Source organism: Rissa tridactyla, chromosome 4 (genome assembly GCF_028500815.1).
Source record: "Rissa tridactyla isolate bRisTri1 chromosome 4, bRisTri1.patW.cur.20221130, whole genome shotgun sequence".
NCBI lineage: Eukaryota > Metazoa > Chordata > Aves > Charadriiformes > Laridae > Rissa > Rissa tridactyla.
In genome coordinates, this window is record NC_071469.1 from 27,710,515 (window position 1) to 27,952,736 (window position 242,222).

General features: G+C 43.9%; 4 protein-coding genes across 7 annotated transcripts; 3 read left to right on the plus strand and 1 right to left on the minus strand.

Moving 5' to 3' along the window:
* Nucleotides 1-6,277: 6,277 nt before the first annotated feature.
* ADCK1 (aarF domain containing kinase 1) lies at nt 6,278-98,151 on the minus strand. 4 transcript variants are annotated; one of them, XM_054199570.1, is made up of 14 exons: nt 97,211-98,151; nt 93,973-94,036; nt 92,868-92,990; nt 89,190-89,392; nt 84,838-84,975; nt 80,309-80,392; nt 56,246-56,449; nt 31,519-31,677; nt 27,632-27,790; nt 24,244-24,360; nt 13,051-13,200; nt 12,605-12,802; nt 8,727-8,920; nt 6,278-7,262 (listed from the first exon to the last, which is right to left on the minus strand). In XM_054199570.1, exons 5-14 carry the CDS (start codon nt 84,961-84,963, stop codon nt 7,091-7,093), a joined length of 1,563 nt encoding a protein of 520 aa, XP_054055545.1. In that variant the 5' UTR covers nt 84,964-84,975; nt 89,190-89,392; nt 92,868-92,990; nt 93,973-94,036; nt 97,211-98,151; the 3' UTR covers nt 6,278-7,090. The 4 variants fall into 4 exon arrangements, with proteins under 4 accessions (XP_054055545.1, XP_054055543.1, XP_054055544.1 ...); XM_054199568.1 differs by lacking the exons at nt 89,190-89,392; nt 92,868-92,990; nt 93,973-94,036; nt 97,211-98,151 and adding exons at nt 51,502-51,612; nt 87,926-87,990; XM_054199569.1 differs by lacking the exons at nt 89,190-89,392; nt 92,868-92,990; nt 93,973-94,036; nt 97,211-98,151 and adding exons at nt 51,502-51,612; nt 86,927-87,558.
* A 302-nt stretch (nt 98,152-98,453) lies between these two features.
* SNW1 (SNW domain containing 1) lies at nt 98,454-116,193 on the plus strand. Its single transcript, XM_054197897.1, has 14 exons — nt 98,454-98,540; nt 99,515-99,668; nt 102,149-102,310; nt 107,415-107,510; nt 107,603-107,709; nt 108,547-108,651; nt 108,744-108,813; nt 109,492-109,557; nt 110,837-110,953; nt 111,305-111,446; nt 113,133-113,229; nt 114,046-114,163; nt 115,188-115,351; nt 115,433-116,193. The coding sequence occupies exons 1-14, from the start codon at nt 98,527-98,529 to the stop codon at nt 115,635-115,637; spliced, it is 1,617 nt and encodes a 538-aa protein (XP_054053872.1). The 5' UTR covers nt 98,454-98,526; the 3' UTR covers nt 115,638-116,193.
* Nucleotides 116,194-120,249: 4,056 nt separating this feature from the next.
* ALKBH1 (alkB homolog 1, histone H2A dioxygenase) lies at nt 120,250-135,499 on the plus strand. Its single transcript, XM_054197898.1, has 6 exons — nt 120,250-120,702; nt 123,570-123,678; nt 128,462-128,624; nt 132,109-132,199; nt 133,316-133,509; nt 134,049-135,499. The coding sequence occupies exons 1-6, from the start codon at nt 120,373-120,375 to the stop codon at nt 134,470-134,472; spliced, it is 1,311 nt and encodes a 436-aa protein (XP_054053873.1). The 5' UTR covers nt 120,250-120,372; the 3' UTR covers nt 134,473-135,499.
* A 19,325-nt stretch (nt 135,500-154,824) lies between these two features.
* SPTLC2 (serine palmitoyltransferase long chain base subunit 2) lies at nt 154,825-241,161 on the plus strand. The gene is made up of 12 exons (XM_054198857.1): nt 154,825-155,015; nt 167,467-167,661; nt 175,848-176,002; nt 177,046-177,194; nt 177,528-177,652; nt 182,348-182,441; nt 185,067-185,172; nt 186,012-186,231; nt 188,070-188,196; nt 228,513-228,648; nt 230,737-230,866; nt 234,895-241,161. Exons 1-12 carry the CDS (start codon nt 154,890-154,892, stop codon nt 235,012-235,014), a joined length of 1,683 nt encoding a protein of 560 aa, XP_054054832.1. The 5' UTR covers nt 154,825-154,889; the 3' UTR covers nt 235,015-241,161.
* The last annotated feature ends 1,061 nt before the right edge of the window (nt 241,162-242,222 follow it).

Below are 242,222 nucleotides of genomic sequence, written 5' to 3' on the forward strand. Positions count from 1 at the left end.
CTGGTTGAACCGTTTTTACCAGACCACAAGAAACTGAAGTACCTGGGTTACAGCAAGCAGCTCAAGAGGGAAGCTCTGCAAAGAGCAGCCAGCAATGTGACACAGTGGCTGATCTGGAGCCCCATGGAAGATGGCAAGCAGAGTGATGCTCTCTGGGTCGCACAAGCCGACCTGGAATGGCCGTTACCCTTTGACGAGGTCACCTTGAGCTGCACAGGGTTGGTGGGAGGCGCAGGGGTCACGTCCTGCCCAGGGCTCCCTCAGGCATAGCAGCAAGCGAATGCACGGCAATGATTCCTGCAGGGAACAAAGATGCAGATAACACAGATACCCTGCAGAGAAGCGGTGACAGCTTCCCGAGTTGGCATGGGGAAGATCTCTTGGGCTGCCTGCCCTCCCGTTCCGAGGGAGACTCTCGCCAACAGGCGACTAGCTGAGCTACGCTTTGGCTGGCCAGGTCCTCAAAGCCTTCCAGGATGGAGGCCCTCTCTGCATGACACGTCCTAGCTCTGCACCACACTCCTGGTGACGAAGTTCATCCTGTGCCCAATCTAACTATCCAAGCTGTAACTTGCGGCCATGGGCCCTTGCTAAGTCATCTGGCACTGCCAGAAGGAGTTTGGCTCTATTGCCTCTCTAACTCCCTTTCAAAGAGGCGACAGCCACTATCAGCTCATCCCTTTGCTTCTTCCTTGCCAGACTAAACAAGCCCATCCCTCTTGCAGGCTATGGGCAGTAGGTCCTGGCCATGTCATGTGCCCTCCACCTGACCCAATCTAGCTTTTCAACATCCCGGTTCAACTAAGAGAACCAAAAGAGGACGCCGTTTCAGGTGTGGACTCAGCAGCACCAAGCAGAAGAGGAGAACAAGTAGCCTCACCAGCCACGCTCCTCCTGATGCAGCCCCAGACATGGTTTCCACTGCGAGCTCATGTTTACCTGGGGTCCCCCACAACCCCTTCTGCTTCTTTTCAGCAGGGCTGCTACTCCACTAGAAGGTTTTCTTTCCAGCTGAAAGGTCCTAGCGATACCTCATGGATTAAGATGTTAGGGGACATCACTATCACCTGTATGATGCTTGGAAAGGTTAATTTTTCTCTGAAGGGTACTTAATTAATTACAAATGTCAATCTCTCACTGGCCAGCTCTTCTACAGTCCTGGGCAGCACTTGAACAACTGCTGGAGGAATGATGATGCCAACCTGCAGGCAACTCAGTGGGGCTGACACCCCCAGTGCCCTGGTGGAGTGGTGACCCAGGCTGTCTCTGGACCAGGAGCTTTGCATCCACTAACCCATCATCCCTGGCAGAGTGACAGCTGCTGGCTCACTGGCTGGAACTACAACCTAGAACAGGCCCTGAGTCCCGCCTGGGACAGGGAGAGGAACCACCACAGGAGAGCTCCACGGAGATAGAGCCAAAAAAAAGGCACTGAACCGCTTCGCAGAGACCTCTGTGCCTCAGCAAGTGTCACACCACACTGCACTGGTGTGTGGGGCAGCAGGAGGGAGGGGGAACCCTTCATTGTGCCAGAGACGGCAACTCGCTGGCCACAGCATCTGCGTGACCTGTAAAACAAAAAGCAGAGAGTGCCATCCAGAAGCATTTAGAGATCCCAAGTTCACTTAGAGCCATGCTGGGTTTTGGTACTTACTCCCAAAAGGCGGGGAACACCCCTTCCCTTGCCCTCCCTTTCCCCTTCCCCTTTCCACTTCCTTCCCTTTTCTCCCTTTTCCTCCCCTTCCTTTTACTTTGAGGGTGACAGATCACTGGAACAGGCTGCCCAGAGAGGTTGTGGAGTCTCCTTCTCTGGAGATACTCAAAACCCGCCTGGATGCCTTCCTGTCCAGCCTGCTCTAGGTGAACCTGCTTTGGCAGGGGGGTTGGACTAGATGATCTCCAAAGGTCCTTTCCAACCCCTACAATTCTGTGATTCCCTTTCCTTTCCTCCCCTTTCCCCTTTCCTTAACCCTCCTCCCCTCCCATCCCCAAACCCCCAGCCCTCACTATCAAAAATCAATGGCTGCAAAGACAGAACCACTCACATCCTCCTGCTGCCTGGCTGGAGCACCAACACTGCTGCTAAGTGCTGGCCATCGCCACACTGCAGCAAAGCAGCTGAGGCCGAGTCCTCTCACAAACACCAGGGGTAGGATGGCAATCGCCCCCCTGGCCGGGAACACACGAGGACTGGCGATGGGAAGGAGCAGAAAGCCTTTGGGCCTTGCAGACTCGCTCCACATGGCACGGCACGAGGCAGCGAGCATGGACTGGTGGCAGCAGCTTGCCCCCAGAGACATCAGCTGCTGGCACCTCGCTGCCAGGGGCGCTCCCCCCTGGGGGGCTTTGGAAGTCCCAGCCCCCGGCACTGCTGCAGCCTTGCCCAAGGTACAAAGCTGCAGAGGTGTGTGGCCCGGGAGCCTGAAGCGGGGGCAGGAGGGGGACAGCAGGATCCCCTGGGGGCTGCTGCGCTCCTACAGCAATCGAGACCTTCAGCTAAGCCTGCAGGTGGGAGATGGCTCTTTGGTGCGGAGCAGAGAGCAGCCCTGCTGGTGCTTTGCTGCCGACATTAACAGGGAGGCGATGAACAAACTCACAGGCTCCAGTCGCTCCTTCCCTACTCCCCCTGCTCCACCTTATGGCACCTCTGTTCAAATTGTCAGAGGATCAGCAGCCCCAAGCAGACCTGGATCTACCCCGAGGGCTGGGAGCCTCTGAAGTATCCCTTCCACCTCCCAGCTCAGACAGCAAATTCCCTCTCCCAGTACAGAGCACAGCCCCAGCCTGCACGCTCCTTACTTCAGTGCTGGTTGTTTGCTCTCTGCCATTTGAAAGATGCAATACAGGCTTCTCGCCATCACCCAGGACAAGCACATCCCCTGGGTGAGATGGGGATGGCCACAGCTCAGGCTCCAGGGGCAGGAGAAAGCCCCAGCGTCTTGCTTCTAGAGAGGAGCCAAAGAGGAAGAAATGTCTGTCGCCCCCTTTCTAGCCATCCAGTTGTCAGGGTATGAAGGGGGAAGGCACTGGCTGCCCTGAGGATTGCACCCCTCCAGATATCCCTCTCTCTGCTCCTGCCTGAATGCTGGGTGTCCTGGCACAGCCTGGATGGCTCCCTGGATGCACCAGGAGGCAGCAGCCTGCCCGCACCCCTCTGCGCTCAGGGTACAGTGGGGGAGAACGGTGCTGGGGGGATACGGAGATACACAGTGGTGGTGGGGGAAGAGCCCTGCCAAGTGGTGCATTGGAAGGTAGCCCCGGTGACCAGGGGGGAGTCGTTTGTGAGGGGAATGACTTTGTCGCTGGCCAGGCTGCGTGCCGGCCACGGTTCATTTGCTACGGGAAGCAGGGAGTGATTCATTTGGAAAGCTTCTATGCTGTGACTGCATGAGGTTCATACGCCCCTGAGATGGCAGAGGGCACCATGCAGCCTTGATGTGCAAATCTACATCCCACCCACTTGTCATCATTAAAGTTTACTGGATGTGCTAGGTAAAGGCTATGGTGTTTAGCCTGGACTAACGCTCTCTCTGGCTTTTTCTTCAGCTGGATATGAAAAAGCGTCTTCACTTCATACCCTAAATTCTTGCAGTTTTGCATGGCAAACTCATTTACTATGACTGCCCCATTTTCCACCTCCAGCCAACCTAATGATGGCACATTTAAATGCTGGATGCTGGCTCCCCAACACTTCTGAGAGCGCCGAGACCCTTTAGGATGGGAGATGTTACGAGGCTACAGTGTAGTGTTTCATATTACAGGAGCTGAAAGTTGCCCGTCTGTTTTGCACCTCTGTCCCCAGCTCTTACCCTCTACTTGTCGGTCTTGAGACGGAGTCGGTGGGCTCAGGAGTCTGCTGCAAGGCCAACGTGCAGTGCCTGCGCCAAACTTCAGTTGGCTGGCAGCTGAAGCCGGGCAGACAGCAGCCCCTGTGCTGCCTGCAAGCAGAGCAGCGGAGGCTGTGTTTGCTGGTGGTGAAAACACCAATAAATGCAGGTTGGAAGGAGAGGCCAAGTGCACGGGGCTAATCCAGGTTACCCATGTTTGTCAACCACAAATTGGGATGAGAAAGTGTCTTTTCAAAACCCTTTTAACACATTCACCTTTGAGAGATTTCAGCAAAAAGACAAGGCAGGAATGTTAAAGGGTCAAACTCCGGGTGTTTGCTTGTGCTTCCCTCAGGCAAACCCTCATTGATTGACTGTGGGAAGCGTAGAGCTGAGCACAACTGAGGGAGGAGTCCCAGCGCTAACACGAAGCTGAAGCACGCAGCCTCCCGGCACAGACTAATGCCAATAGGCAAAGCTCTCCCAAATACACCCTGCGCTGACTGCTGCACACTGCCAAGAACAACAGTCTGAGGGGCTGCCGGTTCCCTACTGCTTTTAGAGCCAGGGCGTCCCTCAGGCAGCGAGACTAGCAGTTGTGTGGTGGGATTTTTTGAGGGGGTCAAAGAACAGGTGTGGCCAAGAGTGGGCTTGGGGCTTGGCAGTCAATGTAAATGCCAGCTGCAGGGAGCCTCTCCACAACACGGGATCCTCTGGAAATGAGGGATATGACCAGGGTCTCACTGTGGGGTGAGCTTTCATGCACAGATGTCAGTGAGACCCAGACTCTGGTCGGTATATCCAGACATGGATAGGCAAAGGCATTTGCAGGGGCAGCTGCACGATGAGGATGTGCAGTCGGTGACCATTGCTAGAGGGTCTCCTGGGCTTCACTGGTTGCACCAGCGCAATTTTCTGAGCGAAGCTCTGCTTGTGAGTCCAACGCGACAGGCCCACCCACACTGGCCAGCTTACAAGCGTTAAGTGCCTAAGCAAGGCACTGATTCAGCCAGACTGCTCACATGAGCAAAGATTACTCATGTACAGGCTGCAGGACCAATACTCCAGGGCCCCTATGACTCCGTGTCGACTCAGCAGTCTCGTCACTGCAATTACCACCACTCCATTCCCTGATGCCATCACACGACTCAGAAATCAGGGGAATCTCTGACCTGTCATTGCATAGGTTGGGGACAAGCTTTGTGACGACATTTGGTCTTACTGGGGTTTCTTTTTTTGCTTTTAGCAAAGATGCAAGAGCACATCGCCCCTGCTGCTTCCCCCATAGTAGGAAGGGCTCACAGAGCTAACACCAGGGTCAGGCGATTGACCACACAGGAGACCAAAAACCCACAGTCAGTAATTCCTCGTCCACAACTCTGCCAATCACACACCACTTCTTGACAGTCCTGAACCAGCCAGCTGTGCCTACACTCTTGCGCATGCACACAATCGCTGTCATAAGCCACACCTCTGTAGTCACTAACTTATCATGCTTAAGCACACCTGCAGTCACGTACCTTTTCTGGACTATATGCCTTCCCTCTCCCACACAGAGAGCAAAAGAATCGGTTCCTTGGGGACTGACACACGCACTCACCCACACTCTGCCCCCTGATTCCCTTCCCATGGAAACGGACTCACTGCAAGGTGGGGTCTTGCACCTGTATAAGCTGGGAAACTGCTTGCAAACTGGGAGACTGCGCAGTGTTCTTGCGGCTTGGTCTCAGGCACAGCCTGCTGCCTGAGTAACGACCCTCAGCTTAGCAAGCTTGCTGGCAGTTGAGGGACGTTCTCCTCCTGTCCTTCTGTCCCCTTTCACCAAAACAGTTTATGAGAAAGCTGAAATGATCTGAGCAGTCACCTCCATCCACCCTTCCTGGCTACAGGAATCCTCACAAGCAGGAGGGATGTCTCCCAGGATCCCAAATATGTCTCACATAAAAGAGGCCTCTGGGTGAGACTTCATGGAAGCGGTCCCGTAGCTGCAGAGTCAGAGCCACCAGACCTGTCACTTGTACCACCAAGCAAGTGGCAGGCTTTCATCTGAGGCAGGAGCAGTGAAACGTCACAGGCAGTGACAAGGCGAAATGCCCAGTGCGTGGCACAGGGATGGTGATGTCTCACAGATGTGCTGCAGCGCAATCCCACAGGCAGGGAGGAGGCAGGCTCAGCGCGGATCTGGGTGGCAAGGAGTGGTGCGTCCTCCCAGCAGAATGACGCCCGGTCATCCATCCCATCCCAACACACATCTGATGCGGCACCAGAGGACCCAGATGTGGAAGAAACCTCTTGGGAAGAGGAAAGACCAAGAAGCCATTGCATTTGGCTCGCAATGACCTAACAGCGCTGTCTGGCATCACTCACTCAGTGGAGAAATGGAAACAGGACTGAGGTTAGAGGCAAAATCGTCACCCTGAGTACACAGCCAGGCATCCCTCCCCCAAAGGTCTTTGATACAACACATTTATTTTGCTGTGTGGCAGTACTGTACAGTACACATACATTACCAGCAGTTTCAGAGCCCTGAGCTGTCATTCCTCCTGCCTTCCCTGAATTTCAGAAAAGAGGCAAGACCATTGTCTCCTTCCCCCATTTCACCTGCAAGGAAACAGGCCAGGAAAAGTCCAAAAACAAAGAGGCACTTGCTGACAGGACTGGAGATGAACCTCAAAAAGCCCGACTCCCAGTCCACCGCTCTCACCATTAGGGCCCCTTTCCCTGGTGCTGGGAGAGGAAGTCCTAGTGCCAGCTCTCCACAAGGTCTCACTCCTCTGAGAAACTCTCTGAACACCTGAACAGAAATCAGACTAAGGAGATTTCAAAAACTAATATAAACCCTATTGGATTTTAAAGGGACTTACCGCCTCTCTCTGGGGGTCTGAGAAATGCTTTGGGACATTCTAGGCAGGGTTGGGATTCTCTTAAATTCTGTAAGATTAAGAAAGAGCCAAAGAGAGGCTTTTGCTTCCAGTGTTATCCCATTGGAATCTGAGTGGAATCTCCACTGCTCAGATGGGGAAAGTACCCTGTCCTTCCTGACACATGGTATCCCACACCTCCTTTTCCTAAACCATGAAACGGCAGAGCTCCGGTACCGACTCCACCTCTCAGCGCCACATAGAAAGCTAATGCTGTAACAGGCAAGGACAGTGCAGCATGTAACATGGAACAAGACCCAAAAATAGCCCACAGAAGTCAGAATGTGCCGTGGAGAGCAGAAGGGAGGGAGGGAGCTCCCGGGCCTCTCCCACCAGTTCGTGTCAGTACGTGGAATGGTGCATCCGGCTCAGGAGAGCAATGACCCAGTTCCCCATCCGGGACCCCTTCAGCCACAGGAAGAGTTCATACAAGTTGATCTGCCACAGGCTCAGGGCTTCTGCGAGTGAGATCTGGGCCTTCCTGTAAAGCGAGTGACTCTTGCTCCTCTGGTACCTAGAATGAGAGAAACAGGCGCATTAAGATCCAGCAGGATGCAGCCTGGCGGGAAGGAGGCCTGTCTTCAGTACAACTGACCCTCCCCCAGAGGAGGGGAACGTCCCACATCTGGAGAATTACCAGCAGTGGGGACTCCTGGCAGTAGGGATTTTCTCCAAGTAACATTCCTGAAGAGCTGGGGACTGCTTTCCTAGCACGAATCTGGGAGAAGAGACAGCCCGCTCCCTTGTGAGCCCAGTTCTCACCCCACTGTGCATAGTGACCCTGGCTATGGCATCCTCTGCTTCTATGCCCAGCTTCACTTCAGCTGACAGGGATAGGTGTGCACCCCGATAGCCTTTCTTGGTAGCACACTCATCAGAGTCCAGCAATCCTGACACGCTGATTCCAGGAAAAGTAATTCACCTTTCTTTTGTAGCAGAGGTTAACTGGGTTTCACGAGTCCCTCATCAGCCAGAGATATAACTGTTATTTCTTCTGCAAGGAGGAGGAATCTGAGGCAGAAGTGCATTGACTCATAAGACTTATAGATGGAAATCACTTGCATGACTCCTGTTTCTGGCTTTTAAACATCAGCCTGATCTTCACAGTCAGCCCTAGCCCCTCAATCAGGCTGCAGAAACTGGCAGCAGTGAACTTACAGATCTTTCCTACCCACAAGTACTTCCCAGTGGTGATGCCTGTAATGGTCAGAAAGCCCCTTCTCCTCCTCTGGAGGGGCCAAACCCTAAACTCTTACCCGAAGGGCCTCCAACTCCATCCCCATCTCCAGCCTCAGAGTGGCAGACCTGTCCTCTGAAGAGGCTGATGGGCATAAGAACAGCACAGACAGAGGCTGAGACATGTAACCGAGCAAGGGTAGGACCAGCAGATGTGCTAATGTGGGGGAGAGGTCCACAGCTAAGAGTAAGAAGTCAAGAGGTCAAGTTAGGCCTTGCCAGTGCCCTGCGTGGGGGCTCTAATAAGCCTTAACGGCACTGACTAGCCTGGGACCTCCCCCAGACTTCTGCTCTTAGGCGCAGGAGGTCCAGTTAATCTCAGGCCTGCACCATCAGTCCCTGCAGGAGCTAGACTGGAGGGGTAAAGGTCCCCCGCTCATGCCCTGCTATGAAGCCCCTTGACCTGGACCTCAACTGACATACTGACCTCTTGGCTTGACCTCAGCCTTGTCTTGTCACCATGGACCTACCTGACAAACACTGGACCTGATCTACAGATTGACTTCCTGGTTTGACCTTGGACCCACCCTGTCACCATGATGTTGCACTATGATATGGACTTTTGATTGGACCTGACCACCATCTCAGGGTCTTCCCTGCTTGCCTTGCTCAGATACTGTGGAACTGGGACCTGACTAGCCTCCTGGCCCCAGGTTCCCCCCCACCCCGGGTCCTGGCCCCCAGGGACAGATAGCCCCTGCTGCTCCATGTCTGGCCTCTGGTGCTTGGAGAAGACACTCACGTGGAAACAGCTCTGATGCAGCAGCGAGACATGTTGAGGAAGGAGCTGGCACTGGCCCGTGTGTGCAGGGCTGACTCAATCCCCCTTAACAAGTCATTGGTCTTCAGCAGCAGCAGCATCTGGCGGGGGACGTTGTTGAGGAGCTGGGTGATCTGGGGTAGGTAAGCAGCGGCGTTGGAACGGATTTCCACGTCCTGTGGGCAGCGGGTCATGTCAGGGAGAAAGGAAAGAGAAGCTGAGAGTGCATGGGAAACCCAGGTCCAGATGCAGCTGAGATTTGGCAGGAGGAGATGGTGTTTTCCGGACCATGACTCTAGGCCAGAAGTTAAAGAGCTCTTTGTCCTGCTTTCCTGCAGACACCTGGCTGTCCCAAGCATTCACAGCACAGTCAAAGATCACTCTTGCCATATCCCACCTGGCCCTCAGTGAGATAAGGCCCTGTTCCCTCGCTGGCAGGATTAATGGCCTCTCAGGAGAACAGGGCACTTGCTACTATCTCAGTTCTTGGTCGCAGGCAGCCCACAGCAGCCATGTCTCATTACTGCCCTTGCAGCCTTCTGAGTCTCACCTCTCCAGCCCCAAAGCTGGAGGCATCCTACATGGTGGAAGGATCCTACAAGGACAACCAGGCTGCTCCTTGGCTTGCTGTCCCATGCAGCTGATGGCTTTATGCTATACTGATGAAGCTGTTTCCAAGGCCCATTTTAGTCCTCTGTCCTCAACACAACTCAGCAGAGGTGACAAAGCATTATGCAGTTAAGCATCACGCTAACCCAAAAGATCAAAAACTGTCATCTGTCGGATTAAGGGTCTATCTAGACGCGCATCCTGCCTGGCAGCAGCCAGTAGCAGACACTTAAGGAAAGAGTGTAAGACCAAGGAAGACACAGGGTGATCCTTCATGTTCCTTGGTTCCCGAGCTTCCAATAAATACACTGTCCGCAGTAAGATACCAGTGATAACTGATGGGCTATAGCCTGGGCCACTTAAGATGGGCTTCCCTCCAAATATGAGCTACCATAGCCTGCAAGACAGACAGCCTCCACTCTTCTGTCTCTTTTAAGACCTGAGAGATCCCCCACTATCCCAGTAAATGTAGCACAGTGTGGTGTGGAGCTGATCCCATATGCATACCATGTCCCTACCCCTTCCTACAGAGGCCATGACATGAATCAGCAAATCCAAACAGAAGTCCCTGGAACATCTGAAATCTCCAGAATCCAGCAGGACACATGAAGAGGGCAGTAAATGACTTCTTACAGGAGGGAAGCTCCTTTGTGGGGAAGGGAAAGGACAGCTCTAAAACCTTCTCTCCTCTGGAATGAGGGACAGATGGCCTATATTTCACAAAATGGGATCTCACACTCACTCTGTGAACTTCGGACTTATTATGAAGGAACAGACCTGCACAAATCAAGTGTGCAGGCTGTGGTGGTCAGAGATATATACAGATCACACACCACCATGGTTGCTTTGCTGCTGACAAATAAATCTGTGTGTCCTCCTGCCTCCATCACTGCCCAAACGCACAAAGCTTCAGCAAGAAGACACTAAGCTCTCCTAAATGTTAAATGTTTTGTTTCATTATTTGTTGGCAGAAAATTCTTCCATTATTATCTCTTATCCCTTATCCTAGCCAGCATCACTGCACAGCCTACTTTATTTTCCACACATAGGTTTTCTTTTCCATTTCTTTTCTTTTTATTTTTAGCTCCAGCTGCTTGTCCACATCACAAAACAACCACATGATCTGTCATCAGAACTGTCATTTTCTGTCAAGGGCGAAGCCTGTGCACAGAGAAAGAAATGAGCTATGCCAAAGGACCTGAGAAAAACCCCTTGGCTGCAGTCGCTGAGGCAGCTGCAGGATGCAGCAAAACACAATCATAAAATCAGATGCGATGTGGCTACCAGCCACCCTGAGCGGTCAGCTGCCTGGCCTTGGCTTAAGGCAGGAACTACTACACCTATGTCGATCCTCACACGTTTGCCTAGCTTGCTCCTAAAACTCTCCAGAGATGTGACTCAAAGCCTCCCCAGACCATCTGCAACAGCATTTCACTGGCCCTGCTGTTAGATCTGGCTTTTCTCACGTTTAACCCCAAACTCTTTAGCTGAATTTAAACCCATTACTTCTTGACCTGTTTGCAGCAGTCTTTAACAGATTTGAAAACCACTACTACAATGCTTCCCAACCCGCGCTTTTCTGGACTTTTTCTGCCCTAACTTGCTCAGACTTACCTCATGGGTTACATCTACTTGACCAGTAGTCCTTGTAGCTTCCATACTGGACTCGCCCCAGTTTCATCAAACCTTTCCTGAGATGCAGCGCCCCAGACTGGACACAGCACTACAGGTAAGATTTTGTTTCAGGAGGGATGCTTCCTTGTCTCACAGGCTCCTCTCCTGTCCATACAGCCTCTCTGGCGCTCTGTGCTGGCGGAACCTGCCTACCCAGGGCTTGGCTCCTGCTGCTGATACAATCTTTCAAATTCACCTCTAAACTAAGGGCAAGCAGCAGCTCATTTCCTAATGCCACAGCAAATCTGCTCAGCTCCCCATTATGTGCTGCAGGATTATCCAGTTCCAGCATCAGTTGTGTCATGTAGGCAAAGACAACAGAGCTGGCTCTGTACACGCAATTCAACTCAATGACAAAGTTCATTAGCCCACACAAGGCACTGCGTGGCTGCACTTACACCTCTGGCATAACCTTCACAAGCCATTTTAGGATAAATGTTGCTTATTAGCTCAGATTCAACACTGGCCTTGTAGTATTGGAGCGAGCTCTGCGTTGATTCGCTTTGGTGCCTCTGAATTTTTTTCTGGAGCTACCAGCTTCAAAACTCACCAGATCAAGCCCAGATCTGCTAGATAGTCACTATATAATTTCTGATATGCAGAAAATTAACCCAGGTAGGAAGCAATCGAATTATGGGGCGGGGGGGTCCATTACCCAAGGTATCTGACTCATTGCTATGGACAATGGCAAGCCAGTGCAGCAAACTCTGCCACATCCATGAAAATGAAACACCAACCTGAAGGAATTTCCATAAGAGAATTTTGCAGGACAATATTATAATGCTACTCAAGTGAATTTCATCCTCTCTGCTACAAATGTGTGCAGATAAAAACAAACCATAGGATCCAACATGTTTCTACCTACAGACACTAGTCCATTGGCTGAATATATCACTGTATGCTCATTTCCAACAACAGCGTAGTAGGCAGGGGCTGCCACTATTCTTAAGGCAGTGTGTGCGTGTCAGGAGTGCAAGGAGGCGTGAGAAGGATCCCAGCATGTGTGGATAGGAAAGGGTGGAGAATGTAAGTGGCAATTTCCTAGATTTGTAGTGATTGAGTTGACAGGATCCACAGTTAAGCAACCTTGACTCCAACTTAATAGGGTTTCTGATTGGGAGGTAATTTCCAAGGGTTTTTAGGAGTTTGTATCAGTGCTGATAGTCATTTACATGAATAGTGATAATGCATTATCCTTCTCATGTCTTCCCACTATGCCTTTATGTCTCTTCTACCTTAACCTATCCTCCTTGATGGTTTCCTGCACAGCTGCATTCAACACTTTTTTAGGAAAAGGCTGATCTACAAATGTTTCCCCTGCCAGAACTGGTGAACACTTAGCCATTAAAATATTATACAAAATTTAAGCAGCCTGTGACAAGTGAAACTGGGAAATTAAGTTCAGCCACTATAGAACACATTGCAGAAGGAGTCCTGGCTTTTTCTAGCTCAGCTATCAGTGCAGAATTTGCTACAGAGCTGCCAGGGGTTGCCCAGCATTGCTGTGGTATCAGTTGGTGCAAGTGGTTACAACAAAGAAAGGTACTCGAGGAGAAGGAAGGGCACATAGGACCTACCTCACTGGCTGAGACTGGTGACCTGTCAATGCCCCTGTTGACAGACTCCCAGGATCTGGCGGTCAGCATGCAGGCGAAGAGAGGGTACAAATCTCCTGCCCCAAGCCGCCGGCTGTACTTCTGCACTCTCTTCATATCTGCCTTGATGAGGGCCTGCCAAAGGCGGCAGTAGTCCATGCGGAATGACTCACTCAGCACCTGGGGAAGGAGACATGGCCCACAGAAGTCCATGGAGGACAGGGAACTGAGGGAGCAAGCCTTGCCCCACTAGCTGTGCCCTATCCCCCATTTCAGACACAGGAAATATCCTTGGAGGGTTATGGGAGTAATAGGAAAGATGTATTCATATGGGCTATGGGACGCAAGGCTGCAGCTGGGTGTGATTTTTCAGCCTGATGCCCACAGGCAGCTTCACAAGGCCCTGGAAGCCCCCCACAGCTACATACCTGGTAGAGCCCATGGTCCAGGAGGATAATGTGGGCCTTGCCAGAGGCTGGGCATTTCTTCACTAGCACGTTGCCCGGGTGCGGGTCACAGTGCACAAAGCCGTTCACAAAGATCATTTCGCTGTAGAGCTTCCCCAGGTTGCGAGAGATCTGTGAGGAGAGAGAAAATGGCCACACACTGCCACCCACAGCAGTGTGCCTGCTGGGGAGGGGAGGCAGCGCCCCTGTGCCAACACTGCAGGGAGCAAGGGTCTGGTATGTGCCGATGTCCCTGTGCAGAGCTCTTGCAGCTCCTCGCACTGACAAATGCACAGGGTGGCTGCTGGCATCTACCATGGGGTGACCCATGGCATTCAGGGAAGGATCCATGCAGGGGGCACCATGAAGGTGCTCGTGGGGTCAGGGGTTATTTAAGGACACCTGCATGGCATAAAAAAAGAGAAAATACCTGTGGGCAGGAATAGAGTTTCTGGTAATAAGGAGGAAAGCAGACAGGGGTAGACAGGCATTCACAGGGAAGGCATGGAAAGAGCTGTTGGGGTGGGTGAGAGATCTCTTGGAGGAAGACTCAGGTGTTTCCGTCCATGAATGGCAGCAGGACCCAGCGAAGAAGGGGTGGGAGGAGACTCAGCCTGTCCATCTGCTTACCAGAACGAACATGGGTTCCCTCTCCCATCCCTCCATCACACTGTCCCCCACTTTTCCCCTTCCTTTCCTCAGACCCATGCTAATCTGATTTGCAATTTCTGTGAAGATGAAGCAGCACAGAAAGGCTGTTTAAATCATCCTGTCACTGCTGTGTCCCTCCATGCCAGTGCTCCTTATCACCAAGAGATGTTATTAAAGTTAAAAACCTCCTAGGAGCAAGCAAACATCCCCAGGGCCCAGAATCAATCCCTTGCCATGCACTAACACAGCAGCCTCACCCTGACATCCCACTGCTGGCCCTCCCTGCCATCAGAGAGAAGCATGGTGCTCCACAGCGGAGTGCTGAACAAGCAATTAAAAGAAAATCATTATAAATGATTCCAAGCATGTTCCCAGACACGCAGTATAAGCAGCAAAGAGGCAGCCGTCCCCATAAGCAGAGGTGGTAGAAGGGGTAACGGAGACACTAACAACAGCTTGTCCTGCAGAAAACCAGACAGCCAGGGAAGGGCTTGCTATACTCATCTCTGAAATGCAGATATCTCTGAGAAGAACATTGTTAGGAATAGAGCCCAAGTAACTACAAATGAGGGCAAAGAATGGGAATCCTTCCTGCAGCACATCCAACAGGGACAGCTGTAGGACCACGTGGAACAACCCTGTGTCCCTCAAGTGGGATCTGGAGCCACTGCTGAATCATGGATAATGCTGCCCTCATGCTGAATCATCCACACAGGTGGTACAGCACAGCCCTGCGGTCTCCTGTAGTGCAGCTCCCCTAATGCCACACTGGTGTTATTGTAAGTACCGACTGAGGGAAATATTGTTTCCCTTCTGGATCACCAGCAGAGATCAATGAAGTCCTAGGTCTCCTAGGACCTTACAGGTCTCCTAGATCAACAAGCTTTAAAATTGGATAGGACCAAAGTACCAGGTGCTGTGACCTCCGAGAAGAGCTGAGTAGTACTTGCTGACAGTCCAAGGACATGCCAGATAGTCTGTTTTAAGCCAGTCACTCATTCACGCAGCCTCCCAGGGACCTGCACACCAAGACAAATGGAGTTGGAGATCATAACTGATCATAGCATCAACCATGACACCTGTGCACACACTGAGTGAACCACATTTTGGCCTCTCTGCCTCAGCTCTTTGCCCTCCAGCAACCTGGAAGAGCACAGAATTACTGAAGATGAGGATTTAGGGACAATCTGGGGCAGAACATGATGCCTCGTACCCATTAAACACAAGCCCAGACAAGGGCTGGCAGTTCTGAAAACCTGTTGGTTGGTCAGGGCTAAAGCCTAGAAAGCTATTAATTTGGGGCACTGGAGTATGGGCTGCTCCAAAGACAGCAGATTCTCCTTCTGTGCTGCGGTAATGGCATAGGTTGGGAAAGTCAAGCAGTTAAGAAAGTTGCCCAGAGAGGTTGTGCAAACTCCATCCTTGGAGGTTTTAAAGACCTGACTGGATAACACTCTGAGTAAGCCGGTCTGACCTCATAGCTGACCCTGCCCCAGCATGAGGTTTCACAGGCGACCTCCCAAGGTCTCTTCCAACCTCAAATATCCTAGGATCCTACAAAAACACCTCTCACCTAGTTATCCACACCACCCTCATAGCAGCACCTTATGGTATGTCTGTAGGCTCCAGGTGCAGGGAAGGTCTCCCCTCCTGAGTCAGCGTCAGCAGACATGTTACTAAACAGATTTGTGGTCACAGCCTTTTGAAGCCCGTGATGCAACATAAAAGAAGCTCAGGATTCATCTTCCCTCGAAAACAGGCATCAAAGCCCTGTTCAGACCCACAGGCTGGGTCATAGGTACAAGACAATCTTCACTGCAAGATCCTCATCCTCTCTCCCCTCCCCACTGTACTTATATTTACCTCTTCCCCAGCGTGCAACCTTCAGTACCTGCAGTAGTTAATTCATTGAAACTAGACTTTATGGCTTCTCTAAGAAAGAGGAATGCATTCTGTATAATTTAGTTAGCATATGGAAGATATGTTACAGGGATTTATGATATAAGCGTATAAATAGTCTTTACTTTTGGAAAAAAAAATACCCAGTGTAAGAGAGGGAGCTGTGCTACACACTAAAGTATTTCACATATGTTTGTCTGTTGACATACCTCTAAAATAGGATAAAAATTACATTAAGATAGAAAGCACCAATACTGTTGAATTCTAAACAAAAAAGGAAGGTGATATTTCTAGGGCTTACAGCGTAATATGTGAATAGCAACCTATCATTATAATTCAGACAAAAGGAGTTCATGTTTCTAGAGAAAAAATTTAGGAAAAAACCATGAAGCCTTTATACATATTAATTCTGCAGTACTGTGCCCCATCGCTATGGGCCTTTATTCCACCCTTATTGAGAAGGCCATCGGATAAGTAACATATACAGAATTCACTTCGGAAGAACGCAGTTAGGTGAAATGAGAAAACAAACGCTTGAAAACCTCTACTCAGGAGAAGGGAGGAATTCAGCATGCATTTAGGCTGTTTAAGACCTCGGGGTGAAGGTGCATCGCAAATTAGACAAAAGGTTGCAGTGATTTACGGAAGCAAAGACCAAAGTAAACACACAGGCATTTTGTTATGACATGGAGAGGTCATCATTCCTCTCCCTGTTTATCATCCAACAAAACAGGGTCCTTATCATTACCAGGGTCCCCCAGCACTGTTCTGCTGCACACCGTAAAAAAATAATCATCACCCTTGGAATCCTGCATTCACTTCCAGAGACCTCATTAACAGAGAGATGCAGACAACACAGAGTGAGTTCAGAGAAAGCAAATAAATGAGCAGGATGCAGGAGGAATTTACTTGGGAAAAAGATTAAAATAGCTGAAGATTCCAAAGTTGGTTAAGGAATGGCAGAGGAGGGGCAGTCTACCAACGTTAGAAAGTTTGAATATCAAGGAAGCAGAAGCACTTGTAGCACTGGACGTGCTACAAGAAATACGACGAGGCAGAAGGCAGTGTAATCAAGAATGGCATAATTTAGGCGTAACACATAAGAAAAAAAACCTATGTGAGCCAGCAGAGCTGACCTTTGTACGTCACGATGGCACCAGCCTCTGGCTTTGGCCAGAGGCATGTCCTTGCTTATTGCCAGAAGGTGTGTTATTGCCCAAAACAAGTTCAATTTGTCTGTCTGTGCTGCAGCAGAACATGAAGACTGCAGCCACCAAGTGAGCCTGTGGCCTCACCAGTCAATGCAAATAGCTATTGCCACATTATGTGACATGACCATGACACTGTGTCAGGCAAACCGCACATTTTCAGCCCAATGCTTTCAGTTTGAAAAAAACTGTAGCTGAGGAATAATCAGATTGCAGACAACAAAATGGAGAGTCAGCAGCCTGGGCAAAAACAATGGAGTGACACATACGCGTGTAACAGCCAGACTTGGAGTAACTCTTCACCAAACTAAGCACATGAAGTTCATTTTATGTACCCAATATGGCAAAGATGCTATGTGTCACAAACTATCCTACGTGTTACTAGCCAATACAGAAGAAAATAAGAATGCAGTGCTGACATTAAGGATTGTTGTTGTACAGTATCGCATAGTCTCTCTATAAACTGGTTAAGTTCACTGGAAATAAGTAGAAAGCATGACTTTGGAGGCTGTTCCAAAAATTCACTCTTTAGATGGTCAGAACCTTTCCTCTAAATCCCCGACTAACTTTAATGATGTCCAGTTTAAACCATTTTCTTAGTTAACATAATCCTAGAGTTTAACTAGTTTCTTCCTTCTCCAGTATTAGTACTCCCATGTGTTCACCAGTAAGATAATTATCAGTACAATTTTTACAGGATGCTCCTTTATCTGATGCGCCCTAGGAGTCAACCCGCCTTTTACACAGTTGCACTGCACTGGAGAGACACACTTACCCTGCGACCGACTAAAAACCCAAAGTTCATTCTAATATGTCACTTCCCTCTGATAAACTCCCAGCATATTTAAGAAACTCCTCTTATTAGTTTTTAAGCACATGGCTTTTCACTTGGTATTGCTCATTTTTAGCCCTTTCTATCACTTCAGTCCTCAAGGCCACCAAGTGCTATTGCTACTCTGGTCCTTCTCTACGATGACAGAACCTCCCAACTCGGTGTCATCAACAACCTCCTTCACACAGTTCTGTTTCTGTCGAGGTCGTCACTGAATTTATTAAGTAATATCAGTTTGTAAAGCAAGCCTCACAAACTCCACTATGGTAATTCCTCTCCACCATTGCCTCTATCAGTTTCTTACCTCCTTTGCGATTTCCTGACTAATCCCCACCTTTTTTAGTTTACCAAGTACACCTACTGCATTTCTGCCCTCTAATTCAGAGGATCCCAAGCTGCAGTATAGGTAGCAGCAGTGATATATTTCTTCTTGTACACGTACACAGCTGCAAACTGTTGCTGCCATCAGTTTTGAAAGCCTAGACAACCTGTTACCCTCACGTGATCCACGAGGGGCTACTTTTGATGAACTCATATTATATTCCCTTACCTGCAGACCCATAGCAGCAAACTCCTGGGCACACACCAGTCCCTGTATGCAACTCTCCTCTCAACAAATCAGCACACCCACCTGACAAAGCAACCTGATGATAACAAAACTCTGGAAAGTCCATTACAAATTAGTATCTTCACAAACACCAACACTCAATAGTTAGCGAGAAAACTCTCAGAAAGGAAAGAACGCGTGCAAATTTAAGCCTATGAGTACTCCTACAGCAAAAAGATGGCACATATATGATGTTCATGGGTAGCTGCAATGTAATAAACCAGCCTGGGTTATTCAGGGCAAGTCACTGATACTTTCCTGGCCTTGTGCGCAAGCTGGAGCGGTCCTGGCTCCATGCCTCCAACTGACATGAAGAAGAAAGTCAAAGAAAAAAAATCCTGTGACATGGTCCTGCAGAGCTGATCTCACCACCTGCCCCTGATAAGTCCCAGATGAAACTGCCTGATAGGGCATCATCCATTCCTGCCCCACCTCCATCTGTGACTGTCTCTTTAGATCAGGAGCAGATACTAGTCTCTTGCCTTAATTTGGCTGTAATATTTGCCAATTATTTTAAGAGATGGCGACACTAACTTCTATTGATCTCATTAAAAGTAAAGGTCATTGTGCAGCTCATTTCTCAGGGCTCAATATTACCTCCTCAGGCCAAAATAATAGCATTGATTTTGGAACCTTAATCGAAGGTTAATTGGATTGAAGAGTGTATTGGGTTTTTGCTTTCTTTTGCTGTTGTTATTACAGACATCATCTAAGGGTTTGCTTAATCCTGCTAGGGCAATCCTGCCCAATTAAACTGGTGTCAAATTAGCAAAAGGTACGGATGGAGAATAGCCACAATTTGGAGCCTGCTCTGTGTCCCTGCTCTGAAATGGCTATGGTCCATAGCGGATTAGGATGGTCACACACAAGAGATCCGATTTCACACTCTGCCCTCTGTGATCCCATTGTGAGGATCAAAACACAGTGCTCTGTAATGCAGTGCTATCACTATGCGCTGATCAGGCACCAGAGGCACCAGGCACCACAGCAAGGTGATGCCTGGACACACACGATGTTATTAAGATAGAGGACCAGTTTTTAGGACTCCTGAAGCATGCTCCTAGCATGGCCCATACTCTCTACTGGGGACTGAGGAAATTATTTTACTGCTCAGTGTCCCATCTTCCATGGCATTTAAGTGGGGAGAAATATTCTGACTCATCTGCCCAGGGAACCGAGGGACTAACTTGATAAATTTCTACAGATTATCAAAATGACATAGGTAGAGAAGACCAGTCGCTGTTTATTTAATTGTTTCTTGCATCTCTGTCAGACCCAAAATGGCTACGGGGATCATTTTCCCTTGGCTTTAAATGGAGTCATATTTCCTTGGATTTAATGTAAAGCATCTTGCTGAGACTTAAGCAATTGATTGATGCTGATGCTTGAGATTGACTTTCCCTAAGAAACAGGTTCGTGTGTAATGTCACTCTTTTACCTGGCGCCTTTGCACAGTTCAGAAGCTGGAAATGCTGGAGGCCACTGTTCTTGCTTACCAGCACCTTGCGGATTTTCATTAAGCTTCAGACAAGAAGTGTAGGAGAATCTGCAAGGAAACCTCTCCCCAGACTAAATTAGCAGGTGCAAAGAGCAAGAATAGCCATTTTCCCCACAAACAGTGTTCTTCTCCATGCTCCATTTCATCTAACACTTGAGTGTTATAAGCACAAATACCTGAGACATGAGAAGTTTCTACACTTGCACTGACAAAGGGATCCCACCCTGGGAAATCCCACTTAAAATTTAGCAGCTACAAGGCAGCAGCTCCTGACTTTTGGCAGAAGGGTAAATCCCACACTGAAAGCATATTTCAAGTTGCAAAGCTGTCAGCCATGAGAAGGTAGCTGGGCTCTTTATCGAGCTAAGAGATACTGTTCCAGTGCAGAACCCATTTAGTAACAGAAGGAAGCAAAAAGCCACAGTAGGATGGGGTGACAGATGGCAATAATTGCGCACAGTAGCTCATCTTAAATACCTTAGCTGTTTGCTTTCACTTCTCAGCTGGACAAAACACTTCCCTGACTTCTGAATCATCCACGGCTCATGACCAGGCTCTTAGTGAGCTGAAGTACATGGCAGCATTTCGTTTCCCTGACTCAAGTCCAAGCCAGGGCAATCATGGGGGACTCTCCACTTGGCTACCTGAGCTGGCTGGTTAGTTGGAGGCAATACAGCACATGCCACGAGCTTCACAGCTCCCACAGCCTGCTGATCCAGCAGCCTCTGTTGGAGACAAGGCAGAGCATTGACAAGGAGGGACAGGGAGGACCCATATAGCAGATCAGACATAATGTTAAGATTTGTATACAGACAAGGTCTCTCTACATGAATCGGGTAAAATCAGAATGGGTGCAAAAGGAGCAACTGTGGCTTTTGGGATCTTCTTTAAAAGTCCATGCTCTAAGTAGCCTTGCTACCTTTCCTTCTCTGCTGCATACAGTATGCTAAATCATCTTGAGAGCCCCTCAGTCTATTTTCCCTCCCTCCCCTGCTCTACCCACTTCTTCCAAATGTATCTTCCCAACCAAAACTGTAAACGCCCTTGTGTCTTGAAACAGGAACAGCCCAGTTTCCAGGGAGCCCCCTTGTTAACGCTGACATGGCCTGGTCTTCCCTCAAAATTCATGCCAGCTCATTTCTTGATAACTCCCCTCTCCCGGCTTCCCTCCCACTGTCAGTATCCTAGCTGCATGCTCATCCACCGCTACACTTGCACATGAATAAGTAACTGTTCCACAGGCAGATATTTCAGTGTTTGCACTTGTCTTTAGAAATCAAAGCCTTCTCTGATTAAATGCCATTACAATCCAGCGCTTGGACGGATCCAGAGAGATTAATGTGCTTTTGGGCAGCTTTAATGATAATCCTGCTACAGATGGTATTAAGTAAATGTCAGTAACCTGGTTTGAAGGGAGCTTTCACCTCAGGGATCCTTTCCATTTAGAGGAGAGAGGCTCAGCTTGCTTTTCAAGGCTGCATTGTCACACAAGAGAAATCCTGCTTAGTGAAGACTCCTCTTCCTCCGCCCAGTAAAACAAAATGGAGTAAGATGATAGAGGCATTGATAGATAAATAGATTGAGGTGATTTATAGGGAGCTAATGCATCTCTTGAAAGCCAGAACTGCTGTATATTATAAGCCACGTCATAGTTTTGAAACCTGGGTTGCCACCCGCTCCTCATGCTCCTTCCAGGGTCTGCTGCCTTTTGCTCACTTCACCACCATGCTATGCAGTTCTTTACCCAGGGCATCAACAGCAGCAGCTGATATTGGACCTTGGTCATATCTGTCCCCATCTGCTGCACCTTGCCAGAGGAGAAGTCTGGGGTGTGCACTGCTCCTACCTCATCTTACTGTGGCCATAATAACAGATCTTTCTACTGTTGCTTTAATGGCAATCAGTAAAAGTTAATCATTAATTTTGGGGGGTGGGGAGAGAAAAGGAAGAAAGAACAGCTCAGCACAGACACCGAGAGAGTTTGCAGAAACTCAGTCCTACCACTGAGCTGAGTAACATCCCACACCTGACAGATTGCCAGAAACCTCTGAGGCTTATACTTTGCAGTAGTAGAAGTCTGTTGGCAACTTTTTAAAAATTGCATCTTAGCTATCGTTTCAGACAGCTCAGAACCAACAAAATATGTGGTTTCATTGCTGCATGGAACCTATTGTGCCAAGATGTCACAAAACAACCTTCCCAACGGCACAGATGAACAAAAAAAATGAGCTGAGTTTTCACACTAAATTTCTCATATCATGAGCAAAAGCCTCTGCAAGTTAGAAAAACTGAAATTAGCTGCTTCTCTACTTTGTTTTGGCACACAGAGGCAGCAAAATATCCTACTGAAAGGCTTAAGTCATTGAATTTTCCACCCTGACTGGCTGGAGAAAGCTATGAAAGATTGCAAAGAGTGGTTTTCCCTGGGCTTCTCCAGACAACTTTGCAATATCTCCAGCAGTTTGAGAAAATTCAAAGAAGCAACTAAAGTCCCAGGGAGCTACACTATGCTAGCTACTTCGATCTCAGAATGGATCTGCTGTCCAAGAACTGTGAGGAAGCCCAGCTCAAAATCCGAATGTACACATTGCTCAAGAGTCCTCCTGCTAATGCATCAAAACCAGAAGAAAAGGATAGGATAAACTCACTCAAAGAAACTAATCTCTTGCTTTGACCAGTTGACTTGTCCAGGTGAATGGAGATGACTACATGTTCTGCCATGGACAAGGCTTTTAAAAATCTCTCTTGATAGCAAAGTCCATGAACTACCATGTTCTCAAGAGTCACACTATGGTGCTCTTTGCAGACCAGGTGCATGGAGGCACTTACCTTGGTAAATACAAAGAAAGATCATCAGCATGAAATAAACACAGAGAAGGAATTTTGTCTACCTCTGATCAGCTGACAATGACCTCTGTGATGCCCTGATGAGAGGGAGGAGGAAAACCAGTGACCCAAATGATCCAAATTTTCCTGATGGAGACATGAAAGGAGAGAGACTGCACTATCTACGGATGAGGTTGTATTCATTTAAGAAGTCTCTTGAATGAAAAAGGACCAGATAAGTTGCAGGGAAGAGAGCGCTGTTCACTATTACCCACTGACCTTGGCTTGTTCGTCACAATTACAATGGACAGTCTCAAAATCTACTTTAAGCTTAGACCTTCCTTTCACAGTTCAGTGGAGAAACACGTGAAAAGGTGCCTGCCCTTCTGCCTGCAGAGGTTACTAGAAAGTATCTCATTGACTTCTGCAGAGTGCAAGAGCAGAGGAAGAGGCGAAGAGAAACAGGCAGGTTACTCAGTCCTCCACCTGTAATTTGGCTGAGCTCTTCAGGCAGAGAAAGAGCTGCATGCTCATAGGGAGGCAGCTGAGAAGATACACTTCATGTTCTCTCCTTGTGGGGCGTATTTTTCCTCCCACTCACATTTTCTCTCCCTTGAGAGGTCTTTGGCATGTCTCTAACTGATGCCACATGAACTTTGCCACAGATAGAAAGGGAGCAGAGAGAGAGGAAGCGTTCAGATTTTGGGGGTAAGTGGATGGACAGATTAAGTACAACTGATTTTATGCTGTATCTCTTTGATAGCCAGTCAACCAAGTGCAGCTTTGAGGCTCATCGACAGGGCACAAGGGGAAGGGCAAGCAGCAGTGCCTCAATCAGCACTCACTGACTGGGTGGGGTGGCTTGACACACTGTCCAATGGCTCAAAACCCTTGCCCCTGGCATCTTCTCAGGCCTTCTGGGAAGTAATACCTTCTTTCCCTCAGGAATCTCTCAGCCACAGAGAATCCAGAGTGCTCTCCCGACTTCATGCCACACATACAAACTGTTTCACTCGTTGGGAAATGTAGCCTCTCTGCAGGGACAAAATCTGACAGCTGCTCAAAGAAGGACTGCGAAACTACACAGTAATGTAGGACCAGGAAGCAAAGAAGAAAACTGTTGCATCCGGAAGAAAAAGGGAGATTTTGGAAAGCAGAAGAATACAACCCAGATCAGAATATCATGCAAAGCAAAATAGCTGAGGCTCCAGCACTCTAATAACTGTGATCATATAAGACCTATGATTTATATCTGCTACATAAGGAGATAGCTGTTGGGATATAAAAGCTACATCCCATGCATTTGTCCAGGAGAAAGTTAACACAGAAGAAAGAGAGGGAAAGAAGAGAGACAAAAAGAATCAGAAACTGAAATTGTTCCTTTAGGATAACAGGAACTGCCATCTTGGAACAAACCATGGGTGTATGTAATATAATAGCATAGTCATCTTTCACTGTCTGTCTCCTTGAAGATCTCTCTAGCTGTGTCGCCTACAGGAGAGTGTTCCCCAAACGGGGTTATATACTTTTCCCAGAAGCACAAGAACTGAGCTCTCCTGTCCTGTCAGCCTTCGTTTTGCATCAACGTCAGTTGATGTCAACATCAGTTTTGCATTGCCCACCATGCCCAATTCAGAGATGGCTGAGAAACTACCTCATTCACATTGATGCCATTCCTCTCCATGTAGGCCCTGTCGTTCACCTGTCCCCCTTCCATAAACTCCATGAGAAGGACACGCCTTGTTGAGAGCTCCCAGTAGATCCTGGGGACCTGAAACAGGAACAGATGGGTTAAGTCAAACAACAGGATGGGAAAGCAAGGTGAATATATCACATGCAACCCGGAAAAGGAGTAAAATTGGAAGGGGCTGAAGTGAGGACTTGCTTTTTTTTCCTGAGTACGAGGGAGGTAAATCCATCTACCAGCCTCTTCCCCAGGACAGCAGCAATGTGTGCAAGGACAACACACCACGTCAGTGGCAGCAGGATCTGTCCTCATGCAACATTTCTGGCCACGCTCTACAAGATTTTGACCACCTCCCACTCCCACTGATGTCTGAGAGCTTTCTTATCTATCTGCTCTGCAGCTCCTCTAGCTGGGCTGTTTAACTAGTACCTAATGCAACTTTCTGAATCATCCACTCAACTCCTTTAGACAGGAACTACATCTCGTTTGCTACGCACAGGGCCCACTTATGCAGCTCTAAAAATCATAAGCCATCGTCATAAATTGTATCTCCGCAGTGCCCCTTGGAACACAAACGCCTTTGAGCTGACAAACCCTGCATACTTAGGCCATCTGCAATTGAACTGGGAGAAAAATCAAGTGTCACAAATAAGGGGCTTGTCACAGAAACCCTGGGAGACCCTTAACTATCTTATTGCCAACTTGACACAGTAACAAGTGTAAAATGTCAAAGCACTTTTCATTCAATCTGCAGTAAATCAAGCTGAGTGAGGTACCAGTAAGAGGCCTGGTGTCACCCAGGGAGGCAGTGACGCAGGCGTCACTCAGGCTGGCTCCCCCTTTTCCAGCCTCTCTCTCCAGCCAAATTGTTGCCATGATGAAGTCCCTACTGTCAAGAGTCCTTTTGCTGAAGTTCCCTTTGTATATTCCTCACTTCACTGGACTGATGAATCTCCCAAGCTGTCCAGATTTGCCTCTGCATGGGTGAAGCCACACAGGTACATTTTACCAAAGATATAAGGGAGCTCCACCCATTGCCATCACTGTGCCCCAGGGCAGAGATACACATTTTGGATCCTGTAAAGGCAGACCCAGCTGTGCACTCCCTCTCCTCACCCGCCTGACTTGACTGTGGACTCAGGATTCGCACACTGCAAGGGTCCAGCACCTTGGGGCAGGACAGGAAGAGGTAAGAGGCGTTGTCCATCTAGTGTGACTAAAGCCAGGGGAACCAGACAGGCCACTGGAGCTCTTCATAACTCCTGAACAAGCCACGTTTGTTTTATACTCTGCTTGTAACTACTGACAGTGTCTCAGTCCTTCATAAACTATCTGCCTCCCCCACTGTTCCTGTCCTCGAGACACCATTTTCCCAATGTCGCCCACTTCTACCTTACCACTTTAGATCAAAGACTCTTTTGCTGAGCAACTCCAATGTCCCTCAGTCCCACCGTTCAATACTCCTGGCATACTTTGCATGCTAACCTTGTGTAGACTTTGATGCCAGAGATCCACTATGAGCAAGGGGGATTCGGTTACTTGCAGTCTTCCCAGCTTCTCTGGATGTCCATTCTTTGCAGTTAGATTGGTGAGAAAGCAAACCAACTCCAAAACTAACAGTTCCCCAGCTCATCTCGCTCACTGACCCTTGCTGCCATAGATCATTTCAGATGACAGTCATTCTTGTCTCAAGATTTACAGGGGCAAGTCAGTGGGCTTGTAAAGCACTGTCGATGCTCTTGGAGATGCCTCTCTCACTCACAGCCAAATTCTTCAGTGATTTTTTTAATTACTCACAGATGTTTGGCTGTAATGCTAGTGCATGGAAACAATTTATCTCTGGCTTTAAAAGCTCAAACAGGTTCACAGCACAAAATCTACTTCTCAGCTTTCTAGCGTGTTTAGGAAAATTAATGACACCGGAGCCCAATTCTTCCGTTGCCTTTGGGTGATGAACACGTCTCTGAATTGGCAGGTCAGACGGGAGGATCCATTATTTAGCCATCTCAAGCCATTTGTTATTGTTACACATATTGATATCATGATATCTCCTTAACCCAGTGAGAAGGTGATTGGCCGTCTCCATGGGGATTTACTTCACAGTATCCTAGTTACAGCTGCAATGGATACAGCTCTCCAAGGTGCATCACTTCTGATAAGCACCCACTCAGGAAAATCATTGGCCTTTGGCCTTCCGTAGCCCAGTGGCTTTTAGTTATCTGTGTCTATGGGAAGGCCACTGCTGCCACTGGGCTCCAAAAGGACTGCCCCAAACCTGTCCGAAAGTCGGGTGACAAAGAATTACAGCCCTTGCATGGAGGAAGCAAGGAAAAAATGGATACATCAACCTGTAAAGTCTAACAAAAAACTCACCTCATTTCAGACATCTGTCTTCCATCTTGGGACTTCTGCATAAACAGGAGGTGAAAACCTCATTTTGATGTGTGTATGCAGGAGGGTCCAAAGGAGGGCACATTTTTTGCTGATTTTGTGTATATGCAAATGCAGTTACATCACTGACTGTGCCCACAGCACTATGTGTGCTTGACCATACTTGTGTATACCCAGAAGGCACACAGTGGAGGCTTGTGCCTCTTGTATGTCAGCAAAAGAATTGTGCACGTGTGAGTTCAAAGATGTGAGCTTATGTCTTTCCAAGAATAAGATGTGTACATGTCTGGTTGTACCTGAGACATTTGTCAGTGACCTTAGTCAGTGTGCAGCAGGGGAGGTGGGGTAAGAGTGTCAGTGGGGAAAAGCACAATATGGGTGCAGTTGAGTTTGTGTACGAAGGTAACATGAATGCATTAGCCATAGATATGTATGAAGGATGTACGCTCAATTCCAGAGGGAGAATATGCTTTTTTGCAGGAAGAAAGATTCGTGTGAACATGTTTCCTCCTGAGATACACAGAGTCCCTAATCCTACTTGACATCATCAGCTTCAGTCTAGCTTTTCTGATTTATGTCCGTTTCTCGCCCTCAGTTGAGATAAAGGCCAGGAAAAGGTACCATCACATGGCTCAGCAAAGAATGGCAAATTCACAGGTCTCTGGACAAGTTCAGAAACAGTGTTTGGGAAAATGAGTAGCAGGCTCCAGAGACTGCTGGCCCCAAGCCACCACTCCTCATCCAATATACGGTCCCTACAGTAGGAAACAGACAAGGAGGAAGCATGTCTCAGAGCAGTTTCTGGTCAATATCAGCAAAGCAGTCTAGGATGAACAACACAGAGGGTCTGAACTCCGCTCTCCCTCTGTATGGTTCCCCCAGGTGGTGAATGAGGTGCACAAGACGCATAAAGTGAGACCATTAATGCACATACATACATACACAGAAATATGTGTTCCCTCACCTTCAGGAAGTCAAAGTTCTTGAGCATATGAGCAACCTTCTCAGCGTTTCTGCCTTCATTGAGGAAATCCAGCTCCAAGGGCAGATTCTTCTTAGCTTCTTCCACCAGCCACATGAACTCAAAATCTGGAAAGATCTGCTTCACAACCAAGAGGAGAACCTGAGAACAGGGACAGAGACAATTAGCTGCATTCTGGCTCCAAAGTCACACAGCCACACACAGTGCTGTTTTGATAGGATCATTCCATGTAACTTGCAGACACAAAAAAACCAACCTGCACCCCAGGTGCTTGTAGGGTTCCTGCAGTATCATAACACAACACGTGGTGTCATGCCTTGGTCGTGCAATAGAAATTTTGGCTTGCCCTTCCACACAGGCACATCTAGGAGTTAAATGATGGCACAGACACCACAGGAAGCCCAGCTGCCTGCTGCCTAGAGGTAAGAGAACAAAGCCCTAGAGAAGGGACCACATGGCCAGATCTTGCCAAGGGCATTGCCCAGGAGCGACTCTCTTCTGAGTCCTATAATTCTACAAGTCATCCTTTGGCTTCATTCAAACAGCCTTCAGATAACGCAGAAGAGGAAGATCTAAAGTAAGACTTGTCACCTCTATGTTACCTCTTCCACTTTTGAGCAAGAATTTTGCTGGCACAGAAAATCCATTGAGCAGTTCAGAGAAGGCAGTGGAGTTGGATCCAGGTAGTAGGCTACAGATCTTTAAAGGACACTTCTGGGGGGGGTCAGAGGGCGAGTTGCTCCTCAGTGTCAGTCACAGCCATCCTCAGCAATGCTGGGGTGGTGTTTTCTAAGTATCATATATCCACCACCTGGCATCCTCTCATTCTTAAAGGGATTAGGTACTCAGCTGCATAAGGCCTTGAAAAGCCCAGCCGAAAAGTTCCTGGAAATGTTTGCTTAAAACAGTATTTAAGGGGCAAGTGACAGGCAGTTCTTCCTGAAGAAAATCAAGATTATGCGATTGGATGGCATAATCAAAACTGCACAGCAGCCACACATGCTTTCTGTTTAAATGAAGGGCCAGTTTCTCAACCAATGTCACAAATTTACATGAGCTGACAATTCAGACCGCATCTTAAGGAAAACAATTGTTTGGCTTTTTTTAACTACTTGATTCATAAAACAAGAATAAAACATAACAATGCAAGCCACTTTGCTGTCCTTATCTTACTCTTTCTGTACATCCATCTGAAAGTGAAACCAGGCTTGTCAGTGTGTGTTCCTGGACAGTTTCCCTTTCTAGATCTCCACCGTTGAGGTGGGAATTCCTGCACTGCAGGAGGAACATATAAAGCACGCACAGAAAGCTGCTATCATTGAAATGTATGACAAAAAATAAATTTATGAACCGGCACTGCTCCTGTTCAGCTGTGTGAAAACATTTGTTCCCCACCCCTCTCTCTAGTTCTCTTATCTAAATGTCAGTTCCAAACTCAATGTTCCTTTAAAAATGTAATCACCAGGCTCCAGACACTATTGAATGATTTTTCTACTGTTATATCTAGAGGCGTAAATCCTTTCGAATTTATATCACCCAAATGAAATGTAACCAGCGATCTTCATAAACGTATACATAAACTTTATAGAGGCTGCAGGATTATTTCATTGGTGCCTGATGTGAGAAAATTCATGCATTGTTTTTTGCTTTCTTTAAATGGTCTTTTGAATCAATTTGCCAACTTGACCATCAGTAGGGACATACTTAACAAGTATTTGGCCTGTCCCTTTCCCGACGTCTGTCTAGCATATTGTCTTGAAATAAGTATTGATATAAGAAGAGCAGTGAGGTATCTCTCTCTGGATTTATCAAATGCTGTACTGATTTTTAAAGAGTCGGCACTAATGCTATGAAACCTCAAGTGAATTTAGGAATTTTCCATCTAGCTTTTCCCATTCAGATTCTTTCCCGTCAGTCTCTAAATAAGACCATCTCCATCAATATTTAAATCAACCTCCTACCTGGCTGCAATGTCTGTCTGATTCTTAAAGGACTAGAACCTCAGTGCAGCCCACACAAAAACAGTCCCACACAAGGATATGATGACGCATGTAAGCCAACACTCCACAAGAGACCCTTTAAGAACAAGACTGCATGTGTCTTGTTGAGAGGTACTTTCCCATAGCTGTGTGTACACAATAGATCTCGAGGATGACAAACTAGACTGTCTGGAGAGGAAGGACAATACTAAATTGCCAAGAGGCAATACACTGTTTCACTTTCAAATTTCCCAGGAGGATTAGTCTAAAAACAGAAAAGACAGGAATCATTCTAAAATTATTTGTTTATATTTCTCTTACCAGTATAACCAGCAATCACAGCAACATAGTGTGAGAGGGGTGTTTTTCTGTGATACCCACCGTTAAAAGTGCAAATGTCCCAAGGTGGATCTAGGTCTTGGCTCATTCATACACAACCCTCTTATTGCCCTGGTCTCACAGTCTCTCATTACCTACTCATCCTTCTTCCTTGACTGCTTAGTTTCTGCCATCCTGTCCTGGGCAGGAGTGAAGGATGCCATAAGTCCCCTGAGAACTGCTGTCCATGTGATAACTCACAAAAGCAAACTCACCGGGCAGACCACTGCAGTCAGTCCTGAAAAGGACCTGAATCAAATTCAAATCTACAGCTGGACCCAAACCCAGTTTAAACAGTTCTCTATTCTGAAACCAGTACTGAAACAGACATATCCCATCTTACTGGGATATCTTTACTGAACCCCAAAATTTCTTTCACTATGAGTTCAGAATAAATATTCAACTGTAAACTGATGTGCTTCAGCTGGAATCAGCTGTGCTTCTTCGCAGACTAGCCAGGATTGCTCAAAGCAGGGTGATTTAGCGGCTTAAGAAGCGTTAGTTATGTGCTCCTCTGAGAGGCTGCTGGCAGGATCTTTGATTCTTGATCTCCTGTGATGGAAAATGTGTGTCATTGCATCAGCAGTACCCTCTAAAAACTTATCAGACCGTCTCAGCTTAATCTTCCCTTCTTTAGTCCCGTGGACATACCTGTATGCCAATGGATGTGCACGTTACTATACTATACGTACAGATATATGCTTATTAGGAGAGCTAAAAACTTTACTGTTACCATTTACAGACCTAATCCTTCCCCTCTCCTTGACCTCATCCCCACCTCCATTTTCTTTTCCCTACCATTCCGCTGGCACCTTTGACTATTGCAATGCAGTGCAGTGCCACAGCTTTTCTCCAGTTCCTCCCTTCAATGGGCTAGACTTCGAACACTGGGAGAAGCTACAGCATTGCACTGGGAACATGAGTTATGCCTACCATTCAGAAGAGGAACAGGAGACAGACATTGAAACTCTTTTCCTAGCTGAATCCCTCATTTGTGTGTTTGCCCCTGTTAGGCGACCCTCTCCACATTTCAGTGGGTTTGTTTCCAGCATGAATCAGCTCAGCATTAAGGAGCTGACCAAGAAACAAAACCGGATCACAGCAACCTCAGACACTGTTGAATCCACACTGGAATTTTACTGAAAAAAACATGCTAATCATGGAGAATGACTTTTCCTTGGCCACACAGCCTTAAGTGCAAGGGGAACTGAGACCAGTTTAATCAACCAGTTAATGGGCACACATTAATCTGATGCCATCCACATTTACCTGTCTTCTCCTTCTGCCTTCCTTCACTCTTACCCTCTTGTTCAGTCTCTCCGTCCTCACAACCACCTGCACTGCAATCCTCACCAACTTTCTGTATTATTCCCGTAAGACAGCATTTATCTCTGTGGAGGTTTCAAAGCCACAGGATGGTGTTGTTATCCCTGCTTACGCCGTGGGTGAATGTGGCCCCCTCACATTTCAATGGCAATTGCTCAGTAAGTCAAAGTCAACAGGTAGTTTTACCTCCATGAGCAAAATATCCTTGGAGCTCTGTGCTTGGACCTTTGGGTGCTGGATTTTCACTGCTACCGTTCTCCCATCCTGCAGCACTGCCTTGTGCACCTGGGCTAGTGATGCTGCTCCCAACGGCGTGTCCTCAAAACTCACGAAGAGCTCTTTTATCTGTTGGGGAGAAGAGAAAGAGGCATCAGCTTGGGGTGCCAGAGACTATCCTAAGGAAAGCCCTGTTCACAGGCCAGAGACAGCGTGTGCCAAAGTTGGTCAGGCTCAGCCCTTTCACCATTCCTCTGTCCCCTGCCTGAGCCTTGTCACTGCTTGGCCTCCCAGTGAAGCCTGCCAAGCACGGAAGCCCCCTGGACATACTCTGCTTGTGGAAACCTGTGGCAGACTGCCAGCAGCACATTTCATCTAGGACACGAAGTGGCCAGACAGCATGTGGGGGGCAGCTCCAGGCTGTCCTGAGAATGGGTTGGAGCGATTATGGTCAGCATCCTTCGTTGTTACTAGGTGCAGAAGCCAACAGCTGCCCCTTTGCATGTATTTCTTTTGCAGATTTTTAATACCACTGACCATCATGCCCTGAAACCTGACAGCACATATTCCCACGCATTACAGCAGCATCAGGTAGCTTACTGGTGAAAGTCAGCACATGACAGGGAGCAGTGGTAAGGGCTCGATTCAGGGCAGGGGGACAAAAATTGCACTTTGCACTCCTGAGGACTCGGCCTGAAAACATGTTTTATGTGATGGACTTTCTCACACCTCCAATAAAAGCAACCAGTGCTCTCAGCTCAGAAAAAGCACCAGGTGGGGACAGCAAAGCACTTTGTGGGCAGCAGAGGAAATTACCAGCAGATCTGGCTGTGACACTCAGGACTAGATTATAAGGAAAGTTGCAGATGAAGAAGTAGATTTACCAGAGGGATGTCCAGGAAGCAAAAACCTAGACAGACATGGGTGAGGCAATGGGAGATGGGCAAAGGCCCGTCTGCCCTGCATAGTACAGCACCCTGCTAGAGACTCTCAGTGCAGCACGAGGCAGCTCGGGCCCTGGAAACACCATCACCATGGTAGTGTGATTATCAGCCTGGCTGATTAGCCAGGCCCCTCTGCACAGTTAAGTAGCTCAGAGGGAGTGCCAACATGGTTATGTGGCTTCAGGCACAGAGCTAGTTCACCTAATGCTAGTTGAGGGTTTCTGTCCTGCTCTGTAGAGCAAGGTGCAGACAAGCTCCAAGGTATCCAGAAGTCAGCAAAGGCAACCTGTCCCACCCTTCCCGCGGGCTGGACTGATTTCGGGGGAGCAGTTGAGAAGCCTGTAATTTATGCAGTAACAAAAAAGAAATAATGTCAGTGCATTTTTATAACCTGCTTTTTAAAAGGTAATTAAAGATGGGAGCTGCAGCGAGCTAGTAATTAAATATGAATAAAGACCTTCTAAGCAAAGTCTTCATGCAAAGCGTTAAGCGAGTATTCCTTTTGCTGACAAGGAAGAAAAATACTATACAAGGAGCAGCCTGTTCCCTCCTGCAGCTGCCAGGGAATGAGCCCCCTCCCACATCACCCTACCCCTTCTCTCCCAGCCCCTTCCACAGAAAACTATTGCCAGCAAAAAACCGGAGCATTTGCAGCAATTAGATTCCAACAGAGACTCAGCTGCCTCCAGTAATTCACTAGGAAGGTGCATTTTATTTATTTATTAAATTCCCTGTGGTCCTGGCGGCAAAATCAATTAAGTAAAACAACTGCATTTAAAAACAACTAGTTATGTGTTTTTTAATTACAGCAGGTCCATAATTCAAACCTATTGACGTTTGTGTCTCAAGACAAAAAAGGGTTTTCTCTCTTTCCCTCCTGCCCTTTCTTTTCTCTCCCACTTCTGGATTGAGATTCTCATTTCAGGCTACTATTAAAAAAGAAGCACCTACAGGATGACAGAAAGCTCAGGGGATGTGTTCAAGACACAGGGACTTTTACCTTTATGCGAAGTTTGTCAATCAGCTGAAGAGAGGACCCATTAATAGCAAGAGACCTAAGGTGGCCCAGGAGCATGTTGGGCTTCAAGATCTTGTAAGGAAGGAAAAAATGCAGAGAATTTGCCACATGAGGTCGAGCTGGGGCTTTCTTCAACTCACCCCCCTACATGCTCATATTAAAGGGATGTACGCTTTACAGAGTAGCAGCCAATATTACTAGTCTAACTGTCATAAGGGTGGTAACATCCTCCAAAGGTTAAAGCACAGAATTGGGAGTTCACTGGCCTGAATCCAGTAAGGTACATTTATAGTAAGACTACATATAAATTGGATAAAATTCCATCTGCTCTGGATTTCAAAAGCTTTTAATTGCCTACACTGTCAATCCAACCATTTTCACCAGTACTGAATACATGCAGAAGAAAAAAAAAAAGCTGCACATACTCCCTCTGGTAGGAATAATATATACCATATTCTTGCGTGACTAAGTTCTGTAAGGAAACCTCATTTGAAGAAAGCTGCCTCTAGGAGTTCTTTGGGGCAGAAGGATTTCATTTAAAAACTTGCTATTTAAGACATGAGAGCCAGGTTAGCCGTTGTGTCCATTAGAGCCAGCCCAGCGGCCCCGCTGCAATTCCAGGGGGAGTTTGTGTGCACCCACAGGCTGCAGGCGAGGGCAGCGAGGCGAGGGACTGCAACAAGGCCAGAGAATTGATGGCTCCTCCAGGAGCAGAAGGGTAGAGCATGCACAGGGGGGAGGGAGCGGATCACAGCCGGGCCATTACATGAGCAGGTGTGAGGCTGAGATAAAGCAGCAGCACAATTATTGCTGGGCTCCAGGACCCCCCACTTAGCAAATCACCCTCATTCATTATGAAATTGTCCTTTCACAGCTCGCTGGAGGCAGCTAGTGGCTCTGATGCAGGCTGTGTGTCCCAGACAGGCAAAAGCGAGCGAGAGGCTGTATGACACGGAAGCACAGAAGAAGCGAGCCGGGCTCCCACACCGGGAAAAGGGAGCAGGGTCCTTCCCAAGGGAAAGCGGCTGCACCCATTTCATCAGGCAGGGAGCTCTTGGAGCAGGCTGCACGCTCCAACTGCTCACAAGCACCCAGCTAATAAGCAGCCTTAACAAAAACTCTACCCACCATTTTCAGGATGGATAATTAGCACGCAAAGGTCTGGGATAGTCTCAGAGCTCACCTGACATGGTATTTAAGGAACTCACAAGCTCCTTTCAGGCCACAGCTGGTCTCAAAGCACCTTATCAAACTGGCTGTTACCATCTGTAACCCTGGCAGGAGATGATACAAGCATAGTTTCCAGCCAGGTTTAATAAAGGTTTAGAAGTGAGAAAAGGAACTTTAGGGTTGCTCTTTCAAAGGAGCAGGACAGCCAGCTGCAGGTTGCCAGCTGTACAGGTGAGCGGTGTCCCTGCTCGCAGTGGTTCCCCTCACTCGCCTTCCGCACAGCCAGCTCCCCATCAGGCACGTGCTCAACCAGCAAACGAACGTGTCGCTGTACTTCACTGGCTGGAAAGACAGCCCTGACTGTTTTATTCTAAGGAATTAAGTTAATTTAATTTTAAATATGCAAAATCTTTTCATGATTGTTGGTATTAGCATTCACACCTCAGGGAGCTGATAAAAAAGCTCTTACAGGATCTATGTACTTAGACACTTATTAGTATGTATTTGTGCTGAGGTTGCACCTAGAGATCATCATTAAGCCCAGAGTGCCATTGCAGGAGGTGCACAGTGACCGCGGGCCCTGCACAAATTCACGCTTTCCAGGAGTCCCCAGTTGCCACCTACAGGCCTCCTCACACGCTGAAGTGCCTTTCCAAAGCACACACTGCTCTGCCCGAGGTCTGTGGCGTACATCAGCCGATGCCGCAATGCTGAGCATCAGAATGCCTCAGGTGTTTTTGTGAATCCTGTCCTTCAACACTTAGGAAGTTACTGGAAGTCAATTGGATTTAAACTCCCAAATCCTCAGTCCTTTCTGAAAGTATTACCTTACACGACCTGCCCAGCATGTTCTGAGAAGTCTTTGACAGAGCTGGGATTTAACCCAGATAGCCCAAGTTCCAGCCTGATGTCTTAATCTCCAAACCATAAACATTAAATGTGTGTGTCTTGCTAGCTAATTTCTTTTGAAATATACTGCCTCTTAATCCCAACCTTTTTATATTCATGTGCTGCAGCAAATGATCAAAAATTACCACCTGGTTTCAACCTGCCCACTCCACAGAGGTCTGTTTCCCTTCCCTCTCCAGAAAAGCTTCTAACAAGGTACCGTGGAGCAGGAGCCTGTCATGGAGACCCTTCCTGGCCCAGCACTATGTAACATCATCCCAAGAGGGATGTGGTGGTTCTGCTCTGTCACAGTGAACGCAGCATATGAACAGTGGCCATGTGTCAGCAGTCTGTTCAGGACAAATTTAGGGTGCAGTGGGATGCAGGATCACTAACAGAATGTGTCTCAACAGCCCAGCCCTGTTTAGCTGACAGACTGAACCCCTTCCAGCACAATGCTCCAGACCTCTGTATGTGGTACAGCCAGAATGAGGCCACCACGGGGTCTAAGTAAGAATATTTTGCATTAAAAGTCCTATCCAGGAGCTTTCCAGCAGAGTCTGGGACAGTTTTGACAATTCTGCTTTTCCACAACCACTTACAAAGAACCTTTCCTTCAACTCTGCCAGAGCTGAACCAGTTCAGTACAGGTGGTGTCAGTGAGGAGACTTTCAAATGCTCAACATTTCCCAGGGCAAGAGAGTCCTTCACCAAAGCATTTCAAAACTGCCTTCAAATATTTCCCAGGACTTCAAAGGACTCTTCAGCCTGGAAAGAGAGACAACGGGGAGGGAATGTCACAGAGCTCTATAAAAATAATTTCTGTCACGGAGAATGGGATTGGGAATGCTTGTTCACTACACAGAAGAACTCATGAGCAGCAAATTGCCAATCAACACACAAGATTACCAGATGGCAGAATTAAAACAAGCAAAAAGAAGTCTTTCCCCCACCACCACCGAGCTGTGGAACTCATTGATACAGGATGTTATGAATACCAGAAGTCCAGGTGGGTAGATAAGTCAATGAAGAAAATCCATCACAAGTTATTAAGAACCAAGATACAACCTCTGGCCCAGGAAACCTCTAACCTTCAGTTTACTGGAAGAGGGAAGATCATACCAGGTAAAGCTTAACTGTATGCCTGTCATGCTTTTATATTCATCTCTTAGCCAACACTAGCTACAGTTGGAGGCAGAGTGGTTCTCAGGTGGGCTTCAGGTTTGAGTCTGATCTGTACCGTCACCCTTACGTTCTTCAGAAGCTTTTCCCAGCAGACTGACCAGTCTTGATGACAGCAGGATGGACAATGTAGGAATTGTTTCACCTGCTGCTAGCCGGGGCCTCGGTTGCTGTTTGGCAGCCCAGAAAGTTACTTACAGAACCTGTAAATTTCTGAGAGTGCAAAGGGTATAGGAGAACCACAGCTGGAAGTTGACCAGTCTCCAGGGTAAACCCTGAGCTCTGGTAACAGTGCATCTTCCTGAAATCTGTCATGTAACTTACAGGCTGTGTAAATATGCCCATGTCATCTGGCACACCTGGGGAACATGCACGAGGAGGTGAGACCTTCTCAGACAGAGGCCATCTCCAGACACCTCACTCTGCTGCACAGCTTCACCAATCACAGATGCTCAAAATAATTCACAAAAAGGGGCCCAACGGGGATCATGCTACCCTCTTATCACCAAAAAGCAGTGCAAACTGAAACATTCAAAACCTCAACCAAAATTTCATAGCAGATCTCCTCTTCTGATCACAGCATACTGTAATTGCTCCTGAGTCTTGCATTTTGTATTTGGAGATAGGAATCTATGAGATGTCCTTCTGTTTCAGAAGGGGCTGACTAGGCAACACAGGATTAACTTGAACTTCTTGCCTCCAGGATACTCATCACAGGCCATGATACAAACGGAGCTCCATTAACAATAGTATTTTTTTGTGATGGCCCAGAGCAGCTCACAGTCTCCTAGCATTTTGATGCCATGCAGCAGCAGAGGAAGATGCAAATGGGGAAGTTGGTATAAATCCATTCAAGACAAAGGGACTCATCCAGCTGGGAGAGAGGTCCATGGCAAAAGCTGACAGCAAGAAAGTAATTAAAGTAGGTAAATTTTGCACATCTCTGTGCTGTGATGCTCCAAGCTGAAATTCCCTTGATGAGGTGACCTGATTCATCTGTTTTTTCCACTCCTGACAGAGGCAGCGCTGAACAGTCCCCTCTTAATCATGGCTCCATGGACGGCAATTTGATAAGGTGAGCTCAGTGTGCTGGAGCTTACCGAGATATACACAGGGATCGTGCTGCCTCCCAGCCAAGGCAGTGCGGGGCACTGTGATAACGGGATTTGTGAGCTTGCTGGAAAACAGACCACCACAATACCACTCTGGGAAGAGAGCAAGTTTCCCAGGGAAATTTTAGGGGCTGCAGCTGCCACCTTAACACTGCCTAGTACAATGTCCCCTCTACTTCACCTGGCGGAATAGCTGAAGAGTTCTACGTCTGATACAGCATTTCTAAGGCTTGTGGCTCCCAGAACTTTTGGAATTCACTTTATTGACCCTAGGACCCTATTGCTCTCAAAAGTCTGAATGCTTTTGCTGGACTAGGTTTAAGGGATATGAACGTCATCCTAGGCTGCTCATCTTTTCAGGAACATACACGTAACTGTCCATGGCACCAATGACTCACTGATCCCTGCAAGTCTGCAAGACCAGAGTTCTAGGTGTGAGAAAAATGTTACCTTGGAGTAGTGTGATCTACTTCCCAGACAGCAAATGAGGTTTTTTTCCATTGTCCCAGCCTTTCTATCCCCTCTACGAAAACAAAATGTCACAGTGTTGCTCTGAGAATTATTAAGACAGCAAAAACTGAAAGATTAGATTTATCACAGTAGACAGTGGATTATGAAGAATAATTCATCAAACGTCAGAACAAACAGGCCACAATTTATAGGCGGCTTTGTTGAGTCAGTGAAATCTGATTGGACTTCTCCCCACCTAATGAATGCCAAGCCTAATTGATGGTTTCTAAATGCATCTGTCAAGAACATGTATTTATTAACTCAGTATTTTTAATAATATTGTAGATATATACAGAATAGTGGTTTTCTTCTGAATCGACTCCCTGGTGTTCATACTAAATATACATGTTAAGTGTGCATGTATATAGAGGTATACACTGCATCCAAATGAATACAGGTAAAAGGTATGTGTGTATTCTGATGCACTTAAACAATTACATATGGCTTATTACACAAAATCCCTGCATCCTTCCGTGCACAGGATGGCAAAGCAATGTGGTCCATTTCAAGGAGAGATGTGCATTAAGATGCCTGCCTAGAATTTGGAAGAGCTGAGCTCTAATATTGGCTCTCCCTGATATCCCATATGACGCTGGGCCATACCATGTCACAGAGCTCATGCATGGATGAGCAGAATTAGGACTGTACAGTCAGCTATAAATATGCCCATATCTAATTTCTCAGGACCAAATTGATAACTTTAGTATATTTTTTTAAAACTATCTGTATAATACATATACAGCAGTTATTACACACCCAGACACAGACATGAAACTTCTTCTGCCAATGGTTTACATTTACTCCTGGTGTGCTGATCACTGCTAACTTGGTTAATCACTGCTAACATTGCACTGCAATAGCACAAAACCAGGACTGTCCATCAACCATCAGCCTGCTTCTAGGAAAGGGCTATGAGACAGCTGGGGTATGAAGTTCATCTTTTCCTGTTATTTCTACCCAGTACCACTTTGGTACTCTCCAGCCAACTACCAACTATACCACTGAGAATCTCCACTGGGATCCTACCAACAGCACTTCCCAGTGACAAAGCCATGAATGTTACACAAAATGAACTCTGCTAAAGGAAGAATCCTTGATCCCATCATCCGAACACCAAAGTTGGCTCAGTCATTCACTGCCTGATACCTAGGGTCCTGGCTATTCCCTGCTCTGCTCACCTACCATCCTCTTTCTGTAGTCTCTTCTGGATAGAAAAGCAGTGGGAAAGCCTATATGAAGCCACTCTTGCTTTCACCTCAACCATCCACTGAGCTATACAGGAACAGTATCAGGCTACTTGCTATAGTAACTTTAACTGTTACAGAACCATACTTTGAGGAAAAGCGCGTTTTATTCCGTCCCTGATGACTCCTGCTTAATAGTCTGTGCTCAGACACCCACATGATAGCTTCATTTATTTTCCTGAGTAAAGTCAAATCCTTAAGACAAAGCATAACTGTCTGAGAATATCACTCATCCTGGATCAAAACCAATCTCAGTGGTGACAGCTACAACAGGCAGTAACAGCAAGGAGCAGACAGAGCTGATGTACGTCTTCTGAGACCCTACCTATAAGGTGGACCTCATCTCCCATCTGTCTGAAAGGTGAGACACTTACCTATGGCTCCCACAAACAAACAATATTCAGCCCAAGAAAAGCAAGGATTGTCATGGCCAGACTGGTACCTAACTGGCTCAGAAACATCCAACATCCTCCTGACTGGCACAAGGAGATAAATGTTTTTCATCAATTAAGGTACTGGGTGTCCTACTACCTTCCAGAGACACAGGATGCTAAGATTAACAGACTAGCTCAGCACCCTAAGAGTCAATGCTTTCTACAGTTGGAGTTCTACAGGTTTTCCATTAGCATCACCACAGCCTCTTCCATGCTTAGCTTCATTCAGCTGTTCTTTGTCCAGGTGCTGGTTTCACAAAGCACTCTGAAAGGAGAGAGACTGCACATTAGACTTCTGACATAAGGCAGATATCACGCTGCATAATAGGAAAGCAGAGTCCAGACATTACCTGCAGGACTAGCACAACATCTTCTATAGCACAAGCACATGGCAAACCAGAGAGAACAGCAAAGCTGGGATGTCTCAGAACAAGTCTTTAACCCACCCAGCAGTGTGAACGTTACGCCTGGTCAAAGTACTCCATTTCAGACAATGGAGATAGCTTTCCCCCATGCCTATAATCCCATGCTCAGAATTAAATTCCAAGAAGCTCTTTCTTTCCAAAATGTCCATTACCAAAGGAAAGATTTTGCTGCTGGAAGCTGCATCATAATTTTAAGCTGCAAGTCCAGTTCACTTCCCTGTAGAGAAGCTGGAAGAACCACTGAAAGCACCACTGAAATCAATGATTTCCTCAGGATTGATGATCCTGAGGTGGATCGAGAGCTGGCTGAGTGACAGAACTCAGAGGGTTGTGATCAGCGGCACAGAGTCCAGTTGGAAGCCTGTAACGAGTGGTGTCCCTCAGGGGTCAATACTTGGACCAATTTTGTTCAATATATTCATTAATGACCTAGATGAGGGGACAGAGTGTATCCTCAGCAAGTTTGCTGATGATACCAAGCTGGGAGGGGTGGCCGACACTCCAGAGGGCCGTGCTGCCATCCAGCGTGACCTGGACAGGCTGGAGAGCTGGGCAGAGAAGAACCTAATGAGGTTCAACAAAAGCAAGTGTAGGGTCCTGCACCTGGGAAGGAAGAATGCCAAACACCAGTATATGTTAGGGGCGGACATGCTGGGAAGCAGCTCTGAGGAGAAGGACCTGGGGGTCCTGGTAGACAGCAAATTATCCATGAGCCAGCAGTGTGCCCTTGTCGCCAAGAAGGCCAATGGCATCCTGGGCTGCATAGGGAAGACTGTGGCCAGTAGGTCGAGGGAGGTCATTCTCCCCCTCTACTCTGCACTGGTGAGGCCACAACTGGAGTACTGTGTCCAGTTTTGGGCTCCCCAGTTCAAGAGGGACAGGGAACTACTGGAGCGAGTCCAGCGAAGGGCAACCAAGATGATTATGGGACTGGAGCACCTCCCTTATGAGGAAAGGCTGAAAGAGCTGGGACTCTTTAGCCTGGAGAAGAGAAGGTTGAGGGGGGACCTGATTAATGTTTACAAGTACTTAAAGGGTGGGTTTAAGGAGGACGGAGCCAGGCTCTTTTCAATGGTTCCCAGCGACAGGACAAGGGGCAATGGGCACAAGCTAGAACATAGGAAGTTCCGTTCAAATACATGGAAAAACTTCTTTACAGTGAGGGTGACAGAGCACTGGAGCAGGCTGCCCAGGGAGGTTGTGGAGTCCCCTTCTCTGGAGATTTTCAAGACCCGCCTGGATGCAGCCCTGAGGGATGTGCTTTAGGCAATCCTGCTCTAGCAGGGGAGTTGGACTAGATGATCTCTAGAGGTCCCTTCCAACTCTGAAGATTCCGTGATTCCGTGATTCCTCTGAGTGATAACAAAGTACCAGTCCCTCTAACCCTGATGTGGCTGTTGAGAAAAATGTTCATTTCCTGTTTCCAGATGCAGCTGATCAGCACAATGACCTGGCTTGTTCAGCATCCCACTTCTTTCCACCTCAGAATAAACATCTTGTGCAGCTAGTCACCTTCCCATTACCCTAAACCACTTCCACAATGCAGTCTGTACGTGACTGACCTCCAACAGCAGCCAGTGTTTTCTGATCCAGAGAGTCAAACCAGAGTCCACCAGCAACTACCCTTGTGTTGACAGAGACGGTGGAAAATGATAATCTCTCAAAGTCACGGTAAATAGTGTCACCACGCACTCTATTTTGAATGATACAAGCATCTTATAGTCTATGCACAGACCAAAGCAAAGCTGAGGCACATACACACATATATTCCTGTTAACTTCCTTCCATTCCATCATGCTGAAAGTAGTGACTTGTGAGCTACTTATTCCCTCCAATAGTGCAGGCTATGGGGCAGATGCTCCAACTGTTCCGTGTTCCCCGCCCTCCCCTTACACATACAAATGCTTCCCCCCACCCCTTTATCTTAATTTGCTCTTTCATCTTGAGTGTCTGCCACTTGAACAATGCTCATTAAATTCACTCTTTTCTCTCTGTCGTTTTGGAGAAATATTACTTCACCTACGTCTCCTGTTTGTGAGGAGGGAACCACACTTGTCAATCGTTCAGACAGATTGAAATCACAGTCTTTCAAGAGCACACAACTTCTCCACTCCCAGACATATTTTGTGTTTTAATTTAAAACACACTGCCTCTTTCTTTCTCTTTCTGCCCCTGCTAACAAAGGAGGCTCTCACTTGTTATACCAGTATGCAGCGAGAGCAGGGCAGAAGACAACTCTCTGCTGCCAATAAACTTCCTTCTGCATCCCATCTGCCCAAAAGGACTCTAATTCCATGGCTCAGGAGGAGCAGTAGTGGCCCCTTTCTGCTGATATCTTTGAGGCTTACTGTGTTCTCTGCAGCTCTTCAGTTCCCAAGCAATAGAGCTGAAAGCACTAACATCCCTGTAGTTCCTAAGGAAGGGAGCAGTTTCCTCAGTCTTCTGCTCTGTTAGTGTGTCTGAGCAGCTTCCTTATCCCTTTCCCAGCTTTCTGGAGATGTTCCACAAAGCTCTGCTCACAGACCCTACCCCCACTACTGGATCTGAATATTAGCTCACATAAAATTCCCATCTCCTTTCTGGTGACTCGTAGTTCTACCTCTGCCTGCTTCTACAGCCAAACTACAATTTCAGTCTGTCTCTCAGACATCTTTCAGGTAGCCATCTCTCTGTTCATATTCAACAAAGCTAAAGCACGGTTCCTAATCTTCTCATTCAAACCATCCCTCCTGTCTCCTTTCTCATCACAATGGACAATGTCACCAACTTTCTGCCAAGCATGGCTGCAGCCTTGGCCTTGTGATCAACATTGACCTCCCTCCAGATCTCATTTCCAGGCCAGGTCTGAATCTAGTACTAGACATCGAGTACTAATGCTCACAAGTGACAGGTGACAACAATCCAACTGTTCTCCCCCTGTCCGCCGCAAAAGTTCCCATTTCTCTTGAGCCACACACATAGTAAGACACATGGGGGTCCGCAACACATCCAGAACTCCTTGATCGAATTCCTGTAGACATATTCCCAAATGACATATCACCCCTATAGAAGCCAGCAGCCTGCTGCAAAGACAGCACATTTGGAAAGAATCATCAAATCATAGAACAGCTCAGGTTAGAAGGGACCTCAAAAGAGTCCATCTGGTCTAACTTTTCATGGGAGAGGGAGCCTAGATGTGATTATCACATCTTGAAAACCCCCAGCAATGGGGACTCTACCACATCCCTGGGGAGGTGGTTCCCATGATTGATAGTTCTCAGTGTTAAAAAAAAAAAAAAAAAAAAAATATATCTTTCTTATCTCAAGATGAAACCTCTCCCAAAATGCCACAGAGAAGAAGAAATGCCACAGAGGTGGGGCCAGTTGGCACGTTAAGCAAGAAGGTAAGATTTAAGAAAGTACCCAGAGGCAAATGAATTTCCAAGACCATTTTGACATCACACATAAACACACCCCTGCCATGCACTGGCTGAAACCTGAGTAGGAAAGGGTCAATGGACCCACAACAAATAGGCTCTACATTAGTCACAGCCAGGCAGAGGGGAGGCTCTGCCGAGGACTGCAGAGATGCCCCAAGGGCCCTGTCAGCTCTAAGCATGCACAACAGCAGCGGTCCTGTGAGAAATAACCAGCTGCCAGAGCCTGAGGATATATAGGGACCTTCGGGAACACATATCACCTGTGCCTCATCTCAAATGTCTCTGATTCAGCTTTGAAAGCCTGTGGGCTCTGAGAAGTGCATGAGAGAAGGAGTGGTGGGGGAGAAATATCTATGGGCAGGTTTATGTGGCTATGTAGAGAGCAGTTAGGGGATGTCTGGGGGCAGATGTTTGGAAGAGGTGGGCTACAAGTACCCGATCAGTAGCAAAGCTGTGCCAGGGTTTGTGCACAGAGTCAACGAGGAGACGTGGGGCAGTGCATTTGTGTGAACAGCTTGTGTGGGGAATGGTAGGCAAAATCCTCCATCCACTGAAAGGTAAGTGAAGAACAGGGGCAGGAGAAAAATTTGTGTGTGTGAGCAGAGGAGCAGAGGGCTGCATTGCAGGGTACTTATCTGGCAGGACAGCACTGCATATATGTGAGTATATGCTACACTGACAGACCCTTCTACTCCAGCTCCTAAAACAGAGAGAGAGAGGCATACTCTTCTGAGTACTGTGTGGAATGCCTTTATGTCTCTCCTCAGAAAGGGATGAGGGAAAATTGTTTCTAGGCCTGGGACAAAGAGCAGGAATGACAGAAGGAGCATTGCACAATCCAGCAGCGTGTCACCAGGGTGTACAGAGACACTGTACAATGAAAACACACAAAGGACAAAGGCCCGTCCCAGGTAGATTCTGCCCAGCTATGTCCCTTCCTCAGACTTTGGTCATAATTACATCAATGCAAGCATGACAAAGTTTTATTGAAGCACAGCATTGCCTCCGAGTAATAGGACAGGGAAGCAGGAATGAGGATCTGAGGTGGACATGGAAGTACAAGTAGTATGGCAGATGTGGGCATCCCTGCCTGAATTCCCTTTCTTGAATTCGTATCAAGGAAGGGATATAATGAGGTCACTACATTAGAAGAAAGATGCTAAAAAGGTAGTAAAGCCCTGCTGAAGATATAAAGCTCATAAGCCAGTTGCGTGCCTTGATGGGATACCAAAATACCAGTGCACCTGGCAGGCCAGTCAATGCAAAAGGCACAGCTGTACAGCAGTCCACACCACAGAGAACAAGGTACAGGGACTGAAGAGAAGTAGAGGTAGAATAACTTACAAAGAGATCTGGATGGAACCCTGCAGTTTGTATCCTATGCAGCCCTACTCTCAGAAAAAATGTACAGAGATCCAGAAAAGCCATTTGAGAGAGACAACTCCACAGCAAATTAAATCCACAGCTGACACTGCCAAGAGCATCACTGGCACCATGCTGGGAAGGGGTTCTATGCATCCCCTAAATGACCAGTCATACAAATCCTGGATCCCAGAGGTCTCTCTCCTCTCCAAAGAGGAAAGTCCTATGCTAAGCCAGCCACATAATTTCCTGCTTTCGTTTTGTCAATCTCTCCTCTGAACATCAACCTCTCCTTTCTTCTCCTGCCCATATTTCCCCTACTTTTCATGTATCTGCTCTGATCCATCTGCTCCTTCTACAGTTTATTTGTTATCTGTCTCTTCCTCCTCTTCCTCCCATGTTTTTTCCCTTGCCCCCAGATCTTTTTGTTGGGCTGCCAGGTCCCTGGTTTGGTGGTGTAACTCAGCTGATTTACTCTCCTTAAAGCAGTGTCTGCTTTCATGTAAATCACCCTCCAAACCCAGCCTGTGAAATGGGCTTGTTCACTAAACTCTATGAATAGGAAAGTAGGCACAGCTGGCCTATTCATAATCAACATAAAAAATAGATTAGCACTTTACAGATTAAACATTATCGTTTCAACAGTTAACATAAATCAACTACACTTACAGGCCTAGCATTGCTGCTGCCACTGCAGGGTGACAAGCGTTACAAAGGGAAGGGCTGCCAGTCTGGGGAGCAGTGGGGAAAAAGCTCGTTTGTTTTCCACCTTGAACATAAGTTCTCCTCTGGCACCCCCAGGGTGTACTACTAGAGGTTGTTACAAGGAGAAAAGTGGGACAAGGAAACAAAGGTAGGGGGTTAATTTTTATTAATTCACATACATTTCCAAGCAATCCAGCAACTCACTATTCTACAGCCAGATCCAACTGCCCTGCTTCCCTGCCTCCCTGCCTAGGGCTGATGCAGCTCAAAAACAGATGCAGCAACAGAGTCAGCCTCTGGAATAGGAACAGGACAGGGAGCCTCTAAACACTAACCGGTATCTAGCTCTGTTTCCTATAGTTCAAAATCATTAGGCTCCTGTGGATGAGGTAAAGCAGTTTGGTGGATTCTAATATAAGCAGGGGCACCCATCTCACAAAACACCTCATCATAACCCGGGGAGCCACCTCACCGAGGAAGGGATGAGGACTGAGATCCACTCCAGACATGCCCCATGGACAGCAAAGCCAGGAGAGAGTAGCCCAGATCCTGCTACTGGTCAGGCTTCACCTCCTCCTTCATTGGGTACAGGACACTAAGTCACCGGAGATGCTCAACCCAACACACTGTCATCAGCGTGCTATGGCTGTGTAGTCAACAGAGAGATAAGGCCCACAGAACCAGTGCAGTCCATACACTTCCTTTCTTCCCTGCTCACTCACTGAGAACCACAGTGTCCCAAATGTTTAGCTTGGAGCAGTCAACCTGCAGTTCCTGAGCTGGTCCTGAGGATTGCAAGGGATTGGCAAAGGCCTTTGACAGGACATCCCATTAAGAACCACAGCCTCACAACTCTTTCAAACAAGAAGAAAAAAAAAATAAAAGAAGAGAAAGAGGTCAGTTTATGGTCCAAAGGGCAAAAGACAACCTGGGACAGGAGGTGTGGGCTTAGAGGCTTTCTTGGCAGTCAGGGCAAAGACACTAGCAGTTCACACAGGACAAGGCACCAAAAGTTACACGGAGAGAGTTCCTTAATATAACCCCTCTTAACATGCCCTGCTAATTTTAATTGCTATAGCCTCTTTCTAGCCTTTCTTGATAAACGGGAATAACAGTTAATAGACCTGAACCAATCAGTTACATCCAATACGCTGTTTGTCAAAATTAGCTTTGTTCTCCATTCACAACTGATACCACCTCAGTTTCATTCATTATCTGAAATGAGCCAACTAATGTATATTTTCTACTAATCATCTGAAATTTGGAAAGGTTGGTGCTGAATGGTCTCTTCCAAGAACTTGCCAATTTGAGATGGAGTGGTTATGTGTGCTTTGTAAGGGAGAAGCTCATGGGTTTGCTTCAGCTGAGCTCTCCTGGCATAAGCAGTAGGTCATGTGAGTTTATTGCTTCAGTTCTCACAGACAGCTTCACAGGTTCGGCTCTAAACCATGCATCCTGTAAAACCAAAGCACTGCAAATCTTACAGAAAATACATGCAAAATGTGCTTAACGTTCACAAACATAACTTGATTTCCAAAGGGAACATGACAAAAACCTCCTCTCTCTCAGGCTGGCCAGCCTAGTAGGAACTGATACACTTTGCTAACTAATAGTGGTAAGACCTTTGAGATCCCTTAGATCCCAATTTTTGCTTAATTTCTCAGAACACAAAAGCATGTTGGGTGTGAGGCTTCCCATGAGAATTTCCAGTGTTCTCACTTTCCCATGAGAATTTCCAGTGTTCTCACTCAAAGCAACTTTTTCATGGGGAGGAAAACCTGCAGGCACGGTTGAAGTGCTTTCTATAGCTCAGCATCCTTCCATGGAATCAGGAGCTGTCTCTCAGACAGATCCCAGAAGTGCCATAAAACAAAGCTTATTAGATCACTGTACATCTTAAAAATTCATAAAAATGCTGTGTCTATTCTGTGTGCTAGGAAAATGCAGATATGTTGAGGTCAGGCCCTCTAACTCCTTATTTCATCTTATGTCATTTGTTTCATCTACAAATAACCTATTGCCAAAAGTCGCCAGACTCACTGCATCATGTTTTCATGTTCTCAATGGGTCAAGAGCCAAGTAACCAGGCAGATGTAAAATTCTGAAAGAAAACAGGAGATACCAACCAGGCAGAATCAAGTAGGATATTAAAAGATCAGTGGGCAGGCAGAGGACAGGATTCTCTGCTCCCTCAGAGAAAAATCAGGCATACTAAACCCAGCCTGCATCTAGATCAGAACATCAAGTAAGAATATTCTTGAGTGTATCAGCAGCAGGCTTTAAAACAGAAGCCAGTCTGTCCACACGGCAGCTCACTGTTTCTGCCCCTGCCCAGATCCCGTTGTGTCACAAATGCATAGAGATTGCTGAGCAAATGTGAGCAAACACACCATGTTCGAAAAAAGAAAATCTCCATACGCAAGAAGGCCACATAAGGACTATTAATCCCGGATTTCCAGTGATTGTCTGGAACTGGAAGGGTTACCGATGTGCTGAGAGGCAGTTTCTGCTGATGGCTAGAGCGCTGCTGTGCAGCATGTCCACCACCTCCGCAGGACGTGGACACTGACCACAGCCTGACACAGCTGTGGCGTGCATTGCCAGCCAAGATTTATTTGCATCAGAGCAACACTTCAGGTGTCATCAAAACTGATAAAACTGTACTAAGTAGACCTTACCATCTACACACAAGACACTGTGAGCCAACAAATTCCGTGCAGGTATATCATACATTAACTCCCGGGTAACTAAAGAATTTGTAAATTAAAGAAAAAAATGTCACTAAGCATGCAGATCTGAACTCCTTACCAGGCCATTCCCCATTGCATTCTCTGATCTCAAATCTTTCACTTCTCTACAGAAGGCCCTCCAAAAACTCCTTCAGAAAATCCACTGTCCAACCTCCTGTATTGTAAATCTTATTAACTTGAAGGAAGCCAGAAGAGATTATCCTCTAATTTATCCACAAAACCTTCCCTCTCTTAGGCAATGGGGCTTAGAGCACCCATGAGCAGGACTCAGCCAGGAGCTGTGAGCGGAGAGAAAACCCACAGAAGGAGGGAGTACACCCTGTCCCAAAGCTCCCCTGGCAATAAGGACACCAGGTTGTCCTTGGTGTGACACTAAGGGTCAGTAACACTGGGGCTTGCAAATGGAGTGAGCGGGGACGCAAGGGACAGAGCAAGGTGGACCACCTGAGCCACACAAGGGTCCCTGTTTGCTTTCCCCATCTGCCCTTGGCAGAGGAGCAGAGGTTCTGGGCAAACACTGGCCGCACGAGGGCTCGGTGTGGAGGCAGCCACACTGAGATCCACCAGCGACTGGGACCTCTTACCAGAGACAGGGCAGGGCGACCACGGCAGAGGCTGCAGCAGCAGCGGGACCTGCGCAGGCAGCTGCTCCTGCCTTTCAGTTGAGTAATGCGGGCCCATTTGTTCTGGGTGACATTAATGCTATTTGCCATCCATCTCAGACTCTTTAAATTACCTTTTTATGGCCAAAATCCTTTTCATAATTGATAAAAATCTCTCTTTTATATCCCAAGTTATTGAAAAAATGTGAAGTTTTTTTATTCCTCATTATAGTTTTAATACAAATATGTTTTTTATTGATGGCTGCTTGGAAGCCCTGACGGGCCAACTGAGAGAGGCTGAGAGGGGTGGGAGAAAAGCCAAATCCTCCTGTCCCACTTCCCAGCCCCTCACACCATCAGAGTAACAGGAGTGACACCACAGCCCAGCCTCCACTCTGGGGGAAATGGAGGGTGGGTAACGTCATTCAGGAGAAGGAGATTTCCTGTGATGGACACAACATCCATAGCAGGCACAAGAGGCCCTTGCTGACCTAAATCTAGTTTCCCTGTGTCTGGTAGTGATGTACGTGAGGGCCAACTTCACAAGCACCCCAGCACAGCACTGCTCGAGCAGGGTCCTTAGGGACAGAACCAGGGTCACAAGCTACAGGAGATCTGGGTGTTCAGCAGAACCATTCAGCATCAGTCCCACAGCCCCCATGAGAGCAACGATGCACTGCTTGTGCCACACATCAGTGCTTGTGGGCTTAACACTTGACCACAAGGCTGTGCAACACCGGAGGAAGCAGGCACGTGTCCTGGCATCCTGGGTGGGTTAGACAACACTGCCAGCCTGGGAAGAGCCTTTCTGGGGCCATAACAGGATCTGCAGCATCGTGACCTGAAGACCTTGTGATCTATCAGGGTAAACGAACCTTCTCTAGGGCAACATATGGTGCCAGCTACCAAAAGAAGTTGCTCATATTCCCTTGGGAACAACTTGGATGCTGTAGGACATGCAGTGTAATACCCAACAGCCTATTGAAGGCCTAGCTGCTCTCCCACAGGGCTGGGCACTGTTTTAATAGTTCTGCAAAACAGAAGTAAGCATATGTCTTGCCAGAGTTTAAAATACTAATCAAGAGTTCCAGAAGGAAGGGAACCAGTTTGTCTCTCCCTTTTGCTGGCACAGCAAAGACTGCCATGCTGTACCAAGAGTGTGTACAGAAATGGGAGTAAAAAGAGGAGTCTCATCTATTCCCTCTGTGTTTTCTCAGACTCCAACAGTTCGAGGGCAGGGAAGTCTCTGGCTGTGGGGATTAGCACCTTGCTGCAGTCTCATTCTAAACCTTTTCCATGGCAGGTTCACATGGGCATACAATTTTTGTTCCTCCCTGTCAAATGGTCATGTGGCATTCCTGTGCATCATTGCAGTGACCATGCTCCCAGATGTGCATGGGTACATTTCAACAGTGGATGAATAAAGCTCACGTACCCAATCTAGAAAACACTTTGGGAACCTTCGGAGCAATTTAAGGTAGAGGGACAAAGGGCAGCATTCTATTTAGCCACAATTTTGCTGCAGGGACAATGACTTCTCAGATGAGGAGTATCTTTCTTAGAGCACACCATTGGTGTCATGCCAGGTAAAAAGGTAGGAATCCAAGGAGAAAAAACAGAAAGCTGGGTCCCCCAAGCATCACTATCTGTAAAAATGCATCCTGCTTCACAAACCACAGCACAGGAGGTTCCTCTACCACACGTGTTTTGCTTACAAATCACAGTCAACTCACTGATGTATCCTGCCCTGCTCAATCAATGAGTTCCACTATAGTATGGCTGCAGGAGGCTTCTTGCAAATGGCAAAATAGTCCTTGAACAACAGGTAAAAGCCGCAATTAACTGTGGATGAAAAGGATGGTCTCCTTGGAGGTGCTGGCTAATCAAGCAATTAGAAACTACTTCCCATTACCTGCACTCCCACAAAGCAGAGCTGGACTGACATCCTTCCAAATGACTATCTTTCCATCAATTTAAGCCCTTCATAAAATTTGGTTTCAGCAGAGACAAGTCTTGACCTCTGGGCTCTCCCCAGACCTTTCTCGCAGCTTTGAACAAGGCAAGCACTGGAAGCAACACATTCAATCACTAGTGTGTTCGCCCTATGGAGCCTGTCTTTCCTCTCAGCCTTCCTGGAGCACAGCAAACTCACCAGCAATGGTGTAAGCATGTGTGCAGATGTGGATACCTGGGGTCCAGGCAGAGAGTTCATCAGGATTTCTTGGGATTCCTCAATTAATAGCATCTGAGACTGCTCAGCTTCAGCGGTTTCCACACATCTCTGAGACAGCTTCAACAACTGTTAGCAAGAGGCCAGAGACATGAGGGTAAGTCAAGGGGCAAGGAGGAAGGAGAGACCCTCACTCCCACCACAGGCAAGGCCAGCCCTGTGCCCTACACCAGCCCCTCGCCCCCCAGGCAAAGAGGCAACTTGGATGGACAAAGAGCATCTGTAGGAAAGACCCTGACTCAGACCATGCTGGCCTCAAGGAGATGCTAACTTTATCCTTGCCCTAACTCGCAAGCACACAACCTCAGACCAGACGTACGAGTGGGGACTGACGGGAACCTGCCAGAAAGGAGAACAGGTGGAGGAACTGGGATATTTCTAAAGGGAGAGTAGCGAGACATGCGTGGGGAGAGAATGTCTCCCACCAAGAAAAATTACCTCCAACATAAGAAAAAGCCTGGGTAGAGTATTGAGTACACAAACACACTGAGGGGGAGAATAAGGAATTCTGGGGAAAAGGTCAGAAAGTTGATTGCAAAATGCCAATGAGTGAGGATGAGGTGGAAGCTGATGAGCAATGGGCTCTGGAAAGTGACATCTTGCTGTACACAGAAGAGGGATTACAGTGGTGCTGAGCAGGTAGAGCTATGCTGTGGCCTACTGGGATGTGCAGGTCAGATGAGTGACTGCAAACCAGGTGGTATTTTAAGACTAGAAAGAGGTAAAAGAGTGTGTTGGCATAGATAGGAGTACACAGCAAAGTCCAGAGATGTCACGGGATCTAAACTCATTATCACTGCACAGTGGCAGAGCAGTGAGATTCACAGAGCCATATAAGGACAGTACTGGAGCCAGACAACAGAAAGACACCAAGGGTTTGGAAGAGCAGGGTTGTAAAAGCTGCCAAGTCATTCTGCAGCCACTCAGCCCTGTGAGGAGGGATGCTCTGGGATGGCCTTGGTCAAAGCAGAGAGAAGCAGATGTACTTTTGAAGGGGGAAAAGTTTCACAAAAGCCCTATCAGTATTAGCAATGAGCGATAAACTCCTCTGAGCACCCTGTCCACAGAAATCACACACAGGAAGACCTACAGGAAGCCTTTCTAACAGACACCAAAGGACTGTCAGGTGGAATCAGCTTGCCCAAAATCAGAGATGTCCTGGGTTCTGCACCTCTGCTCTGGGACCAAACTGGCATCACCTTCGCAGTATCCCCCTATCCCACGCCACAAGTCCATCTTCCAACACACCTGCCAGAGTGAGGAAACACCCCTAATCCCAGTGCTGGCAAAACATTTCTTCCATCATTTCTAGTTTCTAAGCACAATGCTTTTGCACTTTTAAGGTGCAGACACTCCAAAAGATTCATCTTTCAGAGCCTCTCATCACTCTCTCTCCCTAAATTTCTGGTGTCCAAACTTCACCAGAAGTTGCCTGGCTCTGCATGCACCCTGTTGAGTTAGAGAGCTCAGTTGAACGAGCTATCTTTCCCTGTGTCATTAATAGCCCTGCAGAGAAAATTACAATTGTGGGGTAGGAAACACACTCATTTTGCATTCCTTTTCCACACCCGACACCTTTTCACTTGCAGAACCTTGCTCAAGCAGGGAAAATGTGAATAGAGGTAGGAGACTCTTTCATTCATATCTCATCACCCATTCTTATGCACACAGCTTTTCCCAACTGATCCAAGGAATCCACCCAGAACAAGCCCTTCCTGTGGTATCTCCGCTGTCTCCCCAAAAGACTTCTACTCTATGATCTTCCTGGTGAGCATTTCCAGGAGTCATTGTAAAGATTTCTTTGTGCAGCCTCTCCCACTGCTACTACTCGTGTTGTCCTGAGAATCCCACCCCCACCTCAACCTCTTGCATACAACACTCAAGAGAGCGATCACCTCCCACCATCACTTAGCCAAACCACTATGGCTGGGATTAGAAAGCCAGCATCTGCTCACTACTTATTATTTTTATCCCGATAATCCCTGATAGATACACAAATTCACCCTAGACTTAAACCAGGGTAACCCACTAGTCAGCATATATGATGACTCTCCTTCTGTGTCAGATCAGCACACATGCCATTAGCTCAGGCGGCAGAGCTACATGCTCCAGCCATGATGCTGACCCAGAGTGAGAGTTCCCCCATCAGCAGGGTGTCACGCAAGTCTGCATGGTGACAACCGAGTTGTGTTGAGCTGCTGTAAGCCCACCTCACGAGCCTCTGCCTTTGCTCAAAGATCAGTCCCATTGGCATGCTCTCCATTTACGCCAGTTTTACCACAAAACCACTCCATTTGTCAAACATCCAAGCCTCTGATAAGATTTACAGGAGTAGGTCACATCAGAAGACAGACTATTTCTAATTGACTAAAGATACAATGCTTCTATAAGCGAAATTGGCTTTTTTTGATCATCATGCCCTTTTGCAAGCTCTTGCCTAATTTGTCAGCTTGTCACATTTCTCCCTAGGTATCTCTGTTTTTCCAGTTGCTGTTTCCCCTATTTGTTCTACACTGTTCCAAACTGTATGTAATTACCTTTTGCCTGCACTTGAGATTCACCTGAGAAGCCTGCTCTTGCACCTGACAGGGGAACTGGAAGTCTTACCACTGAATTTGAGAGCAGCAGGGTCAGGCGTAGGCCTCCTGGGAAGGTTCCTTCACTGTCATTTTCTCTTTGAATTCATTTGCAAGTTCCCAGGTGTGATGCTGGCCCCAAGGGGGAAAGTTTCAGGATCCCGCTTTGCACTACCCTCTGCTCTGATGCTCCACCTTCCCATTCTGCCATCTATACTTCAGCTAAGTATATTGTATTTAGAATGTACTGAAGATGTAACTACACCGGAATTAAAGTTGTTCCTGAAGTAACCCTATTAAATCCTCTGGCCGTCAGGCAAAACCAACTTCAGTGCATTAGGTTCCCCAAATCCTTTTTGCTTTTAAATACCTTGATTGGGTACTTTGTAACTAATGGAAATGGGCGTTTACCTCGGCTTTTAATACTGCCTGGATTCACCAGCTGCTTTATTTTTATACATGTCCTTCTCTTCATTTCTCTTTTACCATCGCTTTCTTTTTCTCATGAGCGTTTTCCCTCTATCCCTTTCTTCCCATTTCTACCTTTTTTTCCCCTCCCTCTCTCTGTCTCTTTAAATATTGCCCAGCGTTGCCCATGTGGGTGAAGTGAATGCTAAGAGGGAAGGCTGCCGTGGAGACTGGATTCAAGCTGCCTCACTGGAAATCAATGAGGCATGGAGGACTCGTCTAGGTCCCAAAAAGCTGAAATAAACCAGGGCGTATCCCTGGCAGCTTAACACGTACTTGAGAGAAAGGGAAAAAGGACCCACCTTCGAGCACCTGCATCAGCCTCTGAGAGATGCCACGCAAACTGAGCCTTAGGCGGCTGCTGTGGTAATTTAACGGGCGCTACCCTCGGGGTGGCTTTCCACGGCTCCTACAGAGGGGAGATTGCAGGATAGAGGCCCGTGGAGCAGCCGGGGTCTGCAGGGAGCAGCCAGCCTGCCCTGCTCCATCTGTCCACTGAGCTATGAAACACAGCTGGTACCAACCATGCTACAAGGACGCAGTGCTGAGAGAGGGAGCATCTTGCAGGTCAGGGGCTGACATTAACCCTGCCATTAAATTGCAGGGAAATATTAATTGTCATTCCTGACTAGACAATACCTGGACCCTTAAACTACATATAGGCAGACCCACCTCATCCAAATCTGCCCATAATATACTCACTAGGTACAAATACTTACACCCTGATGTTCCCCCCGTACCTCCTTACCACACAGTCAGACAGCCCAGAACAACCTAAAACAGCCCCACAAACCTCTATGTACAAGCAACAAGAGATGTAGACACTACTTCCCTTCTTCAGCCTCCTGTCTTCCTCCCCCTCACATGCACGCTCTCCACCACTGCCTTTGCACACTGTTGCCTCCTGCCTCCTTCACACCATGTCAGTTGTGATCCTTGAAATGCCTCTCCTCAACCTGACCTGGAGTGTGAGGGGACCTTTTCTTCTAAGGGGCAAAGGTGCAAAATAGCAGAACACCCTCTACTGCGGTTAATTCCCTTACACCTAATGAACACAGGCACCTACCTCTGATCTCAGTGCTGTGGGCTGCTGAGGGTTAATGGCGACTCCTGGGCTATTGCGTTAACTGACTGCAAGCACCAAAAGTGATTTATGTTATTATTTTCTTTGGGGGTTAATTAGGGGCTCAAGAAAGTAAAGGGCTGTCAGCGCTATCTGGAATTGGTCTAGTGCACCAAGGGGAGAGCAGTCGTCCCTCACAGAGCTCTGCTAATAGATCTTTGTCCTGAACATCAATTCCTCCAGCTCCCACTCCTCAGTGTGGCAGACGGTACTCCATCCTGACCTTCAGCAACCCTGTTAGTCTTAGCATAACCACTGGGGTACGCTGCTCTGCCGAGTCCTGCCATTTCCACCTAGCAGCTTTCACACCCTTAATCCTGTTACATTCTCCTTTCCTAAGCCTGCTAATAATGCCCATCAATGGACAAGAAAAATTGGCGTGGCAGTCTCCCAGGGGCAAGGAAGAGATTATCTCCCCTTGGTATCTCTTGCAACTGAGAACCACCAGGGCCCTCCTTGCTCCTGTTTTCTTTCCTCTAGCTGCCCAGGGCTTGCTGAGGCTTGAGAAGCCAACACAGGCTCTGGCTGCCCCTACCTCTTTGCCCAGATCCTCACGGATAACTTGCTCGATCTCCTGCCTAGTGCTCTGCGGGGCCTGGCTGTGCAGCACTTTGAGGGTGCGGGTGTACTCCTCAGGCAGCAGGTAGTCAAGCGCTCCCAGGTGCTGTCCCACCTTGATGAAGGTGCCTCGGTTTGCACAGCACAGCTCCCGGAGGCGCTCAGCAGAGCGCAGGTGCACCTGCGGAGAGACCAGAACATCAGTCAAGCCCTTTTGCTGTCTGTTACATGCACATGCCCACATACGTACCTTTTATTTGTCCAGTATTTAAACAGACCAGGGATTTCCCTTCTTGATTTTGGGCATCATCATCTGCGTCAGCTAAGTATTAGGACTCTGACTTGATTTAGAGGGGCTGAACCAGATCAGGACAAGATGCTCCAGAGTATAAGGGGCTTCAGCATTTGTTTCCACAAGCACCATGATCAAGGACACCACATTAGGTTTTGGCTTTCTCCAGGGCTATATCCTTGCACAGAATAAGATGTCTAGCCATAGGGCAGCATTGGTTTGTTACTGTGATCCACCGTTACAATGCAGTGTTTGGGAACCCGTTGTCAAAAGACAAAAGTCAGGACCACAACCATGTATGTTAGGCTTGTAGTATGAGTGTGATGAATTAAAGTGAGAAGAAAGTCACAGATACCACCCCAGAAACTTCCAGGAACTTGGAAGAAGAATCTGTTAAAAATCAAAATTACAGATGTCTAACTGGCAGTGAGGAGGACAGCATGTATGCAGTCCTTCATCCTCCTCAGCTCACTCTGACACACTACAAGGGGAAATTACATCCCTGCAGTCCAGCCAGCTCTTGGTCTTACTGCTTACACTGCCAACAAAGTCTGCAGTGACAGTGGTTTCAGAAACTAAGCATTAGAAGACTTGCCAGTTTTGCTCACATTGACCAAAATGCAGCCATGAAAGGACGAAACCCATCACCAACCACTTGCCTGCTTTGGATTTCAGCTCCTGAGGTTCATTCCACCTATCAAGAACAGACCAGCCACCACATCCTTCAGTGACAATGATTTATTCTGCCTTTATTACTCTCACTAGAAAAGCCTCCTGCCAAGGACACAGCTATACTCAATATTCTTTAATAAGCTTCAGATAAGTTTACCCTGATACATTAACAAAATCTAAGCAAATCAATGACAAAAAATAACTCCACACCCATCTCCTGTTGATGCCTGACACCTATCTGCATGGAGGCTCCTAATTCCTCTGGCTTCAGTGTCAGAAGTCATTGAAGGTGAAATCTTGTGTCCACAGACCTCATCTGCCCAAGATCCTGTGGTGAGGGACTCCACCAAAAGCCTCAAAGTACGTGGCAGAAAGGAACAACACCACAAACGTGCATGAATACCACCCACACCCCCATTTAGTGGCTATCTTTGCCCACTGTGCAAAGCAGTGCCACGTCACATCACGGGACAGGGCGAGTGTCTCACATTTGGGAATGCGTCAGGGGACAGACCGGGTGCAGAGGGAGCTGCAAGTGCACAAAACACAGGCCTGCGGGAGTGTGAGGAGAAAGCCTGATGTGCAAACGTGGATGCACACATGCACGCACACACTTTCCTGGGTGGGCGCGCACAGGCAAGCATAACTCGCGCTGGGATGGTGAGCTTCCCCCAGCAAATTGCCTGCTCAAAAGCACTCACAAATACCTAGGCAGAAAATAACATCCACAAGCATGCCTGAATTCTCCCATGTTACTGCACTGCATTTTGCACCCCAGCTGTAAAGCTCCTGCTGTAAGAAGCAAGCCTCTGCCCTGGCTGTTTCCCTGCTCTCCTCCCCTTTGTGCGGTGGGGGCAAATGCAAGCCAAAAGGGGACAAGGAAAGGAAGCTGTGAAAGAGGACAAGAAAGCAAGAAAAGCAGGGAGGGAGTAATGTGATGAAAGAGAAAGGCAGTGGGAGGGAAGGAGCCAGAGAAGTTGGGTAGTTTGTCACAGCACTGGGAGTGCAGCCCATTACAGGGAAACAGCTTTTATGCAGCTCCGATAATCGCCCGCTGCCTCCAGCCCTGGAGGAAGCCCCCCGCCAACAGCAACAGGGAAGGGGAGCGGTGGCCAGCCACCCCCCGAGGTGTCAGGCAGCCACAGCCCAGGGCACTGGCGGGAAAACAGTGGCAAAGCTCCTTGCAGATGTGCTCCAAAAATCCCCAGCACTGAGCATGGGCCAGCACAGGGCCCTGCAACCTCCCGCAGGCACAGCAGGAGCCCATCAAATGACTCCAGGCTGCAGCATGGCTCAGGGCAGAGCGGCAGCAAACCCTGAGGCTGTAGCACGGTGCTGGACATGAGGCCTGGCAGCCAGCCTGGGGGAGAGGTGCTGGCTGCAATGGACCTACCCGCTCCACACACACAGCCAAGGGAGACGGAAAAAACGGGATGGAAAACTCATATAGCTGAAAATACAACTGGTTGTAGCCACACTTGGATGCAGGGTGTATCTTCATGTCAGTCATTGCAGAGGAGGCGGCGGAAATAGACTCTCTCTCCCCTAGCACAAGGACAGAGGAAATTTTGGCCCTCCCAAACTTACCCACCCTGTAGAGAACCCAGTTGGCCTCAGAGACACAGCAGTCCTGGCCAAGAGAGACAAAAACATCCTTACAGAGGGCTCCTAGAACAAAACAGAACAAAACCCCCGGGCACAGCATCCTCCACCATGCTCTCACAACTGGCTTGGCTAAAACTCCTAAGAGGCAGCTGCCTTGGCTGGCTGTCCAGACCAGGGAATGCCAGCTCCTGCCCCTGATAAAGAGACAGAAGACGACGATGTAACTTGTCCCAGAAGAAGGAAATTTTACAAAACTTCAGTGGGCATTAGAGGCAGAAGTACAGAATGAAGCAGGACTGTGAATGCAGCTTCCAAGTTCTCTTTTCTTATCAACCAGGTCAGGATTTTCCGCAGAAAAATGTCCGTAACACTATCTATTAATTGCCCGGATCTCCCCATGCTAGGTCACAGTCCAGATGCAGCACTTGTTTCTCTGATAGACGACCTTCTCTGCATCACAGGCAAAATAAGAATGCCGCATTCCCACTACTGTGTCCGATGCTGCTCACCCAGGTTTCTGTCCTACCTTGAAGAAACTGCAGGGCAAATGGAAACCCCCAGAACAGCTCAGAGCTTTTCTCCAAGAAATCTCATGAGATATTGCTCTTTGTTGCACAAGCAATACCTTGAAGACTCTTCTTATCAGGGAAAAGAGCCTGGAACAACAGCCAGTTAGATACGGACCCGCTTGTACACATCATGCCTGGGAGCATACTGCAGAGAAAGAAGCGTTTCGTGTACCAAGGATTACCAAGAATAAGCCTCCCTCGGGAAGCGCTTCAGATCACAAATGCTGTCTGAGTGTGTATATGGTTCTTTCCTCAGTCTACATGAGCATCTCTTTCTGTCTCAAACCCCTTCCCCAAATTTCAGCAGGACTAATTCTCCATTAGCCCACAGCATGGCTATCAGACTCATGCGGTTTACTCAAACCCTGGGTAGATTGGGATTAACACTGATTATTGAAATTGTTCCATGTGGGCCATAGTGAAAGTAACAACTCTCAGGTATGGAGAGGAAGCACCTCTGGGATGAAGCACATACTCAGCAAGCAGAGCTGCAAAGGGACATTTTTTAATTTACCCTTGATGTACAAGAAGACCTGGCTTCTCAAGTGATTTTGATGCTTTTGAAGGAGCCTTTACTCACAGAGACCTTGGCAAAGAACTGCTCTTCAGAGCACCGGACATGCAGGTGCCACAAATTGGCAGATGCTAATCTGGTCTTAAAAATAAAGAAATTAATTTTGAAGAAAATAAATACCAAAGTTAAAATATACTCGTGAAAACTTGAGTATCTGGTGACAGACTTGGTGACAAAAGGGCTCAGAACTGCCTCTAAAGACAGTAAGGTAAGTGGTGGAAGCCACTCCTCATATAAAAAATCCTTCAGAAAAGTCATTCCCACCCTGAAGGGCATACTCATAGCTCGCAAAACGTGAAATGAGGATTAGGAATGCAGAGAGAAAATTTGAAATGCAATTAGTCAAAGACATAACAAACAAGTCACAAGAAATTCCTGATGATGAATGCTGCCTCCAGGAACACTGCGAACACAGACATTTCACAAAGGACTCCAGGCTGGATTTCTCCCAGAGGACAGGGCTAGAAGGGCTGCTCCTCCTCTCGCCTCCCTACCAGAGAGCACTCCTGTACAGGTGAGCAGGAACAGCTCCACCCCACGTGGTGGCCTCTCACATCCCACCTACTCCCAACCTGCGCAAGTGAAAGGAGGCACCTTCTCCTGCTGCAGGCAATTCCCTGCATGGGGCAGGATGCTGAGGAGAAGCCTACCCATCACTGCTTACAAGAGAGATACACTCTCCAAGACAGTATTTCAAGAAAGACGTCTCCAGAAAATACCTTGAAAACTTCAAACACATAAAAATTACAGATTAATTCAAATTAATCAAAAAATTAGATTAATTCAAATTAATTAAAAATACAGATTAATTCAAAAAGTATCTGAGATGCTAATAATCAAAAAGGGGATCGCACATTAAAACCATTAGCTTCCAGAGGATTGAAGGGGAACAAATGTTGCCCTGTTTTTAAGAAAAATCCAGAGTAATCCGGGAAATTATAGTCCTGCAAGCTTTTATTCTGTGTCAGCTAAATTAGTTGAGATAATAATTATAGAGAGTACTAAAAATCATCTAGCTAAATGTGATATGACTGAAAAAAGCCAACAGGGATTTTGAGAGGAAAAAAAAATCATTCTTCACCAGTCCGCTAAAATACTCTGAGCACATTAATACAATGGTCAATAGAAGAGAAAAGGGAGAGATTTATTGGGATTTTTGAGTGGCTTTCAACAAATTCCCTCACAAGGAGTGAAAAGAAAACTGAGTAATTATTGGAGAAGATGCAAGAACATCACTTGCTCGTTTTGTCCCACTCTCAGCTCTGAATTCCCTCTCTGCAACATCAAGCCCAGCACTACAGACAGCAGCAGTGGGGGACTCTCTAGTTAGGACAAGGGTGCAACATTTAGTGATGTTTCTACCACAGATTCATTTCAACCTGCTCTGAGCTCTTTTAGATGAGGTGATACTGCAGAAGCCCTGTCTACATCAGCACCTGCAATGTTGTTACTTCCAGCGAGGCTGAACTAGCACTGGCATCGCTGAGAAACATGATGAAAAGGGAAACAGGTCCATGTAGCGCCCACAAGGCAGAAGGGGCTCTCTACTCTAAATGGGTTGACCGGCATCACTGTCAAAAACAAACAGCAGCATGTCCCGTTACACCCATTCTTACATCAAGGTTTAATTTCCCTGCTAGTGATCTGGCAAAGGAGAGGATGGTGCCGTGACAAAAATTCCATGAGATGCAACAGAAATTATTCATCACCATGGAAAAATAAGCCCTGCCAAGACCTTACCAAAGACAGGTGGACAATCAATAGACTGGCAGATCACCCTCAGCATAGATGACTGCAAGGTTACACGTATTGGAAGGTGCAATTTATCCTGCCCGCACACACCGATGGGCTCTAAATTAACTGTAACCACCCAGCACTTGCATCGCATTGTTGTGGATGGCTCAGTGAAGGCACCTGCTCAATGTACAGTGGGGGTCAGGAAAACCCAAACAAGTTGTTTGGCTGTGTTAAGAAAGGAAAAGAGGAAAACATTAAAAATATCAAAATGCCATTGTATAAATTGAAAGCACAACCTCACCTTGGATTCTGGACATCCCATCACAACAAGAGGTACAGAATAAAAAGAAGTGGACAGAGGAGGACAGGGGAAAAATGATCATGGACTTGAAAAAGTCTGTAAGAAGATATCTGAGATGTTAGGGGACTCTTTAGATCAGAGAGAGTTGATGCATATGAGAGAAGAGTTATATGAAATCATAAAAAGAAAATCTCCCATTCCTATTTCCAGCTCTCACAAAACAGCAAGTAATAGGGCATTCCACAAAGCAACAACCTTTTTACAGTTTTTTCTACATGCCATTTTGCACAGTACAGCATTAACCAGTGGCACTCACTGTCAGAGCATAGAGAAGCCAGGAGCTTAATGGAATTCAGAAAGGCTTTAGACATTTATGATAAAACAACCATACCTGATTTTATATGGAGCTTTTCATCTCTAAAAGTGCTTTTACAAAGCTCTTTACAAAACTCAGGATGGCTATCCCCCATTTTACAGACTCATAAGAACATTACGTGTAATAAAATGTCTAAAGGGCTTTAAACACTCTTGCTCAAGGCATCAAGACAAAAATTACCCTATTGATTGGCCACAGAGAGAGACAGAATGCAAACTCAGTGCACTGATGTTCCCAGCGTCATTAAAATCTTTAAAGAACCTATTTGGTGAATGCAATTCCCACATTCCAGTTAAATCGGTCACGCCTTCTGCTGGGGTTCAACCTGCTTCCAAGCATCTTCTATATTTACTAAATTACCTGCCATTTAAAGGAACTGGAACACTGGTGACAGACTCTTGCTTTCTTCTCATGGCACAGCATATTAAATATTAAGCCTGTGGGATGCCGGGAAGTATCTTGTGGCACACAGTGAGTGAGTGGGAGCATTCCAGGCACACATGCTGTCAGTCATCCTGGATGACGCAGCTCTTCCAGGAATGCCTGCAGTAGCAGGATACTGGAATGGAAGAGACAGGTTGTCCCTTGGACTCCATACAGAGGGAAGAGGGGTTGTCATCACACCTCTGTAGTGGGTATCCACAAAACATGGTAAGTCAGGGAGGGGAAAAAAGACATGTCAGAGAAGAAAGGAAAGGAATCTGGCCACAGTCCTTTTCTGTTCCACCCTGATAATGACAGGGCCATATGCACACAATTGGTAAAACTACGGAACAGCTTTAGATGACCCAGGACAGCACAAACCAGAAAGGAATGAAAGGACGTCCACCTCGATTTAACACGGTGAGCGACTGAAATCAAGTGCCAAGCCAAAAGATCTGTGAAGATGTTTAGGGAGGATACAGTTACTGGTGAAGCAAACAGGGTACTTTGCAGCTTTAAAAACAGCAATAGAAAACCTAGAACCCATTGCAATGACAACATAGTTGCGTCTAAGGGGCCATTATCTCTTCTTTCAACAAATCTAAATAAGCATACAGTTAATATAAGCTACTATAGCCTTCACTAACACCATCAGCCTGGTAATCAAACTGAATGACAGCAGGGATGCTGCAGGGAGACACACAACTCTAAAAGGAATTGTTATATATTTCCCCCTACTTTTTACAAAAGCTCGTTCCTAGACACACCAGATATTTCGCACTCAAATGCTTCCTTATACCAATACTAACTGGCCATACTGCTGATCACAGACAGATCCACATCTTTGAAATTGGAATAACTCCTGCTGCAATGTACCCCACTACCTAATAATTCATTATTTGTGTAAGTTATGTATAACATTCCTAAAGATTTACCTATGGGTCTCTGCCTGCCCATATGAGAGCAGGACATTCCATATGTTCCCATTAGGCAGGTATCGTTACTTTCTCAGACCTATACTTTTTAGTTAGTTGCCCTTGGTGCAAACCCTGGTTAAAAAGGCATCCCCCTAATTCTCAGTTTTGACTTCCATAGCTCAAAATAGTCCTAGCAGAGACCAAGATCCTTCAGAAGATCTGGCACAACAGTTGGTTGCCAGTGGGATAGCCAGGAAGTGAGAAAGAGAGCTTTATAGCTTGCAAAGGATAAAGGACAGAGATGATCCCCTACACTAAAGCAACAGTTTCTTAGCTTCTCGGTTTTACAAACACAGGAACGCGGAGTCAGACAACTAGCCAGATGGTCAGTGAACTCTGTACAAATGGAAGGATATACACAGTGAGACAGCTGAAATCTGGTGTTGGTGCTGGAGCCTGGTATCACCAATGCTAAAGGCAGCTGAAATTAAAGCAAACACATTTCACGATTTGTGTAAGACTTCCCTGGAGATTGTGAGGGACTTTTCCAAACCTAGGCCAGCCCATTTCATGTTGAAGAGATGTGCAAGTTCCCACTGTCTGAGCTGTGAGGACTCTGAATTTCCCCACACACAAGCACACACATTGACCTCCCACCTGCGCTACACACACTCCCACGCTCTTCCCGCTACTACCCCGATTCACAACATGGTTCCTAACAATCCTACAGGTGACTAAGGGGTGGCCTAGCAACAGACTGCTAGTTTGAGTTGCAGCTTGGTTCAGGAAACTTTTACGCCAGGCTGAGGTTCGTCTCTTCAGCCGGTGAACTTCCCAAGCTGCTCCGGAGAGGAGGAAGCCGTGTGGCTCGATCCCAGCGCAGAGCTCCAGCAGTCACCTTGCTGAACCCTGCCCTTGCTGGCTGGTGCGTGCACAACCAGCACCGATCGCCTGCTTGTGTTCCATCTTCATTTTGCTCCAAGCTCGGTCATTTGTGCTCTGATTATCTCTCATTACTGACGACCTTGCTGTAATGAGTTTTAATCTGCCTCGTATTAATTAGAAACATTTTCATTAGCCAGCTCAATTTTAGGTAAATAGCTAATAGAAGCAACTGAGCTGCAATTAGTTATCTGTGGGGCAGTTCAGGAGGAAAATCAGAAGGGAGCAGCTGTTTCCCCTCTAGACACCTCTGTGATACAATGCACTATTCTGTCTAAGTCTCCTGAGCAGGGAGAACATGGAGCACAGGGAAGGGATGGTCAGAAACAGGCGGAAAATAACATGCTAAAATAACTGGTATGTAGCACTTCTATGGCTATAGCAGTACCTGTCTATTCTCTCCCACTAACAGTTCCAGATCAAACTGTTGAATACAGGAATCTGAGAGGCAAACTGAGTCCTTTACACCTACAGACGTCACCTTCAGCAAACAAGGTTCTGCTTGTGAAGCTGTTTTACACTGTGACTATACAACAGGTCCTTCCCACAGGCTCTCTTTTGGGGCATGTACACTTACATGAATGGTACTTACACATGAGGATAACACCAGATCAGATTTGCATGAGAAGGAAGGACCAGACCCATGTATACACAGACGTATAATACCTGCAAAGTCAGCAGATTCCCAAAAGTGCCCCCAGTGCCTTGTTGTCCTGATAGGGCTGGTATACAAAGAGATCTGCCCTGGGCTTCATTGCAGAGCACCCATGGAAGATAGAAAGTAATTCAATAGCACAGCTGCAGAAGGCACAGAGACATTTACAGAAGCCGCAGTGAAATTAGGCACGTGTCTCAATCCATTGATCACAGTGCCTGCAGCTCCTGTTACGGAGGCAGGTGAAATGATAATAAATTTGACACAGCATCCCCCAAAATCTTGCTAACAAAATTAATTCAGCTCAGCTTGGATCAGACCATGTGGGATGGCAGCGAAAACAAGCTGAGGGCTGTAAAGACACCATCTTATATGGCCTTCTGTTTAGCTGTAGGAGGGGGCTCCCAGCCATCAGTCCTATTAAGCTCTGTTTTATTTGCTATTTTCAGTTGCTATAAGGAACATGATAAACTGAGATGTGTGTTACATTCAGGAGTGTTCCCTAAACAGCAGCTGCCACGCACCCTACAGAAGCCGTAAATTACTGACTGAAGAGCAAAAGATGATGTGGTGCAGCAAAAATGACCTGAAGGGAGAACGCTCCCCAGACAGCCATGTTCACATGTAAGGAGACCCTGGGAAGGCAGCAGCACGGGAAGTGAGGGCTGGTCCTGGGCCATGGGGCAGGGTGGGGGGAAGAGGTCAAACAAGGCCACAGTAAGAATTAGCTCTCACTGAAGCTCATACAGTCATGGCTATGCACAGGGAGGCTTTGCATCAGGGAGAGGGGTGTAGAGACAGTCTCTTCACTTAAAAAAAGGTCTGAAGTCCCAGAGAGAGAAAAGAGAGCAAAATAAACAAGGAAGAGTACATCAGAAGCCACCGCAAGACAGCTGAACCTGTATTGTACATAAGAGAAAGAGCTTCACGATTTGTCTTCAATAATAAAATGAGACGGTGCCAAGAAGGCTGACCTGGTAACATTTTCCAACTACTCAAGAGGTCAGACACTGTAAACAGCAAGGGAAACATACAGGGTGTTACCAGGGTTAGTAAAGAGGTGGAAGATGAGATGAAATGAGTATCAAGGGAAGGCATTCAATGCTGAATATTCCCAGCCTTCAAAGCAAAGTGAAGGATCCTGCAGCAGGGATGAGGATGAACGTCTGACAGCCTCTTCCCTTTGTCCCCACATCCCATCCTGCAATAAAATGGAGATGGAAAAGCCATGGACTCCACAGGAAGCACCAACAGACAGAAGATACACTGAAAGACACAATGAAAGGTGAAGTTTATCAGGACAGATGGCTCAAGCACCGAAGGAAAGATGGAGAAAGCTCAGCTAAGTCTCATCTCGTTCAGCAGCTGGGGGTCAAGACAGGGTAGCTTCACACAGTCTGCTCTCCTAGTGTGGGTGTGCAGCGAAGAAGGAAGCACAGAGGCAGCCATTGCAGCTGGAGGGGAGAAATCGTCACATCCACTTTGTCAATGCCGAAGAATCTGAGCTGACACTTTTCTCTACCCAACAGTCGAATCCCACCCTACCAGCTGCACGTCACAGCTGACCTCCAGTCAGGACCTATCTGAGTCAATGTCAGGCGATTAAACTGTGCAACAGCAGCTTCTCCCCCTTGTGCATATGCAACTTCTCTCCCAGCAGGTCACTCCAACGGCCAGGGGAGCAGAGCAAGCAGGCTCCCGCTCTTACAGCCACACAGATGGGCAGCAGCATTCAGCTTGGTCACAGAACACAGAAAGAAGGGTTTCCATTGCAGTCTCTATAGACATCTCAATACAGCCCCTCACCAAACTGACAGAGGCAGACTCCTTTCCCCTTCTTTAATCTGAGAAGCTCTGACCTTTAAAGTACAGACCCTCTTCCAGGATGCCCGAAGAGGAGAGAGACAGTAACACATGAAATACCTAGAAGTGATTAAATTGGATTGACAAGGAAGTCAGGAAAGATAACAACCATGGGATTATGCTGCCCAATTCCAAAAAACTGCAGTGACTCTCATAACACCACATCCAACAGACGGAGAGTGGCTGTGGTGCCAGTAAGGCACCATCAATGGCAAAGCGCAGTTCTACTTTTAAAAGTGCCTGTGTTGGAAAAAAAACCCCAAAACCAAGAAATGTCCCCGTGTTACTCAGCAGGTCTGTTCCCCTCTGGGTATCAGGCAGAGTTGCTGACTTCAGTGAAAAAAAAAAATATATATAAATTATTCCAGTTTTTTCATCCAGTTAACAACACACAGCTCCACACCAAGAAAGGCAGTCAGTGTCTGTTAGCATCCCAGCTATGTCACCACAACGGGAGACTGAGCTGGTGTCTCTTTTGATTCGTGCACAATCAATAGACTTGTTAAACTGCAATTAGAAGGTCAGATCCTTCCTTGCAGCCACTCCTGTGCTTCCTCACTGAAAACAATAGGCTCCTGTAGGTGCCAGTAGAAGCAGAATTTGGAAAAAAATGGGCTTATGAGGGTGCCAGTGAAGGTGGCATTTGGTCTACTGAATCCTTACAGCTGCTAGGAACACAGGCAACAGAGAGAACCTATATTGTCTCTGAAAGTGCCACTTTAAAATAGCGTGAGATAGCAGTTTAATAAAGTAAAACATATGAATATTTGACATGGCACCACACTGAGATGAACAAAAGGAGAGCCCAGGTGAGGCCGCATGTTTGTTATTCATTATCCAGAGTAGATTACTTCTGCTCCCACAATAGGCAGAAGGAATTACCCCCAGCAGTACCAGAGGCAATTGCCTTTATTGCAGCTGGTATCACAATGAACAATATTGTACATGTCTGCCCTGCACTTGGCTGTGGCTCACCAAGGTTGTAAAGGGAATAAAACTGAGATCATCTTTATATACGATTACATATTCAACATTTTGCCCTTTCCATTGCCAGTTGTTGAGTTTTCTCTCTCATCTAAGAGATGAATGAGCCTCCACGAGGCAGGGATGCTGCATTTGTAAATGTCAAACATATTATAAGAACCTAGACTAAAATAGTCAGTAAAGCTGTTGGATGTCTTGTCTCACTCTAATTTTAAGAAAACAGAGTGTCCCTCCACCTGCAGACTCACTGTCAGCCATTGTTTTATTTACAAGGAATTGGGTGCAACAGGAAACATTATCAGTGTACAGGGAGCTGGGCACACAGTCAAGAAGAAAAGGTGCAGAAAGCCTCTACCTCCAGGTTACCTATCCCACCCACGATCAAAGTGACTGCTCAATATTTAAGAGTGGTTCAGCCTAGCACATTATAAAATACTTTTCTGCACAGTTGCCTGTGAAGGAATATCCCTACCCGTATCCCTCACCCTTCCAGTGAAGCAACTACAAATAGCAGGAAATGGGCTTTATCAAGTGGAAATCTCAGTTGGATTTTTTCTTGATTTAAAAGATGCTCATTACCACAGATCACCTGTGCAAATACCCCAAGGGGCGGGGTAAGGGAAGCCTGGCCCATCACTATCCAGTTGTACCCAGTTACAACTTCTCTGTAGAGAAAACTGCAAATCGGGCAGCACGTGCCACTATTTAAAAAAGAAAGCACCATCTAGGAACCCAGAGGATCCTGTCTGAATCTCACATAAGCAAAAGTTAAGGTTCCTTTGTCAAAAGGGGAAGAATCTGGTATAAGAGGCTAACACTGGACAAGAAGAAACAAAGATGACACTGCAGTGGAAATGACAGTCAAGAGGCAATCTCCATTAACAGGCTAGTCAAAGATAGCTGATTTCTAACCTTGGCTAGAAGGTAAATAGTAACCTCAAGACAAAAGGCTTATCACAAAGGTAATCAGTGCATAACCTGTCAGAAAAACCATACTGTCAAAGATCCTCCAAAGAATCAGATGTTGCTGGCATAATACAATCAACTGTGGATAGTCCCAAAACAAAATTTGCATGCCAAAAAGAAACACAGAGAATTAGCACTACACAAGATGGACATGAAGCAAAGCAATGAAATCAGATACCAGTAATCCAAAAGTAATGCTCTCTATGACTTCTAGCCTCAAATATTTAATATTAAAGCATTTACATACTCCACACAGAGATACAGAGATCCCATGAAGAAGGATGAAGTCACAGTGAAATTGGGAGTTGACATCAGCAAGCAGGAGAAGATGGAAAACGGGATAAACATGGCCTTGATTCAGTCTCTGTAAAAAAGAGGAGCCTCGCTGTTCTCTCATTAAGGAGATCATGGCACAAAGAGGGCCTGTACGTTGATTACCACTGAAGTTTTGTTCCTTTCCTTGGCAGGGACAGAGTGCTGCATGTACAAGCACTTGGCTGGAGGTGGTAAAAGGGGACTCCAGTCCCAACTAGACAGATCCTTTGCTGAGTCACTACTTTCTGACAACTTGAGTGAGACATCAAAGAAGGCAAAGCTGAGAAGGTGAACAGGCCTCCTCCAGGAGCCTCTTTAAATCTACATTATGCCTATTCTGAAGCCTAAAATAGGCTCCTTTTTAATCATGTGCTCATCAGCACCTGGGATTCACTAGCATCTCATAGTAGCCAGTCAACTATGAAATACATATCTACTGCCTCTTTGAAAGCACAATTACCAAGCCTACATGAATTGCTGTCCTGACTATCCGTAAACTGGGTGAGCTTCTAAACACAGCCATGAGCAATCCAGATATTTCAAACTCCTCCTCCCTTGGGCTTTGACAGAACGGTTCAGGCACAGGGAGGCAGGGTGCCTCAATCACCTCCACTACAGGAAGGCAGCCGTCTATGGGCCACATCACAACAGTCCCCAGAGACCACCCCACAAGAATAATTTGGGGCTGGTAGTCTGCAACTTCCAGGGGGACACAGGCAGAGAGAACATCATTGGCCACTTGGAACTCAACTAGCACACCAGATCTGACCTCCCTGACACAGGAAACCCTTACTGGCAATAAAGCAGTCCAGATAATGACTTCATGTCTTGTTCTAAAATCCATCAAATCCACAAGTCCAGCATTCCTCACTTCCAAGCCTTCATGATGCTGCTCAACCATGACCCAGACAGAAGACATTGGTCCAATACTAATCATGAAGACCTCCCCTCCATATGGCAATGCCCAGACTCAAGCTCATTTTGGCACATGGTATTAGGAAACCAAAAGATCAATAAAAGCAAGCTTGGAAACGCACTCTACACTGTAGTCCTACTTTTGCAAATCCTCCATCTCCAACAAAATACATGTTGGCTTACAGAAAAGCACGTGTTTCTAGCAATTATACGGGAGCTGTTAGGTTTTACTATTCAGTTGCCTGAAAGAAGAAAAAGAAGTCTCCTCTGTTGGCCTATTAATCTGTCATAACGAGATTCTTCATAATTAATTTGTCCCTAACAGTTGCTTTGTAATGGTAGCGAGAGAATATTTCAGGAATGGCAATTACCTCTGGTGTCAAAATGATGAGGAAAACAAATGTTCAACCATCAACAAAATGCAGCGCCTTTTCCACTCCCACCCGATGGTGGGTGACAGCACTGCACATCAGAATTACAGTGCGGTTAATTACTAGGCATGTTGCAATTGAGAATTCATTTCCCCTCTTGAGATGAAATTTGTCGAGCAATGCAGGTGGAAGGAGGGGCATCTGCCACTGGGATGGGGATTGTGTGGGGAAGTGGTGTTATCTATACATTGCTGCTTCCTTAATTTACTACACATACAAGCAGTTATAAGCAGTGAACGCTATTTAAAGGAACTTTCCTTCATTAGCTACACATACATCCCGCCATTTCAAAGGTTTTGCAAAAGGACAGAGCTTGACTTCTTTGTTGTTGCTTTATTTAAATTTCGTATCTTTCAAATAAAAATCACATGCCTGCATTAGTCTTTCAATACTAATATGAAATACACTGGGTTTCTAGGCTGTTTCTAAATGGAAGAGTTCCTTGGGCTGTGAGCTTATTGGATTTCAGTATGTTACAGCACCTGACATCTGACTGTTTCTAGAGTGAGACTTCCAGCAATGAAGCTAAGACACACCTAGTGTGGAGCTCACCTCTCTGGGTGAGGACCAAGCTCTGCCAGAGCTGGGAATTCTACTCCAGAAAGGGACTGGGAAGTGGAAACTTGCTGGCTCGGCTGCCATTGACAAAGGCGTGCAAAGCCACAGCCTGGGAGAGCTGTCCTGCCTGGGGCTGGCAATGAATCCACCCAGCACCTGGGTCTCGGTTTTCTCTGAAAATTAAGATTGTGACAAATCTTCACCACGTGAGTTACTAATGAATACGAGGCCAGGTGGGGTAACTCTGTACCCGATCTGCTGACAGCACGGCAGGGGCCAGGAAGGTGGCAGCCAGGGCTGGGGCATCAGTGGGGAGAGGTAAGGGCAGAGCCGGGGCAGGCTGCAGGAGATTCAGGGGAGCAGAAAGCTGATCCAGGCCTGGTACAGGATGGTAGCGCCAGTGAACAGAGAGGTCAGCTGTGCAGGGCTAGCCTGGGAAGCCGCATGCATTCAGATTTCAGTTGGGGGCATACCAGGAGAGGCGTATGCGTGAAGCTGCTTCAGCCTGCATTTTGCTCAGTCCTCAGCCACATTACCAAGCACTTGCTACCCTAAAATCAAAACATAGGTTTAAAAGAATCGAACGTCGCCTTCACTCCTGGTACAGATTCAGTCCCTAGCCTGTGGCTTTTGGGGCCAGTGGAAGTCGAGGGAAGCTGCAGTGGAGCTAACCCTGCCAGTCAGCGAGGCAGGAGCTGGTATAGCTCTTGGGAGCCCTTCACATGCATCAGGTTGCAGACACCTCTCGTCTTCAAGCTCACAGCCCAGTACAAACACCAGCTCAGAGTGAGGAAAGCACAGTTCCAGCTAACAGCCCTGCTGTTTCCCACTCGCCATTGCTCAGGAGCCACCATTTCATTATATCAACGTTCCCCAGTCAAGGATCACCACTCCATATATTGGCAGCGAATACCTCCCATTTCAGAGTGCTATAGCAAAACCCCCGCTTGCTGCAAGAAATAGAAGCAGGGAAGCTGTCCTGGAGAGGAAGAGGAGAGACAGAACAGGCAATACCAGGGCACTGCAGAGATGAAACAGCTCCTGCTGGGCTCTGGAAATGCCCAGCTGTGCTGCCTGACTGTGAACGCACAGGAAAGGGCCTGAGGGAGGAAAGTGTATCTTCCCTACTTCACACAATAGTTCTACGATAAACAAATGGGAGTGCAAAGCCTGCTGCCCTTCAGCAATCCTGCAAAGAACTTGTGTTCAGAGCAACCCTACAATAACAAACAGGCTGCACAGTTACAGAGTTCACAGGGAACTCAAGTACATTTTCAAACAGAGACTGCAGGGGCAGTAAAGACATTTCAGGAGTTGGGTTTTTTTGAAAAGCAATTCTGATAGTGACCTTTTCAGTGAATTTAACTCTAAATTCAGCAAAGCTGGCAAGACAGTAAATGGATCCAGGCTTGGCAGGAGGCATTTCATAAAACACTGTGCATGTGTGTATGTGTGCAGGCTCACGTGCAGATTCATTGCTAACGTGGAGCTAGGAACAGAGTGGAGGCTGTATAAAGATGACCCCTGTCACTATGTTTATCTGCTCCCTGTGGGCCCCTTCCAAGTCACATCAGCTCAGAACACTGACAAAAACAAGTTGTTACTGGTGTCAGACCTGCCAAGATGATGCTGCTGCTGCTGCTGCAGAGGAAGGAGCAGCAAGCTGCTCTGAATGGTGCACCATCAGCAGAATTTGCAGCCACTGAGACTGGACTCTCAAGTCAAAAAAGAGGAAAAAAAACCAAAACAAACCCAAAAAAAACAACAAACAAAAAAACCCTAAACCAGTTCTATGGATTCACTACTCCAAAGACATCTTTGAACCTTTGACTGTGTCTCAGAAGTGCCTACATCAACAGAAGCACTCCCACCTGAACACACAGACACATGTCTACAGGCAGACAGTTGTGCCTGGCTGGAAGTACAAAAATACAGACACGTACTCACATCAGCAGATTTCTAGGCAGGGCACCTGAACACCTTAGTAAATAAAGTAAGGGGTAGCTTCCAAACCTGGCACTGAACTTTACATTTTGTTTTGTTCCTAGACTAAATCAGGAACTGTTCAACTCAAGAGAAACATAGCTTCCTTTTCTCTTAGTCCTCAGGGCTTCCTCAGCCTGACAGAGTCCTGCCTGGTCCTGGGGCACCAGATGAAGGAAGACAGCAGAGTTCCTTTCAGAGACACCCTTCCCTCAAGTATGCAAACAAGATGGCCCCCACATAGGTAAAAGGGTTTGCCTGGAACCCACTAAGACACCTTCAATGTTGCCAAGAAGTCCAGAGAAGTGTTTGCAAGGCACCACCCACTACAGTAATTCCCTCAACGCTGACGTAACAGACCAAATGAAGACACTGGCTTGACAGGTAAGATAATTGTGTGCTACCCTCCAGCACATTCTTTTATCACATACACTTTGGGGAAAATGTGATAAGGTCACTGGTTTAGCAGAGCAAGTCTACAGTATTCAGTCCTGCTCTCAAATTCCAACCTGGGCTGATACATGAAACATCCTCTACACGCCACGCTAGTCTTTTCACTCCTGTGAAAAGAATACTTCCTGTATTCCTAATTTGGTGTCCTTCAAGTTGGTGTTTCATTGCAAGCTGCTACAGTAACCTTAGAAAGGGGAACCAAACCCACAATAGGGTCTTGTTAAGGACTCAAAGGACAAATAAAACAACATTTGAGAAGCCCAGTTTGCCATTGCAAGTACTGATGTGTCTCTATCCTCAAATTAATCCTTAATCCTCAAAAAAAATCCTAGCCATTTTTCCTAGTCTCAGATAAGATTATTCAAATTCTTAAGCCAGCTGTCTTCCTATTCTATAAACAGGTAAAACACTGGCTACCTGTCAGCTCTACTGATTTTACAGGTGGCCTCCAACAACTGAGTCATATATACTGGCCGGTAGTTCAAGGCTACACAGTCCTTCATTAAGAACACATGCCTAATTAGAGCCTGATCCAAAGTCAACGGGACCAGCCTTAAGTTACACTCACATCCTAAGCAATTCCAGATTTTTGTTTCCTTCCCTCTTTATGCAGTCCTTCAACCCTCTGAGAAATCCTATGTGCATAGCTATTTGCACCACTCACATCTAGGGTGAAAATCTAGGCAAATAAATAAATCTCAACCATGAGCTCTTCAGAGAAGTTACCATCTCTTGACATATCTCGACTTTGCACTGCTGAGTGTTCATTCGCATTGGGACTCAAGACATAGCCCAAACACTAAATAAAACAAGATTATTTCTTCAGTTTCCATTTGCTCTTTTTATAGCGCTCCTCATGGTGCAGGCTTCTTATGGCCTACATCCTTCAATGGCTTCCTAGTGGTTTCCTCACTTTACCAGTTGAGATGTTCTTCAGATATTCCTCTGGTATTATGTACCTCTTCAGCAGCTATAAGAAAGCAAAGTAATGAGGTCTTCAGGGATTCAAATGAAAAGGGATAGCCCCACCTGCAGGAGAGAAGCTAAATGCTCCCAAGGCACTCAGTTTCACTCTGCTGGGGAGGAGCAAGAAAGATGCAGGACCACTCAGGTAAGTGGAGTGCCTGACACCTCACACTCACGCTTCTAGAGCGAAGCACTTCAGGAACGAGGGTGCACAGCTAGGAAAAAGTGTACAATAAATAAGGCACCGCCTCTTTCCCCACACTTCTCCTTCCTCCTCCAAAAATGTCACAGTGAGATGGCGCATTTCTCTGAATAAATCACTGCAGAGGACTGAAGAACATCTTGTTTCATAGGCACACATCCCAGAAAAAATGGACCTTCTTAATGCTACAAAATTAAAACCTAGAGAGGCTGTGGCCATAACATTCAGCTGACACCACTCTAGAAAGCAAAAGGAAGAAAAGGAAGTGTCTTATAATTATAAGATTTATTTTACGGCTTGTTATGTGTTTTCAGTGCAAAGCTTTCGTGCTTTATGTGTTGGCGGGAAGTTTGCTAGACAGCAGTGCTCAAATGTAGAGTCATCAAGCCACCAGCTGGCCCTGATAGTAGCTTTTTTAGACTGCATTAGCGTCGACCATGCCTTTTAGATGAAGAAATATCCTGGGGAATACATAATAGGGCAACCAAACACGATCAGTTCAGGGACTGTGGATGGGCTGTGAAGCTCTTCACCTCTCTATTACTGGTTCCCATTTACCTTGGTGACAGAAAGTCACTGCCACCTAATGGCTATTCCGTGCCTCATAGGGAAGTTCATTTGCTGCTTCTCATCCCAGTTCACCACAGGTTGAAGCACAAGCAAAGAGAGCCACCACCGCACACACTGGCTATGGGGTAGAACAGCCCACAGACCCCATTCACAGTTGCCTTTTTGAAGGAATGCCATGGAGAGCTCCTGGGGATTTCTCTCTGCAGATGCAGTCCGCCTCCATCATGAAGAAACTCTTTTAGGACATCACTTTCTATTACTTAAAGCACACAGTGTTTTTTGGACTTTGAACTAAGTCCAAAGACAGAGGTTATTTTGTTGGTCTGAAATATCCAGAAACTATAGATTATTTTCGAAAAACACATGCATATGTACACCCACTCATTTTCTTTCCAGGATTCTTCAGTCCAGCAACTTCACTGAGCAACTTCATAGCTCATTTTGAAAACACTCACCCCACCATGAGAAGCAAACACAACAAATGCCAGGAATAGCCTCCAAGGAGCAAGAAATCGTATTCTGTATAACGATGGCACAAGGTTACAACTTCCAAATATTTGCCCAGATACTGACAGCCCAATAACCAGGAGTTTGAATGAGGAGAACATCCTCATTCTGCTCTCAAATGGAGGAAAGTTAATTAACCTCCCCAAATGGCTTTTCCATGACAAAGCAATTCAATAGCCAACAAAGTTAATTCAAGAATGGATTCCCACTGTCTCCTGAGACACCTTGACCACAGATCCTTTCTCTCCTTCCTACCTCCTCTCCATTAAAAAAAAAACCCGTATCCACATTCACAGCAGTAATCTTTTGTCTTACATCATAGGAAAACAACAAAAAAATGCTCTGCTCAAGATTTTCAACTGTGGCGACTAGTGCCAAAATCTGCAAGATGATCGACCCATTGCAATCCTCTTACTACACTGACAACTTGGACGTCCATTGATGCCAGCCCTTAAACAAACTGCATGTTGTGAGATACTTCCTGACTGACAGCAGGATCAACAGAAATTGATGCCAGCAATATAAGAAGTGTCAACCAAGACATCCAGGTGCTACAACGAGAGGCACACTGGAAATATCTCAGGGTAGGCTGACTTGAGACTGAGGAGACAAACACTCAAGGAGGCAAACACCCAAGGAGGCAGAGGAATGTCAGGGAAATGCAGCCCTCTACAGAATAAAATGGTTTGTTGAGAAAGCAATAGATAAGGAAACCGCACTGAGACGGCTGTCCTCCTTCCTCCTCTGACCCAGTAAGAGCTGGGGCAGAAATAGGAAGAAATGCCCAAGATTACACGTGCAAAGATGGCTAGAGTCATTTAATGAAATAGACATGAAGTGAAGGAAGTTCATATCTCTCCTAATGCTCCTGACACTAGACCTACAGACATCCGATGTCTTGGGGGTAACCATGGCTACCACTGGCCTTGACATCAGTACACTGGCATTATCATCATATGCAGAAAAAGGGCAGACACCCCATGAAAGAATTCTTAACTCAGATGAGATGAAGCAACCACTGGGATGGACATAAAGCCTGACCACTTAAGCAAGTTTATCCCTGCTGCAGGCAAGGGCAGGAATGGAAAAGATAAAGACATTTTTTTCTCTTGACTGTTGCTGAGGAAGGCTGTGAGTGTCACCAGGAAGGTGGATTCTTGTATCTCCTGGCTGATAGAAGACCCAGAGAGACGCGATGCAACCCCAGGGACACACAGTGAATTTCCAGCTGCTGCTTCCCACCTCATGGAGAGTGGTAAATACACCCCCCCAATATGGTGGCCACAAAAAGGTGCTGAGAACTGAGTGGCTGAGAGCATTGGCATCAAAAGCAGCCCATGAGGGACAGAAAAACAGCCAAGATTGAAGAGAATTCCTTGGAGCTAAGAGGAAACCTGGCTAAAAGCCCCGGGGGAGCCCATTTCCTTCTTAATCTGCTTTGCATTTAATTGTTTCCTAATGACTATGTCCCTGTTTGGCCACAACAGGCTCAGGGACTGGTGCTGCCACTGAGGCTTCCCATCTCTCATCTGAGGCCGTGGGTAATTTAGAGGCTCCAGTTTAATGGTTGACTGGGAATCCATGGAGAACAAGTTAAGCATTATCATTTGCACTGGAGTAGCACCCACCAGTATGCTGAGTACCAAGAGCAGATGCACAGAAAAAGTGGTTTTCTACTCCCAGCCGCAAGCCCGTCCCAGACATACATGCAGCTGCACCCCCCTACCGGAGACAGAGGCACAGCAGCTGCACCCAGACCTGCTGGCACTATCCACAGTCCCAGGGTCACCAAATCCCTGCCTCGCAGAATCTCTGTTCCAAGCAAGCACCAATGTGAGGCTGGAAACCCATAACTAAGTCATATGCATGCTTAAAAGAAAACTCCAGACTCTTAGCGTATGAGGAGGAGGTTAAGCTGGCTTCGCTCAAAGGACAGAAAGCCAAGAGAATACAATGAATAGCTGGGAGTACCAGAGATCTATCCAGGATGCAGGCAAGTAGAAGCAACATCTGGATAAATATCCTTCACACACAACACTTACTTGGGAGGGCCATTCACATCCTCTTGACCCAGTCCAGTGACTAACCTTTAGTACCAATTCCAATGGGGGAACTTCTTAAAAGTCATTCTGAGCTAGTCTGAGACCAAGAAAATCAGCTCCCACGCTGTTAAAAGAGCTGCAAGATGGTAAAGTCTCGGTTGCCACCCACTTAGAGCTGCACTGAGATAAAGGGTTTGGTGTGCAATTGCCCAGGCCCAAAATATTCTCCCCTGCCAACCTGATGCTTTGCTCGCACAAGCACTACAGGGATGTCGCTGAGGAAGCCACAAGGGCTGTCACTGTCAGGCTTAGTGGTGGCTCTCCATAATACCTGCCAACAGCAGGACAGACCTCCAGAGGCCAATGAGTTTTGCCAACTCATTCTATGCCTGCACCTACTTTCTCCTCTCTATCTTTCAGCTCATTCCTCTTCATGCAGCCAACGGCTAATGCTGGCCATGCCACAGAGTCCTCTTGTGTCATGCTGACATGCTGTGCTTGCCACGGGCTCTGGCACGCGCAGAGGCTGACTCAGCTAGTCTCGGCTGCAAAGCAGGAAGAGCACAGCTCTGCACAGCGCCAGCAAACAGCCCCCTTTCTGGCTGCCTGGGGCATGAATTGACAAACCATCAAAACCTGCATGACAGAGGTTAATGAAGCCATGGAGAGATATGGCAAAAGGTCAGGAATTTGCAAGGGCCGCTGCAAATTCCTGCCAAATGACAAGCTGTCCACAGCACTGATAACTCCGTAACTTGGGTGTCGCTCAAGAAAGCTACAAGCAGCCCTTCCACAAACCAGGTTTCAAAGGCATGTGGCAGAGACATAGGCAGATGGAAAGTGAACTCCAGACTCCAACACATCTATCTCCAGTTTATGCCAGGGCATCAGTGCCACTCACCTTGGATGAGGAGCTACAGCAGAACAGCTTAGCATCTTTAGACAGGAGAGGATGAGAACAAGCCCATGGAAACTCTGCAAACTCTCTCAAATACTCTAAGACCATACTGATGATGATGTGGATTTTCTGCCAGAAGAATACTAAAGCATTCTTGAGTCCAATGGCACTTATTTCTACCTGGCCCACCACTGTTTCCAGCTTTAGAGTCCCTCCAGTCTGAGAGCCCCTGAGGAGCACCACCCCATGCATTACAACCACACCTGTGGCCTAAATCCTGCATGCACTAAGAAGAAAAAATTAGGTTAAAGACCTTACTTCATACTATGCAGACTGGCCTAATTTGGCACAAGTTATATTTCCCACTCCAAAGAGGCCCTGAGCTGGAATAGCAAAGAGACCCTGGCTACATATACCATGCGCACTCAAGTAAAACTTAGTGTCACTCACAGCTCAAGGTATTATGGAATCACGGAATTTTCAAAGTTGGAAGGGACCTTTAGAGATCATCTAGTCCAACTCCACTGCTAAAGCGGGATTGCCTAGAGCACATCACTCAGGGCTGCATCCAGGCGGGTCTTGAAAGTCTCCAGAGAAGGGGACTCCACAACCTCCCTGGGCAGCCTGTTCCAGTGCTCTGTCACCCTCACCGTAAAGAAGTTTTTTCTCATATTTGAGTATTGTAGGGCTGTAGGCTGAAATGAAAGGTGCAGCACAGGAGGAGGTGCAATAGGGGTGCTTATCTTACTTCTCACTAGAAATGCTTTTTCTATTCACGTTAATTAGCGATATCAAAACACAATGATATGTTTTGCAACGAGATGTGCCTTTCTTTGACCAATTGATTTCTTCAGAAATCTGCAAGCCTGATTGATCCCTTTTGTTTCACCAACACACTCCTTTTACTTAAATCTCTCAGCCTTCCTGTTATGGTCATTACCAACCAATAAGCAGATTAAAAAACCACTGCCAGTCCCCTCCCAGAAGCTGACCTCCACACAACCAGTCTGGGCAGCAGAAAACCAGTGACAGAGCCCAAACACATCTTATCCCATACACTGAGAACCTGAATCTTTAGTGGACATAAGTGAGCACCAGTTGCATGAGGCTACCCTTGATGAGGGATCTTCTCTGCTGGGTGCTGCAGGTCCTGCAAGAATCTCAGGTAATACGCAGCACAGTTCGTCTCTGCTGTTACCAATTTGGTAGAAGGCATATTGAATTATTAAGCTGACAGCTTGATGGTTTGCTTTACAGCAATGGCTTTGGCAACACAGCCGTGCCTTGCAATTTCCAAGGAACGCAGTCCAGTGCTTTCACCCACCTGTGATTTGAGGAAGTCATACTCCTCTGATCCATATGGGACGCTCCGAAGGGAAGTGAGATAGTCATAGGTGATAACTGCCGTCTGCAAATGAAACCAGAAACATTGAGCAAGCTCTGCAGTTATCTTGGATCACAACAACAAACATTCTGTTAGGGAGAATGTATGCAGCTTAGGTTCCAAAGTTTTGGCTTCACAGTGGAGTTTACGGTAACAGACTCATAAGAAATTAAATGAAGAGATTTAAATTTCAATGAACATTTATAGAAAGCAGTGCAGGGACCTCACTGACGTATAGCTACTAAAAATAACCAACACTTGGCACTCTCATACTATCTTCCATTTGAGAAGCTCAAAGCATTTTCATAACCTCTGCACAGCACCTTGCACAGCACACTCCCATTCTCCATCAGCTTCCACAATGAGGTCTGTTGCTAGTAACAGAGGCCATGAAGACCCTGTTTGTGCCCCACCAGTTATCCCATGCTTCATCTTCACACCTCCAACCTGCCTAACCATACTGGTGCACGGTGAGCTCAGTCTGGGTAGACGGTTCAGCAGGGAGCAGAGCGGCTGAAGACAAGCTCACCGGTTAGTACCGCTGCTTGTGCTTTGGGGGATATTCAACTGCACAAAGGACTAGAGGGATGAAGGGTCAGATGCCCAATTACAAAACAACAACATAGGGATCCAGTTAAAGCTTATTAGCTAGACATAGCCACAGACAATGGAATTAGACTCCTAAGAGCCTTAATGATTTCTGAAAATGGATCTAGAGCCTTTCACGATTTTATCCTACAACTAAAGTTCCTCTCTTTCCACAGTTAGCAAACAGAATAGAAACATACGGGTCACATTGATAAAGTTTACATGGAGGGAGAGAAGGGAATGCATACCTAGATGAACCTGTCCGCTAACCCGTCATCTGAACTTCAAGATCCTTGCCATAAAGAACCATTTGCATAACTCAGATCTCAAGTCAGATTTCCTCAAACCTCCCTACTGAAGGGGTAGCATCCCATTCTGGGACAGGATACTACCCCCCCCTTTCACCACAAACACGCCTAGTAAGGGCATAAAGCACAGTCAATGTAACGTGAAAGCCAGGAAGGCAAGCGGATCACACCTGGTTTGAGACGAAGTTGCTGGAACTGACAATAGGGAAACAGTCAAAAGCTCAGAGATGCATCAGAGAGGGGATCGACCTGGGAATCAGTTACAGGCAGACACACTCCTTCCTTGTGGAGGTTAGGTTATTCACATTTCCTGTTTTCCAGATTGGAAATTGAGCTTTTCAGACACTCTTGCCCCTAGTGAACTCAGGAGCTGCACAGCTACACAAAATGACATTCAGAAGAAAAATTTTCAAAGCATCTTCCCAACCTCAAAGAACAACTTTGAAGTGGAGGGAGGTTCAAATCAGCCTTGCATGAAGGCTTGAGTTGGTTCTTATTTTATCTCTGGGCCACAAGGGTAATTATTACCTCCAACTTGAAAGAAGCAGCTAACAGATTGGCCTGTATTACAGAGGAAGAGGGAATTAATTAAGCGGTTGCTAATTACATCGTAATCTTAAACACTAAATTAGTATTATGATGATCCTGATAGGCAACTCTGACATTGCCAAATCCCTGCTAGTGTCTAAGATGTATTCCATCTACTGCACAAAACATTTCTTACACATACCCAAAACAACTGGGATACCCTCAAAGAAATACAGCAAATGCACAACTGCTTTGCCAGGTTTCTAATTTTACCGGAACACAGAAACTGTCTGAAATACGATCCATCCAGGCCACTGACTTCGTTCTCATCCAAGGCCTGTGCTGTTATTCATGTTACAGTGTGAGACTGAATCTCGGAGACATAAAAAGACCTACAAGATCAACCAGTGCCTCCCCTTACAAGTGTCAGATTCCTTTTTTTAATTGATCTTGTATCCAGACCAGCGTTAAATGTCCCAAAGACTTGGGCTTACGCTTTGTATCAATGAATTCTCAATACCTCACACTCTTCCACCACACCTAAACTATCCTCAGATCTCACCAGGTCATGGCACAATGTTCCCTCTGAACAGTTGTCTTCCCACACATAAGCAAGAGCCAGTTGCCTAAACTGAGGCTCAAGAAGAAATTTTCTGCTAGTGCACTTCATCAAGCTTCTTAGGAAAGTCTGCAAAGGACTACTGAACCAGTATGCTTAAAATACAAGCAGACTCAAATCTTTTTAATCAAACTCCGATGAAATCTGTCCAGAGTCCTGTAGCTCTATGTCAGGTTTCTTGACCTCCATGGGTTTTTTCCTCCAGGCTTTTGTTTTGTTCGCCACACCATAACTTGTCTTAAATTTTTGTCTGCTGCTGCTGAACTTAGCTCTTAAGGACTACAGCCTCTTAATTACAGCCTGCTTTTGCCTGGCTATGGTCCAATGATTAAATCAAGCATCCAGATAAGAAGCCTGGGCAGGGCTAGACTGAAGGACAGATGCTTTAGATCCATGTACATGCCACCAATATCCAGAGTCGCTTGTTTGCTACAGAGTCTCAGCCTTCATTTACAAAAAGAGCAAGCCCAAGAAGCTGAGCTGCTTAGAAATGAACGTGTCTACTTGCTCTACCGGCTTCACCCAGTCTATGGCTAAGGAATGAGGGCAGCCTGGGCTCCCAGTGCTCGGATGAGGTCTGACCGCCTTTCCAACAAGGAACGACCCCAAGCTGGGAAGGCAGAGGTCACTGATGCAGCATGACTAAAGCAGCAACCTAACCATATGTAGTCCTACATAGGAGAGGGAAGAGAGAATTCAGAGACAGAAAAATTGTGTTTGAAAAGTATACAGACACAGAGATATAACCACATGCTGCCATCGCCTACAGAACACAGAACATTGGCAGCATGTTTTTGGGGGTCACTGCTTGCAACTATGGATGCGGAACCTTCTAATGCATTTGAGAGCAGGGCCAGTGAAGTGCTTTACAGTCCATGACTTGTCACTTCCCTGAGGCAGAGGACATGAAAGTCAAGCACGTCTTTAGATTTGCCAGCATCTAAACCAAAGAAAATCTCCTCTCCCCTACTTTCTATTAATCAGGAAAGTAATCTCTCACTGTCATTCAAAATGCAGACTAACTGCATAGCTTCATCACTGCCCAGTTCTCACTTATTTTTATCTTAAACAGATGATAGCCACAAAAAACACTGACTTCAAGTGAGATTGAGAAACACTGGTCAAGCAGGCAGAACTCAAGGGCAGACTGGAGAGCCCAAACAGCCTGGAAAGCAGATTCCCCTCCAGCCACAATAACCTGCGTTCCTTCTCCACGCCTCAGTTTCCTGTGCAGTAGAAGGGAGAGAGCTGCTCCCTGCCACCAGGCAGCACTGCCTCATGGTCAGGGACAGAGCACAAAGCTTAGCACTTATTTAGCACTTATTAGCTAAGAAGGGAAGATAACATTTTGTATTTCTGCCCTCACCCTTTCAAAATAAACATTCATTTTTCACAATAGTTTGTGGTGCAGCTTTCACATATAAATGGCACAGCACCTAAGCCAACCCACAGAGCTTGTTTCTTATTGCATTTGCCCCCAGGAACTGACTCCCTGTAAAACTCATTAATGAAGTGCTTAAAAGTCATAGAATATGCAGACAGACAGCTGCTTACCACTGGGAGTCTGTAAATGATGGAGATTGTGGCCTGAAGTGACACATGTATAATGCAAGTGAGGTACAGGGAGACTGATACCCCCTCCAGAGTCTCTGCTCTCCTTGTTCCTGGATGCTCATGGATTCATCAGTGAATATCCTCAAGGAGAAGGCAGCAACCCATTTGGCTGTCAGTCTCCATTCTCACGTTTTCTGGAGCGATGACCAACGCAAGGGTCGAACAGCAGGGATGCTAGGCAGATGTAGCATTTATTTTACAAATCTGGAAACCAATCCAATCTCAGAAGTACATCATCTCCTATCCCCACTTTAACCTTGCTTTGAGAACAACCCTCAAAACACCTGCCCTCCTCTCCCCAAATCTCTCAGACTAAGGGTCACAGGGCAACGGCTATCATAACATATCAATACAACCACCACGATCCTTAAAACAAAAAGTTACAATATAAAAAATGGCATATGCAGACAAGATGGTCTGAACTAGGTCATTATTAAAGGTAGCAGGATACCGTACCTGGGTGACTGACCCTGAAGGGTCAGATGTGGGAGTCAGATGAAGATGTGGGTCCAAAGTGAGCCCTTGCTCTGAAGGTCCCACCCTGTCCAGGGAAGCAGAGACAGTTCTCTGCAGCCCAGTATCTTTGTTTCTTTCAAAACGTGCAATCAACAGCTCTGTTCTTTCTCTGCTTTTGCCTCTTTTCTCCCCACTGTGTCAACAAGTTGAAGAGCTCCCTATTGACCTTCTGACTGCCGGAGCCAGCTGCCAACTGGAAATGCAGAGAGGAAATGCAGGAAATCCCTAGTTCCTGTGAACTCCAATTACCTTACCCACCTAGGAATCTTCCTGCATATTACTAGGATAAAACTTACTGTGGCAATGGCTCGTCCCACACGAACAACTCCAAAGTCATTGGGATCCAGGAACTTGTTGCCATACAGGTAGATGCCAGAAGTGGCTGCCGCCAACGAGGCAAGTTTCAAGGCCCTTCGTGCCATGACTGATGAACCCTGCCGAGACACAAAAAAGCAACTGTAACACCTGAGTAAGACGTAGTGATCTGATGCCTGCAGCCCCAAGGAACCTGACAAGCCAAGTTTTAATTACTCCTTTGCTAATGATGCATTGCTAGCACTGGTCCCAGCCAAGAGCTCAAGTGATCACGCAGCAACCAAACACAAGCTCTGACTCCATCTCTAACTCAACAGTGTCTACAGGCCACAAAGCCACAAATAACTCACTGTGCTAGACCTTGGGCACCCACAACAAAACATTTGTTCGTGGTCCCAAAGGCTTTACAAGGAGAAACAACAGGTAGAGAGAGGCAAGGGAGCACGTGCTCACCAAAAGTCAATTCTGATCACAGCAATTGGCCACTTCTTCACTGCAAATGTTGTGAAGATATCACAGCATAGGCAGATTGCAAGGGAACAACAGAAGATATAAACCACCAGGGTTTAATAAGAGCTCTTGCAATGTGAAGAGCACCCAAAACCTGTTAAAAACTCTGATAGACTAGTTGTGAAAGTGCTTCACTGCTGATGAGCGGTGGGAGAAGAGGTGATGCATCCCTGGAGGCTGCGTGCCACTCCCGTGGCCGGTGGCAGACAGCCACATACAACACAGGGGATGGGGGACCTTGATCAGAGTGACCAAGAGAGACTTGTTTTCTCATCGTTACCATCCCCTTCAAGTGCCAGGCAGGGGCTGCAGTGGTAGAACAGACATCTGCAAGAATCAACAGCCTAATCCTGGCTCTGTCACAGGCACAGCACAGGCCCGTGGCAAGACACTCCTCTCCTCCCTTATTTTTTCTCTGGAAGACAAGGGTGGGGAGTGAATGCATTTCCCACACTAAGCATTTTGCAGCACTGCATTCATTGCTTACAGTACATAAAGTAGTGTAAACATGTAATTCATTACATGTGATATACATATGATTCTTTATGTCATTTTAGAGGATTCAGACCAGAAAAAAAACCTAAATTACAAATCAGGTATATTTTCCTTTCCCTTTGGCTGGTATTAGATAGAAAATATGATTGACCATTCTTTCTGCTTGCCCCACTAATCAAGATGCGTGGTTCACCTACTCTGCAAGTGCTCTAGAGCACCCTTGACAGAGCACGGGCTTTTACCCCATCAAGACGGAGTCCACTAATCCTCCAACTCTTAGACTTGATTGAGAAACTTTCCTACTTCTCTTTGTGAACTTTTAGCAGGGTCGTTCTGCCTCGTGCCTTTGCTCTTAGAAGCCTTGTAACCAAAAAACACATGCAGTGACATGGGTCAAGCCTTTCAAAAACAGTTCACAAGAACACAATCAGCAAAACAGGCTAATATAACACAAGAGACCTCTGTACATGAACCTTAGCTAAACTTCGTTATTTCCTTTTATTTCCTTACAAGACCTAGGTAACTTTGAGGCAGAAAAGCCAAGATATATTCTGTCAGTGCCAGTCAGAGCTGCCTGCAGCACCCCCACTCCTTCTCCTGTCAGAAGGGGCAGCTGGCTGATCAGGACACCTCCAAACCTACAATCAAACTCAGGAGAAAATAAACCTGGCCCCTTGACCGCAGCCAAATGAACATGCACTTCAAAAAAAAAAAAAAAACAAAAACAAAAACCCTGCCCTCCTCCCCTTCCTCACTGAAATTCTAGAATTTTTGGGGCTTCTTTCAGGAGGATCGATCTCTTTTGTACAGAAATCTCTTGTATCCTTTGCCACCTTCAAAAAAACATTTTCTGCAAACCGTTTTAATTAAACCATTTCTGTTCGTTGTATGTTTTTGTAAAATTTCATTTATTGGAAAGTGAAAGGTGCAAACAGTGACTTTTTTTTAACACAGAAAATACGCCTCTCTCTCTCATTATTTTTTTCCTTCACCTTCTTTATTACTAAAAGAACATTTGCTTGAAAGCAGGATGCAAGTCCATCTGTTCTTGCATCTTATTCCTACCTGAAGCTATAATCTGCAGTTCACGACACCACATCTATTGCCGTACCCGCCAGCTGTACGTCACGAACAGAAGATGGGAACTTTAGGTGGCAAATAAACAGCCACAGCCGCTGAGCTCTTCAGCAACAAAGTTCCCGCTTTCATGCTTAATGGTTGTACCCAATAAAAAAGGGAAGAATTTAAACCCCTCCAATATAAGGTACAGAAATGGAATTGTCAGAAATCCATTTCAAAGCTTTGCATCAGGTGTGGAGCAGCCTTTTCCATGTAAATGAGCCATCACCACACCCCTAGGGGCACCTCAGGGACCCTGTCAGCTGAGATACGCCTCACGATGTCACAGCCTCGCCTCGTTAAGGCCGGCGCTGATGAACCACCTCCCGCCCTTCCTTCACCCAGGCGACCCGGCTTCCTTGACTGTCGCACGACTTCCCATGCGTAAGGTGCCCTTTCCCGGCAGCCGGGCCTCTCCTCCCGCCGCCCGGGGGAGCCGGCGCGGGCGGGAGGTGACCGGATTTCTCCCGGAGCCCAGGAGGTAACACCCTGGAGGCCCAGCACCGGCCACCTGCCCCGAGGCCCAGGGAGCGCTGACCACCCCCGAGGGCCGCCGCAAAGCCCCCCGCGGCGGCCGGTACGCCCCCCGACCCCGCCGCCGCCGGAACGCGGCCCAAGGGCTCCCCCGTGAAGGACGCGAGGGGCCGGTTCCGACTGCTTTCGGTTCTCCTTCAGCCGTGCCGTGCCGTGCCGTGCCTCCCGGAGCAGCCCCCGCCACCCCCGCCCCGCTCCGGCCTTCAGAAACAACCCCAGACCCGAAAAGCCCTGCGCCCCCGGGGCCTGCGCCCACGGCGGGCAACCGCCGCCTGGGCCCGGACACCCCTCGCGTGGCGGAGGGGCCGAACCGGCCCGAGGCGGCAGCGGGGAAGTGGGAGGACACCGAGGTTGCGGGTCGCTCCCCGCCGGACCCTCCGCAGCCTCCGGCGCACGGAAGCCGGCACTTACCGCCTCGCCGGCACCGCGGCACTTCAACTCCCGCGCTCCCAGCCACCTGCTCCCCCCTCCGCCTCGCGCATGGTACGGCCCTGCCCCCGCGAGGCACGCTGGGACTTGTAGTTTCCGGCCGCCGTCGCTCGGAGCGGCGGGGTCGCGGCGGGACTGCGAGGGGCGGTCCCCGGGCGAGCCCACCGGGGGAGAGGCGGGGGGAGGGGGCAGCCGGGCGGGCGCTGCGCACCGGCTGCGGGCTGCTCCCCCTCCTAGGGACAAAAGAGGAGGGGGACGGGCAGCCCCCTGCAGTTCAGTGTACAACAGGGTAACACAATCTCCCATTCGTCAGCGGGGCTCCCAACCTGGCACAGGTGCCCCAAAAAACCTGTCCCAGCATGTCCCAGATAGATACAGAGAGATATAGATATACACCTCAGAAATCATGACAGAGGGTAGAAATACCAAACTCAGATCCCGGGACGTTCCCTTTCCGTACCCATGAGAGGTGCTGGGGGGGCACTGATGCTTTTTCATCAGCTAGAAATGAGAACTGAGCTTCCCGGAAGGGCGTGGGTTTGGCCAGGGCGGTACGAACATGGTACCTCGTGAGCCTGGCTATTGCAACACACGGCGTTAGGTGTGAGCACAGTCACCTGCACAGCTGTAGCTCATGGACTGGCAACACCGCGTCCCTTCCTGGTGTGAAGGGAGTGCTCTCACCAGAGGGCTTCTGGAAACAGTGTTGAACGCTTTTCATGGAATCATAGAATCACAGAATGGTTTGGGTTGGAAGGGACCTTAAAGATCATCTAGTTCCAACCCCACTGCCATGGGCAGGGACACCTCCCACTAGACCAGGCTGCTCAAAGCCCCATCCAGCCTGGCCTTGAACACCTCCAGGGATGGGGCATCCACATCTTCCCTGGGCAACCTGTTCCAGTGCATCACCGCCTTCATAGTGAAAAACTTCTTCCTGATAATCTAACTTAAATCTACCCTCTTCCAGTTTGAAGCCATTACCCCTCATCCTATCACTACACACCCTTGTAAAACGTCCCTCTCCAGCTTTCTTGTAGGCCCCCTATAAGGCTGCTATAAGATCTCCCCGGAGCCTGTTCTTCTCCAGGCTGAACAACCCCAGCTCTCTCAGCCTGACTTCATAGGAGAGGTGCTCCAGCCCTCTGATCATCTTTGTGGCCCTTCTCTGGACTTGCTCAACACAGGTCCATGTCCTTCATATGTTGGGGGCCCCAGAGCTGAACGCAGTACTCCAGGTACTCACCAGAGCAGAGCAGAGGGGCAGAATCACTCCCTCGACCTGCCGGCCATGCTTCTTTTGATGCAGCCCAGGATGCAGTTGGCTTTCTGGGTTGCGAGAGCACGTTGCTGGCTCATGTCGAGCTTCTCATCCACCAACACTCCCAAGTCCTTCTCCTCAGGGCTGCTCTCAAGCCATTCTCCGCCCAACCTGTATTTGTGCTGCTCCTGTTGAACATGAAACAATGTTGTCCATCATGTGGTCAGATCCTCAAGCAGCATAAAATTGATAGCATACACTATGCAGCTATACTTAGCTTTTATCATTTGGTGAAATGCATACATGGCTGCCTCATATCAGCTTACATTTAAGGGTATAATCCAAAGGCCAAAGAGATGTGTATCATAAACATCTCAGAAATTGTGGTTCTCTGTCCAAAAGAATGATGCAGTACAAAAACTGTATTAATCAAGAATAAAAAAGCTGTTGGCAACAAGGAAAAAAATTGCAGAATAAAAAAAAGCTTTCTCTGCAGCTAACCTTTAGCTCCTTTGTATAAGAAATGAAAATGATAATAAACTTTACCATATTCAAGGTTCAATGCAAAACCAATCTCTTCACCAAAGTCTTCTTGCAATAAAGATTATGATAAAAGAGAAAAAGAACAAAGCAGAGAATGAACAAATGTTGCTGAATCATCATATATATTGTAAGAGAATCGTGTTCCCTGGAGCAAATACCTAGTTTGATAGTCATCCACTTGAAACTTAACATTTCTGGTCGAACTTTTCTGCTAGTGTGGAAAGAAGGAAACTCAATGTTGGTTTTGAGTCAGCATCTTTCTGATAAAGAGAAACTGCACTTCAACAATACCAGGGAACCCATAGTGGAAAAGTCTAAGTATTTGGGACAGAGTTAAGGACACAGATAACACAACTAATCCTTAATTAAAGGATGCCAGAGACCAAAAACAGAATATGACCAAAAAGATATTAATAATTCTTTGAGAGTTAAAGTTTCTGACAGGATTCAGGAAACATTGAAAAAAACCCAGGAAAGCATCACCGCACTGTGTTTCCATTCATATTTGCAGGAATACAGTTGCACCCAAAAAGGTATAGACAGGGCAAAAGGGGATCTAGAAACGCTCAGATTACAAAGCAAAAGGTCTCAGCTTCTAGAAGAAGGAGTAATAAACCAGGACATTGTGCTCAAGGAAAGATCCCGACGGCCAGCCTCTCCTCCAGGATGGCCAGATCTTTTATCCAAGCCCCTGCGGAAAGTGCTGTAAAGGTGACTTCTCCACCTTCTCCCTGGCTGTGGGAGTGGTATATTAAAGGTTTTCCTAAAAGATGAAAAAATATTGGAATTATTTGCTGGGTACCCCTTTTGTTTCCATCTGGCTCCATTTCAGTTTTGTTTTCCTTATTTGTCCCCTGCGTCAGACATGCCTGCACAAGGTGGGCTTCCTGACAAAGCAGCTACAAGTTATGAAGGGCAGAGTTAAGGGTGACCACACTGAGGATACAGGGCCCACATGGCCAGTTGCATCAGCCATATGATGGCAAAACTGGCTACAATCCCATAAATTTCTTTTCCTTCTTGGACAGATGGGAGCTTTTGAACTGATGGGGTGCACTGAAGCATCTCAGCTTAGTCTTGGACCATTAATAATTGTGTAGGAAAGACTATTTGTTGGAAGGAAGCTTTACAGTTTAGAGGGTGAGGTTAAAGAGGAAGAAAATAAAAAGTGAGGGAGATGTGCATGTGATGTACTGCTGAGAAAATGAGAAAGAAATGAGCACAGGCTGAACACGAAGTAACCACTCTGATTCACAGAATACAATAAGCTTAGAAATATGGGGAAAAGATCTACTCCTGTATCTACTACAGCCTGTGGAAGCTTTGCTATAGATTTTTGTGTTTGCAAATTCATGACCTCCATGGGCCTAGGCTGATACTGGGTGTAATAGCAGGGTATCCATTTAAAGCCGCTGTGCTACTGCATATAAAAATCCAAAATAGAGACTGTAACCTCAGCACAACCACTGATTCCTGATCACAGCTTGCTGCTTCCACCCGGGATGCTTAAGACCACAGGCTATCAATCCCCTGCTTTAAACGCTAGATCACACGTGTTGGCAAAGCTCCTGGCAAAGGGAGTGGGTCAGTATCTGATCTTTGCTGGCCTCTCCTGGAAAAGCTATGGGAGGTTGCTTCAGATAAATTCTGTTCCTTGCAGCTCTCAGTTAAACAGGCTGACGCAGGGTCTGCTGTGGAGAGGGGAGGAAAAAAAAGAGGCTTTTGTAGTATAACAATGCCGTGTGCCGATGTGCAGTGGGCAATTATGTAACCAACGCTAAATCTTTCCATAATTAGAACAAGCACCTAGTTAGAGTGATCAGAGCTCTTTTGTGTGAGCCTGCACCGGGGTACGCAAGAAAGAGCTTGGCTCAAAAGAAAGATGCTGGCTTGATTTCCCTTTCCCTTTCAACTGGTGAATAAATTAAATCTCAGATTACCCCAAATTGCTGTGAAAGATGAAAAGCGAAAAGTGTTTCCTTTTCATTCTTGTTGAAGACGTTTGCGTCCCAGGTGTGAATCTCATGAAATGCAGAAACAAACCCAAAGACTCAGGCCTCTCTGTCCCAAGAACCAGAGCAGGAAGAGCAGTCAGACCACCTGAATAGAGGACAGAAGGTCAGTACCAGCTCTTCCTACTGGGAATCGACCTCTTTTTTTAGATTCCCTTTGATGAAAACCATGGAAAGATATCTGGAAAGTCTCACCGATACTAGACATTCCTCAGGTACAGAAGGCGGCATGGGAAAAGACATCAAAACAGTCCCAGAAAGCAGGTGATCCTATGATTTTGTGGACCTAGAGAATTAGCTTAACAAAGAGATGTGAAAAGGTATGGGGAGAATTTGCTACCAGTGCAGTGGGAAGAACAGCTTGACCCAGCAGATCCTTCTTCACTCTTCTGATCTGTCCTGCCACTCTGTGGATGGTCAGCAACAGAAATACTGAGGCAGATCCATCTTCTGCAGCTACGAAGAAGTTCAGCTCTAAAAGCCACTGTAGTGATGCTGATTTATACAAGTTCAAGATCCGGGTAGTGGTACCTCTGCTGCTAGAGATCTGTATTTATGAAATATTTTCTGATTCTTTTCTGGTTAGTTCAGGTGACCAGAAGAAATATGACAAACACCTCTGTATAAGGGTTGACAGATGTGCAAATCAACATGGAAGATGGGAAGCAAAACAACCTACCTGGAGCTAATTCCAGAAGACAGCTTAACATACTCCACAGGTCTCCTGCTAGGCCAAACCCACCCACATTCTTGGTCCAACTTAAAATGGAGATTGGCAGATTTTGTCTTTCTATCATCAATGGAAAGCTCAGAGCTGACTCCGGGAGCCATCCAATTTTAGAATAGGATCTTCTTACCAATCATATTGTACAGATCCAGTACTTGGATAAGACAGCTCTTGAAAGAAACGTGCCCATTGCCCCAGGCCAGTCAGTGCCCTTGAGTCAGTAGTGACCAGGGGCTGAAGGTGACAACAGAAAGTGATGTGCTGCTTGGACAGCTGGGCTTTAGGTGAGCTGCAAAATCCAATTCTACCAGTATTTTGTTCCTTCAAGGCCTTTGCTCAACCTTGTTGCCCAACTTAGACGATCACACGCCACCTCCATACCTCTCTCTTGTAATTTCCGATGGGAAAAAAATTCCTCTTCACTATGTCTACTAAAGCTGGTGATGGCTAAAGGATATTCCACTTCTTGCAGGTTGTTGGTAAGTGTCCGTAGGCCACCATGTCCTGTGTTAAAAGAAAAGAAGATTTTTATCAGCCAGGAGTGGAATGCTTCCAGAACAATATTTGCAAAACATTCTGGAGTCTGGAAGGTGTTACAGAAGTACATGAGACCATTTTTGCCTATTGGAGAAAATGTACTTTTCTACAAAGTATAACAAATAATAGAAATTAAACCAGCCTCCCTTTCAGTCATTCCAGGTAATACAGACATGGCTTGAAGAATTTGAAGATTTTTACAAAAGTACTAGTAGACCTTCTGATCTTTTCCCCCCAGCTATAATTATTCCTTCTGAATGCTGCCTGTAACCCCTAAGGGAATGTGAAATGCAGGGGTTGCTGATGTGGCTGAACCTTTCCATCTAGGTAAATCTCTTCTTTTTCGCTGTTTAGCATCTTACCTGTGGCATAATTTATCCCTTGTGTTAAGAAGTGTCATTTATTTTGATCATTTTTATCCCACAATGTGCAGTGACTGTTAGGCATACAGATATCTGATATTAACAATAGCTTATTCCATTACTTTGTATTGTCATCTTCATTTGTTACAAGATATTTCACGAACCATTTAATTCTGCATTTGCAAATGTGTAAAGTGCTGAAGTAGATAAAAAAAAAAAAAGTGCAGAGGATTTAACAGCTTAAATCTACCCCAAAAGACTCCTTGGAATAAATCAGAAATATGTTCTCAAAACCAGTTGCAGTATCCACAGCGAACTAAAGACATCCCTGCTGGCAGCCATGCCAAGGATTAACTCCTCTGCAGAGCCTGAACTCTTTTCTCACCAAACAGAGGATCATTTGGGTGTACTTGTGAAAAGTGATATATATGGAGACCTGACAGTGTTACTGTCCAGAAATATTAAGCAAAAAAGATCATGGCAGAAATAAAAAGGAACTCATCCTTCCTTCTTAGGGACAGGTTTGTATCTGGGGATGATGTGTTTAAGGATCTCTGAACCATTCTTTGCCTAATGTTTCTTCTTACCAAAGCTCTGCCACAGCTGTCATCTTTGAACCATTACCGGGTCTGGTTCAGAAAAAGCACAGATCTAGGAGACAGATGAAGATGCACAAAGATCATCAATTCACAGAGCCAGAAAAGAATATTAATGTTTCTTTTCTGATGCTATATATATTGTGGGACATTGAGTTTCACCCAGTTATTCCTGTAAGGACCCTGGTTGCTCAGGCTTGTAATAATGAAAGCATCTCTTCCCAAGATACTTCAGCTTTGATTAGAAGATAACAAGGGATGGAAAAGTGAGCACTCCCCACAGTTTTCCAAAGGTTAATCGCTCTCATTGTAAAATATTTCTGCCTAATTTCTCATTTGAATTTCTTTAATTTCCACTTCCAGTCACTGATTCTTGTTTTGCCTTCCCCCATGAGATCAAAGAGCACTTTCAGATCTTGTATTGCTAACTTGTACAGGTACACATACCCGATGATCACACCTTTTCTCAATCTTTTTATAATGAGAAAAACATGCCAAAGGTTTTAATTTGCTCACTCAGATCACTTGTCCTTGTAATGTAATTGACAATAAGTACAGATAAATGGAGTTTACCTCATTTTAACTTGTCAATATAACATTTACCTCTTAAAAGTTCACCACAAAACAAGTTTACTTATTTTATTTCCCCTACACTCCCAATTAACATTAGCTTTATGTTATCTTTGTAGTACTCCAACCCTCTTCAATCTGCCAGCATTGAACAGAGTTGTCAATAACTCTGTCCCTCACAGTTCACCCGACTTGTACATCCACAGGCTGCACGAGGCTTTTTGTTACTTCACAGCACAAGAAATTCGTGCTAAGCTGCTTCTCTCTCATAACCTTCCTGGACCTCCACCCATGTAGCATATGTCTTCAGGTGTTGCCCAGTGCCAATTCTTTAATTAAAACGTCATGAGAAGCAGAAGACAGAAGTAATGGGAGGTGAACCAGGTCAGGGTCGAGGACAACTATGTCAATAATGTATTTCTTTGGTCTGCTGGCTAACCTAACACAAAAACTAAACTGTTTTCTCACTTCAAAAAGAAAACTGGGGGGGGGGACCAAAACAAAATACCATTCTACATGGAAAAACAACAAAGTATTAGATTAGAAATTAAACACATTCTGGTTTAAAGAATTTTCCCACTTTCAAAAAAGTAAGCAGATTCAGCCTGTACTTGGCCAACAAACATTGCTTTACACCAAAGTTCAAATGGTCCATTTTGAAAATGTTAAAGTTTCAAATTTTCGAAACTTCCCCCAGTTTTTGAGTTCAGAACTTCTAAACAACTTTTTTTTTTTTAATCCCAGTAAACATTTTTGACCAATTAAACCATGTATGTAAGCATTTTTTAGGTTTGATACATGATAGATAATGCAGACAGGGACAAGAAGTTATTCACAGGTGGATTAGCAGCACGTGCATAGAAGACTTGCATAAGTTTACAGTGCCATATGGTTTTGAATAAGCTTGTACAGCCCCTTCGTACCATATGGTCCCCTCTATCCAGTGCTAAGAGCCTTACATATTCACAAAATTAGACAACTCAGACGTCAAAATTGAACCAAAATGAAATTAAAAAGACAGAGGTTCAAGAGGATGAAAATTAAGTATTAAAGCAAGTACAAATAGCTCACTGTCTGCAAAGAGAAAGCGAGGGAGCGTGCAGTTCTAAGAACAAGCCACAAAACTGAGGAAACCAAGGAGCATCTCCCTAGTGCAGGAGATGAAGCATATTGCTCACCTACAATTTTACCTTCTAAACAATTTTGTATTGTGGCTGTCATGTAAACTGTGTTGCAAAATAGCTCACTAAATTATATATTTACCATACAGTATTAAATAATGCATCACAGCAAACAAAGAAGGAGAAACATAAAAGTAGGAGGGATAAAGGATAGTTTTTCAGCTGAGGCTAGTATAACAGCTGCAGACAGAGACCACGGCAACTTCTGACGGCAAGAGGAGGCCCCTGAATCAGGAGGCAATATTGCCAGATGTGACAACAGCAATTCTGTTGCTAAATGACTGACAGAAATGGGTAGGAGAGATGACAGATGAGTTTTGAAATTATTGATAAAGGATATATGTCAAAGTCTTGTATCTTTAGCTTTGTCTAAATTGCTCAACAGAGGCCAGCTGTCTTGGAGAGGAGGGGAAGTTATCTGTCATTCAAAGAAGTGATGACAGAGCTGCTGTCGCCACGATGCAAAGCCAAAGTCTGATTCCCACTGGAGATGACGAGAGCTTTTGCATAGAAGGACTGCAACAGGACTGTCCTTGCCCCCTCCAAATCCACCCCATCCTAGAAATTGTAGCAGATGAATTTAATCTGCAGAACTAGGCTGTCCTGCAGATTAAAATATGATAAGATAGACAAAATGACTAGAAGACTGCAAGACAGACATTTAGTCTGCCTTTTAGTCTTCCTGCCTCATACGGTATGATTTTTTACTTCTCATAAAAACTGTGTTTGTTTCTTATACTTTCTACTCCTTCCTTCTCTAGCCAGCTTCTGTTTCTCGTCTAGATGAACCATGCCTAGCACAATGGGACTCTTCTCCCTTTGATTCACTAGCAGTTACTATTTAATAACCAAATTTCTTTTTTTATATATAGCGCCATATACCACCACATCAAAACGAATAGCAACTTAGCTATGTAAAGCTCCACCTAGCTCCCATCACAATTCTCTGGGAAGTATTTTTCCCTAATCCACATTTTAACTATACCCTAAAGAGTGCATCTCTTGGCTTGATTTAAAAAAACTTCTATGTAACAGGGAGGTGGTGGAGTCTCCAACTCTGGAGACATTCAAAACCCGCCTGGATGCGTTCCTATGTAACCTGCTCTAGGTGACCCTGCTCTGGCAGGGGGGTTGGACTAGATGATCTCCAGAGGTCCCTTCCAACTCTATGATTCTACGATTCTATTATTCTATGATACGGATACCCATTACACCTATACAGCACAATTCTTAGCATTTAATACAAAAGGGTTCATTTTCAATCAATATATTTTTACAGCATTTTTGATCTCTCTTCTTCCTTTCTCTCTCATGTCCCAATTCAGTGATATCTAAGTAGCAGATACCAGAATAAGAAATTTTATTCCAATCCATTTGCTGTACATTTTCTGCTTTTTACTTGGACACCTTCATCAGGATGAACCATAAAGTTCATACTGAACTTGTTGGAAACCATCTGAATAGAGAGGATATTGTACCGAGCTCCCTTCTTTTTCTTTTTTTTTTTCTTCCAGTTGTGCCTCAGAGATCTGTATTGGTCTTGCATTTCTGGTGCAGCCTTGTTGGGACTGCGCCATTTCTGTTGGGTCTGTCTCCTCTGTCCAAGTTTGCCAAGGCCAGCAATGCCCAAGGAGGCATCCAAGTGGGACAGACATGCAATATGGGAGCGTTATGGTTTGAAAAACTCAGAACAATTTATTGTCATTTAGACAATTATTCTGTCACCCAACAACCCCTCCCCATCTGGGAAGGGGAATTGGAAAAAACAAGGAAACCCAGGGTTGCAATGTAAACAAATTTAACAGAATAACACTAAAAAATTAACACTAATAATACTAAAGAACCAATATTGATCCCGATACCAATATAAAATATGTGAGGATTATACTCAGCCAATTCCATCAGCAGGAAGCTGTGCACTCCCTGCAATGGACAGCAAATGTGGGACACTGCTTCGGTAGGAAGGGAAGAGCTCAGGGGTTCAGCACCAAGGCAAGGAGTTCTCAGGATCACAGCCATCAAGGAAGAGAAGAAAATCCTCAGCAAACTTTCTAATTTACATTGAATGTGATGTTCATGGTATGAAATAATCCCGTCGGCCAGCTTGCAGTCAAGCGCCCGGGTCTCGCTCCTGCTTGTCCCTCCACCTGGCAAGGCTAGAAAACACTGAGACCTTGAAAACCACATAGCCTAGCTGGCTATAAAGGAAATATTTTCACAGATTCAGACACTAGAGTCTTCTAAAACAGCAGTTTCCCCAAGCATGAGAAGAGACCTCACTGAAAAGTAAAACTGCTGAAAGAGAAATTAACCCCATGTCGCTCAAACCAGGACAGGGAGGTGCCGCGCACGTTTGGTTGTTTGGTTGGGGCGTTCACACGACTGTGTCCCTCAGGCGGCAGATCCGGGCCCGGGGGTGGCAGCAGGCCTTGAGGCCGGCCCGAACGGACGGACGGAGCCGCCGGTAGCTGCAGGCCTCGAGGCTAGCCCGGGCGGATGGAGCTGCCCTCCACAGCCCCGGGCGCCGGGAGGCGACCCCAGAGAAGGCAGAGCCCTTGGGGCGGGGCCGCTCCCTCCGCCCCTCACGGCCGCGTGCCAGGCGCCGCTGGAGTAGAAAAACGACGTCTCCCATAACGCGTTGCGCTCTGCGCGCGCGTGGTCACGGGAACCGCGACGTCATCCAGACTACAACTCCCAGAGAGTCGCTGCGCCGCCCGGCGCATGCGCAGCTACTGCCACCGCCCTTCCCCCGCCCCCGCGGCCTGGCTCCCCAGAAGACGACGGAGGCGGCAAGATGGCGCTCACCAGGTGGGTCTGGTCTGCTCCGTCTGGCTCGGTTCGGGTATCTGCTCTCCCCTTCCCCTGCCCGCGGCTTCCCAGTGGCTGTGCGAGGCTCCGGCCGACCAGAAAGGCCGCGCTCGGGGAGTGCACTGCGGGGCCGCGGCCTCTCCTGGGTGGTGGGCCCACTGGGCCGTGAGGAGGCTGGGCCGCGGCCTGGACCGGGGCGGGTCGGGGCTGGGGGAGCCGCCCTGCCCTGGCGGGAGGGGGTGTTTGGCGTTGCCGCGGGTTCGGGGCTTTGCCTGCCTCGCCTGTTTTCCGTGGGGAGAAGGAGCGCCTCGGCTGGAGGTGGTCGGGTCTGTGGGGTTTTGTCGGGGTTTGCTTACTGGGAGCCGGGGCGAGAGTTCTTTGTTACGAGGTGGTGCGTCTCTGGCAAGGCTCGGGGATGCAGCTTCAGTGGCCGCCCCGGAATGCCCACTCTCTCGGAGGTGGAGGCTTCCTTAAAAAATGCGTAACAGGGCCCCGTAATCTAGACCAGCTGAAAAATGGGAAGTCAAGAAATTGTGTTTCAACTAATTGGCTTTGGGCGGGAGGTACCTGGAATTACGGGGGAGCTTGCTGACAGATCTTGTTGTGGGCGTTTGCTTTGAGAGAAAGGAAGGGGGAGTCGTTGGGACGAAGGGCATGTTTTCTTTTCCTGCCCTGTAGTGGTGGAAGGAACGCACAGTGGTGTGTGACATTTCTCTTGGAGAATGAGCATTGTCACACATTCCCGTTCAAACAAGGATGCGGTGCTTTTGCATCTGTAATCTCAGGAGTTACTGCGCTTAGGTTGATGATCACAATATTCAAATTTCATAAACTGATTCTTAATCTGCATAGAGTGATTGTAGAGACTAATAATTTAGTAGTAGACTTGAGCATAATTGAGTGTTACTGAATGAAAGTATCAGAATTAACTTTTTATGTCTCTCTTTTTTTCGTGGCTGTCTGTGGATGTGCAGTTTTTTACCAGCTCCAACCCAGCTGTCTCAAGACCAGCTAGAACTAGAAGAAAGAGCTAGAGCTCAAAGATCTAGGCAGACTGCTCTAGTCTCATCACGACGGGAACCTCCCCCATACGGTTACCGGAAAGGATGGATACCACGAGTGCTAGAGGTAGATATTTAAATTCACACTGTAGTAGCGTGTCTGTTAATGGCAGGAAAAAAAGTGTGTTTTCTGGAGTAGAAATAAACTCTGAGCATCTTGAGTGTAGCACAGAGTTGTGCAAAGCGTTACCACATGCAGAATTTCCATCCAGACTGATGGGTGTATTCTTGGGTGGGGGAAATTGTTCTATTCACCAGATTACTTAAAATGTTTACTGGTAAATAGGGTATTATAAGGGTTCAGAGATTGTTACGTTGTAGTATGGAAATAGGTCTATGGTCCTTTCAGTTTACAGTCTGTGAAGGCAGGGATCCTCTAGAAAGATATCTGTATTGTTCCTCTGTCGTTATTTATTAAATACATGTTCCAGATTGTAGCTGGAGTAAGTGAACATGTGTATATCAGAGAACAGAATGGTCGTGTGTGTTGTGTTTGTAGCGTAACAAAAGATAGCTGCTGGTGTTGGAGAAAAATGCTAGAGTTGGAAGGAAACTTAAAAAATTGTCAGGTATTCATTGTCTATGTGTGTTGCTGGCAAAAGGGTTTTGGACAATGTTGTGTATATTGGCCTTGCCAGCTTAACATAATTTCAACTGGAAATGTTGAAAGGCAGAAGGGTGTATGGAGGTGTATAGCTCTGATTACAAAACTGTTTTAACACAATTTCTCACTGTGACCCGCAAAACCTTGCAGATTTTGAAATGATGTTTGACATAACATATGAGACCTGCTGTTACGAGTCAGAAGCCGGTGCTCTTGGGAGAAGGCATGCTGTTGAGGTTTTGAGAGATGATTTCATGTGTGATCCTGCATTGTCCCCAAGTGCCGTCCTTTCCTGAGCTAGTAACAGCCTTACTCATTTATGTTTGTGTCCCATTTTTGTAAAGATGGATCCAGCACTGTACCATGGGGATCCATTAGTGCTAGATAAGGTGACTTTAAATAGTAGTTCCAGTGGTTCCCTAAAGTAAAACATCTTTATATGGGTTTAGAGTTTAATAAAGCATATGATGTTAAAAATTAAACCTTTATTACACCCGGTGTAGGGTTCCCTCCCTACACTGTTGATTATTAAAGTTAGTGTTTTAGTGCTTATTCTTTCTAAATGTTATCAATATAACTTCTTTTAAGAAGTCAGGTGATGAAGGTTCTCTATAAGTTTCCAGTATCACCGTGCCACAAAATGATGCATGTCTCAGACTGTTAAGGATTCCTTTCTGCCTTGTAAAAAATGGAAATTCTTCAAGAGCGATAAATGTTTCTAAAGCATAATGTTTGTCCAGTGGTCCTGGAATGCTGTCATTGGAAGAAACAAAATCTGTTCTTAATAGATCAAGAGTTATGCAAAAAAATTTGAGGAATGACTTACTTTTGTTTGGGCTAATACTTTAATATTGATTCTGTAACTAATTGCTGAATGTGGGACATCCAGTGGAATACTTTAAATAACTGAAGCTGTATTTCAGTGAGCTCTTTAAAATGGCATAAGCACGTCTTTCTTTGGAAGGAAGTGTTCTGCTTGTTTATTCCAGCCTCAGTCCAGGTTGCAGTGGTGTTAACCATTCGCTCACACGGTGAACATGGTGGGAGATTAGTCTACCTAATGAAACAAATCAAAGAGGAAGAAGAATGAGTTTCTTAATCAGACTCCACATAAGTAGTGCCATTGCAACAGAGGGAGGGGGAGATGCTTGTGCTGCTTTAAGCAAATGCTTCCTCTGAAGAATTGCATTCAAAACCGTAGCCTGAAGCTGTTTTATGAATAGTACCAATTCTGTGTGCATCCGTCTTGATACTGAATCAGGGTGGTCGTCTTTGAGAGGTCTTTTGGTTATCTGTTCATTAAATGCTTTTACAGCAACACATTGAAGCAGAGAGGAAATAAACTTTAAGAATATTAGGCTGTTGGGCGCTGGACCAATTTTCAATGTATTCGCGCATCAAAGAAAGGAAATGGGATAGCTTGGTATTCATACCGTTGTAAAGCTAGGACCTATAGGCTTTGAAAGGAATGGAAAGCTTTTAACTTCTTCCCTTCATTATAATGTGGAAAGCAACAAATAACAAGTAGAGATTTTAATTTAAAAGTTGCTGCTCATGTAACTTTAGTATTTCCACAGTTGCTTTATTGCAGAAAGTAAATTTTTGAAGTTCTAATTAATAACTCGCATGTGAATTAAATACTTAATCATATATTGTCTGTAGCATAGTAGTGCCTGCACATTCTAGTCAGTGATACGGGCTCTTGCTCTGTGCGGAGAATAATTATTGCAAGATGTCTCTGCATTTCAGTGTCTTTCATTTTAATAAGTGTAAGTTCTGTAGTCCATTGTTCTCTTACCAGCTAAAATAATCAGTTACTAGAGCATTCTGGCAGTGATTCATTTTGTTAAACTCAATCCACTCTTTCATTCCATTTCCCACCCGTGCAAATGCTATACCATGTTTTTGTCTTTCAGTCATTCACTACTTCTTATTTTGTGTAGGATTTTGGAGATGGGGGTGCTTTCCCAGAAATTCACGTGGCCCAATATCCATTGGATATGGGTCGAAAGAAGAAAATGTCCAATGCTTTGGCTGTTCAAGTGGATGCAGAAGGAAAAATAAAATACGATGCAATTGCTCGACAAGGACAATCAAAGGACAAGGTAATATTTCTTCAAATATGTAGACTGGCATGTATACCTGGAAAAGTTGCGTGTACACATTGCATATACTTCAACTCGTTGGTCTGCCATGAGCATTTTGACAGGGATCACTGTGATCTTCTCAGTTATGTAATTAAAAGGTAAAGCAAAAATGGTGAGAGTCTCTACACAAAGCTGACTTGATAGCTTAGCAGCTTTCATTAGAGAGCTATCCAGTGAAGGCAAGAAACTGAAATCAGGCCTGAGCACAGGCAGCCTCATTTCAGCGTGTAGCAAGAGTGGGGGGAGACAGAAAACACAGTTCAGCTTTCACAATACCGCACTTTGTGTCTTGCTAATTTAACATTTGAAGCTTCTGTCTGCTTTCGATATTGTTGGGTGCTTTTTCTTTTTTCTTTTTTTTTTTTCATGATTTTAATTGCAGCAGGAAGTATTGTTGGTGGCTATACTCCTAAATTTTTGTGCTAAGTTCATTGATGGCAAGATTCTCATCAAGTTTAATGGTAATCAGCTTCAGTTTTCTGTGTACAGTGGCCTTTCTAAAAACAAAGAGATGACACTTTATCCTGATGTCCTAACTGGTATCAAGGAGACTGGGTACTTGGGTCTCCTAAGTCCACTTTGAGGAGTATCTACATCTGCCTTTTCAAATGTAGCAAAGTGGACTACATTAAAACTTTAATTCTCTTAAGCAGATGTTGAAGGGTGGAAAGCTGCTGAGGCGTGACAAAGTGTATGACGAGCTGCTTGTTATAACAAGCATCTCCTCTAAAGAATAGGGTAATCCAAAGAAAATCTAAAAAGGGAGTTAACTACAAAGAGTTTCAGTTAATAGATATGAATAGTTATTTTCAAAATAATTTGACTTCTGCTTTAATTTAGGATGTCTTGAAAAGCTTATGGGTATGTAATATGCCCCATGTCTTACTGCAAAGGAGGAAGGGGAAAAACCTATCTAAACAGAAAAACAAAAGCTGAACTTTACCTCTCAAACGGAAAAAATAAGAGTGAGCATTCTAAGAATATCAGGGAAATATTTTTTTTTTAACAGGTACATTTTTTTTGTTGTTTTAAATTGATCCTAATTTGCCAAAGTTGCAGAAGGATAGTGCCAATATGATTTTATATTTAACTAATACTCATTTGAGTGTCAAAAAAGTGTCACATGTTATATATCCTCATCCTGTGTGTCATAAATTACTGCAGTACCTTTGGAAAAAAGCAGGTTCAAATTGGGCTCCATGCTGTCGTGTGGTAGAAAGTAGCCAGGCTAACCAGAAACAACAGCAGTGGCAATGTTTTTATCAAGGGAACTTTCATTGGGGTTCCGTCAGACTTTATGTAGCGTCTTGAATTATTTGTCAAGGGGAAGATGCTAAAATATTAATTACACTTAAAGAATGTTGTGAGTAAATATTTGATACTAAATAGAAGTTTGACTTAGCCCAAAGCATAAAAAATAATTTGGAGCAGAAAAGTAGACAAGAAGTAATAATCCTACTGGTTTGGAGGAAGGTGTAGAGCAAATAATAAGAAAAAAAAATTAGTGTAGTTAAACCCTCATTTTTACAACTCGTCAAATGCATCTTTACCTACTTGTAGGATCAGATTTAACTTGCATATAACAGAACTGTTCAGATTGGGATTGAAGTGTATTTGAAAAAGAACTGGAAACGATCATTGATGTTAGGCAAAAATGACTAATCTTTCACTGTGCGTTATTTGGTTCAGAGTTAGGGTAATACTTAGAACAGGTAAAGTTAAATTTAAGCTGTTAACATTTGTCATATTTGATTCATGAAGATCTGTACCAGCATTCATTGACTTTCCATATGGCATCTCTAACGAAGCAGCAATGTTCACGTTTTGTAGCCATACTTACCAGGATGGAAGAGATGCGTGGCTTTTCCAAAACTGGGCTGTGTAGAACTGGAATTAGGGTTTCCTAACCCTAAAACTCTGCCTTCTGAGTCAGCTTGATTCAGATTGTATCCAGCTGGATGTAAATGCTGGGACTAAAGATAGAGTATTGTTATTCAAGGGAGAGTAAAACTGGGTGAATGGAACAACTTCACTGGATATAGCAGAACTACTATTGCTTGATTTTTTTTTTTATTTTTTTTTTCTTCCCCCAGGGGTGAGAAAGTATTGGCAAAGATGTCCTAGGGAGCAGTTCTTCACTAATCTATGTTGAGTTGAATAATGTGTAATATTTTTTTGTAAGAGAGAACTTCTATTAGTACAGTGTCAGTGAGATTACATACAGAAGTTTCATTATCCTGAGAGCTGCGGTCATAATTCAAATTTTTCTTCAATCTTAATACTTAGAGCTAAGTGAAAGAGATACTTAGTAGCCTGCCAGAAATGAGATGGAGTTTCTGATCCTATTCTATGAGCTACTTGTTTGGTCTGAGTTAAGGTGCAAATTTTGCTTTTGCTACAGCTTATGGATTTTTTGAAGTTGAATTTAGTATTCTGCCTTCTTGTAGAGGCGGCAGTTCCATTACTCGGACCCTATCGCTAGATGGTTTGTCAGCGGTTTCTGCTTTTGCAGTGGTTCATCTCTCTTGCAGCTGTTGCTTCGGAGAATTTTCCTTGAAAAATGCTGACATAAATGAGATAACTCTGACAAGCCTCCTGTTTGGGGCTGGCAGAAAGTCTGCTAGACGTGAAATGCTGGATATCGTTGAAGAACCTGGATGCATGACCTTATGGATCCCAGGATGGAGTTCGTCTGGTTGTCCAGATGAAGGACTTCCAGCATTAACCGTGTGGTTAGGTCTTGTGCTGCTGTTGATTATTCCAGTAATTTCTCTACTCACATGACTGAAAGCCAGGCTAAAATAATGTATCAATAATTGATATACTTTGGTGAGACTGATGCTCTGTCCCCTTATTAGGAAAATAAGGATGTATAATTGCTTCCTGTGTTGTTAGTAATGCAGAAGAGAGAGTGAAATCAAGGAATGGGACTATTAGGTCCATTACTTTTTTTCTGGCAAGGATGATTTTTCTGTGCGGGAGTTGGATTTCTTCTTAGTGGCCCAAGGCTGCAGCTTAGATGTTAAAGGAGGAAAAAAAAAAAGAACCACAAATCTTACCTACAGTTTTTTCTCAAGCTTGTGAGTTGAATTGAAACACCTGCAGGAGAGAGTAGTTCCATTATTGAAGGAACTCCTGTTATAGCAATGGAACAGATCAAGAGAATGTGAATATAATTAAAATAATCAAAAGTATTCTTTACTCATAAATATATTTACCTTTCTGGTAGAGATCGGTTTGAGAGCTTGTCGCCAACTTTTTCTCTAGTGTGTGTGCCAGGCTTACAGCCAGGTAATTGTAATGACTTCTAAAATGTTATGTGCTTCATATGGAGAAACTATTGATGAGCACTGTACAGGGCTGCTCTGGATATATAGAATAAAGTATGTTGAAGGGAGAGATTTGTGTGTTACAAATGAAGACGTTTCTGTCAGGACACTTGGGTCTATCAGATGTCTTGTGAAACTATGAATGTGATTGATGACTAAATCCTACCATGAGCTACAGTATCTTACACAACTAGTTAGGTAAGATTTCTCTTTCTGGCAGCAATGGCGTGCAGATTTCTGTTTGCTGCCCGTTAAGGCTGCCCCAGCCAGAGAGGGTGTCAGGTAGCTGTACCAAAAATTGAGCATTTCATTTCTGCCTAAAGGAGATTCTTTCTGCTTTTCAGCAGCAATCAAAACAAAATATCTGAAACACAGGTCGATGCTTCCTTTTAAATTTCATAGATAAAAAATGGTAGTGAATGTGAATACTACAATATCAAACAATTGCAGTCTCCTCTTTGTCTTAGATTAATAAAACATCTTAACATTACTGTTAAAATAAGGTAAATATCTAGAAAAACAACACAGTGCAACATCTTTGTCTGCCTGTCTATATCACCTCAAAAAAGGACTTCAATTAGAACATGCAACTATAGAAGTTTTTGATGGAGACAAAATTTTTTTGTATTTTCAGGCTAGTTTAATCTATATTAGGGATTTCTTCCATGTTAATGCAGCTTGCCATTTGCGTGCAGTACTGAAGGGTTTAAATAGTTCATGTAGCTCATTTGTACCTCAGTGTCCTGTAGTTTTTAGAGCATCTCTTAGACTTTTCTGCTTTCTTTTTTGTCTTCTGAGATACTCTGAGCTCTTGCAGCATACTTTGTTCTTCGTGCAGCAAGGCACTTGGACTTAGAGTTAATTACCTTACAGGAACACTGCTCTTCAGATGTCCTTCATTCAGCATTTGAGGAGCTAGGATATTATTTATACTAATTCAGAGGATGAAAATTTTAGGAGTGAAGGCTGAGAAGCAGTAAATGGCTCTTGTGTGACAAATTAATGCTGAGACTAAAGGTCAGTTTCATAGCTAGACGTGCATTTTATAATAAACTTGAAATAATAGTTGTAATGACTTTTAACCCTTTGAACTAAGACTTTTTAATGTTGTTTTGTTGGACAAATGTGAAGCATTAATGCAATGTAATAATTTTTTCCCTATAGCCATCTAATAGTATTCTTTCCCTATATTTAAAATCGGGGCTTAAAGCTACTGACAGCTAGCTGCATGTTGTATGAAGACTGAAGTCCCTATATAAGGGAAAGTGTCAAGAACAGATTGCTTAAGCTTTTTTTTTTTCAAGAAAATAGGAAACATAATGAAATTTTAAAAATCTAGATGCTGAAGAACACTTGTATCAAATTCTTAAGTAATCCTTGAAAAAAGAAGTACAAATGTGGATTATTCTTTTTCCTGCCTTGGGGACCCTGAAAAAGGAAAAGAGTAGGAAAGAAAAGCAGGAAACTGGTGTCTAATCCCACATCTGAGAGTGATTTACAGAATTATATTTAATCAGATTGCTTCTTTTCTTCAATTATTCCATCTATAAAACAGTTCAGAGTATACTCTTGTTCTATGGGAGTCATTGAAGAATATGTAATTGTAATGCCTTTAGAGTTGTATACCAATTTTCTTTAGTACCTAAAGTATAATCTAGGCCTGAAACATTTCCTTTGATATATGTACATTTATTCCTGTTCACCAGCATTGATTAAAATATAATGTCTTCCAGGTTATTTACAGCAAATACACAGATCTTGTGCCAAAAGAGGTCATGAATGTGGATGATCCTGAACTGCAAAGACCAGATGAGGAGGCAATTAGAGAGGTATTATATGCACTGATGTGCCTAGTTATCAGTGGTATATTGTATGTCTTGCATACGTGATGAGGTGCATCCTGTGGTATTTTTGTCTTCAGATAACAGAGAAGACAAGAGCAGCCTTGGAGAAATCAGTCTCTCAAAAAGTTGCAGCAGCCATGCCAGTTCGAGCAGCTGACAAACTAGCTCCTGCACAGTACATTCGGTATGTAGTGCTGGTGTATGTGTAAGGTATTGTTATATATAAAATTGATTAAAATTAGGATATTGCTTGAATTTCTGAGAACGGAAATTCCTCTTGAATTCTGTTATTCTGGAAGTAATATGAAACTGGCTTATGTATTTTGAATTAACCCACTAGTGATAACTTGGTTTGAAGTGCGTTGAAATATGTAATAACATGTCATGACTTGTGGCACTTTGTGGAGGGGTTATTGTTTTAGCAGCAAAATATAGATTTGTCGGGGAGCACTATTAATGGTGTTGCCCTGAAAACAGACTCTTTACTGGGAGTTTCAAGTCAAGACAAGGCATGTAATAAAGTTCTTCCCTCGTATAAAATGAGCAATTGGAAAGAATTGGAATTACTAGAAGGATGATACTTATTTATGGGGATTTTCCGCTGCAAACACAGAAAAATTCCATGTAGGGTTAGACTTGGCCTGAGGTTAATTCTGAAAAAAGTATGTGAAGAGGTTTTTAATAACCAGTAAGTAGTCACCAGGGATTCACAGACATGGGTAGAGAGTATTGTGACATGCTCCATGTACTCTGTTAGTTTCTTTCTTCTACTTCAGAATCTAGGTTGAAAGAGGAGAATATAGCCCTGGGAAGATACATTCTGTCTGGTGTAATTGATTGTCTGCATTCAGTCCAGTATCCTCTGTGCAGTTACCTGCTCCTGGTGTTCACAGTGGAAAAGTCTTAAATTGGTGTGGAGGAAATGAAAACGCAGTTAGAGCAGTGAACTGAGTAAAAATGGGGTGGGCAAGGAGTATCTAGCTGTGCGCAGAGAACTGAGCGCTTTGATTGTTTTACTCAGGTACACACCATCTCAGCAAGGTGTTGCCTTCAACTCTGGAGCAAAACAGAGAGTTATTCGGATGGTGGAAATGCAGAAGGACCCTATGGAGCCTCCGAGATTCAAGTAACTATTAAAACTTGTTCATGGCAAATAGAAGATTCTGAAGTGTATTTCCATACAACATGCTGATTGTAATTGTTTTCTTAATTGTTCAGAATTAACAAGAAGATTCCGCGTGGACCACCTTCTCCTCCAGCACCTGTAATGCACTCTCCTAGTAGAAAGGTATGAAATGCCATAGCTGTTCTCAGTTTTGAATTCTAGACGAGTTCACAAATTCTAATTTGATCTAGTTCATGTCTGTGTACGTTCACTTTCTTTTGATGTGATGTTAAGTGATAAACTTGGTGCCTGGTGCAGTCTTTTTGGTTTTTTTCTGGGCAGTTCTGATAGTAGCTCTCTTCTCAACCTTTGACAAGGTACATAAGTAGATTTCCCATGTATTTTATGCATGGCTGCATTGATGGAGTTGTTTATAGCATGGATTTGTTGACTGAGGCTTTAGCCTTGGTACACTGATACTGCTTTTAGACAACACTATTAAGCTAAGCCTTAATAACACTAACTTGTGTTATTAATTATTAAGGATTAGCTCTCTTCTGAGAGATGGGTGTGGTGGTGGTTCATCAGTTTCTTACAACTTGAGCTGTTGGCTGGGAGTTCCGGCCTGTGTGACGAAAGTTTAAGACGATGGCTGAAAAGCTGGTCATGACTTTACTCAATGTTGGCAAAGGTACTGTGCAGAAATGAACATCTTATTGCTGCTAAGAGTTGGGTTTTTTGTGGCAGTGTCCTGAACTCTTTACTCTTATTTCAATAGTTTCACAGCTGTCTTTGAGAAAGAAAACAGTATTTCCTTTTGCTGTAAATCTAAAGATGACTCTGCTTTTTCTCTTAAATCAGATGACTGTGAAAGAGCAGCAAGAGTGGAAAATTCCTCCATGCATTTCAAACTGGAAAAATGCAAAGGTAATTAAACTGTCATAAATTCACCTTTCCAATGTTGCACCATGCTGGGAGACTTCTGTGAATGACTTAAGCTTGAATAATACTGGTTTTAAACCCTTAGAGTTAGGTAAAGGGGCTGCTTCCAGCATGGAGAACAAATGATTGTACAACTCAGTTTTTTCTTTCTTTGGCATGTAAGAGTTGTCAAATTGACAGCAGTATAGAACTGAGAGAGAGTATATTACTTCATAACAGACATTATGCATTTTGAGAGGAAAACTGGCATTAGTTAAAATCCCCATAATAGCGCAGTATATGGAATCTGAAACCAAAGTCTCCAGAGCTCACAAAGTAAAGCCATCTAAACTGAAAAGGGAAGGGTAATTTATAGAGAACCAAGCATGTTTCTTTTTAATACTGCAGTCCAAATTTCTGGAAAGTTCTCCGTGTTGCATTCTTTTACTAATGAGTGTTCATCACAGGTTAGCTTAGCTATTTTTATTCCTTGTTTGGGTAGGTATGTCCTGTCCCTTTTGATCTTTATCAGCCAGTGAGTTCATGTTCAGAGAGAAGGGAGAATTTATAATTTGCTGCAGTAACTGGTCTAATCATTCTCAAACTTACCAAGCTGTTGTCATGAGGCAGCCTCTTCAAATGGAGGAAGGAAAAGCTGCATGTTTGGATGTTATTTTTTTTTTCTATACCAACACAGCTGTATAACTGGGACTGATGCTAATTAGTAGATCAAATTTTAGGTTACAGATGCTAAAACCGAAGCAAAAATTTTGTAGAGCTCGCTAAAGAATCTTAAAATACCATCTATAAATAATTTTAAATTTCAGCTTTTGAAAGCAAAATTGACATTTAGTGTCTCTTACTTTTGCTGGCAGCCTTGCCCCTTACTTTCTCATTTTGAATCAGCTAACCTCTTAACAGGTATGAAAACAGTTTAGGGAAAACAGTTTTTAAGCACAAATGGTAAAACAGCTCAGAGAATGGGAAAGCTGTTATCTGTCGTTCTTAACACAAAGCACAGAGTGGACCTTACCAATAAAAGATCGTTATTTGTGCTGAGATGTAACTTCAAGGGAAATTGTGATTCCAATTTGGGATTGGAGTGAAGCTCAGTGTTACCTGGAATGAATATGAAGTATGTATAAAGGAGGTCCATCGAGGTGTATTAATGATGGGTTGTGAGTTTTGTGCGTATTTTTGTTTTCTTACACAATAAATGCAATAAAGTTTGTTATTACAAATAAGTTAGTTTCTGTGATTAACTGCCTCTCTGTTTCCATTATAGGGTTACACCATTCCGTTAGATAAGCGTCTGGCTGCAGACGGCAGAGGACTCCAGACTGTTCATATTAATGAAAACTTTGCCAAGCTTGCTGAGGCTCTCTATATAGCTGACAGAAAGGTCAGGTCGTTGTTTATACTGTTTTGTTCCATGTGGTTTTACATTCTTTTTATGCTTAATTTCCTTGAGAAAATCAACTGTGAATAGGCTATAGCTTTTTGTTTTGTCCTGCTTCTTGGCTAACATAAGACGTAAGGTCTTATCCCCGATGTCTTTGAATCAGTGGCTCGGTGTGGGTTAGATTATTGGAGGTTGTGGGTCATGTTTCTCAGCTCTAACTGCTGTGACTGTCTGGCTTTGAACTTCATGGCTTGATTCCTGCCCTTTTGACTGGATAACTCCATGACAGAAGATCTGCTTGCATCCCAGGTGCTAACTTTCTGTCTTTTTAACTGCGTCTTATGTGTGCAGGCTCGTGAGGCAGTAGAGATGCGTGCCCAGGTGGAGAGAAAGATGGCTCAGAAAGAAAAGGAGAAACATGAGGAAAAGCTACGAGAAATGGCTCAGAAAGCCAGGGAGAGAAGAGCAGGGATCAAAACCCATGTTGAAAAAGGTACATTTCTTTGTTATTAAGATGCTATGGTTTTTCTTAGCAGTCTCTGAAGTGTGGGTTTGGAGAAATAACCTGAGAAATTATAATACCTAAATATCAACTGTAATTTCTCAGCATGACATCTGTTCTTCATTTCTTCACTTGATTAGCAAGTGAATTTGGTTAATCCACTGGCTGGTTTGATGGGATCTGGATTTGAACCTCACAGCAGTATGACAGCATATACAGGTTTAGGACGTTGTTGAGTTTGAGTTGTTAATGGATCAGTGAAAGTAATGGCTTTCATGGACTGTTCTAAACTAATCATTTTTTTTTAGAAAAGGCTTGTTGCAGATGGAGAACAACTTTGTTTACAAGAACTAAACCATCTTTAAGGTTTCAAAGATGGTAAATGCAATATTCTGTCTCTTGCACTAACCAGTCCTGCAGGACTGTAGTTCTTTTGGCCATTAGGCCCAAAACCTGCTAACCTAACTAAATCATAACCGTTGTGGTGAGACTTATGTTTTGATTGAAATGATGCTTCAGCAATCAAAATGCTGAACTTACAAAGCAGTTACGATCTCTCTAGAAGGTTGAGGATATGGTCATATAATGCCAAATCCAGCAGGCCGGGGACTGGCTGGCTGGAGAGCCACTCTGTTGAAAAGGACCTGAGAGTCCCAGTGGACAATATGCTAAACGTAAGCCAGCGGTGTGCCCTGGCAGCGGCAACGCGAAGGGCATACTAAGCTGCATCTGCAGGAGTGTAACCTGTAGGTCAAGGGAAGTAATCATTTCCTTTTACTGGTGACCTGTTAGACTGCATCTGGAATACTGTGTGCAGTTATGGGCGTCCAGGTACAAGACAGACATTGATAAACTGGAGTGAGTTCAGTGGAGGGCCATCAAAATGGTCAAGGGGCTAGAGTATCTGCCTAGTCAGGAAATGCTGAGAAGAAGGAAGCTTGTTGTGCCAGAAGATGTGGCTTTGGAGGGACCTAATGGGAGCTTTCCCATATCTACAAGGAGATTCTCAGAGCTCTTAGCTAAGCTGCACCTTGGAAGAATGAGAAAGTGGTCAAAAGTTGAAGCAGGAAGCTCCAACTACATGTGAGGAGAAAAATTTTCACCTTGAGGACAAGCAGCAGTGGAACAAGTTGCCGAGGGGAGGCTGGCAGTCTCTACTGTGGAGGTTCTTCCCACCTGAGTGGGCAGAGCCCTGGGCAACCTGGTTTGAATTCAGCATTGATCCTGCTTTCAGCAGGAGGTTGAACTAGAGACTCCCTTCCAACCTGAGTGATTTTCTGATACTGAGTCACAGAATGTTCTTCAAAGCACTTAGATGCCTGCGTGTTTGAATGATCTTTTTAAACTTAAGAGATAAACGTATGATATGGTGATCTGTAGGTGTTTTAGGATATCCATTCCTAGATGGACAAGTATTCTAAGTTTGTGAAAGTTTAGAAAACATAGTTGTTGGACGTATCGGCTTTAACCCTCTTGTCAAGGACAGTTAATTGGTTGTGGCATAAGGAAGCTATGGTTTCCTATGTGTTCAGTTTGTTTAAAGTGACCCCTAGCACTATTTAAAATGTTACACTTCTATAAAAGAATACTGAATCGAATCACTGTGCCAATGTCTGTGGCATAGTTAATTCAGACTTCAAATATGTGTCTATAATGAGCAATCTTGCGTTTGTTCAGAGGATGGAGAAGCTAGAGAAAGAGATGAAATCAGACATGACCGGCGCAAAGAGAGACAGCATGACAGAAATCTTTCTAGGGCAGCTCCTGACAAAAGGTGAGTCACAAAAGAAAGCGGCTTTATTCCTGTACTGGCATGGGCTTCTCCACTAGGGAAACTATTACACTGGGCTTCCTTTTGCTTGATGTGGGTACCTGAATTTTGCCTTGTGGAGATATTTGCTGGTATGAAGCGCTGTTCATTCATTGTGTGAAATGGTATTACTGTGTTAGTGTACGGCAGTCCTCTCTTCTAAATTTAGAATTTTCCAGGTGAATGGAGATGGGGGGGTGTTGGTTTTGTGTGCGATTTTCTTTAGTAGCACTTTAGTATATTCAGATATAATTAACATGTTGACAGCAAAGGTTGAAAGCTAGATCCTATAACTTCAGTGAGACCAGAGTATCAGTAGTGGCTTTGTTTCTTGAAGCTGTCCGTTTGAAGTAAGCTTAGATTTATGAGTGTAGGCTGAAGTATCTTCCTTGCCCAAGCCAGTGAGATTTCTGAGCGCAAACGGTTTCTGGAGGCTTAGAATCTCTAATATCTTAAAATTAAATTGCTTGGCCTTCCGAGTATATAATTACACTAGTTCTTGCAAAAAATAAATACGACATTTTTAGACCAAGTCAGCTTGATGTAAGTTGCAGATAGTGGAAAGCAAATTTAAATGTAATGCCCAGCTGAACATAACTTTCCCAAATGTTTCCTTTGCCAGGAGACAAATTTTAAATGTTAGCAAGTGGGGAAGGGCAACAGTCAAAATCTGGCTGGTGAGGCGTTTTGTTAGCAACTGCTACAGGATCAGGTTGCAGTTGAGCACATCAAGAAATGCGGTTTATGACCTAGTAAAACTTTTTTTTTTTTTAAATTCAGGTCAAAGCTGCAGAGAAATGAGAACAGAGATATCAGTGAAGTTATTGCTCTAGGAGTACCCAACCCCAGGCCATCCAATGAACTCCAGTATGACCAGAGGCTGTTCAACCAGAGCAAGGTAAAAATACCTTTTCACAGCTGTGCAGCTTTCTGTGAGGACGTGCTCGTCCTTCCGTAGTGGCTGTGGCTAGAATACTAAAGGGACACTGTTCTCACGGTCGTTGTGGGTACTCTGAAACAAGGCTCTACATAACTGGTTAGGAGATCTCCTTTATCCATACCTGATGCAACAAAAAGTGGAATATTCTGAATGTATAACTGAATTAAAATGGTTTTGTTGTGGTTTTTCTCACTGGGGAGTCAGGAGAAAGAAGCTGTTTTGCCTTCAAGCTGCAGTGACCCCATTTTCTTCTTTTGTATAAACGTACTGTTTGAATAAGGGAAATTTGCTCTGAGACAGAAGCAAGTAAATACTTTCTATTCCCGTTATTGCTTATGTTAAAAATCCTTCTGAAGATATAAATAGTTAACAACAACATTTATTTTCGCTGAACTTTATACTATTCAGAGATGAAAAAGTAGATTAGGCTACAGAAAGTCCCTGAATAGACCTGCAGTTTGTCAATCATTCTTTTTCATGTCCCCAGTGAAAGACCTGCGGGCAGACAGGAAAGCTGATGAATCAAAAGTGAAGAACAGGCAGGCACTTCTGCTTTCACAGTTTACATGAGGCTCTGTGTGGTTTCGATCAGTCAGCTTATATCATGTTTTCCAGAAATTCTGCATAATATCCATTCTGTATGGTTGTACTTGGCTGTTATAGACAGCTGTACTTGCAGGACAAACTGAAATGATCCATTACTCTGAAATATGAACGGTCCGTAATTCTTCCTTTTGCTTTCTGGAAGAGCAGAATTGGCCCTGACTGAAGCTTGTAATAACAATTGTGTCGTGTTGTCTGGCCTTAATCCCAGACCCAAAACCACTCATATCCTAATGGACGTGCTTGAACTCATTTGAAATCAATAGTAAATCACACGGTACCATCTTTGTGTATCTGTGTGACACCATCTGAGGTTAAAATAAATTAGCTGGTTTTGCAGGCTCGTTTGTGTTATGCTGCTGTTCTTCCTTCTTCACAGGGTATGGACAGTGGCTTTGCTGGAGGAGAAGATGAAATTTATAATGTTTATGACCAGCCTTGGAGAAGTGGCAAGGATATGGCCCAAAACATCTACAGGCCAAGTAAAAATGTGGATAAGGACATGTATGGTGATGATCTAGAGGCTCGAATAAAGACCAATAGGTAAGAAAATAAAAATAAGAAGTACTCTTAATTAACTACTCTGGAGTTACAATCAACTGAGTATCGCCTCTTCTCCTGCAGGTTTGTTCCTGACAAAGAGTTTTCTAACTCTGATCGCAACACCAGAGGGAGGGGCAGAGACGGACCTGTTCAATTTGAGGAGGATCCCTTTGGTTTGGACAAGTTTCTGGAAGAAGCTAAGCAACATGGTGGCTCTAAACGGCCATCGGATAGCAGCCGCCCAAAAGAACACGAGCATGAGAGCAAAAAGAGGAGGAAGGACTGAATGCCTCTGCTCTTGGAGAGGTAGAGAAATGGACTCCGAGCTTGGACTTCATGCAAAAAGCATTTTTAATATCAGAGGGGGAATGGCGTTTTAATGCAGCAGTTCACAACTCTTGTTGTGTGGGTATATATACACCCATTAATTCTACGTAGGACAGCTACCCCTGGAGAGTGGAGGAATGGAGACCACTTTGAAACATTTCACAAGGGAATTTAGCACTTTAGCAAGTGCTCCCACTTTGCTGATTCCCTGTTGCCCAGCATCTCAGGGTAAGAATGTAGCCCCTTCCTACAGCTTTAGTTTTTGTAGGTAGCTAAAGCTTTTACTTCATCTGTTGAAAGTTTCCTGCTGTATGTAATTATTGTCTTATGCTGTAATGGATGCTAGGGAGTTTATGATTCAGTGTTTCTTTAGTAGTGTGGCTATACAGTTTATTTGAACAAGGAGGGGAAACAGCTGGATTCTGTTTTAAAACAAATACTCATTCATAGTTTCTCAGTAATCTTTATTTTAGTTTCTTTACATTTAGTGAAATAAAGCCTCCTTCCACCGCTCACTGACTTTGATTCTTCCTTTGACTGCGTCTTCTACGGGTCTGCTGTTTGAGAGTGAGCTGAAAACAATGGAAATTATTCAAATTAGTTAGATAGGCAAGAAGGTTTGATATTTTTCATTTCTGATCTTCCAGAATATTGATATGGAAAGTGGAAGATGGGTTTATAACTGATTCAGTTTCACGAGCCATAACCACAAATGCTAAGCTTCTGACGGGAAAGCTGAATATAATTTGCGCAGCAGTTGCTAGTCCTGTGAGGCAAAATGCATCTTAAAAGCTTGTGCTTTCAAGTGGAACTAATAGAAGGTAACTGTCTAAACTGAGCGTAGAACAAAGTAGGAGGGGTGCTCATATATTTTGCTTCTAGAGAAGCCTGCATTTTTGAAGAAATGAAGAATGTTAACTACTGCCTGCCTTCTGCGTTTTATTTCACTATAAAGAAGCCTCTTAGCTCCAGCACCTCTTGGGAGAGTATCGTCCTTGAAGCCTAGGCAGTTAAGTGAACGTGGCTATCTTCCAGCTTCAAGAATAAAAAGCAGCAAAATAACTTCCAAGAAATTGACACTAAATACTCATCTATGCTGTTTTTAGTACTTGTTTTGATAATTGCGTACTGGTAACATCTTAGTTATTTTCAGCCTCATTTATGAGGCATAAGCCTCTGGCCTGGCTTGTCACAGTTTAGGACTGAACTCAGCAAGCTGCTCCTTATTTTCCAATCCCATTTTCGCAGCACAGTTGTAACTCACAGGTCAAGCTTCTCTTAGGGATAGGTACTGAAGTAACCACAACCAATGAAGACTTCTGCAGTGGTATCAACTATGTCAAGCAAAATACTTCATCACAGTCAACATACTGTATCCCTGAAGTCTCTTGCCAATTCATTTTACATTGAAAGTATCAAAAGAAGAAACTAGTTGTCAGAAGGATATTGAAGAATTCTTATTAGTTATTCAAAGACAGGAACTGATCATCTCCATTTTACCAGCCTGCTTGTTGCTTTTGGTTCTACTAGGTCTGAGTAAGGTCTTGTAAGTCTACAGGAAAATCCCCTTAATAAAATCTGCCCCTATTTAGTGAACGTACTAGATGCAAGTTTCTAATGGCTTTGACATGAGACTTGTTAATTTATGAATGGCTTTGGGCAGCCATTGACTCACTGTCCCTTTTATCCATATTGGATGTTTCGAAAGCTGTGGGATGGCCATTTCTTTGCTGCAGTGAAGCTAGAAGACGATACAGTTGTCTGGCACTGACCCGTCAGTGAGATGGGTACTAGACCACAGGTTTTTAACCAATGGTGAACACTGTCTCTTGATACCATGCACTGAGATTGCTAAGTATTTTTTCCTTTACTAACATTTAAAGTGTTAGAGACCTTACGTAAAAAAAAAACTAAACAGCTGCACTAAAACTAATTTAAAGTTATCTTGAGCACACAAAAGCAGACAGCTGACTTTTCCTGTATAAAACAATATCTGAAGAAAAATCAAGTTTTCACTAAAGTTCAAAGCTTAGCTTTACATTTTTGTCGTCTTCCCCCTGCCACCCAGCATCCAAATTAGCTGTTGGAACCCACCTGCAGAAACCTCTATTACAAATAATGACTAGTTGCATGGCAGTTTCTGAACAGTTTTGCTGCATTCATATTCCTTTAGCTTAGCATTGCAGGAGGTTTTGATCCCTGGTCTGTGATCTCTGTGGTATCTACATGATCTCGGACCCTAACTAGGCGAGTTGGCGGGGGGGGAATAAACAAAAGCATTAATGATTTAAAAAACATTAAAAGCACACTAAGTGGCAAAATGCTTAATCGCACTTGGAACAAGTGCGATGTTACTGTGTCCAACAAAAGGCAAAATTAAAAAGCTCATCTCATTACATTACTTCACTAAAGGAAATAGCACATTACCTTGGCACCTTCAAGTATGTGGAAGTCCTTCTGAAACACATTCTGAACATCTTGTGGAGTTGAGAATTTAATCCAGCAATAACGTCTGTGAAAGCCTGTATCTTTGTCCTAGTTAGCAGTTTAAAAAAATAAAAATCCAATTACTGTAGCAAATATTCACAGAGGCTGTTAAAGACATTCTACAGGTATTCAATTTAAGGATTCAGAAGTTATCAGAGAAATCAGCACACTTGCTGTTTCAGAAGCCTTTTTCACGCTTCACGACATTTACTGTCATTGACAGCATGCGGGGGCCTAGCAGAGGCTGTTCTCCATCCCTTTCTCTCAATTTGAGTCCTGCAATCCTTAAAAAATTCAAGATTTTAAGTTATAGTTGAAGACTGGAATAATGCATTAGCCAGTTGTTTCAAACTGCAGTAGTTATCTACTATTAAGCCAGTCACAACAGAACTGACATTTAAATGGCTGCCTGATTTGAAAATAAGCCTGCCACAGTACTTGAAAAGCATTCAGCAAGATAAAGCAGCTGGTTAAGACACTAAAAAAGCAGGCTCCAATTTGAGATGACAAACACTAACTGCATGGAAAAGAAAAAAAAAGTTACTTTTAAGAATAATTTACCACTCAGAAAAGACAGTTGTCAATAAATAGGAGAAAATGCAGAAAAGCCAGGATCCCAACTCTGATGCCCATCAGGGTTGACAACAGGTCTGCCACTGAATTCTCTGATCATCAGGCATGACTGCCAACACTTCCAAACACCGGTGAAGTTTTCACCCACAAGGTACTGTATGTAGTCACACTGTCTGGTTTTAGTATCCTAGTGATGTCTTAATTAGGGTGTCTTAATGCTGCTGGCAGATTTTTGTACCTCTAGTGGTTTTAAGCATTAATGAATGCTCCTAAAGTAATCACTGAATCAAAACATACACACATGCATCAGTTCAGCTTTAATCAGTGATGGAGGCAGGTTTACAGTAAGCTGCCAGCTTTTGCAGTGAAGCAAGGCATTCTGTCCTAGGCCTGAGGAACAGAGCATGGCAGGCAGACACCTAAGCTTCGGTGTTCAGAAATAAGCAGACTCTTTCAAACCATCTTTCTCCATTTCCAAACTAGTCCTCAACTGATAGTGAACCCATCAGCTCACTAACTGAAGTTCACCACGCGCTGAGCCTAATTTAACAGACCATTACTTGACACGGAGAAACACCATCAGGCAGGAGAAGCTCTACTCCTTCAGCAATGATCTGCAACTTACCTAATTAGAGTGGGAAATGAAGACTTTTTTTGACTGTTCATCTCTAAGAAACTACACTAGATCCTATTATCCCTGACGTACATGCTCAGTAGATAAATAACCTAAACGGCAGAGGTGTGAAACCTGAAGAGGTTGCGGTTTGTGTTAGCTCTGCGCACTCTGGATGGGGTACGAACCCATAGATGGAAGAGACGGTAGGCTCATACCCACACTTTTAGATTTTTTAGGCCAGTGAGACCAGGCGCATAAACACTTTATTCTTTGTCAGAAGAAAGATAATGCCATGACGGAGAAGCTCAAAGCATTTTTAGGTTAATTATTCAGAAATGGCAGCATCACCAGGATCTGAGGGATGTGCTCTCTAAATGTCTTCCAAAGCCTGTGGAAACCACTAAACTTCAAAGAGGCCTACAGCTTGCAGACACGTGGTGGCACCTACTGGGAGAAGGGACTAAGGGTGGAGAACACCAAAAATCTGACCAGAGTACAAGTGGCTTGCTCCCAGAAAGCGGCTCCAAGGGATGGGGGGAGCTGGCTTCGTGCCAGGGCCCCAGAGGCTCTGGCAACCTAGAGGTTGCCCAGAGAGGTGGCAGAGGCCCCATCCCTGCAGACATTCAAGGCCAGGCTTGATAAGGATCTGAGCAATCTCATCTAGTTGACGTCCCTGCTTACTGCAGGGGCGTTGGACTAGATGACCTTTAAAGGCCCCTTCCAACCCAACACGCTCTATGCTTCCCACCCCACCGGGGCCCACCGAGCACCAGCCGGCGGCTCTTCCCCGTTTGACCGAGAAAACACGAACAGCGTCCTAGAGAACAAGTGGGTACTCACAAACGGCAGCTGGCACCTCTGTACCGACCCGAACTGGGAGAAGTATTCCTTCAGCTCCTCTGTGGGAGAAACGCACACCTGGTTACGCGGGCCCGGTGCAGCCGCGGCCCCCACGGCCTGTGCCGGCATACGCGGCGGGGCCGCCTCCTCCCGCACCAGCCCCGATGAGGGATGAGGGATGAGGGAGTCGGCGCAGACTCACTGCTCGACACCGTCCAGGGAACCTCAGCCACGAAGATGTCGAACATATCGAAGAGTCTCCTGGAGCGACGCCCTGCCGCCCGCACCGCGCTGGCCGCCGCCATCTTGGGAGCTGCGGCGGGAAGGGGGGCAGCCGGCCCCGCCCCGCCACGCCAGCACCGCCCTCCGCCGCTCGGCCAAAATGGCGGCGGCGGCCCTGACCCGGGAGGGCGGGGAGGACGCCTTCCGCCGGCTTTTTCGCTTCTACCGGCAACGCGACGTGTCGGACTTGCGGGGTGTGGTGGACTTCTCCGTGCCGGGGGGCCAGGTAACACTGGGCTCTTCCTGCCCGCGGCGGGCTGCGATCCGAGCTCGTCCCGCCCTCCCAGCGGTGCGGCGGCGTTTCGGCGCGGTGCTGTGGCGGTGTTGCTGCAGTCTCCGCTCTCCACCTGCTGCTTCCCCTCGTGCTCGACGCCACGTCTCTTATGCCGTCCCGTTACGGGCTATAAGGTGCTGCTGAGCCTCTTACGGGTCGCTATAACGTTTAAAAGCGAGCTGCGTGACTAGAGAGGAGCAGCTGAGGGAGGGCTGCGACTCTGAGGGGCCTGGGCCCCGCTGCCCGCCGGACCCTGCAGCAGCTCCCCAAGGGTCCCCACGGGCCGGCTGCCTGTGGGGTTATGGGACCCCGTGTGAGGGCACACGGTGCCATCCCCGCCGCCTCTGGCCAGCACGCCGCCTAGTCGCAGGTTCACCACTTCTGCTTATGTTTATTTACTCCGCATTTAGTTAGCTCTTTACACCACAGTAAGCAGCCTCCAAAGCCTCTAGTTAGAACTGCTTGTTACTTAAGGGAAGCAAAGGAATATGTGAATGGCAAAAAACAAGTTTTTCTCGTGAATGGAAAAAAAGCAAGCTTTGCTCTTGGAGCTGGCACTGTTTCCTGGGCCTACTGGTTCTTGTCTTAGTCCTGAAATATCGGGGGCAGCTGGAGGGGGAGCCGGGATCAGCTTCCTCTGCTGTGCAGTGTGTGCCCAGGGTTCTTGCTGTCTTCCCCTTGGTAAAGTTTTTTTCCCCCTTCCTTACTCCTGTATAATAAACGTTTGGCTTAGCCATCAGGGCAAGTCCAGCCATTGCAGTGGATTAGGGACACGCAATCAGGATAGCAGCAGCTGTCGTGGTTAGTAGTTAACCATGTCTTGAGAAGTGATCTTTTAAACTCATCTTCTGTTTTATCACCTCACAAAAGGATAACAGCTATCTGCTGAGGTATTGTTAACCAGGGATTTTCTCTCTATGAGACTATAGGAAAAAAGGGAGTATAGTTAAAATGAAACTTTGTCTAATTTTTTTATAGTTCAAATGCTTAGCTTTTTCTTTTTACTGTTCTTGTAGAATATATATCTTGCCATTTTTTCAGACTATAATTTTGATATTGTTAAGGGGGCACAAAATCTGATCCATATGAAACTGTTTGAGGCGTTAGCATTACACAAGGGAGTTGTTAACGTTTCAGCCTTTCTTGAGCTTGCGGCAATCCTTTTATCAAATAAAGGATTCCAGTGTTACAGCCCTTCTGGGTAATTCAAAGTACTTGAAAGCATCACAAGCGTCTGTCCCATCTCCATGTCTTCTTTTTGTGCCTGTTACCTTCTAAGATCAGTTGATAGCTTACTAGTGAAAGCATCTTTTATTTGTCTTTCCCTCAGGTTAAAAACATCTGGCTTTTCTCTTTAAGAGCAGCTACAGGCCAGGCAGATTGGCCCAGATACTATTGTTCCTTTTCTCTTAGAAAACTGCTTTGAGTGATTGAGCTCTTCAGTGAAGTGTGACCTACCCCAGCTGCCCTGCTACCAGGCTTATTTAGCTGATTCAGCAAATGTAATTCTTCAGCATAGAAACAGCTCCTGTTCTCCAGAAGTCCTGGCAGCAGCTGGTGTGTAAGCAGTTTGAGAAAGCAGAGAGGTGGCAGAGTCTTAGTCAAAGGAAGAGCCTTCCTGAGGATGTTCTGCAGACAGGACTCTGACTTAAGCTCTTCCAGGCTGGCAGTCGCAAAGCTGCTTTTGGCAGAGAGCTGAAAGTGGGTGAAACTGAGCATGTTTCCAGAAGCTGCTGCCCAGCACTAGTTTAGAGTTTTCTTACAAATTCTATGTACATAATTTAGACCCGTTGCTCAGAAGACGTGAACCAGAGCTGTCAGCCTGCAGAGAGACTGATTTACACATTCACCACTGCACAGTCTGCATACAAAGGCCTTAATTTCATATACACTTTAAATTGTCTTAAACAAAGTCTTGCCTGTCTCTGCTTGCTTATTCCCGCTGTGTCTGGCCAGCTCTTTCTTTGGCCTGTACTTTTGCACAGCCATGTGGAGAGCTGGACTGGGAAATTAAGCCAGAGCAAAACAAACCTGCCTCTACCCTCCCCTCCCTAAGGTGGTTCCCAGTCCTAAGGGAAGAAGGGAGTGGGAACACAGTGGAAGAATTTGGCTTTTTTCCGTAAGTGTTAGCTTATTGCAGCTTAAATACATGTGACCCAAGAGAATGTGTCAAGAAAATATATCTTGCTAAGCCTTGAGCTGTTGACCCTGCTGTTGGAAACAAAAGTGGCAATGTGGTATTCAGAATTTACAGAGTTTCTGCAGTCCTTCACATCAGACAACTTTGGCCACTTCATCACTGTACTACTACTCCTGTAAATTACAGGTGAGAGTAGTCATCTACCCTATGGGATCATGAGCAACTTGTATTTGGAAATGTTCTTTGAAGGTATAAAGTGTCATGGGTACTAAATACTGCTCTGTAATGGAGATGGATAACTATCAGAATGTTTTTTAATTATGAGGCTGTACTGTATAAATGGTATGTATAGTGCCAAACTCTTTCTCATTGGTATAAATCATTTGTTATGAATGGAGGACATCTCTCCAAAGCCCTAAGTATTGTAAAAACTTGTAGGTACCTTTTGATTCTTGTGTTGAGTACATACTGGCTCCGTTAGCAACATGCTCTTTTCTGGTCACAGTTGCTTAGACGATAGTTCTGTGGTACAGTTGGCATTTTCACAAGACTTACCTTGGAATATGGTAGTACTCTTTCTTATAAGTGCTATTTTTGGGTGGGTTTTGTATTTCTTCCTTCTTTTTTTTCTTTTTTCTTTTTTTTTTTTTTTTTAACCAGATCTATTTTCTTTTGCCAGGTGTTCAGATCACAGCTCAGTATTTCTTCAGTCAGTGATCAAGATGCCTACAGAGCAGGTTTACAGCCAGTTAGCCAGTGGAAAGCCTATGGCCTCACTGGGTATCCGGGTAGGTATTTCTGATTTCAAGAAAAATTAAACACAACCTTGTTGCTTTGGATTCAGGCATCTTCTATCTTATGTTCCTTGCTTTGCCTGAAAATATATTTTGGTTTGCCTAAATTTTAATGTTATTTTAAGTGCAGTAGGACAAGTGAGGGTGGGATATGAAGGTGAGAGCAGAAGGGGCAGTTGTTTCACAGTCTTTCATCATCCCTCATGAGAATGGATTCCTGTTGCCTTTGATAGAGATTTTATATTTCTATAGCATCTACTTTTTCTTGACATAAATTATGAAAATTAGATAAGTGACTGAAATACAGTAATTTCAAGGCATCTACTTGCTGATGTAAAACACTGAGTACAATAAGTGAATAAGAACCTCTTGTCCTGTTCATTAGGCAGGTTATTGCAAAAACTGAAATGGATCTTAGGTTTGCAGGTCACCTGGTAGAATCACAGAAAGATGTTATGTTGGAAGGGACCTCCAGAGGTCTAGTCCAAGTCCCTGCTTAAAGCGGGGTCAAGTTGAAAGTTAGATCAGGTTGCTCAGAGCTTTGTATGGATGAGATTTGGAAATCTTCAAAGATAGAGATTATGCATCCTCTCTGGGCACCTGTTCCAGTGTTTGGCCACTCTTGTTGTGATTTTTTTCACCTTCTATCTAATCAAAATTTGCCTTGCTTTAGTTTGTGACTGTTGCCTCTCTTAATCTTGCTGTTTACCTCTGAGAAGAATCTGGCTCCATCTTCTCTATGATGCCCTGCTAGGTAGCTCATACTAATGCAGGCCACTGTGTAATCACCTTTATTGATGCAGGGGTACGCTACTGACATGTGCTCAATTTGTCCTCCAGGGCCCCCTCCTGCTTTGATACCGAGCTGCTTCCTGGTCCTCAGGCCGTAGTGTTGCATGGGGTTATTCTGCTGCAGGTGCACGATTATCACTGTTGAACTTCCAGAGGTTCTTGTTGGCTCGTTCCTTCAGTTTGTCAAGGTCCCTTTCAGTGGCAGCAGTAGCCTCCAGCATATCCACTGCTGCCCCAGTTTAGCGTTATCCGTAAGCGTGATGAGGGTAAGAGTCCTATTGTCCAGGTTGCTGATGTAGTTACCGGTCTTCACCCCAGTATCAGCCTGAGAAATGCAGCCCATAATGACACTGGTTAGACTTTGAACCATCAAATCACTCTTCTTTAAGCCTGGTGGCCCAGCCAGCTTTTGCTCACCTTTTTAGTTTACCCATAAAATCCATGAGCCCCCAGCTTGACTCCAGTGATGCTGCAGAGGACGGACTGGAAAACTTTGCTAAAGCCAGGGTAAACGGCATCCCCTGCTCTCCCCTTGTCTGGGCATCTCACTGTAGCAGGCAGTAGGGCTGGTTAGGCAAAATTTGCCTTCAGCAAATCCATGCTGGCTGTTCCCAGCCGCCTTGTGTCTGGGAATGGCTATTGTGAAAGTTTGCTCCATAATCTTACCAGGGGTTTTGGTAAGGCTGATGTGTTCGTAGTTTGCCAGGTCCTCTTTATTACAGGGATTTTTGTTTGATTTTTGTTTTTTCTCATGTTTTTTTTGGTTCATTGGGACTGCAATCTGTTTCTGTGTGTGTTGCTATGAAGCCAGCCTACAATTTCTGAAACAGAGGCAGCCACACTAGCCATCTGGCATGGTTAATACACAGGGAATTGAGTAACTTTGGGAGCAAGGTTTCCACCTCTTCTTGCCTCTATAAATTTTTTGTTCCATTTACCTGTCATATTACAGCTGTCCTTGCTTGGTCTCACTTGTCATTTTATGTCTGTCTAAATGTCTTTCCTAGCAATTACATGGAGGGGAGTCACAAGTATTCCATTTAACTACATTTTTCTTCTGCTTTGTCACAGAAAAACTTCTCACTAAAATGAAAAATGAAATGCAAATGCATTAATAAATTCTCGGTCCTATTTAGAATCAAGTCATGTGTGGACAAGAATAACATTTTATCCTTTTCCGGCTACCTTTAACTGGACATCTTGAAGCACTATGAGTTATTTAACCAACTGCCCCACTAGCCCTCTAAAGTAAGTTAGAATTTCTTTAGTTTGGCAAATGGAAGGGAAGTCATTCAGTTTTGTCCCCACAGTAATCAATGAAATATAAGACTAAGGAAGCTGGGTGGATTTCTGTTGTGGTGTTCTGAGTTCTGCGAGATGTGGGTAATGCTGTCTTTGGGTCTTACTGACACAAATTGGTTTTATGAGGGGTTGTTCTTGTTGCTAGACACTTATGTGTCTTAACCTTCCTTTGAATGAAGCTGGAGAGCACTTCCACTAGGTGTAATTTAATTCCTAGTGTGCCACAAGATTTTGCTGCAGTGAGAGAATTGCATCTGCTTCCTCAAGGCAGATTCCTTCATTATACAGATCCCCAGAGAATTCGTCTTTTGCCCATTCCACTCAGACCAGCTCTTTCCAGGCCATGAGGTTCAATTGTGTTGCCTTCAAAGCTTGACTGTGGTTGTTCTTCAGTCAGCTCAGAAAGATTGCTACAGAAATATATTTCTTAGTCTTCTCCCTCGTAGGTGTGATAAGTCACTGATTTCTAGCACTATTGGCCCTACCAGAAACTATTATCCTTGAACAAGGAGACCTTTTCACTCTCTACAACTACCTAAAGGAGATTGTATTGAGGTGGGGGTTGGTCTCTTCTCCCAGGTAACAAGTGATAGGACAAGAGGAAATGGCCTCAAGTTGCGCCAGGGGAGATTTAGGATGGATATTGGGTAAAATTTCTTCACTGAAAGGGTTATCAAACATGGTAACAGGCTGCCCGGGGAAGTGGTTGAGTCACTGTCCCTGGAGGTATCTAAAAGACTGGTAGATGTGGTGCTTAGGGACATGGTTCAGGGTTGGTTTTGGCAGTGTTAGGTTAATGGTTGGACTTGATGATCTTAAAGGTCCCTTCCAACCTAGACAATTCTATGATTAGTGTAGAATTTTATAGTAAAACTCTGCAACTGTTAGAAATTCAGGGATTTCTGCCTTTCTTGACACCAGAAATGTAGCAGTAACCCACTTCTTAGTTGTTCTCGCTTTTGTAAATCTAGACTAATCTGGTTTCTTAGGAGTAAGCAATGATAGGTCTGGAGAGACATGAGCATGTTCTAAGCTTCTGATAAGAGTCATAAAATTTGGATTCTTGTTCTCAGCTATATGTGTAACTAGCCCTCCTGGCTTCAATTTCTTCATTAATACGTGGAGATAATACATACATAGTAGAGCATAATTTCATGAATTCAGTAAAGTGCTTTGAGAACCCCACATCAAAAGCTGTAGATGGGAAAGGCAATATTTTTACTCTGCTGTATGCAGAGGCTAACAGAAAGTAAATTTAACGCTTCTGGCAAAGAAACTTCTTGTAACCAGACCTATGAGAAGGCTGCCATAGTCTGAAGGTGCAGGGAATGGGGTGAAATGAATGACAGTATATTATTAATACACTGAAGGCTCTTTTTCTAACCAGTTAATTTAATCTTGTGAGGTCTGAGAGATACGCTGGCAGGGAGCTTTTTCTGTGCTTTTATTACCACTTTCATAAGGCCACAAGGCAAGTTTGTATCCTACTGAGACTCCTTGCCTTGCTTCTTCCTTTTTCATCTATTTTTGTCTCCGTTTAACTCGATGTGACTGAGAAGTTCAAAAAGACACAGTTCAAAAACCTTGAAACCTCCTTTTCCTTTGTTCCTCATATACCCTTATCTTTCTTTGTATGTGAAGTTTGTGTTGGCAAGTCTTACTGAATTGACTGTCTTTGAGAGAGTGCCTTGATTCTCAGAGTAGGTACAATACGGATTAATAGTATCTTCCCATCAGACACTCATTCATCAATACCGTTGACCCTGGCCTGGAAGGGAATACCCCTGGAAGGAAATCCCCCCTGGGACGCTGGGGAGAAAATTCCAGTGAAGAATCCTGTTAGCACTCCTGGTGATGGTAGATCTTACGTCGAGGACTCTTTTCTGTTAAGATATAGACCAAATCAATCCATTACATCTCTGCTAACCGTCTTATTTGGGCTGCTGCTTGAACTGTGCCTGAGGTGCCTGGCTAAATGAATGTGCAGACTAGCTACATGTTTATTTTGTTTTGTTAATTAATAATGACTGCAAACTATTTGCAGTCAGCAACAAGCAGTTCGGGATTTAATTTGACTTTCGTCCCCCTTGATGAGTATTACCATACCAAAATACAAAGATGGATACAGACAGGATGGGTGAAGCAAAGGAGTGGACAGTTTATGTTACTAGAGACCAGCTCGTGGACTGCTCTCTGCAGTTCATGACACTGAAGTAGCAATAAGAAGACAGTATGAGTTCAGAGGCAGTGACAAGGTTAGCATCTAGTAAAACTAGGCCAGAATTACTTTAACTTTGCAGGGTTCAAGAGAAAAATCTTGCTGAATCATTTCAAAATCAAATTTACTCCAAAGCAATTGGCTTTCCAAGTTCTCACTCCTTTATCTAGCTGTAATCAATATGCCTTACACAGACACTTCCTTTATTGTCATTTTTTACTTAAACCAGTGTTGGTTGCCCTCCCTACCTTCTACCATTTGTATGTACTGGGAAAAAAAACAATAGGTTTTAACTGTTCAGACCTGTTAATAGATTTAATCAGCTTGCATGAAAAGTCAGCGGTTGTATGTCTAAGGTATTTTTTCAGTACCTCTGACCCCTGACCTTTGCTCTAGTTTTATAAAAAACAGGGAAATGCCTAATCATACTTTCTCCCCACCTCCTCTCTTTTTCTCCGCGGTCAGGGTTTATTTTCATACCAAACCCTTTCCTTCCGGGCTGCCAGCGTCACTGGGTGAAACAGTGTCTCAAGCTATACCCCCAGAAACCCAATGTCTGCAACCTGGACCTGCACATGGCTCCTGAGAAGACCGTTGACTTGTGGGGACAGAGCAAGGAGCAGCTGAGGTAAGTCCACAATAACCTTTAGTGGTCAAAACTAACGGAGCCAGAGGGTCTCAGCTCTGAGAAAGTCTAAGAAAAATGAGCAGGGAAGGGAAGCTGAAAAAGATTGTGTACATGCTGGCAGTATACGGATGGTGTCAGGCATGCCAAGTTAAAGATGGATTTTTCATGGCTTGATGTGCATCTTTGTTAATTCTCTGCTTTCACACTGTCAATGGGATTTTCTAGTAGCAAATTATTCCAAAGCCATCAGTCAAATGTAAAGTAGTGACCCTGGCTGATATGGTGCTTGGAAGCTTGCTAAGCTTAGCTACAAGTGGAACCATGAGGTGCCTCTAGGCCTGTTTTCCTGAGGCAAAAGGGATCCTTTCCAAACACCGCTCTCATGCTAGCTCTTCTTCCCAGTAAGCCGTCAGACCTAGTATGCTGTAACTGAAAGGCTGTTATCTGCATTATTTTTTTTTTTAACATCTCAAGTCAGATAGCTTCTGTGGTTTTCTTTTCCAGAGTATTTCTTTGGTTTGGTTAGAGTTTTGTTTTATGGGGGTTTTGTTGTTGTTTGTTTGTTTTTTTCATTCAATCTGAGATAGCGATTAAATGTACAATTTTCATGGCAATCCTGCTTACTCTGAAAGGTTCTCGCAGGTTCAGGGTTCTGTGGCTGGTGCAGCTGCCTTTCCTCTACCTGATTTGAAGTTAATGGAGAATTTGTCCAAGTTTTGAAGTCAAGTAGAAAGTTTTAAAGTCCAAGTTTTTTAAGACTTTTTTTTTTAGTCACATGTAAAAATACATACAAGATAGATGCTGTTGACAGTACACAATTTTTTTAGTTATTTGGGTATTTATCATTATCTTGTTGATTTCACTGCTCAGTTTTCCATAACAATTGTTTCATGTGATGGAGTGACCAGAGTTCCCTACAACTCTTATCTTCCACCTGTCTCTTAGTAAAATTGACATGCTGAGATTTTTCTTCAAAAGTACTCTTAACATCTACAAGATATGGAATAGCAGAAGCAAGATTTGGACTTCTAAATATTTGCACCTAGGAGAGAAGTTATGCCCCCACTTGTGTTTTCCAGACTTAGTCAGAATTAGTTACAGAAACTCAGACGCCTTTTTTGTGTTCCATCAAGGATGAAAAATTGTTCTTTGAAAGTATTGTGTGTTGTGCCCTACAGCTGAAAAAAGTGAGGTACTGTTCCAGCTTGACAGGGCTCTCCCAGCAGCACCTCCTGTGTGCACAGAGAATGATCAGAACAGAGGTTAATTTGCAGCTGAATTCAGTTCAGTTGAAAATAGCGTTTGGAAGAGTGATGGCTGGCAGAAACAGTGGCAGTTTTATTAAGCGCTTGCCTGAGTCTTCAAGTGAGCAAACTGCTGTATTTGTGCTTTTACCTAGGGGACAGCGGATCAAACTAGCCAACTTGTCTAGTATCTGGAGTGAGAGCCTTTCAGGGAGGGGAGAAACAGAGTGCTTAACTAAAAAGAGGTCTACTGCCAAGATTGGACACAACTTTAATGCTTTTTAGAGCCATCAGGAAGATGTATAAATGTGCTTGAGTTGTGTCTTATCTGCTTTTTTCAGGATGCAGGAATCACAAGGTAGGGATAGTCCTTACAGTTCCTAGAAATGTACACTATGCTCTCTTCACAAAATGGAGTTTGGGTATTTTTGTTAGTGGTGGGGACAATTAAAAGCATAAAAGGGAGTAGGGCATCCCTACAAGCGATATATATCCTTGTGTATAAGGAAAAGCGTGGGGGGATTTTATAGATGCAATCATTTACCAGTCAATAAAGAAAAAAGTGAGCTTGAGACCAAAGCCCTCCTGCTGTTCAGTCCTGTTCTCTTTCGAACGTAGTTATACCAGAAGTTCTCTGTGCTTTTTTGCATTGTTCCTAGAGATGAATAACACTCAGACTTTCTTCTCCTTAGCAATCATATGTGAAATCATGTGCAAAATACTAAGTTCTGGGAATAAGGACCCACCGAGCATATTAGGGTTCCTGCTGTTGTGCAAACACTCTAGCACTGTAGTGACAGAAGAAGGGCACTTTCAAAAAGCATGTGCTAAAAATGTTTAATTATGAACATTAAGTTTGTCGATTGAAAGATGCAGAGGAATGAGTTTGGGGCTCTCCCTTTTCTAAATGATGTGTTACCTGCTTGTAGGCTCCATAAATTGTACCAAGTGGCATGTATTTGACTGTTACTTTGTTGCTGCATGATAGTAATTGCAGTTGCTATTAGCCTATGAGAAAGATGAAAACCGGAAAGATTACTTTCTTTCAATAATCAGTGAGCTATGAGAAATTACTAAAGGTAAAGGCCTTTTACTTCTGTTCCTGATTTAGCTTAGGAGCTATCATTACGCTATAGGTGAAGGGCAGAAACAAGCTGTGTATCCAGGTAGAAATGCACATGCGCACATTAAATGCAGATGATTGGCTAAGACTTGACCATGGCAGCACAAATATGAATCTCTATATGAGAGCCAACCATCTGGTGCTACTGTTGATCATGATGTTCCGCGTACATTTCCCTTTTCTTTCTTTACCATAACACATAACTTAGTTTGAGGAAAAAAAGCTGAAATTGGTGAAATAAGTGGAGTAGAAGATAGATGTGTACCTTCCTTTTTGTATTTGTCACTAGGATATTTTTATTTGATTTACTATAGCAATACGCCTAGTAACTTTTTAAGGACTTTTCGGTAGGCCATAGTAAAAGGCCATCCCTGAGGTCTCTTTCTGCCTTCAGCACCTTCAACTAAGAATGTTAAATTGGTGTGTGACTTCATATTACTGAGTCCCTCTGCATTAGGGTTGTCACTTGAGAAGAGCAGTTTTTTGTCCTGTATAGCACTCTGGATAGGAGACACCTGTGATCTAGACTTCTTGACATTACAAGAAGTGCATGATCATAGCTAGAGCAGTCTTGCTTCTTACTGAACACTGAGTCAGTCCATCATGAGTCCATAAAAGTACCATGTAGTAGAACTAATGGTCCTTTGCAGTATATGCAGCTTGATATGTTTCACTGTCAGGGAAAACATTTTCCTTCCTTGTCATTTTCCATGAAGTGCCTAGAATATTTTTTCCTTGTGTTTGCAGCCTTAGATTTTCACGGGTTCTGTTCTTTCACTTTCAGGTGCTCAAATAGTCCGTGCTTAATTCTGACTTCTAAATCTACACCAGTTCATTGTGTTGTCTCCATGTGATAACCAGTTATGTACCACGTTGAAAATACAAGCTTTCAAACTGACAGCATTTGTCAGTAGGCTATAGCTTGCACAGATGTCATGAGCTGAATTTTCAAGGTCTTTGGAGGAAAAAAATAATGCCACTGAAAATAAAAGTTTAGCATTGATAGTTTTAATAGGCTGTCATAGGGATCAGTGAATCTCATTACTGCATGCTGCACTACCACAAGCCCCCTCAGAAATTAACACACATCCTATTTCTTTCCATTTTGTCTTTGCAGAAGGAAAGGTTCCAGTAAATGGGAGCCCAGAAGCTTATTGGAGAAACTGCGCTGGGTGACCCTTGGTTACCATTATAATTGGGATACTAAGGTATTGAAATTAAATTCTTCTCCATTTTTCTTAGCTGTAAGCACTCAGAACGGCAGATAGAGGAGGGTATCATGGAATAAAATGCTCATGATCCTACAAAACAGTCTTGAGGAAAGGCTCTAACAAACCATGCTTGTAAGAATGTTTCAATCTGTGTTAGTTTACTGTGAAGGATTTAACAACTAAAGTCCATTGCTGCGTTCTTTCCTTTGAAAGGTAACATGGTAGCATATACTCAGCTCTAGACCTGTAACTATTTCAGGGTAAGTTAGCATTTTTACCTACCAAAAGGGATGGTCACAAAAGCATTGTGAACTACTTGCAGTGAGAATGACCTTGGTGCTTGAGGACAGCTACTTCTAAGACACTACTCCTCTTGCAAGGGGTGAGCGAGAGCAGGAAGAGGCTGCTGCTGATGTGACTTTGAACTTAAGAGTCTGAACCAGTATAGTACAGTCTCACCAACTAACAGCCGTTTTGGGGCTCCTGACCAAAATAAACTTTTTCATGAGACTGAGTCAGAGGGAGGCTGAGAAAGGATGGCAGAGCGACTATGCAGTCTTGTCAGTATATTGCAGATGCTTAACTAACTCTGCTTGCAGCCTTACATTTACCAGGTCAACCTTAATAAAAACTTGGTTATTCCCTTCCAGTCTTCTCAGAATCCCTCATAGGAGAGAGAAAAAGTAGGTTTGCAATTGATTCCTGTTTGTCTTATTTTTCGAAGAAGGAACAAAGAGGCTCGTTTCAGAGCTCTGTTAATGAGATACAGAACTGTCTTTCCATTGGCATTTCTAGGTAGTGACCAAGTAGATCCTCAGGATGTTGGTACTAATCTTACTGACTTCAAATTTGCCATCCAGATACAATGATTAACTCCACGATTAATTAATCTCTGGCAGTCTCAGTATGGGCCCAGAATTAAATGATAAGAGGTAAACTTGCTGTGATTCTGCCAATGTTGTAGTAATTTTCCAGGCAAATATGATGTCCTTTTCCATGACTGTCAGCCAAACTTCTGAGTGCTCATTCAATGTTTGTTTCCAGTTGCATTTGCGGCTCTGATGTTCTGGGTGTGTTTGGTTTTGTTTTGTTTTTCTGCTCTCCTTCCTCCAGAAGTACTCAGCAAATCACCACACTCCTTTCCCCTCAGACCTTGCATTCCTGTCAGAACAAGTGGCCGCAGCCTGTGGGTTCCGGGGTTTCCAAGCCCAAGCAGGGATCTTGAACTACTATCATTTTGACTCTTCATTGGGAATTCATGCAGATGAGTCTGAACTAGACCATTCTCGACCCCTTTTATCATTCAGGTGAGTAGAGGAAAGCACTTGAGTGTTGTGGAAGGATAGTTGGCTTTTTTTTTTCCTATGCTTGCATGTGGTTATAGGAATGTGGTATGATATAGTTTGCTAATCGGGTATGTAATCTTCACTCTCTGAAGACTTGAATAGTAGGAAGCTGTAGCTCAAGGGCATGGTTTTTTTCTTTGAAGACTGCTTGAATAGTATGAATGTGGCACCTGAAGTGGAAGAGCTCTTTGCACAGAGCACAGTTCTGTTCTAAAGCAGCAGAGTGGCAATTGGGTACTAGCAGGCAAGGATGCAATAGCTCAGCAGAGCTTCTGACCTGGCAGGGCAACTGCTCACACTATGCTTACCTTGAACCAGGCCTCTTAGTCTGTTTTCCATGTTGTCATTGTAAAGTTGTTACTAGGCATCCATCTGGTTTTCTAGTTTGGGCTTTCTTTTTTATAAGGGGATTTAGCTGCTAATATTTTCTTAGTGTACATATTATTGTTCTCTACCTGAATTTGTTTTCTTTCCTTTCTTCATCTTCATACCATCTCTAGTTTTGGGCAATCCTCGATATTTTTGCTTGGGGGCCTGAAGCGGGAGGAGGCCCCAACAGCAATGTTCATGCACAGTGGAGATATCATGGTGATGTCTGGCTTCAGCCGTCTGCTGTACCATGCGGTCCCCCGGGTCCTCCCCAACCCTGAAGGGACAGCTTTGCCTTCGTGCCTGGACCAAGCGCTTTCTTCAGACCTTCCTGTTGGCTCAGTCATTGAGCACAGCTCTGATGAGGATTGGCAGGTCTGTGCCAAGTACTTGCAGTCTTCCCGCATTAATATGACTATTCGGCAGGTGTTGGCCGAGGGTCAGAAATTTCCAGAGGAATCTGGGACAAACGGAAAGGGCCAAGCACCTTCTGAAGACAATCACCATCAGGAAAACAGCAGAGCCAAGAGACATAAACCAAATACAGACAGCTGAGACCGGGAGATCATGCTGACATGGACTGGACAGGCAACCTCCATGGGGAATTGGGAGCTAGTGTAATCATACGAGAAGTCATTTGTCTGTATTGGGACTAATAAACTTCTGCAGAATAAATGTAGTCCTTCTTGCTGTAAGAAATAGGCTTGGGGAGAAAAAGAATCTAAAAGGAAAAGAATGATAAGTTTGGGACTGGGACTCAGGAGATGAACTCTATTGCTGTTTTGTTGGGGATGTTTACTGGACTTATTTCCCTTTAAAATATGTGTATGTCAGACAATTTTAAGCTTGGTTCAGTGATGCTCATAAAGTATTCTTAATCCTAGGGCAGAAAGTGCTAGCTAAAGATACATAATTGCTATGTGTTAAAGAATCCTATTGGGCATGTAACAAGTATGAGAATAGGCTGCTCTGAGCATGAGACCTACCTGCAGCATTTCCAAGAGAATTACCTTTCCATCAAAAATTGATTCAGTGATCAGAAACCAGCAGCTTCCTCAAGCAAAACCTGCTGTAGTCTTGTGCTCTCCTTTTGTCTGCTTGCACCCCCTCAGCTGCAGCAGAAACTGCTCTTATGAGTGGAACTGAACTTTTTTTTTTTGCATACCTCAGATTTTAGAGAGAAACAATTGGGGGCAATATCTACTCCTCCCAACAGTAAGTGTGCGACTGAGCCCTACATCCCTGTTCTTTCAAAACTGCCCCTTCTTAAGTGCCTGCGGATTGTGGTCTCCAGTCCCAAGCTAGCATCTTTAAGGAACAGAATGACTTGCACGTAGAAGCAATGAAGCTGTACATTAAGTACCAAAACAGAAAAAAAATTAATCAGTGACTATCTCTGTCACCCAAAGATAAATATATGGAAACAAAGAAAAGCACTAGCTTTTGTGCCAGTTCCCTTTAAGACTCAGACCTTCCTATCTGCTTTTTAATGCAATTTTAATTGTTGGAGTGGAATGCACTGTCCCTGGGGTATTTTGTTGCACTTTCCCAATGAATAAACTTACTTGGTTTTTAAATTAAAGATCTCTATCAGTTTTGAGCTGGCTTTTTTCTTCTTTTCTGTTTTTTTTTCCTCCCTGTTAGTTATTTCAGTGTATTGTTAATGCTGCCGCATCCCTTGTGCTGTTCCCTCCAGGCTTCTTTTGGATCTACTGCCTCTGCCATCTGCCAGCTCTGGTGGAGGAGCCCTGCAGACTTTGCTTATGGGCAGTTCAGGGTTTGTTGGGCAGTTTCAGAGAGGTGTTGCCTGCAGTATCAAAGTCCAATTTAATATGTATGTGGCAGCTTTTCCTCATGGGGGAAAGGGTGTCTGGTCTGCTTATTTCATAGCAGGTGAATGTGTGTATGTGTGCTATTAATTCCTTATACAATACTGCAAAGATCTCCGGTAATTTAATTTCTAAAGGAATCAGATGGGGGTTTTAATATCTTATTCTATGCCAGAAATGTGTCCTTTTTGTACCCTAGGCCTGGTGTATTTACAGCTGAGCCCTGGGAGAGTGAATACTATTATGCAGAGAGGTGACAACATGACTAGAAAGGAAAGTTGATGGAGTAAGTCTCAGAAAACAGCAAAGCTCCCTGAGTGGCACCTGAAGGTGGGAAAGGGGAGAGGAGTATTTGTTTTCCTGACAGTGAGAAGGCAGACTCTCTGCTCTTCACTCCTGAGAGGAAAGCAAAAGTCTGCCACTCACCCAGCACTGAAGACGAGAGAAGGCGGGGTCATAGAGCTAGATGGTCATGAACTGGGGCTGGTTTCTTCATGTTGCAGGCTGAGGTTTAAGTCCACAGTTCTCATTTCTTAGGCCTTCAATTAGGGATTCAATTGTTCCTGTGATTCAAGGACAAGAAACCATACTGTTTATCCTCTGCAGTTTGAAATGGTAGTAAATGCTGCAAACTGCTGATAGCAATTGGTCGTGGGGAGTATCCAGTCCGTTGAAGCCTTATGTTTAGATGTGACTGAGTTGAGAATTTGCTGAGTTACTGACTTGCAGTCAAGCTTGTTATCTAATACCATTGTGAGTGAGAGACAGCCCTTGGCTAATTCTGTATCAGACACCCAGAAAATGAAAAGTCCATGACCTGGAAACAGGCAGATGAGAAATGACCCAGGGAAAAAAAAAAAGAAGTCATCCATGTACAAAGAGAAAAAACTAAGCAGGGAGAATTTCCTGAACTGCCAGCCTAATAGGATCATTGGTTCTGTGACCACAGAAGAGTGGAGTACAAATGAGCAAACCATGGGACTTCTGTGAACTCCGAAAACTCTGTTTCCAGAACACGATTTCAAAGAGGCACCAACAGCCCTGGGAAGAAGGCAGGGAACAGGGCTGCATCCAGTGATCCATCTGCTAATTTTTATTGTAGGACAGAATGATGGGGAACCATTGCCCTACTCTACACAGCTCCCAGGCTGTGACATTGCACCTCATTTGTTTAGGTTTGTGATGACACAACAGGATTTTTCATAACACTGATCAAATTTTTGTATCTAAAGGTATGACAAATACTTGCATGTGTTCATATAGGTGTGCACTGAGATAATCTCTGTGGTTTTTAATTCCTCTAAAGGAGAAGTGCTGCCCAAGGGCCACAAGCACAAAATTGCATCAGTGGCATAGGCAGCAGTCTTCTAGGATGTCCTGCTGTGCACAGCTGAGGGGAGGGACAGAAGAGGTCATCTGGACTAATTCTGCAAGAAAATTAATGTAAGAAGCTGATTACAGGAAGATAATTGTGTTTAATTCAAGGCCACCTGGAAATGAAGCATGTTGTTTACCACACGTACTCTGTTCATTATGTGATCTATAGGTAAAGCTAACCGTCCAACAGAGTTTAAACAATTCCTATTTTTTTTATAGTCAAGAATAAAGGAAAAATAAAATCTCCAGTTAAATCAGAATCAAAGCAGAGTGGGATGAATCCTGGAAGCAGAAGAGGGAACTGCCTGTACGAACTTGTAATTTTCAGTCCTCTTGAGAGTGCTGTGCTAGAGAAGTTCACTGTTACGAACTGGACTGCTGGCAGGTGCCCAAAACAGATTGACTGCGTGCCCTCTGCGTGCCAACCAGGCGGTAACTTACGGGCAAAGCAGTCCCTAGGGCTGTGCCTGCTGCCGGAATGATCTTAGGTATTTTTCCTTTCTTGGAGAGCTTGTTGGCATTTTTTCCTCACTGTTCCACAGCACTTATAGTAGTAAGGTGCACCTAAGCTCCTCTATTTATGCTACGTGCTCTGCTGAGCTAGTAGATAGGGAGAAGCTAGTAGGTAGGGAATACCCAGGTAACAGCACAGTATCGTACTGCTATAGATACAGGTCGAGGTTGAAGGTGGCTTGCATCTTACGGAGTGCAGACAAGAACTTGGATCTGCCTTCATCTATTCATATAAGTCATTCTCATTCTCTGCATCACACCTGAAGCAGGATAAATTTAACATGGAAAAGAGACTTGTCAGTGGCAAGACTTGTCTTCCGCTTAATTGGGATGCAAAATTAATTGAGCTATAATCCAGTGTGCTCTAAGCATACTTCAGTTCTGATGAAATCATAAAACTTGCCTGGGTCTGAACACATTACCTCAACAAGTTAACAGAAGTACAGGGACTGCAGAAATTAATGATCCAGAAAAATAAGTTGCTGGAGGCCTCAAAAGACCTATATATAAAAGGCCTTTTTTTGGATAATCTCTATGCAAGAAGAGACTTTGAGAGAAAACCAGTGACAGTCATCCACAGTCTGCTGATGCCTCTGCAAATCCTAATAACCAAAGCTGGTTGAAAACAATCTGTAGCATAACGCTATAGATCTGGTAAAAGAGGCACAAGATGCAGCTGACGCAAGTTTAGCACAGTACAAAATAAGTTCAGCTATTTATATTTAGCAAATGATAATCACAAATACCTTAATAAAACCATTTTCCTATACAAAGAATTGAACGCTGACTAAGAATATGTTCATATACACTCTGGTAAAGTTGAGGTGAGATAAAAGTTGCCATTGTGCAAGTTACAACTTAGCTCATACAAGCAATTTCTTTCCATCATCTTCTGACATCTGTAGTCAAAGGACCACAGAAATGGTGGTCGAAGGGACCTCTGGAGGTGTTTAGTCTGGCCTCCCCCTAGGAATAGTGCTGTTGCCAATGGGACACGCATGTGAGACTTAGAAACCTTCCATGGTGGAGACTCTACCATTTGCTTTCGGTAACCTGTGCCAGTGCTGCCCCGCTCACCTTATGAAGAAATTTCACCTTACGTCCTGCCTGAGTTTCCCAAAATACAACTTGTAACTGTTCCCTCTGCCTTTTTTTTACCGTCTGTTACTACCAAGAGTTTGGTTCCACTGTCTTTGTAACTCTTCTTCAAATAATTGAGGTCTACAGTTAGAACTGTGTGTGTCGTCTGTCCCCCCCCCCACCCCCCCTGCCAAGTCTCCTCTGTGCCACATGAAAGAACCCCAGGACCCACAACATTTCCCCATAGATCATGTGCCCTGGGCCCCTGACTTTCCTCACTAGCCCTCTTCAGCACCTTTTCCTATTTCAGGTGGTACACCACTCTCTCTGCTAGTGCTGCTTTCTGTTACAAACAGGATGCCAACAACAAATGGACTACTGAATCCTAGGTCCTATGCCCGCTAGATCCACCAAATCCACTTAAATCCACTGCATCTTAGGCTGTGGGGTTTTTTACAGTGCTTCCTAAATTAAATAATTTTTTCCTCCCATCTACATCACAATAAAACAAAAGCAGTAGTTTTGTGAGGTGCAGAATGAACGTACCGTGGTTTCCTGTGGATTTATGTTCCTGAAAAATTGTGAGCACTCACGGAAGCTTTTCTCCCAGCTGAGCATTTGTAAGTGATTTTTTCACATGTGATCTCTCCAGTGTTTAATACATGCACGGTGCACTCTTTTCCTGAATCAGGGTATTTACAGGGTCCCTCTCCTCTAACTGGCTACCTACTAAACCTGCAGGAACTTAATTAGCTGTGAAATTTATGTCGTTTATCAAATCTAATTGAAATAAACCAACAGGTTCCAAAGTTACTGGGCAGGAGTGTGAGGACACACAGAATTTAACACATGCACTAACCATGAGAACACAAGCTTTATTCCCTTAGGAAGCCAGGCTCAAAAGCCCGCTTTTATGCTCTTAATGCAGACTTGTCTGGACTTTTATAGCAAGTGCTGCTCTGAGGGGTTTTGCTCTTGGGGTCCCAGGCAAGAAAAGAACAATCCGGAATATCAGAGTAATTTTAGCCCAGTTAGCACCATCCCCATCAGGTTCTTGCTATTTTAAGTGTGTGACCCCTCTTAGGAGGAGCTGACTATGCACTGAGACTCTGAACAGGTTAATCAGCTAAATGCTTATCTCCCCAAGATGGTAAATAAGTGTCTGGAGTACAGCAGGGAGCCAGATCTGATTTTTATTCGCAGCTAGGGCTTGTATTCAGATAGGCATCACGGAAGATATCTACCACTTCCACTACACTGAGGGAGGAGGGAGGGGATAAAGTCTGGAAAAGCCAGGAGTAGCTTTCCCTCCCTGCAGAATAGAGGAGATGTTTATTCCTCTGGACAGTAAAAGTTTTAACCTTGTGGAGGCACTTCCCATCTCATTTTTCCCAAGTCAGCAGGGACTATTCTGTCTCTGACCTTTTCCTATGGTGCCGTTGAATGTCCTCTTCCACAAAATGCCCATGCGTAGCGGACTCTGCCCTGAGCTCCTCTGTGTAGCCTTTCCCTTTTTGTGCCTGTAATTGCACATCTTCGCCCTGAGGTTGTGCCCTCCTTCACCATCACTCGATGCTTATTTCCTTAACTCAAGTGCTCAATGCTGCTGGCGGGACTGAAGGGGGGCACCTGCCCACAATGCAGCTTTTCTAATCTGTTTCGTGATCTCAAAGCTCTTTCAAAAGGTAGGTCAGGACCATTACCCCTGGAAGGTCAGGAGCAACGCCAATTTATACCAAAAACGTGGGAAAAATCTAATAGAAGTAAGGTGAGGTGGCACTTGCACTTATGTGTAGATGTGGCACCTAAGGACATGGTTTAGTGGTGGACTTGGCTGTGTTAGGTTTACAGTTGGACCTGAGGGTCTTAAAGGTCTTTTCTGAAATAAATGATGCTATGATTCTATGAGGTACAACAAAACATTCTCCAAATATTCTTGTTGAAACTATGTATAGAGAGTGAAAAGTGAGTCAGCCTAAAAGACATACTGCCTCTTTCGTCTCTGATGTGGGGAAGTCAGCACTTTACATTAGCTTTTAGCTTCCTTCTAGGTGAATTTAAAACTCATTCTGTATTTACCGAGGAAGGCCAGAAGAATCAATAAAGGCCTTGGCTTTCTAGAGGTGATCATCTCACCAATCATTTCTGTCTCTGTTCTGCGCTAAGGGCTTAGATAAGAAGGTTTTGTTTTTGTTTTCTTTCTCCTTAATGGATAGGTTTCTTAATTAGGATGGGGGAAAAATGACTGCAATTTTGCTGTGGCAAATTAAAACCAAAATGAGGTAGCAAAGAGCAGGGTCTGGAGGGGAGGGGGGCAATCAGAGACAGCTATTGATTTTGAAATGATGGAGGAGCCAAAGGAGAGCACACAGCCTGGAAGAGAGACTCATCTTTCAAAGCACCGTTCTTGCTTAAAACCAATCAGTCCAGGCAGAAGTGTTGGTTGTGGCTGAAGCTTCAGAGTTCGCTTTGTTTCCAGACAGAATTTAAATTTTGGAATGACTGGCTGTTTCATAAAGGCATGGTTCTTTAGACAAATCTTGGGAGCGTGGAGCTAGGAATCATGGGATGGAGATGAACAAAAGTAAACCTGGGTGGAGCATTGAGAAATTCTTAGCAGTTGTGGTAACAAAAAAATGTTTGGAAATAGTTTCTTACAAGGATGAAGAAAAAGTGTCGCTGCTCACAGCCAAGGCAGGCAGAGGAAAAGGAACAAACATAAGCTGAATATAGGATGAGCACCAAGATCTAACACCCTTCTCACTCCCAGTTGTTGCACAGCATGTCCCATCTTTTCTAGAACAGAGAAAACTGATCTGGTGTTGTCTTATTTTGTCCCAGTGGCTGAAATCAAGCTCAGGTACAGTGTTCTACCACTCCAGTCAGCACATTTGTATATACACTGGCCTTGTCCCCCTTGGCTTTTCAGAAAGCATTCCTCCAAGATTAGTCAGATGTTAGTCTGACCTTCCGTCAAATATAGCCAGCACCTGGAAAAGCTGTCAGAGAACAGCACCAGTCTTGTAATGACTGGTTTGAGTTTGTTGGCTTGTTCTCATTGCTATGATGAAACATGACTTTGCAAAAGTGCTGATTTTCAGGTCTCTATGGCAAGGGGTCAGGAAGATTTTAGCTGTACTACTGCAAATAATCTGCAGCCATTCTAAACCCAGGTAAATGCTGTGCATAAATAAGCCCCTTTTCATCCCAGACTGCTGAAAATATGCCACAGGTCCTTTTAAAGCAAGGGGTTTGTTCCGCCATGTAGGAGACCTGTCTTCTATTCTACACACTGCCATTGCTCCATCAAATCCTCATCACAATGCTGGTGACAAAATGGCATCTCTTTTGGTCCCCATATGGCTGGCAGGTTGTAGGAGATAGCGTGTCCTTGTCCACAAACCATTTTCCCCCCTCACTCTTCCTCTTGCCTCCAAGCGGTGCTAGAAGTGCAACAAAAATCTGTCCTTTCCCTGCTGCCTCCTCCATCGTTGTAGCTGAGATGCTGCCATGTCACCAGTTCCCTGCCTGAATCCCAACTGTAGGCAACACACATAATTAGCTGGCAGAGAGAGTTCTCCATCCCCTCCTAGCGCCCCATCCTCACTTGTCAGCAGCAGGAGCACACCTCTCCAACAACTGTTTCTGTGGCTGCTCCTGCCATTGACAGCTGCTGCTGGATGTCTAATACGCGTGTAGGGATATGATCTCCTCTGAGCCCTTCCTGGCCCATTGCTGTGGTTGTGGTCCAGGAGACATGCAAGTTTGGCACGCTGTTTTGATGCTTCAGCATTTACCTGGGCTGAAAGCGGAACCAGTCTGCAGACATCTCCTGGCTTGCACAGGGGTGTTACGCAGCAAGGCAAGTCTTGCATAGTCTTATCACTTTTCTAATCCACTAGCGCTACTTCTCTTCTCCTAGGGCAAAGCAAGAAGGGAGAAATTAAAGGAAAGGATCCCAGGTGAGCAAGCGTAAAGAAGCAAAGACACAGCATGCTCTTTCTGATCCCTGTGGCCTACTCACCCTGTAGCTGCAAGCATCATTGCGCATTATTCTGGAACAGCAGAGGCTGCTCAATGCTGAAGGCTGCATTCCCTGGCTCCACAGATCTTTAATACTTCCTTTTCCTGGAATCCCCACAAGAAATGCTGTTTTTCCAGGTGACATGGAACTTATTGAGAAACCATGGGTCCCATCTGGAGAGTAAGTCTGCAGGTATCCAGTGTTTAATTTATTAAATATTATTTTCTGCAACAGAAAAGTGGGAGAAAGAGAAACATTAGTCACATACTTGCTTAATTGAGATCTAATAGCCAAGGTCAGTGCTCAGCCAAGAATAGATAGTAGAAGCCTCCCGTGATGTATTTTTGTGATGAGACGTTCATAGCACACAGACTGACCCATTATCGGTTTTCACTATGAAAAATTTAACTATGTCCTGGAATATGCTCAAATCTATTTTGCATCATTTCCTTGCTTTTTCATTTAAAAATATCTTTCCGTTGAGACCTCATGACCGTGCAAATTAGCAAATCTCTGCTGTGTGGAGAGATTGCTTCACCTCCACTGAAGTGCAGCTATTTGTTCTTTTGCCAGCCCTCTGCAAGATGACAATACCTGTTTGTCAGTGTCTAGCATGCTTTTCTGGGCTTTAAACAAAAAACCTGAAAGGAAAAAGATGAGTGCTCAAGGGAAGATGCTGCAATGGGCACATCGCTGAGAAGGAGCACCAGATTTTTGCCTCAAGCTGTGTTCTGTATGTCTGCAATGTTCCAGCACAGCAGAAGTGACATGTGACCTACCTGCTGGTCTACAGCACCTCTCTGGTCTCCTGGAGCACTTTAGCCTACAGGCCCAGCGTGACCATCTACTTGGTTTGTTCTTTCTGGCTTTTACGTATGGGTCTGTGCAGGATGGATCAGTGTTCCTCCCCAAACCTAGCATTTCCAAACATTTTAGGCCACAAAGCCTTTTCCCCTCCATTTTTTCCCCACAGACGACAAAGCAATCATCTCCCCAAAACTTTAACTGAGCGGACAGGAGAGATATGATTTATATGGCTTCACAGACCCCTGAGCACTAAACCTAGAGAGCTGATGAAAGAAAGAAGACCTCTGGAGATGAAAGGAGTAAGGTCTCTGAGGAATGCACCTTAGCTCCTCTGGTACCTGAGATGATGCAGCTGTAATTTCTTTGCAAGGGGCTACAGCACAGGATGTGGCCTGATCCCACTGAGCAAGAACAGAAAACATAATCCATGTGGGTACTAACAGCGAGCTTGAATACACTAGGTGCAAGGAGGCTTTATGTTCTGGTGCACCATTTGCCTTCTGTCTATCCTTGCAGTACCTATTGCTGGTGAGCTCCAAGCTCCTGGTGCTACTAGGGTTGAAGTTGTTCACTGTGATGCTCCCTAGAGCACCTCTCTTGCAGCATGGGTGCAAGGTCCTCCAACAGACTGCTCTCTGCACGTGCACAGTAGGTGCCTAAGAACCGGCAAGTGGTTCAGACCGCATTGCTCCTGAGGACACTGCGTGGACATACAGTGCAAGAACCACAATGTAGTAATGCAAACCACACCCCTTCTGTCTTTGCACTGCAGCGGCCGTCAGTGTAGAAAGTACTGAGACACTGGCCCCCTTCTGCTGATGGAGTGGGAAGAAACCACCCCCGTATCCCAGTGTCTACCACTCTACCAGTCTGGAGAGAGGACAGCATGGTTCTCACCCATTCTCAAAAGAGGGAGAGTGAGTTTGGGGCTTTTAGAACAACACACAAACATTATTGCCTGGGAGCCTGGCATCTGGCAGGGAGAGGGGAGAGCGGTCGCCATGGTAATTCTTCACCTCATTTAACTGCAAAGTAACCTCTTGTGTCATTACCCGCAGCCATTCCCAGCACATCTGCCCTGTGCACAGCACGGGCAGCAAGTGGCCCGTGTATCCACGTACACAGCAACCCCTGCCCACAGCGCACGCACACACTACACACATCCCCTGCTGGGCAACACCCTTGCCCATATACGATACACAACATCTATGTGCTGAGCAAATACACATTCCTTCAGCTCTCTCCCGCTCATATCACCTATGCCTCCAGATATCCGCCCAGGATTACAGTCCCTGCTCCTACAACTATAGGTCCCTCTGCTGCACAGGCATAAGATGCTTTAGAAGCACAAGATCAACGCATGCTCCGCCAGCTGCCAAAACACGCACCCGCATGTCTCCCCCAGCCTTGCCACAACACCTGCCTACAGCTCTTGTACAGTTTATTCTTGGATGCATTTTGTTTTCATGCTGTGGCATGAACAAGGAATAAATTAAATTCAGCCCTGTCTCATTCATTTTCCTCTCTTTCTGCCTCTGAGGAAAAAACGTTCCTGAGATGCAGATCTATAAGGAGAAGTCTGTGTGCCTCTCTGCAGTGCCAACTCACAGGAAGCTGGTGGTCAGGTCATTTGATGGCCCTGACTTGGACCCTGCTGCTCACATTTCTTGGCAGCTAACTATAGGAAATCAATCTCAATTCCATTTCTCCTCAAAGCACCTTGTGGGTCCCTGCAGGAGGGCTCCGTTCCCTGCTGTGACTGATTTTATAGCATAGTGGGAGCATGGTAGATAGGAGCCATGAGCTGAGTCCATAAGTCCTCTGCTACACAACAGCCAGGTATCACCCCATATCAAAAGGTGAAACTCGGCTCCCACTTACACCACCAGACACAGTCTGGGGACCTCTCCCAAGCTACCACTGTCACATCAAGGTTCCCACAGCTCTTTCAGAAGGTGCTGGTGTGCTTAGAGCTTGGGCAGTGTTACTAGGGTGGGCACAGACCTGGCCTCAGCCAGGCCAGGCAGCAACTAGAAACTCTTCAGCCACAAATATGCAACAGCTCCAGCTAACAGGGCCCACAGGAGCCAGCAGGAGTTGACTTCTTGGAGCCTCAAGTTCCCATACTGCATGGTGCAAGCATCCTTTTCTGCCTTGTGCTGTGGTGAGTTTTAACAAGCACGTAGCAAAGGCAGACAGTCAGGGATGGCCCATACCATGAGGGTGACAGTCACCTGAGTCTACCAACTAATAGGGTTGGTAACAACCAAGTCACACTTGTTACTGGTGTGCTCTATGCATATGGCCTACAAAATGCTCTAAGAAGCGCTTCAGGTAAAATGTCTCCTTTAGAGAGCTGGCAGGGACGCCTACCCATATCCTTTTAGACCCACCCTCCTCTTTGTAAACCTTTCAAGGTCACCCTGCTGACTTTAGCTCTCTTTCTCTTGAGGTCCCCTACCCCTCCTAAAAGCACCTCAACATCACCATCCTCAAGCCCGAGTGCCCTAATCTGAGTACGATCCTGCTAATACAACCAGTCATCTGATGTATGTATGTGAGGATACACCCGAAATGAGATTTCCCCACCTCTGGCAAGGCAGTTCCAGTTCTCCCAGGACTGGTCAGGGTTTCACATCTCATCCTCCCCCATATCCAGGAAGTGACAGGCACCTGCACGTGGTAATTCACCTTCCCACCCCTGCTTCCCTCTCTCCCCATCCCCATCATTGCTACCTGCACGCCTGCCTGTGGCCGATCTCAGGTCCCTCCGGAGGCACAGGCCCTGCTTTTAGCTCTGCACAGGAGGTGGGAGCCAGGCACAGTCCATGCTGCTTGCAGAGCCCACAGCCAGCCCAGCTGGGGTTGCTCCAGCCCGGAGAAAGACACCTAATGCCTGAGTACACACTTCCCTCTTATGGCCGTGCCCGATACAGCAACCGCTCAGGCCTGCAGCATCTTCACTGGAGATATGATTTTCCTGTGAATATTGACATTTCCCATAGCCGCCTCTTACACTTGTCAGGCACAGACATCTCTCCCCTGCACTTTGGGCAAGCACGGAGCCAGCCTTGCCGCCCTGTTTGGCTAATGCTGCTCAACACACACCCTGTGCGCAGCGTGAGCGGGAAAGACAACTCGAGCGCTCAATATGTGTCCTGCCTGCAGCATCGCACTGTCTCTCCGGTGGACGCCCAAGCACCCACTCCTGGTCCTGGGGCAGATTTCCCCTGTGGTAGGGCACAGCCTCTAACATCTTTCCTTTCCTCAAGTTAAGCATGGCTTTTACTTACTATGATCTTGAAGGGAAAGTTTTTAACTACCTAGTTATGGGTAGGTTAGGGTTCTGTTCAATTTCTCCCTCACCCCATGCCACTGTATGGCAAAGCCTCTCTCTCTTCTATCCAAATAATAATACCCTTGCAAAAAGGAGAGGCAGCAGCCTTCTGTTTTCCTGTACTGACCTTTTTCCCTGGACTGAGCTTCAGGTAGCTGGTTCTTCTGTGCTCCCATCACCCGTAATACCAGACTGGCAATTCAAGAGCAATTCGCTGCACAGAAGGGGTAGTTTCCCCTTACATCTAATCTATGTCCACCTTCCCCCAGCCACCTAGTCAGTTCAGTTCATCGACGAGAAGGAAAACTAGTCAATTTTCCATGGGATAATCATCTGTTGGATCAGTGAGTTGAACTGACTCACTTTGCAGGTAGAAAACTGAGCATTAAAAAAAAAGCTCCTTTAGCCATGTCTTTTGTCAACTTGTCTATCTCCCTTCATCCAGTTTTTCTGAAGAGGAGAGGCAGCAGAATGAGAACTCGCAAAACTGCCTGGAATCTGAAAGGGGACAAACTGCTCCTTCCTTCTCCGAGCTAAGGTTTGGTCACTGCTCAGGTGCTAGTGTACTGTCCTCACCATCTCTCTTCTCTGCAGTATGCTGCCTTCTCACATGCCACCTTTGCAATTGCATCAGTAAGGGATGAAACAAAAATTATCAACAAAGACACATTTTCAAGGGAACACTGGTTTTAGTTCTATTCTTCACACAGGACCAGGAGAATAAGGAGGAACCTGTCCAGTCTCCTGCAGTACCAACAACGTTGTCAGAAGCAGCAGAAGCATTTGTAGTCCTTCTTGAAGTCCTCCACAGCAGCCTGATTGTGTTCTGCCAGGCTCAGTCCCCTTTACCAGGGTTTGCCAGAGCACTCCGCAGCCGTTGATAAAGTGAGACCACATCTGCTCTGAACCTCTTTGCCAGGCTACTGATGGGAGGAGGGTTTGGGGTCACTTCCGTAGTGCCAAAAGCCATAGGCCCAGATCCTCAAAAGTATTTAAGCACCTAAAAAGAAGTTAGGAATTAAAATATCATGGGGCTTTGGGTCCTAATGAGAATGCAGTTATATTGGTATTCAATGTTTTTGCTGATGCAGCTGATAGTGCTTGGAAAAGTTCTGCTCAAAAAAGAGCCCTATTCTGCTGACATAAGCTGCCTCCACACAAGGAGGGCTTCACTGGTACAACTCTGCTGCTACAGCGATATCACACGCATTTACATGTAAATTAGGGCTTTGTTTATACCGCACAGATGCAGCCTTTCACTTCATCCCGGATGGGGAGGGGAGAGAGAGGGTAATGGTCTCTCTGCTCTCATTTTATGGACTAAGAAAGCAAGGCACAAACGAAATGAACTAATTGGCTCAATATCACCCAACATGGGTGGCAGAAAAGGCAGAGACTCTGGTCATAGGTTACAGCCACCGGACTTTCTTCACTGCTAGAGGCAGGGTGACAAGATCCCCATAAAATAGGATCCCCATCACATCAACTACGCAAGGTCAAATCTCCAATGTGTCTGAGATGGAGGGGCTAGTAATGAATGCACTAGGGAGCCCTGAACCTAGGGAACTGAGGCGTATTTAGATGCATCAAGCGCTGTCAGAAAGTAACTGAACCTGAGACCTAAAGAAAGTTTCTACTACTACGCTGCTTGACCACTTGCCAACCTGAGCAGCAATACGCATGAGCGTCAATGAATGTCCATGGAGGACGGACCTGAGAGCTGAAGCAGTATGGGCGACTAACGACATACCACAGAAGCTACCGAGATTACCTTGCTTCCAACCACTGCTGCCCAAGTGAAAATGCACTGAATGCACCTCCATTCTGCCAATACTCCTGTATATTGACCTCAGATTCTGCCAGGACATATTTTCATTTATAAAAGCCGACATAAGCCAAAAATGATAAAATAATTGATCCTATCATCTCATTCATTCCTTCGCAAACCTGCCTCTGCTGCTCTACTAAATTATATATTTGACATGGTTATAAGTGGAATTGCATGGTGGGACCAAACTCATCATTTTTGCTAGTAAAGTTTTACCCTCAGATCAGCTTCTCTCAGTGGCAAACACAAGGGTTCCTGGAGTTACAGCTTTTGTTGGTCCCACAGTGCCAGTAAGTGACCTGAGAACACACATCACCGCACAGTTCCACTGTGATGGCATAAAGAAAGATCCAAAACTTGGGCTCCAGAAAAAGCAGGTGTTGCCATGGGTTGGATGAAACGTAGTGAAAGTGGGTGGATATTACTGCTGGCCTTAAGCTATAAGATACAGTCTAGCTCCATTGTAGAAAAACAGCATTCCAAAACACTGCACAAGTTACTGCCCAAAAGAGAAGCAAACATCCAGAAATTTGAACTGGGCGGGATGGAGGCGGACAGGGACATGACTTACTGAGTACTGTTTTGCACAGGAGTCTTGGGGATAGGGAATATGAGAAAAAGCAGATAAAGCATAGAGAAGAAGGCTCCAAACAAAGCTAGGATGATCTTGGTACTCAGCCCTGACTGAAACCTAGAGAAAAACAGCTCTGTGGTACTGTCTGAAAGAAGGCTGGAGCCATGAGCAAGGAAAGTGTCCTGCTGCCTGATTCCCTCACACCATTGGAAACATAACCTTATACACGTTTTGTAACTTTAAAAAAAAAAAAGTGTAAATACAGTTATTTACTTCTCTCCTAACTGAAGGATTAAGGTTTTGGCTAGCTGTATGTATCAAAAGGAATAACAGCTACAGGGGGTTAAGTCAGTCTGTCATTAATCCCCTCTGCCACACTGGATTGCTTCCCATGCCCTGATGTGCTGGCCAACACCCTGATCATACACGTCATCCCACCCCCTCTTACATCTGTTTTCTGGCTCATCAGACCCATATAATATACATCTTTCAGTCCCTGATATATCCTCTCAGGCCTCTCACATCTCTGATCGCAAACCTCCCATCCTGACTCCTTTCCCATTTCATCACAAAAACGTTACGCAAGCCTGGCTGGTTTCTCCAGGCAAACACACTGAACAGCAAACAGTTCCTCACATTTACAAATTCTGGTCAGTGCCCAGACACAGGTTCAGTCAAGGCTTCATTGAAAAAAAGAAAAAAAAAAAAAAAAGAGGGGGGAAATAGTCTGAACAGTCTTTTTAGCATTGTATAGCTTTAGAGGATATTTCCGGAATGATATTATTCTCTGAGCCAGTGAAACCGAAGCTGTGGTGAGCCTAGAACTGTAGCATTCACAGCAGAAGGTGTTAAGGACAGGGAAGGTCTCTCCTGGAGCAGAAACACAACTGTCAGCCAGATTAGCCAAATTTAAACCAACCAACTCCATTGTTTAGGCAGATGTACCTGCCTCTCCTTGCCTCCACCAGAAGGATGCAATCTGCTGCAGGCATTCACAGTTTACCTACTTATCAAGATATGCTGAGGAGAGATGATGGTCATTCCTATACCAGGCTAGCCAACCTTCCAAGCATCGGCCCTTCTTATGAGCTACGCCAAGGCCTCTCCAGCTTCCCATGAAGTTTAGCGAGGTGCTTGACAAATTCTCCTAGGGCACTCTCATAGCTATCGGCTTTCTTCAAGGGCTATTTGATTAGCTATAAGGTCCCCAACGAGCCTTCCACACTTCTGTTATTTCTTCTCCTATGCTTCAGACAGGCATTCTGCCATTCAGACCCAAACTAAAAACCAGGGTTCAGAGCTCCCCTGGAATCATTTCCCAGCACAGTCCCTGCTATTACAGGTTGCTATAACTGTGAAAGAAAAACAGGAAACAGAAATAATACTCACCTCACAGCCTTGCATCGGTCTGCCCAAACTGCAGCCTTTTCAATTACACTTTTAGCACTCATTCCGTGCTTACTTCAGTCTGCACCTGGAGACGGAAGATGAAGAAGAGGAAAGGCAGCTGGAGAATGTAGACTGTTCCCACTCAGAGCCTGACTGCTATTAACTGCCTTGAATGCAATGGCTGAGAAACTGCTTATTTTGTCTTTGTATTGCAAACGTAAAAGTCAAAGGCTTAGGCTTATTTCTGACTACAGCCACCTTAAGACCTTCCATCATGACTCTGCGTAGCTGCTATCATTCACATATGCGATTTTGTCTCAGTTATCAACTCTCTCCTTTCTCAAAGGAAATTCTTCCCATCAGTCACATCTTCGTGACAAGTTCTGATTATCTCTTACCACTTCAGAAGGCCCTCAGTCTCTCTGTTTGGGATGCTGGAGCAGAAAATTTTTCTGCTACGCTTCTCTGTCCCAGTGGTTACCCAATTGTCCCTTCCTGAATTTGCCGTTCTGCTGTTTCCAAACTTCACAACTTCACTCTGTGATCCCCAAACCTACAGACAGCTGGAAACAGTACCCACTGACTCATGTCAGTGATGTAAGTGCTCTGTTAATACAAGCTTGCTGCACAGCAATCCCTGCCCGTTGGACCTGTTACTTATGGTCCGCTCTTCCTTTTGACTCATTAAATTTTTTGATATGGTCCTTTGCTTCATTCAGTTGGCTGAGCAAGGCTCTTTGCTCTGCCAGCTCACAGGAATAGCATTCCTGAGACCTAAAAGGAAACTTAGAACTGGAATTTGCTGTTCTGGGTTTATTTGTCTCCTCAGTTTTGCAACTGCGTATTCCAGACGCGCAAGCTGCAGCCACCTCTGCGCAGGCACCTCATATGTGGTGACCTCATGACCATATCAGAGCCGCCCACAGGTGTGACTCCAGGAGCTCTGTGGGATGTGCTTGGTGCTGCCTATGGCAGCAGCTGTGCCCTGGAATGGCACCTCCGTGCTGGGACTTGTCTCCATGGACATCCTGGACTCTCCTGTCCCTGCAGCCCCAGAGTGAGCGTGGCCTTCCCTGACCCCTGCACTGTGCCAGGAAGGGACAGATGACCCTCGGACACCAGGTTACGCTGGCCCCACACTAAAGGCAGGGTAGGTCCTGGCAACGCAATGAGGTTCCATGTGCAGGGGAGCACTACAGCCGCTGTGTGAGACTGCCCGGTCCTGCAAGAGTTAACCAGTGGGTCCCTTAATGTTTTTTCTTCCTGTGTTTCCTAAACCAAAACTGAAACCATTGCATTGTAAGGGTTTGTGCTAGTTGGGTTTAAGGACAGATGAAGTAACCAGTCTGCAGGTACCTAGCTGAGGAAAGGGTTTGGGCTCTAATTGAACAGATAACACGACAGTGAGATCCAATGCCTGGCAGGTGAAGCAGTTTATCCTCTCCAGAAGTAAGGCATTAGCAGATGAAACTCCTCCGTGCGCAGGTGGGTGGGGAGTGGAGGGTGCTGCCCCACACATGCCCGGTCATCGTAGACTGGTGGACCACCTGCACCCCACGGCACAAACTGGTCAGTACAACTCAATCCATTCTGTTCAAAGGGAGAGGAGGCAGGAAGAAAATGCCAACAGCCAACTATGGCAACGGGGGAAAAAATTCCTACAAAAAAAGTTCTACAGTATGTGGTCCCCTGGTACTCTTCTCTCTCTCTTGCTCACTCATTTTCTTTTTTCATTATAATATTTGTACATTTCCTCATAGATCACTTCAACTCTGCAAAGCCCTCCCCTCCTTATCCAGAAAAAGCTCAGCAGCAAGAGGGGTCCCTGTGCCTCTTCCCCACCAGTGCTCCTGACTGCACCTTCACTGAAGCCAGTCCGCTTGCACAAGCGCCCAAATGCCGAACAGGGGTGTTTGCTCATTTGATCACTAGGTCCTTCCCAGCAACACCAGTCTCCCCCATGCTCCCGTCCTGCAACATGAGAGAGGGGACATGGCCCATCCCATCTTAGCTGACGGCTCTGTCTCACTGCATACCGAAACCAGGTGAAGAAAGAATGCTTCTCAGGCAAGTCCATACCTGCTTTAGTGGCAGTCATGATATGGGAGCGGCCACAGAGAGCAAGAAAAGGAACAAGGTCTCACACAGCTCTAACCCCACATGGTCCCACACCCAGCCTGCGCTTGTTACCCCTGAGCCTGTGTTTGTACCCCTCATTACAAAAAGCCCTCTTCTCCAAAGGTGACCCAGAGATTTGAAGCGTACTGGCCACATACTACACATACTGGCCACAGCCTACAAATAGGCTGAAACCAGGCTGTGAAGCTCTCCCAAGTCTTCTTGAGGGAAAAAAAAATGCCTGTCTTTCACAGAAGCTAATTCAGTTTTGTTAGGAACTACATGTTCATATTGAATTTGCACTGAGATCCATGAGAAAGGCTCCAAGATGTGACTATAATACAAAAAAATAACTACCCATAGTAGTAGCAAATCCCCCAAAAAATGATGAGACCATTCTCTCAAATTCATTTGCTTAAACCTGTTAACTTTCCGTTGCGTTAACTGAGATTTCTTCTGATTGATTGTTTCAAGTTACATTCTAAGAAACACCATGGCCCTTCCCTCTCAATTACACTGGAGAAATCAAAGGTCATACTCTTCCGCCTCTTCAGTAGGTGATTAACCATGTTAGGCTCTTTCCTTTCTAACAATTAACACCCTGCAACTCGGAAACCTCTGGATGCCTTCCCCTTCCCACTCCCTCACCAAGACGTATACAAGTTGTATAATAGACAGCGCACAACTACATGTGCTTTGTGGTTTGCAGAGCACCTTTCCCCTGGTGTTGTCCGTGGGATGTTCGGTCACCCAAAGTTAGTAACGTTGGCAATACCTACCCCTGAACTAAACACAGCGTTTAGTTTACCCGGTCTTTGAATGAAGTATGTGTTTCCAAACCCTGTCAGAAAATACTCAAATTCATAGCCAAATACATTATGATTTTTAAACGCTGCCACGGGCAAAGTTAACAGACTGGCAACTACAACTGTAAGAGATACTAGCTCAGCAAGGCAGCCGAGCATACGCCTATCTGTAAGCCCAAATTTAAATCCTATTGACTTAAGCTCTGCCTGCAGCTTGTCTGCAGGGTTTCCTATCAGGTCCTTCACTACCCAGGTGGACTTGAGCCAAGGTAACACCTTTCCCAGGTCGATCCTAGGCAGGAATGGGCATGACTGTAATTAAGTCTGGCCTCCTAAGCAAAACAGTCCGAGAGTTTCACCCAGGGGTTCCCCTGTCAGACCTGCCACGGGTTCCTTTATCTTTCACACAGCCCATGGCGACAGGGCCCGAGGCCTGCGCGCCCTGGGGCGACCCCGCCGGGTCTTGGAGGAATCGCTTCGCTCATCAGCTCCCCCGATTCGGAGCAGCGAGGGCAGGCGAGGGGCTCCCCGGCAGTCTCACCCGACCTCGGCCCTCTCCCCGCCCCAGCGACCGGGGTGCGCCGCGGGACGGAAGCGGCACCAGCCGGCGCAACCCGCGGCGCTGCCCCCTTCGCCTTAAGGAAAGGGCTTAGGGACGCGCACGGTCCCTCCCGGAGGGACGGGCGGCCTCTCACGGCCAGCACCGGCACCCCCAGCCCCGGCCTGCCCGCCCTCGGCCCCCGGCACAGGACCGCCGACACCGCCGCCTCACACCCAGCCCCGCGAGCTCGCCCCGGCGCCCGCCCATTGGCTGCCACCTCAGTCACCGCCCTGCTCCACCCTCCCGCCATTGGAAGGAACCCCGCTGTTCTCTCCTGCCCCTCCCTCCACCTCGCGCTGCGATTGGCTAGCTCGTCTCCTTATCTTCGTTCCCGGTTCCATCTCTGCCAAGTGATTGGGCAGCTTTCACCTTCTGGCTCCACCTCCCTCCGAACTGTCTTCTTTGCGATTGGACAACCCCCTTCCCTCGCCTCTCTCCCCTCCCATTTGATTGGAATATGGGGCTCTCATTGGTCCCTGTCCCCCGGGCCCCGCCCCCTCCTCCTGGCCTCTGCCGCCGGCCTCGCACGCGCGCCGAGGCGTCGTTGCGGAGGCCGTCCCCGAGCGTGACGTCTCTGCCGGTGATTGGAGGAAGCGGCGGGTCGCGCTTCCGGTGCGGCGCGACGCGGCCGGGCGGGGGCGGCGGAGCGGGCGCAGCGCAGGGAGCGGCGCCGGAGAGGCACCGGCGGGATGGAGCGGCCCGAGCGGGCTGCGGCGGCGCTGGGTGCCCAGCCCCGCGCCAACGGCTGCAGCGGCGCTGCCCACGGCGCCCTCCGCAACGGCTACGTGCGTGGCCTGCCCGCGCCCGACACCCAGGTGTGCGCGGCGGGCGCCCTCCGCCGCCCGGGCGGGGCCGGGGGTGCCGGGGGGCTCCGCGGGCGGGCAGGGTGTGTGAGGCTGTCGTCGGTGCTCTCTTCCAGGCGAGCGCCGCCGCCTCGTCCCTGAGGGCGAGCCTCCCGCCCCGGGTGGGCTGGGGAGCTGGGGGAGCCTGCAGCCGCCCCACGGGCCGTCGCCTGTGGGCTCAGGGGAGCCGTCGTCTCCCGGAGTGTGGCTGTTGGGGAGTTAGGCAAAACTTGGCCGGTCGGCGGGGGTCGGGTTTGTGTCCCCCCGGCCCTCGGCGGGGGAGGGAGGGCAGCGCCGCGGTGCCAGGCCTGCCTCGGAGCGCTGCGCCGGGGCGGGGGGGGGGGGTGTCCTTTGCCAGGCTGGAAACTTTATGTGAAACGGCTGGACCCCAAGTCATTGCTGTAGCCTTACTGCAAGGCTTCGGTTGGCAGCAGAGCTTTACACTTCAACCTCACTATGTTATAGTATGTCTGTGCTTTAGAAGAAAATATTTTAGCAGTTCTTTACCGCTGTTCTGTTGTTACAGGTGTGATGCATGGGGCTATGGGTACAAGTAGCCTTGAGTAGGGACTTCCCTCTACAGAAGAGTTAAAGGTTGATGTAGCTCTTCCCATCTTGCTGTATTAACACCCTGTGGTGCGCGTGTGTATTTCTGCTTTCACACTTCCAGTTGTGTCTCTGCAAAATACTAAACTTTTGTGTTATTGTGTGAGGTACCTAATGGTTCTCATGAAGGCAATCCCAGCGGTACGGAATACGTCATGTTTCCTTGGACGTCTAAAGCTGCTCAAGGAAATCCTTCCTCCTTTGCCATCCTTCCTGTTGCTCCTTGGTTTCACTCCTGTGCTGCCCCTTCTGTTTTTCCAGCGTAGGCTTGTGCAGTCACTGTGTGAACCAGATTGTGAACTGATGCAGGATAGAACTAAACTTTTTAGTTGTTGTTGCTCAGTTAACTTTAAGCCAGGACTCTTACTGTATTTCTTTCACTGGGTGGACGCTCACAGTCTTGCCCTGGCGCTTGGGAGGGGATAGCACAGTGCTGGGAGCGAACAAATGGAGGAGGAGAGTACAATACATTTGTTTGGCAGCAGTGTCAGCTTGTACTGTTTCAGGGAGCTATGGCATTGGTAGTCTTGCCTTGCAAATACCAAGCACTGCTGACTGTAAAACTGTAGGTGTAAATCTTTGCACTAAGACCAAGCGTAGTGGTGGTGAGTGTTCTTCTGTGACTGTTTTTTCCCCCCCTCTGTTTTTACAAGAAGAAGGTCTGAATACAGTTCTGCTTCAGAAGAACAGAGAAGTGGAGTAAGGAAGCATTTTCCTCAATGATTTTGTTCAGCTGTGTATCTGGAAAACATGGGGGATGCAGCATGTGAATGGAAAAACCATCAACGTCGAACTGAGGAAGCTTAAAAACCTTGCTGGTTTATGAGACATTCTATTCAGTTAGTATCTTGCATGTGATACCATGCTCAAATATGTCTTGGAAGCCTGAGGCGTTTGACATAACTATTTCTAAAGGGAGCAAGGCTCATTGCAGAAGTGGCCATGAGAAATGTTAGCAAAACGCCCAAGTGTAGCATAGCTGTCAGAGGATATAAGAAGAGTATAAGAAAGTTTCATATCTTTCTGGCAGCTGCTTGCTGGTCAAGCAGAGATTTATGATTAGGAACTTTGCGTTCTTTTCTCTATAATTTTATGTGGGACAGATTGCTAACTTTCAAAATGAGAGTCTAAATGTTAGAACGTGACTGGAAGAAGTGACTGTTCAGGGGTACAAGCCACATACAGCTTTCTCAAATAGCATCAATGGTGGATGCTTAGAGCTGCTAAAGATATGGTTGCTGATGTATCACAGATTTGGCTACTTGATTGGCCTTTTGGCTTTTGAGTTTTGGCTGTTGGGCCTTTACACAGGAGAAGGGATACATCTTAAGGCTTACTGTGTGTTGAATGTATTTGTGTGTGTATATATCTATACTATGTACATACCACGTACAACGCTTGAGAATCTGCAAGTGAAGAGATCTGTGGAATGCAAAGTAATCAAGAACCAAAAAGGTTCTTACAAGGCTTACTCGCGAGAGTGGAATTCTTACTTACTAGAAAAAAAACAGAAAAGTAAGGATGGGAGGAGGGAAAAGGTGCTTTTGGGAGAAAGCCTATGACGAGGACTTTGAGAGAAGAGGCAAGAAGAGATCTAGATAAAATGAATAATACTGATGGGAAGAAGAGCGGGAAGGAAAGCCTTTGGTATAAAGAAGTGTTGCAGTCGCTGGCAACTTAAGTGGAAAGGCCTTGAGCTTCTGAGAGGGGAGCTTCGACACAGGGTAGTACATCACTGTGTCTTCCTGTAGGGCTTGATAGTGCAGGAAAGCTTTACCCATTTTTAACGATATGAAAAAAGGAGTCTGCCCCTACCTAGGACATCTCTGCCGTGGTTGCACAAGTAAGTTTTTGAGGGTTTTGGTTTGTTTGGTTTTGTTGTTGTGTTTTTGTTCTTTTTAACTCTAAAAAAAAAAAAGTTTAGATTCAAGGGTATTATCCTTATGACATAGATTTCAGGCTTTCCTTACAACTCTCTCCACAGAGAGAGACTGGTGTTTAACATAGTGTGGGCTCTTTGCTGTTATTCCAGCATCAGCAGAAGTGGGTGAAATTGTTCACCTTAATTTTTAAATGGGTTGTATTACTTTGTGTCCTGCTGGGATCTGAACTGCTAATACTTCCCCTTGGTAAGAGGAGAGGGGAGTTTGCTGCCTACTAAGACTGTGCAGTAACTGACTTTGGCTACCTCGGAGATTACTCTCCTAGACACCGATGATATTTCATTAATCGTTTGAAGTTAGGGTTTCAGTTTATTAAAAAAACATTCTGTTGAAATACTAAGATAAATAACAGCTCTTTATTTGGCTTTGCTGGGAAGTCCTGTGTTCAAATGACTTCAATTCTGCTAACAGTTAATCTGTTTAGAGATTAAAATTCTATGAATGCAACAATCTTGCTATAGGCACCTTAATTAAAAGAGGTTGAAGAACCATCTAGCAATTAAAAATCGTGGGATATTGGAGGAAAGTAAGTAGCTTATTTCTAACTGTGTACAGTTAAGGGAATGCATGGTTAGGAAGAATCTATGTAATCTATGGATGGGTTCAAAACTGATTTAATGCTTCGCTGTAATACTGCACTATGTAAGATGAAAGCCTGACATCTCAAAGGGGATTGTCGTGATGTGAGGAACTGAACACAGCCAGGAGAAAGAAAGCAAATCTAAATAAAAGAACAGTGAACTTGCCTCTTCAAGTTGTGCATGATTCTGCTTTTTATGTCCTTCTGGTCTGTTGGAGAGAGTGTTAAGTGAGTTCAGTAGAAAAAAGGTATTTAGGATCTATCAAGATGCTTGTGGGAATAATACAGAGTGCAGGGAAAACTGCCTCTTCTTTCTGCAATGCAGTTTTAAACTGGAATTTATTTATCCATTAGAGTGTTTTGCTCTGAAGCAAAACGCTAATGGTTTTCTAATACTGCATCTGAAAAAAATTTTCTTGCTTAAAATAAGGAGATTGGGATATATTTAATGGGACAAGGTGCCCTTACTTTCCATGATAAGTTATTGGAATCTACCTATTATTGTGAACACACTTTTGGTAATGTGGTTTTTTGGACTCTTTAATTGAGCTTCTCACCTTAGAATGGTTCTGTTAGGCTTCTAGAAATTGAAGAAGAAATAATCTGAAACCAAAAAAATAATGGTAATATGGGTTTTAGATACAAAGTTCTTAATTTTTGTTATGCATGCTATCTCCAAGTCACTTAGAAGCTGGAATGATATAAACAAATTTTAATTTCCCTGATGTTTCTAGAAGGCCTTCAAGTGCCATACTAGGGCAATCTCCAGATAGCGTATTCATACATCGTTTTGTAAACAAGTTCTCATACTGCTTCCTCGGGAAGACAAGGAATAGTTTGGTTGAAGAGAGTGGGAGAACTGTGGGGTTTGCATTCCTTTAAAACTGTCACAAGTCCTGAATTCTTACAGCTATTAAAATGGACAGCGAGATTATCTTTTTTTTTTTTTCCCCCTCTGAAAGCCTTGGTCTGTACATGTTAAAAACAGCTTGTGTGGTCCTGTGATTTGTGGTTTTTTTTTTTTAGAGAGAGCGATCATACTGCTTGTAGGCTTATTTCTTGAGATGCCTCAGAGTGCAGGGGAATGATGTCTTCACCTTAATTTTATAGGTATTTTTGCTGGATTTCAGGTTAGTGTAATTTCCCTGGGAGAGCATGCTTATGAAGGTGACTGCAACAAATACTGCAAGTTTTTCTTGTTACAGTGAGTTAGTGGTGGCAGCGTTGTGAATAAACCCTTGTTTCAGATGAAGGTTAGGATACGATGAAGATGTGTAAAAGGGAATTTGAGTACAGAATTGTGGTGGCTTTTTCACATCAGCGCACAAATTTAAAATGCAAGTGTTTCTGATAAAGAAGAAAAAAAAAATGATCTTAGAGAACTAAATTTCATTAACCTATTCACTAGCAAGTGATTGTTCCCCCTTACTGAGTGTTTGTGAGACTGCGTCTTCAGTACTGTATCCAGTTTTGAGCTCCCCGGAAAGATGCTGACAGCGCCATGTGAATTTGTGAATCCAGTGGAGGGCCCCCAAGAAGCAGAAGAGGCTGGACCATGAGAGCTGGGTTTGCTCAGCCTCAGAGGAGAAGGCTCAGCAACTCTTGGAAGTGTCAATAGGATGAGAGGCAACAGATATAATTTGGAAGAATGGGAAATTTTGATTACGTATATGGAAAGTAATTTTTCCATGAGGGTAGTAAAATACTGGAAGAAGTTGCCCAGAGAGGCTGTGAGATCTCCATCCTTGGAGGTGTTCAAGACTAGATTGGACATAGCCCTTGGCAAACTGCTGTGATTAGACATGCTTTGTGCTGGGGGTTGGACACGATGACCACTGGAAGTCCCTTCCAACCTTGTTTATTCCATGGTTACAGAGATAAAGTCATGGATTGCAGGAGGGTTTGCCCAGGCTTAGACATTAGCGTTTAATCCTTGAACCCCTCTAAAAATGTGTGCCTTAGGGCTTGTAGCATGCTCTCTGAGGAAACATCAGACCTGAGGAAAGAAATTATTACTTTCTGCCTCTTGCTTGGCTTTTTGATTGACTAATGTAAAACTGAAATGAATAGAAAATTGGCTGGCCTAGAAAAGACTGTGATCTCCTTCAGATGTTTTAATTGACAAAACTCAATTTCTGAAAAAAGTGTACTTTTGCATGAGGTTACTTTTCTAATACCAAATTTAATTATAAAAGACTATAAACCTTTGTGGAAGGAATAGCTACCCAACATGTTATCTGGCTAAATGAATATTTGAGGCCATCATATTAAATTAGTAGATGCAGCGCTTGTACTTGTTGAGAATTTGTGTATCTGTACTGGTACGAAAACAAACGCCTGTGGTAGCTGTTGATGTGACTGGCTTCTCTTAGATTTGAATATGTGCTACTGAGAAGTCAGTTTGGATAAAGTGTTAAAATCTTTCAATTGCATTTGGACTGCCATTTCAGATTTAGATGGTGATAAACCTTAAATGCTATAATAATTTTTTATAGATAAGTGCAAGTTTATTTTTTGTTATTGTAACTAATTGAGCAATGTGTCATGTTATATTTTCCTGTCTTAATCGTACAGCAGAAATGTTGTTTTCCTGAATGTCATACTTTCAATTTATTGGAGAAAAAGCTTTATCTTAATTATCTGTTGACTTCAGTTTCTCTGGGAGGAACATAAAACATCAGCCCAGCTTCAATGAGGTTTCCAATTTTTTTTTTTTTGCCTTCATTAAGGAATCACTCCTAGAAAAAAAAAAACCTTTCTTAATTGAAAAGTATAGTCAAGATGAATACTTACAGTTGAGAAAGAAGGAGCTATACATTTAGGAAGTAATGGGGTTTAATGTCTGTAAAAAAATAAGTGAGAGTGAATTCTAAAGTACATCAGGAATGCTTTCAGAGGTATCTGAGAGCCTAGAGATGGCTTGGTAGTGAACTGCTACAGACCTGTGCTGTCTTTGGAGATCTTTATTGTAAAATACATTTAGTAATTAAGTGTGCAGTTAAGGGGTTCTCTGTCAAAATGCTAAATCTACTTAAAATCTACTGAAGACACTAGATAAAGTAACATATTAAGTTTAATGTAAACCATCAGGAAAAAAGTGTCTTCTCAGTAGGATTCAAATTGTCATCCATGTATAGCAAGCAAAAACCACCAAACTTATTGGCGTCATTCACTTGCTTAAAAAAACCCCCAAAACAAACCAAAACCCCAAATAACACTTAAAGGTTATGAAGGTTTATACTGTTTGTGTAAATGTGGCAAGTGCATCTTACCAGAGGAATGCCAGATTTGTTGGGAGTAACTAGTTTCAACTCAAAATATTTTATAATACCTGCTGACAAGAACAAATACTTAATTAGGAATACACTCAAATGTTTATAAAAGCTTGTTTTGTAAAGCAAAAGTTTCCCTCCTGTGATACTTTTTTTTTTTTGAAAGCTTAAAATGTTATTCAAATCAGTTCATTCTGATTTCTGTTAGTAAGCACTTGGTCTTTTTACCCATGCAACAGTCTGAGATCTGAAGTCTAATAACAAAGCAGTGCAAGGAAAAGGGCTGGAGGTGACAGTAAAATTACCAGAGAATACGGCTTGGATCAGCTGCCTGTGTGGAATTCTCACTTAGTGCTGTAGTTTCAGTAGTGCTGACTCCCTTGATCCTTTATAATAAACGTGACGACTTTTGAGAGTGGAGGCACATCTTAGAAGAGAGTTGCATCCCATATCTCTCGGTTTTATTCCATGTAGTTGGTAGGAATCTGACAAAAAAGCAAGCAATTCATGGAAGTGGCCTTGCATGTTGTTTCTTAAAAAAAAAAAAAAAAAAAAAAAAATTACAAAGCTGCTAGTAAAATTTCTGTACTATGTGTGGTATGTGGCAATGAGAAGCTACTAAATTTTAATAAGAATTTAGCGGAGTTGTGTTCCAGCATAAGTAATCCTTTTAAGGTGTTTACATAAAGTCTGCCAGGTTCATCTGACTCTGTTCTTCCTGGCAGCGTGAAATGAAACAGCCTCTTTAATACAGAGCGTTAGGGTTTTCCTGGGGTAGGAGCGTAACCAGTTGTTGTGTACTTCGCTCTTATTGTGTGCGCTGCATCTTGTCCTTGTAGCATCTTCTCTCCTGCCTTGCAAGGTGTGCACCCGGATTCCTGTGATAAGTCCTGGGGGTTGTCCACAGTAGTGTCTGCAAATGTGTTTAAGCACGCCTTTTGTCTTCTTATAAGACTTCTCCTTCCCTAATGGTTTTGAAAGTTAAGCGTGGTACCGTTGGAGAGTTTGGCTTCTTCTGCGCTCCTTTGCATCTACCGATTTCTACCATGCTGACTTTGTTTAGGGTGAGTTCTTATCCAAGTTGTCTGCTGACACAGATATAGCGAATATACTAAAACCCCTTTTTCCTATTGGTTTTGAGAAATAAATTTGTAATGAATAGAAAGTAAAGTTCAGAATAATGCCAGTCTCATATGTGCCCTGTTTCGGGTGCTGACAGTGAAAGCATAATTAACACTAAAATATCTATCTGCTGGTTTCACTTTACCTTCTTTGTAAATCCGTGACAGGGCGAGCTATGGTGGTCCTTTTCTGAAGATCCTACTGTCCAAATTTAGAAAAGGGAAAGTGGTGAAGGGTACTAGTAAAAGCAATTTTACTGCTAACTGCTGTTTATGAATAGCAATTTTTTTTGGTGCTCTGATAAAGGAGTTACCTTCACATCTAGTAGGGTAGTGGAGATTGTAATCAATAAAGCACGCAATTGGATGTATTCTAGTGTGAATTTATGCCCAATGGGTGGCTTAAATGGGAACTATTTCTCTGTAGATTACACTATTCTGTCCCTAATGCAGGATGACCAGTAATCATACTAAGGTAACTGCAAAAGGGGTATTTTGTGAGTTGTTTTCCATATATGTTGTTAAAGAATTTGAATAACTTGGGATAGGCAGAAATACCTTTTCTGTCTGTGGAGCTGGTGTCTCGTTGGTACTTGACGGTACTTGACCTTAAGGCATTGCAAGATCTGGTGTTTGCTGGAGGCCAACATGGTCTTTAAAGCATAACTGTGGAATGGATGGGTAAAAGCATCAGGTTGTGTGTGCTTATGCTGCACGTGTGTACATCCACAATCCCATCCTCTGCCTGTACTAGGCACGCCATCACGCTGCTCATAATGATTCTAATTTGCTGGATGAATTAAATCTGAAGTCAGTTTTGTAATGTAACATCTTGTAAATTGGAACTGTTTGTTACCAGGTTGGGGAGATGATTATAGTCAGATGCCCTGATGCATTCTGCATAGACCAGTGCAGAACCAATCTTTCTGGCTGTAGCTGTGTGATGCTACTCAGTAACTGTTACGATACTGGTTTATGTGATTTGTTTCCCCAGCAGCCTGGCCCGACACGGGCACTACCTGTGGCTAATTGAGAATGCCATCTCTTGGTTGCCTTCTGTAACCATTTGGGTGGTGCTCTCTGATTTTTCTCCTGCAGTTGAGTTTCTTAATGTGATGGTGCTCTTCTGTGTACATGCAGTCCGGGTAGTACAGAAAAGAGAGATGTAGGTGAGCATACATTGGCTTTTTTGAACCACACATTTTGGTGAACTCTGACTTTTCTTTGTAGTCTCCACTTAGATATGCAGTATATTCTAGTTCAAAGGTCGTGGCTCACTTTTTTTATGGCTTCAACAAGTCTTATGATAGCAGTCTTAATCTTGCATGCTTTTTTCCCTCCCCCAGAAAAGGAAATTAATCACTAAGCGCACCCACCTTCTTTGTTGGTCTCTGGAACTGAACTTGCTGCTCTTCGGCAGTGGGCTTATAGTTTGCAGCATGTGAGCCTTCATTGGAAGGCAAACATGCAGATTCATAAGGCATTCTTGAAAAAAATGAGTAGGCTTGTATCTAAAATGTGGCTATGAATGTCTCTTCTATAGGCAATTCTAGAGTGTATTTATAGTCATAGTATGCTTCATGAAAAGTCTGTGGAATTGCATTCAAAATATTTCTTTAATGTTTAATTCAGATAGGATGGCATAGAAGTTTTTCAGGTTATGTGGTAGCTGAAATGAGAGTATAAGGATGTATAAGCACATTGGTAGAAGAACACTGGGAGATGAAATTGATTTGAGTATGTGTTGGATCAATACAGGTATTCCCAAAAGGGCCTTTCTCAGTGAAATGTTGCTTTTGACCAGGTGGAATAACTTGTTTAGTTTTAGCATTTGTTACAAGCAGAGACACCTCTCAAGACCTGGAAAAAATCGGTATGCCTTTATTCTGATTAAAATTGTCTATAGATTTGGGTTTGTTGGTTGGGGTTTTTTTCAGTAGCTATTTTTTGGTATTAAGTAACCTCAGATCTATACTTCTAGGATGTAGCCTTTCATCTCTTCCAGGTGAACTTCCAGTTACCTGGGAAAGACATTAAAAGCTTTGATGTGATCTCTGTTAGATGCTTGATAATTTGCAAAATAGTCACTACCAGTTTTCTGTCTGCTTACCCAGAAATCAGCTACTATTAGACAGTGACAGGTATGTCATGTCCCTGCTCCTGAATAGCTGGTCTTCGCAGCCTGGTCTGTCAGCATGAGGACACAAAATTCAACTTTAATTCATCAGACTGTGAAATTGTAGTAATTGGAGCTCTAGTGCATGATCTTTCTCAGATCTGGATGCAATAAAATTCTATGGATTCATGAATTGGAGCCATAGTGATACAGTTAAGCAATCTTGAGAGTAATAGAGAAGAGAAAGCTTTCATGGCTTTTCCTCTGCAGCGTTGGCTCAGCGAGTCTGTTGCTTGTCCTGGTGCTGGTGCCCCTCCTCTCTCCCCAACAGCTGCTGGCTCTTGTTTGCTGAGATCTATCAAATGAGTTTGTGGAGCAATGCCGTAAAGATTATTGTGGTCTAATAAATAACCTTCTGCAAGCCATTATATTTCCAGCCTGGATCAGATTGGTGTTGGAAGGATGCTATGCTGAAAGTCAGATTGGCCTTAGTTGTGCAGGCCAGAGGGCGATGCAGATGGTTCGGAGTGGGGGTGAGTGGGGCAGGGGCAGTTCCTTTGGCTGACACTGTTCCTGAAGAAAACAGTATATGAACCTGTCGCCTTTGCTAAAGATTTAAATTGCCGTCATCTGAGCTGCAGTGTGGTAAGCAATGGTTCTTGCACCTGTTCTAAAGCACGGTAATTTTCTGACTTAAGCTGCCACTGTATGCAGTATGTTTTTAAAACTACTTCAGTATTAAAGCCTCAAAGTGCTGCAAGCTAGTTACCTGCATCTGGGGTAAGCGCTGCTGCTGAAGTCCCTTCTGTGTCTTTGATGTTTTGTTTCCGCACTTGCACCAATTCTGAAGTCCCTACAACTATGGTGACCAAATCGCGTAATTGTTCTGGTTGAAACTTTGTTTTGCTCTGCGGCTATCTGGATGTCTGTGTGAGCAAAAGAGGAGAGGTAGAAATGAGTATCAGGAGGAAGGTGGTGGTGTAGTTTATACCCAGTAACTGCATAGCTATAGCATAACTGTGTCCTAAGAGCAGACCCATGCTTCTGAAAAATTACATTCAAGATATTAATACCAGGCTTGAAATACAGACTTGTTCCAGCATCTGAGATGAGCAGGTGTCACTGTCCAAATAATGCAGTGTCTGGGGAGCCCAGCAAGTATGTGTGCTTCTACTGATCCATCAGTTGTTACAGAGATCAGCACAGCTCTGGCTTCCTTTCCCATATGATAGTATGAGTGCCATAGGTGAATAACTGGTTTTATTCTGTCTGCTGGCCCCCACCCCTCATTAATTATTTGCCGTTGTCCTTTTTTCATGTATTTAGGATCAACTTTTTTTTCTAGGTGTTGATATTTCTTTGCTTAGAATATTCTAAAAATAAATTTCTCATTATATCTGGCTACAAATTGCAATTTGAATACAGTCTGGAGAAATTCGAGCAACATCATAGATAAATCCTTGTCCTAGCCCTCTTTTCAGTGTGGTGGTGTTATTAAAAAAGGCATTTATTCAAATGTATTATCTTGGTTTCCTTCTTGTCTTCTAGCTGCCTTCGTGCACGTGTGGCAACATCCTTCATAATATATTTGGATACTAGAGAGTTACAGAACTGTATGCCAATCTTAATCTATTAGGTTGCCTAAGAGGTTGTAATCTTCCTAAATGTAGGAGTACTGGCAAAAATAAATCTATTCTGCAAGAAGTGAGACTTGTCACCTCTGATGCTACAGAAAGGGGATTTGTGTCTTGGAGAGTATTCTTTCACACATAGCTATTCCATTATAGGGTACCTATTCTGTAATTTTTAGGAATATAGATAGCAATTTGCATCTAATGGCTGGGATTCTATGTTTTGAGATCTGATCTTTAACGTATGTCTTTGAACAAGTAGTCTAGTTAAAACCATGATGTTCCCCCCCCCCCCCCCCAGTGTTATCTTGAGCCCTTGCCTCCTAGCTATGAAGTTTTTCTGTAACGGTCACAGATATTATGTAGTATTTCAGTAATCATACTTGAAATGGACGTGCACATGTATTATATAACTAGTCAAGCTCTTATCTTCAGGAGATGGTATGTAAGCAGGAAGGGGACTTTCAGTGTGGATTTTATGCAGAAAGCCTTGCTTTGTTCTGTGTGCTGACATATATGCAATGTTGAGGCTGTGTATACAATGACTTTTTTGTCTGTAGTGTCATGTCCACCTCATGGATGAGTACAGTGTTTACATCAGCATCTTTAGGCTAACGGCTGTGGAGACACATAAATTATGCTTGTTTTGTTACAGTAACGCAGGCTTCCAAAGTTCAGTCTGTTTTGATATTTTCCAGTTACTTTTTGAGTTATTATAATCCTGAGAATACATTGTTCAGTTTAATAAAACTATTCTATTTTATTTTTCCATGTAGTGAGCCTAGGAAGACTCACTGTGCTGTTATTTGTGCCTACCTCGTTCTTGGTGAAGGGGGAAGGCAGTTTTTTCATTTTGGTTGGTCTGGGTGTAAGCAATGCTCTCTATGTAGCTTCACAAGCTAAAGAACTTTAATGAGATGTTAGAATAAACTGCACTAAATGGGTAACTGTGACTTTGGTTATATTGACAACTTAGCAACCTCATATATGGAGACTGACAGTATTTGTTGGTAGTGGCTGAACCTAGCTGGAAGTACTTTGAGCTGGGCAGGGGGGCTGCAGAGTTCGTAGCTGATCAGAGGACCAGGGACTACTCTGAAATGCCTATCTTGAATTAATATCTCACAACTGCCTCTATTTAAATTTTTATTATAGATAAATCACATTGTGCACAATGGAGGATTATACAAAAGGCCTTTCAATGAAGATTTTGAAGAAACACCGATGCTGGTTGCTGTGCTGACCTACGTAGGCTATGGTGTTCTCACTCTCTTTGGATATCTGCGAGATTTCATGCGGCAGTGGAAGATTGAGAAGTGTCAAAATGCAACAGAAAGAGAAGAACAAAAGGTAACCACTGGGAAATGATTGTCAGTGGGAAATGATGTGGCTGAGGCTATAGCTTGAGCATTTCTTTGGGGATTGGTGCTGTTCAAGGTTTTCTGCTGTTTTCCTTGTCTTCTGAATGCCCCAAATATTATGCTAGTACTCCTGTGTCGTTAAACAAAATAATATTTCTTTTAGCTGTTTTTTTTTTTTTTCTGTTTTGGTGGAGCAGTTCCCTCATCTGGTTCACTGCAAAGCTGCATCAACAGTTATATCAACATGCTAAGAGATGCCCCAGCTGCAGAAACAAGGGTTTGTGGGAGAGAGACTGCATATGCCAGCATCAGCAGCTAAAGAAATACTTATCAAATGATCTGGTGTGAGTTTGACAGCAGTGGGAGGCTTTCTGATGCTGCTCTGGTGGCTGTGTTTTGACTTGGAAGCTATTAATTCTCTTTAGCTGTGCGGTTCCAAATAAAAGCTTGTGGATGAGAACCAGAGCACAAGCTGGATGACTTTAAATTCATCTGGAGTCCAGAACACTAGTAGGTTAGCTGGTGAGTAATCTGAGGTACTGAATCCTGACTCACTGATAGCAATTAAAAAGAATTAATTCATAATAAAACCTATTCACAAAAGCTTCTGTTACCAGGTGAAAAGTTTTGCCTGCTTCAGCAATTGGTCTGGAATAGGTAATCCTAATTTTGAGTAGCTCTGAAATATTTTTAGAGGACTTTATTCCGCACAGAAATTAATTACTGTTAAGAAAGCTACTGTTTAAACTTGCAGCTCACAAGCTATTTCCTGCTAACTCTTAGTGTGAGCCCTCTTAGCATAGCGTGAATACCAGTGAGCTTTGCTCCAAAGGCGGAATAAGTTGGCTTACTCTGGCTCCCCAAAGCAGGTGAGGAAAATAGAACCCCGGTCAGCAAATCTGGCTTATAAAATGTTAAGGGAATTTGTTTTTCAGTTGCTGTTTTCTGGTTCTCTGTGCAGCCACGCAAGCAGTTGGCTGGCAGAAAATAGGAGGGGCAGGAAGGACATCTCGCTAATGCAAACAAATAATGAAGAGTGGGAGAGAGGAATAAAAAAAAGGAATGCTTCTTTGGAGGCTTTTTTTGGAGGGAACACTGGGGTAAAGTGTGTGTCATTTTACAGTAGATTAGCTAAAATGCAGTGAACTAACCAATACCTAAAATTACTTCACAGTAGCTTCTTTGTGTGAGTGTTGTGAGGTAGAATTAAACTGATTCATAGTAAGGCACTTAATTCCAAAGCAGAAACATCCTCATAGGAGTTTAATGAGGAATAGGTATTTCATATTAGTTAAAAGTACAGGAGTTTAAATTTACACTATTTCCAAAACTGACTTCTGGAATCTGGAAATAAAAATCTTGGATCCCTTTTAACAGTTACAATATCCCAGCAAGGATTGCTGGCTAAATCTCAACTTGAAATTTGATGTGTTCATTTGTGTCATTTGAGCTACTCTGGTTTATGTCACCTGAGAACGTGACACCCTTGTATTTCAGAAGTTGATACAGAAGAGAACAGTTGCAGAAATCTACCAGGTCATTAGAATTAAGGTTTAAATGTTGGTCTGTACTCAATGGTACTTGAGGATTATAAAGAGGTAACTGAAGTGTTGGTGCAGTTACTCTATACTATGTAGTTGTTATTTCTGTTGCGCAGGTTTTATGAAACGCTTGTTCTGTTACCAGTATGTAAGGTGCAAAACTGCTTACAGTAGTCCTTTTCTGTGAGAGCAGCCATGACTCTTACATGAGAATGTACAAAAGGAAGACCTCGGGCAGTGAGTCTTAATTCGGGAATACATTATTGATACTAGGCTCTCTGTAAAGATTGCCACAGCAGATGTTGAAGCACAGAGTTTGCTAGCTGATTATCTTAGTTCTAAAAAATTTAACCTTTAGGTTTTTTTTATAAATTAACTTAACGTTGCGTCTTACCCTGAAAGACCTTTGCTTAACAATTATACCTGCTGGACAGATGACTCGAAACCCTTTGAGTCTGTGTGTTGGTCGTGGCTTGCAGGGAAGAGGTGTGTGTTTTCTGGTTTTGTTTTGTACGTGTCTGTGGATGGAGCTAGTAAGAAGTGCCAGTGAATATTGCGTAAGAATGAAAAATAGGAAATCCTGTTTAAAAATACGTTGGTGTTGAAGAAATCTCAGCCTAGCGTACTTCCCCAAATCATGTTTCTAGTGCTTAGGTTCGAATAGCTGTTTCCAATACCAGGCAAAAAAGGGATCACGTGAGGTCTAGAACATACAGTACTTACCCTCACACTCTGCTGCTTTAAGCTTTGTTTGCCTGCAAATGAATTGATGCGAGCATGTCACAGCGTATCTAGTGTGGAGCCAGGTTTTATTTTGGTGTGCAGGGGGGGACGGTGGTGCTCAATGGTTTGTTTTGAAACAGTTTCTCAGGATTTTCAAATATATTAATCTCTCAAGCTGCTGGCTGACAGCCCCATCATCTTTTGTTAAGGGAATGCAGATATTAGTGCGCAGAAAAGGCTTGAAACTCGTGCTTTTTTTTTTATTAATACATGCAAATCACAGGAATCCTGGGGTTACCCTGGGGTAGTCTCTGGCAGACTTGTGACCTCTGTGTTGAAAGTAACGTTTATATTACTTAAATTCTGAAGAGGCAGCTTGATGATTCTGATTTTCTTAAGTATCAAGCAAAAGAGTTAGCTTTAGCTTTTTGAAATAGTTCATAATTGCTTAGATGAAAAGCTGGAAGAAAGGCAGTGGAGGGGGGGGGCGTAGCTGTGTAGCTGAACATGGTGTGATGACCTGCTCTGTGAGCAAAACAAAATTATGTAGTGTGAGGAAGTATTTCATAAAGGGCTGAATGAAATTGACCTGAAAGTTGTGGAATTGAAGCATGTGGATTATCTGTGGTGTGTTTCTGAAGGTGATCACAGTTAAAAGCATAACATAAACTCGGGTCCAAAATGTAGTATTAAAAATAAACACCAAAAAAGCCACCTTTCGGGGGGTTTTTTTTGTATTTTGGAGGGCAATTTATTGACAAATCCTTCCTTAAATTGTTGCTTAGTATTGTAATCTTAGTCTGTGCATCAGAACTAGAATCCAAAAGTGACCAAACTAATATAAATAGCAGGCTTTCCCACAAGTCTGTATTGGGACTGTCTCTGAGGGTGGGGAAATTCCTTGGAATTTATTAGAGCCTTGCATTGAAATTAATGATTCCAGGAAAACCTAATGCTCACAGTTGGAACACAAAAGGGTGAAAAGGGACAGGCTTTGCTAGTACTGATTTCCAGGAAGTAGGCTGATGGGTTTTGGCTTTGTTTAAAATATATCCAAATGGGCTTTTCCTGGAAACCAGTCTTGTGTAGCACATCCTCTCTGAAGCGTTATCAGTCTGTTTTAGGCAAGTGGCAAGATTAACAATTCTTGATTACTCTGTAATCAATTTATGCATACCCAATTTAATGTAATGTCCGCTTATATAATGTATTTAAATCTGCAAAATGCTTGTAGGATTTTATAGGCAGGATGAAAATCACTTCTTCCTTTCTTCTGGTCTGATTTGCCTGTTGATTACCTTGTACATTTTGTGGATGGGAGCAACTGTGCAAATGGGTACGATAACTCTCTAACATACCTCTTCATGCTCAATACGTTGCCCAGTTAGAACACTTTTCTAGCGTCTGGGGTTTTCAAACACTTGTTCACAGGAATCCAGCTGTAGGAGTATCTCAGGGGCAGTACACTGGAGTCTTTTGCTCAATGTTGTCTTAGCATCTGTATTAGCTTATCAGCTTGATGGTATAAAGGCTACCCACAGTTATTGCTCCACTTTTTCTTGACTCACATAGCAGTGAGATGGAACTTGTCTTTCTGCTTCCTTTTAGAAGCCTGAAATTTGCTGCAATTGTCTACTTGATTTCCATTCAGAGTCAGTTTTGTATTATCAGGGAATGCGTTATGTGAATTGCAGATAAGCCCAGCTGGTGCTTATGGCACCATTTGTTAGCTTAGGTGCAATGCTGTGAAAACTTGGCTCTAAAAGCAGCATAATCGCTGCATTTGCATGTCACCGTGCCCCAAGCTAATGGTTACAAAGCTCTCATTATGACCTTCACTTGTTGTAGTATTAATTTACAGTATGATGAAATCTTGGATTCCCAAATCACCTATGCTAAGGTGCTGCACCCCAAGGGAGAATTTTATTCTTCCTTTGTTTCAGTCTTCCTTGAAATTGCTATGTCTTCCAGGCTTCTGGGAGACCACTAGTACCTAGCTTTCTTTGTCAGGCATCGCCTTACTAATAGGGGATGTGTTCTAGGCTTAAATTGACAGAAATGAGGCTGGTTACGATTTCTTAGCTCCGTGTTGATATGAATTCAAATGAAGGAATATGCTGCTTTTGCTCTCTCCTTTGTATAACCTTTGCGGCTGTGTGACTGTGCTTACGCTGAAGATTGCTCAAAGAATCAGTTCACTCCTAGAATATTTTTCCTCCAAATGAAGCTGTTACATCTCAGGCTGGTATTCTTAGGGTCTGTTACGGCTAGAAAGAGTGTTGGATCTGAAATGGGATGAGAACTTGATGAAAAAATAACAATAAGGTCTGAAGGCCATTTAAAGGTGACAGTGATTGCTTTCAGCAGTAGGACACTGTTGCAGCGCAGCACTGTGGCTGCGTGTGTCAAAAACTTGAAATAGTAAGGATTGATAGATTTCGTCCCCCTTCCCTCCCCAAATGTTGGTTTTTTTCTCTTGGTTCAAAAATTGAAAAATATAATTTCCATGGGGAATTCAAGTGGTCTTTTTGGTGTACTGTCTTTTCCACTCTCCATTTGAAATGTTACACTGTAGAAAGATCGGTGTGGGTGCGCGTGTAGGAGGCCACACCAAACAAACAAAAAACCAACCCCTAAACCAACAAGACAAACCATCTGGTCCTGTATGCTGGCTCCAAAAGAGGACTATCAAACTCCAAAAGTCAGTACCAGTTTCTAAAGGTACCATATCCCTACCATTTCTCTTTTTTGTGTTCTCAAGATGCATGGGTAATTAGAACCTCTTGGTGGGGTTAGGATTACTGAGGAAATAGACAATCCACTTTTGATTTATGTCAGTTACGCTTCCTGCCTGTCCCGTTTCAAGGAAGCTTCTCATAAGAGCTAGCTGAGGGTGGTTTATTGCTGGGGGGGATGGACAACAAAGAGCCTGGCATTAAGCTGATGCCTCTCTTAGAAGCCTTTGCTATAATCTTACAGCTTGGTACCCCCAAAATCTAAGACTAGCGTTCTGTATTAGACCTTAATTCCATTACCCATAATTTGTTCCTTGAATTCTTGTTAACTTTTAAGACAGCTTTTTTCCTTATCATAATTCATTAGGTTCAGAGAACTTCTCTACTTCACAGTTAAATCACTTTAAACTTAGTTATACTGTTGACTTGTAATATCATGCTTGTGTTATAACTCTTGGTGGTGTCAATGTGTTGTGGGTGATTGTCTTTATCTCACTAGCTCAACTTGTTACTCCTCCTGCTTTGTCAGCTTGGGCTTCAAAATAAAACATGCTTTATCTGATCAGTTATCCGAGGTGAGACTGGACTGTATCAGCCCAGGCATACCTGCTTGAGTTGATGTAATGACTCATTTCCAGCCTCTGCTCCTAGCCAAGAACCTTGGCTAAAGTTTCAGTTGTTTCCTGGGTCACAGTGTGCTTGAATGACTACTGCCGAGCTGAATTCTCATGCAAAGATGGTTAAGAGGAGTTGAAAATGCTTAAAAGGATCTTAGTAGATTATAATTAGACATAACAAGTGCAAGCCCCTCAAGTATTGATCTTCTAATGTGCCTGAATTTCTTTTTGATCTTCCCACTTCCCTACCCCTCTACAAATGATGTAGCAAAGGGATTCAGATACTTGTAGATAATTACTTCGAATTTGTTTCATGAATCGGGATCTTCTCAGTATATTGCTACAAGTACTCTCATGCACATCACCACTTTGTAGCTGTGTAACTTTTCATAGATGGAGGAAGCTCTTGAATGTATTTGTCAATACCAAGATGCTTTTCTCCATTGTAAAAGCAGACAGTTTGTTAGCGATTCAGCCTGGAAACCCATTTTCTGCCAGGAGCAACATGAGACACTGAAGTCGGGGAAGGACAGAGCTGAATGCTACTTCAGAAAACTAATGATTTTCTAGAGGATTACAGCTTTGTATTAGCTGACCCACTACCCCTGTTAACCTCTCTTGACAAAGGGCCTTCAGAAAAGACCTAGCACGTATGAAATAATGCAGAACTATACTTAAATAGAGGAACATGTAAGAAATAATTGCCCTTCCATGCATCTTAGCTCATAGAAATCTTGTTTCTGCTGAGTAAGGACATACTTGTAATTCTCTGGAGGAGTGATCACTGGCTAAATTTGGGTTGTTTTTCCATAGTTCAAATGATGAAAATTAATATCTTTGTGACTTTTTGTCATGTCATTATGCACAGGCAAATCAGAAGAGGGATTAGTTGCAACTATGTCTGCTTAGAAGTTGGCACTTTTGGGCTCCATCTTGCCTGTGCAGCTTCCGGTAGGAGGATGCAAATGGGTGGACCTAGGTGGTTCCTTTACTCCAAACTGAAAGGACAAAGTTGTTAAATCATTAAAATAGGAAGGTAAAGAAAAAAGTACTCTTCCTGCAGTTGAACATTATAAGTAAAAGCTTGTCAGTGTCCATTTGTTTGAGTTGTCATTAAAAAGCTGGCATAAAAGCTCTCAGTTTTGATTCAGTGGTGCAAATGTCAGGCACTGTAATATTTGGTCAGACAGATATTCTGTCTTGCTTATCCTGTCGCCAAAAATAAAATGCCCCTCACCATGTTTGTATTTCTCTTATGAAAAACAGGAAGAAATGCTATGCTAGCTCTTACCTTTGTCATAAATTCTACTTTTTCCTTTTGTAGGTTGTTAAAAAGGCGCTTTTTTTTTTCTCGACAGTAGCAAATGAATGATGCATTTTTATCACTACTGAATGTCAAACTTCCTTTTAATTGAATAGTAATAAGGAAATCTCATGACTTTGGAGCAAAAAGTAGGCAAAAAAAATAATGTTCTTGAGTGCTCAGTTGTCCTTGCTGTCACAGTTAGTTTGACGTTCTTCTGTGTTATCCATTCAAGACAGTCACTTACTTTTCCTGAAAAATGTTGGAAGGGAAGCTAGAATTCAGGAAATGCTCATGCAAAGAAATCCTGTGGGACTTAAGTGCTGATAAACTGTGCAGAAGAGAGGTGCCATAATGTAGCTTACTAGCTTGGATTCAGAACAAAAAAATTGTGGAAAACTTTAACAGAAACCTCTATAATAATGATAGTGCTGCTATACTAAATGCATTTCTTATGTACAGAATAAAATACGGCAAAGTACCTTAGTGTTCACATTCTTTGTGTACTCAGTAGAGCAATGCATACTGCTTGGTGCCAGAAAGCAACTGCATGTTCCCTTGCTCTGCTTAACTCTGAAGGTTGAATACAAATCTCTTGCAAAGATTATATGCCCATGCATTTCACGAAGGAGGTCACTGTATGTTTCAAGAGAGGTGCTCTCCTCAACTACCCAGCAAGAGCCAGAAGGAGAGCCAAGGTATTTCAAGTCCCATTGGAGTTCAAACAAGACCTCATGTTGTCATTAGGAGCTCCCAATTCAGATTGTGTTGCTTTCAGCACTCCTGCTCCTATCAGTTAGAATTCTTTGAGGCTTTCTAACTTGAAGTGTGACCTAATGCCATGATTGTTTTTTCTGGTTGTGGTTGATGGCTTTTAGATTAAGCTACTTAAGTTATATACAAATAAGCACCTACTGATGAGGAAATCTTGGGGGCATAGTAGATTTGCAGGTTGAAAAAGTTTGGAAATCGCATCTAGCAGGTCGATTTTTGTGCTAGCAGATGAATCTCTTCAGTTTTGCTGCTGTCACACCTTCAAATAATTTTGCACTGGCACGGATTTCCAGGATTAAAAATACTTTGCATGGAATTGGTTTCAGGGCTTGCGATGAACACATCTTTTTCTTGAGTTTTCTTGATATTTTTTTTTTATTTCTAAATTGCGCTGGAATGACAGAAACAACTAATTCCTCTTATTCCTAGCTTGCTGTAATACATGTTTTCCTTTTACTTTGAGTGCTTTTGATGTGTTTCAGGATTTTGTCCCATTGTACCAGGATTTTGAAAATTTCTACAACAGAAACCTCTACATGCGCATCCGGGACAGCTGGAACCGTCCAATCTGCAGTGTGCCAGGGGCCAAAGTGGACATGATGGAGAGAGTTTCCCATGACTATAACTGGACGTTTACGTGAGTCACAATTGAAGAAAAGACTTCCAAAAACTATCTTTAAGTAGAGGGTCTATGAGAGCAAGTTGCAGGCTGTGAGGCTAAAGGAGCAGTGAATTGTGTTTGTTTTGAGCTTTCCAGTGGCTAGAAGCAATGAATTTTGCTCTTTTGAAACACATCTGGCCAGTGAGGTCATTATTTGTGTATCATCTTTTGACTACTTACTAAGGCTCTTGACAATGTTAAGATTGCATGGGCATACACCTATAATAAAATTAATACTTTTGTGTGTGATGACTAGAACCTGGAGTAGATACTTTGGATTGCACTGCTACTTGTGACTTTGTGTTGATTTAGAATCAGTCCTGACACTTGAAGTAAACATCACTGCCTGAAACTGAATTTAACAAGATTGTTTTGAGTCAGAACTGCAGTAGTCTGTAGAAACAAAATCAGAAATGCAAGGACAAGGATTTTTACAAATTGGAAATGACGTATCCCAAGTTTGATGTGAAGAGGTTTGCAGCACAGTACTTGGTGAAACTAGTCATGTCTCTCCTTGGCTTTCAAGGGCAAAATAATTAAAAGCTTTTTTCAACTGAACTTCTTCCTTAATCTTTGTCATGTATTGTTAGCACAGCAGTGCCAGATGTGTTTCCTTTCTGTGGCTAGAGGATATCCTGCTTGAGGGGCTGCCGAGTTAATTGATCTAGAGATCTTATTTTGTAATTGAAAAGTTATATGTTTCTGGGATGGAGGGGGGACATGCAAGAGAATAAACAAACAGTTTGAGAAGCCTCAAGCAGTGTTAGATATGACAGCAAATGTGCATTTTAATGTAAACTGTTGTGGGAACTAGTTGGAGACCACAAGATAGGGAAAGCCTATTTTTCAGTGATCGTTTCAGTTTGATGAGAGGCAGTACTGAAATAATTCAATGGTTGGTTCTATTGATTTTTAACATTTCAGCATAAATTCTAGGAAACTGAAATGAGCATCTTCTGGTGCAGTTAACATTTTTTTTAATTGTGGCTGTCCTAACTTGTGGTGTTTTTAAAACACAGGTACACGGGGAGAGTGATAAAGGACATTATTAATATGGGTTCCTACAACTACCTTGGATTTGCACAGAAGGCTGGGACTTGTCAAGAAGCAGCAGCTAAAGTTTTGTCCCAGTATGGAGCTGGGGTGTGCAGCACTAGGCAGGAGATGGGTAAGTTTGAGCAAGATAGGATGTTCCCCGAATGTATGTTTCAAAGGCTGTAATCTCATTGCAGGTCTCAAACATTACCTGTTACAGCTTTTGAACCTTAGACTAATCAATAAAGAAGCTTTTACTTTAATGAAGACAAATCGACTTGCTGGGTTTAGTTTACATGGCACAGCAGTTGGCTCACTTATGTTTTCTCGTATTATTTTTTTCTTTCAGTGTTCCCTTGGGGGCCTTATATAAAGAGCAGCTTGCTTGGTAGAAATTCTTCTTGTAGAATATAGCAATAGTGAAAGCTTCTCCTCACTCCAAATTTCTCATTTGTTTTATGTGCAGGAAACTTGGACAAACATGAGGAGCTGGAAAAGCTAGTTGCCAGGTTCCTAGGTGTGGAATCTGCAATGGCATATGGAATGGGGTTTGCAACCAACTCTATGAACATTCCTGCTTTAGTTGGCAAGGTATGGCTTAAGTCACTGGCAAAAGCTCATCTAACACAGATTCTGGTGGTTGGGTTTTCTAAACGCTACTCGTTTGGTTTTGGTTTTCGTCAGTGGCAACTCCTGCAGGTATTCTCTATGTAAACTGTAGGTCACAGTACGTGTCTCTAACCTTGGCAAAAATCTTTTGGGGAAATGGCATCCATGGGACCGGTAGCAGTCTCGCCCTCTTTCTAGGAGAGAGCCTAGGATGTTAAGGCTTGCTTCCTCAGGCTACACAGTAGTGTATGAAATGGCTGATTGACAAGCCGATTGGCTGAAGGTATTTTGATGCTCTTGAGACACTAAGTGATTGTGTCAGTGAGACACAGATAAGCTGAACTGCATGTTGGTACACGCAGAATTTATTATCTTTGGGTGACAGCTGAAAAATCCTTCCTTTGAAGGAACGAAATCTTAGTAGAAAAACTATTTGAGAGAAACAAGGGCAAATGTAAAGACTGACGATGTCTACTATATGCCCCATAAAGCAGTACGCAATGCAGCTTGAGTGTCCTGCTTCTCAAACTATGTTTATTTTACTTATTGGAAAATGAAAAGGAAGAGCACTCTTTGTTTACATCAGCTGGTGCAAAATAGATATTCTCTTAGCTCCTGCTTAGAGTAAAATAGTGTAAGTACTGGAACTGTTTCCTCTTTTTTTGAAAATGATTCACTGTTAGCCTAATTCTACTAGCCTAATGGAATTCTTTGTCCCTGTGTAGTGAATTATTTTCCCTTTATTCCGTTTGTGTTTTCCCACTTCCTGAGATCACTTTAAATTCTTCTACTTGTGATATCTACGGTGTATAAAATTGCTGCCTTGTTCTTCCCAGCAACTGTTCCTCCTGGTGAATCTGTTCTTGACTAGCTGTACTGTCTTCCTGTGTGTTGTTTTATTTGTAACAAAGAAGCAGCACTATCTACATAACGCCTCTTTTCTTTTGATCTGTTAAAGTTTTAAATATCGGACGTCTTCCCTAAGGAAAGATGGTTTTGAGTCTGATGCCAGAGAGAAGTTCAGTACTTCAAATCCCCTCTTCCTGGAGTCAAATACCTCTGCAGTGCTATGATTTTGAACAACATATGTTACTGATGGTGTATCTTTTACTTGCATTTTTCTGCTCTTTGTCATCCCACATCTCCCTGATTTTTTTTGTCTTCAGCAGAAACATGATTCACGATTTCTCTGAGACCTTTTGGATTTGGAACACACATGGTCAGACATATATAAGTAGACTTCTGTCTGTTCCAAGTCAGTACAAATTGCCCATTACTGCAGAGTTACTCAATCTTCTTTGTGTGGATCCCACTGTATATTTTCAATAGCTTGTGAGAATACCCTTGAGACACCTTACTCAGCTCCTTAGTTTTCACATTTGAATTTTAATAGTTTTACAACCATTGAGGGAATCTGAACAGTAAATTCCAAGGCATGTCACATACCTGTTTTCATGCACATAACTTGCACATTTACTAAACAAACTCTCTTCATAAATGGATACAGCAGTCTGTACTATGTTAATGAGCATATTTAGTTTTTGTGCACTTTAAATAAAGTAGTAAGAAGCTTCTGCCTTGTAACACTAGAAGTGCCCTTATACTCAGGTGCTAATACTCCGAATAGAAAATGCTCTCTTCTGAAGAAAAGAGTTCTTGTCAAACAAACCATTTCACAGTTCAGAATGTTCACTAAATGCTTTTTTTGGCTGCCTGAAGTTGCTTCTCTCTGCACTTTTGATTTCTTCATTGTCTGCAAATAAGGACTCACATAAATCCTGAATTCTGGCACCACCCAGTACACATTTGGCTGTGTGTGCACAGCGTGTTTGGCAATGCTTTGACAGAGTCCTTAGTAAAGTTGGGAGATTCCCATGCTTAATTAAACTCTTGGGCTCTCTTTTTCCTTTTTTTTTTTTCTTTTTAACTTCTGTTTGTGTCTCTCTGCACGTTCTTACATTTTCAGGTGCAAAGCTTCTTGGAACACAAATTTTTGGAGGTTTGGCAAATATAATCAGTAATGGCATATGCATTTGGCCAGAAGGAGTCACTGATATGATTTGAAGCTAATCATTATTTACATCGTATCTGGGCACTTATATTGCAACGTAATTAACTTAAAACACAAACCACTGCAATGAAGTTACTCACGTATATGTAGTACTGGACCACCAGTTCTGGTTTTGTTTTGTGGAATCCTTAGGCGCTTGGTTTATGTTGCTACTGAATCCTCTTTTAATAGCAACAAATATGACTTGACTATCCTGGGATCTGACTCTATCCTGTAATCTGATCAGCATTGGTCAGGAAAAGGAGTTCAAAAGCTTCATCAGCGTTACCTAGTTGATCTTTATTTACTATACCTTGTTAAGAGCAACTTCTACTAGTTGGTGTACACTGAAAGTTGTATTTCAGCACTGCTAAAGCATCACTAAAAACAGGTCTTTCTGTACCCGTCAGTTTTCAGCAGGAGAGACCCGCCGTTGACAGCCAAGTTGTTGGCTGCCTAGTACGGTCACTGCCAAGCATGCTGAGTCTAGACCACAGAAAATGTGAGATTTGAGGATTACATAGTCAGAAGTTGTTAGACCATTTGAGGATAAGCTAGACTCTAAAACTTGCCAGTTTTGGACTAAGCGTCATTAATGTAGTTACTGTAGCTAGCTAATAACAGCATTCTGTACCGCTTTTAGTGCAGAGCTTTTCATCATAGCTCTGGGCTGACAGAGGCTAGATAATGGAGTTATAGTAACACTGCTTGAAGGATCTTTTTTTGGTTGTAAGAAAACAAATTAATTTCCATGTATAGTTAGTTTGTGAAATGAAGTGCTCAGGACTAAATTACGCTATTTATGTATGCAGCACTTTGTGGTAAAATGTGGCATTCGCTTCAGTTTCCATGTCTGCCTTGTAGGATGTGCTGGTAAGTCTAATCTTCACTAGCGTATGTTTTTCTTGATACCAGTAGTGTGATCTCCAGTTAGTGTTAGTCTTCTCCTGGATAAATGCAACTGAAGTCTTATCATTGTAGTAGCAGCACTCAGTTTTAGATATGATCATCAGTGAATGCTGTACTGTACCAGTGGCTTCTTTGATCCTTTGCCGTCTCTCTAGTGGCAGACAATACTGGATTCTTTTTAAATTAATTTATTTTGTCTAATTGAATGTCCCCTTCTGTTACAGGGGCGTGAAAAGAGGTTGCGCATTGATTTGTTAAATCATCTTTCCCTACCAAAAGATTGTACTTGTTTTTAGGGAGAAGCTCCTTCAAGACTATTAATATTTTCTTCCTCTTCTTTTAATCTATCACTTTTCCTACTTCCTACCATTTAAGAAGGATACTAGTACTGGATTATTATGTTCAGGTTTTGACACAGTAGTGTTTCACAGCGATGCCCTCTGACGTAGTGTACATACTCCTTGTCTGGTGTAGTAGTTCCAAAGAGCAAATGTCAGTTGGAGATTTCCATGCTGTTTATGCCAAAGTCTCTGAGATATGCAGTGTGAATCCTTCTAACAGCAGTTTGAAAATGTGACATTTAGTGCAGTTTCTGGGGAAAAACAGGCCTGAGCTTTTCCAGGGTGTAGAATATTTCGTGGTACATTGCGATTCTAGTGCAAAACTTCCTTTATAGTGGAGAAAATACTCTTGTGTGTGACACTTCCTTGTGTAGCTGTAGGCAATGCTTTTAACAACTCCTTCTAGTAACTCTCACTGCGGAGAAGAAGTGTTCTTGACTCTTCCCTCCACCATGTTTAATAGAGAAACATAGAATGAGTGTGTGTTTAGTGTCAAATCTTCAGCATCTTTACATGCTTTCTGGATTTTTAACTGAAAGTCACTTCTAGAGTTGCAGCAGATTTGCACAGTGATTGGGAGTCGGCCAAGGTTATTTAGAAATACTGCTCTCGCAAACTAATCCCCCAATATGCATTCCTGTAGTCCACAGTGATGACACTGTGGCTGAATGTTCGGCATATCAGCTATTGACCTGTAATCATTGCTGCTCTCAAAACAGATGTTATCCTGTTTTGGTATTTGTCCAAGGGTATATCTTCCCTTTTTTCAAAAAGCAAACAAATTCAATGTAATGTTTAATGACTTCTCAAGTTCACTCTGCAGTTTTGTTTTCCACTTCCCGTCTCTTGTATGTTACCTCCATCTACAAAGTACTTAATAGTGTTTCATTAAAGAAAATTAGTCCCTTTGGTACCACTGAGCACACATGGGTTTAATCAGTGGTTACCTCCTAATGTAAGAAATAGTGCAACTTTGTGGTAAGGTCTTTAATCTCGGGCTTTGGTGGCCTGTTTCCTAGCACTACTGTAGACTTGCTGAGTGAACTGCGACAAGCTGCTCTGCTCTGTTTTACCTGGCTGCATAGGAGGATGAGGACTAATCATCAATACGAGATATTGAGACAGATTCAGCTGCAGGACTTCTGGGAAAAGTGAAACCTACGTGGTTCTTTCAGTTAACAGCAGTTGTGTATTTTTATTTGCCATACTGAGGCTGCAAGTTGTTTGTTAGCAAGCATTGCCTGGACTAGCTGCATTTATGTTGGAAATACATATTTATTTATTTATTCTTAAATGATTTCTGAACTGAAAGGTGTTATATGCTTGGCTGCGAAACGTAACCTTTTCGATATCTTCCTCTTTCCCCTTCTAATTCAGGGCTGTCTGATTTTGAGTGATGAACTGAATCATGCATCGCTAGTGCTTGGAGCAAGACTGTCAGGAGCAACTATTCGAATTTTTAAGCACAACAGTAAGTATCAGATGGTGGACTCTGCCTTTCTGCAGATGCTATAGGTCAGATACAATCTCTTATATCTTCTAATAGTTGGAAATCCAATTTCATGGAAAGAAATCAATTGCTGGTTACCTGAAAGGTCAGAAGACTGCTGCTACTGAGAATGTAATCATCCTGAATTGGATATTTTTTGATATGTTCAGTCTCAACTGATAACATTTTTATCCTGAAGCTGTTCTGGCTTACATCTTCTGCATCTGAAGAGGACGTGCTGCCCTTTGGCAAGTCTAGGGGCATGAGTGTTTTAACATGGCTTCTTGTTACTTGGATAGCTCAGCAGAGTTAGACTATTCTAACAGTCCGTGTCGCATAGTAACGCAGTCTTGTAGTGGTCTAGGTTACAATTTGGAGGGTAAGAAAGTTTAATGTTAGGACCAGATGCTGACATGATCTTACAGTAACAAAAGCTTATGAATGCAGATGTCCTAGCTAAACTAGACAGCTGTGCATTGGTACAATGTAGTACAAAAGGAATTTTGGGGATGGGAAGCATAGTTTAATTTTACTGAGTTACTTGCTTTAAGTATTTGTTTCACTTTGCTAGTTTGAGCTTCCTCCAAAGGAGGTATTTAGAACCTATATTTAGAGGTATTTTCAGATTAAGACTCTGAAGGGTTTCCTTCTCTTATTCTCAGTGAAAGAGGTACCTGGTTGTCCTTGATCAGTGAAGCCACTATCTTCATTCTTCAGCCACTCCTAATACTCTTTATAGTATCAGTCTGAGATCACGATGACTCTTTTGCTCTCTTTGAAGTGTGCGGTGGTGGCAGCAAAGCTTGGGTGGCTGCAATTATTTTCCTTTTTTTGTCCTACTTAATAGTGGATCCTCTGCTGTGCTTATTGTTTCTTTTGTGTTCTCTCTTGTTCTCATAATTTTCATTACAGAAGTATAGAGCGTACTGTAACATTAGTGATATCTTTTTTTGTTGGTTTTTTTTTTCCATAAATCTTAATTGCTGGGCAAGATCACAAAAGTTTTGCATTCAACTTTTGCATTTATATAGACATAACTTCTGGACATTGCATCCAGTTACAGAATTTCAGAGAGGGCTGGTGACAAACATAGTTCTGGGTATGAGGAGAAGGACTTAAAAGCTCTGGTGTGATGAGGAAGAGTAGATGATCTGTGGGTATGGGGTACAAACTAGCAATGGTGAGATTGGGGGATATTCTAGAAACCTTATAGTTGGTGGGGATCTGTGAAAGAGAATGGAGTGGCAGATTAGAATCAGAAGGCAAAATGTAAGCAATGATCTTGGCCTGTCAGGATGATGATCAACTCAGTTATGTACGTGTTCTCAGTCCAGCTCTTGTTATACCCTACGCTGCCTCAGTTAACTTCATTTTCCTAGACTTCATTAATGGCTTTGTTCATATTCTTTTTAGAAATAATGGGGGGGGGGAAGGAAAATCCCTCTTAAAATCCTTGTTCAATGTTTTCATTTTTTTTTTACCTAATTCTGCAGTTTGTCCTTTTTATTAAGGTCAGACCTAGTTCCCAGTCTTTCCCTCTTTCTTGAGAGATCAGAGCAGGAGTTTATATTCCATTGTTCTCCCTAACCGCATTAAACTTTCCTTTCTTCCTTGAAAGATTCGTTAGAGGCAGGGACTCAACTGCTGACGTCATCTTTGTCTTTTTCTAAACATTAGCTATCTTCTAACAGTCTATTAACTGACCTATTTTGCTGCATAATTTCTAGTCTGGTTCTAGTTCACAAGCTCCTCTCACAGCTACAACTGTCCTAGTCTCTACCAATCCTCTTTTCATGATTGCTCGTGCTCTTTTTCATGCCCTAGTGTTTATATCTGTCTCTTGCTCAGCACTTTAGCTTTTATGATTTGACTACTCCCATCTCCAATCCCTTCCTCAGTTTTTTTTTTCAGGACTGATTTCATGTGTATTTATTTGCTCACATTAGTCAGGTCTCCTAGGATCATGTCAAATGCTCGTAGCCAAAGCTAGTAAGGTTTCAGAATACATTACTACTAACACTTCATCTGTCTAGTTTCTGGTATGCTGAGCACTGTCCTTTTTCCTATACTGGTGATTCTTTTTTTCTTCCTTTTCTGTTTTTGGTTTAGTAGCTTCCTGTTCCACATCTCCAGTCCCTTCAATTTAAAACACAGTAATAAAAAAGTACACTTGTTCCCCTTTTTGTCCTGCACTCTGGTCTATCTTCTACTTACCTTTCGTTGATTATTCTTGAGCTTGCTGCTGCTGTTTTTTAGTTATTTCTATCCACAAGGACACACTTACTACCTGCCTTGCTTTCTCTTTTCCTCACGATGAGATACCTTCCTCCTTTTTTTTTTTTCTTTCCTTATTTGCTATGTGTGCCTAATGCTCTAACTTGTGCTTTTAGCTTAGGATGGTGAAATTCTTCCTCAGACAGTCACTCATTCCCTTTAGTCTCATCTGTGGGCCCACAGCTAAATGAAGCCCATGCTTATGGACTTATGTATGGTCTGTCTTCCACACAGGAGCAATTTGTGCATTTCTGGAGTATTGCTGTCTTTAGTCATGTCAAAGCTCAAGCTAGTAGCTGTTTTGGTACCATTTAACAGTAATTTCTGGTGCAGATATGCAAAGCCTGGAGAAGCTGCTCAAAGATGCTATTGTGCATGGGCAACCTCGTACACGGAGGCCCTGGAAAAAAATTCTTATCTTGGTGGAAGGAATATACAGGTACAAACTATTCTTTGTATTCCTAAGACCCTCCACATGAGATCTAGCTGCTTAGTTATTTGGGTTCCTTTGCCAAATCAAACTATGAATATTGTGACTTCATAGTTATTTCATTTATCTCATCTGCGAATTAAATTGAGCTGTGTATGTCTCGCATCCTGGACTTTCTGTTGCTAGTACTGTAGCTCCACCCGGTGTTATCACAGTGCTTCCCACATCCTGATTAGACTGTAGAAATTAATTAATCTAAACTGATTTTTTACATCGGAGCTGAGGTCTTAAATTGCTTGTCCATTCCATTCTTTCTGTGCACACTAGATGATGCTAGTGTGATAGAATCGCACAAATTGAATGTTTTTGCTGAGAGTGAATAGGAGCATGTAGTAGGCTTAGCTGTGTTAAGCGTTTAAATCCTAGTGACTTTCAGCACAAAATGGGATGTTTCGGAGTGCTACTAATGAGTGCCTAGTCAGTTCTTAAACTTTAAAACAACAGGTAAGTAGGTGTCAGATCAGAATACTGACACTAGGGTGGAAGTAAAAATGAGATAATTCATTTATAAAATCGTCACTGAACACATTCCGTTGCCTTAATTTACCTTTGCTGCTACTATTTAGCCTGTATGTCAGCATCCCAGAGATGTTAAACAGGTAGAAAGTAGAGATCTGGGCCCCAGTTGCAAGGGGGAGTTATTTCTCTGCAGAAACACAATGTGTCTAGCAATTTTTATGTTCTCATAATTACTGAGAGAGTGAAGAAAAGAAACTTAGTGACTTTAGGCTCTATAAGGAGGCCCCGACCATTAAATCAACTTACACTGAATTTCTGTTTCTCAACAGTATGGAGGGATCCATAGTCCGTTTGCCTGAAGTGATTGCCCTTAAGAAGAAGTACAAATCCTATCTATACCTTGATGAGGCTCATAGTATAGGTGCCCTGGGTCCCACTGGCCGGGGTGTAGTGGAGTATTTTGGCCTCAATCCTGAAGATGTGGATGTTATGATGGGAACATTCACCAAGAGCTTTGGAGCTGCTGGAGGATACATTGGGGGCAAGAAGGTAAAAAGCTGGGAATCTCATGGCTGTTTCAGGCTGGTGGTGGTATCCTTCATTAAGCATTTCAAAGCTGATCTATTGCTCGAATACCTTGATTGTCCATTTGTTTCATAATTTTACGTACTGTCTACTACAGTGGAAGTCTGTGCAATGCAAAAGAACCTAGTCTTGTGAAATACCTCATCATTTTATAGTTTTCACATGGTCAGCAGTGATCTCAGCTTGCAGAATGTATGGTAGTGGTGTAATATCGTTTTAGGAAGTGCTAGGAGCCAGGAAGCAGGGATTTCTTAATGTTACTTTTAATGAGACTTGTAGGAAAAATGCCAAAAGCTGAAGTTTTTCACCCTGGTTGGAGGAAAATCCCCTTCTTACGTTGGTCTGGTAGAGTTGATTCCCTTGGGACTCAAACAGTTTGCTTTCTAAAAAGACGCTTTTTTTCTTTTTTTTTTTGGGTGGGGGTTGGGGGGTGGGGGTTGGCTACTGACCGTCTTCTATTGGAAAGTACTGCTAGAATGTGTTGCCCTTGCCAGACCCCTCCTTTTGGGAGGGATGGTGTAGGCAATTGCATGTGTCCCCTTTCTCATATCCTCAAACATATCTGACAGATCAGGCTTCTAAGCTTAATTTGAGAGTAAAATTCTACCATTTTCCTACCAGGACAGTAATTCTTTAGATACTAGTAGTGACGATTACTCGAGCTTATCCATGCAGAGGTGGGTTTGTGGATGTTCCTCTTTAGGAGTTTACTACGCTTGACCTAAAATTACTCAGACATCTTCCCCAGAAGAAAAGCACCATATTAATCTTTTTCCAAAAGTAGTGAGTCAGTGGGATTAACTCCCTTGGCATCAGGTAAAGCAGCTAAGAGTCCTTCGCAACTGTGTTTTACATACTGTTTGAGGGATTGCTTCAGAGGTAAAAGGCCTTAAATCTTCTTACCTAGTTTATTTCAAAGTCCCTTTACAACTTCCTTTCATTTAACTCTGACTCCAGGCAGACACCAACATAACATTGAGCATTTCCACGTATTTCTATGATATGTTCCTGGCTTGTGCTATTTACAGGGCCATCATTATTAATTTTATGGTAGCAGAAGACAGAATCTGTCCTGGCATTCGTGCTGATCGTTATACTATTTTGCTGGAGTGGTCTGGGTGTTTTGGAGTGGTTTTGTTACAGTTAACAACAAACAGCCTAGATCTATGGTGTGTCTGTCCTTTGTTCGTATATGACCTGCTTTTGCCTTCTAACAAATATAGCAGGTGTATTTATCTGGGAAATGCAGGAGGGGTAGGCTGAGGTTCTTGCACTCTTAAATTACACCTGCTGCTTTATTTATATTGTGCTGATAAATGGGAGAAAATATTTTATGAACTATTTCCCTGTTTGGTGACTTTTGTGGGGAAACAATTATATTGAGCATGATACGTAAGCACCTATGGTTCCTGCTCCCCACTATTTCATTTGTTTTATACTCCTACTGTTATAATAAACACTCTTGAAACATGGCCTGTGCACAGCTTGTGTAATGCAAATGCGTTGTTGCAATCCAGTGCTGATGGTGTTAGCTAAACAAGTCTGTCATAGGCATTTGTCTCTGATCAACACATGTTCTTGCCCTGTGACATAATTATGGGTTGTCATGTCCCCACTGTTCGCTCTTCAACTGCTTATTACTTGTACTGTAAAATCAATCCTTGAGCTACCTGTTCTCTTCCATGATGTTCTGAAAGAGGTTTCTTGTGGTGGCCAGTTTTACTCTGAAATTAAGACAATACAATAAAGCATTTTTCCAAATGCTGGGAATGCCATGTCTGATGCCTCTTGTGTTTTGCTAGGAACTGATTGATTACCTCAGGACATACTCTCACAGTGCTGTCTATGCAACATCACTGTCACCTCCTGTTGTGGAGCAAATCATCACCTCCATGAAGTGCATTATGGGTGAAGATGGTACAACTGTTGGTGAGTATTTCTAACAGTAAGCATGTGGAAGGGGGAAGCCAAAGAGAGCCTCTTTGTCACTGACAGATAGCTCATTCAGTGGACACATCCATAATTATCTGTTCGTTCATGTAGACTTGAAATTTCTGGAGCAATAAACCAATTTACTATCCTACTTGGCTGATCAGCCTAATAACAGTATAAGCAATTTCCAGCTAGAGGTAAGTCATCTTAGTCTTATCTAAGAGATAATATTGTATTGTATTGATTTTTTTTTTTTGTTCTGTGAGTAGCTTTTCTAGCTGCCTCCTTTCTCTTCCCCATTGTCTGTCCTTTGTAATTTGCTGACTTTTTAGATTGTTTTCAGAGCATTTTGCTGTGTATTTTTTACAGTCTTGTCAGTCTTGTGAACTGGTTACTGCAGGGGCAATGCTTTTGATTTTCATCTCTAGTAAATTTGATGTTTGCATTTCAGTTAAATATGTGAATGTTTCTGAAATCCCTTTTTACTTGGGGAGCTAGAGGCAGTTTTCAAGATCGGTAGACTTAACGCACCAGGAGAAGAAATTCAGCATATTTGTCTTTATTGTCTTAGTTTTCCTTTTTCATTATGAAAGTAAGAAAGGGGAAATCTGTATTAGTCTCGATGCGTTCAAAGTCAAAAATACAAATTCTTGTCTCATTTGCTTAGCAGGTAGCATCTTCCTTTGGTTATAGCATGAATTAAATAGCTTGCACTTGTGATGGGTAAGCTGCCTTGAAACTGAAACGGTACAGCACTTTGCATGTAGGATACTTTTCCCTCTTCACAGCTAATTAAAAAAATTGTGAGCAGCTCACACCGGATGACAGTGTAATTTGAAGATCTGTCAGTGGCGTTCAGAGGCTCTTAGAATTCAAACTGCAGAATACGTTCAGTTACGGGAGTTTCAGGCCTCTGGCCACGAGGTGGTGGTGTATACTGAAGAACTGTATTTGCTCTAGAACATGGCTCATCTGACCGACTAACCTGACAGTTAATTCCAACAGTGAAAAAGCTCGCTGCAGAAATTACTTCAGAATTTTTCTCTTATAACAGGTTTCATTCAGCTTGTTTACATTATCTGAGAACAGAGTTAGTGCCAGCAATTGGTTTTGGTGGTTGCTTAATAGAGAGGTCATCACTGAGGCAAGTACAGCCAGGCAGCAGCCTGTATCTGCGCTAGCACTGGCTGCTTCCGCGTGGTCCATGTGAGATACCTGTACTAGCCAAGAGTTGTCCCCAGTGCTGCTCTCAGGAACAGATACTAACCAAGATTCAAACTACACAAAAAGCTGTGCAAAAGGGCCGGGTCTTGCCATCGTCTTAAAAGTGACTGAGCTCTTTCTTAGCTGATGATTTGCCAACAGTCTGTGGTCTGCTCAGGCGCTGCTTGTTTTGGGTTTCTTCCAGTATCTGTTTTGCTTAATGAAGTGGGAAGCAAGGAATGTGTAACTGATTTCTGTTTGCAGTATTCAAGCTAAGGCATTTTTGCCCCTTTCTGAGGCTACAGTGCGATATTTGTTCAAGCCAGGAGAATGGACGCAACTTCCACTCCAGGCTGTTCTCCTGCCATTATGCCAGCAACATCCCTCAGAGCTGAAAGGTGAACCAAATCAGGAACCAATTTGGCAAAAAAAATAATCTTAAAGTCAAAAGGCTGCTTGTTGTTGTTGTGTTGCTTAAAACTCATGTCAGGCTACATCCTGCTAATTTGGTGCTAAGGAGTACCAGAATTCCTAGCTGCTCTTTCTATTGAGAAAATAAGTGATTTTGCTGTTTGAAAGCTGTGTCATTTCAAAGAAGCCTCAGTACATTTGATTTCTATACAAACTGTAGTGCTTTTTGGAAGTGCTAGATATAACAGCAGGATAGCCAAAGTCCTCTCTGCTCACGCTCAGATTTCTCAGCTACAGGTCTTGTGAAACTGTTACTGGCTTTCTAAGCATCTAAGTTAGCCTTCAGCTAGGATAAGCACCTCATAGGAGGATCCCTGCACGAAAGTGCTTCTCAGTTCATTTTCTGCACAGTCCTGTTTCCCAGTCATGCATTTTTTTAATTGCCTTAAGGCTTTAGAGATAATATTACTTTGTAGGCATTTTCTGTGGATGAAGTTGGCAAACGTTCAATTGGATGAACTGAGCAGCTGCTTAGTGATAGCATGACAAAGTTGGTTTTGTTTTTGTTGGTTTTTTTTTTTCCCCTTGTTTAAGGGATTTGGCTGAAAAACTTCCCTTTGGAGTCTGTGAAATTATGGGTGGGGCTCTGGAGGACCACAGCCTGCAGTTGGTTTGACCAAGAGTAAATGTGGTGTAGAGTGGTGCTGGTAAGAGTTGTTAACTGTGGAAGACAAGTAGAGAAACAGTGTTAAGCTGCGTATTTCAAAAATTCCACTGCTTTTAAATTAATCAAGCTGAACTAATGGATGAAGGAAAACTTGGGATAGGGGAATGGTTTTACAAGGGTACAGGAGTTGGAGCTGGAATCAGAACAGTAGCCAGCTAGCTCCCAACACCATTTTTTGGGCCACTGCTAAATCTTTTAATGGCTCCAAGAATGCTTTCTTGAAAAGAGGCTTTGCGGCCTCTTTGTCTGCCTGCTTCCGTTCACCACACACTATTGGTAAAAGCTGCTGTCCTCCGTGACATCAAACCTTTGTGGAAATTATGATGTCAGATTGAGATGGTCTGTAGCTGAGGAATAAGTAGTAGGACGCAATTACTTTTTGAGGATGAAAGGGTTTTTTTGTGTATTATTTTGCAAGAATAAGTTAATTCTCTCCTCTTAAGCTTCAGGTTATTTCTAAATCTAATGAAACATCTGGAAGCTCTAAACTTACAATATAAGGCGTTGTAGTTACTAAAACTTTACATAACTAAAAAAAGTAAATATCTCCTTTCAGATCTTTCCAGCAAGCTGCCAGTGACTAAATAGGATATTAGTAGGAGGCAGCACAGACAAAATACAGATGCTATGAAAAGCTGAATGGCTGCTTATGGAGAGCATAAGATGGTTGGCAATGCAAATATGCTGCCTGAATTGGGACAGTAGTTTCTTGTGTCTTGATTTCTGTTGAAACTAACCTGTTAATTCTCTGTACTGTTGATGCATGTAAGTGACTAGCAAGCTTCAATCTTTCTGCAAACAGTTAGGGGAATATAATTATACATGAATACAAGTGTGTTACTTGCTCCTTCATCCCGACTGCAAAACACACTCCAACAGCCAAAGCAGAGCCTTGTTATGGGTTCTTGGTAGTGGTGCTTCTAGTACTGCTTCTGAAACTCCTTACATTATTAGCTCAGTGCTGTATGTCTGTTCTAGTTTACTTTGCATTACTTGGCTTGCATGTAATTGGCTAGAGGACCATCATGTGGTCTTAAACAAACACATAGCTGATTTGTGATCACTTTGAGAATTTCTTCAAAGGAAGGGTTGTCCTCAAGAGTGGTGAACACTTTGAGCAAGTAGAATGTCTTCAGAAAACTCCAATGACAATGTATATGGGTATCTCAGATATCATCACGTTTGGCTTTGATATATAGTAGAGCAAGGTGAGTAAGAGGGATGAAGAAGGCTTCTTTCCACAAAAGCAGATTTTTGGAGCTCGTCTTCCAATTCAGAGTCACTGTGGTTGAAATTGTTAACGAGCAAGTGTCACAGATGCTTGTCAGCAGTTCAGTGGGCGCTGCTCTTTCTCTCTGTTCAGCCACACACAAAGATGAATGAACTTCAGATAGTTTTGTAGATAAAGGAGCTTTTTTTAAACAATAATAATGAAAAGACACAGTAAGCAGACTTTTTGGGGTCATAGTATACACAAAGATGACAAATTGATTCTTGGAATGGAGTTCTAGAAACTTCTAGCGTAGAGCCACTTGATTCTTGCTGTTCCTGTGGCGTTTGGGTTATTTAAATTGACTGTAGGGAAAATGAGACAGCTTGGCGCTTTTCCTGGTAAATGCGATATTGTTGGGATTTACAATATTAAGTACTTAGCCTGTCTCAGTGAATCTTTCAGTGTCAGTGGTTCAGTTTGAGTTGAAAGCTGAATTTTTCACCATTACATTCTCACTAGGACTGGGAATCCGGTTGGCTCCTTTCTGCCATTTACATAAGAGCCAGTGATATATTCCTGTGCAACTGGAGTTCTTTTAGCACTGTTGGTGTTCAGGACCCAGCCTGTTTGTTTGCCCTGATAACATCGCTGGGGGCAAGTGGAAGAAATTCATAAAGAAAACTACTGAGATGTGGGCAAATCAAAACATGCGTTGTGAAACCAGTCTAGGAACTGGTTAACCTCCTTCAGAGATGAAACTTAGTTTGCTCTCCTGTGTATTACAAACTGAAGGTGAGCCTTAACTCCAGGACTGTTTTAAGTTTGAACTAAAGCTGGCAGTGTTTAATGGCTTGTAAAAGAGGTGAACTTCATGGACATTAACTCAGTAATAGTAATGATACGTGTTGACATTCATAACAAGTTTCTTGTCTTCCATCTCAGTTTCAGGAGGCAAATTGCCCACACCCAATCACAGCACCATGCATAGCATGTGTAGAATAAGTTGTGGATAGATCTTGCCCAAGATGGCACTTAAATTTTGAATGTACATTGTCTTGAGCACTGTATAGAAATCAAGGATTATTGTCCTACATAGCTCTGATGTTGCAAGCAACGGAGGTAGCAGTTGCATTCCAGTGGCTAAACTATTGGAAATTAATAACTAAATAACCAGCCTTTGAAGGCTAGTCAGCTGCGTATGGTTTGATTGGTATTTGTCTCATCTGAGCACCTTAGTTGTGATGAGCTAGTAATTGACTACATCTAGTCAGAAGAAACCTTAAAAAAAAAAAAAAAAAGGATTTATTGTCTTGCCATTGCTGTGTGCAACAAACTTGAGTGAGTTAAATCAGAAAAGGTAGTTAAACCAATTATAGCAAAAGGGAATAAGAATGTACAGCGGTGTTGGCAGAGAACTGAACCTAACAGAGCTGTTGAGAAGACAGGGCCATTGCTATGCTGTTAATATGCACAGGGAGAAGCATGCTGGAAACAAAAATAGGCCTGGTCTGCTTAAATTCTAGGGGAAAAAAGACTACAATTAGTATTTAAATCTTCATGCAATTAATCAGGCCCTCAAGTGAAGATATGACCTCAGTAGTTCAAATGGGAAATAAATACTTGTGCAGGCTGAGGTTGAAAACGTTCAATTAGCATTAAAATCGGTTCATTTGAATTTTCTCCAATAATGCACTTGTTAATGAGGTGTTAAATTATCACCTTGGGAACCCAGGGACCAGTCAAAACTAATTTGAGCAAAGTGAAAACTTTTTTTGTTGCTGCCCTTGAGAATCTCAAGCTGAGCTGGGAAACTGTTGGAAAAACAAATACTCTGGGGGTCATAAAGAGAGTTTCCTGCTTCTCTCCAGGGGACTGACAGTTTTAAACATCACTCTCTGTATTTGTGCTTCCAGCTGGGGATCTTTTAAATCCAGCTTGTTGCTGCACCCCTACCTCCCTCCCACAGAGCATGGCAAGCCTCCAGAAAAATTGCTTTAACCTGGGCTGGGCAGGAGAAATCTTCCAGTCTTTGGTGCTTTGAAGAATGTTTACAGACATCAGCAGAGCTGTACCCGTTGTGTTGTGCCTTGGAATGCAAGAATCTTTCAGTGCCTCTTCCTTTTGGACTTTAATCAACACTGTGGTGTTTGTACAAGAGCTTATAAACCTTTATAACTGTACACCCACTTTGTTCTCATAATATTCTGGTTCTTGCTATTTCTGTTCAGGTGTGAGCTGTCATCTGTATCTTCATAGCCTAAGCACTGATCTGTCACAGCAGAAATACAACTAGGAATGTGGCTTTGTTGAAGTAATTCCATTTTTCTTTGTTTCTTATGCTAAATTTGATTTAAAACCTGTGGCTCGTTTTTTACTCTCAATAGCACTTCACGTGCCACACTTCAGAATGCTGGTGTGCTGCTCATACGGGGAAAGGAGAAAATACTGGGTAGCAGTTCACTAGCAAGTATTATTAGCATTACTGTAAGTCAGTATGAATGTTAAGGTAAAGCATTTGAACAGGAGTAATCACAAATGAGGTGATGACTCTTTGAGTTAGTGTGAAACTGAGTTCTTGGTTCCTGGTGTGATACATGATTTACTAGAGCAGAGGTTTTTTTTGAAAATACTTGAATGACTCCCATAAGCACCACTACCTATCATCAGCCCTGGCAACTGCAGCAGTTTTCTACATAGAAAAAATAATACTGGTATTACAATAGTCTCTGCAGCGTACAGAATCATGGCAAAATTTCATTCTATGAAGTGCTTGTAATGTAAATGCTTCTAGCTTCTTTGGAAGCAGGCAACAGTCTGTAACTGAAGCCCTTTCTGTAGACTATGTGCAGGTGTATTGAGCTATGTGAGGCTCACAGACCAGTTGAACTACTGTCCTTGCTGACTTTACTGATGTAAAATGTCGTTGGTGACAGGTCAACTCATGCCATTTCACGTTAGTGCAGTTGATCTACCACAAATTCCCAAATGTGGACAATCTTGACAATCTACAATGTCTACTTTGGTCCTACTAGTGTGCAGATGTTTGCTAATGTCCCAGAATTAATAAACTTCCTTAGATAGTACAGACTTAATCTTTGAAGGAAGAAGCTGTCTGAAAAACCTGCATACCAGTTAATGTGTTTTGAGAGCATATGGCCAGTGGAGAGATTTGAGACAACTTTAAATGAGATTGTGCAGGTTCTGTTGCAGTCTAGCTTCAAGAGTGGGGTTTAGCTTAAGACAAATTGGCTTGTCAAGAACAGGATAAATCAACCTGTAGAGCTTCTTTATGCCATGGGTAAGCTTCTGTTAATGCTCGGGTTATTGCCAAGTTGTTGTTGCACAGTGGAAAAGTTGTGGTTACAAGGCTGTCTGTGTGGGGGAAAAAAGATTACAGAGTATGCATGCTTCTCATGTTCCTGTTGGCTATCAGCTCCTAAGATTTCTTAACTGTTTGTCTATGGGCACTGGGATTTCAAAAAAAAAAAAAAAAAAGGCAAGCCAGTGAAATACTTAAGAAGCTTCTTAAGACTTTCAAGCTTGCCTTCCTACTGGTTGGCTGAATATTGTATTGTATAAGTTGTCAAACTCAGGCCCTAAATGAGCAAAGGAGAACTCATTTGCCCTGCAACTGGCATCTCCAAAACTAAGTCCTCCGTGCAAACAGATCTGGCACTCTTACAGAATAACTGTCTGTACCAAGAGCTGGAAGCAGAATGTTTAGTACCTCCAATCTGTACTGAAAATAGCTTGTCTTTCTAGAGTTATTGCTACATTCCTGACAAGTAACTTTTTGTTCAGGACATGGCATTGTAGAGACAATTGTGGGTTTTATGTGCACAGCTTTGATCTTTCCAGGATCCTTGGAAAATAGAGCCATGCAGGAAAAACAAGTCTATAAAAGTCACAGCAGAGACAAGGCCTCCAGGGTTTGGCCCTTTTCAGGCACAAAGCCTACTCTTCCACCTCACTGCAATTCCAGGTGGCAGGCTACCAGGATCTGCTTGCCAAATACAACTTACTAACATGGGAAAGCTCAACACCCTTCCTGTTGAAATTATTGCGGAGTTCTAGGGTAAATCTGGGAGCACACTAGAGAAGGACAAGTATGGCTGCTATAACTGATGTACAGGCAGATGTGGGCAGCTCTGACATAGTGGAAAATTTGCAGGCCATAGCTTTTGAGATGAACTTCTTAGCTATAAGCATCTTTGATGTCAAAGGAGAAACTTGAGATGTTGTACAGGACTTCTTATGGAAATGGATCAAGATCTTCATAAGAAGATGTACGAAGACTCTGGTCTGTGAAAGATTCAGGTGTTACCTTCTCAGTGACTTCATACACAAGTTTCCTATTTAAAAAAGCAACCAAACAAACCCAAACCAATTCCTCCAGAGTGGAAAGTCTTAATTTTAGGACACGTTAGTGAAGATCACATACACAGTTGCAGCATCCCATCTCTCCCTTGTGTTAGGTAGGTGAAATCTCTAGCAATGTTGGGAGGTATATCAGAGTCACGCTGAGGGACAAAATGACCTTTGGAAACTACTGTGTTCCATTCTATAAGGTCCCCTTAAGTACCACTGAGGAAAAGTAGGTATTTAGGACTATTCTGCTCCCTCTCCTTATCCCTTAAGGGATCCTCCTACCAACAGACTGTTAGTAGAAGGAAGTCTGTCTGCCAGGGTGTGTGTTTGGGTTTTTTTTCTGGATTTTCAGAGTAAGTGCTAACACAAAGGTGAAATACTTCTCATAGTACCTTACAGTATCAGTTACTGGTCAAAGCTTACTTCTGTGTAGGATCTTATTATCTCAAGCTCGTGGAGCCTGTTTCATAGTGCTCCTGGCATTGTTTCTTGATGAAGCTGACTTCTGTTCAGTTTGGCCAGAAGATGGTACTCCAGTGTTTATGGTTGCTGTCTCCCAAAGAAGTCTCCTGAAGAGTAGGATAGTCAAACACATCCTCCCCTTCAGCCTTGCTCACTGTCCAGGTGAGAGAATGGGTGCCCTAGCTCTGTTTGTCTCTTTTTAGCCTAAGCTGATTACTAGCTATTTCTAACCAAAGGTGGACACTTTATAGCTGGCTGGTGTATCTCTTCCACTGAATATCAAGCCTTGCTGTGCTAGAACTTGAGCATTAGTCTAACTGCTTCGGGGTCAATGCTGTTAGAAACTTCTAAGGTGTTGACGTGGAGTGTGACCAAATAACTAAAACTGAATAGTGTTTCTTGGCCTTCTACACTTCCCATCTGATTTTATAGTTACGAGCAGCACTTCAGTGGCTGATGCAGCTCTAGGGAACGAGGGAGAAGGTTGTTGCTAGTCATCTGCAGTTAATCTGCACTGTTTCTTACGGCTACCTCTGCCTGTGATTTGTGTGACATACGAATTCCTCTATTTGGCTGAACTGGCTTTGAGTTTCAGAAGAATAGATCAAGGCCTGTGGATGTTGTATAACCTGGTGCTTCTATACTGGTTTGATGTGAAATTGGAAAAGCAATGCAGTAAAAAAAAAAAAAATCATTTTTATGACCAGCTAATGAGAGATCCACGGGGAAGCTAGTATCTCAAAGACCAGTTAGAGTTACTGAATAACTGCTCCAAAATTGAGTACTTGGATGTCTTCTAGCCTGTCAATTTCAGTGCATGCTCCTAAAAGATGTGCCTAATGGCAGGATAAATATACTGACAGACTAAATGTTATTACTGTTGATAAATAATAACCTTTCCAGTTATAACAGAATAACACGAACTCTACTCCACTGCGAATATTCTCCTGAAGAATATTCTTGTATTTGAGAATTTAAGATTGGAAAAATTGCTTTGCTTTTTTTTCTGGACACAGCAGAGCTTAATTCTTCTTTTCCAAGTTTAATTTTGTGAGGTGTTTCCTAGAGTTGTCAAAGGCAGCTCTTGCACAGCTAAAAATGTCTTGGATCCTCTCTGATTTATAAAGATTTCCACTCATATGTAGCTAGAGATGTTTCCACAGATAGGATTATTATGAAGAAGTTGTTTTTAAGTCAAAAGCGCATCAGGATTGTGTGTCTAGTGCTGTTAAATCTGGGAAATAAAACAGTCCTTGGTGGCTGCTTGGTACAGGGAATGTTACTATGTACCTTCGCTCCTGCACTATAACACAGAGCAGAAAGTCTTGGAGTAATTCACTCGTTCATTTTGCATTGTCGCTGCATCTCTTCTTGTTTTTTCGTTTTCTCAAGTATTACAAAGTCTTTGCTCAACAGAACCACCCAAGATGCCCCTAGTATCAGCACAGGTCACACTTCTTACAGAGGAAAAAAAGTATGTTTGAAAGATGGGAGATACTGAAATTATTTGCAAAAGGGACAGTTTGGGTTGATTTGTAACTGGGTAGATAGATAGATGAGCCACTTAAGTTACCTCTGTAAGTCCTTCCTAGTGTAAAGTTTTCCTTACCAAATGGCGAAGTTAATGTGTTGAATGGTGACAACAGATAAAGCAGCATTTGCAGTTTCTGTCATGCAAGTCTCAAAAAAGTCAGAAACTGATGAACAACTGATTTCTGTCCCAGCATCAACAGAGGCGCTCTAAGGAATGGGACTAAGAGGGGAAGCAGATCAGCAGCTGCCGAGAGGCAGGAGATTAGAGGGGAGAAGTGTATAGATAAAAAATCGTTTTTTTATATGTAAATCAACATACAGAGGAAACTGAAGACCTTGCAAATCATAATCAATCTTAATTCTGCTTAAATATAAATCCTCCAGTGCATTTCCAGACAAATTTCAGACTATTACAGTGGATAACTGAATTTACTAAAAAAAAGAAAAGAAAACAAACACAAAAAAACCCAACCAGAAACACATGAACAAAAAAACCCAAGCTGCAAATAAAGACTAGTGTTTTCAAAGTTTAGAAATTGGTTTTGAATGCCTTTGCAAGGACTATACTTCAGTGTAATTAAAGCCTTAAGCATTAGTTATTAGTTATCCTTGCCTTAGTGATGACTTTTTTATGTAACAGGTTTTCTGTAATTCAGGCGTGGAAAACTGGTTAAAGATGATAAATACTACACCTGTAGTGGTACTATTGTAAGTTTGGGTATGTACATTCCCTGTGGAAAACTTTACTTTTTTGTACCTTTGCTAACTTGGACTGAAGTAGTAATAATTTTCATGGTCCTGAGGTTATTGGAACATCTGGAGTTAATATTTAGTGATTTTTTTTTTTTATTCAAATCACCAGAGTGGGGTTTTTCCAGAGTGCTGCATCTAGTATGAAAAATACATTAATTTAGATATAGGTGAAAATTGCAGCTGTCAGTTTAAAATGAAACAAAAACCAACAAACCACCAACTTGAAAACTAGTTACTTTACATACCTGTGACACAGGTATGGCTGTCACACTCATCATTCTTCCTATCCCTGAGCTTTTGCTATGTATGCAGTCATTTTTACTGGTTTTACCTGCTTGTCGTGGTTTAGCCTCAGACGGCAACAAAGAACCACGTGTCGCTCGCTCGTGCCTTCCTAACACAGGAAGAATCGTAAGAAAAGGCAAGACTCTTGGGTTGAGACAAAGGCAGTTTAACAGAACAGCAAAGGGAACAGGCAAACAACAACAACAACAACAACAACAACAACAACAACAACAACAACAACAACACGGATAGGGGAATATACAAACGCGATTACGGAACCGCCGCTCCCCCGCCGCTCACCGGCCGGACCCGGGCCGCCCCAGCCCGCTTTTAAGCGGCAACTTCCTGCCCCCTCCCCCGGCAGCTCAGGGTGGGCGTGGCTCACATGGCATGGAATACCAGGAAAAGTTAACCCTATCCCCACCGGAACCAGGACATTATCCACCCCTTATTCCATACCATCTATGCCATGCCCAGCAGGTTCCAATGAATTGCCACCACTTTCCCCTGTTATATATATATATATATATACACACACATATATAATGCCCTTAGTTTATGGGTCATCCCTCCAAAGTGTCCGTTGAGTTCTTTTAATCCACGGCTTTGGGCTCCATCTGTTAAAACAGTCTCTCAGGGCAGGTGAGATGCTGGGTGGTGCTGGTCTGTTGCATGCTGTATTTTTTTCGGAGCTTGTGACTGGTGCACCTGGTGTGGCTCATGCACGCAGTCCGTGGGCTGAAGATGTAGATCTTGAGGAAACTGCTGGGCGCCGGCTGCTGAGATCAGTTCTTATCCCATCATCCCTGTGCCTTACTTGTAGTACAACTGATAGCAATTATAGCAATTAACAGCACACAATCTGATTCATTGGCTATTCTCGCCCAAAATCAGATCTCCATGAGGTACACATCGGACTTCCCCATCCTTCCGCATCACCCACCAAGTGCACCCAGGTCCTTGGGCAAAAGCAATCCCACGGATGGGTTTGCCTTTGCCTGAGGCAGGACTAACCCAGACTGTCTTCCCTAGCATATTCTTCATGTGCACTACGGGGACTTTATCCCCTTCTACAGTACGTGGAAATTTTGATTGGGCAGGGCCAGCCCGATTGTTAGATCCCCTGGTGTTAACTAGCCAGGTAGCTTTTGCTAAATGCGTATCCCAGTGTTTGAAAGTCCCACCACCCATTGCTCTCAGTGTAGTTTTTAACAGTCCATTGTATCGTTCTATCTTCCCAGAGGCTGGTGCGTGATAGGGGATGTGATACACCCACTCGATACCATGCTCTTTGGCCCAGGTGTCTATGAGGCTGTTTCGGAAATGAGTCCCATTGTCCGACTCAATTCTCTCTGGGGTACCATGTCGCCACAGGACTTGCTTTTCAAGGCCCAGGATAGTGTTCCGGGCAGTGGCATGGGGCACAGGGTATGTTTCCAGCCATCCAGTGGTTGCTTCCACCATTGTGAGTACATAGCGCTTGCCTTGACGGGTTTGTGGCAGCGTGATATAATCAATCTGCCAGGCCTCCCCATATTTGTATTTCAGCCATCGCCCTCCATACCAAAGAGGCTTCAAACGCTTGGCTTGTTTGATCGCAGCGCATGTCTCACATTCATGGATGACCTGTGCAATAGTGTCCATGGTCAAGTCCACCCCTCGGTCACGAGCCCATCTATATGTCGCATCTCTCCCTTGATGGCCTGAGGAGTCATGGGCCCACCGAGCTATGAATAGTTCACCCTTATGTTGCCAGTCCAGATCCACCTGAGCCACTTCAATCCTAGCGGCCCGATCCACCTGCTGGTTGTTCTGATGTTCCTCCGTGGCCCGATTCTTCGGTACGTGGGCATCTACATGGCGTACTTTCACAACCAGATTCTCTATCCGGGCAGCAATATCTTGCCATAGGTCAGCAGCCCAGATGGGTTTGCCTCTGCACTGCCAGTTGCCCTGCTTCCACTGCTGTAACCACCCCCACAGAGCATTTGCCACCATCCATGAGTCAGTGTAGAGATAAAGTACTGGCCATTTTTCTCGCTCAGCAATGTCCAAAGCCAGCTGAATAGCCTTCACCTCTGCAAACTGGCTCGATTCACCCTGTCCCTCACTGGCTTCTGCAACCCGTCGTGTAGGACTCCACACAGCAGCCTTCCACTTTTGATGCTTTCCCACAATACGGCAGGACCCATCAGTGAACAGGGCATATTTCTTCTCATTTTCTGGCAGTTTATTATATGGTGGGGCCTCTTCTGCACGCGTCACCTCCTCCTCTGGTGACATTCCGAAATCCTTGCCTTCTGGCCAGTCCATGATCACTTCCAGAATTCCCGGGCGACTGGGGTTTCCCATTCGAGTTCGCTGCGTGATCAGTGCAATCCACTTACTCCATGTAGCATCGGTTGCATGATGTGTGGTGGGGACCCTTTCTTTGAACATCCAACCCAGCACCGGCAGTCGAGGTGCTAAGAGGAGCTGTGCTTCTGTACCAACCACTTCCGAAGCAGCTCGAACCCCTTCATATGCTGCCAATATCTCTTTTTCTGTTGGAGTGTAGCGGGCTTCGGATCCTCTGTATCCACGACTCCAAAACCCTAGGGGTCGACCTCGAGTCTCCCCTGGTGCTTTCTGCCAGAGGCTCCAGGTAGGGCCGTTCTCCCCGGCTGCAGTGTAGAGCACATTTTTAACATCTTGTCCTGCCCGGACTGGCCCCAGGGCCACTGCATGGACTATTTCCTGTTTGATTTGTTCAAAAGCTTGTCGTTGCTCAGGACCCCATTTAAAATCATTCTTCTTCCGGGTTACTTGATACAGAGGGCTTACAATTTGACTGTAATCTGGGATATGCATTCTCCAAAAACCCACAATACCTAAGAAAGCCTGTGTTTCCTTTTTACTAGTTGGTGGAGACATAGCTGCTATTTTGTTGATCACATCCATTGGAATCTGACGGCGTCCATCTTGCCATTTTATTCCTAAAAACTGGATCTCCTGCGCAGGTCCCTTGACCTTACTTCGCTTTATAGCAAAACCAGCGTTCAGAAGGATTTGGACTATTTTACTCCCTTTCTCAAAAACTTCTTCTGCTGTGTTTCCCCATACAATGATGTCATCAATGTACTGCAGATGTTCTGGAGCTTCACCCTGTTCCAGTGCAGTCTGGATCAGTCCATGGCAAATGGTGGGGCTGTGTTTCCACCCCTGGGGCAGTCGATTCCAGGTGTATTGGATGCCCCTCCAAGTGAAAGCAAACTGTGGCCTGCACTCTGCTGCCAAAGGGATTGAGAAGAATGCATTCGCTATATCAATCGTGGCATACCACTTGGCTGCCTTGGACTCCAGTTCGTACTGGAGTTCTAGCATGTCCGGCACAGCAGCACTCAGCGGTGGCGTGACTTCATTCAGACCACGATAGTCTACAGTTAGCCTCCACTCTCCATTAGATTTTCGCACCGGCCATATGGGACTGTTAAAGGGTGAGCGAGTCTTGCTGATCACTCCTTGAACCTCTAGTTGACGAATCAGCTCATGGATGGGAATCAGAGAGTCTCGGTTAGTGCGATACTGCCGCCGATGCACCGTTGTGGTAGCAATCGGCACCTGTTGTTCTTTGACCCTCAACAACCCCACAACAGAAGAATCCTCCGAGAGACCAGGCAAGGCAGACAACTGTTTAACTTCCTCTGTCTCCAAAGCAGCTATGCCAAAGGCCCAGCGGTACCCTTTTGGGTCCTTAAAATACCCTCTCCTGAGGTAATCTATACCAAGGATGCATGGAGCCTCTGGGCCAGTCACAATGGGATGCTTTTGCCACTCATTCCCAGTTAGGCTCACTTCTGCCTCCAGTACAGTCAACTCTTGGGATCCCCCTGTCACCCCAGAAATACAAATGGGTTCTGCCCCTCTATAGCTTGATGGTATTAAAGTACACTGCGCACCCGTGTCCACTAGAGCCTTATACTCCTGTGGGTCTGATGTGCCAGGCCATCGAATCCACACCGTCCAATAAACCCGGTTGTCCCTTTCCTCCACCTGGCCGGAGGCAGGGCCCCCCTAATACTGGTCATAGTATCCATTACTCACTTCTTGCAGAAATGACTTGGAAGTTCCTTCAAGAGGATCAGAAGCAAGATCAAGCCTTCTGCTTTGTCTGGGGAACGGCCCACTGGAAACTGGGGCGGCACTTTTCCTGGAGGGATCCCCTTTTGTGGTTGTCCTTCCTTGCAACTCCTGTACCCGTGTCCGCAGGATCGAAGTAGGTTGTCCATCCCACTTCCTCATGTCCTCTCCGTGGTCCCGCAGGTAGAACCACAGGGTGCCTCGTGGTGTGTACCCTCCGTACTCTCTCTCTTGAGTGGGGAAATGCCTGCTTCTAATAGCTGAGATGCTGGCCCGTGCAGGTGGGGAGTAGGACATATTCTCTTCAAGTTGCTGGACCTTCCGCGACAGTTTCTCCACAGCTGAGACAAGGGGGGAAGAGAGACTTTCTTCATATCGCTGGAGCCGGCCAGCTACCTCATCCACCGTTGGTCCCTCTTCACCTTTCCATTCCATTACTGCCAGGGAGTTGGCATATGACGATGGTGCGCTCCGTACAAACTTCCGCCACATGGGCCTTGTGCATCGCACCTCATCAGGGTCTGTGGGTAAGTCTGCATTGTCCAAGTCATAATAAATCATCTCCCGCACGGCTAATTCTCTCAGGTACTGGATACCTTTTCCCATGGTAGTCCACTTGCTTGGCTGACATACAACATCCTCGCTGAAGGGGTACCTCTCCCTCACGCCTAATAGGAGTCGTTTCCAGAGGCTGAGGGCTTGGGTCTTTTTCCCGATCGCCTTGTCAATGCCGCCTTCCCTAGACAGGGATCCCAGCTGCCTGGCCTCCCTACCCTCTAATTCCAGGCTACTGGCCCCATTATCCCAGCACCGGAGCAGCCAGGTGACAATGTGCTCGCCTGAAAGTCGGCTAAAATCTTTTCGCATATCCCGCAGCTCACTCAAGGATAGGGATCGAGTAATTATCTCTGGTTCTGCCTCTTCCTCCTGCTCTCGTGATGGCCCTGGTTCATCATCATCTCTTACTAAGCGAACTGATTTCTTTGTGTACTTCTTCTTTTGTATGGGGGCAACTGATACCGGCACGGGTTGGTTCCCTGGTTCAGTGGCAGTGGCTACCACGGGGGTTGCAGTAGCCGCAGTGTCTGTCGCAGGGGCTGCCGCAGCCGCAGGCGCCGCCGCAGGGGCTGCCGCAGGGGCTGCCGCAGCCGCAGGCGCCGCCGGTCTGGTTTCCATCTCTTCCCCTTGAGGGTGCTGCATAATTCTGAGCAGTGCCTGGTAGATACTGGCCAGGGCCCAGCACAGCGCGGTGAGTTGTGCCTCTCTAGAATAGCCACAGCATTTTCCCTTCAAATATTCTACCACTTTATCAGGGTCCTGTAATTGTTCAGGGGTGAAGTCCCAGACCATTGGAGGTGAGTAGTTCTCTAGGTACCTGCCCATGCTCTCCCACATGCCGTGCCACCCCTGACTATCCAGCCTCGGAGCAGATCTCCGGGTGGTAGTCTTAAATAGTCGTGTAACCCTAAACAAGACCTGGAACGTATTTAGGAGACATAGCACTAGGAACACGCTAGTTTGAGTATCCCAAGGATATTCAAAATTCTCAAAAGCTGTCATACCTGACCCGAAGGAGAAAAGGGAGGCAAAAGGGCTGGGGAAATTATTAACAAATTCTGAGAGACGGTGTCCAATGTACGGACAGGACAGCAAAACCACATAAACACCCCAAAATAGCCGTCTGAACAGTGATGTTATCATATCATAAACAGATATCGCACAGGACAGCAGAATGATAATCCTCATCCCTTTTCCAGACATGGTAAACAGCATCGCAGGGAGTACATAAGCCATATAGGAATTTATGTAACACAGCCATGAGAACAAACCAAGCAACATGATGACCAGTGACTACTTACCTAATAAAATAAATGCATACAAAAAAAAACCCAAAACCGTTTTTTCCACGTTCTAGTTGGATTCTGTCGTTATCTCAACCCTTCGAGCCCCACGTTGGGCGCCAAAAAGGACTGTCGTGGTTTAGCCTCAGACGGCAACAAAGAACCACGTGTCGCTCGCTCGTGCCTTCCTAACACAGGAAGAATCGTAAGAAAAGGCAAGACTCTTGGGTTGAGACAAAGGCAGTTTAACAGAACAGCAAAGGGAACTGGCAAACAACAACAACAACACGGATAGGGGAATATACAAACGCGATTACGGAACCGCCGCTCGCCGGCCGGACCCGGGCCACCCCAGCCCGCTTTTAAGCGGCAACTTCCTGCCCCCTCCCCCGGCAGCTCAGGGTGGGCGTGGCTCACATGGCATGGAATACCAGGAAAAGTTAACCCTATCCCCACCGGAACCAGGACACTGCTTCCTTCACCATGTTTTGAGAGAAAGTAGCTCAATTTGGAGTAGAGGAAGGCTACACGGCCATTTTTTTGTTATGGGATTTTCTCCATCAGGAAGAATGTAGTAGCCTGTTGATTGTGGAGATTGTGCCGTAATATCTTGGTTGAGTCCATGGATTTTGTTACATAGTTAACTTAGAAATTTTAGTATCAAGGGAAGCCTTTGAAAGGTGCTATGTAGACAAAAATATTCCCCTACAAGTGTTTGTCTTGTCTTCAGGATTAATTCTTTTGACAATTCATCATGAAGTGAAGGATTTGTATAACAGTGTCTTCATGTAAACTCTTTAGACACCTGGGGAAATTACACTGTGTTCTGGGAAGTGTGTGTGTGTAGGATCCAGGGGTTTTGATAGATCTGGTTTTATGGTATTTATTGGAGTGGTGGGAGAAACTACTGCTGCTCAGGCACAGCCTTAGATCCGTGTGGTGGTATACATAAGATTGCTTAAGTTTGGGGTTTGATGTATTCAGTGATGTCGAAGGGTTGTTTGAAGGCTCGTATGGGGGACTTTGGGAAGACTTTTCATAGCGAGATTTTTCCTAATGCAGGTTGTAAATGTTCAGTGACTTCCCTTCAGATTTCAGGGTAGTCTGACATGTAGCCATGAGGGCTGTACAATCCATACACATTTGTTTTTCTATAGTAGTAATGTCTTGTGGAGCGTTTCAAGTGCCTTTTTCTTTGAAGTGTTGTCTGTGTAGATCAGACCTATTAAACTTGAGCATTGTGCTTTTTCTTGGAAAAGCTGGTGTGTGATATAGCTTTTTTTTTGTATTCCAGGAAAAGAAATATGGCTTACTAAGCTATTTCTAGTGATCTATATGTGTATAGAACATCTATGCCATATAATGTAGGTGAACTCCAGCCTAACAGCAGCAGCATGGCAGAACTTGTGCTAATGCTATGTACCAGTACAATAGATACTATTGGTTATTTGTTTTATCTCCTTTGAGGTGGACAGCTTCAGAAGATATTTTATGCTGCCACTGTAAATGAACTTTGGAGATGGAAGGAGTTCTCACAGTGCTGGCATTTTTGTTCTTCTCATGCTTAAGCTAAAGCTGAATTCATGTTTTATACTGAACATATCTTTCCTTTTTGGCTATAGCTGTCTTAAAATGTGGAAGTGGGCTGTACTTATGGCAGATGTTCAGCCGGAGGTGATAATCTATATGGTTCTGTAAAGTATTTTATATCTGTGTGATATTTTACCATTAGTAAAGGAAGTTAGTAATGGCAGCTGAAACAAGGTGACTACTAAGTTATTTGTAACACATCCTGGTTGAAGCATATGAAGAGCCCATATCCTTGATCAGCTTCTCTTGCACTACAAAGACAAAGAGCATTTCTCTACCCTTTTGTGTTGCTGTTTAAAATCCCAAAGAATAGTTAGCTTTGATACTGGCTTCTACTGTAGAAAAACAGTCTGCACAAAACAGATGGAAAGTATAGTTCACACTCTTTGTTGCTATGTTGTAAAGCTACTGAACTGTCTCCATGGAAGTAGATTATAAACATCCTCTACATAATATGCTTTGTCAAAGCTTGCACATTCCTTGGCTTGTAAAGAAATGTGCTGTTTGTATGTGTTCCTGATGTTTTTGCTCTCTGTGGCTTCAATCTGCCAACCTATTTGTGTTGTACAAAGGTTTGAGTCTGTTTCCTTCTGTATCCCTCTGTATCCCCTGTATTCCATCACTGATGCTTTCTCTTATTCTTGAGATTTTTAAGAGCAAAGGTGTGCTTTTTGAGTTCCAAAGTCCAAGGCATCATAATAAAAAGAAAAGTTTTAAAATGCTTGCTTTTCTCTAAATTTTTTTTTAACTTGGCAAGTTAAGTTTTGTTGAAACTGTTTAAAGTTTTTTTTTTTCATATTTTTGACTTCTTCACAGTGGAGGCACCATAACTAGTTCAGAAGAATAGTCTGACCAGCACTCGTTTCTTTTCCCTTTCTTCTCAGCAAGGCACAACAGTAGCTGTCAAACAGGATATGTACAGCTGTCTTTGCAATGATTGAGTGTTATCATCATGACTGTGCATTTGTGATAATACACAATTTATATGAGCTAATGTGTAAGTAGTCTTAATACCAATCCTACAAATCCTCCCAGTAATTAAAATGCAGAATTAAATAATAATGTACCCAGGCAACACAAACTTAATTTCTTTGTTCTGGAGGGATAGCCCTAATCCCATTCTTTAAAACTATTGATTCATCTGAACCAATGCTTTTTACATTCAACTTCAAAATAAAGATGACTGTAAGTCATAATTATTAGGATGCAAGGAATTTCAACAATGTGACATCAATGTAACCAGATACATAGAATCATAGAATCATTTTGGTTGGAAGAGACCTTTAAGATCATCAAGTCCAGCTGTTAACCGAACAAGGTTACAGGTACCAAGGTACCACTAAACCATGACCCTCAGCTCTACATCTACCCAGCTTTTAAATACTTTCAGGTATGGTGATTCAACCACTTTCCTGGGCAGCCTGTTCCAATGCTTGACACACCATTTTTGGTGAAGAAATTTTTCCTAATATCCAATCTAAACCTTCCCTGGTGCAACTTGAGGCCACTTCCTCTTTTTCTACTGCCTGTTACTTGGGGGAAGAGACCAACACTCACCTTGAGACAAGCCCTGTTCAGGCAGTTGTAGAGAACAGTGAAGTCTCCCCTCAGCCTCCTTTTCTCCATCCTAAACAACCCCAGTTCCCTCAGCCGCTCCTCATAAGACTCGTGCTCTAGACACTTCACCAGCTTCATTGCCTTTCCCTGGACACCCTCTAGCACCTCAATGTCTTTCTTGTAGTGAGGGGCCCAAAACTGAACACAGTATTTGAGGTGCGGCCTCACCAGTGCCAAGTACAGTGGGACAACCACTTCCCTAGTCCTACTGGCCACACTATTCCTGATACCAGCCAGGATGGTGTTGGCTTTCTTGGCCATCTGGGCATGCTGCTGGCTCACATTCAGCTGGCTGTCAACTAACATCCCCAGGTCCTTTTCCACCAGGCATCTCTCCAGCCACTCTTCCCCAAACCTGTAGAACTGCATGGGGTTGTTGTGACCCAGGTGCAGGACCTGGCACTTGGTCTTGGCTCATTGATTCTGCCTGTCCAGGTCCCTCTGTAGACCCTTTCTACCCTCAAGCAGATCAACACTTCTGCCCAACTCGATGTTGTCTGCAAACTTACTGAAGGTGCACTCAATTCCCTCATCCATAACATTGATAACGGTATTAAACAGAACAGGCCCCAATATTGAGCCCTGGGTAACACCACTTGTGACCAGTGAACAAGGTATAAACAAACATGAACAGCTAAACATAAAACCTAAATAATCATAAAGTATTGCTCCTGTGACTTATATTTCAGAAATTGCTTTCTGGATTGCCTTGGGGTGTGGGGAAAATTACGTGTTGCAAGCAATACTGCTGTTCCTCAGCAGATCCTTCAGCTGGTGTCAGAGTGAAGTTGGGCTGGTAGTGTGCTTTTGTTCTCACAGGACAGCTACTTGGTCCTGTCTGTATAGCTAGTCTATTTAACTATGATACTCTAGACAGAACTTAAGTTGCTTTCAGTAGAAATTCAGCCTCTGTAAAAGTTCTGTGTGGAAAAATACTGTGGTGGCGTTGTGAGGTTGGAGTTAGTGCGCGCTTCTGGATCCCTTCGTGAGCCTAGTCTCTCACTGTAGAATTGTTATATAAGACCTGGAGATAAGTGTAATGTGACTGTGGAGTTGTTGTTCCTAAGCAATCCTTTGCATATGAAATAACTTTGTGTTCAGTCAGTCTAACTGATTTTTAGGTATGTAGGCACAGGCTCTCACTTTCTCACTATTTTTTTAAGGGTAAAACAGGGTTCATGGATAACTTTCTATCAGCTCTACCAGACCAGGCATTATCTTGAATTCAACTTCAAGTGGCTTGTGTGTTTCTGACAGCCATTCACAGGAGGCAATGTCCTGGTTTGCATTTGTTTGTTGTTTTTTGCTTTGCATTGGACAGGATCCATTTTCCACCAAAGACATCAAATCCTCCTGCTTCTGTCTAGGTGGATTTCCTATGAAGTCACACTGAACACAAATGGAGAACGTAGGATCTTTTGTTCTCCATTGTGCAAACTTTAGAGACAGTTTCTATTTCTGCAGTGTCTGACTTGGATGTGGTACACCATTGTAGTTAATACTGGAAAAAAAAAATTTGAAAGTGTATTACCAGCTAAATGTAATTCTAGTAGTCATTAAGGAATCTGATGGTACCAGCAACCAGCAGTCTTTTTTAAGACTTTCCTGAGTCTTAAAAAAGCAGGTTTCTGTAATATACATTTTGGGTATGCAGAGAAATGGCAAGAGACTATATTACTTTCCCATCTCTTGAAGATGAGTTCTTGGAATAAATTACAAGTTGTTGGCGTTATGTCTGAGGATGTGGTTCTCTTTTACATGGTTAACTCAAATAGATTATTTATGCAGTATGGATCTACTATTTGGTGATTTTTCTATCTTTAAAATATGGGGACTGCTGACAATAAACAAAGTGAGGAATTCATTTTAGTTTGTATGCTGTCTTACATAAAATAAAAGCCTATGTAAATGGGAATTGTGGTTAGCTTTCTAAATAGAAAAGCTATATAGATTTTCAGGTTGGGTGTGTGTCGTTTTTTTTTTTTTACCATGCTAACTTATTAGTAATTCAGACTTTTGCAAAGCAATACTTGCGTCTTGACAGTTTTTGTACATTAGGCTTAAATAAAACACTGATACGCAAAGTCCGTTTCACAGCTGTCCTTGAACATTGTCTATAACCAGAAGTTTTTTGGCAGCCCAGGTGTTTCCAGGTTTTGAGAGAAGAATCAGTCTGGCAGAACTTTTTGCAGAGGTGGGCCTAAGGGGAGCTATGTCCTGCTGAATAATCCTTCCCTCTTCTCTATGTACTGCTTGTCCAGACTTCAAAGACCGCTTGAGGTCAGCAAATCATTTCCCTTAATTATCACACAGGGAGTCTGAGATGCTAATGGCTCCGTATCCCTGTTGTGTGTCGCTTTCTTATCTTATACAGAGGGAAAGGGCAGCTTTTAAAATCAGAGGGGGGGAAAAAGCACTGTAGCTTAAGTGTTAAACCTTGTGAAGGTTACTGCTACAAACCCAGTCGGTCTTAAGATCTCTTTTAAAGGCTGACAAATGTAAACACGTGCATTTTGCTGAATTGCTCACAGCCAGATTAGGCTGTTGGTATCCCTTTAGCTGTGAACTCCTGAGGACTGCATGGTGCCTTATAGAACAAAGAGATGGTCTGATGAAAAAGCTCTAGGTTCAGAGGGCCAATAATCTCTTCAGCAACCTGAGAGCGAACGTGTGGGAGGGGGGTACTGTTATGGGCAACGCATCAACTGATGGACTGCACAGAAGGGCACAAAAATGCACACACTTCAGTGACAAATATGTGGCATGTCTCAAATGCCAGACGTGCACAGGAATTATCCTGGTATTAAGACAGCTGAAATGTTTCCATATTAAATTACAAATAATCCTGTCTTTTGGATGTACCAGAGTGTTGCGTGTTGTTCCTATTGTGGAGCAATACTTTAAACAAGAGAGATTTGAAAGAATACATTGACTATTTCCAAGGATGAGCTATTGGCTGTATTTTTATCACAATGCTGAAAATACCTAGTATTTTCTTTAAATGCTAGTTAGTGTTCCCATGATGTTGCGTACCAGTAGAGCCTTTAAAAAATCTGTATTCCCCAAAACTGTACTGAAGTTCACCTTACAAAGCTGAGCAAAATTGACTGTTGGTGCCTTGTGTGGCTTTTGTAGTTTGGCGGGGGGGGGGGGGGGTCCCCCCCTTGTTTCATCTGATTACACCTCAATGCAGATACCAGTCCATCTCTGTGGGAAGAGGGACTAAAGGGTTTCAATTAATAAAATAGGTTAATTCAGGTTAAATAGGTTAATTGATGGCTTTAGAAAATTCAGATTAATTAGGAAACTAAAATGCAAACTAGAAGGGTCATGGTAAAACTACAGCAAAACTGTTCAGACATACTTGTCTTTAGAGTTGTATTACGTGATTTGATATGGTGTTAACTAGTAACTGGTATCACTTCTGAAGTCACTGGTGGAGGAGGTTGATCAAGAGGAAGGTTCTGAACATGCTGCCGTCTAGTTCTGCCCTGGTGTAAGTGCTGACTGAATTAGCAGCTGATCATCTGTGCTGTGGTGTAGCCTATGTTCTTTGGCTCCATTTTTCCAAGTACTGTGTGTGAGTTAATATTGGTAGTTCTGAATGTATTTTCTTCGCATAAGGACAAATGACTTCAGTTGCCTTTAGCTTGATTGTTTGAATTCACTGGTGTCTGACAATGCAATATGTACTCAGTTTTCACTACTTTCTCATTAAAGTAGCTTTAATAACAGTGGGAACACTAATGCTTTGTAGATGGTGGAGATCTCAAAAAAGATGACTGTTGTATACTTTGTGTGTAATACAGCAAAGTTGGTGAGAACAATATTGTACAAAACAAGAACATCAGAAATGATTCATTATCAAGATGAAACTAATCGGCAAGTGTTGGGAAACAAAGGCCTCTACCTTGTAAAGGACACTGAACTTTCTCTTGTGTGCACCTTTGTATACTCAGCATGAGATGCCACATACCTGTGTCTGTGGGCTTTGCAAAAGCCTGCAAAATCTCCATTGAAGGCAACCGCATAGGTGCAAGAAATGATGAAACTCAGAGAAGAGTTTTAAGCGTTAGTAAAAATAGAGCTGTATCTCTGTCTCTGTGGAAGTTTGTTGCTTGTGGTCTCCCTTGTGTTGTGTCCCCACTGCATGTACTCATTAAGAAAGAACAACAAAGAGAGATTTTCCAGTGATGTTTATGAAGTTCTGGTGGGGATGAACCACAATATCCTAAGGTAAGAGCTACCCTTGCTTGTTCATACAGAGGAGGCAACTTGTTCTTTCCCTCTGAACCTTTTTGTTCATGCACATAATGTGCTGCTTATGAAAACTGAGAGATCTTGGGATCTTTCACCCTTTTTTTTTTATTAGTTGTGGTCTTCTGGGTGGTAAACCATCAGCTACTGGTTCCAGCTCCTGGAGGTGATGAGCATAAACGTATGTCAGTTGAGATGTGTGCAAAATCTTAACTGCTGTTCAATTGTTGTGGGTTGTTTGGTTTTCTCTTCTTCTATAATGCTTTGCCTGAATATCTTTTTCTTCTAAGTCTGTAAATCACGTGTAAAATACAATAGAATCTGAGTAGCATCCTTTAGGCAACTTCTGCACGAAGAAAATAGTGGGTCAATCAAGAGTAAACTGGGCTAAGCCATCCTTTAATAATATTTGTTACAATCCTGGAACTAAAACTACATGAACATTTCCATTTGTTATTACATGTAATTCCTGGAAATGATCACGCTTGGGCTTGCAGCTCACCTTTAATTTCCCAGGCTTGATATTTATTCTAGCTTTTCAAGATGAACAAAATGTTCTGCTGTTGTGAATAGAGGATGTGTTTCTTAACCACTTCATTAAATATACTGTTGAAAGAAGGGGAAGCTGAAAGTCAAAATTTGGCTTGGAAGCAGACTCAGAAAACGCTTTGAGTGTTCAAATAATTACTGCTTTTCATTTGGCAGAGTCTGAAGCTGTAGGGGAAATTTAGTATGTAGTGAAATTTATCCAGTCTCTTGCATTGCTCAAAATGAAGGTACCATTTGGTTGTACTGTAACTTGTTTAATTACACTGCAAGGTCCAGTTCTCTGAATTAACCCAGTACAACTGGGATCTTTCCAGGTGTCAGAGGAATGCCAGCCTAGTGGTATTTCAATCTGGAAGAGACTGCTCTCATTTCTTTTCTAGCTTCATTTACTAACTAACCTTTAATTCTTTGTGCTTCACAACCCTTACCTATTAGGTTTCCTCCCAGAATAAATGTTGCTGCTCCTGCTTTTTAGATACAAGAATGCAGAGCCAGAAGCATACAGAGCAGTGAAGATTTGCCATAGTTTAGTTAAAAGACCGAGGACATAGGTGGCATTTTAAATGCAGTACAGCTTCTTTCCCTGTAAGACTTGTGATGGAAAACATCTATGCAAAAAGCTTTTAAAGAAGATTCAAAATGCCTCTTTATTTTTTCTAATTGTATATCATCGATGTCCTTGTGCTATGTTTTTAACAAATGGTCTCCTTTATTTCTATGATTCTAATGAATCCTGGAGCTGCACAGTGGGAGTCTGACAGACTGGAAGTTGCATTAAACAGTGTTGGGTTTTTATTGAAAACATTGTCCTTGGTTCAAAGGGAAGGTAATTATTCTGCCCTGGAATGATAGCAGCCCCTCCTTTATTGACAGCACACCATCTGGTTGTGATAAATTACATGGCCCTGGCAAGGCTTTAGCTTTTTGGTAGGAATGGGTGACCTAAAGGCTTCACGTCTAGCTTGGTAGAAAATCAGAAACATATATTGTTTATGGAAATGACATACTTCCCTGTCATTGGTCACAAAGCGTTTGCTTCTTTACATGTCCGTTAGATGTACCTCTAAAGGAAAATTTCAGAAAGGAGGATAGTGCATGGGATTTTTCAGGAGCTAATTCTTGCAGCGAGTTCAATTCCACTAATCTGTTGAGGGAGAGCTTGAAAAAGTGACGATAAAATCTTGAGTATTTTGGGTATTGGCGCCATTTATTGTACTTTACCACCCAAGGACTGTTCCTGTAGTTCTCACCTAGTAATAAGAACAGCGCAGATTATTAAAGGATTTTTCTCAAGGAATTATTGTACTTAAACTTGTTGGTTGCTGTAGCTGCAGGGAGGTAAGTTCCTCTTCTGATAACTTGCCAAGGAGTCAGTTTGCATCTATAAGTAAAAGTTCAGAGTGGTGTTAAGTAGTTTGCTAACTAATTGGTCCTCCTGGCAACTACTACTTTTTCTTGCTGTCCCAGCCAAAGTATTACTACTTTTTCTAACCTGCCTAATTATGTGATACGTTCAGGCTCAGTTCTGTGTTCTGACAAAAAAAAAAAAATCTGAGGGGAGAGGCAGCTTTGGTTCTCATAATATACAAATTATAACTCCACTCTAAGACAGGTTTAAATGCTTGTGAGTAGAACATACTGTGGTGTCTGATTTGCTGAGTATGTTGGCTGGCCTCCGCTTCCAGATTTTCTTTGATTTCACAACACAATTTTAAATTCTCTTGCCACACATTACTGCTTTTGCTTTAGAAATTTCCTCAATTTATAGGTTTTATTTGCTTTAAAAAAAAATAATCACAGCCACACCACAATGAAGCTTATTCTTGCCAAGTTCTTTTGATACCTTTTGTGAGGCTAACTGCTGCAGAGGGAAGTGTGATCAACTAACTCTGCAGAGCGTTTTAGTCTGTCTTACTGGGGCAGAGGTAGCAGTAATACCACTCATTACTAGTTCTTGCTTTCCTACCACTTCTATTTTTAGAGCTGGAGTCCTTGCAGTTATATTTGCACAGTGTGGCATGAATAATGTTTATCTTAGATTTAGATGTAAAGGGAAAACACTGTGAACCTGGCTTTGCTATGCTTGTTATTTCTGTGCCTAGGCAGTTTGGACGTTCATGTGTGGATTGGCCACAGGTTAAAATAACTCCGAAGCCATGTTGAGATGTTACTAAAATCCAGTCAAGTATTTTATGTATAATGAGCAAAGTGCCCTGGCAAGTTTGACTCACTCTTTGGCTGCCAGAGTACACAAGAAGCGGATGTGTATTATTCTGGGGTTTGGCAGCTCGAGCCTTCACCTTTTGCGGGCAAAATACCTCAGCAGCTTCAAGCCATTTAGGCTAGATGCCTTGTATCTTATTATGTGCAGCATGTTGGTGAGCAGAAGTTGCAAAGTCCTCATTATTATTAGTCTCTCAAACTAATAGACTTGAAATTTCATCCTCTAGGCAGCTAAAAGTACACAAGGTAGGACTGAATTAATGTGGGTAATTTTAGCTGTTTTCTGCATCTAGTAAATGATAACTTTTTGATAATTTTAGGATTTATCAGAGGGAAGGAGTTCCTGAAAACTGAAACTGTGAGGGTGGTCAAACACTGGAACAGGCTGTCGATAGAGGTTATAGAGTCTCCATCTGTGGAGACAATCCAAACCCAACTGGACATAGTTCTGGGCAACCTGCTTGAGCAGGTGGATTGGACCGGCTGATTTCAAGACATCTATCTCTTCAATGTAAAGGACATCTTGAAAAGTGAAAGTGGTGCCTCCCACAGCAGTAACACCCTATTTTCAGCATCTTGGGACACTTTATATTTTTACACAGAGAATAATAAACCTGTAGAGCTTCTTTTACATTCCACAAATGCCTTTTCCGGTGCTGCTGTAGGACCATAGGGAAAGGTACAGAGTGGATGTTTCCAGAGTCTCTGTCTGTGCGAGATGCATCCTACAATGTCCTCATTGCATTGACACTTCTTAATGTTATCAATTCCTGCTGCTTCATAGCTGATTTATGTCTGTTTGCTTGTGCACATTTCCAGCCTGTGGTCAGGGAAGCTGACTTGTCCTCTGACGACATTCTTTCTGATGGTTTTTGACAAGCCAATACAACATGGCAGTAGCCATCCTACTAGACCTGGCCTGCGAAGGGTAATTCTAGTGCCTCATTTCTTGAACAGACCATAGATATATTAGGTACTCCCAGATCTGGTTGTGCAGAACTCAGGAACTGTTCATCAAAGCATTGGGAACCTCTGTCTGGAGTTGAATGTCTGGAACATCTCTGTTACACTTATAAAGGATGTGCTAATTGGTAAGCAGGCAAGATTCAAGGGGACTTTCTTACCTTGCCAAGTAGGCTGTTTTGTGCCATGTACAAGCTGTTACATGTCCCTAGCTCAGCAGTTCTGGAGTAGCTGTTTGGTAACTGTCTTTCAAATCTATCCATTGGATAGAGGCTTCATCTGCCTTGGCCACTTATGTCTTCAAGATGCCATTCTCTACATTCAGTCACCCTGTAGCCCTGAAGTACCAAAGCAGTCCAACAAAGGTCTCTCCCCCAGTAAAAAAAGCTGCTTCTCTAAGGCAAGTTCCAGTTTTCACTCCTACTGTACTTACAGTTAGTTTCTCCTCCCTTCTATGAGGATTACTTTTCTGGTGATCTTCCTACAGAAGAATGACTGACAGCTTTTAGTAGTAGTTTCTTTCTTCTTGGTGATGTTTGACTTTCACCCAGGTCATGGTATTATCTTCTTGCATTTTTGATTTAAGCTTTGTACTTCAGAGCTGAAACTTTACTTCCGGTTATGGAGAGAAATCAAGTCTTGTCCAAGACTTCAGTTTGTCAGTGGCTGCAGTCCCTCATGGACTATTGGGATTAGTTACAGAAGATTCTTCTCTAGTAGTGGAAGCATATTCTGTTAAAATATTCTAACATAGCCTGAGCTAACTTTAAAAATGTCTTTCAGGCATCTGCAGGTCAGTCATCTCATGTTTTGGTCAAAGATTCATCAAAAATTCTGCCACTGGTACGGTATCTGGTAGTGATGCTGCATTTGATAAAGTGGCCCTTTATTCATGTTATTTTTAAAAATTTCAACACACTGTTGGCTAATTGTAATGACAGAGAATGCTTGAAATCTTCTATCCTGTGGATTTGTAGATGTACCCTTCTTAAGGAATGTAAATACTTGATGTGTTATTCTCATGCGTAGTAACCTCCCTCTCAGTCCTTAGTAGGTTACTGAATTCTGTGGTTGAGCAACTGTAAAGGACATGCGTAAGGCTGAATGTTAGCCCTGTTCCAGTCACCTTGGGGAAGATGCAAATTGCTACACAATTGTGCTAACTACATAGGCAGAAAGTTGATTACTGATGATGTATGTGCACCCAGAAGATTAAATGTACATGCGGACAAAATAATTAAAGAATTGAGTTATTAAGAAGACATTTTCCTTCTTGTAACCTTAATACGTTTCAGCATGCAAAACCTTTTCAGCCACTCTTGCTCTGGGCGGAACTCTGACATATTAGATACTTCCCACTGCCGCCTCCATGGGTGGGAGCTGTAGGGTAGTTTGGATATGCTTTAAACCACGGAGATACCATGTTCAACTATATGCAGAAATTGATTAAGTGGGAGTGGTAGATAGCCCTTAAGTTCTGAATTGCCTGGCTGGTATGTATGTGAATCCTGTGGTCGCTCAGTAGAGATTTTTGGCTGGAGGTGTACGCCAGTGCGTCACCTTTCTACTCCCAGAGCTCTGCTGTTAACCATTGCTGCTTTGTGTTCACTGTTTGTTTGCATAAAAATGGCACTGAGTCTAGGCAAAATGGTAACATTTGTAATCTCGCTTTAATGACCAAGGATTAATAACTTCTAATTTTCAGCATTTATAAACATCTCTAATGGAATTTACTTATTTTATGTATTTGTAACTATTACTAAATGGTTGGTTTACGCTGGTTTTAGGAGCCAACATTGGCCAGATTTGAGGCAGGATGGTCCGTTAACCCACCTTTTTTTTTTTCTGTGGCATCAGCAGCATTTGTACTAGTTTAGTCTATATCTCTTTAAAGCTTGAGTTTTCAGGATCTTGTAAAAGGGATTTTGCTGTTTCCTGTAGTTTGATAAACATTGGCTCAATTTAAATCAATTGGTTTTAATACTGCTTTTACTAACTCCTTAAAATGTTTATTCATGCTGGTCTCCTTTACACATGTATCTTATTTCAAAGTCTCTCTGCTAACATGATGAAGCCTGCTGTTTGAGACAAGAGATGACTAATCAAATAATTATAATACTGTCATGGCTGTGCACGGGTGAGCAGCCATTTTAGCTGATTTTATTACCTTGTCATTTTGTGACATCTCTGTGTCATCGTATTGCAGAAAACTGTTGACATGATCTAAGACTGTTGTGTGCACTGCTGCGCAGAGATTGTGTCAGTTATAGAGAATTTAAATGATACACAGATCAGGGCAGTATAAAAAATCAGACTTGTATTAATACAAATACTATTTTATTGGCTACAACAAGGTTGGGCAATACTACCACTGATGTTTGGAGTTCATGTGCAGTCTGATCCGTCAAGGTTTTTTTGTGGTTACCAACGTAGAGTTTCTATTGATAGAATAATAAACTGTGGGCTGTGTGTTATTTTCAACAATAAGATCTGGGAAAGTGCCTCCATTGCGCTGAAAGGGTGCATACTTAAAGGGGGCTATAAGAAAGATGGGGACAAACCTTTTAGCAAGGCCTGTTACAATAGGACAAGGGGTAATGGTTTTAAACTAAAAGAGGGTGGATTCAGACTAGATATAAGGAACAAATTTTTTACGATGAGGGTGGTAAAACACTTGAATCGGTTGCCCGGGGAGGTGGTAGATGCCCCATCCTTGGAATCATTCAAGATCAGGTTGGGTGGGGCTCTGAGCAACCTGATCTAGTTGAAGATGTCCGTGCTTGTTGCAGGGGAGGTTGGACTAGGTGACCTTTAAAGGTCCCTTCCAACCCAAACTATTCTATGATTACACCCTTGACCAAAGTTCTTTTAAAACCTCTTTAAGTCAGTGTACTTTAAATGGTAGTTCTTTAACAGATCGTATCTTTCCAGTCACATCAAGAGACATGATCTCTTCATGGTGAGAGTGGCGTCTCTTTATGATGAAGTTCATGGTGCGAGCAGGCTGCCTTGGAGTTCTTCGACTGCAGCTGGTAGTTGCAAACAAAATCAGAAAGTGCAAATATAAAAATACTTCTCCGGGCTTTGGAATATGCCAAAGGCTTCAATCTCACCAGTATATATAAACTCAATGAGTACACAATACATGCACCCAGCTGTTTTTTGGCATGCCTTTAGACTCCACTGGAACTGTTTAGCTTGATAGCAAATGCAATGACAGATACTTAGTATTAGCATAAATTTTATTTCTCAGAGACCTTTCAGTGCCAAAAACATCAGCCATAATTTTTCTTTTCTCCTTTTTCCGTTTTTGAATCTCCTTGCCTTTAGCATTGCCAATTTTTAAAATAAAATTTAACTGTTTTCCCCTCTCTTTTAAAGCACTGAGCATTTTTACTGTCACCTCTGCAGTGGCTCATACGCGGTACCCTTGTAATCCAGGCAAATCCCCTGCATGCAGTCTTGTTAAAAAACCATAGGCACGGGGTTAACTCAGAATGGTCATGAGCCAAGCCCTTCACCACTTCTCCTAAAATAAATCGTTGCTAATGCTGCTGCCATATGGCCGACGAACATGAGCTCTCAGCGGTCTTTTGATTTCCTTGTTCATGCTTTCAAGTGTGCTGGCTCTTACACTGGGCTTCTCCCACGTTATTTGTAGTTTATCTCCCGAGCGGTGAACTTGGGAAGCACGCGAGTGTGTCAGAAGAATAAATAACTTGACTCAGCTGTCCAGTTAGCGCTTCCTTAGCGTCTCCTGGATGAATTGAGCATGGCTCTTCCGTGGTGAGGTACAGGCATTTTTTTGGGGGAGTGCATCCTGACAGCAGGTCGCTGCTGCACAGAGGGAGACCACAGCCACCCTCTGCGGTACCCGAAGGCGGCTGCGGTCTCCCTCTGTGCAGCAGTGGCCCCTAGTGGAAGATGCTCCGTCCTTCTGGTGACCCCAGACTCTAGACCTAAAGACTCATCCCGTAATGACTCTTCCTGTTTCCAAGCTTGTTTTAAACCTGGATCCCCCCCAGCAGTGCTGTGGGAAACCCCAGTGAGTCGCGCCTCTCTTCTGACTGGTTTGCCAAATACTAGAGTTTGAGCTATCAAACAGTAATACAATAGCACTGAGTTAAGGAATTATTCTAATTACTTTTTTAACTTTCTCGTTGTTTTGGCAGGTTCTGTTGGCATTTGCCTGTATGAGCTGGTGCTTTATGATGTAAAACTGGGGAATATAGTATTCTGACCCATACATTTTAATGTGTCTCTGTGCAATCTCGGGTTACGTTGTATAATTGTATATAATACTTTTCTGAAGACCAGTAATGAAAATCTGCAGGCGGCATCTGAAGGGAAGGATGTAAAATTCTTTCTGCAAATATTGGCAGCAGTGCAGTGCTCACACCTGCAAACTCAGAGGAAGCAGATTGGTACATGTGGAGCCACCTTGTCCCTGGAACTTAAACAATTGAGATAGGAAAAGTGTTCTGAAAGATAAGTAATCTCTATGTACATGATGTACAGTAAAATTTTCTCTATTAGCTTTTAGAGTATGATCTCTCAGAAGAAACCAGTGAAAACTTTGCTTTCAAGCTCCTTCTTGGTTTTGAGCTGTTGTAATCTTTTTTTTTTTCTTTGAGGCTGAAAGAATAGGTTGCTATAGAAGGTGACCTTTGCCTTATTGCATAGGTGAGTGCTGCTTTTGGCGAGGTTGTGCATATGAATCAGTCTTGATCCCCCTTTCTGCCCTGTTATGAGTCGTCTTTCTGACAGATGATGTTACAAGCCTCTTAAAATCAGCTCTGGCAGATATTACCATCCCATGTCCTTAAACAACTATTACAGGATTTTTAACAACATCGTGCTCTCCCTGTCTCTCTCAGTGCAACTTTTCCTTAAAAGGTAAAAGTGTTGACATTCAATCAATGTTGAATTGGAATTTTGTGCAGTGTTCTGGTGTTCTTTTAGTTTAAAACCTCACTCTACTTTCCCTAGTTTTCAGTTTACTTACTGTAGCCCTTAAGTAGGTACCACTTTGTTTCGAATCTGACTCTTGCTTCCAGTGAGATATTTTTAAGCATGGTTGTCCTTTCTGCTACTTGGCAAATCCAAAATTTTTTTTCTTTTTTCGTTGTGCAAATACTGTTAGAAGTCATGCGTAACTTGTGCTTTTCAGGAGAAGCCTTAAAGAGGGAATTTTCTGTATCTTATATGAAAAACACGTTCATGGCAGTCAAAGAGTAGTAGTGCTTTTATGCCTTCTCAAAAAAGCAATTGGCTGGTGTGCATTTTCTTAATAATGAGGTATTTACAAGTATAGTGTCCAGAAAATGACTTATGTTAGCATTGCAAAAGATCTTCATAAGCCCTCAGGAGGCAACTTAGCTTCTGAAAGCTTAGTGGAGAATCTGTTAAATCAGCAGAAGAATATTGAGTTCCTGGTTGAGATTTGAAAAATCCTTGTTTCCAAAACAGAGTATGCTGAATTATGTCTTCCACTGAAACAGCCAACCAAAAGACAGAAATGTAGGAATAATAAACAGAATGGAAGTATAAGCCTTTGCAAAAACAAGGGGGTTTTAATGTGGAAAAATTTACAAGCTTGAATGTATTATAGCATCGTTCTGACTTGAAGAAACAAACTTCTAGAGAATGATATATGTAACCAAGTTTTCATCACCAGTTTACTTTGATTTAAACACTTCCAACTGTCCAAAAATATGGGTGCTTTGCAGTAGAAATTATCACTTATTTGCTTCTGTTTGGCCCATTGATAACAAGGTATATGGAGAAGGAGCTCTATTCATGATAACAAGGTATATGGAGAAAGAGCTCTATTCGTGCTAGTGAAATAGCGCTTTATCTTTCACTGTCATTGATGCTGGTGCTCTCAGAAAAGCAACCATGAAATGTTGCAGCGTGGTCCATATCCTTTCCGTGTAGGGTGAATTTAGACACCTTATCATCTGTTTGGGGAGCAGGACATGATGGCATTACTTTGTTCTCTGTGCCTTCATAATAGGTTGTGATTTCTTTCTTGCTGAGCGTTTTTTCTTGTTTTCAGTGATGGTTGGCTTTTAATTGCTTACATGTCTGGTAAAAATGTTAGTAAGCTTGCGTGGTCAAGGTATTCCATAAAATTGGGTTGTAGGTTGGTGGTGTCACTTGGGAATGATGGTGGGTGCTACAGAGCACACCCTTTCCATAAGCTCTTTTTATTCCATGCAAGAATATGGAGGTTCAGTTATTAATTAAGTGACTAGCAACTGTCAGTAAACATTACTGCTTACGTCATAAAATGCCTTTGAACATTGGTTCCTGAAAAAGTAGTTTGAGATCTGCTGCTTTGATGTCCTTTCACGCATAGGCTTGCATGTAGATATGTTACAGCATGAACTGTTATTGAGAGACTGAGTAATTGGGGCAATAAATATGTATCACAAGTGGAATGATTCTGCATGTGCTGAATAGCAAGCTATTCTTATCAAGAGTTTTCTGTTATTCTAAATTTTTCATTTAATCATTAAAAGCAAAGATGTTAGCCTTCAACGGGTGTGCAGTATAAAGGCATGAAATTTCTCAGTTTAGCCTAGTTGTACATGTTGGCAACAATAAAAAAATAAGTTAAACTAAGACTGCTAGATTAAAACTGATGTGTTGAACAGCTACAAGATTAGTTAATGAAAGAATATATAGTAACTTCATCGTAGCCATCTAGCGTGAACTGGTATTTGTTGACCAAGAAGAGCTGTATTGCAACTTGTGTGTGCAGTTTACAGCTTCACTGCTGAGGAACGATTTTTAAAGATGTGTCTTACATTGCTTTGAAGTCTTTATAAGAACTAATTAAAAATATAAACATATAGCTTCCTTTGTATTGCATCAAGTATCTTTGGTTTAGATCCCTAGTGTGACAAGCAGATAAAATCCTGCTTGTATTTTTTTGCCCATCTGAAGTTGGTTTGCCCCTTGAGTTCAGTGTCAGTCAGTAGTCTGTTTGTGTACAATGCAACATGCCTTTTATTTCTCAAGAAGCCTTGCTGATGAAGTGTTGCATTGTTTAGAAAGACAGATTTGTGATTGCTCTCCAATTACTGCCTAGAGATCACAAGAGGGGGCGAAAAACAAATACATCCTGGTTGAACTAAACTTTCTTTTGAGTCCAATACCATCTATGATAGTTTATTCATCAGTCTTAATAGATGACAGGAATGTTACTCTGCCACAAAGATCTAATATTTGTAACTGCCGGAAATGCTTTGTTCTTTGTAGAGATTTTTTTTTTTTTAACATGGAATAGAGAAGTTACACAGACCTCAGCTCTAAGAAGCGTCTGACTTTCTATTTTATTTTTTCAAAGATTAAGTTCATCCTGGCCTTGCAAAAATTTTTAATTCCTGAACAATTGTTGTGTGTTTATTAAACTGCCTTTTGCAAATGAGGGTTGTCTGAGAATCCTTGCAGTATTTGGACTGTTAGTTTAAGCATGAATTTCTATGATGTAAAGAGCAGCGAGGCTAAATACAGGTGAGTTTCTCTGTTTATGTGCCTCGCTAATAAACCCATTGCAAGAGGAGTTCAGATTAGGTGTGGTGGAATGTGCAACCCCCTTTTTAACCCGCAGATAACTATAGTAAGTATCACCTTAATTTCTGCTTCAAGAAGAAATTTGCTTAAATATCTCCTAGGTGTTGTTTTTGCTATAACTTCTGTCTTTCTGAGCAATGTGACCTCTGAAGTAGAGGCCTTCACAAGTGATGAAGTATTGTTCTTCTAGTCTGTGGGAATTTGTCCTGGCAGAGATACTAATTACTTTCCACTAGGGTTGTGGGAAATTTGCATCTCCTGTATCTTTAGATTCATAATGGAGTGCTTTCTTTAGGGTGTTGGAATATATATATTTTTTTTTTCAGGGAGATGCTAACTGCATTTTTTTTTTAAAGAATATTGCTTGCCTTATATATGTGCCTTTCTAAGATTTGATATGCCATATGGTAAAATGTCAGAAAAGAAAAGTACTCTTACTCAGGACAAATCTAGAAACGCCATCTTTTGAAGCTTGTTTAGAAGTGGGCAAAAGTTTGCTGTTCATTTTGGAAAGTATGTGCTAAGTATTGGAGGAATGGTAAAAGTACTCCAGTCGATCAGCCATTACTTACTGTATTGGCTCAGCTGGTGGTACTGAACCCTTCTGCTGCAGAAGCTCTAAAGCCTGACTTGTGTGTTCTGTTAAGTCTAGAGTTAAGTTGCTTAGGGTTTATGAACGCAAAGGCATAGATCTAGCATTCTTGGTCATGTAGAGTAAATAAACAATTCCGATGTTACAGGCAATGCCTTAGAGCAAAGGTTTGAGAGGAGCTCTGAGTGACTTAGCCAGCAAAGCTCCTGCTGATCTGGGAGTTCACACTTGGTTATTAGCACCTGGGGCAGGAGAGCTGCAACTCTGTCCCACCTATTCTGCATTTAAGGTGTACAGTAAAGCAAATGTCGGTATGAAAATGAGCAATGCCAATTTAAAGTGACTGCCTGTTATCTTGGGCTGGTATTAGGTTATGTCAAGTAAAAGCACGTTCCCCTTCACAAACTCTCAGCTATTAAATATTCAGCCCATCTTAGCTATCCAAGCAGAGGCAATTGTTGCATTTCTTTTCTCTGTTTTTTTCCTTCTCTGCAGAGCCCACACGGCTGCAGCAATGAGTTGAGAGTGTTTCTCCCCTTTAGGTGGCATGTGACCTTTACTTCTGACACAATGGCAGCATGTTCTTCAGGGGACACGCGTGGGCTTTAGACTAAATGATGCCCAGGCTGCTGCAAGCGAGGAAGTGTTTTACTAAATTGCAAGAGCAATCTTGTTATGACTGCAGTAAACTTGTAAAAGGGTATAAAAAGCAAAGGAGAAGTTATTAGTTAATCCTCTAATTCCAGGGTAGGTCTGTCAGTAGCTAGTTTAAGCCATTTACAGGACCCATAAGGGACTCCAGATCAGTTGCTCCGATAAGGGGTTCTAGTTTCCTTGCCTTTTGAAGAACTCGGTTCCAGTAATCCTCCCTTTCTTCCCCCTTTCCTTCCCTCCCTGAAGGTCATCACATTCCAGTTTCCTAGATGAAAGGATGTTACCAGAATCGTTGCACAACTCCTATGCGAGAACAATTGGCAGGGTGCTGTCTGGGCCGGCCTTTTTTGCATGGTCTTAAAAATGAAGCTGCATACTGCCAAGAAAGCCAGCTGCCAGAGGATTGCTGCAGTCCTGGCAGTCTTTCTAGGCCTACAGTTGAGCAGATAGGGACAGGGCCCGAACTTCAGAAGATGTTTGGGCCAAGAAGGGAATTTGAGGTCCTGTCTGAATGCTCAAGCACTGTTTGGGTCCAGGTGGGATTAGCAGTGGTACCTAGGCACTGCTCTCTTCAGGCACTGCTTGGTTTGTCTTTGTGGTCCTAGAAAACATGGTAAAAACTGTAGTAGCGGTTAACAGCCTGCTACGCTAGTGCGTACCAGTGGGGCTGAACCAGAAAATGTTACCAGGGCTGAACACTGGGTGTCTGCTTGCTGCATAATGCTGCCAACCCTATTCAATTAGCACATGGCATCCCACTTCCAAGTGAATAGGAGTCTAAAGATGTTGGAAGTGCAGAGGAGAGTAGTTGTGTGGGATGCAGGCAGAAAGGAAAAGTGGAGGACAAGGAACCTGCACCCAGTTCTTGTTCGATTCCTGGTGCTTTGCTTCACCATGACTACAGTCCTCCTCAGAAGATGGTAATGACACGTGGTGGGTAGTGAGAAGACACCACTGAATAATATGTTTTCATGTTCTTGGTAATATTGTTGTAGGCTTGGTGACAAGTTTTTAGAGAGGTAATAATTTCATTAAATTAACTGATGGTTCTGGAGCGAAGTAAAAGCTTGATAGGCTTTCGAGACACACAAACCTGAAGAAGGCAAGTGTCTTTCAAATCTGCCAGTTGCTGTTGTAGGTGATTACATCTCTGAAGAGAACTGAAAGACTTGCGCATGAAACTTGTTTACAATCTCAAAGCACTCGTCAATCTATAAGGACAAATCTAGAATCATAAACGCTTTTTATGGGAAAGAGTTTAAGGAAGACTGTGAAGCGGCTGCCAACTACAAATTAAGGCTGCTCTTTAATCTTTAGCCTGGAAGGCTCACAGCAACTTGGAAAAGGGTGTGAAGTGTAGAGGGGAAAACTATAAAGATGCTGAAGTTCCTTCTGCTTGAAGCACTGTAAACTCCATGCTTTATGGGAACACAGAGCAAATGTATGTATGGGAGAAGGTGCATTCCTGGTCGTGGGAGAAGGGCTGATCTACAGCAGTTGTATCCAGCTGTGTACGTTGCCTTAGTATTCTCATAGTGGTGAAATCTCATGTGTATTTTTGTGGGATTGTATGTCACTGACTTTAAATGTTGTCAGAAGCTGCGCATTTTTGTATATGAGACATGCGGATGCAGCTTTCTCAGAAGGTACCATAGTAGCTTTTTTATCCACGTAGATTGCTCTGGACCCTTTTGTTTTTATTGATTGTCTCAATGTTAGAAATGCAAGTGGACTTTTGGCCTACTATCTGTAGTATCTTGCAGTAGGCCTGTTTCTTTTTATTTTGTTGTTTTGTTTGTTTGTTTTTTTTTTCAGCTTCACTTTGTGGGGTATTTAAAATAAACAAATAATTGGTCTGAAAATATAAGAGAAATCTGGATCTCCACCAGAGGATCTGATCTGATGAGAGCCAATAAAAAAAATAAGTTTCATAAGCACAAGATGCCTTTGTGTTTTACTGAAATCTTGCTGTTTTTTGAGGAAGAGGAATTAAGCATCGGCAGAAACTCTGGGGGAGAAAAGATTAAGAAATAATGCTGTTAATGGAGGAGAAGAGATGTCTTAAGTGGCAGTGAATGCTGTTAAAAATACCAGCTCCTACCACTAATGATAGGCCAGGTTTTGCAAACTTAACAGGTTTCATCCTTTTTTTTCTCATGTTTTGCCTTTGATGGGATTTTGCCTTTGATTGCTTGGTTGTGGGTGGAATGTCTGATACTCTTGGCTACGAAAACTATATAGATTCTTAAAATTACATTTGGTTTGGCCTGGAGCAGAGCTACGTGGGTGTTGGATGTTCCTTTTGGTTAATCACCTTGTGTTATCTACAACTTTAAAGGAAGACGATTAATATCTAGCAGCCGACTTCGCTATGTGGCATGGATCCGTGCTGCTGTAGATTTAATGCTTCAGTATGAGTCACCCATCTGGTGAAGGCAGTGTTTGGATAATCAATTATCCAGAAATATACTCTGTGGACCAGAGACAAGTAATTACGAATGTTACTTATTATATTCTCATCAATGGCATAATGCTTAATCTCTTAAGCATAGAGTATTAGTTGATCAGAAATGCATTATCATCTGCTTACGTGAGATGATGTGGATCTTTTTCTGTGCAATACAGAAACATAGTACACTGTGCTAGGCTAGAATTTAATTAACTGATAAATAGGTTGTCCTATGCATATCTGAATAGCTGGAATATTTAAATTATACTAGGTGCCTGATGTCCTGTGTACTACTTTTGACAAATGTCAAAAAAAATCCATACAGAATTGGCTGAATACATGATAAATTGGCTGCTGCTGCTTATGCAAAGTGAGCTGGATTATCAGAAGTAATCGGTTTAATTTAAACCCAGCTCATTTTAACTGAAAAAAAGGTTAGGGAGCAGCCACGTGAACAGTTCAGCAAGTAGATCTAAGGAGGAAAATAGTAACTTCCATTAATACAGACAAGCAGGATAAAACGCGGTGAACAGCCCCAGCTGATTCAATAGGTTTCCATGAATTATTCGAAGTGTAAGCAAACTCTTCTTCAAGATGCAGTTACCGGTGAATTCTGAGCAAATTTTGAATCTTGTTTAAAAGTGGGTAACTGCCTTGTTTTGCCAGGTACCTGTTGACGAAAAACCTGATATGGAAAAACTAGGGAGTGCTTGGACTTGATGGTTGTGCCTGTCTTAGTCCATTCAGCTACAGCCTTGTCAGAAAATAAGTGATGCAAATTCTAGTCTGCATTTAATTTTAACACTTCTGTAAGCACAAGTGGTGCATTCATAGTTTGTACATTAGCTAGAGGTCTTGTGTTGCAGTTACGCGTGTGACTTATGACAATGGTGTTCACGGTCTTATCTTAATTTCTTTTCTAGGGAAAGCGCGTGTGCAGCAGCTAGCAGAGAACACGAGATACTTCAGGAGACGACTGAAAGAGATGGGCTTTATCATCTACGGAAATGAAGATTCCCCTGTTGTGCCTCTGATGCTGTACATGCCAGCAAAAATTGGGTAGGTTTAACTGGGTAACTTCTCATCCATCCTCTTTAAAGCTAGAGTGGTACAAGAATATTAAGACTTTTCCAAATATAAGAAAACGCTAACTTGATTTTTGCTTTTATGATCATTGCTGAGTCTTATAAAACATGGAAACTTCCTGTAAGTGACCCTGAGAAAATCGAGGCTTGTAGCTTGGGGCAGCAAGAAAACACTTCAGGGAAGCAATTTTACTGCTACATGCCATGTATTAAAATTTGGGCGTTTTTTTTTCATTTTACTTATGTGTAAAGTGTATATAAGTGCTAAAGAGAGGCTGAAATTGAATGGAAATTAACATTAAAAATCACCAGAGGAATCTTTCAACCAGCTCCTGGATCAGGAGCAGACAGCATTTCCACAGATGAACTCTGAAAACTAGAAAAAGAAAAAGCAGGGGGGTGGGACATGATGGGACACAACAACCTGTATTTGATGAATCCCAAGTTTGAGGCCTGGATTTAATAGGTCAGGTATTGTTACTGTAAATACTAATAGAACTGTAACACATAGCTTTATAAAATGCTTATGGAATTGTGGGCTGTTGTGTGGATAATTAAGGCTAAACTTCTGCAAGCAGGATATAAAGTATACATTAAAATTTTTTGCAACATGAACAAAAGCCTGATTTCAAGGACAACTTGGCTTTGATAGCTGCTCTTCAGTGTCTGCGTATGATGGTGCGTTCAACCAACGCTTTCAAATTTGGAAAGCATAGCTTCATTTTAAGCCGTACTGAACATCTCTAGTGCTCTTCTAGCTCAGTTAGACTTCAGTCCGGCTAAGCACTGTGGCTCTGTGAGGGAACAAACATCATCTAGCACTCTCTATGAAGCTAGATACAGTCTTCCTGCACCCTTCTCAGAATAACCCGATTTAAAAGGCCTGTAACCTTTATGGGTGCTGTAGAGTCTGCAGTGTGCACCACCCAGCACACAGGGGCATACTGTTTCTGCCACCCAGCTGCCCTACCAGTCAGTACAATCTTTTCCCTGGAAATGTTCATGGAAGTATTTATTAGCTGAGCAGCTGGGCCAGTAACTTACTTAAAAACGAGCAAGAACACAGAGCTCTGATAAGACTTGGCCCTCAGGATCTACATTGGGTCTAGTTCATCCTTTCTTTGTCTCTTGTAGTCTGTTCTTAAAATAGTTTGAGAATAATAAATGGATAAAAATGAAGTGTATCAGGATGCACCTCCATAGTTGTAGCAGAAGTAAAAGGCAGAAAATCTAAAAACCTAGTAAAAGGATGTCATTTTTATACATCCTTATAATCATACAACCTTTATACATCCTTGAATTCATTGCTACTTCTTAAGACAAAGTTCAAAAAGGATTAACCATTTTCTGTGGCCTGTGGAAGCACCCACAATTGCACTGGAAAGGATCTAGATCTTTGTGCCTCTCATCTCACGTAAGTCACAGCCTCTAATTTTTTTAGTCCATATAAGAATTAATTTTGTTGAAGATGCTGTGTGACAGTTATATGAGGTTTTTGCACCTTCCTTAAAAATGTTTGGTACCAGATTACATTATCTCAATTTACTGTGGCAATTCAATGGTTCCCATGATAGGTATGCAGAAAGTGGTACATATTGTGACACCATAATGTGCTTTAATTGAATTAAACTGATGAAAACAAACCATCTTGAAAGTGCAGAAGCGTCTGCTTTGGAGGATTGCAGTCTGGGGGATTCCTTGTACAATCAAACTTCTGAGCCAAAATACCTGTTTCCTATTGGAAAGATTTCCAAGCTTAAGTTACAAATCCCTTTAGAAACAGCCTGCTAAAGACCAGCCTCTGCCACATATAATCTTTCAGCTTTGTTAGAACTTAATACAGTGAAACCTTTTGAGGAGGACCACCTTGGGATTGAATTAAAAAAGGCTTTTGTGAACAGGTGTTTTGCCTCTAAAAGAAAGCACTGGTAGCTCCAAATTGTGGTCTTACAGGCTTGCTTCAACAAAGGCCTGTATGGGTTAACGTACTGAGACCTTCATGCTGCTGTTGCTTTGCCTCCACTGGTGTCATGCTGACGATCTTTCTTGTTGTCTCTGGCAGTGCATTTGGGCGTGAGATGCTGAAGCGGAACATCGGTGTTGTGGTTGTGGGGTTCCCTGCCACCCCCATCATCGAATCCAGAGCCAGATTCTGTTTATCTGCAGCTCATACCAAAGAGATGCTTGATACGGTAAGTGTCTCGTCTTCCTTTTGCTCATGCCTTCTATAAACATATACAACAGTTGTCTATTTTTTTTGTAGACTGGTTCAACGTTTGGTACGCAAACTAGTTGAACCTAATGTTCAAAGCCTTGTGTAGTACAATTGGCAGTGACTCCATCTCTCTTTCCTTGCTTCGACAATGCAGAATGGCTCCCTACAGTAAATCTCAGGGACTTTCTTTTCCTATTTTAAATGACGTGAGAGAGAGAGTCTTGTTCCTTTGAGACAATGCTTATTCCCCTCTTAAGAGGCTCTACCTTCCACTGAATCTTTTCGTAGGAAAAAATTCTGCTTCTTCTGACCCTAGATGCAAGAAGGTAAGGAGAAAAAAAAAAAAAAGCCTGAGAACCTCCAAAACATCTATATTCTTCTCAAAAGCAAGTGCAAACCTCAGCACGTGATTACCAGTGAAAATTTTTCTTGCAAAGATTACTATTCTACTTCCTGTTTACAGCTTCACAGCACTGTGTCTTAAATGATCCTGTCCTAAGTGAGTCTGTGCCATGTACAATGCCCTAATGACTCCTGCCCGCACTGTTTTGCAGGGTGGGTGGTGGTGGAGGTCTTCTCTAAGGAGGCCTGCATCCTAGTCAGGAGATGCTGCCTTCAAAATTAAGGATGGAAGTTACTCTCTGACTCATATCATTGAAAGGGGATTATAGGAATAAGACTGACAATCCTTATTATGTGCTGGATTGGTAACTACATTCATTTTTGAGTTGTCTGAATAATCCTCTTTGATGAACATGTACATGAGCTGTCTTCGGCTCTGTCAAAGTCTTGCATTGTATATTTTTTTTTTTAACCCCTTTGCTATTCTGTGACTCAGAACCTAAGCTAGGTTGAGTCACGACCTTGGGCTTCAGGAGAATAGACTTTGTCCTGTTCAGAGACCTGCTTGAAAGAATCCCATAGGATACAGTCCCAGAGACAGGAGGTGTCTGGGGCAGCTGGTTGATTTTTGATTTCCTGCTTAAGAAGTTCCTTCCCAGCTACTTGTCCTACTACTCTTCCCGTAATTATCCCAATTCAGTTGTTTCTGTTCCAAATAAAAATTCTGAAACAGTATATTTGGAGAAAGCCCTCCCCTTCCTTTCCCCCTGTATAAAGTGAATAACATCACGGTCTTGGCTCAGAGCGTGGTGATAGAACCGAGTGCATTGACACAGATGAGGGAGCATAACTTCTGGCCAGGTGGATGTGAGGGGGGGATGAATGGGAAGGAGGTGGGAGGAAGGAAAAGAAAGAAAACAGAAGTCTCTGAAATCATATTGCTGCAAACTGAGCTACAGCTGAAACCAGGCAAACTTGATGTGCTGGCACTACCTGAGCAATTGTGCAGTCTTGCTGTTGGTTAGATCCTTGGTCTTCTCTCTTAGTAATTAGCTGGAGTCTTTACCATAACAAGCTGCTTTTGCAGGGTATATATAAATACTGTACTTACTATCTTCCAAAACCAATCTGTAACTTATTACTCTGGTTAAAAAAAGCTCTTTTCCTGTCAATTCACTTACAAGTCTTTCTGCTTTCCAAAAAATGTTTCAAGTTTTGTGCGTTTAACTCTGAATACTCATTTCTAGAGTACCTCTATGGGTGCTAAATGCTGTAAGTGGAGAAAATGCTTGTTTAATATATTTGGGCTTGTCTGCCTAAGAAAATTAATCCAAGGCAAAACGAGGTGTGAATTTTGAAGTGAATGAAGAAATCCTGATTTAGCTCAGTATGTGGAGGCTTTGTTCCAAGTTAGTGTAATCCACTTTAAGGTTCAAAACAGCTGAATGCTCTGAATCTGGAACATTGGCAAGAGGAGTTAATAAGGAGCAAGTCTTTGTGTCAGTGACTTTGTGTTGTGTTTTCTTGTGATGCAGTGAAAGGGGATTGATTTCAGGCAGCTAATCATTAAGGCAGCCTTCAGATCTGATCCCTCTGCTGAACTGTGGCAACAACGTCCAGGAGGAATAATAACTGAAATGAATAGACTTGGAGAGAGCTGGCAGAGAGCTGCTTCTGGTCAGTGACAGAGAGGAGAACTTGGTAGCCCATCTGTGTGTACATGGATGCTAACTAGGGCTGATATGGCTTTTTTTTTTTTTAAACAAAATTTATCCAGGTTTGGAGCACAGGGGAGAGAAGCTTGTCTTGTAAATGCTGATATTTGTAATGCTTCCTTGTTCTTATTAAATAAACCCACATGATGGGGAACAGTTCTCAGTTACAATTTTAACCGTTTTATGTAAATAAAACTTCCTTGCCTGAAAATATTTGGCTCAGGATCAGAGTGAAGTCCCTCATAACCTGCATCCCTGTGGGCTGGTGCTTTCTTTTCAGTGATGAAAAATATATTACACTCTCCTGAAGTCAGAGTTCACCAATGCCATTTCCTTTGTAGTCTTTGCTGGTCACGTGGTCCCTCTTGTTTTAAATTAATAAAATCCTAAATCTGCATTCAAGAATAACAGTTAACAGACTCTTTCAACAGAAATTCAACCTTAAATTGCTTCCATATGAGATCTTTACTTAAAGCTCTGGCAAAAGGTGCCCATGCTTTTGTTTTGTTTTGTTTTTACTGAGGTCCAACTTCTGGGTTTGTCATTCCCCCAGATTTTAGAGTGGAGAGGTTCTTGTTGCCAGATATAACAAGCATGAGGGGCCATTGTTTAAAGAAACAAAAACTTGAGCTATCCATCCAGGAAGGAAAAGCATGTAGGGATATTAACCCCTGTCTGCCAATTATTCTCAAGAGACAGGCATTTGACCCAGAACATGTTAAAATTGGAGCATTAATATTGAATTAGTGGCATTCTGAAGGATTGCTGAATGTATGTATCTGGATAAATTTACAGTTCAAGGGAGTGTAGAATGTCAGCCTCTGAGTTCAAAACTCACATTGGACTTGGAATTCATCTTCTGAACTCATTTCTTTGTCACTTACCTATATAAGATAATTAACATCACGTACTCTTGCAGATTTGTCTGCAGCAACTGTTTTATTTTGTACCTTGCTCCTGTTCTGTAGGGAAATGAAGTTTAGGGTTTGGCTTTTAACAAACCCTATTGTGAACCAGTGTCTTATCAAAGAGATTGCAACATAAAGAAAGTATGATAAACTGAGCTGGGACTTTCCTCATATCTAACGCTAGCAGATGTTTGATCTCTGTTAAACTTCATAACATTTGCATTCAGGTCAAAACGGTGAAAGGTTTTGTTAGCTCACTAGCAGTGTTCTGGGACATCAGTTGCCTGAATGTTGCCTTTGTGGCAACCTCAGTTGGTGGGACTTGCTTTCTAGGGAGAAAATGCTTGGGATCCTAACCAGAATAACTTTTTTCTTCATTCCTTGGATTGGCTGGCAAAAACCTCCCAGACAATGTTGGTTACAATACGGAGCTTGCATCTCTAGTTGCATGTGGACCATGCAAATTAATCAAATGTAGATACAACAAATGCATCAATAGAACTTGTTAGCACAATATTGCCGTTTGCCTTTTGCGATCTTACAATTTAGAAAATACAGTAGATCAGAGCTGGTATACTAACACACATGTTGTTTTCATACTGAATGATAGATAAAGAGGAGTCAAAACTCCGCATACATTTATTATTTTTTTTGCTTCAGTTTTGTTACCTCCAGGAAGGCAGGAATGTTGTTCTCAGTTTTTCTGTCTATGAATAGTCATGGATTTTTTGGAGATGACTGTGAAATTTGAGTTAGTATTGCTGGATATTTTGATCCTGCCTTGAAAGTGGGGTAGTCAGGTGGGTGCAGAGTCACTCTTGGTTAAGCGACCAGTGCTTCTCACTTGGTCTTGAGATTTTTGAATGCTAAAATCAAAACCAAATCCTACACACCTCTGAAACTACAGACTTCTAGCACAGGAAAATCTCACTGAAGTAAAGTGTCTGTCGGAGTAGTCTGCAGGCATGCAAAAAGGAAGATGTGCTGATAAGTTCCTTGCATCTGTCTCCTCTGCTGATCTACTGTGGTCTCTTTCTCAGGCTTTAAAAGAAATCAATGAAGTTGGGGACCTTTTGCAACTGAAATATTCCCGTCACCGTTTGGTACCTCTCTTGGACCGTCCGTTTGACGAGACAACATATGAAGAAACTGAAGACTGAACTCCCTCCATGTGCCTTGATGGGAGGGACACACCCCGTGGGACACTCTGTGGCACGCAGGCCACAACGTCCATGAACAACACACTTATGACTGCTTAGAATAAAAGACATTTCCTCACAATACTGAAGTGGCCACATCAGCTCTAAATGGCATTTTGTAAATAGGGAGAGGAGAAAAAAAAAAAAAGCTTTGATTCCCGTGTCTTTGGGGTCCGGCCCTGAAGGTGCTTGGCTTTGTTTTTTTCTTGTTGCTTTTTTTATTTATTTGTCTCAATGAGTTCACAGCAACCCAAGTTGGCTGTGGCTGATCAGCTCAGACTTTGTATGCACCATTGGCTTCCCAAATGCTGGCTGAGATGTTGTGAGCATGTGTGACGCTGGCATGGCAGCATTTCCAGTGTCACTGCTAGGTGTCTGACCTTCCCAGTAAGGAGTGAGCTGACCTGTCTGTTCTTGGAGACTTCCTAGAGAAACTGTTGATTGCTAACTCTGACATACTTAACAAGATGGATAATCAACCAAAGTTTTTTTTTTTCTTTTACAGTTACTTGTGTTTAAAACTTGAATTTAGCCTTTTTAAAATAAATGTGTTGTTGACATGTCACTGACAGGACCATTGTTCCCAAACATTATTTAGTTCTGTAAGCCACAGGCAGAAGGACTTCTGGGACTCTAGCCTCTTCTCCTTCCCAGTATAGATACCAGATTGTCTCCTGGTTTTGATACTAGTTGTCTCCTTGATATAGGGTAAGTGATGGAGAGGGAAAGTTTTTGTTATTTTTTTTAATTGGGTGCATCTTCCTTCTGACATACTTCTGTTTTTAAAAAAAAAAAGAAAAGAAAAAGGTGAGTTTAGTGTGTGTTGCTTACTCATCTTCAGGTTAATTTATCTTGCTTTAGAATGCTCATAAAACCATGCACAAGTCACGGCTAAGTTCTAGAAGGGTGCTCTTGGGATTAAGTAAACCATGGCAAGCCTTGTGCTTCTCGTTAAGATCAGAACCCCTCAACAAGCAGGCCTGTACAGTGGCTGACTGTTAGGAGAACCACTTATTTTGTGCAGATCTGTGAAAGACTGATTGCTACTGTTTGCCTAATTCACTGTTTCTTGTCGTATATGAGGCATTGTTGTACAAGACTTTTATGCAAAGAGTTTAGACAGCTTGGATCTTGTATCGTACATTACATTTCAGCTAGCCAACAAAGTCTCAGTTGGTGGCTGCATGTCTGTGTAGGCTTTCCCTGAAGAGAGAATGTCCTCACAATTGCATTTAGTTTGAGATCTTTATTCTTTTGCATTTCTGTTACTGTGAGATCAAATTAAGGTTCACTGAGCCAGTTGCTGTTTGGAATCTTTATTTGCAAGTTCCACACTGTCTTACTCTGATCAAAGTTTAAAATGGACACCTTTGCTCTAGCACACTTAGAGATGGCCTGTTACTTAGTCATTGCATCCTGAATTCCTTCAGTGAACAAAATGGATGGTTGAAGAGGTACCAAAAAATTTTGTAACAGGAGTCAGTTGCAGAATAGTTTGTTTCTGTATTTTATACCTTGGACATGTAGCGTTTCTATCAAGATAGTAAAGCTTTAACATGTCAGTTGGGTTGGGCCAGCTCTTCAGTTTGGGTTAGGACGATGCTTTTTGCAGGTAACTGGAGTTTTTTAAACAGATTCTTCGTTGTAATGCTAAAGCAGAGTGCAGCTCAAAGCTCTTCAGCTGGTGCTGCGAAAAAATTACTTTTTTTAGGTTCTTCTGTGTTCATTCTGCAACTAACAGGGAAGGAGTGCTTTGGTCATTAGAACCAAGCAGTTCTGCAAATACATCTGGTGATTTAAAGCAGACTTGGCTTCTATCTTATAGAATATCTATCTTTATGCTTTTATAGATCTTGTTCCATTTTAATGTAAAGGAACTTCACAACATCGATTCAGTTTTTTACCATTGCATTTCAGAAACGTGATTAGATGAGAAGAACTAAAATTGACTGTTTCAAAATAGGTCCAGATAACTGTTTCTGTCTTAGTTCTCTTATGTCAATTTGCTCGCCTTCTGGAGCAATGTGTGTGCACAGTCCAAGAGGTCTGTAACCCGTGTGTGCAACTTTGATAGCTATGGAATATAGTCTCGTTTGTTCAGACACAGAGTGAGTAAACTTGCAATTATGTGAGCTTACTTTCTCTCCAGCGTTCTGCCCAGGATTAGCTCTATCATTCCATTGGATGACTTACTTTCTGACTTCAAGAAGCTTTACCTCGAAGAATTATTGCTGCTTTTTTTTTTTTTTCTTTCTGGATTGTAGTAGGGAACAAGAGGAGGTTAGTGCAGGAAGGAAGCCCTGACTGATCCTGGTCCTGTTCCCTTCATCACGGAACAGGTTAAGATTGGACAAAACTGACCAACTTGAAAGCACAGGTCAGTAGGGAGCTGTTTGGAGCATTCCCAGATGTACAGCGTGCTTGTGTCTGCCATGTAGTTAAGTCAGTTTGAAAACTGTGATATATTAAGTTAGAAGTGGGTTATCATAGATTCCACAAGTCTCAAGTCTTAATCTTGTCTCTGGGATTTAGTTTTAGGGCAGCTTGTCTTTAGAAGGGAGAAAAACATCTGTATAAATCTCAGTAATTCAGGCAACTCCTGTATAACACTTCTGAAATTGCCAGTGTTTTAAAACTCCTGGTCCCCATTGGGATTCCAGTTGTACTTGTTGAGGAAATTGTGTTCATGCTAAACTTCTGCCATTTTGTATCTTTCTGCCATGTCGTGCTGTCTGCATATGACTTTGAATTCTGGGTTTCAAAGACATTTCAGAAATTGTTTGGACAGTTAGTAGCACTTGCAAACTGCTTGGTTACATTTCATCCCTGCCGTATCCTTTTTGGGAAACAACTTTCTCCCCTACACCCCTCAGGAGTGTCTTTCATTCAAGGGAACCTGTTTTGCCAAAGTCTGGTACGTGTTGAAACCCCTTCTGAAAAAGTAAGAAGTTACAAGTCCAAGATTTCACACTTTTAAATCAGTAATTCATGGAGCATGAAAGCCAGGAAAATCTTTTCACATCTACTAAAAAACTCTGCTCACGCAAGCAAAGGAGCAGACCATTACTGGTTTGTGCTAGGCCAACCTACAGCATGTAGGCTGTTACAGTATGTTTAGGATGGATTGCTGCTTTGATATTTATGTGCTGATCAGAAATCTGCCTCCGTCTTGTCCTGGCAGTAGAAGTGAATGAAAGAACCGATCCTGAGAGATCACAAAGGAAGAAAAGCTGCTTAAGAAATAGACTTCAGTCCCTGCCAACTTTTCTGAGACATTCTAATTGAAAATGACTCCTGGTGTTTCTTAAGAGATGCAAAATTCAAAAGAAAATGAAGGCTGCTTTTGAACAAAAAGGGGTTTGCCATGTACTGTACATTGGCTAAACTTACTCAGAAATATACGATAGTTACCTTCCCAGTACCTCTCTGAAGAACTTAGCGAGCAAGGTCTTGCCTCTGCTGAGCGGAGTGAAGAGTTTAGAACCATTACAGTTTTCAAGGCTGATGGCCATATTTATTTTTTTACTCTTGAGAAAATTGAGAAGCTCCTATTACCGAGCATCAGTGAAGAGTGAGAGATCTGCTTCTTGTTAGAAACTGGCCTTCCCAAGTAGACCTTTGTCTTAAGAAGCCTGATTCATAAGGTTTTTTTTAGTTCTTTGGCAAAGAAGAAACCAAGGTTTTTTGTGTCAAAATATTCAGGGCTTTCTTTGTTGTGTGTTCTTTTTTTTTTTTTTAACACAAGACACAAACTTTTGTATAGTATCTGTGTATATGGTATATTTAACACTTTGTTTAGTTTCTATATTTTTTTGTTTCTAAGTGGCATTCTGAAAGAGCTCTTCTGGTTCTTGGGTTACTGGTGTAGCACGCTTCTGCTTCAGGCAAAGACTCGGGAGTGAATTGACCGAACATCTTACTGTGATGAAGTCGTTCAGTGAAGGAATTGCATCATCCATCCTCCTCTTGCTGTTTCCTCTAAGAGTGCAGAGCTGCCCCTTTGCACAGAGCAGGAAAGGGAAATGTGCCTGTGAAATCAGTGACCCAGCCCCGTGCTGTGTGGCTGAAGGACCGATACAGCAGAGGTGGAGAAGGGGCAGTCAACCATCGCTTATTCTCAGCTCTACGGGGATCTTTCATGTGTACTTGAACAAGCATCCCTAAGACGGGGATGCAACTTTCAGTGCCCAAAGAGACACTCCTCTAAAACTTTTCTACATCAAGTAAGTATTTCTTCTCCTTCTGTGCAAATTTTAATTTCTTAACCTCTGAAAAGTGTTTGGCTTACAGCTGTTTGCTCATCCAGAAGCCATGTTATCCATTCAGGCAGATCATAGCAAAGGTTGGAGGAAAGCCATGAGCGTGAGCTCTCCATTTCATCTGAGAGAACACCTTGCAGCATTGGATGTGGAGCGCTATGCATGGGCTCCCTTGCTGCATCACAGAGAAGGAAACTTGTGGAGATTTATCCCCATGTGCAATGCTCAGTCAAAATTTAGAGTTTTATACATACAGTTTAGATATATTATTTTTACAGTTTATACTCAGCCTGTGAAAGTGTCAAGCATGCTGGGATCTGTGTGGGTGGCACCTTCTGCGCAGAGACCTGCGGTCTCTTCTGTTTTAACACTAATGAAGCACTGGGCTGTCTGGGAACACCTGGTGCCACCTCTCAGCGTGTGCATCGCTGGCTTCGGCGCTGGACCTGGCACCCAAGTGGCATTGGACCACTTCTTGGGAAAAGCACCAGTCATTCGACCAGTGTAACTTGAACATGGTTTTAAAAGAAAGAAAAAGAAAAAAATAAAAATGAAAAACAACAAAACATAAAAGCAAGTTGGATGCCATTGTGGTGGCTTGTGTCCCTGTAAACATCCCCAGCCTTGCAGTTGTTCACCTGTTCAACAATTTGGATGTGAAGCTAGAGCACAACCATGAAGTGTTTGTGTGCAGTATTGTGCTTTATCTTTCATGAAAAAGAGAAGCGTTTGGTGCAGACATTGGAGCTGTTGTGTTTACATCCCCAAAAGGGGCTGGGTGAAGGAGGTGGTGACTGTGGTGTGTGTTGGAGGCCTTAAACTGTGACTCTTGGTATGAAGAATTGAAATTAAAGCTGACCTTGAAGAATGCAGTGGATTTTAACCCATGGGAGAATGCTCTGTGCTCTTAGTTAAGCATTATGTACTGCTGTTTTCTTGGGAGGAAGGGAGAGGTTCAACTCGGTTTGTGTTTGACCCCGGCTAGGAGCTGTTTAAGGAGCAGAAGAGGTGTCTATGTGAAGGCCAAAAAAAGTGCAGTTCTCCACAGCGATGTTCCTATGTAGTAAGCATCGCTAACTTCTTCCTGGGCTGCTGAAAGAGGGGGAATTATTGGGAGGGCCAGGGACTCCAGAAGCAGTGGCAGCTAGCAAATTAATTTCATCAGCAGTAGGCAAACAGGTCTCACTTGAACATGCCAAGGGTTGGTGCTGTTCCAGACATACCCATGGCAAAGTGAACCACGCAACCACGCACCAAACCATCTAGCCGCTGTAAAGCATTCCTTTTTTTTTTTTTTTTTTTTTTGCCAAATCTCAATCCCGTTCAGACAATATTTCTGCTACCCCCTAATGGTATATTAAGCTAAATGCATCTCCGGCCTTCCAATATTATTAACTTCAGACCAGTTTGAGAGAGATCAGAGGAACATTGGAGCCTGAGGCTTTAGGCTAGCAGCCCCAAAGCCAATGGTGGCCCACATTTCCACAAGCCCTGGGCAGAAATACCAAGTCGCAGCACTTTGTCCTAAATTGCACTGTATTCTTATGCCTCTGTGTTGCTATAATGTACATATATATTGGATTTTTTTGTAGATAAGACATTTTAGATAAAATTTTTAAAGGAGCTCCTCCAAAAATATTTTATGCCAGATGTCTAATTTTTTTTACACTCAGGACTAACATGAAGTTGGATGCTCTGTGGGCAGGGAAAAGATAATTGGATGGTACATTGGCTTTAAAAAGGTAACAATGCATGTTTAAAAAAAAAAACACTGGAGAAAAAACTGCTTGGGGAAAAAAAATCCATTAAAATATATTCTATGTTCTGCATAATAAAGACTTTAAAAAAATGCTATATTGTGATTTTTTTCTTAATGCTAATGAGGCTTTTCTGCTCTTTGGGAGACCAAACCCCCTTCCTTCACAATCACTCTACACCCCCCACCTCTCACCTCCCTCACTCCCCAAAAAAAACCAAACCAAAAACCACCACATAAGTTTCATACTGGAATGGCTGGGTAAAACCATAGCCTCTTTGAGAGGGACCAGTGTTCCCCTCTAGCCTTGGACTCCAGAGCCAGGAAACCTTGCAGGTCAGATGGATGCTTAGCTGTTTCTTACCAGTCCTCAGGTCCGTTGTATGGCAACAGCCCTGATGCACAGTCTAGAGAAGATTCTTCTGTTGTGGAGAGACAGGTCTGCAGAAGCTGCTAGCGTCCCTGACGTGCAGCACATCTGCTAGTGCCCGATGTAGCTCTGTGCTAGCTCTGTAAAGCTGGCTCAGCTTGGGAGCTGGGCTGCTACCCTTGGCTGCTGTTAGAGTGTCAGGCTGCTAATGAGACGTTTGAAAGGGCTTCTTGGTCCCTCTCGCATGGGCTTCTTGACTGCATCTGTCTTGCGGTCTGTGCCTTGTTTTAAACATTTCCTTCTTAATGTTGTGTAAACCAGTTGTCGGTATTTGAAAAGGAGGTACAGGTCCCGTTTTCAGCTGTGGGTGTACCAATGGGCCCAGGTGATCTGTGGGGTTGTGCTAAGGCAGCTGTAGAAATGCTGGACTTGGGTTTTTTTCCCTGCTAGGTGTCCCTTTCTGGGGTCTGTGCCAGCACCGGTGCTTTTCCTCACTGGGCTGCAAAACCTCCTTTCAGTGTCTTTCCCTAATAATTCCTTCATAATCATTTCCCTAATAATTCCTTCATAATCATTTCCCTAATAATTTCCTTCACGGGCTGATGAATGCCTGTGGAGAGCCATAAAAGGTGCTCTCTAGCCCCCCAGTGGACAGCCACACCGCGGCTTTGGGGGCTAGAAAAGATGCTGCCGGCGCAGGAGGGAACAGATCAAAGAATAAAGACTTAATTTTGAGTGATGGAAACTTCCTCCGGCAGCTCGGGAACAGCCGGAGCGTTCACTG

Coding starts and splice junctions, on each gene's coding strand:
- ADCK1 (XM_054199568.1), bottom strand. CDS start 84,963: ATGGCACGAAGGGCCTTGAAACTTGCCTCGTTGGCGGCAGCCACTTCT. Junction 56,450..80,308: donor ATGACTTCCTCAAATCACAG/GTGGGTGAAAGC, acceptor GTCTCTCCGCAG/GTGCACCTGCGCTCTGCTGA. Junction 8,921..12,604: donor CACCAGTCTCAGCCAGTGAG/GTAGGTCCTATG, acceptor CGCTGCCCACAG/GACGTGGAAATCCGTTCCAA.
- SNW1 (XM_054197897.1), top strand. Junction 109,558..110,836: donor CAAACTGGAAAAATGCAAAG/GTAATTAAACTG, acceptor TTTCCATTATAG/GGTTACACCATTCCGTTAGA. Junction 111,447..113,132: donor CAAAACCCATGTTGAAAAAG/GTACATTTCTTT, acceptor GCGTTTGTTCAG/AGGATGGAGAAGCTAGAGAA.
- ALKBH1 (XM_054197898.1), top strand. CDS start 120,373: ATGAGGGAGTCGGCGCAGACTCACTGCTCGACACCGTCCAGGGAACCT. Junction 123,679..128,461: donor TGGCCTCACTGGGTATCCGG/GTAGGTATTTCT, acceptor CTCCGCGGTCAG/GGTTTATTTTCATACCAAAC. Junction 133,510..134,048: donor CGACCCCTTTTATCATTCAG/GTGAGTAGAGGA, acceptor TACCATCTCTAG/TTTTGGGCAATCCTCGATAT.
- SPTLC2 (XM_054198857.1), top strand. CDS start 154,890: ATGGAGCGGCCCGAGCGGGCTGCGGCGGCGCTGGGTGCCCAGCCCCGC. Junction 182,442..185,066: donor TCGAATTTTTAAGCACAACA/GTAAGTATCAGA, acceptor TTTCTGGTGCAG/ATATGCAAAGCCTGGAGAAG. Junction 185,173..186,011: donor TTGGTGGAAGGAATATACAG/GTACAAACTATT, acceptor GTTTCTCAACAG/TATGGAGGGATCCATAGTCC.